Source organism: Brachyistius frenatus, unplaced genomic scaffold (genome assembly GCF_029030835.1).
Source record: "Brachyistius frenatus isolate BFR_SWC_R1_liver_20210118 unplaced genomic scaffold, ASM2903083v1 Contig_9, whole genome shotgun sequence".
Lineage (NCBI taxonomy): Eukaryota > Metazoa > Chordata > Actinopteri > Embiotocidae > Brachyistius > Brachyistius frenatus.
The window spans coordinates 5,631,329-5,917,249 of NW_027210608.1; the positions used below are offsets into that span (position 1 = coordinate 5,631,329).

General features: G+C 42.0%; 3 protein-coding genes and 1 long non-coding RNA gene across 8 annotated transcripts; 2 read left to right on the forward strand and 2 right to left on the reverse strand.

The window, feature by feature from the left end:
* The first annotated feature begins 10,258 nt into the window (after positions 1-10,258).
* LOC138616273 (SH2 domain-containing adapter protein F-like) lies at positions 10,259-137,529 on the forward strand. 3 transcript variants are annotated; one of them, XM_069690471.1, is made up of 8 exons: positions 10,259-10,273; positions 32,666-33,397; positions 50,676-50,808; positions 105,756-105,974; positions 116,706-116,852; positions 123,307-123,481; positions 123,653-123,772; positions 133,485-137,529. In XM_069690471.1, the coding sequence occupies exons 2-8, from the start codon at positions 32,966-32,968 to the stop codon at positions 133,669-133,671; spliced, it is 1,413 nt and encodes a 470-aa protein (XP_069546572.1). In that variant the 5' UTR covers positions 10,259-10,273; positions 32,666-32,965; the 3' UTR covers positions 133,672-137,529. The 3 variants fall into 3 exon arrangements, with proteins under 3 accessions (XP_069546572.1, XP_069546573.1, XP_069546574.1); XM_069690472.1 differs by lacking the exon at positions 10,259-10,273 and having other exon boundaries at positions 32,638-33,397; positions 116,709-116,852; XM_069690473.1 differs by lacking the exons at positions 10,259-10,273; positions 116,706-116,852 and having other exon boundaries at positions 32,638-33,397.
* Positions 137,530-142,626: 5,097 nt separating this feature from the next.
* Positions 142,627-147,735, reverse strand: LOC138616279 (ubiquitin-like protein 7). 3 transcript variants are annotated; one of them, XM_069690480.1, is made up of 10 exons: positions 147,390-147,735; positions 147,120-147,275; positions 146,937-147,022; positions 144,453-144,537; positions 144,316-144,373; positions 144,055-144,188; positions 143,811-143,860; positions 143,534-143,710; positions 143,183-143,296; positions 142,627-143,031 (listed from the first exon to the last, which is right to left on the reverse strand). In XM_069690480.1, exons 1-10 carry the CDS (start codon positions 147,568-147,570, stop codon positions 142,891-142,893), a joined length of 1,182 nt encoding a protein of 393 aa, XP_069546581.1. In that variant the 5' UTR covers positions 147,571-147,735; the 3' UTR covers positions 142,627-142,890. The 3 variants fall into 3 exon arrangements, with proteins under 3 accessions (XP_069546581.1, XP_069546582.1, XP_069546583.1); XM_069690481.1 differs by having other exon boundaries at positions 147,120-147,239; positions 147,390-147,733; XM_069690482.1 differs by lacking the exon at positions 147,120-147,275 and having other exon boundaries at positions 147,390-147,734.
* A 1,237-nt stretch (positions 147,736-148,972) lies between these two features.
* Positions 148,973-217,694, forward strand: cd276 (CD276 molecule). Its single transcript, XM_069690485.1, has 8 exons — positions 148,973-149,229; positions 153,832-153,927; positions 165,581-165,931; positions 168,631-168,927; positions 193,176-193,313; positions 197,937-197,978; positions 204,192-204,230; positions 216,788-217,694. The coding sequence occupies exons 2-7, from the start codon at positions 153,882-153,884 to the stop codon at positions 204,212-204,214; spliced, it is 897 nt and encodes a 298-aa protein (XP_069546586.1). The 5' UTR covers positions 148,973-149,229; positions 153,832-153,881; the 3' UTR covers positions 204,215-204,230; positions 216,788-217,694.
* Positions 217,695-277,762: 60,068 nt separating this feature from the next.
* On the reverse strand, positions 277,763-279,731 carry LOC138616155 (uncharacterized). Its single transcript, XR_011310583.1, has 2 exons — positions 279,569-279,731; positions 277,763-278,243 (listed from the first exon to the last, which is right to left on the reverse strand). It is a non-coding gene; the product is annotated as an uncharacterized lncRNA (long non-coding RNA).
* Positions 279,732-285,921: the final 6,190 nt, after the last annotated feature.

A 285,921-nucleotide genomic window follows, 5' to 3' on the forward strand; every position in this document is an offset into this window, starting at 1 on the left:
ATTTGCAATATCATCCAAATCAATGCGGCACTGAGCTGTTCGTAATTTCTTTTTCTTTTTTTTTAGTATTATGAGAAAGAAAATGTTTGCAGGAGTAAATGTTAAAACACCTGGTTTTGGTGCATTATACTTAAGCCAGAGTTTCTATAACAACTGAGATCGCTAAAGCCAGTAACGCTATGGACAGCAGGAAACAGCAGATTGGAAAGATAACGAAGAAAACAGTTGGATGCATATTTATTTAAAAATGTATATAATTCTGCCAACATTTAATATTCAGTGTTTTCAGTCAACTTTGGAAATTATTCCAGCTCACGAACATAATCCTCCCACCACCACTACTACCTGCTATACATGAATAGTGTAGCCTGGGTTTGATGAATGCACATGATATCCATCCTGATGAAGAGAGTCAAGACTGTTTGATGGATGGGGTCTAACTCCTGATGATATTTAATATATCCTGTATTTAATGACCTGCTCCCAGAGATTTATATAATTAGGTGAGTGTCAGAAAGGATCTAGAAGGGACTCCGCAAGGACAAGTACTTCATCTGTCAGGTGAAGATTTGTTGGTTTACAGGTATCCCAAATCCAAGGGCCCATAAGTAACATAAAACACATAATATTTTTACATGCAGGTATTAGGGTAGATGTGCCACTTAAATGTCCCTCGAGATATGGTGACTTGATTGCAAAGCAGAGCCCTGTTTTGATATAGACTTATTCTGGTTAAATAAAGGGAAATAAAATGTGCACTTTGGCACTGACAGCAAAACTTTTTGGTGTGTCAGCAAATCTAACCCAACAAATGCTGCTGCTCTGCTATTGAGCAAGCAGTTGTGTCTCCTACAAATTGAATGTATATATAACTCACAAACATATTTGTCTAATAGCCACTGAGAAGCTCTGCAGTTTTTCAGGGACCTTTCCACTTTGTTGAGAGTTTGGCGACTTGTTAGATGAACCACAGTCTTGTGAGAATTGTATCCTCCTTCTGTCTCTCTATTAGTCACAGAGGAAGGCAAAGAAGGAGAGCCAGTCTAATTATCCTCCAGTCCCTGCAAGTTATGTTAATAGTCGCTTCCAGCTTAAGTAGGCTATCTATATGCAAAGTCTCTTCTGATGAATTTCTTCATTATTTATTGTTAATGTATCACTGTATTGCCATGATGAGGAGAGAAGGCTGTTGGTCCGACACTATATTGCAATGTTGGAGCATGAGACATAGAGGTGGCAGTTTGAACAGAGGAGTGAACTGCAAGGCACAGCTTTGGACTTTGATACTTCTGCAGATCAAGTTTCAGTTCAAATATTTTAGCATTTATTTGTGAAGGAAATGAGCTCAGGAATACACACTTACAGTTTTGTGCTTGGCATTTTTCTTTAAAACAGGTCATACTTTTATGTAGATTGAGCAGTTCTGATACCCAAATTCGTAAAGTTATTACAAGGTATACTGAATTTAACACTCAGTGTAAGCAGCTAAACAAAAATAGGCTGTTTACTGTAACAGTTTTTAGATAACAAAACTGTAAAATAGACAGATTAACACATTCTAATTACAAGTTTGTTATTTCAGTGGAAATGTAATTGAACTTGTAGTTCTAAGTAACTGATTGGTAACTACTGTCTACTATTAGGTCAATAATTACTACTAAAGCTATGTATATTTTTCAAAACATAATACATTATAAATATGAACATTTGTATAAATAAATACAGGAAATGGTATTGTTAACAGTTAATTTTTGCTGTAATGCAAAGTGTCGGTAATTCTGTATAAGATAAAGATTTACACAAGTTATTATTGTATCACAGATATGGGCATGAAATGTATGTTGCCATACATCTTATAAAGACAAAGGACTAAATTCACAATCATTATTTTAGAGTAAAATGTATCATTATGTTCTGCAGATCAATTCCGACTCATTTGCAAGTTATCTGACCAAGACTCTTGACGACACAAAACAGAAGGGAGTTCCCAAGAAATAATACAACTTTGGGGGTATTTCTACTGTATTCAGTTTTTAGAACATATTTTAGAGCAATTTCCATTAGTTGAGGAACAACTGCTAGCAAAAAAATGATGACATTCGTCCCGAAAACCTCTATTATTCGAGTTTTTGATTGTTGCATGTAATAACCACAATGAAAAAGCAACAATTTGCTTGTTATTCAGTCTCTCTTGAACCCAGAAGCTCTTCTCAGTTGGAAAACAGCTCTAAGACACAAACACTTCAATACAAAACTCTTAGTAAACTTTGTATTCAGTGTCCGTCAGCATCTCTCAGAAACCTCAGTGCTCTGACTCAACAGAAAAAAATCCACATCTTTAATGTGGACACAGCAGCAGGCTCTGACTACTCCCCAACACTTACCATGTCTCTCACCTTGAGGTTGCCCTCTGAGGTCTGCCCATTTCCACTGAAACAGGAGCTGGATTGTGGTGAGCCGAGCACCACTAAGCCTCTGCTCTCAGGAATACTGACCTCAATCAAAGGGAGAACTTGATCCACTGGACGTGCACTCTGTAGCCCACCAGGAGCTGTTTAGACCATCAGTGGATGGACGTGTTGGTTCGACGAGTGTGTGTGTGTGTGTGTGTGTGTGTGTGTGTGTGTGTGTGTGTGTGTGTGTGTGTGTGTGTGTGTGCGTGTGTGTGTGTGTGTGTGTGTGTGTGTGTGTGTGTGTGTGCGTGTGTGTGTGTGAATCTCTTGAGTGTGTGATCATCGAGAAGTGGCAGCAATATAAACACAGGAAGACAAAACCTGTCAGGCATGGACATTTGTTTTCCATTTTTCTTTTTCCATTTTGTTGTTTTGGTGCATTAGAGTTCTGTATTTTCAACAATAAAAAAAAAAATGTAATTTAGAATTTCCTGCTCTGCTAAAGTAAAGTACTATTCCAGTTTCTGAATATTTTCATGCGCCTCAAGGTCGTTGAATACACTGAGAGCATGAAGCACTGTGTCATCCCACCATTCAAGTTGAAATCACAAAGACCGCTGACACTGGAGTTACCGTAAAAGGTTTTTCCACCACAGCGACGATATGCAGGAAGGTGGTGATTGGTGACACACTTATCTCGTTCCAGGTTCGATTACAGTCGTAATGTTTCCTCTCTCCATTAAGTATATTTGATTTCCCGCTGTGGGGGTAGCTGCCAGGGCAGAGATATGACAGCAGCATCAGGGCCAAGAGGGCAGCTCTTGCAAGCATCACTTCCACTGATGTGCCTGGAAGCGGACGAAAAGTGGCAATGCTTATACAATTAGAGTGGAGACTTTGTCAGACCTCATTTTTGAAAGAGGTTTGAGCCGCAGCCCTCAGAGAGTATTATTAATTCACTGCCCTGGCCCGCACTGTGGAGATAGAAGGATTATACATCGGTGGATGAAAAAATGACATGCGAAGAAGGGCCTTGGAAGTGCCTTCACCCTGATTACAAGAATGAATTTTCCCATCAGTCACAAGGGAATTATCCTGAAAGTTGAGGTCATGGGGGTAAACATTTATGTGGTAAAGTGATAGTTGGGATTATTTTGACAGAGAGTGATGAGAAATACATAGATGTTAGCTCACATGTTGCTAGAGATGGAGATACAGCACCAGTGATGGAAACACATTTTACATACAATACATCAGTCAAAAACTGTTTAAACCCGCCATAGAAAAGAGCAACATCTGACTCATTCATATCATGGAGCACTTATTTGATGTATTAGCCAAAAAGCTGACAGTTTGTTATATGTATTTTGTGTCGGAATTAGTTGACGTTCTTGAAAATAAAATCTAATTTCAACCCATTTTAAATTGGGTTTCCCAATGATTCGTTTTGTTGTTGATAATCTCGGTCACTGCTGTGGTGGAAACAGGGCAATCAGAGCAATCACTTCAGTCGGCTGCTCTCACGTTGAGGAGCAGGTTCGCTGATCACCCTGATCGTTGTGCTCCTGTGTCTGCTGCAGAGAGTGAGGCCAGCCATTTTACTGAGATTTGTCTTTCTGGATACGTCTTCCCTCTCTAAAGCTCATGATGACATAAATATTGGGACACTGGCTGACACTCGGTAATAAACTTTGGCATGGTGCCTTTTTTGGCAGTAATACGATAGAGTGTATTACTCTGATAACTGCTGCCCCAAGAGAAACAACAGCATCCGTCATTTTGGCAAATGGCTAAAAATGATTTGTGTAACTAAATCAGTCGCAGTAATTACAAGTCTCTTCTGTTAGAAGCAAAGAAGGAAGGTGACAGTCTTATTGAAGGATGATGGGCGGGCCAAGAAAATGTCAGACTTTATCATGGAAAACACCTTTTTGTTAACATTGATTGCTTTTGTAAAGATCGTCTTTGTTCCATAACCTTAATCAAGTGGTTATTATTGTAACCAAGACGACGAGGGTCCTCTAACCCCCAAAAGGGTCATCATATCCAAAACCACAATACTCTTGTAATCTTCACTAACCTTTGCAAAGATCTTTCTCTAATTTTATCAAGATTTACAATTAAACCTAATCAAAGATGAACTATAGTTTTGTACGATCACAAAACTGATAGATTATTTCCACGTGATCTGTAGCTGCTTTGGAACACACAAACAAATAACATTATCTAGCCGATAAGGGAGTCTGTCTTTTATGGGTCTTTCCTTTTGTCACAGTTGTTACAAAAAGTGTATTTTTTTTGTGTTTTATGTACTACCTTGAAACCTTCAAATTTAGTGCAAATGTTCACTTAGATTCAATAATTAACTGATTCGATTTTGGTGGTCAAAAGATGGAGGTCACTGTTACCTCACGTCCATATTACTCTTGTAAATGCTATAACTCAGGAGCAGAAGGAGAGATTGTGACCATATTTCACATTTGAACAGATACTAAATTGGTGACACTATTCTTAGGTGTCCACCTTGAAACTATACTGATTGTATAGCTCTTCTGTGCTGCCATGTTGATGTGTGTGTGAAGCATCCATGTTTTAGAATCTGTAGCTTCTTTGTGACATCCATACTTGGCGCTTTGTCTACTGTCATGGCTCTAGCAGAACTTTATTGGTCAAACATGGGAGCATTTAAGGATTCCTTTCACGTCTTCACTACATATATCATATGAGTCTTGACAAACATGGATGTAAACTGCAACTTGACTGGTTAGAGGAGGCAAGCAAGCATTAGGCTGTAATTCTAGTCTGCTCATGCATGACTGGGTCTTTGATAGTTTGTGATACGGTCTGCATCTACTTCAACAAGTCATGATGTCATTAATGGTATTGCATCAGTATGATTTATTCTCATGCATATACAATCACTTCTGCACATTTTCACTTAAAGGTACTGCACTGTAACTTTGATCCTATATTGAGTTTGCTTAATGTCTTAATCAGTTTTGAAGGTATTTGTCTTTTGCCTGATGTTTTGATGCTTTAAATGGTTTTATGTGAAGCACTTTGAATTGCCTTGTTGAAATGTGCTATACAAATAAACTTGCTTTGCCTTTCCTTACCGGAAGTGACGGTAGATCTGGCTGGATATTGACAGGCCAATGATCAACCAGTAGTTCAAACTGAAGTCGTTGATCAGCTGGAAAACGTCGGGCACAGACAGGTGAAACAGACATGGCACTGCCTTTCCTTGCATATCCAAAAGTAAACAGAAATCACAATGCACTTTTGTGGTTTCTCACAAGTCTACTGACGATGATGCAAAATACCAATAAATTCAGTAATGAGCCAGCCAATGTAACAAAAAAATAGTTTTTGGCAGAAAGTAAAAATGGATGTCAATAATACAGGTTTCAAGGAGAATTGACCATCTTTTTCTGGAAGGTTTTCTCAGATTTTAAGAATCCATTGAGTTTGAAACACAACAAAATGTGGCAGAAGTATAGGCCGTCAATATTTTATGTACTGTATATCTGCTAATGAAATAATTTACTATTTTTACGCCACATCAATAAAATCATACACCTGGCCATCAATCCCACATGTCAAGATCAATGTGGCCTGGGTCTAAGAAATGTTGTAGGAAATTCACTGTTAACTCCTCTTTTGAAACAGTAAGCTCATGGCTCATTTACGATTGATCCTTGATCCAAAGTCGAGCAACAGGTTTGTTTCTGATTTGATGAATGTTGCATAGAAAGAGAGGGATGGGGTAAATGGATTTTTCTGTCAGATGACGATTAAAGCACCAGACCCTCCGATTAGCTATATTTCACATGTCAGTTTACGTCAGCGAGGCTGTAGCACTGCCTGATAACACCCGTAGAGGAACAAAAAAAGCAGAGAAAGAGGAGGTGGGTGGAGAGACAGAGGATTGAGCTGAAAGAGACATGAGATAAATATAGGGAGGGAAAGGCAGGAAGAGAAATGTCAATTGATAGATGGGGACATAAAAATAGTAGCAGAGATTAAGAGAGGGGAGCGGTTGACGGGAGAAATTGATAAGAAGAGGTATAAATGAAGAATCGATTGATCTCTATCTTTTTCAGGTGTTACTGTCTCTAGTTTGTCATTAAAGAAACAACTGTAGATTCCCAGTAAAAACTCAGTAGCTGCTTGCGAGCTTGCTATGATGGATGACGTCGTAAGAAGAGGTAATATAATCGTGCACCAAAGAGAAGCGTTACATAGTCGGAGCTACTTTATTTGATTGTGCACCAATGTAAAAACCAGCTTGTTGATAATGTTCTTAGGAGTTTTAATTTTATGTCACACAGAGTTGATCAGGTAGTCAGTCGTCTCTATAGACTGTGTGTTAAAATGGACATGGTCTCCAGGTCTGAAAAGTGAACCCAATGCTGAAGTGTTGCAAGTGGTTGTTGACAGCTCTCTGTGCCAGTGTTTTTCCTCCCCCGTGTTTCCTATCTGTGTTTAGCTGGCGTGAACGAGGTTTCCTTCCCTCCTGGCTCCTGACTTTAAAAACTGCTGTCTGATTATCTCTCCTGATTCCCTGGTGACACATCTGCAGGAGATCATTTAATCAACCTCTCTGCATAAATACCCCGGTCATTCATCCAGTCTTAACTAGATTGACCAGTCTACCTCAGTGGAAAACCTGTTCAATGCCGCTTTGATGGCGCCTCTAAGTTGATCCTTGTACTCTGCTGTATCGTGTTGTTTCTTTGCGCTAAGGATAACTGTCTGCTCTGCTGTCACCTTCACCTGCTTCACCTGATCAGTCGACTTCACTCAGTTTGCATCCTCACTGCTCATGCCAGCCACCAGCCTTGCCTTCCCTTCCACTTACTCCACCAACCCTGCCTGCCAAACCATCATAGCTTTTTCAAAGCAAAAACTACCTTTCCTTCCTTTACTTGATCTGGTCTAGTCAGTGCACCCTGGCTTAATCTGTTGCCAAACCTGGCTGAGCAGGTGTGGTTATGTCAAACCAGATGTATTTAATCTGGATAAATGCACATTCACAGCTGCCTTCAAAGGGCCGCAAGGTTGATCATAGATTCACTGATGGTGAAATATAGAAGAGGCCTGACCATGGACTGTATATAGGCCTGAAATTGGAAATATGCTTCCAGGTCTGAAAAGTGACGCCAATGCTGAAGTGCCTTAAAGTGCAATACCACTGAGGGTTACTGAGGGCTGGCACCAAAAAACCTCTGGCTCCTATTGACTCCCCTTTGAATTCTCTTAGGAAATACATTGTCACTTCTGGCTCCAAAATACCAAGGTGGCGACAGCCTGAATGCCGAACTCGAGGCTTCAGAACGGCAGTTCACAAACCAATGAGTGATGTCATAGTGGTTTGCCACTTGGCAGTCTAATTGTTCAGAATAACCTAATTAAAATCCTTAATTCCAAATTTTTCACGAAATGGAGCACAGCGTTAGTTCAGGCAGGCCATGAGGTGAAGCTCAAATCTCAAACAGGGCGCCTTATTTAAGCTGCTCAGCCTGCCTACTCTTCCTGCTTCCTCTGCCAGCCGCTTGCCAGCCACCGCAACCCCAGCTCCTCCTTAAATGCTGTGTCTGATTTAATCAAGGTCATTTCTGTTTTCATTGATGCCCGCTCTGTTCTGTTGGGTTCTTGCTGCTGCTCTCCTTGCCTTAATCTTCCATGTAGACACATGGAGGGGCAGGGAGCTCCCAGAACAGAGCCATACCGCCAAATGTAAATTACTGCTTATGCAGGAAAAGCCTTCTTTGACAAAAGTGGTCCTGACTGAACTATTATAAGTGATTCATTTAATGATGGGTTTGGATTCTGTCAGCTTTGTGTGAGTACAACTTTAGTTTGCCACATATGAGTAGAAGTTAGTCACTGAAGTCATTCCTCTTAATACTGTTAATTTTTAATTTTGTCTGACTTAGAATGCATTTTTAAAAGTCAGTGAAATATCAAAGTCAATAACTGTACTGCCTCATTATAACTGTGCACAGAGCACAGGGAACAGTCTCTCAGTGCATTTCACATACACACACACATAGAAGGACAGTTGTCATTATATTCAGGTTGTGGAACAAATCCCCAAAATATCCTGATTCAAACAGCAAGCCAACAGTTTGTACATTAGCCATGCATCCATTTGATATGAATCGTAAATTAGATGACAGGAAGAGGAGAGCGGCACTTTGAACAGGTGTGCGTGGGCTTGAGTGCTGCACCGAGCGCGGAAGCTGCTGAATGAAAGGAGCGTCCGTCTTTTTCTCTGGTTGCTTTGAAGAGGCGGATTTTGGCCAAACAGGTGGATTTCTGCAGGTGCGCTCTGGCTTACTGGCATGGATTTACATGTTTTACAACAGCTCTGAAAAGGTTGACTAGCAGTGGTCTAAAATGGAGAGACAGGCTTCTGCTTTGAAGTACATAAATATTTCAATGCTTTCAATAAACAAGCTAATTACATTTGGACAAAGGCTATGAATCCTAATTATTTACTCTGATTCAAGTGCTCTAATTGTAAACAGCAGAAGTCAGAAGGGAGAAGATGGCAAGGAAAAGCAGTAATTTCCAACATTTACACTGATTTAAAAGTGTTGTTGTTTGTGTTCCCCTTTTTGTTTGTGTCATGGATGTGCATAAGGACACCCAACACAGGCTATGGTGGTCTTTTTTGAGACCATATGAGCAGACTGAAGTGGAGCCATCAGATCACAGGACTGAAGGAATTTTTTTTTTTTTTTCTGCAAATCTGATTTTGCAGAGGGGACTCAGTTTAGTGATATTTGTCCTCATCTCTATATATGGATGAGATGCAGCGCACCAGAGATTCCCAGAAAATTGTGTTCTCATTAATCTATATGAAATGTATGAGAAGCAATTACAAAGTTCTTAAACGGGGAAAGGCGACAATGTCCTCCACAGTTCCTTATCGTGCCAGCTGATTCATGGCTTTTAATGGGCTTTTAAGCCAGATTAAAAACCTGATGCCCTCACTTTTAGAGCAGCCTACAGTTTCGGAGAATCCCATTTATGAGATTGCCAATAAAACCAGAGTCCTCAAAGGAATACAAATGACTTTGATGAATCTACATCAAATTGGCAAATCCTGTTAAAGTACATAGCTTTGTTGCAAAGGATGGATATTGCTCTGACATTCAACATTTCATATAAAATCATGTTTCTTTCATCTGGTACTGTTCTTTGATGGATGTATTTGCAATCTGACATTGTCTTAATGCATTTTTTTCCCGAATGAACCCGGATGATCATTTATTCATTCATTTTCTAAACTCACAACTGTTCAATGTGATACAATTTTAATCTCTAAAAGCAGCTGATAAGCAAAAATAACACTTTTTATTTATTCTACTTTCAAATTCAACACATTATGAGACCATTTTAGAAATTGGTGTTCAGGAACTGCAATTCATATTTCACATCCCAATGAACATTTTTTTTTTTTTAACAGGAGAACATTATCTTGGAATGAATCATGAACAATAACATGATTTCATCTCAGCAATGTGATCTCTCTGAAGCAAAAAAATGGTGTGAAGTCAAAGGGAAGATTTGCACGGGGACATGCAGTACTGTAAGTAGGAGCGGGACGAAACTGTCGCTCTCTGCCTGAACTCTAGCTCAGCTCATATCTCTCACAGCACCCAGCTCTCCAGTGGTCAGACGGGGGAAATTGATTGCCCTGCTTGCACTATATGAGCAACAGTCACTTTGGGATTTACTTTGCTTTAAGGAACATCAACCCACTCCACCCTCGAGTCCAAATTGATTATAAAACTACATTCTGCTGACACTGACACATCTGTGAGTTTGAATGTGTGTGTGTGTGTGTGTGTGTGTGTGTGTGTGTGTGTGTGTGTGCGTGCGTGCGTGCGTGCGTGTGTGTGTGTGAGAGAGAGAGAGCTATAGAAAGGGTGCATGACATTAAAACGCTTTGGAGAACGATGGAAGCTATATTTGAGATTGCATTAAGAGTAGCATCACGCCTGTCTTTACTCAGCTGTGTTTTCCTTGATGTTAATGGTTTTAGGTGTTACGCTCTGTAGTGGGGAAATACGGTTTAATAATATACATCATGCATTGTGGTTACATTATAAACACTTTTACCTACTAATTTTCTATTTCCACAAATACTGTAATGTTCGAGTGCTGGTTGATTGTTTCTTGCTTCCTCTTTTACCAACAAAGGAACAACAGACAAACTTTCATTGTTTTAATGAAAAATTCAACGTAATTTCAGTTGCAGTCCTATTCATTATGGGAATGGTGGACTGCTAACGAAGAAACCTACTGTGTAGAGACATAATTAAAAACTGTAAATATATTTGGCTGCTGATGGAAAAATGTACACTACAAATCAAAAATTACGTATTAATATTTCATGAAAAAGCAGGGTTTGGTTTTTTTAATAGTTATGTTTATAATATATTTCCTGCATTGCCAGAATCAATTTTTATGCTGAATAAAGCAATGTGAAGGATTTGTTCATCTCAGCTAAAAACACAGAATTATTAATTAAGTAGCTGATACTCTAAAAAGTGGATAGATAGAAATGTTAAATAGAAATCATATGATGATATAAATAATTATTGAACAACTCCAGAAGATTTATTTTGACTTCAAAATCATAATTATGTTTCATGTGGAGATTTGTTTCTAAATGTGTAAATCAGACTTTGCAGTGAGTGAAACAGATGCTTTCTGAAGATTATCTATTTTCTTAAAATTATTATTTACATTAGATTCTTTAAAATCATCCAGAGATATATTCTATATCTACTGTGTAGCTTTGTCTAATATTGAGACAAGCCACTAACTGTATAATGCACATACATTATTGTGTGAATGGCAATTTCTTTTCTGGCAACCTAAACAATTCAATAACTTCAAATATGGATATTGCTGGTTGGTTGGCAGGCAAGTGTTCAGCATCTAGCTTTAGCTGAGCCACTATACTGTGGTTAAAAAAAAAACAAGCCCAAGCCTGCCAATAATTAGCTGGTAAATGGGCATTATAACTAACAGAATGACATGACAAGTGTATTTAACATCACAGAGGAGAAACAGGGAAACAGGGAGGGCTAAGAGAGGCTCATGTGATGGCCACAGACGTTTGGTTAAACCAAGTGACAGCAGTGCTATCAAATGTTTTATTCAAGAATATGTACTGGTATATGAGTGTTCCTCAAGATAATATGAAATTAATGAAAATAAGAGAGGCACAGAACCTAAAGGTACGATATTGGTCTGATCTTTGCAAAACATTAAATCAGCTTAAAGCCTGGGAGAATCTCCTTGTTAACATGCGTCAGTAACAACATTGATGCTTTCCTCACTTACTGCTTGATGGAAGTATGCTTCACATTCAATGTTTAGGCTTTTCCAGCCATCCAGTCTGTAAATTTACTTCACCAGAAATGGAAAGCATGGATTTAGATTGTGTTTATTGATGTTTAAGAGCGCAAGTTTGTATTGGGTGTGATGTGTATTCAGCTCACGGAACAAGTCTTACAGCAGGAACCAATGGTCTCTCTACCATACCATCAAATGATCATATGAAACTGTAACTGAACATTTGTACTCATTAATAACTAAAAACCTGAATTGGTAGTTTTGGTTGTGCACACTGCGTCGTCTCTAGTCTTTGGACTACACTACAGAAAGGGCAGGGACTGGAGTCTTGTGGAGCTGCTTTAATGTGTGGGTGTTGTGCAACCAGCGTCAGTAGGTCTGACTACAGTCTACACACTGTTTTCAGACAAGAGGCTCTGTGAGGAGCTTATGTGATGAAAAGGCTTTATTGCAACTTCAATATGTCGGGCTTCCTGCTTGCGGTTATCAAATACGGGAAAACATTGCAAGTGAAAACAAGGCGAGAACATATCCTTCTCGTTTTGGACCACAATTCATGTCTGTTCTGAGTCTGTGCTGTGTCTGTCTAAATAATGTATCTGCATCTGATTATATCCCCCAGGTTTGAATGTTAGGATAAAAAGAAACAGAAAAATGGAGTGTGAAATATGTTGCAGGTTTGCAGACATACAAACCTACTATACAATCTACAGGAATTGTCTATTGGCCAGAATTACACAGACATAAAGATCCATCTGGCTTTTATGACAGACATGCACGCACAACAGATGAGCACAGTGGATATTAAGCTGGATACCTTCTGTGAACTGTGTGTATTGTCCCTCTGAAGCACAACAGTATTTTTTTTTTCCCTGTACACGTTTCAGAGTAAATTATTCTGTTTCCCTGTTTTACCAGCCTTCCCTACATCCACCACCTGCCAGTTCCATCACCTTGCCCAAGGGTGAATCTTAGTCTGTGACCCTCCTGATAATGATTTAGTTGGACTATATTCTGGCGCTATTGTTCCAAATTTCCATTTTCAAATGACAAGAAGGAAAGAAAATTACATTCACAAATTGTATCTTGTGGTTAATCTTGACAACAAAAAAACAGAATATGATGAAGATATAAAACAATGAACATTTGTCATTTTCTTTATCCAGGCTTAAAAAAATTAAAAAAAAAAAAATCTGAAAGAATTCTTCTCATAAATAAGGTCCATTATTTATTTGTCCTGTCTGGTGTTTGTTTTTGTGTAACTCTGTGTTTCCTTCTTGGTGAAAGCAGGGGGTGCTCAAATACACAAAACCACCCATAGAGTCGGGTGGATAGATGTTCCAAACAAGGGCAGAGTGGGAATGAGGAGGGAGGGAGAGAACGACAGGAGGAAGAGAGAGGAGAGTTGTCTGTGTAGAAGGTCACGCCATAAAAGATGTCTCCTTGTATTTAGGCCTCGTTCTGGCAATCTGCGCACAAATGCCACAGACCTGAATATTATAGGCTCCACAATTTGAAAATTTGACAGGGAGCCATCCATCCACACAAGCTTGACTGAGCAGTGCAAAGAAACAGAGCTGCTCTTCACCTCCCTGTATTGATGTATCAACTAAATTGGCCTAAAACCTGACAACAATTTCACTGACAAGTGCCTTAAATGATTGCTACATGTTTGAAGAGTTCAATTAACACATGCAGAAACAAAGACAAAGGAAAACACATTTTCTGGATGTCATTCAGGACAATTGAAGAAATACAAGAGTTCAATATGTATTCTTCTGGAGGGGAACATCCTTCTAAATCCATCATATTGATGCTCATCATTTTTGTGGTTGATTTTCCAATGGTATGTAATGGTCGAGGCAAGGGGGCTAAGTTATGCAAGTTATTAGGTTGAGACACTACACTCAGCAAATATGGACGTTAAAGCAGTAGCAAATGTTATATGGAAATTTAAACTTTCAGTACTTCATTAATTGCATGATTTAACACGAGATACTGTGGAAGATGATAGTGCAGTTGATATACTGACTTAGACTGTACAAATTTGTCCAGAGTGTATTGCGCTGTTAACAGATCACCCAGCAGAGCAGTCAGTTTGGCCCCTGGCCAGACACACAGAGCATGTGTTCTATATCCTGTAACAATTTGTGCAATACATGGGCAAACATTTTTTTGAAGGAGTTGAGGCTTTTGAAAGAGATGTCTCTCTCTGTCTTTCCTTTCAGACTGCTGCCTGGTAGTCCACTTGATAAAATTGTGTACCAAGGAAGTTGCCTTGATGCCACAGGTATCACAGGTGATGCTAGTGAAATGAAAGAATGCCAGAGGTGCTTTTTTTTTGTCCAGGACAAGGGATGTTTGTACTCTTGATCCTATACCTTTTGAGGTTTGATGCAGGGAAGACTATTTCACTGAAGCTACAAAAACACATGGTTTGTCAAGAAAGTCATGAACAAGAGATCGGCCAAAGATGAAGTTGGCTAGTTTCCTACTATCACTGTACTTCCCATTGCAATGATATTCAGTACTCTATAAAGAGTGTGAAGGGTACATGTTGTGGATCCAGGGTTGAGGTTCTTGGATCATGCGCTACCTTAACTTGGAAATGCTTCAATGACAGAATAAACAGCCAAAATGTGGAAGAGAGTTGGGCAGCTTCCAGTTGCCACACTTTCTTGGCAACACAAAGACAATATTTGAAACACTGCTTCACAGATGTAGTGCCCAAAAACAGGCTCAAGAGGCAGAGTCTTTACTAGTTCAGACACCAGGCTGACAGAATACAAAGCAGACACACAAGCAAGTGAAAAAGGAAGATGATATGCAGAATTACAGGCAGAACAGAATAAAGGCTGGAGCATAATGAATCACTTAAAATAAAGAAGAAAGAAGGACATCGTCTTGATTGGACATATCCCTTGCAGTTGTATGCCTCCACCAACCACTCAAGTTGTAAAGTTTACATCCATCTTTGTCCAGATTCAAAAGTGAGGTAACACTGACATTAACCTTTGACCACCAAAATCTTATCAGTTCATCCTTGCAACCAAGTAAACATTTGTGCCTAATTTATAGAAATTCTCTTCAGGTGTTCTTGAGATATTGCGTTCACAAGGATGGGACTCACAGATGGGACAAATGTGAGTTCACTGTGACTTTAACCTTTGAGCCCCAAATTTGAATAATTTCCTCCTTGAGTCCAAGTAAACCTTTGTGCCCAATTTGAAGAAATTCTCCTAAGATGTTCTGAGATATTGAGAGATATTACGTTCACAAGCTTGGGACAGATGTACGGCAAAAACGTAATGCCTCCTGCTGGAGCTGTCAACAGCACTGAGACATAAACTCTCCTGATATGAAACCTTGGTGTGTAATCAGTGTAGTTGGCTGCATTGTCCCGATGTGTGTGACATGGTGGGAGTGTCAGTTACAAGCTGCACAGATGGATAACAGCCAAAAGATCACAAACGTTCTCTCTAACTCCCATTCTCCCTGCATGTCATTTAACAGATATTCTGCCTCTGATTCTACGGTACCCACAAAGAAGTTTTGGATTACAACATTTCAGTCTTTACAAGTTGACAGGTGTTGGCGTGAACTTAACTTTATCCTGCAGGCCAAGGTAGCATACACTGCACCTTTTCTAGTCGTAAATCCTGTCTTCCTGGTAATGTATAGAGGAGGAAGAAGGAGGCTGGATCTAAGAAAAGGAAACTCCTGGGGGATCTGTCAAGTCCACTTAACTCCCATTTTCTATCTGGGTAATTACACCTGAAATTGGGGGAGCCAAGAACACCTACAGTCACACGCTCTCCAATTTCTCTACAGGCCCTTCATGTGGACACACACACAGGAAACACGTGCACGCGCATTGATATGCTCTGTCAGACACATGTCCACACACAAACACACAACCCATAAACTTAAGACCTTTTTTCTTTGCATTTGGTGTCCTCTCCCCTTTGCTGTCCGTTCCCCCTCTGGCTCTTCTTTCCTATTTCCTCTGCCCAGCTCTGTATCTATTAGGTGTGACACTCCATTCGGCTTTTTAATCACCTCTTTCGGCTTTGTCCTTCTGGAGCCAAATAACTTCATAGATGATGGTCATAAAACCCATTCATTCCCTGTCAAGAACTGCACGCCAGCACAAATACAAATTCATGATGGTGGAGTTCGCATGTCACCTGCTGCCTTTTTAATCATGTTTCTCCTTCTCACTTCCATACATTTTAAACATGTCCTTCTTCATCACGCAAAATCCTGATTAATTGATCAAAGTCAAGAGACGATTGAGTGCTTTAGAGAGTCGAATAGTGAGAAAGGGATTTCTACAGTTGAATCCTTCATTTGTATTGGCAAGCAAGCAGGAACAATGTATTTTTGAGTATTTATGCATTCAGCATCATGTGCATCTCAAACAGAAACTGACATGTTACAGGGTATAAAGCAAAAAAAGAGAAAAGGTCCCATTCATTCATCATTCATGCTGCAGACCTTGGTTTCCTAACCTGGGTCACATGTAGTATATCTGTAACATGACAAGCGCCTCGTGCCACAAAACTCTGCCTTCTTCACATGTTGCTGCCTTCGCCCCTGTCACTGATGTAGAAAGACAAATATTGATGGTTCTCCAACGCGACACATCACCAGTGGTGCGACTCCAAGTCAAACATATGCATTCAAAGTCTCAATCTCTGTGGCTCCACCAGTAACATCCGCAGGCGGTGGCGCAAGCACTGCCATGTTGTGTCGGCTGAAATCACTCTTATCTCACACCGGAGAATGTCTTTGGCTGTCCTTGGAGGGGACCAGTCAGGGATGAAGGGAGGCAGTCAGAGGGTGGTGGAAATGTGGGAGGGGGGATACAGCGGTGGGAGGAGGAGGGGGGGGGGGAGGGCCGGGCTTCGGGGACCGCACACATTTGTATTCCTCTCTCATCTGTGACGGGCCTGAAAAGGTAGGGAGGCACACGAGCAAAACGCTGCGGGGACTTTGGCAGGACTGTGGCAGAGGTTCAGGAATCAAAGATGCAATGTAACAAGATCTCAGCAGCGCTTGTCGTTGTTTGGCCCCCGTGGGCTGGAACAGAGATACTGAAATAAAGAATGGGATGTCAGATGCAACCAGAAGGACAACTGAAAAGAAAGGAGCCGTAAACACACACTGGAGAGCTTGATCCTTCTTAGATTGCTTTGCAAAGCAGATATTTTTAGATTGCCGGTGAAGCAAACATCTACCAAACATTGGATTTTTATTTGTGTGTCAGATTGCCAAATAGTTAATCACATCCTTCTGCTGTCTTATTTGTGACCCTGCCTGTTGAATCTTTGAAACTATGAGGAATCAATAAGACAAACCAAAATAGCACATTAGTTGACCATCATGCCCTCACATGACCGGTGTATATTTATATTGGATAACTCACTGCCAAGATTTCTCTGCATCCAACCAAATTCTGATGTCTATTTTTGTTGTTTCCTCTGAATTCTTTTGAAGAAATGTGATCAGTGTAAATAATCTTGCTATCTATCTAAAACTATGAGCTTCTTGTTCTCTCCCTTGGTCAATAAATTACCTGCAGATCCAGGTCTATGTTCAGTTCTATGTGTCGCCCTACTTAGCTGATGAGCTCAAACAGAAGGACTCCAAAATCAATACCCCAATAGACACCCACTATACCTAATCAGGTTCATCAAAATGCTCGTTTGACCCAAAACAACTCCGTTCGGCTGCCTGCTACAGAAACAAACATTTATCAGTGAGTGATGAACAAGACGTGACCCCAAAAATGAGATGTGGAGGGTGTAAATAATCCCAGAGCAACGCTATTGATCTGCTTGCAGAGCTAAGTGGCTCAAAAAGCCTCTCTGACATCATTTTACCATTAGTAAACATAATGGCTTTTTCCTGAGTGTACACTTTTCATCATACAAACAGGCGTGTTCACACGCAGACACACACTCATACTGATAAGCACACAATGACTCATCTGATCATGTGTCACTGCAGTTATTAGCTGAACTGGTAACATGATGTGGTGGGATCATGTGTGTAATTTTAAAGGACTTAAGGAAGCATCGATTAAGAAATCAATTGAATTTTTTTTTATGGTTGATTAATAATTTACTTCATATAACGTGCAGTTATTCTAAATAATTGCTGCTTACAACATCTCAAATGCGTGGAGTTCCTGGTTTGTCCTTGTTTTAGACGTCACCTTAGGCTCTTGTGGTTGTTAATTGGCTTAATTGATGAAATAATAAACGACAGTTCACAGCCATGGTACAGAACACCTTCTCCTTTTTAATTGTGATCTTCAGGTGTCCATTTAACTGAAAAGGTCAAACCATCCTCCTGAACCAGTCTACATAAGACTTTAGGAAAGACGCTGTCCTAGACTAACTCCTATATCTTTTTAAGCCTGCATGATGAAGACATTTGTATGTAAAATGTAATCCAACTGCCCTAATGTTTCTGTGTATCACTTCATATGAAAAACTGTTATTTTTTTTCAAGTTGTGTTCTCCTCTTGTGTAACTGATCTTAAACAGGCTGTATTGACAAGCTGAAACATGCTATGTAACAAAAGCAAACAGTCACAGGTGAGCTAAAGCCAAGACAAACACTTGGAGCATATGTGTTCCCACACTGCTTTATTTTGCTGATTGCTGAAAAAACATCTGTTTACCTGGAATTAAAATGCCATCTGTGTCAGGATACCTTAACTGGGAAAAAAGGAAAATAAAATGTTCTTTCTTGGATCTTTTTGGTTTAAACAGGTTTTGAAGAAGCACTCCAGACATAAAAAGGGTCTGAGTGCAGGGGTGCGTGCATGCATCCATTTGTTTGGTGAATGAAGGTTTGTATACGTCAATCAACTTCTCTTATGTGTGGCTCTGCATCTGTGTCTGAGTCGATGCCGAGTGAAAATCGTCCATTTGAATTTGCATGCAGGGGCTGCATATGTGCATACCAATGAAGTGAGTGGATCAGAGAGCCAGCAGCCTGTCTGCAGATGCCCTGACCTCTGTGATACTTTGTCAGAGGTCTGATCAGACCAAGACAGAAAGGTGAGCAGAGACATTAAATGTGGCCTATTAGCATGAATAGATGCAGGCACACATCAGCCCGTGGAAAGCTACTGTACACCGACACACACACAGAAACACACACTCAGACATATGCATATCCACACACATTGTCTTTAGGGAAGGGGGAGGAGGACGGAGTGACTGAACACTACTGTCCGAGTCCCCGCCTGTAGTCTTTATTGCCTGGAACCTTTTTATTTAATGAATGCTTCACAGACAATGACTGTGCCTGTATAATAGTTTATGGTTGAACCCTTTGGTCAAGGCCCCATGATATAACTCACTTTTTATCCTTTGATATCATTTACTTCAATTAAATATATTGTGAGCGGACAGCTCCCCCGGGGCTCTGTTTTATCACAGGGTGTTAATTATGCTCACTCAGTTGGGACATGGCTTCTGTCCTTGTGAGGGAATGATAAAAAGAAGAATTGTATGCATTGGTCATTGGATCGCTCCTGCCCTGCACTTTTTTTCTGGCCATGTGTCTGTCTGCAGCTGTAATTGCAGCGCTTCATCTCTTCTGAGAATATGTGCTATTGACACACATCTCTTGTATGAAAGAACAAAAGAAGCAATGTGTAAGCTCCCATGAAATGAGAACATCTCCCCTGCAATACATACTGTAGAATAGGTCCATCCTCAAGAGCTATTATATGCTGTACAGTCAGTTTTTTTTCTAAACACATGAAAGCCATAAAAGACAAAACATAGGTCATGACCTCGCAGCGGTGCATTACCGCGGTGTACATGGATATTTTTACAACAGTGAATGCAGTTTTCTCTCTGTCTCTCTCCCAGTCTGTCTGTCTGTTGTTCCCTTTCTTACCATGAGGATACAGACTGTTCCCTCAGGGGAGGAGCTGTCACAGGCGAAAGGTGCACTGCTCCATTTAGAACTTAATTTCTGTCATGCTGAAAGTAGTCAAGCCCCCTGAAAAATAACCAAGACGTTTTTTTGGGCACTTCGTACTAATAAGTTAAGTGAGGGTTCAGTGTTGGTGTGATGCAGTCTCGTACATATCATTGCATGTTGTATAATTGCAACGGTTAAAGGATAGAAGTGTCAAGGACACCTTTTATTTTCATCCAAAAGCAGTCACAAACTCAATTGTCCACCTATCAAGGTATTAGCACCTGAATCTGATTAAAGTCCCAGTCTGACACTGATGTATAACTCCCCACATGCTGAATGTGAACAGTTGTGCAGTCTGGATTTAACACCATCCATTTACCTCGTAAAGTTAGAGCTGAGAGTTACGTCACATGCAAGTTGACTTACCAGCAGGTAAGAAAAGCAAAGTTGGCCAATTTATGCCATACGAATTGACAACGCACTGCGCGGTAGTTTGTGCATCCAAACACAGTGGCAACATGCCCACAGATAGAAGTTGAATAGTGAGTATGACTAATTTAATGAGAGGCAAATAACACAGAAGTGCTTGTGAACAGTATTGCCACAACTTTCACTACTGTTGATGCAGCCACTTTGAATTTTGAGGTCTGGGTTGTTGAGGTTCTTCCAATTTTGCAAGTCAGAAATCCGACTGCAGAGAGCCTTCCTGTTGAAATTTCCAACTGGGATCTCGGAAATTCTGGCTTCCTCGTTCAAATGGTACGCAGTGTAAAATATTCCTGCTCCTAAATACCTTTTTAAGTATTATCTGGAGGGACTCTATCCTTCATTCAAAATTTAATTTAATTTTAACATAATTTTAGGTCAACATGAGATAGATATTTTGACTGTAAAGTTAATGAATTAACGCAATTTAACTAGACTCTTGGTTGGATGTATCAATGTCATGATGACCATTTGAACTGTGTAGTGCTTCATCTTTCCAGTCTATCACTCAAAGCCTTATTACATGGCCACTATTGGTTCAAATTCACAAAAACAAATTTAAAATTCTAGTCAAGGTTCAGAGGTTTACAAAGAGGCATATGTCATGCTGATCATCCACAGAAAACTAATCTTTGGTTTCCATACAATATGTACTGTATCTTCAATGAGGCACTGAAGCAAAGTCAATATGCATATGATAGTGTTGTACATGGTTAACAGATATCTAATGTGGGAAATTAATGAGCAGTGTCTGACTTTTAAGTGGTTAAAAGAGCATGACAATTTACTGTACACATGATGTACAGAGCATCATCAGAGGTCATATCCTGTTAATGATCACCGCACATGTCAGAGATACAATGGGAAAATTGCTCAGATTTATGTGTGGAATGTGAGGATTTTAGATGGCTGTTATCAGCCTAACAGGCTGAGAATTACAGCTACTCCAAGACAATAGTCAGAGGGGAAAGAAAGGGTAAGACAACCGCCTGGAGCTCTCCCAGCTTTCACAGCACATAAAGACACATCTAATAAACTACTGCTAGTTATTGCCAAGGTGGCTCTTTTCGAGAGAAAAACAAGTCTGGGTCTCTCAGTGGGAAATATATGTTTGTCTAGTGTGTGCTGCACCATTGGGCTAACAGACACACTGATTAAATCAGTGGAGCAGTACTCACTGGAGAGGTGTGTAAGTGTTCACACTGGTTGTCATACATATACATTTTTCAAGAGATAACATTATCCGAAAGTGTCCATATAAGAATAAAAAACCCCAAGAGAGAAATAAACCCAGAGTTAGTTTCAATTCTACTCATTGACCAAAACAAATGACTGTGTTAAATAAGGCTGAATTTAACTTTACAGGTACACTGAAGGTCCGGATGCCCTGTATAGCCTCACAAAGGTGCTAGCTGTAGGCCATTATACAGTTGATTACTTTTTGTTTGGTCTATAAAATGTCAAAATATACTAAGACATACCATTACAGTTTCCAAAACCAAATGCAATTTCACTAAATTATTTATTTTGTCCACAGCCCAAAGAGATGCAATTACTTGTCGGTGTCACATTTTTCCTCACCCAAACTTGAACAAGTAAGGTGACTCAGGTTTTAGCTACCAAAAACCATGTGGTCAGGTTTAGGAAAAAACTACTTGGTTATAACTACTTGGAAAATATCATGGTTTTGGTTAAAATAAGTAATTTTTCATAAGTAACGTTATGTACGTCCCCGAGGATACTAAAGGTACATCATGTAGGATAAATACATGTCGTAATGTACGGTAAGTTACTTTAAAAAAAATCTGTGTCACCTTTTAGTGGACTCTAACCATGGTCATCTGGGTGAAAGCCAACCTCTGTCTTTCTTACACAGTTGTCATACAAGCATGGACTTTTCTCTCCTTTACTGCCATTGTGATGCATCAAGTTCGGACGCTACGCCCCGCCCACCTACAGCAGAAACCTGACTGCACCACAGGCCCGTTTAAAATGATTATTTTCAGATGGACTGCCAGAAAACTAACTAGAAGAAGTGTTTTTTAGCGAATGACATCATTATGACTCCTGGAAAAATGTATTTACTTTCTATATCATGAGAGAGGTTGAATAGGACTATGGAGCCAGAGCCTTTTTGGAGCCAACCCCTAGCGGCCCTCTGTGGTATTGCCGTTTAAGGTACTTCCACATTGGCATCATTTTCAGACCTGGAAGCTACATCCACTTATATACACAGTCTATGGGCAAAATGTGACACTAACACGGTATCTTGCAGTGGACTGATGGGTGTATTATATGCTTTTGCGTGACACAAAATTTTGTGAAAATGTATTGTTGCTGTTAATTGGAAACACATCACTATATTGGCAATCCTTTCTTCTTTGTTCACCAGAAACATTTTACATACTTGGGCATTTTTATTTTTCACAGACTCAAACTGTCTTTTTCATGCCATCACTGAACCGTAGCATCAGAGGAAATGTGCGTCGGGTTGTTTGGGTAAACAGCTTGAAACGGGTCAGTGCATTTGGATAACAGGGCTTGATGCCGCCTGCCTGCTCTGTTCCAAAAATCATATGCTAATAAGACCTTTGTGAGCTCACCATGGGGATGAGCTGCAGTAAGAGATCCTCCGAAGTGAGATGAATCTCACTTTTGGATGTGTTGAATATCATTACATCATTTTGACAACTCCCAAGTGGGAAAGAGTGTGGGGTCACAGGCGATTCTAGGCACTGCTTTTTTTTTTATGTCCTCATTTATAGCTTGAATGTCTTTAACAGACACCCACCTAACAGATAGGGATGTGAGTACTCCTGTTTAATTGAGCAAGACTCTTGAGATCACCTGTCTTCTGCTCATGCCACAGGATAAAGAATTTAGCTCGTGCTATGTGCGTAATGAGGCTGTGGTTATGGCTGCCAGTGGCAAGACATCAGCCGCTGAGCAGCATGGACATCCTCCTGTCTCCCACATTACCCCGCACACATCCATCATCTTCAGGATGTAATCATCCCTCTGATAACACCACGACTATGGAGTCTCAAGGATGCGCTCCTGTGCATTGACAAGCCCATGAGAAAATTACTTATCATTCACAGCTCTGTGATTGTCGAAAACAGCCAGTCCCTCGTCTGCGTTTTCAAAGGGAAGGTCTCAAAACTCTTTTTCCTCGCCTCATGCATTCTATCCATTTTTCCCCTCACAACATAAAACGAAGATGAGAAGCCCATTGTCTTGTGATAATTTCCCGTGGGTGAAGCCCATTGAGTGCTACTGAGCTGTGTCTAATTTGTCCACAAAGGTGTTAGGGAGCTGCTGAAGAATGCTGGATGTTCATGTTTAGTGGCATGTGAAATCTCACAGCAGATACCCTCAGCAGCTGCAGTTCACCACAACTCAGCCATTGTTTTTGCGTGTAAACAGTAAACTGTTTGTGTCTCCCAGCGCTCGACAAACTCCAAAGGTATGCTAATGGTGGCTATTTTGCACCTGGACGAAGTATAAATGTTTTTGTACACCTCTAAAAAACAATGAAGACTCCATCGAGCTGCAGGGATTTGGTGTCTTTTAAAGGGAACTCACCCAAAAAAGTTACATTAAGGGCTATATTGAGTTTGCTGAATCAATATGCAATTACAGGACAAACAAGTTATTGATATACTAAAGATTCAGAGCAGCAAGTGAACCACAACATTAAAACACCAGCCAGTGATCAATATACAATGAACACAATCATAGTTTTATATGTATTCTTTAACTTTATATCCCATATGAAGTTAACCTATATCAAAGCAGCAAAGTAATATGCATCATGATCATCACATCAGTATTATCCTAATTCTTTCAACTTTAACGTGTGTGCCTGCTGAAATCGTTTCCACACTGTTGAAACATAGTGGAATAATATATAATGGTGGACATTGTTTTAAAATTATATTTGTACATGACCATACAAAATGCGACGGGGGACGATAGTTTATTTATTTGTCACACATCCTAAAACACAGCACAGCAATCAGAGCATCACTTTAGCAATTAATTATCAGGCAGGCCCATCAATGATTCCTGGCACCCTTGAGTGCAAGGCAGGGGTACATGCTGCCTTCTTTGCTGAATGCTCTATTTAGAGCCAAGCTCTTTACCACATAGGGGGTCAAATTAAACAGACCGGCATTAGGGTGAAAATATGCCAGTCAGGACAGAAGTTAGGTCACAACTATTTTTAGTTTAGACTCTAACATGGCATGTAGTCCTCAGTGAGCTGGTTATTAGTTTTGATACATGTACAGCAATTCAACGCTGAGACATTAGCATGACAATAGCAGTAATGTAAGAAACCCCTGGGTACCATTTCACATCTTTTACAACCCCCCAACAATTGTAGCACAGAGTATTTCAGTGAGAAACACCCCTGACACTTCTTTGCAGCTCTCTGCAGCTCCGCTATTAAGCAAAATTCCTCTTCGATATTTGCCCAAAGCCTGGGAGTCTGTTTCACCGTCTACCACCAGACGGGCGCTAATAGGGTTGCTATGAGACCGGCTTTTAAGATTGCCAAATTCACCTTATCGCTCACCAGCCACAGTTTACCTGCTCAGCTGGAGACTTTCTTAGTTGGAGAGAGACATTCAAAATTAAAATTAAAATGAAAAAGAAAATGAGGGTGGTTGCAGTGGGAGGGTATCCAATCACTGCAACCTCCAGCAAGGCAATCAATATGAGTTTAACTGTCGACAATTCTCACTTTGGTAATTGTGCTTTAGAATAATGAAATCGCATTCAAGGTGAGGCATGACCGACATAATAATCATTTTATTGAGGCTAGAAAACCGGAGGGAGAAAGAGTGAAGATATGGAGATGATCATTCTTATTGAGGGAAAATCTTGTAATTTTGAAAAATCACAAAACTAAAAACAACAACAACAAAAAATAACCTTGTTGTAAAGATTACAACTATGAAGTTTTTTCAATGATATGATGAATTTTGACTTAGTGACAATACTGACAATTTACACCAAAATCATTAACATAACACCTTAATCAACTCAGAAATGGCATTATCTGAATCCATTGCCTCTGCTCTGTCAGCAGACTTCTGGGGAGTTTTCAAGTCCCCCTATGTGGTGTCCAAATATGGCACAGCAGATTGGCAGTGCATAGGAAAGGGACAGTGAGGAGAGAAGGGCAGTACATTTTCATTTGTCAGAGGCCATTGACTGTGTCAGACTGACTGAAGAGGCAGATTTGTGAACCATGGGGCTCTGCTTCATCACAGTCACAGACAATACACTCACATGCCTAACCATGATACTAAACTACTGTCATTGCTGCACCCACAAAAGTAAGAGTTGTCTGCAAGAGTGCAACTTCAATTAACATGGATGTCACGAGTTGAAGAAAAGTTTTTGTTCTCTACTTCAATTGCACGGCTTGTTATACCTTCACGTCAGCAACAGCCGTAGCTGGAGGCACTGTGTTTTAGGATTTTCTGTCCATCCCTCACATTCTCATGAATACAATATCTCAAGAGCGCCTGCAGAGAATTTCTTTAAATTTGGCACAAACATTAACTTGGTCCCAAAGATGAACTTATTAGATGTTGGGAGTCAAAGGTCAAAGGTTGAGGTCACCTCACATCCTTCCCATTCTTGTATAAGATATCTCAGGAATGTCTTAAAAGAATTTCTTCAAATTTAACACAAACATTCAATTGGAATAAAAAATTAACTAATTTGTGGTCATAACTCATGACAACATTTTACACAAATCTCTAATAGAATAAAATTATCATGGTGATCAAAATGTTCTGTCCATTATTAAATGCCATATCTTTGGGAAAGAAGGGGAGTTTGTGACCAAATTCCATATTTGATTGGATAGTAAATATGTGACACTAATCTTGGGTGATCACCTTGAAACTGTGCTGATTGTATAGATGTTCTGTGCTGTCAGATGAGTGTGAAGCGTCAGCAATTTGTAGTTTCTTTGCAGCAAGGTGAAGCATTGTCTGCGGTCAGTCAGCTTTATTGGATAAACATGTGAACACTTCAAAAGCTTCACTGCATGAGTGTGGACAGACATGGATGTAAATTTGACTGGGTGGCGGAAGCATAAACCCATGGGTTGGTAGTTCTAGTTTTTTTAGGTTGTGCATTTATTAAGAGAAAATGCCACTTAAATATTTCAGAAATTACACTTCATCCATGCCCTGTCATTTCATGTTCTTTGTTAATGCCATAAATCACTCGGGATGTATGCCAGATATTCTGCTTTATTTTCAGAAAAGGTTTGCAGCATCTTACGCAATCCAAATACACACTTGGAGCCAAGTTAATATGCAGTAAATCCTTATTTTGCATGGTTTGACAGAGCGGATTCTATCAAACTGGGTGACATACTTAGCCGGGTTCAAAAGGTAACATGCCGACTGGAGTGCTTCTCTCGCCAACAAATGTAGGGCTTCTGTGAGAAAGTGACAGAAGAATCATTAAACTAGGACCAGCATAACATTTTTAGAATGTTTTAGAGATGCGTCTCTTAAATAATTGACAAGGCTTCAAGTTTCACTGTTATATGCCGTTAGATCTGCAAAGAGGCTACAAGAAGGAGAGTCCAGTGAGACATGATTGGATCAGAAGACCACCCGAAGCTGGCACTGCCAAAGGGAAGGGTCACCCTCGACTAACATCAAACACCTGAGATTAAATCTATTCTCTTACTGAGCCAGTCCGCAGATACTCTGTTTACCCTGTAATAACAGCATTTCATTATTTGTGCTAGAGCGCGAAGAAGGATCTTTTAGGAGTACCACAGAAATGCTTTGAATAATTCCATAAAAAAGTAGGCCATCTCAGCCTGGATCTATGCTATAGGTCTGACATATACTTCAAAAAGCAAATATCCCAGTGATTTCAGTTTGCAGTGGGTTTAGTCAGACTGAATATGAAAACCAGCCTCTGAGAAATCTCATGCATTTGTTGATATTATATATAGAGCACATTAGCAGGCTCTAAATGCAAAAGGTAAAACTAGAATTGGTTGTTGATTAATCACCACAACCACAGCACACTTTCACTATAAACTTTCTCAGCTAAATTAGACACAATATTGCTTTCTAGGAAAAGAAAGGCAGTGTAAAGTCTGGAAAGAGTAAACAAGAAAGGTTTGATCTTGAAATACTAACAAAATTGCTGTCTTAATATGCAAATCAGTGTGAAAGAGGTTCTCCTTAGTGTAGAGGTGGGAGGATCAATGCTACCAATGCCAAGATTCATTCTGAGTATTGATAGTATTTACTGATGAATGCACCGACCTGTGGCGTCCATGCAGCTTCAGTGCTGCTGTCATTAAAGCAAAAGGGGGGGCGACCAAAATCAAAAATATTCTGAAATTCATCTACATTCTTCAGAGATTTGACTTCTCCCTCAAATTAACTGATATTATCATTTTGTATTGAACATTTGTATTGAATTCGAAAGAATGAAAAATAGATGCATTGTTAGATGCTCTCAGACTCTTGAACCCCACCTTCCCAACGTTATATAATGTAATTCAAATGAGCTCCACCGTTAATCAGCTAAACATACAAATATTGCCAATACAACTTTATACGGTGGAAACCCACACATAAATCAGATGATTAAAAATGTTCATCTTTCACAGCAGCACAATTTACTTTAGTTAATCTTTTCAGTGACCAGCCTTTCTTCAGCAACCAAAGGAGACATCCCCACTCTTGCTGGATCATTTTTCATCCAGTAAGAGCAGAGGTAGCTTTAAAGCTGCCAGCCTGCACTTTGATTGACAGGCATGGGAAAGCAAACAAAGCAGCGCAGTCAGACTGAAGACATGGGGAGGATTGACACACACACACACACACACACACACACACACACACACACACACACACACACACACACACACACACACACACACACACACACACACACACACACACACACACAGACTCACACAGAATAGTGCTCCTTTGGTCGGGACCAGCCAAACATTACATTGTGCTCTAACCTTTTATCAATTATATATCTACTTCCTCAGTTTGCGTTGGGTGAAGCACTATGTGTCTTCTTTGTCTCACACACACACACACACACACACACACACACACACACACACACACACACACACACACACACACACACACACACACACACACACACACACACACACACGAGTGACAGGCTGATCAAAGTAAATACTCTGAAATCCATTAATTGTTTAACTACCGATTTAAATAAAGAGTTGGAGGTGCTGTTGTATATATGCTGGATGATAAAAGTAATATTTGATTGGCGATCCTGATGTTTTTTGTTTTTTTTTACTTGACAGATATCTTTGTAATGATGTGCCAATAGATATGTTCCTTTTTGTCTCTGATCCCAATAATTGTGCACTGAATTTATAGGGGAGAGATTATATTGTTTACCTGGTTCTCAATAATGGAGGAAGTTTTGTTTAGTGCACTTCAACAAAACCTCACATCATTTTCAAACTGTTTTCTGCTGGAAGCTTCCAGTCTTCTGCTGTCTACTTGAGTAATTAGATATTAATTTCCTCACTTGAGGACCTTGGTGAAACAGTTGTTGACAAACAAGAGAAGGTTACACAAAAGACATGTTCCAACCTCCCTTAGTCTGGAGGACCAGCCTGCCTGAAGGACAAGACGGGGGAAGCATCAGACTCAAAGCACACTTCATTTGTAGCTCTGACTTTGAATGCCCAGCAACTACTTAAATCACTTAAGGATGTTTCCACGGAGACGTGGACTGAACTGGAGTGAGTATTTACAAAAGCTGAATCAAAATCACATGAAAGATAGGCTACATTATAGTAACCAATGATAGTGAGAATAAATGTGCAGAAAGAAAAGAAAAAGAAAAGAAAAGAGAAAAACTTTGAAGAAAATAGAAGAAAATAGAGAGAATGATTCAGAAAAAGTAAAGCAGTGAGAGATCACTTGGTGCTACTAATAACTGTTGTGATGGGCATTTGACAAGTTTATTCATTAGTCTTTTTGCAAATCTATTTTTAGGTGACATCCAATCAACGACAGCCTCATGCCACAGCAAAATGTAGCCAAGCAGTGTGCTTGCATAAAATGCCTGTTTTTCTTTGGACACTTTGCTACCAAATTTAATCATAATTCTTGTTTTAAACTGTTTTTTAATCATCTTGGATTTGGCTTGGTACCTCTGAGAAATGTATTAGACAAACTGATCACAATCATAAGTATTTGTACAAAATGCATTTGTTTTGCTCGGTGTTTTTTCACATATAGTAATTCCTTTTCAGCTGCTTCATTTGACACAGTTACAGCCTAACTATTCCAAAATGACAGGGCCTGTTGGTTAGTTTAAAAACGCAGGAGGAGAAACTTTAATCTGTTAAGTGTCCAGTTGGCACTTTTACTCCAGCCTGGCAAAATATTAAGGTTTAATATGGCACATGATGACTGTGCTGGCGAATTGCTGAGGCAAAGAAAACATGGTATTACAATAATGAAGCCAGAGAGCTTAGAGCGTGCAATAATTAATGTAGCCGTAATGACTTAACATCTAATACAAAATAGAACATGAAAAATAAAAGATTGCTGAATATACAGTATATTCCAAATAGGACATATTTATATAACTATGATGCCCTAAAATATAAGGCTGATATAGCTGGATAAAAATTGCTCTTATTCTTTTTAACACTCACCCTGGCACTATCCTCATCCTGCTGTGGAATCATTTCTAGAGCTAGATGACTTAAAGGGGAAAATAAACTCGTAATAATATGTCTTGCACTGCATGTGAAACGTTTGAGCTGTCAGCAGTAGCCGGTGAAGGCATTAGCGTTCACCTATAGAAAACCTAAGACAGCGTCTTGTCTGAGCTCTGTAAATTACATGCCCTTTCAAGTGAAATTCCTGCTGTATACAAAACAACTTACCAATCACTGAAAGACTTATGGGAAGAAAGTTTGCTCAGAACCTGCAATCTACTTGGTAATTAGCAGTGGATGTCAGTGTCAAAGGATTACACCAATAACTGATAGCTCTCTACATCAAGTACCGGAGTCCAAATGGAGCTTCTGCGATTGCACTATATCAATGCAAATTGTACACGTCCACACAAAAGTGTTTACTTTTCACTACACTGCCAGATAGAAGCCATCAGTATTTGTGTGCGTGAAACAGGGGGCACAGAGTCACGCTCATTCCTAGGTAAAATAACGAAATAAAGTCGGCAGATATGTTGATGGATGATGCTTTCAAATGAACAATTTGAGACAACAGTATCCTGTCCAAATTCATGTAAGTGCACTAAATGTAAGCGTCAAGCACAATAAAAAAAAAAGACATGATTTAAAACAAAGCCCACATATGGATAAACAAGGGAGGATTGAGCAGTGGCTTAGAACCAGAAGACACTACATCCTCTCAGCTATACAGGAGACTTGACTGCACCCCAGGCATGTCACAGGAAGTGGATGTCAGGTCAAAGGTTCAGTGTGTGCTGTGTCCATCGGCCAAATAGGGTCATCTGTGTTGGCTTTATATTTTTTAGTCTAAAATATTATCGTTTCATTTTTACAAATGTATAATCATGAATAAACTGAGGAAATTTCTTTGTGGTTCTATGGCTATCCTGGGGTTAGCTACAGCACCCCCCTCTTTGGCATCTCCTATGATACCAGCCACTTTCTGGGAGACAAACTTGTCACTCGCTGCCCCTGCTTAATGTTTTCTGTGTCTTCCAACTAGCTGAAAGTATTGACAGTTAGTTCTAATAAAACACCAGCACCTCTGGTATCATTTCAAGTATGAAAGCTCTAGCAGACTCCTATACATTTCTACATAAATTCCTCCTGGCAAGCGCTGCCTGCGTACGCTTCTTAAGAGACTATTTGTATCCTATGAGGTACTGGATTACAGGATTTGCATTTTAAAGGGTGCCTGCGATGGCAGCTGGAGGAAATTAGTGAATGCAATTGTAACAGAGCAAAAAAAGATTTGTAATGTGAGTCAAGTTAGGTAACCAAAATGACACACCTGCTCCTTCCCACCACAAATCCTTAAATATCTCTAGAAATGCAGCAACGAGGTTACACATACTGTATAGATATGCATCCCTGATACAAATCTACTGTGTATTGTGTGAGCCGGAACAGCCTTAAGCCTTTGCATTTACACAGAAATTGTTTAACTGGCAACAAAAAGACCGGTTCAGCAATAAACCATGGCACATCTGAACCCATTCCCTCGTCTTTTAAAGCTTTTATGTACAATACACTGGTTAATCTGATTAATGTCCTTGGGTGAAATTATTCCTATAAAGTGCAGGGAAATTACCCGGTCAAATTTCTCTGCATGCCCAAAGTGCAACAATGGCAGGATTTCAGGACAGAAATAATAGATTCTGTTTTGATTCATAGAGCATGGAGTTGTCTCTCCCAAGGGCCTGCCAGGGTTAAACTCTGATCTGTACACTGTGACTTGCTCAAGGCTGCGTGTGTTGTGTTATTAAAAAGAAATATTGCTTCATAAAAAGCATCTGCACTGCAGCCATGACTCCTGTTAATGCAGACTGTCGCTGGAGTACGTCTCTGGGAGGGGAAATGGGATCTTTTTCTTTAATCTATCCTCCGATTGCAAAGGCAATTAGTGTTTAGCATGTGATCCCACGACCCTATCCGTCAAAGAGATTGAAAGACACTTTGGAGAGAAATGTTTTCTTGTATTGTTGCTTTGGGCTGTTCACCTGCTCTTTTCCTGGAGTTGCATAATGGACTTAGCAGGACAGCCCAGTGTTAATATAGACTCCGGCATCCTCTCCACTGGTCATTTGCAATGCAATTTGCAATTAAAACACTCTGCAGCGGCCATCTGGACATGGGAGCACTGAGAATGAGAAAAGGACACATTACCCTTGAGTCCTACTCGTGGGGAAAATGTGTACCTAAAGGGCATGTAAAACCTTTTAAAATTCAATGTCTGGACATATAATGTCGTTTACTCTGCAGAAGAATGGGGCATGCATTTACTCTATTCTTGAAAATGAATGACTTTAAAATGCAGCATAAACCATACCAACTAAATGGTACTGGTCCACAAAGTGGAGTCAGGGACTATGGGTCTGAGAAACTTCCACTGCTGGCATCATCTCACCTGTAGCCCAGATATGTTTCATAATTCTGCATACAACACGCAAAGACCTTATCAGATTGTGCGTCCGTACAACCTGGCAACACTTCCATGCAGCTGCGACAGTGTTCACCACGGTAGTCAGTAGTGAGCTTGAGAAGTTTGAGAAGTCCGGTAGGTGGCAGTGAATGTTCTCAGGTAGGGAGGGCAGGTTGTGAGGGGGCGTGTGTTCCTCTTGCACAAGCGCTCCCCGTGTTGCGTAGTCTGGAAACCTGACGTCGATTGCAGCCGAGGCAGTCAGAGCGGCAGCAGCGTGTGTGTGTGTGTGTGTGTGCGCGCGCGCGCGCGTGTGTGAGTGTGTTTGTGTGTGTGTGTGTGACAGTGACAGGAGTCGCGGCAGGGCAGAGCAGAAAGTGCCTGTGGCTGCTCTCCACCGGCTTTGCGCACTCCTCCTCGGACCGCCAGAGTCGCACGAGACCGGCGACACGCTCCGAACCTGGCCGCGTGTGACCCGAGGATCCCACCGCGCGACGACCAGACTCGGGCTGCGCTGGCAAGAAAGCTGGAACTAAACTACATTCATTGACTTGTGAGCGATGCACTGGCAGCATGGCCAAGTGGTTCAAGGAGCACCTAGGATTCAAAACTACCAAAGCACCCCCTCCGGCGCCTCCAAAACCGGACTACAGACACTGTCACACCGGTGCGCCCGGTGCGCCTGGCTACCAACAAACAAGCTCCGGGGCCACCTTTCCGAGTCCCGCTCAGCCGGACATCCTCGCTGCTTACAAACTACAAAAGGAACTGGACTTCGAGGACCCGTACACTCCGGGTGGAAATATTTCATTCGGCTCGAGCTTGAACACTGTGGGGTCGCCGGATATCAAGTATGTGTCACCAAAGCACCGACTTATCAAGGTGGAAACAATCGAAAAGAGCAGCCCGGCTCCGGGTGGGGGTGTCACAGTCACCCAGGCTGTAGCTGTAGGGAGTGTTAAATCTCCCACTTCACCTCCGTCGGACCACGACAACAAGGAGAAGGTGGGTGAAGTTTAGTCCAAGTGTTAGCCTGTGGCTAAGTAGCCTGTAGGGCAACAACTTTTCTTCTTCTTTGTCCTCTCCTTTCTTCTCATTAATATCCCCAGTAAACATTTCCACTTGAGCCTTATTTAAAAACATTTTTTTCCCCTTAACAGTAGTTCACACAATTACAATTTTAAAAAAAATAATCATAAAACAGATGTCTGTCTCTTTCCTTAAAGTGGTTTGTTCACGAAGCACTTGACCTCCTCCTGGAAGGAGTGAATCGTTACAACCGGCTGAACTTGTTATCACAACGGCTGTCCGCACAAGTTGCGACATCCGCCTCTGTCTAATATCTAACCTGCAATTCAGGGAGTGCTGAGGAGGGAACCGTCTCTGTCCTGTACAACACACAACTCTACGCGCGAGCTGAACATCTCTTTAACACCGAGAAACGGTCTCTTCTGCTCACTTTTTGAGTGTTTAAAATGCAGACAAACTCTGCAACTGCTGGGCGAAATGTGAGTGTATCTGCATCTTATTCCCAAGCAACACTGTGATCCAGATTTATCCACGGTGCCTCTACATTGACTTTAATCTAATCGTATCTAACTAGACAGATCAATTTAGTGAATGTTCTTTGCAGTGATGCCTGCAGCCTTTTTTTTTTTTTTTTTTTTTTTGGAGGGGGGGGATTACTTGTGATCAGTTTATGGATATATGGCTTTAATTTGAGCCTCTGTTGGCACCATGTTCTCTGAGCCACCACAAGCCTGGCACCTTTGCTTTTTAATTTTTTTTTTTTTTAACGTGCCTAAAGTGAATGTGAAAACAGACAGACAAGACAGAAGGCATTCACGGTCTGTCTTGCTGTCATGTCAGGCTTCTCAGGAATTCATACAGAGGGTTCATTTGGAGAGAGCTGAGCTGTTCGGTGTCAGTGACCTTAAGGACATGCTGCGAGATGAGCGTGATCTTGCTGAGGAATGTTTTCAGTGTCTACATAGCTCATTAACAGAGGAAAAAGCGCAGCCCTGTGAAAATACACACCGAGCACTGTTTCCTCCTCAGGTTGTGCCCCGATCACGACTGCGCTCCGAAATGTTTGCGGTCCTCTTGACTTCACCTTCTTGTTACTTCCTCCTCCGCTCGTGTTTGCTTTCGCACCTGTCTTGGGACATGTGGCGAGTTCACAGTTGGTTTTGATTCAACACTTTTATTTATATTCCACTATGTCTGCAGCCTGTCACAGGAGTGTTACATTTAAGGCAGACTGTGCTTCTTTTTTCTTTTTTTGTTTGTTTGTTCCCATCACAGTTTTTATGACACAGACAGTCATCTGTGTTTCCCATATACCCTAAACGCAGAAATCGGGAACCAAGTGAAGCTCGTATAATGGTATTCCACCGTGATGTTCGTTTTCCGACACCGTCAACCACTGTTTTCAGCGGCCCTCGTGAACTTCAGTATGCAGGTTTAAGAATCACACAGCAATGTGTTATCAGCAAAATTAGCCGGAAACCCAAATTTTCACCCAGCCTCTGCAGCTGTTCATGCTGATTAAACAGATTATAGTTGTCTTAATTGAGGCTTATTCAGATCTCCCTACGTGAGGAATACAGTTGCCTCTCTCTGTCTCGGTGCACATGTGGCTTTTAAAGACAGGCAGTTGATTGCATAGTATGGACTAAATACCTCACACGCAGCAGTATGAACGATGTTATGGACAAGCTAAATCAGTACTGACAGCTGGTGGGCTTAAGCAATATGTCGAGAGAAGGGTTTAAGTGTGTATTGTCAGGTGATGAGGTTTAAATACAAAATGGTGCCATAGTGCAGAGGGAAGTGAGACGAAGCAGCCGGAATACCTCCCGAACGCGTCGCCTCGGAGTCTCTTTTTGGTCCCATTTGGTTTGTTTCAGGGTTAACTGTTTCTCAAAAGGAGCAGTATGCCACATCGGATCGACGACAATTAATATTGGTATCATTATTATTATTTTTTTTTTAAATCATTACAAAAAATTATAATTGTGAAAATGGAAATATTCAGACTTATTGCCGTGATTACATTACACTGATATAATGTACGCTAAGGGCGTAACTTATGCACAGAAACAAGACTCATGGCTGAAAGCGACTTCGAGGTGGTGGAGGATTTAGTTCCACAACGGAGAGCGACTTCAGTAGTACCATTGTTTTGCTAAATGTTTGAAGGCAGACTGTTATGTTTATACTAACTTTTAAAACTATCACACTTATTTTATTGCAATGCTTTGTTCTTTAAATTAATGAACAAATATTTGTCATATCGGGCAACATCATGGTGCAGTGGTGTGTGATGGGTGGGTTGGAGCCGGCTTCCCCTGCATGTTCTCCCTGTGCCTCCGTGGGGTGTCTCCAGGTGTTCCGGCTTCCTCCCGCGGTCCAAAGAAAAGCGTGCTCGGTCAAGTTGATGTGAGCGTCCGTCTTTCGGTGTTGGCCTTGTGATGAAGTGGCAACATGTCCAGGATGTACCCGGTCTTCCCCTACAGTCAGCTGAGCCTCATGACCCTGTATAGGATAAAGCGGGCATAATAGATAATGGATAGATGGATTTATGTATTTGTTATCTGTCAAATATATCATTATCCTGAAATATTTGGGGTGGGGGGGAATTCGGGTCATATCACCCACCTTTAGTCTCAATATGTATTTCTCTTTTTAACCAGCAGATGAGAAATTTAAAGAAAAAACCCCTCACAAATATGTCATTGTACTATTTAGTAAGTACTCCACAGACTGTTGTGAGGCTTTGAGTTCAACCTTGAGGATTACAGTTTATCTGGAAGCTGAGGATTTTCTCTCTGGCTGTTTCTGGTCTTGATAATTGTTTGTAAATCCTTGTTCGAGCAACTCTCCAGGTGAGGATTTTAAAAATGCTGTTAATGAAGGATTGTCCCCATTTTATACAGACACTCAACAGTCTCAGTGGGAGGATGCACTCTGCAGTTTGTTGCATCCTTGCCGACCGGTGTTAAAAGGTTGAAAGTGGGTGGTGGACTCGTTTGGGGATGCTTCATATTGAAACGGCTTTATAGCCGCCTCTCCCAGGTACTCTGTTCCTACAAACTAAGAGCTATATCTGGACAATGATTGCATGTATCTCTAGCCTGAAACACACACACACACACACACACGCACACACGCACGCACATCAGTGTTTAAGTAATAATTCTTCTTGCACAGACTAAATGCTGACTGCTGAGAGAGTAAAGAGCACACACAAGTGTCTTAACTGCACTGCTTGGTTACATTGATGTTTTAATTACTTGACTCATGAATGGTAATTATATCACTGCTTACCTAATGCCTGAAATGCCAATAGCAGAGTGAAGGGATTTTTCCTCAGTCCATTTCTATTCACTACCCTCCATTGGCAGAAAAGAAGTTTCATGCAGTTATATACTACATATATTTTCTTTTACATTTTCCTTGGTCTTCTGTTTCCTCTCACATCGTTTTAAGTCTGTGTATTTTTTGATCTTTTTTTTTTTTGTCCTCATTTAGAGTTGCACTCTTCATATGGCATAACGGAGCTTAATTTTGACGCAGATTAATGAGCATTACTCAGTTTTCAAGGTATTGTGATGTGTTTTGTTTTTAATGATGCCAAGCCCTTCACGGCACAGTGCGTTGAGAGAGATGATCAATTATCATCCTGCCTTGGAACTAATTAAAGGCCTCATCTCCCAGCTCATCGCTCTACTCAGCACTAACACAACTTCTCTCAAGGACACCCGAAGGTGATGTGGGAGTTCCAACTCCAAAAATGTGTAAACAAAAGCAGTGGCGCGGAGCTGATGACGGGCTGCGGCATCCTTGTGAAATGCCGCCCGCCTTCATCAGTATCTGCCAGTGCACCTTGGAAACTGCTGTTTCAGTCTAACTTCATCTCCCTGCAGGGCCTGGGGTCTTTCTGACTTTGCGATCCCGCAAGCCAACTCGCATATCTATCTATAGAAGCATACAGTTGGATCAGACTCCCAGAAAGTTGTTGTGCAGCCAACAGAGGCATCTGGATCGACAGATTTCCTCTGTGCTTGCTTTCCCTCTGTGCACACTTTTTTTTAAATTTTTTTTTTTTTTTGCAAGACCTCCCTCAGCATTTCAATTGATTATGCCGGAGGTGGAAAACCATTGTTTTCTCCTCTTGCTGTGTTTTTGATCCTGCATGGATGTGTGTTTTTGAGATTGCAGTATATCTCAAAAAGTAGTCTACTGATTTTAGTGAAATTTGAGGACACCACTTTCCTCAGTAGCAGAGAATGGAGAACCCTTCAGTGACAGTCGATGGGCCGTTTTGACTGTTTATGCAGGTTCAAATTGTGATTATATGTCAGTCATGTGCAGCTGCCTGTTTTGGGTTGGAACATGGGTTATTTTAGTTCAAAATAAAAGAATGTTAAATTCCTTGAATACCAGTCCAAACTGTAATATCCGACGGAAGAGTTCCTCGACTTCCTTCCTTCCTTGTCTTTTGCATATTTTGAATTTATGTGGCTGAGTAATTGATCAGCTTGAAACTTGAGATGGTGCCCTGCAGTCTGAAAAAGTTCTTAACTACGCCCTCACCAGGTGCACCACCTGCCATGCTACATTCTTCCCGCGTGGGTAGATGCATCTTGTTCGACTGCGGCGTCTGTTGGTGCATGGCTAAACTCTGCTCGGCGTCATTTCCCCACACCCTGAATATCTTCACTTGGCCTCTCACCCTGGCACTCCAGACATCACTGGAGTTTTCTGAATGCATCCCACCGGCCTCTCCCGCTCTCATCTCTGCCAGTGATAGCAGAAATGTCAAGCACAAACGTCAATATCACCTGGGTCTGTGAGAGTGCTTTTCTTCAGGGAGCTGGAAAATGGATGAAAACATCAGAGCCCATCAATGTTTTGTTATAGCTCCCCTTTTACTTGCAGCTCTCTACCTCTTCGTATCAGACGGAGGCTGGGGAGCTTGATAGCAGGCCTGACTGGATGTCGTAGCTGTGCGGATTGGCCTCTTTCAAAAGACTGTTTATTTGTTCTCTTGAAACAAATAATTGAAAAAAAAAAACAAACAAACATTTTTTTTAAGTTACGCCTGCTGAATAAATACATCATATTTTTAAGTAATGTTCCAGTGCTGTGACAGTTGTATGCCCAGGTTGAAATAATCAGCAGACTGGTGTGAAAGCTGTGTTGTGCATGTCTTGCCTCTTGCAGCTGTTGTTTTTCATAATCATGCTCAGTGGCAGTGGGCACATTGTGAGTCACATCTTCAAGTAAGTGGATAATGATTTTGCTAATTATGATAAACTGTGTAAAATAACTTGGTTGGTGTGTTGCTATGGCTACTCTGACTCATAGCAGTCTACACTGTGATACTGTAGGCATGATATTCTTGGCATGATTGTGAGATTTCCAGTTTGACCCAGTGTCCACTGAGGTGTCAAAGAATGCCGTGTATTTCCTGAACTATTCTAATCATCGGAAGCATTTTCTCAAACTCATCCTGGCCACTTAAAGACGATAAAATACTTGGGTTTATTTACCTGCTGCCCAGAACTGTTCTTTTTATTCCAAGCGCGTTTCATATTCCCAGTTTTTAATATGTTTCACCGTCCAGTGACAAAAAGAGCATTACAAAGCATTCCTGACCTCAACAAGAATCCTGGAAGGCCACTTTGAAAGGAAGGAAGGAGCACAGAGCTGAACAGCATTCCGCTTCAAGCCCCGCCTCCCCTGAAGCAGTATGAAGTCATGTTGTAGTGGAAGATGCGCTGGAAGCCATAATGTAATGGTTGAGCACAGAAAGGTTCGGCTTTTCATCAAGATATCATTTTGGCAAATCCGTAAATCCTATTACATTTACATCATGACACTGTAATCCAGCATCACTGAGTGTAATAACCAGTCATGGTTAAGTTTTATATACAACCATCCCACCGCATGTGCATGGAAGTTATAGGCCTTGGAAAAGATGGCCTTTTGCCATTGTTTGCTTATTTTCTTTCCTCCCTCCATCTGGGAGCCTTCTTTCCAGTTTAAATAGTCTCGCTGGAGTCTGCTGGGTTTGTTGCTCGATTTGCTCTTTTCTAGCTCTGTGCCGGAACATCAGTCGTACGATTCCACCAGGTCACAATTAGCCTGCAGACCGGAGCGCTGCAGCTCGGGCCGCTGGGGAGTTGTAGACACATGGCTCTATTTTGTTTAATGACAGTGTGTGTAGCTGAATGGAGAAGGAGGGAGCCCTGGTCTGCAGGCAGATCGTCACACACAGATTAAAAGGAAATAAACGAGTTTGCATGCCATCTGAGACACAAAGGGACGATCTGCATGAGGCAGTGGCTGCTTTTTCATTATTTTTGCTCTCCGTTACCTCAGTAAAAACGATGTAAATTTCTGCAGTTAGCAAGTAGTTATTTTTGCATCAAAATACAGTATGACGTAGAGGTCATAGAGATAGAGACTGATTTGCCTTTTTATATCCTGGCTGTAAGTGCAGGCTTTTGCTTTTGTGTCACACTGCAGGAGGCAGCCAGACTTCCGTCTTACAAACAGAGCTGCCCTGTGATCTTCGTGCCCACCAGGAAGCTAAACACTTCCATTTCTTCTGAGTCGGACTCCAGAGTCTTATTTCATGCTTTCTGTGAATACGAAATGAGTCCAGTAAAAGATCTGAAGCCTGTTGTAATGCTGCTCAGACCTGTTATTTACTCGCACACGGTAACCTTTCGCTCTTTTTGTTTCTTAAAGTTAAACTTTTCCATTGTTTGTAGTTGTTGTGCTGATAGGAATATGTGGAGAGAAAGCAAACCATTATCTGCAGTTGTTTGGTGGAAAATAAGGAATGGCTTGGTTGCTCCAGGATTAAGGAAGTGCTCCCTTCCTGACAGGAAGTGTTTACAACTTGGTGACATTCCCTTTTTAACTTGACAAGTCTGCACTCGCCCCTCTGCGCAAACTGTGGCTGCTGCAAGCTTTCTAAAATATAACCAGGGTTAATGAGCTCGGCTGTTTCGACTTGAGCAATCTGGATGTCGGAAATAGTGACAAATGGTGATGGCACATAGCTGTTTGCGTGCACCACTGAGGGCTCTTTGTGGAAACAGACCTGTGATTGTCCCTCACTCAGACCCAACATAGCCCTTCTCGCCATTTGCTGTCCTGCTCGGAGAGGTGGGAAGCCACGTAGCAACGGCAGCGGTGTGGGACTCCACCCTGCGCTCGCTCTATTGTCAGTGTAGGCGACGTGTTGGGACCTCAGTGCATCCTCACCACACAGAGGCTATACGAGGCCACAGAGCTTCCAGCCTCAATCATGACGTCCAGCTCGCATAACATCACAAAATCTCCAGCGCTCGTTTACGGCCAGACTGTGGCTTGCGTTTCCTCCCCGCTCGATGAATCACTCTTTCAAAAATCAAAGCTTCTGTCCCAGTGGACCTCATCGTGTTTTTAATTAAGCCCTACTTTCCTAATTGTGTCAGTTTGAACTTATAGAAGCCGTGGTAAACAATAGTGTTGTTGTGGGATCAGTGCGAAAGGAAGCAACTTGTCCACCACCGTATATGTCGGCATACTAGTGTGTGTGTGTGTAGTGGGCAGACAACTTTATTATTGCTCTTTGCAGCCCACGACCACATTCTCAAACAGTATTTCCATAAGAATTCAGACCGTAGTGAAGTGGGAAATTGGTGTTGTCATGTTGAGGACGAATTGCTCGTTCTCACAGGATTATCATATTTTATAAAACTCCAACATTCCGTCGTGGCACCTGAATTATTCTCGACTCTTGTGCCGCACCGCTTACTGTATGTAGCAGAAACACTGCCAATAAATCTATCACACAGGGATGGGGGACAGAGAAAGGAAATTGGATTTTGTCAAGCGTGTCGTCAAGCACTTAATCTTGAATATCTGTCGCATATTAAGAGCACCTTCATAGGGTGCAACCCGCGGCCTCCTCTTAGTTCTCCACTGGAGGTCTTAAGTGGCTGCGTGGCGTGTGTTTCAAAGAAGGAGGTCCTTCGGGACAAGCTGAGGTGCTTTTGTGCTTCGCCGCCTCGGGTGATGACAAAAGACGCATTAATTCATCAGGCGACGAGAGCAGCCGTTGTAGGAATTTATTGAAAAGTAAGGGGGCGCATTTAGCCGTTTAAAAGTGTGAAAGCCAGAGTATTACACCTTTTGTAAGGAGTGGATGAGGGGGAACAACAGTTTCCCTCAGCGCAGTTTAGTCGGTTTGTTTGAGGAGTCCCAGTGACACACAAAATACATCTTGTGTGGTTAATTGATCCAATTCGTAATTGCGACCTTTTGACCTTTTTTAAATGACACAAAATGTTTGTTCCCTCGGGGCTTTTAGGGTCAAATTTGACCCAAAAACGTAATTGTTTTTTTTCAGGAGAAAAATTAGCTTTTTGTCGCTATAATTGAAAACAAGCTATTGTTTAATGTGTTCATTTTGTGGACACTGTACGTATAAAGAAATACAGACATCCTCCCTCAGGAAGACACAAGACAGCTTAATATAATTAGAGTAATTGTTTTAGCCGTATTGTTGTTGAGGTGATGTCTGGGTTGCGATGTTGTGTGTTAAGTCTCACCAAAAGTAAGTCTGAGGGCTGACATTGCAGACGGGGGCATTCTGGGATGCTGCAGTTTTCTCTTCATGGCTTTTAAAGATGCTTTTGGGGGCAAATAATAAGATATGAACAAGGCAAAGGCAATAGTCCAGAATTTATACAATAAGATTCTGTTAAACTGTACATTGGAATTTCTCAAAAGAAACCGAGAGGCAAAATATTTAACGTTGCGGAGTGGCAGCTGTCTGCACAGTATTTACATAGTGGAGGATGCAGTGGCAGATTCATGCTTTCCTGGGGGGGAAAAAAAGTGTTGTACAGCTTCAGTAGATAATGAGAAAGTTAGAGAAAATAACATGTAAATTACATCTGCTTGTGGTATCTTGTATTAACAGAATTCTGTCATAAATATATGACAAATGACTCCATCAAATGCGTCACCAGCAGTAGTTTCATTTTGTTGTGTTTTTTTGCACTGATATAAAGGCAGAAGAAGAAAGACAGCTATCATGACGACAAAGGGAAATGACAGATGATGATCCTATTTTTAACTTCCTATTTTATTTTACTCCAAGTAGAGTTTCTGGAGGTTCTCTGTGATTGCCCAAGAACTCACGAGTATCAATTTGGGCAGACTGGATGACTTTTGAAACTGATTTGAATGATTTGAACGAACATGAGACATCCTAATTGAGGGCAAGGACGAATCGTTTCCCATGTTTGTACTTTGTATGTATATATGTGTATAAGTGTGCGAAGGGTTCTGACAAATGACCTTAACCAGCTGTATACTGGATGTAAGGTGCCATGAAAGCTTGAAAATGCCCAGTATCCCAGCGCAGTGGTGATGTGGGGGACTAGATGATATTTTACGCTTTCTTTTCTTTCTGGCTCAACTATTTCTCGCATTGCGGATTTTTGTCCCCACTGAAGTGTGGTGCACGGTATCAGCATCGCTGTTTGCTGCATCTGGAAGCATTCTCAGGCAAACTGGGAGCAGCAGCAGCCTAAATAACTTGTGCCAATAGAAGCAGCTTCACCCTGGTGGCGTGCGAACGCCGCTCCACATGGGCAAGAGTGCAGAGATCAGAGGAACCAGCATTTAATGTGGTCTAAATCTTAAAGGGGCGGGTATATGCGAGTGTGTCTGGGGGGTGGGTAATAAATAAGTCGACACCCACTGCACAGATGTCTCTGAGGAAGACATGTGCAAAACTGATGGTTGAGCGAGGGGAAGGCTCGTGGTAGATGTTGCGACACTAGATGGTTGTATGAAAAGAAAGTAGAAGTGCTTTCTTTATAAGCCGAAGCCTGTTTTTCTACCGTATCCGGTTGTACATGTCCCCAAGAGGTGTATGAGGTTTTTAACTTGTTTCCCTGAAGTCACAATTTCTTTTCCCCCTTGTCGTCGTTGTTGATTTACAAGGATGAGTAGCGTGCTTACTGACATCGAATTGCTGCTCTTGAATGATTCTCCAATTAGATCAAAAGCAAAGCAAATCAATATACCTGAAAATAAGCAGATTTTTTTTTTTTTTTTTTAATCTCGAATGAAGTGGCTCTTCATTGCTGCATGGACCGCAGTAGCTTGTGACTGATTGCGAAACAGCGCTTTTATAGCAAATATATTAATTTGATTAGCTCCGTCTGCAGACTCCCTAAGTAGGCCTTTAAAGGAGGGGCATCACTCTTCAAAGTGCCCGCAGAGGCAAAATGCTGGAGCTGCAACCGTGTTTCTTAGGAAATATTTCAATAAAGTTTCATTAATGTCAGGTCTGCATGGTGGGAAATGCACTCCTTTTTGAGGCGAAGCCAGTTTTCCGTCTGCCTAATCTGCTCGGGAGATACAAGACCCAGCAGGATTCTGTCTTCACAAGGGGCCTTCAATGAATTCTAAACAGATTTGTGCTCGCTTCTTAGAAACATGAAAGTATCTTATTGGTAGTAATTGTATTATGTCAACAAAAGTGGCGACCATTTTTGTTTAAATAAATTGCCTTTAGGGAAATTGCCTCTACTCCTGAACGTTCTTTCTAGAAAAAAAGGTAGCAGAGGTACTTCGAGTCCTGAGTTTGGCTCTACATGAGCATTTGAACATTTTCTTTTTCACCCAACAGGAGTAAACAGATGTCAGTCGGTTCATCTGTGCCTCCTCATCTCCCCTCCCTTCTTTAACATGACTGTCTGTCCTCACAATGGCGGCATGTTTTCTTTTTTGTTACACCGAACAACAAAAGAGCAAGAGCGACACATTTAAAACATTTTTTTTTAAATGCTTTAATGCAATTGAGCTGCTGAGTACTGAGTTGCATTAGGTTATCAGTGGCTGAGATCCCTTGTGGCATGAGACATAAATCACACACGTCAGTCCTCTTTCTTTTTTTCTTTTTTTTCCTTCCTTTTCCTCCTCCTCCCTCTCCGGCATGCTGACTTTTCCGTCCGTCTCAGAGGGGCTTCAACCTTGACTGGCGCTTGACGCATTCAATCCTTCCAGGCATTAATATCATAGTCCCGTGTGCATGTTTTCAGCAGGAGTGATGCTAGTCTTCATTTTCATCTTTTTTTTTTTAATGTAATTGAAGATGTCACATCTGGTTGTCGCCCGGGTAAAACATCTGCCGTTTTATTGCCATCGTTCCGACTGATGATTGTTCTAAAATGCCAACACTGGACATGCAGCCTGCTCTAAAATGCAGCAGCCTATTTTCTAAACCAAAAATCCATCCATGTGCTCAAATTTCAACTAATGCAGTTTCTGAAATTTTTCTTCTTTTGCTCTTGATTGTCTGATGAACCGGCTGACCACATTACGCATTAAGGGTGCAGGAGGAGAATCGCAGCCCCGTATTTTCTCACTTCTAATGGAAGTCCGGGGCCCAATCGAATTGTAATCCTAGAAGCTCTAGCTTGGTCGAGCGCTGAGCCAAAGTGGCAGGTGCCTGTTATAGTCTCCCTCCGTTGCTAATGTTCTCCCCGTGTTCCCACTGATTTGAAGTCGGTGTGATCGCCTGACAGCAGGCGGTGCATTTCAAGAAGTCTGCTCCTATCTCCTTTGCGAGCTGCCAAAACTCTGGCAGGTGTAAGACATGGCCAACCAGGATCTGAGTCGTGGAATGAAAGTAATTGAGCTCTCTCTCTCTCTCTCTCTCTCTCTCTCTCTCTCTCTCTCTCTCTCTCTCTCTCTCTCTCTCTCTCTCTCTCTCTCTCTCTCTATGCTGCAGACCAGTGAAAGACCCGGCTACCACAGGGACTTGGCCTAAACCCGTCAGGTGGCTTTGTAGGATTCATATAGACTTGCACCACAGCAAAGACCAGATATATGGAGGTGCTGCAGTCCTGTGCTGAGGAGGAGGGGGAATTTTACTTTCATGACATTCGTGACTTGGCTGCAGTCCTGACACACCCTTGGCATGCCACAAGGCAGATGGTGTGTTCCCAGGCGCCGCCGCCGCCGCCGCCGCCGCTCTCTAGGGCCCCTCTCCTCACTGCTGTTGAGGAGTCATTACTGCAGTGGGACAGGAAGGACACATTGGAACAATTTGGAAATAATAACCACCTCCTCCACCCTAACATGATGTAGGCTGCAGGGGCAGGGTGATGATCAAAACTCTTGGTGGTTCAAATCCCCAGATGCCCAAGATGAGTCTGTGTAGGCTAAACTGAATAATGCTCTCTCCTGCTTGTGGGCGACAATAAAAGACTGTAGACGTCACCGGTTTGTAAAGGTATGAATGTCACACTGGGTGGAAGTGATAATGACCGTATACTGGAGCTCAGACAACCCTCCTTGATGATAAGATACTTCTCAAACAAACAACTTACATGAGTCACGCTTATATTGAGATATTTTGTAAGACATTTGCTTTGTAATTCAAAATGAAACTGAAATGGAAAGAGACGGCTTCATCCGGCCATGACTGATTTCTTCTTGTTTCATTTTTAGTCAACAGTAGGAAGACGGGGAAACAGGTTTGTCATCAACTTAAATTAGCTTTTGATGGGAAAAGAAAAGTTAGGTTGTGTTGCTGACCAAAATAAAAACATGAGCCCGGTGCTGAAAAAGAGTTAAATATACACGTGCCTGTAAAATGCCTTTTTTATGACGGGTCTTTGCAACCGTTTTTTAAGCATGGACGAAGGGGCCTTAATGAGCATGATTGTTGTGGATGTATTCCTTAAATCAGACCAACAGAGATCTTGATTGTAGCTTCCAAACAGAATATTTGTATGTTTGAATAATTTAAAGGGTCGTCCAAATACAGAACGGAGCAGAACAAACAAGAGCCACCTGTCGCTGATTGCAGAAGTATGTTTCATTTTTGGAGAACGAGCAGCATTATAATTTGGTTGAGCCCGATGTTGACCTTTTGACCTTTTCGGCCCTCGTGTACCTAACACTTTTCTTTAGACATTACCCAACTAAAATCCCCAAGCCACGTATTTATATCTTATCTTATACATATTGTCCTTTTTATAGAGCACTTCTCTCTCGGAGTGCAGGTTTCCTTGTGGTTTTCCAAAAGCAGAATGTGAGGCAGGACCTTTGGTCTTTCAGGCCCCTCTGCTGTGAAACCAACTTCCAGTTTGGGTTCAGGAGGCAGACACCCTCTCTACCTTTTAAGATGAGGCTTCAAATGTTCCTGTTTGATAAAGCTTACAGTAGTTCAGGATGGCCCTCTATCTCTTCGTTATGCTGCTATAGGCCTAGGCTGCTGGGGACCTCCCATGATGCACTGAGCACCTCTACTCTGGTCTCTCTTTTCCTTTACCCTTTACATGCCACCATTGCATCCCATTAACTTTGTCTTCTCTCTCCCATACTCGGTGCTTTTTCCTCCCCGTCCTCTCTCTCCCTGTACCTTTCCTCAGGTTTCTCTGGCTTCAGAGCTGTATGCCTCCAAACTGTGATGCTTTTCCCCACCGCTCCGCCCACTGTTTATTGGTTATTGTCTCTCCCTCCGCTCTTCTCTCACCCCAACCGGTGAAGGCAGATGGTCGCCTTCCTTGAGTCTGGTTCTGTCGGGGGCTTCCTCCTGTTACAAGGGAGTTTTTCCTCCCTTCTGTCGCTCATGTGGGAATCGTTGGGTTCCTCTCTATAATACTTTAAGGCCTTGACCTTGCTAACCGCCAACCTTATGATTAGTGGGCAACCCACTCTACTATCAGAGTCACAGCCGCCCTACTGTATAAATCAAGTTTAATTCAGTTGAAAAATTGAATAAATATCAACCACTTGAGGACTGAAAGATGGCTGCATATCAGTCCCCAGCTACTGGTAAAAATGTAGTGTTTGAATGTCAAATGAAAGCTTTGGTTTTTATCCATGGTTGCATTTAATCTCTCTGTCCAATCCAGTGAGAAGTTTTCGTCACACACCCGGCCTATATTTGTCCCACATTATGTCAACAGGAAAGGCAAAAGGATGATGTCATGCATTTGGAGTGGCTCCACACATAACTCAATAAGTAATTGCCATTATTTCCTGAAACATGCCCAAACATCCTTTGGCCCTTGATGAAGGTGCATGAAGGACTAAGGTGGTTCAGTTCAGGGAGAGAGCTATGTTAAAACATTACTGTGTGCAAATACAGTACTCTGTATAATCTATGTTTGTGATCTAAAGGGGGGGGGGGATCTACCAAAGTACCCTTGAGCCCAAACAATTAAACCCAGTACCTTCACATAATTGCTCAGTGACTGGAAACTGTGGATTGCGTTCATCTGTATCTACATATCAATGTCGGGTCACTGTTGGGGCCATGTCGGTTTTGTTCGGGTCATTGGAAGCAGTCTATGAGGCATGTGCGGAAGAAAAAATTGAATCGCTATGATAGGAAAGAAATGCCTCGCACCGATTAACCAGTGAAACATCCGCCATCGTCGTTTCAATCCAGTATTACGGGGTCAGAGTTACCTATGATGATGATGATGGAAGAAAAAAAGTGATTGATAAAACGCTGACTGTGTGCAAGCAACTGTGCGACACGTGTTGCTTATGCTAGCAGCAACTCTTCCAATGTGATGAACCGTTTAAGCAGACATCACCGCGGTGTGTCTCTGGACAGCGCTGGGAGGGGAGAGGCTGGTAGGAAATAGCAACTCCTTTTTCCAGCAGCGTTTAAAAAGCCTCTCCATGTAGATTCAGATGGGGCAAAACCCAGAACTAAAGCGCTGGGGGTGTTTATAGCTAAAGGTATGTAGCCCTATGCAGTCGTGGAGGATGTGGGATTTCAGGATATAATAAAATACTTAAACTGAGCTATAACATCCCATCCTGCCGACACTTCAGCAGCACCGTAATTCCCAAACTGGAGCAGCATACACGACAGGGAATTGTCAAAGAATTGTCCAGCACAGCCTTCACAGCTCTCGCTACAGACATGCATCCCTTTAGAGTGGGAGATTAAAAGGTCCGTTTTACTGACACGGCCCTCTTTTTGGAGAGTGTGAGCATCTTTCTGACCTCTCACTTAATGTTGATGTTCTTTACATCTGTCCTTTTAATTCAGATTTGACAATCAGGGATGTTTCATGTTCCTTATGTTCTTATAGCCAGAATTTTGCAAAGGCAGACAGTTGTTCACTTTTTTTTGCCGAGTACATGGAAAGCACTAATGTGCTGAACTGAACCGAAAACCGGGACCACAAAACCATGGTATGAACCGAGCGGTAACTCCGTTCCACCCCTAATCTGAGGCAAGATAATGTGCAGAAAGTGTAAGATCTAGCATTTAAAGTGTTTTATGCCATTTGTGGATTTTGGTTTCAAACCTCGAGCCACTCTGCTACAGTATGTGGACCACAGTGAGATGGGCACGAGCATATATCGCTCTCATTTAGATGAGTCATTGTTTTTTGGACGTGAGGGTGACTTATTGCTAGGTTTGCGCTGTGCTCACTGTATCTGAGCTGGGTTTGGCACACTATGTAATAACTGATGGCTGAGTTTCAGTGCAACAAGGTGTGAGATGGTAATGACGCTGCGGTTGGAATGCATAATTTTTTTGGGGGGCTGCAAAGCTTATCGGAATAACTGAATTTTTTTTATCAAATTTGCGAGTGAAAAATGTATAATTTTTGTGGCACAAAAACAAACCAGGACAATGTTTGTTTTGGATCCCCCCCCCCCCGCGCGCTTGAATTCACAGAAGCAAAACATATGAGGAACCCATAATAATAGTTATTTTCCCCAAAACAGATGGAAAGGGAAGACTGAGGAAAGCCAGTTTAACACACGGTAGCTGCAATGAACCCATCCGTGGTACTTAACTTCCTTTGCTATTATTGCCTAATCCATGTATAGAGGGGATGATCTGTGCGGGGATATATGTGCCAGCATTTCTCTGTCTAGTAAACAGCTTATAAATGATCCTTAGTGAACTTTGTAGCATTTAAGACTTTAAAACTTTTCAAGATATCTTTTTTTTTTGTTGCAAATGTGTGTGTGTGTGTGTGTGTGTGTGTGTGTGTGTGTGTGTGTGTGTGTGTGTGTGTGTGTGTGTGTGTGTGTGTGTGTGTGTGTGTGTGGGGCACTCTCATGGGTGGCCTGCATATGGAGTTTGCTTTGAGGGGAGTGTGCTCTCTCTGTGGCAAAGACGGACAGCGGTTGTTCTCGGGAAAGCTGGCTTTGGTGGAGGCGCAGCACGGCGGGCAGGAGGCTCAGTCCACCTCCAGTCTGCCCCGCCCGGCCCCATCCATCAGATGAGTGATGAGCTTGTTTATAATGAGACCAAATCCCTTCCTGTTACACATGAGTCATCGGGTGTAGTGCCAGTCATGTACACATTCACATGCTCGCTGAGGTGTTTTCATGTTTGTGCCCTGGTTTTAACCTTAGGAAAAAAACCTTTAAAAAAACAACAACAACAAAAAAAGCTATGTTTCCAAATTACAGAACATGCAGTGGCCTTCTCATCTGCCCACTGATTGGCAGGACTAGACTGTCAGGAGCCTCAACAGAGGAAAAAGTGCACTCTCTTAACAGCTGGTCTGAACTCCAGCAGTCACACACCCTCATTCGATCCAATGTCCAAGAGGACAGATGGCTCAGATAGGCTTTAGTTTCTTTCCTTTTTAGATGGAAGAACTTTACTTTTGAAGCGGCAGATGACACAAACATTTCAAGGAAACAAATATACCTCCAAGGCACCGTAGACGCCGGCTTGCTCTGCTCCCTAAAGGTTTGAGCTATATTTCTGGGTCTCGGGACGTCCACCTAATTGCCATCTACTGCACAAAATGCTCAGCAAAAAAGCAAGACTGCAATTAGCTGTGGCTCACTGCCAGCGCAGCATAAATCTGCCAAATTGTTTCTCTTAAGAAAGCTGAGCAGTTTTGGTCTTCTTTCCTCTACTTTTGAAATGTAGGCCTGTCACTATGGCTATCATATAATTAGGGAGACCAGCAGTAGCGGAGAGCGTGCTGTAAGGCTAAAAGCTGAGGCATTGTGGTGGTGTGCTGAGGCATACAGAGGTGGGGTGTTATTTATGTGTTTCTCCCTTCATCCTCTGGCTCGCCTCGGTGGATATCGCTCCGTCCTGTCCTGGGCAACAGCAGTATCTGTCATTGCATCTCTCCTGACACCATACCCATGTTATAGTGTTCAGCAGAGCGGCGAAATGAATCCCTCTCATCCCTTTTGTCCTTCATTCTCACAATTTCTTGTTTTTTGTTGTTTTTATATCTTGCAGCTCATTATCCTTGAAGACTATGCAGACCCTTTCGACGCCGAGCAAGCTGGCGGCGCTCCGACCACCACGGAAAAAGTGACAACTGAGAATGACGGCTACATGGAGCCATATGAGGCCCAGAAGATGATGGCAGGTAGATGAACACTTTAAACCATCACTTTTTTTTTTCGTGACACCTTACCACCTCTGCCTACCTTCTACTGGGGGTGCCCCAGTAATTGCAAGTCATGTGACACGTCATCAATTAGTGTCCTTAGCATGGCTCTCATGTTGTATGTCTTAGTAGAGTGTCAATTAATATGCGGTACGATTTTAGTTGTATGAATTAATGAAGAGGCTCAGATGGCCCCATGACATTTTACATGACAGGTGCAGCAGAGCAAAAATGACTCGTGTGTCCCAAAAAATGTCAAAACATTTTTAAAAGCAGCGACTTTGCCCCTGAAAATCAGACAATCACCTAAATGATGCAGTGTATGTACAGGGAGTGATGCTCTTTGGATGTTTGTTTTTCCGCTCAACTGTGTGTGCACGTGGAGACAGCCACTTGCTGGGATTTCCAGGAAGGCTTTTTAGTTTGAGTTTTTTGAGACAAATAAGAATTTAGCCGAACCACATTCCCCACACAGCTTTGTCACCGTGCATTCATTCGGTGGCTGAGCACGGCAGTGACTAAGAACAAGGAGAAAAAGAGACGAGAAATGATGAAAAATATGGAGCAAACAAAACATGAGGCAGACCTTAGTACCTACGATGGGAATGTGACAAAACATGTTTTGTATGAATGTCAGACTTTAAATGGATGTTTGTGGAACTGGGGATTGACTACCAGATAGATATTTAAAGCCTTGATTTACCGACATAGTCATATCAACATCTCCCGTATACCAGTATGTCTCACCATCCCGCCTATTGCTCCCATTGCTCCCACTAAGGCAGGACATGAGTGTTTCTGTCCCTCCTTGGCAATTTTCATTTAATGGGCCTCCGGACAATCTCTTGTTTTCATCTGTCTTACTGGTTTGACCTCTGGCCCTCAGCAGCTGAGTACAAAAACTCAAAGATTTATCACCTCTCTCAAAATGAGGAAGCAGTAAAAAAAAAAAAAATCTCAACGAGGCTTTTTTGGTATCACTTGAATCTTGAACACATTCCAAGCTTTTTGTTGCTTTTGAAATTAAACTGGACAGAGTTCTGCATTTGTCCATATTGGCATATTATACTTTTCTGGCAGCAGAGCTCTGTTTGATCTGATGATGTCTTCTGTTTATTTCTCCGGTTGTTTTTGTGTTTGAAACCTGAGGTGGTATTGTTTTCAGGATCCCATCGATTGGTGTTTTGTTTTTTTTGGAAGGGTGTTGTTTTGAATAGATGGATCTCTGTAGCTCTACTGTCAGCACTTTATTATTCATAAAGATCCGTGCATATCTATTCCCTGACGATGGACAGATAGTTTCACATTAAATACGACATTTAATCTGAAAATGCTGTTTGGATCTTTAAAATTTGATGAGGGGTGAATAAAGACTTAAAAAGAAACAAAAAATGAACAGGAAACTAGAGAATAGTGTGAAGAATAATTCCAGTAAATGTCAGACAGAAGTGACTTAGGCCATTTTTATGACTATGGAGTGGATTTGTAATCTTAATTCATGATTATAGCCTTCATAATATCCAAGTCAAATACATTTGTGTGACAGTATAATGTATTATAATGGGTGACTGAACCACCTCAATGAATTTTCTTCAAACATAAATGTCTCTGGGGCAGAAACACTGAGCACAAATGCTCATTTTCGTTCCTTTTTTTTTTTTTTTGTTAAAAAAAAGAACTACTCTCCTCCAAATTGACCCGGTTACACATTCACAGTTGAATGGTGCCCAGTTTAGCCGCATTTGCGCAGTGAGGGGGTTAAATGCCTTGCCCAAGGGTATCGCAGCGACTTAATGAGGGTCAGGCACTTTCACTTTCTCCCACTGTGCAAGGCCTGACGCCTTCACCAGTACATCAGCATACTGGCTATGGCTGTAGAGTAATTGCTGCATCTCTCATTCTGACAGCAGATTGATCAGGCAGAACTGCACACTCAGAATTTAGTCACCTAAAAAGTTGAAAGAGGAGATGTTGCATGCACTGCTGCGCTGCAGCAAAGAAAGGACCTCACGCCTCTTATTCTGGCAATTTCTGTCACTATTGCTCTCTTTCATATTCTCTTTCTGTCACTCTTCAGGCTAGACTGTCTTTTTTTAATTTTTTTTAATTTTTTTTTAACTCGGTGACAACCTGCGCTGCGAATAATAACCGAGTTTTCTTTAGCTCTCAGACTGTTCGAGCTGCAGCTCGAACAGCCTTCCTCTCTCCTCAGCTCCTGCTTTCACAGATGGGTGCAGATGGACACCCAAACATGCCAACGCAACACAAACTTTTTCTATTTATGGCTGTCAGAGCAAGTTTTTAATTATTTAATTACTGTCAACCAAATTAATACCATTCATAAAATGGTCAGTCTGCTTCCTCATAAAATGGACTTTTAACTGTCTCTACTTGTAAAACTCAAAGGTGTGTAAAGGGCAGTTTCTTATAAAAACATGTTCCCAATTAATTCCAAGAAATGGGCAGAAATAAATCACATGCTCTGAAGTTTATCTTCACAAACAGCCAGTAGGTTTCAAGTTTCTGCATACGATTTATTTGAGAGCTGCTGTCAAGTTGAATTAAAAAAAAAAAAAAGCCAATTCAGTACTTTTGATTTCCTGATCAATCACATTATTCATATAGATTTTTATAACTTTTTACCTCGATATAAATCTTTGGATATCCTTATTTGGAGCTCATTTTTTTTTTTTTTTTTTTTGACACGTTGGAACTGGGCACCTCAGACTGGTGTTTGTAGTGTTGAGTCACTACTTGTGGTTTAGCACTGCTCTTAGCAGAGATTTGGTGATGATCAAGTAGTAGGCTGCTCTGTAAAGCAATAATGTGACTCACCTGTTCCATTACTAATTACCCACATTGAGAAGTCTCCATAATTACATTTAGGTACATGTGACAAGCAACTATCCAGAGAAAATATTGGGAATACAATTTGCAAAATAATAGTGTCATCATAGGAGGTTGAAGTGAAGAAGATTGAAAATCTGCAGCTTTTAGTGATTTTCAGCAGACTTTTTATTGATGACATCTTCAGACGAATCACTTCCTGTGTGCCAGGATATTATTTCGAATAAAAACCCGCCAGCCAGTTCATGTTCAGTATAGCAAATGACCTGAAGGTAATTACTGGTGTTAGGAGATTAGATAAACGTGTTGTTTACATTGTAATACTGCTGCAGGTCATTAAAATCTTGTGCACAATTTTCTTTCCTAACTTAAAGTTCAGGCACCTCAGATTGAACAATGATGTCGCAGTTGACGTAAGTGCTCTCCGACTCTGACATCCTCGTGAGCCGCAAGTATGAGGTCAGCGCGTGTGCTCCGATGCTGATTTGAAACTCCTGCCCTCTCCTTTGCATTTTCCATTTCATGAGCCGTTGCAACCTCATGATGTCATTGATATTGATTATAATGCATTACCATGTATTTACTGCAAGCGATACAAGAACAAGAGGACCATTCATTATAGACAGGAGTCACCTTAAAGCTTGTTTCAGTCTTCCTACACTGACGTGACTCTCTTCATTGGACGCCATTTGGCTTTGGAAATATGCAAAAATATTGCAGAGTCTTCTTCCAGTCTTTCAGGGAAACTAATCCTCCGCAGCTTAATTGTCCACAAGAGAGGAAATTAACTTCAAGGCACACCGTTCTGCTGAAGTGCACCTGTTCTTTCTTCCAAGTCGTGCTTCCTTCATTGTTTTTCATTCGTCCAAAATTACATTTGAAAGCCCGCAGACCTCAACGAGATTACTGTGTCGATGCAGTCACACAAGAGGACGTGTTTTTATTTGAAAAGTTTCAAGTAGAGTTCTGTACAAAACCGGAGGTGTCATTTTGAAGATACAATTATAATTCCTTGATTACACAACATTCACACCTTAAGCACACAAAGGCGAACACATAGTAGGAGGTGTGGCATGTAAGGCCTGAGGCGCAGAGTGCCACAGCCGTTTACATAACAGAAGGTGTGTGTGTGTGTGTGTGGTGTGCGTGTGTGTGTGCGCGAGCTCAACTGGCCTCTGCTCATGCCTCGTGTGCATGTGCTGTACGCTCCATGTGTCTTTTTCCCCCAAGAGCCGTCCTTAGTGAGGTTGAGCTGTCTGATTTATCAGCCTGCTAGACGGGCATGTCACAACTTCCTTAACCTGAAAAGCCAGCCCCCCCCCCCCCCACACACACACACACACCACCCCACCCCGTCCTCCGCACTGGCTGCCGGCCGCTGCGCAGCTCACTGCACCACCTGCACTTCTGTGTAGACGTGTGCACGTGTGCACTCTGGAAACGCGCAGACGTGTTCACAGCGTTCCGTACGTCTGCGCGTTTCCAGAGTGCCTCGGATGTTTGTCGTGTCTGCACGCGTCGGCCGTTGCGTGTGCTACCTTTGTGTCCGTGCGAGTCCGACGAACGTGCGTGCTGCTCTTTCCCCTCATTGTGCTGTGGCGTGAGGACATAACTGTGTTTACAGTTTGTGTCTTTTATGAGAGTGTATGTGCAACAGCTTTCACACTTGCTCAGAAACTTCTTTCTGTGTTTTGGTGTCATTTTCACGCACAAATAGACACAGATGTGTTCACAGTAACTCATGCGCACGCACACACACACACACACACACACACACACACACACACACACACACACACACACACACACACACACACACACACACACACACACACACGCGTACGTCTCCTCAGCTCTCAGCATGGCCGTACCCAGTTTTCCTTTAACATGAGCAGCAGCGTCTAATCATTGCGGGAAGAATAGTTTGAATCAACTCCTGTGATGTTTCTTCATCCGCTCCACTTGACTTCATTCCGTCGTACATCGTTGGAGCTGTTGGGACTTGTTACACTGACAAGTACAAGGGGGCTGGACTAGTAGTAGGGCAGGACGAGCCCTGCAGTACTAGTTTCTCAATGAACACTCATTCGTCTTCACACTTCCCGGTGAGCCAGGCAGGCAGACGACCATGTGAGAGTTTTCCCACAGTACAGAGGAGGCCTGTTGTGCAAACAGCTTGCATGATCGATCTCTCCTGAACAAACTCCTGTCCAGCCCACTCGCCAGTCCTCCAGCCAGAGCTACGCCACTGCACCAAACGTGTGTGTGGAGGTGTGTATGTGGGGACAAATATAACCCCTCTGGTCTGAAGTCATTTACGACAGCGGTGAATTTATTACACACCGTGTCAAAGTTGTAACCTCGATTTGTCCTCATCCCATCTCTCAGGTCACGCGCCGTCATTTAGCAGAAGAGAGTTGTGCAACGGGGCCGGAATGCCCAGAGAGAAAAACCTTGATGTTTTCCATAATGGTTGACTCATGGTAGATGACTGTTCCTTATTTCTTCTTTCCCTGTGTTTGAGAAATATGCTGGGAAATGTCTCCCGGCACAGGCACCTCCTGCGCCGCACTCCCAATGATGTGAACACTCGAGTCCAGTGCCAAGGAGATGAGTCATTAGCAGTGGAGTTGATTATTTCAATTACTCATGATAGTGTGGTGCCTATGCCTATGTTGGCTCTACAGTATAAATGCCAGGAACATTACCAGTTTTGGCACAGGCCTGAGTAGGTGAGGGAACATGTTGAGAGGTGTCGACATCAAGAGCGGAACGAATATGGAGGGATGAAGACGGAGAAAGTGAAAGGAAATAAGAAGCATGAGACCCAAAGTAAGCGGAAACTAAATCTAAAAACAGGAGAGACACTGGCTAAGAGCGAAACAAAAAAGTAAAGAGAGTGACAAGAGAGACACCCCAGAGGCAGAGACAGGGAGGACAAATTCATATTACAGCACCTGTGGGTTAGTTTATGGGGAGAAAAGAATGGAGGCACGGTGTGCCGAATGGTTTCCATCTCCTCCTCACTCACTCACACGAGTGAAAACTCCCCCCAGGCGATGGCAGGTACATGTGGCGGCACATTTCTTGGTCTGTAACCCTGCTTTTATTGCCTGGAGCTGTAACTTGAGGAATATCCGGAGTATGTACCAACAGTGGCACTTTTCAAAGGTGATATGTTTTTTAGTTTTTCTGGAAATCTGCGCTATTACCACAGGAATTTAGTGTTTTGTTAGTGTTGCATATAATATTTTGGCATTTATCCTCTCATCTCTGGTTGTGTTTTCTGTTACTTTACTTCTGTCTCGGGGCATTTGAAGGATTGCTTAAGAATTACCTCAGCAACACATTTATGCATTACCCCAGCTGATTATAGGCAGCTATAAATAAGCACGGACTGCAAGGCCAGTAGCTGAGAACTGGACGGGGAAGTGAATAATTAACACCCTCCTCACGCCTCACACCTACTGTTTAAGGGTATTTGGGCCATGCAATCAACGCGCAGCTGCTATTTTTGCCAGCTCGAATAATTCAAAACTGTAATTTTTTTTTACCAAGAACTGCGCCACCTTTTAAAGTCTTGTTTTTGTCATTGTCACTCGCTGTCTGTGGACAAAACAGGGACTTCCTGACATGCTGATAATTCAGGGAAGAAAAGTTGTTATGAAAACATGTTGATTTCCCTCAGGACATAATTCATGTCACAGAATAATGATGAGCAACAAAATCAATAATGAAAACAAACAGTGAAAATGTGGCGAAGCTAATAAACACAAAGTATTTATCATGTTCGCGAAAGAAGCTAGGAGGTTTCATAATCACGCCGTGGAGCCAACCGGTTGTGACAGACATGAGACGAGCACAATATGTGGGAGCAGTTTCCGTGCGAGAGCCTTGAGGAAATGCTATTTAAGGTCACCAAGGGCACTCTGGCACACAGAGCAGACAGCATCCACTAAACTCAAACTGGACCAAGCGCCTAAAAAAACCCTAAAATAATACAACTAAAAATAGCATTTATTAAGTTAAAGACGAATAGTGGACAGGCTCAGCTGCTTAGACAGCTTGGTACATGCCTCGTGAGTGATGATGACTTTAGTTTCCTCAGTTGAGTGATGACTTAGCTCGAGTGTAGTGTAAGCACATTTGGGTTCTACTGCGGGATTCGTGAGTTATGGCCACAAAGGTACAGCAGTACCAGTCCTCAGCGGCACAGCAGTTTGTTAATGATCCTGCTGCTTTAAAAAGTCTGATATGTACAGTGCCAAAGCCCCTGTTTTAGTACAGAAACATGGCCTCAGGTTTCCAACTAAGTTACATACAGTAACTGCAGTAATCTTTGCTTATCTAACAGGAAACGGTCTTCCCTTCCACCCTGCTCCCTGACTCGCCATTATGTGTGCGCAGTGCTTGCCGCATTTAGTCAGAAGTGAGCTACCCGTTTATGTCACGTCTACATGATCCCATGAGAAATGACTGACAGTTATTACACGCTGATCTGACAGTGTGGTACCAAGTGACGCAAAACCAGTGCTCCACAATCCCAGAGCTGGTGTCTGGTGATCTTTTTAAAAAAAAAAAAAAAAAAAAAATGTTGGGCTTGGTGCTATTGTTGGGCCCATATTATTTCAGGTTTTAAAAAAAATGCTCTTGTCAACAAAATGCCCCGTGTAATGAAAGCAGAGAAGGGTTTTATTTCTAGAACAAAACAGGAGTGTAACAAGATCCCACTGGACTGAAGAGAGTAAAACTGCACTTCTATTAAAAAAAAAAACTCTGCAACGTCAGTGTTAGACAATAATAATTAATATCTAGATTTTAGCCATGATAATAGTTTGGTGTAATCAATGGTGTAATTTTACTCTTAGTCCTGTTCAAAGTACGGGACAGATATAGTCATTTCATAAAGCAAAAATACTCGGTTTCATGATTCACTGAAAATCCTCTTAAAAATTACATTTACAGACTTCCAGCTAGTTCCTGAGGTTAGTCAAACTTTCAATCTGTGTGCTCTCTCTACCAATTATGCATCAGGAAACAAAAATGTAATGATTAACAACAAAGACACCTATTTGTCTGTTTTCCTTATTTATTTTTTTTACCAGTGACTTTAACCAGTGAAACTATTTGAAAGCTTTGTGTGATTGTTGTACTTTCTGGCACCGGGACTCACTTCAAATGACAGGGAAGTCATTTTGATGTGATGCTCAGTGGCCGGTACCATCGGAGACGAGCTTGTACTGAACTGTGTAACGTTATGTGGCTGGAAAACAGAACCTCCGTACGACAAAACATTTCCTCTCCAAACTGATGTTTTAAAAGTCGTTTTGTGTGATTCCTTGACTTTGACTGGGACATGCAGTCCAGCAGGTTGTGTGTGTGTGTGTGTGTGTGTGTGTGTGTGTGTGTGTGTGTGTGTGCGCAGCTGGTCTGCTGGATAATGGTCAGCCAGCTTCTGTGATGCGGAGGGTCATTTGGCAAAGGTGAAGCGTGGAAGGTGTGGGAGGGGGGAGGAGAGGGGAAGAGCAGGAAGATTGAGGACTTATGAGACGAAATGAGAAATCTCGAGCTCAGCCTGATGACCTCCGTCCCCCTCGCTTAGTGATGAATGCCGTCCGGCTCCGTGCGCTGCTGAACAGTTGTTGATATATTTGAAATTTCCACCAGATATTGACACGTTTGCTGGTGAGATCCCAGCATGTGTGCTGCAACAACTGTCATTCTTATTAGCTGGTTTTTTATTTTATTTTATTTTTTTACAATTTTATGCATCTTAACGAAGACGTTTCAAAGGAGTCGTCTGTTTGACAAGTCCCTGGTTTATGTTTAAAAACTCAGCAACATCACAACAGTAAATAATATCCAACTCCACTGAGCTACCATCGTGGGTTCATTAAAGATAGTTAATAGCATTGCAACAGCCTGCACACAGTAGTGGGGAAACAATCACTTGCTTTATCAGTTAATCAACAGAATGTTATTTGACAGCTAAATTTAACAATCAATTATTTTTTCCCCATAATTTTATCAATCAAAATTACAGAGTATTCTTTGTTCCCAGCTTGTCTATTGTGCGAATTTATGGGTTTCTGCTGTTTTGTATATTTGGAAATTTAATGTCTTTGTTTTGGATTTTTGTTTTGGCAACAAATATATTTGAAGACATCTGCTTGGATTGAATGCTTAATTGATTAATTGAGAAAATAATCAGCAGGTTATCAATAATGAAAAGAAATGTGAGTTGCCCTAATGGTACTCAAACACATTAAATCACATGGTGCAGGGCAGTTTTTTTTTTTTTTTTTAACCTTTGATTAAAACATGATGAAGCAGCTCTTCTTCACCAACCAGCCAACAGTCCAAAGCTTGTAGCAGCTGGTTTCTGGAGCCGAGCAGGTTGATGTAATGGAAATGATTAGGCAACGTGATTTCCACACTGCAGTTCTGGTGTTGAGAAACACTCTCTAGACCAGGGATGTCAAACATACGGCCCGCGGGCAGGATCCGGCCCGCCAGGGGGTCCAGCTCGGCCCGCCGGATGATTTTGCTATGTGTGAAAATTACAGAAAGACATAAATTGCATTTCTATGAGAATATGGAGGTTTACGAGTACAAACGTTTTGTAATTTTATTTTAATCGATCCAGTAATTGTTTCAAAAACAGCGTAAATGCGACGTCTGCTCCGGAGGGAGAAGCGCTCGCTGCTCGCTTTGTGACGCGTTTGACGTCAAACAGACAGGCAGATAAACAATGGGCTGATGTCTGAGTTTTTGGTCTTTATGTTTCTAGTTTATTGTAGAAAGACCTTAAAATAGGGTTTATCATCCAAAAACCTTCACCAATGATTTAAACAGAGAAATATTGTCGTTATGTATGCATTATTATGCTATGATTTTACTGGTCTGGCCAGTATGTGGCCCCTTAACTAAAATGAGTTTGACACCCCTGCTATAAACCCTCTTATCAGAACTAGTACATAAGCTTTCTCGAAGGCTGGCAGTGCACCCAACTGTGGGGGTTCCACAAACACAATGTTTGATAACCGAAGTCGAGCTCTGCGTTTGGCTTGTACAGGTTACAACTCGAAGAAAGCTTTCATACATATTGTTTGATCTGCAAAGAGTAGCTTTGAACAAACTATTCGAGCGCACATTAATAGTCACACATATTGACACAAAGACACAAAAAGCAGCCAGTCTGAGAGGACGCAGTGTGTGTGCTGGCAAGAGAGTTCCTGCTGGCCTCTGATGTCCCGCTGTGCCAGGCAGTGCCAAGCCGAGGATGGATAGGATGGCAGACCCACTCTCCATCCGTTACAGCTGAGTGGGTAGGGAGGGGGCGGAGCGCAGCGATGAGGGACTGGGCAGCCACTTTGGCGCAGCTTGGAGGTGCTGAAGTCATTCATTTTAAAGGTAAGATTAATGACACCATTAATCCATGTCTGCAGAGGAGGACAGAGCAGAATTCATGCCCGCTGCTGGCTACCTGAGGCCTGCAGCAAACATGCATGAGCTCTGTTAACACACGCGCATACACAGACAGCAGCTGTGCACACATGCACACTTTGCTCCGAGTCATTTGATATGTCAAGTATGCATTTGCTCTAAAGGGGTGAAGGAACTTGAGGTTGTAGCTTGTGCCTTTGTTACTTGATTGGGGTTATTAGTCAGATTTTACTTGCTGGTGAGAGAACGAGACAGACAGACTTAGTGAAATGGGAAGGGACACGGAGACGGCTCCAATCCGATGGCAGATCTGTGTGTGTGTTTTTTTTTTGCGGTGGTTACAGTGAAATCGGGCCGGCTGACAGAGAGCTTTTAGGTGCGAGTGTGTGTGCGAGTGGGCGGCTCGCACTCTGCAGCTGTTGAAGGACACGGCGGCAACAGATGGGCACCCGGAAGAAAAAAAAAGACAGGAACACCAGATAAACACTCAGAGGGACACAAATGCACAATATAATGAAACCACAGTATATCGGAGTGTACTGGGCAGCGCTCCTGTGTGAGAAAAAGACACAAGCATGCTCCATTAAACCTGTAGTGCGGGACTTTTATACATAAATGAACATCCATTGCATTTGAGCCGGTGCCAAATGAGTTCACACTATGCTGATTAAACCACGGCCAAATATATCTCTCTGTATTTCACACCAAACAGGGTTTTTACATCTGTTGTCTGGGGTGACATTCTCACACTGGCTGGATGAACGCATACATGGCAGTATGTGCACCAAAGACTTCTAATTTCCAGTTTAGCCATATGCTAACTTGAATTTAGATAAAACATTTCAATCATGCAGCACTTCTGGACTTTCTAAACGTTGTCCGACTGAATGGATCAAATTCGGATCATGAAATGAATAATTTTGTGAGGTTATGTGATGTTATTTGGATAATTTATTGACTGTTTATCTGCAATCCCTCCACCGTTTTACAGCTGCAACCGTAGCAACATGGTATTCTCCAGTGTGCTTTTGACACAAGACCGTGTCGACAGGGTTTTTGTAATTGCACTCACTGGCTGAAAGGGGAGACAAAAGTTCCACACTGTGGGCTGAGAATTATTTAAAGACCCCTTCCAGTGAAAATCGAGTTTTTAATTAAGTTCACATGTCCATGTGGTGTTTTTTTTAAATATGCAACTGGATATATGATGAGCAAAATAACCAGTCAGTGACATGACGAAGCATTTCTACTTGCAGTGACAGTCTGACCAGAGTTTCAGACACCCAGAGTTTCATGTGTCACACACTTCAGGAACCAATGCTGTCAACTTTTGAAGTGGGGCTTTCCATATTTTTGAGCTGCAAGTGGGTGGGGTTAGAGGCGGGGACTATTTATATATTTGCAGATCAGTTCGTACTGAACGAAGGCAAAGGTGCAGTCACGATAAAGAAAGAGTGGCATTTTTTCTTGTATCTTGATAAACAAAACTTCATTTTTAGCGGTTTATTCAGTATCAGGAGAGGGACTTCAGGTTGTCTTGTCAGTGTTATGCAGAGCCAGTATTGGAATTTTTAGGGCCGCATTGAGTAACTGCTGTACAAACTACGCAATAAAGTAGTAGGCCAAGCTCAGAGCCAGTGAAAGAGTAGAGTAGACCTCTGTAACCTTACATTTTGGGCCGTGCTCGTCTAGAGTCTAAGCTCACTCGGATCAATACCTCCAGATTCAGCTTGTCCTTGTGTTGTTTGACATCTTTGGTTGATATACTCTCTCGCATGGAGAAGACTTCGAGACTCTCTGTGTGATTGAAAGAGAGATTAGAGGAAGATGGAGAGAAGAGGTGATTCAAGCTTTTTATTCATTTAATATCTCACTTTAGAAATTTCAGCACATTTTCCTGTTTCAGACTCCTTTTAACAAAAAACATGTTGGCCAAAATAAAAGATACTAAGTTTTTGTTCAGGCAAATGATATGTCCTTGATGTCGATCATAATTCCCTATTGAAATGTTTATGGGTGAAACGGGTCATTTTGAAGTCTATGAATGTTTGCACTCGTCTGTGTGAACAGAGCGGTTTGAGTGGACGGGCCCTTAACTGTAGCTGTGGCGGCCCGTTGACAAAAGGGTTGAATTCGGAGCCTTTGAAGAGAGTGATGAAGATGTCATCTTAAAGCAGCGCCGCATCTCTCCTCAGAGCTCGTCTTTATCTTTCTCTGCTTTCTTTGCTCGTCTTTATCTTTCTCTCTCCATCGTGTTTGTAGCCGCTTAACAGTTTCTCTTGTTCCTTGCTGTCTGATATTCTGTCTATTCTTTGTTGTTATCATATCATCATTCACCATGTTTTTTCTCTCTCTATCTGTCCACTTCCTTCAGTCTCCATCCGTCCTCTATAAATGAAATCCTTTTGTCATTCTGCCTTCTGTGTCACGTTTTTCTCTTCCCCTCGCGGCATTTCCGCTCCTCTCCATCATCCAGCCAGGAGGCAGTTGTGTGGGACATTCCTGTTTTCACTATGATAGACTATGGACTAAGCTCTTTTATAGAAGCCTTGTTGTCTTGTAAAATAATACAAGGGTCTTTTTTTTTTTTTCTCCCTGGAAGCCAATTTACAGGTGACATTTATTCAGGAATGACCTTCTCTGGGTTTGTCTTCCAGAGACATGCGCCGCTATCTCTCCTCGCAGAGTAATCCAGCCATTATTGTAGTCTGATTTTTAACATTTACCCTTCACTTCTTTTTTTATGTGTGCTTACATCTCTGTGCTGAACAGATGTGTACTATATCAATGAACGCTTGCATTTCCGACTCAATGCATCTGCTCACGAGCGCACACGCCTTCCCTCTTCTTTCACAGTTTTAAAGGAATGCCATGCTTAAACTTGAGGCGACTAATTAATTAAAATGGTGAAGTAGCACTATAAAGGCACAAGGGAGATTATAACCTTATCAGAGCACGTCAAGTGTATGAGTTCCAAGATTCGAGATCCAATTAGCCACATGGATGGTTGCAGCATAACACACTCTACTGTGCATGCATTCCCGTCCAAGTAGCGTATTTAAAGCTTGATCGTGAAACAATTCAAAATCATCAAAGTTCCTTATTTTGCAGCAAACGTTTAAGGAGAAAAAACAGATGACTTGTGTCCTACTGTGTGCTTTAGTAATTCATAGAGGCCTCTTAGACAATTGTTGCTGTTGCTTCGACTGATATGACATTTTTCACACGGGTGATCTGTGACCTTTTCCCCTCATTACTTATTCCATTAAGAGGATACTTACTCATTGAGAAGGCTGATATTCTACCTCACAGGAAAAATACAGATGTGTATATCTTTACTTTGGTTGTTTCTCTCTATCTCGCCCTCTGTTTCCCACCCTACTGTCTTTGTTTGCATCACATCTTATCGATCACGGAGGGCGACCGTCGGTGCGGTGAGGTGAGGCGCTGGGTCTGCTTGGGGCCCGGCCGGCAGGTTTGGGTTGTAATAGTTTGGTGCAGCCTGTTAATTTGATACGGTGTGTGGGCTGGGGAGCCTCATTAGGGACAGCAGCTCCCAGAGGGAGACTCGGCCCTCCATCACCAGCAGGATACCACCGGCAAGAGCAAAATGGGACGCTGGCAAAGAGAGAGGAAGGAGATGGATGAAGGGAGGAGAAGGAGATAATGTGAAGAGAGGACCACGGTGAAGGAGAAATGACTGCGGGTCTGTCAGCATCAGAGCAGCATGGGTCAGTGAAGAAGAGAATGAGGACAGAACAGGGGAGAGCACCAGCTCACTATCAACAGTAGACCAGGAATTGGACCATGACTGTTTTAGAGTAAACTTCAAGCACTTTGTTTTTTTATCAGAATAATTTACCTGTCTTTTTTATATTGGAATACATCTTTGAGATTAAAGTCAGAAAGTCCACTCAAGGCTTTCATTTATCTGCTGTTTTTTTATTTTTTTATTTCCAACTGCATTGTTGGTTCAGAGAGCGAGCGTGGGAGATGGAGAGTTTGTGACGGTGAAAGAGAAAAAGAAACGGCGCAGGATTGCTATCAGCAGTCGACCAGAATGGGTGAGAAGACGGAGGCGGAGTGGAAAAAAAGAAATAATGCAGAAACAAATAAGGGGACAGAGGAGGCATAGATGCAGAGAAATGAGGTTGTTCGGCAAGAGAGGTTCATTTCCATTCCAGCATTGCATTTTCTCCCGTGCTGTTTGCATCAGTGTGGTCTCACTCTTTGTTGCATGGAGGGAGATGAGATGCAGCCACGGACAGAGTGAATTATTAATGAAAATATCTCCTTCTCCACCGAATCCAATAAGTTGCCTATGATTTGGCTGTCAGAAGGATTGGTGGTGTGGATAAGGGAAACTCCTGGATCACATGGTGCCTTGAGTTCTCCTCCCCAGGTAATTGACTCGTGCACAGTATCGACTTTCTGGTCATGGTGATTAAGGGAGCCAGGGGCTGGACTGGAGCTCCGACTCTCGAGGCCGAGACCTCACAGCAAGCCTATCCTGTGTGACCTTTGTCCAGAGCACAGTGCCACGGTTAACCCCCAGCTCACTGATCTGGAAACGCTGATCGCTGTATTGATGTGGAAGAGTAGATGCTGAGAGCCAGAGTTGTGTTTCTGTTTCTTTTGCTGCCTCGCTCCGCACTTCTCGCACACATCCTGCCTGCATCTGGCTTTTATAGGTTTTTCCAGGCTTAAGAAATAATTAGCCGATTTGAACAAACGATACGTCTCTTAAGTTTGAGTAGCTTGACATGTTGCTGCTCTCAAACTTTTTTGCAGCTTTATTGATCCCTCTGTGGCAAAGCCCTCTGGGCCAATTCAGTTGTATTCCCATTTATTGTATTGATGCAGCTGTGGAGGGATTTCTTTATTAATGCACAGAAATTAACTTCCCTTTCCTGCCTGCGTTCATGTTCTCCTTCATGTTTGGTGCACAGTGAGGATGTTGAACCATAAATGCTGGCTTAAGTGTAAATCAGCAATGAAATACTGTGATGTACCACAGTTACAAAGGAGTTCCTATACACCTGTTTGAATGATGTCATCTTGTCCCACCCTCTTTATATTATTCACAGCATTTTCTCATAGAAATGCTCCCAATCATGTTTTGCTTTATCTTATAGAGTTTTCATTGTGTAACATTTGGATTGGAGTCTGCAATGATTGGTCGATTAATCGAATGGTTGATCGATAAAAATTAATCGCCAACTATTTTGATAATCGTATTGGGTCTTTTTTTAAAAAAAAATTATTATTCTCTGACTCCAGCTTTATAAATCAAAATACTTTTTGTGTCCCTGAGACCTCCGTAATGAGAAACAAAATATCCTTTGATTCTGAACTGTTGGTTGGGACAAAACAAGATATTTTAGGCTGCGCCTGAGGGCTTCGGAAACAATGGCCGACATATTTTTACCCAAACAGTTGATTCTCTAACTGAGGAAATAATTGACAGAGTAGTAAATAATGAAAATAATCATTACTTGCAACTCTATTGGGGACATATCCTATCTCTTTCCACCTACATCTGTCTGTCCGCCTTTGTCCTTCTCTTACTCCTGTCGGCCCAAGTGTATTAGAAATGATTCATGCCTGGAATGAAAAGCTGGGTGTCTGAACTTAAAGCACTGAGGGAGAGGGTGGGAAACAGAAAATCGGATAAACAAAATACAGGGATTTAAATCAGAAAAAAGAACGTGAGTCAGTGAGTGATAGAGAGAGAGAGACATGTGGTTTCCAGTGAAGTGTGAAGTTACCTGAAGAGATCCAGCGGGAAGGTGACCTCTGTTCGTTTGAGACTTCAGGGGATCATCACAGGGGATGAAGCCCAGGCTGGCTGACCTGGACTCAGAGCCTCTGTGGTGGACAGTAAGTCTCTTTGATTGCACTGGTTCATGCCTTCAGAATACATAACCACTATTGATTTTTTTTTTTTACAGGCGATAGACAAACAAGAAGGATGGTCTGTCGGCCTTGTTTAACTCAACAGATGTTTATTTAAATACAAATCTTTGAGTAAGTCATCTGCATGTAATGGTTAACTCTGACATGAATTGCATATTTTTTCAAATTCATATTATTTCTGATTTAATATAGCAGCACTACAAAGTTTAAGAAAGACGAACAGCATGAAGCATTGTCATGAATGAACTTAAAGTGGTAGCTGAAGCAACACATGGTCAGTTTTGTGGCTCCAATTGGCAGAGAAACGTTTTCTGCACTTGTACAGAAAGCCAATGTTTTTTCAGAGTTGCTGATATCTATGACACTTGATACCAGAAGGATACACAAAAACCTCAGAATACATTTATAGACTTATTCGAGTCCACATCTTGGAGCCCAGTACAATCATACAATCTTCAACGGCGAGCTGCCCGGGGCTGTTAAGATTTAGAGACACCGAGCACTTTAGCTTTTAATAAGGGTCATTTAATTTTGTTCACCCTTATTAATAATGCCAGTTCAGATGTCTGAATTAGTGCTCTGCTGATTACAAGCTTGTGTCTCACCCACATGCAGGATTCAGCACACTAATAGACCAAACCGCCTTCCTCTGTAAAGTTGTGCAAGGTTGTATAATGAGTGGTTTGGACTTAAATGACATCAGTCCCACTTTCAACAGGAATGTGTCCTTGTTTAACCAGTCAGACGTGTCATCTGTGGTCTGACTCATCCTCTGAAGAAACATGGCACCCTGTCGCTTTACTGTTGACCAGCCACTGAGCAAGCAAGGCTGAACACACACAAACTCCCAACATTTCTTTTAACCTTCGTGGCATGACTGGCTGGGAGTTACTCCCACTTGCTGTGGAGTAATCACACACACACACATGCACATATTTCAAAAAAACATCTGAGTCACCTAAATAATTGCATTTGTTTACTTTCTAAGAATCACTAATACCTGCTATAATCTGTCACGTTCAGCTGCTCTACTGGGAGATGTGTTACATTGACCTGATTGGCTGTGAGTTGAGAGTTGAAACCTTATCTGACCCTGTACCATTGTCCATTGTATTGTATGCAGATCGCTTTTGGAGATGTACATGATGAAGACAGCCCTTTGGGCGTCAAATTACTTTTCACCTCTGCGTATATTATCATTGGCTGCTTGGTTCGAACCTCACACTAGATAGATTGGACAATCACTGGAAATATTTTTTATTAAACGTAAAATGTGAATAACCCCCAATCTGATGACACCAAATATGGACATATATGGAAACAAATGCAGCATTAGCAGCAACATTAGACATAGTACAGTGTTTCCCACAGGTTGTGGCGTGGCATGTGACCGATGTGAATGCATTTTAGAGGGGGAGAGTGTAACTGAAGTCATTTTCTTTAGCTCCAAGTTACAGATGTCCTGTAAGTAGCTCACATGCAAGCTATTGGGATACTCGACACTTTACAGTTGCCCCCAAAGCACCTACCATCCAGGCTATTGGTAAATGCTACAATTTACTGATGTCCCTCAACGCCTCACATGTAGGCTACCAGTAGCGGTTGCAGTTACTGCAGTGCTTACAACTCAGAGAGGTGTGTAGCTAGAAATTTGTTTAAAAAAAGTGAAATTAGGTGTGTTAATGTCAGATTTATTGAGGTTAAAACTAATTCTATTTAATGGGTGAGCTGCCCAAGTAGAGCCTATGTTTGGGAATCATTGGAGCACCTGTAGCAAACCTCTAAATTCTATACGTAGAAAATGTTAGACATAAAACAGAGAGACAGTGAACAGCTTGTGCAGCACACCCACTGAAACACACAAAATATAATACATGCAATACTACATCATGTCCTGAATTTATGTCAAAGCATATTTGTATTGAGCGCTGTCAGCCCGCATTATCTTTGGACTTGGCTCAGAGACCGGCCTCCCTGACAAGCACATCAAGCATTCGGCTTGAAGGAGTGCAAAGCCAAGGGACTGGCAATAAATATCATTAAAAATCACAACTGGTGACGTTTCCGCTTTCAAGGCCTCACTGACAGCAGGAAATCCTCCATCCTGTTAAGAGCGGCTTCACAGTGCACTGGTCACTGTTAGAGCCCTCACCAGTCAGCTACACGTCAAGTGCAGCAAGATGTGGGGTAAAAAAGTCCTCCAGTGCACCAGCATCAATTTGCATGGTACACACATCAGTGTATTTTGGGTAACGACTGCAGACAAGATGTCTACATGTCCACATACATTTTTTTTTTTTTTTTTCACATATGCGGGGCACATCAGCATTGCACTCTCAGTAATGAGTACTGACGGCATATGAACGTCTGTTTTTGCTTGGTCTTCCATCCACGGAGAGGAAGGAAACCTCTTCGCAGAGCTGTTCTCTGCAGGCAGTAATTTCATTATCAGGCCTCGGAGCTCATTAAGGCCAAGCAGATGTGGCAGACAGAGAGACGAGTTGCTTACACAAGGCAGCAGGTGAATTACAGAGGCGCGTCTGTATGTAGCATGAACGTGTGTACATGACTGTGGGTGAGGTAGTCCATGTCTTGTGTATGAAGTCTTCTGCCAAAGGTGTTGCAGATGATTCTGTTGGTGGTGCTCTGAATCTATGTCCTCTGTTTTTTTTTGTGTGTTTGTTTATGTGTGCAACAGAGCGAATCTACACACAATCCGACAAACATAGGAGATTGCCTAATATGTCAAATATGATATGATAAATAATAATTGTGCCAGAATGATTCTGGTGTCAGTGATGCCCCAGATGTTTGTCACAGTTCATACTATTTTAAAGCCTAATAAGTCAAATCTACGGTAATAGAAATAAAAAAAAAAATGGGGTTTGAAATCTAAAGCTTGAATGTCCATTTTCTCTACTTTGTTTAATACTTGCAACGTCTATATCTTTTTTTTGAACACGCTTTGTTGAAATTCGGCACACATTGTTCAGAGATTCAGCACACATTTAAACCTCGTCTTTTTTCATGCCGAGATTTCTGGCACTGATTCAAACAGGGAAGCTGTGTCTGAGCGGGAGGACGCCAATGAACAGTCAGCTGGTTGTGTGCGACTTAAAACTAAATATTTTTGTGCAGACGCACCTTGTGCAGGACAAAAATGGCAAAAACTATACATATACACATGTTCAGTAATACATGTTATAAAATGGCAGAAGGAGCATGTAATTTTTCTCTGATGAAAAATGGATTCTGCCATGGAGTCCATTTGGAAGTGAGATTAAAGAGTAATTACATCTTGACATCCAGTAATTATTGCCTTGTGAATATAATCAATTGTTTGGTTTACTCAGGACAATTCCAATGCGATTTTTGTACGTGCTCTGATTTTGCGGGGTGATTGAGACCGTGTTATTATTCCTGATGATACCAGAATATCTCAGTAATCGAAGCATACGCTTTTTATCACGCTATCTTTCTAGTGAGATAAGCAGCCAAGGTTAATTTGAAAACCATTAAGGTTTTCTTCAGAGCCTCTAAAGGTGATGCTGCAGTTTGAACTCTGACTTTTTTACTATTCTACCAAAACAGATCCATTCCCAGCAGAGTGCAAACATTCAAGGTCTGCCACTCAGAAATGTGAGAGTCTGTTGCAGAAGTAAATGATTAACTGACTGCACTCGATTGGTCCATTATGTCCTTATGCTCTGTCCGTATGCCTGTTTTTCCTCAGGCTGACAAACAAATTAGAGGCATCCATTCCTCTCCATCCGTCCACCTAGGGGTTGACCCTCTGCTGCCCCGCACAAGTCCACAGATGTCTGGCTACGTTGCTTCGCCATGCTCCTCGCAGCTCCCCCTCAGTGCTCCGTCAGCACGCCCACATGTCACTGTCAGCAGGCCGCTAGCAGGGCATCCAGGCTCGGACTCCGAGCCCATCAACACCTCCCTGGGGTCCCCGAGGCCACCCGCAGACTAGCCGTGCCAGGTCAGGCCGGGCCAGCCGTGGGGTTGAGCGGAGGTGGACTACGTCCTGAGGAGAAAGCCAAAGAAGGAGCAGAAGCTCTGCCCTGCTTAGAGCATATGGTCTCCCCAGATATCCTGGAGCCTGTTGGTCACCACTGAATGGAACCCCTCGTCAAAGCAGGCTTTGTCACTGCGTGCTGTTGTGAGGCTGCGTCTGTCCTTCTTTTTGGCAGAGCCCGGCTGCTCCGTGGGCTCTGGGACACCAGAATGAGCAGAGAACAGCTGGCCCATTCAGAGCAGACTGCTGCCCTGCAGGAAACCCTCTCCATATCCTCTCGGCCTCGCTCATCAGCACCCACCAACACACAGAGGAGACTTGGCTCGATGTCTTTACCTTCTCTCTCCCCTCTTTTTTTGCTGCCTTTGTGTCCCCTGGCTGCCTTCTCGGTTTTGATTTAGTAAACAGAACAAATGAGACAAATATAGCAGACTGAAGTGAATAACTTTTGTCAACATGATTCTCCACAGTTTCCAACACCAAAAACTGGTGGTGCATGGTCATTTTTATTCAAGCGCAAGGACCAACTAACCTCTATGTGTGGGTGATTTCTGTCTATATACTGGGTCTTGGCACTAATCAGAGAGCTTCTGGGAATCACTGAATGAAGGGGTGAAGTTGTGGACAATGCTCTTTTATTTTGACGTTGTTAATTAGACAGTGTGTTAGCGCCGGTTCTTTTGTCCGAGTGTGAAGGAATGAAGCGGCCTAATGTGATTAGACTTATCAAACTAGAAAAGAGACTGACAGTGAGCTCTCTCTCATGTGAATCTTGGAAACACAATTAGAGCATTTAGCCAATACTGCTTTCCCTCAGGTTGTGCTTGCATACGTGCTCAAGGAAATGTTCAGGATAAACATACGTATAATGCATGTGGTGTATTCACTACTGTTTGCGTCTTTTGTTTTCTTTGATAAGCTTTCCACCCTTATATGCTCTCACAGCCCCGTTGATATATAATACTGATGAGTTTCCTGGAGAGGAAACATACCAAGACTCTGCAGGGGTTATCTGGAGAGACCCTCACCCTCTCCAGTCTCTGCTCGGTAGCCAATACACCCTCTGTGTTAAGAAGTAGTGTTCAGCACAACAAAACACTTGAGCAGTAAAGCCGCCATACTTGGATTGCACCAGGTGGGTCATTTCCTGACCATACAGAGGCAAAGTGTGGAGATGACAGGGCCATCAGAATAACAATGGGCTCTTCTCATCCTGTATGGGGCTTTTACCTTGAGCAGGCTGCACATTATTATAATACCAAAGCCATCTCAAAGGGCATCAAATGAACATGATATTGGTGGGCAGCAATGTTAAGGGGCGTAAACACCAGGCGGGATTTCATTTAGATGATTCCTTCTGCTTTTGAAACGGAGCAAATTTGAAATGGACTAGCAGTGTAGAACTCAAACGACTGAGGTGTTTAATAAATTATTTTTTTGGAATTAGAATTTTGGTATTCTTAAATTGGTCTCATCAACCTGTGGCTTTCAGCGTGCCCGGGGGCAAGTTAAGTTGCAGCCAAATGTGAAGCGGTCAGGAAGGATATCAGAGGCCTCAAAGACTTAGGTCGTAGTATGCTGCCAGAAAATGAAAGACGTTTTGGGAATAGGAACAAATTCCTACTCCAGAGAAGAGATTGACTTTTGATCATGCGTTAAGGTCATTTGCTACGCAAGACTGATGAGCTCAATGGTGCAGCATCAGTCGGCATACCTGCCAGTTTGAGCAAAAAGTTCAATTTCTTTAACTACCGGGGGTCCGGCTGTCACCCTATTGTCATGAATTTTACATAGTGACAAAAAGGACAAGATAGCACCAACTAAGTGTCATTATTCTCACTGTTTATGGGCTCATCCTCAGAAATGTAGGGTAAGGAACTCAAGCATCTGGAAGGATTCTGCTGAGGTGGTTTGGACATCTGATTATGGTGCCCTCTTTATATCAGGATATTCCAGGCACCTGCAACTGGGAGGTGACCTCAGGGCAAATCCAGAATACCAGAAAACACTGGAAAGACTACACGTACCTTTTACTCATCAAACAAATAGGATACACTGAAGAAAATAGCTAGAAAGAGTGCAGTTAGTGGTTCCTTTACTTGGCCTGCTACCCTGCTAAGCCCGGACCTGGATGAGCAGCAGCAAATGGGATGATTAATGCATTAATGGATGTATACATTTTCAATTTAGGGTCTTTTTTTTGTGTTTTAAATTCCAGTATTCCAAGATTTTCATACAACAGCTGTGTTTGTCGAAAAGTGCAAAGCATGTGTTATGTGTTTGGTTTCTCATTTCCTTGCTCCGCCCCATATGCATACATCCCAAGGCAAACTGTAGCAGGCTTTATCCCCATTGCTTGAAAGATGAATTGCATTTTCAGAGGCCTCTTCTCCTTGGAGCCTCTCCTCATCTTTAACTAGAGGTTCGGTGGGATTGTTTGTGGTGAATATTACATTTATGCTTGCAGGTAATGATTATTCAGACTACTTACTGCAGGCAAACAGGAAAGTGAGTCTGTGCACTTCTGACCAGACTGCCTTCTGAAGAGTGACATGTTTGTGTGTTTAAAAGAGTGACTGAGTCATGTCTCCTTATAAAAGTTGGGTGATCATAGATAAGCTGTCACACAACTTTTTCTGTATTTTGTACTGTATTTTGTATGTATAAATCTTAATCTGTTTGGTCACTTCTTTCCCGTAACACCGGTCAGTGTGCTGCCATGCAATTTCAGTTTCATCTTGTGTAATTGGACTCTATGGGCTTTCTTGGAGCAGTGAAGTGCCATGCAGAAAATCCCAGCATGAACAACCCACAGCCTTTCTTGGATGAGTCTGACCTAGTATTTCCAGCAGCACTCTGACAATGCAGACAGGGGCTGGAAGGAGGGGAGGGGGGGTTTGGGAGGAGGGGAGGGGGTTTATGCACAGCCACAGCACTTTTACAAACCTTGTGGCTTGCCTTTGTTCTCCATTTCTCATTCGGGCTTCTCTCCTGCTCCCTGGGGTTTTTCATCACCCCCTATATTTATCCAAGTTTCTCCACCATTCTAGCCCCCTTTTCTTTACATCTGCGCAGCCCCCTCAGTAGAAACTGTAACTTCTGTGACAGAACAGTCGGGGATCTGGTGACAGGGAGGGGTTCGTGACATCAGGTGGGCCGACTTTAGTGCTTACCTGCTGCCTGGTGTGATTAAGAGGGCTGTCCAGGCGTGTGGCGACAGAGTGGCCATGTCTGTGAAGTAAGGGTGTGAATGAAGACGGAAGCCCCCCCCCTGCTTCCCTCCCACCCACACTCTCCATATCCTGACAAAGGAAAGCCACTCAGCGGGTCAGACGGTGCCAGACACTTGTGAGGATAGGCCCTCCTGCTCTCCTTTCATTCCTCTCTGATTCTCTTCCCTCTTTTCACTCCGGTCTTGTCGTCCCTCTGCCACTTAGCCTCAGTGTTTCAGAGGAAGGTTGCATAAGAGCTGGACCGCTTTTCCTCCTGGCAAAGCCAGGGAGTTTAATTGAAAAGGAGATCCGGAATGAAAACTCCCATTCCTTTTCAGGCCTCTGTTCTGTGAAAGCACGGAAATGCACCAGGGAAAGAAGACGAAATGTACAGGGGAGTCAGTGAAAGAAATAGGTCATGTTCTTAAAACAAAATGAAAGCGAGGGAGTCTGACATCCCGCCTGTCTCTGTACTACCTATAATGATCATCCATTCTTTTCTTTTTTTTCTCTGAGTTACAAACTGATCATGTACAACTTACTTTCTGTCTTGAGAAAAGGTAGGCGGTTTCTGCAACAAAAACAACAAAACATTTGGCCTCCAGTGTACAGGATAATATAAAAGAAGTACTCAAGCATTATTTTTTTTTCCCTAATAAAATAATATTGCAGGAAACCTTCTGGGATGTAGGCATAGAATTATGTGTTTGTGTATCACATTTATGTACAAGTCTTCCAGTGATAGATGGTGGTGGTGGTGGTGGATGTGAGTTTTATGTGTTGCTGTTTGTCCTTGCACAAGATGGAACTGGAGATGGCAGGTATTGCTGTTGTTTAATGGTTTAAACTGCTCTAAAAACACTCCGGATTTTATTTCAAAGTACGCACATGACCCGCTGGCTAGGTAGACACATTTTTACGACATTTTTATTTTCTTTATCCAGAACTCAATGCCATTATGATTTAGCCATGTAGCTTCCCGTTTCCCAAGCGTAAGCTCATTGACGCTTAGGTATGTGCAGGTAATGACCCCAGGTTTATATTCTAACCCCCAGCGCCACGGTCGCTTCTACTATTTTATATTGTCACCTTAAAAAGTGGGACAGATATATTTCACCTTCCCACCTTGAACAGTTCTAATTTTGATTCACAGCCTCTTATATTTAGGCTATCTGCATAAGTCTTTATTGAATTGTTCCATAATTGCATGTTTAATGAAAATAAGAATAATTTCTACCAATCACCAACACCGAAGGATAGAGGGCATGCTGGGAAATGGGAGGGGAGAAGCCTGAGAAAAATATGCCCCAGTGCCAATCAGTTACTCCGCAGTAGATAGTCTTCTATGCGAATAAGACAGCAAGAGGGACTAATTTATGTTCTTTTACACCCTTAAAACTCTGATTAGCATAGAAATAGACAAAATATGAGACGGGATCAGCTATTGTTACAATTTGATTTTCAAGAATGAATAAAAACAAAACAAAAAAAGAACTTATAAAAATGTATGCACAGTGCATACAAGATTAAGGCTGCTGGCGCCAATGCCTTTATAAACTGTAAACAATCCTGTTCTCTCTCTCTCTCTCTCTCTCTCTCTCTCTCTCTCTCTCTCTCTCTCTCTCTCTCTCTCTCTCTCTCTCTCTCTTCTCTCTCTCTCTCTCTCTCTCTCTCTCTCTCTCTCTCTCTCTCTCTCTCTCTCTCTCTCTCTCTCTCTCTCTCTCTCTCTCTCTCTCTCTCTCTCTCTCTCTCTCTCTCTCTCTCTCTCTCTCTCTCTCTCTCTCTCTCTCTCTCTCTCTCTCTCTCTCTCTCTCTCTCTCTCTCTCTCTCTCTCTCTCTCTCTCTCTCTCTCTCTCTCTCTCTCTCTCTCTCTCTCTCTCTCTCTCTCTCTCTCTCTCTCTCTCTCTCTCTCTCTCTCTCTCTCTCTCTCTCTCTCTCTCTCTCTCTCTCTCTCTCTCATCCTTGTTTGATCGTTTCTTTTGAATTTAATCCCTGAACAAGACTGCAACATCTGTTAAGTGACTCCTGTTTATCCAGCATTTAAATACTGACTGTACCAAGCCGGTCAGATATGTATTTGAATGTGAAACAAGGTCATGCTGACAAAGGGCATGTGTGCTCTCTTGCACAAACACACAAAGCATCTGTTTCTCCAGCTGTCTCTCCTCTGAGAGTACCAACCTGTTTGTCTGAGGCTTCTTGTGCCTAAATTCACGCTCCCTATTGTTGAGCCCTGATACCTGCATCAGAATACTGATGATGTTTACCAGTGGGACTGGTTGTCCATTGACAGAGGTGGGACTGGATCAGCTGATGGCTATCAGCGTTTTCTACAAAGCGAGGTGTTGCTAAGGCTGCAGCTGTACTAAATCTTGCAGATTTACCCCAGAGCCCTGAGTAAGTCTAAAACGATAAGTGTGCACGGCTACCCACACAGCAGACCTTTCAATCCACAAACGACACTATGCAAAGACAAGGTCCCTTTGGCTGATAATTTATCCAACAGAACTGACGGCCTTGCAAGGTTAGGAGCCACAGAGTCAAAAAGGCTGCTCTGCCTATTAATTGGCTTTGATCAGGAGCTGATGCATTATTGAAATAGCCTAAACGAGCTAAGGCGGGCCGTGGGAAGTGTCAAATCAGAGAGATGAGGTAGCAAAGAGCAGGATCTGACTGCTTGCCTTGCTGTAATGTTGGGCACTGGGATAGTTGGAGAGTGTTAGGAGGTGAAACCGTCAGGTACCTGGGGGCTTTTATTCCTTATTTCTAAAATGATCCTTATCTTTACTGAAGAGTAGGGCTCAGTTAATGCAAAACTGATGCCTTGCTGTCAAAAAGCCACAATGTAAAAGATAAGATAAGTCTGACCCCAGTGCTGCTGGTAATATATTTTCACTTCACTAGATAAAGGGGCCTTAAGACTGACTTATCTTTGCCTGGAGCATGTTCTGAAGTTCAGACTGGCCCTTCGGATGTGGGGCAGAGAGTTGGTATGACAATGTCACTCTTCGAACAAGAGCTCTGCAAATGTGCCAGATTAGACGTGTTATTATGGAAATTGAACAGTTCCTTAAATTGTTTCCCTGAAGTTTTTGTCGACGAGGTGGTGACGTGAAAATAGCTCAAATTATATCTTATTTCATTCTCTAGTTAGGACTCGGACAAGGATCGTACTACTTGAAATGGATGAATGCTTTTCCCCCTGACATTTGCAGAGTATGCGATGACCTTTTGATACAGTAGGTGTTTATTTTCTTGAAGACACATATGAGTACCGTTACATGCAGGGATGTTTGGCTTTAAGAACAGAAAACAGAAATGTTTTGTCATCTTGCTGATGAGATGAGATGTATCACTCTTACTGTTTATTCCTTGAAGCTTCTTACAACCGTGAAGCAACAGTGAAGAGCTATTGTTCCTGTTCTTATTGTATTCGGTGTTCTGCCCACGTTTGTGGAAGACTCAAGCGCAAGTATTCCCCAAAGCAAATTTAAATTCTTTTATTTAAAGATATTCAATTTCATATATATATATATATTTACATGATTATTACAATATCTGTATAGACATTTGTAAAAAAAAAAAAAAAAAAATAGAGCACATAATATAAAAACAACACCTTAAAAGCCTAGAGCTGAAATTTGTTATAGAAATCCACTGAGATACAAATTCAACCACTAAATCTGGGAAAGGTTACTTCATTTTCATCCTCTCTGCATTGATTCAGCTGTAGTGGTTCCCAAAAGAGCAAACCGTGGCATTGCATTATCTTATTGTAGGTCTATGGCAATTAAAAATCTAATATTGTCCTGAAAAACACATCAATTTTGACATGAAAACAGCGATTTTATTTTCTCGAAATAAAGCCTATTTGCTTTGTGATGCAGAAAGACACGCTACATATTGTAATACTGTAAATAGTCAACAGAAAGATGTTTGTCCTCAGGACCAGCCACAGTAATGTGGTTGCAGAAGCAGTGCAGCTATCTTTGGACCGCTCACACCACATTTAGGCATTCCTTCTATAAAACGAGTGACACGCAGCAACAAATCCACTCAGCAAGTTTAAGTACTTCTGACATCGATTGTCTCTCCGTGTGTATTCTTAGATTCAGGCCTCTTAACATATTGTAATTCACTAAAATGAAATGAAAGTGAAGTGAAGACGTGTTTAGGCTACTTAGTTTTCTTACTACTTACTGTTCCTTTATTACGTACTCTGCAAAGCTACACCGACTTATGCATCCCGCAGCAGGTTTACCTGCTCCCATATTAGTGAGCTGACTAAACATTGTATTGTCCTGCAAATCAGAGTCTAATATCCATCACTGCCCTTTCTCACAAAACAAACTCTGAAGGATAAACCTCCATCTTTTCCATGAAGATCCATTCATCCATTCACAGATTATTTTCTGTCAATGTTAGGAAATTGGCAGAAAAACATCAGTCACAAAGAAATGTTCATTTTTCATTACATTTAAAAACCAAGTCTGCCAAAGGCCAGTAAGATATGCATCATTAGGAGTTAGTTAACCCGCAGATATCCATGTTTTAATATGGAAAATGGCTTATTAACATTCCCTTTGTTTAAACCAGGATGCCTTCAAGCTCTCTGAAGCACGTTCATGTCGCGTCATGGCAAACGCCACAAACATGCCGATTTTTATGTGCAGACTTAGAACAAAGTTGAGGTTTAATTTGTTGTAAATAACACAAGGACACAAGCACAGCTGAGGCAATGCAGCTCTCAACTATTACCGGAAAAAAAAGAAAAATAACAGAATAATGTACTGCCCTGTTAAAACACACTTGTGGTATTGCCACCCTGTTTTGTTCTTGTTATCCTGTTTGGTAAATGAAACTCCAACGCGTGACTGCAGCAATTTTAATTAGCAATATTGTCAGCGACAGGAGCATGGCCAGGTGAATGGAAAAACATATTGCTGATAAAACTGGCCAAAATACAATATGCTGTCGAAGATCCAGTTCCACATGAGTTATGTTCTAGTCAAATACGATCACATTTTATTTAGAAAATGGGGAAAAGTGTGAATTATTATGTAAATGGTGCATTTGCATTTATATCTGTTCTCATTGGATGACCTTAAAGCAGGGGTCAGTGGCAGTGCAGCAGAAGTTCTGTTGCGCTGTTATCAGCCTCTTCTGGCACATGGAGTTGGTCAATCCTGCTCCCATCTGGCTGAGTGCGGCGCAGCCAAATCTCTGCTTCTGGATTGGCAGCTTTCCTTCCCGGCTGATTTATATTCATGGAGTTGTCCTGCGTGGCCCTGACCTGACCTTACATTTTCATATTTGAAAGATCTGATTGTCAATGTTGTAGGGAAGCAGCCTGCTGATCCCTGTGCTTGATAAGCGCAGTTAGGATGATGCTCCCACATGGATATCAGTGTAACAATCATATTAATAAAAAATAAGCACTGCAGATGTTCTAAATAAAGCACAGCAGTGGTGTGTGTTTTTGCATGGTAATTATTCCCCCAGCTCTGCACTGCATTATGTTTATATGCATCTTAACAATGACAGAACTGATTTATTCATATTAGTCAAGGAAAAGACAGCAACCAGTAAACAACAGGACCCGGCTGCATCGAAACGTCTACCAATTTAAAAGAAAACTTATTAGAATAAAATATTCGGCCTAACTTCAACAAAACAGTGTAATGCAAACATCCCAGTACGAGTGGATCGATGTTGCCACACCTGAATTGGAAGGAGGAAGTCTGTGACCTCACAGGTCAGGGCAAACCGCCAGATGATCCTGCTGCTGCACAGCCACTTTCATACCACTAACGATGAAGTGAAACCTGTCATTTTATCAGAAAAACATCTTTGTATGCCACAAATCAGACGTCACAGAAAGGAGCCCTGTGGTAGCGTTTTGAATTTGACGTCTGGCTGCACTCCGTCGGAGGTTCTGGATTTAAAAAAAACCTGCGAGAGGCTGTTCTACTGTCTCACTACAAGAGACATCTTTATCAGTCGTCTGTGGAAACGCAGGAACAAAAAGTCATCCCTTCCTAATATGGAATTTCATTTTCAGGGAAACTGAGAATGGAGCAGTGCCTCCCTATCTCGCAAAGTTTGTCTCCACCGGTTCTACATTGCTCAAATGCTTGTAAAGTAAACAGACGGGACACTTTCAGTTCCGCCTGGCTGGTTAATATGATGAGAATGAAGTTCTGAAATCAAATGATGTGAAGATAAGCCAACAGACCTGCAATGACTTGTTTACCCCAATTTAAACATAAATGAGAGAGACCAGAGTTGATGTATTTAAATCCGGAGGGATAACTAATTTGTATACATGTGGACAACTTTTAATCTGCGACAAGGAATTTCACTCGCTTGTTTGTTCCATTATTCTCACTTAGTTTCTCTGCGCCCGTCAGGCTTTGCGTTCTTTCTTAGACAGCACGTAATATGTTTGTACTGATTTACCATTTCAAATTCATTGAGTTCTTTATGTCATAGAGAGGTTGTCAAAAACAGGCTGCCATTATCCAACCAATTAAGATCCTTGTGCCCTTAATGACAAATGCAACCAGCAGACAAAATCAGTTCAAACCAGCTATCTCGCTAACAGCAACCCTCTAAGTTTGTTAAAACTGGTGTCATCCATCTATTTTTAAAAGGAAAACTATGTAAAAGGATCTAGAAATGTAACTATTGAAATGATATCAAGTTAAAACACAAGGCTGCCGCTATATATCTGAATACAACAGTCAGCATCCCAAATTTGAACAACTGAAGTTAGATTTAGGCTTTGAAAAGGATTTTAGACGAAGGAACTAAGCAATGAGTTTGGTAAATGCAACACTGTCATGGGTAACACGTTTGGTTAGACTTGGCTTTAGTATCCTGTATCCAATGAATAGTAGTACAGAGGAGCTGATATTATTATAAGCTCTGACATAGTTGCTCCAGTGACATTTTGTAGCAGACAGGGCAAGTTGGCCGCACCTGGCCACGGTTGCTAAGATGTGACTGGACGATTTGTGCTCAGGGTTAAGTGAAAGGTCAGTGGTCCTCTCATGCACAGTATCTCTCTTATTTGCGGTCATTACGTTTCCTTCATGCATTTATTCAGACCCACCTGCAGCGCAGCGTCTTCTAATGTGGGAAGAAGGAACAAATCCTCCCGCTGTTGCTAAGAATCTGACCAGAAACCTTTCTATCGCCCCCCCGGTGCTCTCCTCCTCCTCCTCCTCTGTCCACCTTGCTTGCCAGCTGACAGACCCTGAAGTCCGACTGCCCCTCTAGATTCCAACAGCGCACACCTGTTTAGTCAAGACACATTTAATTAAAATGTACTCGGAGTGTGCAAAGATATTTTAATCTGCTCATACTACGGACGACAGAACGCCAAACAAATGGAAGAAGCTGAAACGAGATTGTTCTGCTCGCTTGAACTTTGATGCGTGCCTGATGGGATGATTTGGCCGGGACATCTAATGGCATTACAAAGAATTAAAGGCATTAACATCATGTGGGTGAGTGCAGGTGTAATAGAGACATGGCTCACGGTCAGCAAACTGACAGAAAGCCGTGTTTAAATGGCAGGAACATGAGAAATGGAGCAGGCTCAGTTACTGCTGATTGTGTTAATCTGATAACTGTTCAGACCCGAGAGATTGATGCGTTGTAGATTAAACCCATCTGGTTTCATCCATTAAGAAGACAACTAAGTGGAATATTTAGTGGTGTTTAATTTTGCTCGACACGGCATGAGAAACAGCTGCAAGCGACCTACGTCGCAGGTGCAAAGTAAACGAACAAACTCTCGTAGAAGCAGCAAACACTGCAGCTGTTCTGCTCTGCTCTGAACCCGATCACATTTCAGACCAATAGGTCAGATGAATTTTGGACATATTTTAGAAAAACGTAAAGCAAATGTATGTCATTTGTCATTCTCAAAGTTAAATTACAGTAGCTCAACCTGATAACTGGTGATATGGTGGCACTTCGCATACGACAGAGACAGTAAGCCTGCTCATTTTCCTTTTAAAGAATCTATGGTCGATTTTTTTGTGTTTTTTTTTTTGCACCGGTATAGCTTACAATGTCTTCCGATTTGTTTTTATTTGCACTTTAGTTTCACATTATTCTTTGTTCATATTTGTTTAAGCAACTGGAAAGGCTGTACTTTGTGACTTGGAGAGGTTACAGATAGCAACAAACTGAACAGCCCTTCTCAACCAAAGTAAAGGAATCTACAGTGGCCGTGAAACTCGCAAAACACCTTGTTTTCTGAGATGTATGAAAATTATACATAACATATGTTACCAAATATACTTGAGTAACCGTTAATATATGTCTGCGGCCCGACCAACCAAAGTCTATTTGTTAAAGTGATTGAAATATGTATTCTAATTTGCCTTCACTGTATCCTCCACGGTCTTTAATGTGCAAGTTTAACATCCTTGAAACATCACAGTTTATAGACTACACATTTTCAATTAAAGAAAATATGTTACCTTGATATCTTAAGCAATGAGCTGTAAAGACAGGCTGAACTTTAAGTCCAGCAGTCACAGATGAAGGACGCCTCCTCTTACAGACTTTAAATGAACAAACAGGTGGAGATAACATAATGTGGATGTAATGAAACAACCTGCACTTTATCGTTAAATTGTTTATGCAGTCAAATTCTTGGTGAGGCAGACTAGTTAATTAGCAAAATGATATGGCACAAAATCTCCTTTTTAAAAAAAACAGCTAATGGACTCAGCCAATAGACATATTCAGCCCATCACCCAACCTTAATAAGTAATTGATGGATATTTGTGTGCCACTTCATCGAAGGCTTTTTTTTTTTCCCCCAGCGATTCCCGAGTCATTTAGGAATGCCCGTTTGCCCCCATGACATGGAGCTCATTTAGCAATGCTGTTCATTAGCAACACAACACCGGAATAAGAAACAGAGCCGAGTGTGGAGCAGCACACTGCTGTTTGGCCGGCTATCAAGCCTCCATCATTGTCACGAGAATGACAGCAAAACTGATCCCAGCTGCCCCAGCCCATTACTGCTCTCAACAGTGCTGGGAATGTGCGCACACACAGACACACTTTTCCTCTTCTGACACATTTAGCTGTCTGGCTTTTGTTCTAATGGAGGAACTGGCTTGGCTTTTAAAAGTGGTCAATTAAACCCAATTGAGGGAAGGAGGGAAATCAGCATGTTACCTAATGAATGTCAGGAGACAAGTAATTATGACATGTCTGGAGACTGTGTCTCTGGCATGATAATGAGCTGATCTGGACGGACACATTAGTCAGGATAGCAATTTATGGGTATGGAGATGTATTAATATTTAACATGTACCAATCTGTGGAGCATGACATGAATGAAAAGGAACTCATTCCTACAGTCTTTGTTACAGCAGAGTCAGATGGCCACATTTTAAACAGAAGGTCACAGGTTTGACCGCCGCAAACATAAACTCTTCTTGTTTTTTTATTGGACTTGGCATTGTACTGTTTCTATATGCATGAACATGTCAAACTCTGGTAAAATGTTGCATGATGAATGCAGTGAACTCACAGCATGAAGTGGAACCTTGCTGAATCTTTTTCTCTTCAAACACCCGTATTAGCTGTGCCATGAACTTTTTATCCTTCTCCTAGCTCACTGTCAATATTGTGAATTTCTGCTCTAAAATTGCACTTAAACATGGGAAAGAACTGACCTGCACTACATGTTTTTGTATTTGACCACAGTTTCTAAGCGCTAACTTTGACTCGCCACGCAGTTTTTCTTCAGATGTCAAAGAGCATGTTAAGTCTCGTTAATAAAAAAAAAAAAAAAAAAAAAAAGCTTTTCACCATGCTGCGGTAGTAAATTAAAAGAAACGCACACTTGTGACACTAGTCATAATGTACCAATTGCATTCACAGCCAATTTACTAAACATGCTCCAATACCTTTTTCTTCTTTACCTTCCTATCCCTCCATTTTTTGTTATTCTTTTATTCACTCCAGTTCTCCTGGCTGTCTGTAAAACATGTTTCTGCCTTCTGTACGCTCCCTAAAGTCATCAAAAGTGGACTTTTTCACTGTGTTCTTTCACCTTATCTTGTAGCTTGTAATTCAAAACACCTCAGCATGAGGGAAGTGAAGAAATGCTCTATTAACCAAGTACATCCAAGTGTTTTTTAGTCTTTCATTTTGTAAGTGTACTGTGTACCTTGATTGCCGTACTATATCTCTCTGCGTTAGTGGGTTTGATAAGTCAAATAAGTCCTCACAAGGTCCGTTATTGGAGTTGATTAAAGTTTTATTTAACTCTATTTAAAATTTTACTCAGTACATACATACAGTACATTCCCTAATTAAGGGGGATTATGGTTTTTTTCAACATAATTTAGATTTGGTGGATAAGATTATGGTGAGAGGCAAAGTTGTGAATTCGTAAGATCATTTATTGACGCTATTAATGCTCCCTTAAACTTAGAGTACCGATTACACCAACAAGGCTTTGGCTGATCTTAACGGCCTGTGTTACAGAGTCCTTCTTTCCAGCGCTCATCTGACTCTCCTGCTGTGCATTCGTTGCATTTGTAGACCAGTGGAAGTCGTAGTTGTACCACTCAGCTAGAAGTCGTGTCTGTCCTCCTGCCAGCCAGCAGTGTTGTAAACACAGAGCTACTCTTTTCCAGAGTACCTCAACAGATGGCTCAATGAAGCACTCTGCCTTGTTGTTCCTGTTTATTCAGCACTGCTCAGCCGCATAATGAAATAGCTTCATTACAGCAATTTGCACTCGTTCAGCATTCTCGGAGAGCATGCAGATGCTCAACTTGCACCGGTAAGCATTGACAAAATGAACTCGTCCCACTCTTCAAAAAGCTACTATCATTCAGATGACACTGCGAACTTTGTGTAATGCATTTGGCAAATGACACATTTAGGCAGCTGATGTGGATCATTGACACACATCTTTTTAAAGGTATAATTAAGGCCCCACTGAGACAAAAGCACTGAAACAAGCAGTTGAAGATGCAAAGTTTGGCACAAAAAAGATTATTTGTACACGACTGCAGATGTAAAAGACCTTTGGCAGATGTTTCTGTGCTTTGTCAGACCCCATCTCAAACAGACCTGTGAGAAACTTGTTTTTATTTTTTTTTTTTTAAGTATGGACAGACATGATCTGAGCAGACACGTAGACTGCTATACCCTGCGCAAGATTAAGTCGACTCGTATAGACTCTTAACAGAGAGAAAACACAAATACAAGCATCAGCACGATGCGCTATCAATTCACGAGAGATTTTACAAGCAGATGCCGGGAGAAATGACAACAATATGATAATAATAACAATGCTTTGAGAGCAAATGTAAATTCCTAGAAACTAAAATAATTTGCTTATGTGTTTTAAAGACTTTACATAAACATTTATAGTCCAATAATCACCTGCGGCGACAATGAAGGCAGTTATATATAAAAGAAGATGATACCGAACACGCTTGAGTCCATTTGGCTCATATGTACATATTGGCACACAGACCCAGTCTAGCAGCAGAAAGCTGGGCCTTTGTGACCCAATTAGGCTGAGTGGGATTTGGACCCAGTCCATCTCGGGTACCAGGTCGGCTCTTGTTCCCTGAGACATGACTGGACCTGTGAAGACCGAATGTTTAACTGTTTCCAGTATTTTTAATCTCATATTGTCATAATGTTCCTTATGAGCAATACATCTCTGTATGAGTCATTGTTAGACTGATGTGCATTAAGAGACGTATGCAGTTAGAGGGGGAGAGTGTAACCCAGGTAATGGTCAGTTGCTACAATGCACAGATGTCCCCTGGACACCCGACGTGCAGGCTACTTGTAGATGCTACATTTGATCAATCCTTCCCAAATTTCTCTTATGCAGACTATTGGTTCACACTGGCCGGGCAGATGTACACGTAGAAACCTCTACCCACTCTGCAGCGCAAGAAACGGTGTGGCCAAAAATGAATGTCGAGTGTTGAAACTGATTTAATCTACCTCGGTAGGTTTTAAATCTACCTGGGCAAGCCGTCCATGTACAACCTAAGTATGGGAAACGAGGAACTATTTAACATCATACAAGACCAGACATTACACTTGCACTTAACCTGTACTCACTGAAATGATAAGTCTCTTAACTGGTAGCAATTTCTGAGGAAGGGGGATCACTTATAACAACAGAAAAAAATAAATATCAAAAATGTATGTGGGAAGTGAATCAGAGGCCAATTCTGAGACGCTGTAGGTAACAGTGTTGTATAACTGCAGTGTATACGGCTTTTGGCCCAGCAGATCTCCACAGCGCACAACACACCAAAGTTTACTCCCTTGAGAAAGATATTCTGCTCTATAGACATTTTCTGACAGCATTATTTATTTCACTGTCTGAGAACTTACCAGTCATTAATCAGCTACACAGTCATTTGCCCTCCAGGGAGTAAAGTTTGTGAAAGACCAGCAGGTGTTGATGACTCAAGGGAAAAGCCCGTCTTCGATTACCTTGATAATCATTTGTTTCAAGTCACCATAAATCAGTCGGTTTATTAGTGGTGCACCTTTTCGGTATGTAGCCGAGCAGTCAAGGACCAAAAAGCAGAAGCAGCATCACCTCACAGGTTCCACCTACAAATCTGTTCAGGGACTCACGACATCCTCTTACAAAACTACTCTTTGTGTCATTTCACGGCAGTTCAAAGCACCGTGTGCCGGTGCCGCAATTCTCTGATGTCAGAAGGGATACAAAAGAGGAATAGTGTGAAGCGCAATCTTAGGCGTATAACAATGTGAGTCGTTCTCTGGATTACTCTGCCAAGTCTCTCTCTTACTGATTCACTCCTCTCCTGCCATCTCACTTGCTTGTTTTCTTGAGATACAATAACTGTGCTGTGTTGTGGATGAAGATAGTTAATGTAGTTCATTTCCAAAAGAAGATATGTACCACTTTTGTAGTATTTGCTTGTGATATCACAATTGTTATCATCCACTCCTGATCCTGCTCTCCCCTCAGAATCTTTCCTGTTTCTTTAAGGTCATTTGAGAACCCAGTCATGAATCAGATGAAGCTTTATGTGTTTCTCTATTTCCTGTCTTTATAAACAACCAGGAAATTGAAAGCCATAATTCCTGATTGGATGGCAAACCTTTCTAAAATGGGTTTTGCTTGACATTTCAGGATCCCTTTGCTATACCTGGACGCTTCTTTTTCTTTCTGCAAATATATCTTCTCTTATGCTCATGTGGGTGGTGCGGACTTGTTTTACAATGTGTATTTGAATATGATTCATTCATTCTCGAGTGCGCTCCGTTTCTCATCAGAGAAAGCAAAGCACTGAACTGTTTTACAACATCAGAGGATCAGGATGGTCTTTGAACCAGGAGAGTGCAGTTAAGAGGCAGCCTGTCTGTTAATTGTTCACGACTGGAGAAGCTGCTGGGCAGAGGGATAGAATCTACGGCACTAATGGAAAAGATCTGACTCAAAAGACAGTCGCAGCACATCGCTTAGCCGATCGCTATTTTTGCCACATGAGTATGACATTTTGGAGTTCCCACCTACTGCAATTTGCTTGCGCATGCACAAGGATGTTTTTTTTTTTTAACGTGGCTTTCAGTGTTTCAGCTTGTGCTTTTCTGACTCGTTCAATCAATCTCTATCATGCGTGCTAGAAAGGGTCAGTTGGAGGAAGATAGGAGACTGATGGTGAAAACGATATTGACGACAAATTCTAGAAAACCAAACCTAACGCTGATAATGCCGGTAGATGAAGTTGACTTATGTGACAGTAAATACAGAATTGTAATTGTTGAGATGGCTTCTGAGCATCTGCTAAGAATTTCTCATATCCAAACATTTAATCAGTACCTCGGCAGACTGTGAAATTAATGGCGCGTGAATGAGTGACTGCATGTAGGGGAGATAAACCTTTAAAGAAAGTAATCTTCATTCTGAGTTCCCGGAACTTCTCTTCATGCGTTACTCGCAAACAAGACACCTGATGTACAGTGATATTTGAATATCAGAATATAAACAAATGCAATCCAGGTTAAAGTCGTGCATAAGCCAACACCAGTGGTTTATTTTTGTGTTCCTTATACAACGCACAGTGTTGATATTTTTGAAAACAATGGATTTTTCAAAGTTGTGAGTCTGTGTTTTGCCTCTGTAGACGGTCCTTGACACTGTATCTGTAATATTTGGTGCAGATGAAGAAAACAAATATGCACTTGGATTATGGCACTTTACTAAACCACTTGATTGTTACACAAAGCCGTAACATTTGTTTCGGCATAATATTTCTAAACAGCACATTTCTGTAGCAGGTGGATGCTCTTGAAAGCTTTGACGCTTTATTCACTCAGCATGTGAAAATAGGAGCAGATTGTCCCGTTTTAATATTACAAAAACCTATCGGTGATCACAAATGAGATGTTTCACTGCTTAAGACACCGTCGATTTGTTCAGGAAGAATATTTCCAGAGATTCCCATTTCTTCTCACCATAGTTTCCTGATTGAGTTTTGTTTTGCAGTGTTTTCCCTCAGAGGAAACAGGACTTCATCTTTTTGCTTGTCCCCGTATGCTTAGCATTTGGGTCCAACACAAAGGCTTGTGGATGGGCCTGGGGCCTTTCGCAGTGTGGCAGATGGTGGATTATCCAAACAAGTACACAAATTACCTTGGATTCCCCCCTGTGCCTGGGTGCTGTTGAGAGTAGCAGAGAGCCCAGCAGCCAGACCTGCCAACAATGGGTCAGCTGGCAGCGAGCGGCGCTCACACACTGCCCTGTCTCACTCCCTGGCATCTTCATCTTCCATCCATTTTTGTTCGTTTCCCATTTTTCACTGTCAGCTCTTACTCATTCTTCTTCCACTTGGCAAGGTGTCCGTCAGCACAAACAGATCTTGGAGTGCTTTTTTGTTTCAACACAATTGTCCTCTTTGGTTTTAGGTGGAAATTGTTCATGGCTTGGATTTCTGGGGGATTTAAAGTGAACTCTGCAGATGAGCTCATTTTGATTGGTTTCATCTCCCTCCGCTGGTTCCTCCAGGAAGCGGTGTAATTAGGACGTGGAGGCCAACAAATGGCTCATGTTCACCCAGAAGCCATTGTAGGTAAAACAATAAAAAACAAAAAACAAGCGAGGCTGTGTCATTAATTCTGCTGGCCTCCATTTTTAGAAGAGACTCATACGAGGCTAATCTCATTTGCCGCTAGCAGCTCTAAGAAGCCATGTGTCACCTTCCAGAAAATGTTCAGGACACCTAATCTACCATTATCATACAGTAGAGCTTGATGGTGATAAATTATGCTTTTAGGACGTGAGTCTTAAGTCTTAATGGTGATCAAATGCCTCTTTCCTAATTGAATTGTCCTGCAGGCATTACACGGTCCGTCTAAGTGTATCAGGACTGCAGCCAGGGGAGGCTGAAGATTCTCCGTGCTGTGTTCAAATAGACCCTGAATGGCTAATGAATGTTATTAATGAGGCCTGCTAATGCAAGCAGACAGCCATTCAAATTTAAGCATTTCAAGGGAACAAAACCGTTGCGATGGAGTAATCCTCCTCATCCGCAACAACCGCATCATCTATTTCATCCATTCATGTTTTTATTCATGAGTTCTCGGCGTCGTCGATATTTTTCAGCCTCATCTGCCACTCCGCTCCTCGCGTCCTATCAGGACTCACTCGTGAGCCGGGACCCCCCCCTTCTTCCCCACCCTACCCCCCGCCCTCTTTCACAGGCTGCCAGTGAAAAGGTCAGCCATCATTTAGCCAGCGGAGAATGTGTTTGCTGGTGCCACATCCTCCACAACGTGTCCACAAGAATTTACACAACAGCAGTGGAAAATGTCAGTGCACGTAGCATGGCGATAAGACACTTCCCGCGTTACTCTCGTCTGCCTCGCTGCTGTTTAGACGAAGCAGAGAACAACCTCTCGGAAAACCAGCAAGCTCGTGATGTTTTTTTTTCTTCTGGGTTGACCACACACTGTTGAAACAGGTGAGATTGTCACTCCGCAAACATTTTGTTTGAAATGAAAGACTGACAAGTTGTGGAGAATCCGAGCCAGAAGAAATTGGGCCCTCCTCTTCCTGACAGGATTCCTGTAGCTTCCTATGTCTCAGCAGGAAGTGCAAGAAGTCAGACTTCTCAGCCTTTCATCTCCACGCCCACAGGACTGGAGCCTCTGTCTCCTCCATATGTTTAGTAGGCCGTCTGGTACACTGCTGGAACTTTTCTGCCTTCATGTTTGTTCCCCCCGCCGGAGAGTCTATCTCACACATGCAAACACACAGTGACACATATAGCTGAGCAGAGGCACAATAAAGACTCCAAACTCGGCATAAATCAAAAGTCTCTTACTCTCTATTGAAGTTGGCAGAGATTGCTTTCCTCCCGCCTCCCCTGTTAACATTTCTTCATCTGCCTAATTTCATGTCAGTCCCTGAGAGACTTCTTCTCAGCAAAGCAATGTTTTATTCATTGGAGAAAACAGAGAAGCCGAGTTAGAATTACACTTGTCAGAGGTTAACGGCACAACTGTGCATAGCCGAAAGATTATGGCTGTTCGACATTCAGCCACCTCACAAGTGGTGTGTGTGTGTGTGTGTGTGTGTGTGTGTGTGTGTGTGTGTGTGTGTGTGTGTGTGTGTGTGTGCGTGTGCGTGTGCGCGCGTGCGTGCGTGGATGAGCAGCAGTTGGGAGAGAGGCAGCAGGTGCAAGAACGTGTTAGCAGCTCTGAGTGGGATGGGTCTTGTCAGCCCACCCTCAGCTCACTGTGGTGGTGGTGGTGTGTGGGGGGGTGGGGGTGGGTGCGTTATCGCGGCGGGGCGCACACGTGATTGTCAGCCACCTTGTCTAAGAGTACGTGTGTTTGTGCCAGCCGCCTCTGCCCTCCAATGTCAACAAGTAACTAAAGGTCTCGTGTTTGTGCGCGAGCCAGCTGACCTTTCTTCAACATGAACTCGTCTGAGTGTAGCCGCCCACACAGCTGGAGGAGGAGGAGAGGAATCCAGAGGCTTCCCGTTCGCTTGTTCTCCAAACCGTCTGAATACCGGGCTCGCGGCAGATATGCAGCCTCGTGAGGCCCTGCCGTGGTATTTTAGGCCTCGGTAATGGATGGTTTTACCCTCCGAGGGGGCGTTTTTAGCATTTGCGTGCCTCTCTGCGTGCGCACGTGTGTTTGAGTGTGTGAATAATTATTGTAGAAAAATGGGCGATGTGGTATTCCTTCCGAAGGGCATGACGTGTGGAGGGAGACGGCTTAAATCAACATTGGCATTCCTTTACGAAACTCACTCGGCAGCTGCTCGTAACCCTGTGATAACACGCTCCCTGCCCTCGCGACAGAATGAGCTTCATCCTGCTCAACGGTCAGCCTCTCTCTGTTTTGCTTGCATCCACATTTTGTGAAAGGGATTTTGGCAATGCAGTCGACATTCCTGCTGGGGCTGAAGGAGGCGGCCAAACCGCACTGAGGATGATTACACTCCTGAGGGAAACAGAGGATGCAAGTGGGAGAATGAAGCCTCGTTGGGAACATCTTTACTGCATGTTCACCGCCTGCATTTGCTTCCTTACCTCCTTTACAACCTGGTAAAAGGTTCATTTTGTGTCTGTTACAATTGCCTGTATTTACCCACCTTTACTAGCAAGTTTTTCTTTTTAGTTTGTTTCTAAAGTCATCAAAAGGGATTTTCTTTTTTTTCCATCTTGAAACCGCATTGCCATGAATCAACGACACGGTTAAACAAGCAGTTCTCATGAATGGTATTGTCACATCAACCTCCACTTCTTCGTCAGTGAGCCACAGCTTGGCAGTCTTATCTACCTTCCGCTGTAATTTTTCCACTATGACAGGAGAAAGTTATTGGATGCGGGAAGGGGATGAGGCAAAACTTACTCACTCAGCAGCATCCATTTTTATTGGCGTGAGTGTTTTTACGGGATTGCCGTTGACTGTATAACTGCAGGGTACTGAGATACTCTGTGGGACACAGCTGTGCAACTCCCAAGCCCGATTCCAGTCAGATGTTAATAACTGTTCTGCAGTAGTGACACTGCCGTTCCCAAAACACAGTTCTGGCAGAGTTCAGCCCCAAAGCTGTAGTTTCATTAGTGGTGGGGTTTTTTTTTTCTGGGACTTGGGCTATAAAAATCAGTGCTGTGCTGACGGATGTTTGGCAGAGGTTCCCTGGGGACTGCTGCTGCTGGTGCTGCTGGTGCTGCTGCTGGTGGTGGTGCTGCTGGTGCTGCTGCTGCTGCTGGTGGTGCTGCTGCTGCTGCTGGTGGTGGTGGTGCTGCGGGCGAAGTCAGTGAAGAAGCCCACGTGGCGTGCTGCAGCCACATGTCTGGGGTCCTGCCAGCAGAGAGGCGTCATAAAACTCAGGCGTGGGGCCTGGCACAGCAGGCACACTGACACAGTATTATCCTAGTGTAAGCCTTGTTTAGCTTTGAGCGCTAATGAAGGCAGCTGTGTTTGTCTGTCCTTAATCTTATCTGGTGGTATCCTTTTTCATTTTTATGACTGCTTTACAGCTGTGTTCTTTTTGTACCTTTATTACGATCATGACTTTTTGCTTGTATAATAATATGATGAGTTTGAGATATGATTATCGGTGCCGCAGCCTGTCATTAGAGCAAGACCACTTTGCCTAACACATTCATATTAATAGTTTTGGTAACATTAGTGTCAGACACGTATGAGTAGGGCTGATTTGAATATTTGCACATATGTGCTGATAAAAACTAAGACGGAAGCAGCTTAAATGAACCGTAAACCACAAGAGTAGCAAGTATGTTATCCAAAACAGCTAGTAGACATGTCTCAGCACAAAGTAGCTGTACTGAGGGAAATAGGACGAGACTAAAATTAGACTCGTATTTCCAGAAGCAATCACAGAGATCCAGCCTTCAAAATTAGATATGCTAATACCAGTGACTGTTTCATTACAAGCCTCTATTAACACAGCAGTACTTTAACCCAAGGTCATCGAGGAATAAGTCAAAAATCTTTAACACTAATTCCCACACACCATCAACCAGCATCCCATAAAGCAGTCCAAGTCACACAGTTTATGAACGCGCATATGTAATATCCCATGTTAAGAATGGCTGCCATAGGAGATGTTAAAGGATTTGCTCATTATCCAGTAATAGAACTAGCTTAGTCAAGGTTTACTTTGCAGCCTCTTTCTTTCTTTTTTTTTGTTTTGTTTCCGTGGATAATCAGTTTTGTTTACAAGAGCTCATTTTCTACAGTGCACCCTCGGGGTCGATCTGCATTCATTCTTCAGTCTGCTGGAGTTTTTGTTGCGTGTTTGACTTATTAAGGAAAATGATCTTGCTTTTATGGGACAGCTCCTCGCAGAGTGTGAATAAAGCACATTTGAAGACGATTTGAATTAGGAAGTTCATTTGGACAGATGTGCGAGTTCAGTTACATGCTGTCACGATACACACGCATTGTTGCCTGGAATTGTGTTTTGTTTTTTTATTGTCTTTGTTTTCTTCCACTATGACTACACATCACTGGTGAGTAGATTACTCGTAGAATCAGCCTCAGTTGGCCAAACAACATGACTTGACAACAGCGCTAAAATGTATTCTTGTCTTCTCAATCGAAATGACATCTTCTGGGTTTTTTTTTTTTTTCTTTTTGCTCATTATTGTATCATCTTGTTTACTCCTCAGGGGCAGGTGCTCAGCAGTATTGATGTGTAAGCTCTCCATGAATTTTAAAGCCCTTTGATTAACAGTGAGCCATGTGAAAGCTAATGAAATTTTAAAAAATCGTACCCTTTGCAAAAAATTATGCACCATCCCATGCAGCGTTGTCAAATATTGACTTGAAATACCAACCAGGGATCTTGAATTTTGATTTTGATGCAGTCTGATGTATCAGTCAAATAGCTCATGAGAGCCATGAAATGTCATGGCCAAGTCGATGCAGTACAATAATATAACTGACAAAAGAGGTTTAATAAACACATAATTCGAGCCTATCACGTGGCTGCTCCAATGTTTATGACAGTTTTATAGATGATGAACAAATAAGCAAAACAATCACAGAAAACGGTAAAAAGAAATTGAACAAATCCATATCTGCAACTCTTTTAGTATAAAGAGCAACTATATAATGACACCCAGGCATTTGGGCTTGTGGCTTTCACCACAGTCATCCCATTCAGACGCCCCCTCCCCCCCTCCCTCTCCTCCCCACGCATGCATCTCGGAAGCAGGCGAAGCATTGCCAGAAACCTCTACGCCCACACTGCATATCTGCCATGTCCTCAGAGCCACAGCGCTGCGAAGGAAAAATAATGCAAATGACCATCTGCTACTACTGTGTTTGTTCTTACAGGCTGTACTGTGCTGTTTGGACAGGCCCGTGCTCAGCCGCACCTGCGTGGAGGAGCTCGGTTAGCATATTTGTGCCAACCGGTTGGCATGTGGGTGAAACATAAATGAAAATGAAGAGAGGTTGTATGTGAACATATGAGGGCTTGGCAGCGCATGCCTGTCTGACACCGTATTTTATTAGATTCATGTGGTCAGGTTGCGTGGAGAAAAGGAAAGAGTGTGCAGTGTACTTTACGTCGTGTCTTTTTAACCTTAGTTTTGCTGGTAACGTTGTAGCGTTACAGCTCGGTCGTATTTCATGCGCCTCCCCTGCACCGGTCCATCTGCTCTGTCAGGGTGAATCAGGTTGGACAGAGCTGAAAGGTCTGACTGGACTTTATCAGAAGTTTCTCTCCGGGCTGTCTGATGTCTGATCTAATGGAAGCTGAAGAGGGCAGACAACGACACACACACACACACACACACACACACACACACACACACACACACACACACACACACACACACACACACACACACACACACACACACACACACTTTAGACTTTTGGTCTGGTGCAGCTCATTGGGTACAGTACAGAGACAGGAATCACAATGGGCAGACGTAGGCAGAGCAGCAGACTGGTGAAGTGTATCGTATTCATCTTTCTGCATAAGTAAGGCTTCCATGCTGTGTTTTGTTGCACGTGTGTGAACTAAAGCTAAACTGGAGTAAATAACAACGCAGCCTCGGGCTGTAGCCAGACACTTGTACAGTAGGTTTTAATTAGACTGTGGCTAATTGCAGTGTCTCATGTCTGATGGTTGGACTGGATGCATTAGCCATTTAGTATCGTACTTGTATACAGTGAGGAGCAAAAAAATAAACAAACACTTATAAACCACAATATGGAGTCGGAGCCACGTTCCCAGCTTTGCTTTCTCTTCTTTTTTAAGCTGAATCAAATTCTACATTAAGCATTTGGCTGTTATAGCAAAAACCAAGTCAGCACAAAAGAAATGCATCTTTCATCAAGTTGTAAATCGATGCTGACCTCAAACGATGAGTTCACTTTCTGCCCGCTTTAAACTCATTTTGGCAAAATACACTTCAATCATTGGATTTTTATTTCCATTAAGAGGGTGCAGTCTGTAGGAATTCAAGGGCACATGATGCACAGTGATATTTTAATAGCACGGTTCTCAAACGTTTCTCAAATAACTGCCGGCTGATTTTTGCATTTGAACTCAGAAGTGAAGCAGCTGCTCACAGAAGTCCGTTCACGGGTGAACTCAACAACAACATACAGGAGCTCCCTTCCTCTGTGACAGACTGCTAGTGTTTCCCATTGTTTAATCTGTCGGCGGTCGCGGTGTGTCTCATTTGCTCAGAAGCAGGGTGACGGGGATCAGATCGCACACAGTCATGTAAACACCGTTAGCCGCTTACGGCGGTAATCCAGCCGTACTGCATTTGCTCTCTGGGTGTATATTCGCGCGGGAAGCGCCGACCAAGAGGCAGCACTCATCCGAAGGTCAAAACAGAACACACGTTGGAGAGAGACAGCGGTCACTGCTGTGTAACTATTTACTTTGCCGGAGCCTTTCTAATGCACGCCCCCCCCCCCCTCTCCCCCGAGGACGCTCACACGTCCTCTGGACTGGAGGGATTGGTAAACAGGTCGCAGTGCAGCTCCCGGCAGAAGTAGCCGTCTCGGATAAAGGGAACAAATCAATACCGAGCATTCTGGCGTCTCCCTATCTTCCTCCCTTTAAGTCCCAAGATGCAACTGTTTTTTAAAAAAAAAAAAATTATTGACATAATGAATATTTATGCTTCTCTCTTGAACTAATTACTGTTTTGTTTTTTTGCTGCAGTTTCATCCTCATTTTTGTTTTTGCTTGATTTGCCTCATAATCAGCCTCGACTTTGAAGCTAAGGAATGGTATGATTATATTTTTTAAGTGCTCACGGGGTATATTTGTAATTTCGTCTCGCCGTTAGAAAAAAACCGGGGTCATACAGAGTTCAGTTTGTGTAATGTTACCACAAAAAACGATTTGCTGCCGCCCGTGTTTGCAACCCAGTTTGTAAGTAAAATATGTCGGCGTTTCAGCATGCATCCATCTCCACTAATGAGAGACAGCCCAGGGAGAGCGCAGTGACTGTCAGCTCTGCTCTGCACGAGAACTTAATTTCCCCCAGATTTTTCACAGCTGTGGCTCCTGTCTACATTGATGTGCTGCGGGGAGAGATTATCGGATTATCACACAATGACGAAAAACCAAAAAAAAAAAAGGGAACGATTTAAGAATATGACAATCTTCTTCCTCCTTTACTCTCTCTAATTCCTGCAGGAGTTAAGAGTACAGGTGTGTGTTGGCTTCGCTGCTGGGGGGAAAAAAATGGTTGGAGATCCAAGCGCTCGTATTGAAAGATCACAAGAACTCCTGACAATATTCAGTCACGTAACGAGGCATCATTAACCGAGAAGTCTGCTCCACATCTTTCTTGCCCGGCAACATCAAGCATAGCAAAACATGTAAAGGATTGCAGTGAGTTCATATATATATATGTGACCCCTGTATGAACCATGTCTGTATTATGACACAGATTTTGGTGCAGGGCTCCCCTTGTGTAGAAAATAGGATTTTTCTTCCCCATGTCATCTCTTCTCTATTTTATTCTTTCCAACAGAGAAGAGTAGAATGAGCTGTCTCCACATCCCCTGCGGGAATGTGAGCTGGTTGAAGGTTGAGGAGCAAGGTGGTGGGGAGGGGTACGAGCGGGTCTTTGCTGACTGTTGCTGGAGGCCTATCTCCATTAATGGGCTATTGACCCCCAATGGGGTGGAGGCATGAAGTGGCTATTCATCATAGCCACATCCACGTGTCATCACGCTCCCCCCTGTTCCCTTCCTCTGCGACCACCCAAGCAGGTCGGGCGTCATGACAAAAGGTGCTCACGGACCCGACTGTCCTTTCCTCTCCTTTCCTCCTCTGTTTATCCCCTCTCTCCTCTTACCATTTCTCTTCCCAGAACCAATCCCATTCCCGTGCCGTCTTCTCCTTTCTCCAGCCACACAACCTGAACTCTGGGTGCACTCTCCTCTAATCCACCGCCAGCCTTATCTTCGCTCGGGAACAATAGCGACAGAGCGAGCACAGCTCAGACCTGCAGCCTGCGGGAAAAATCTCTCTGCTCCCTCAAGGCAGCGGGATTCTGCAGCCAGACGCATCAGCCAAGCAGCCTGTCACTGCTTTACATTAAGTCCCCCTCACTGTGTGTCGAGAAAACGATTCCTGCTTCTGTGTGTTTGACAGTCGTCCAAATGGAATTTCTATTACTGCAGCGCAACTGACGGCAACAGCGAATGACTAATCGTATCTGTGCTCGCTGCCACCGTGTCAGTGTACGCTGATCTACCGCTCGTCTTTTGTTTGTTCACCGCGGATCTGCGAGGGCTATTCTGTGATTCATGCAGGCAAACGGGCACCTTTCCAAGCCACTGTCCCCATTCATCTTCTAGTAATGAGCTTTCACCTCAGTCCTAACGAGCTGTAATTGCAGTTGCGCCGCGCAAAGGATCCACGGCGTCGTCGACGCGGTGGCCCTGCAGCGAACGGGCGTTTACTTTACGTAGGTGAGGCCTTTGAACAGAGACGCAGGATCGAGCCACAAGGAGTCCCTTTACGGTGTTACATCGTGGTAAACAGACAATCTAGTTCAATACTCATTACTGATCCTTTTTAATGACAACAGGAAACTCACTTCAGTCTTTGTGTGTGTTTAGTTTTTGATTTCATTCTGTTTCTGAAAAGTTGTGCCTTTTTGTAACTTCAGAGATAACTCTACTTGTCAGTCAGAAACTGTCCAACACTTCAGACTGAAATATCTTGACCACTATGGATGGGTTGCAGGTAAGACGAGTCCTACTGACTTTGGTCATCACCCGACTCTTCCTCAACGCCACCATGAGGTTGAAATCTCTGAAATATCTCGATGACTACGAGATGGAGTTCCATGAAATTTGTTTCAGACACATTAAACCCCCCAGAGCATGAATTCTGATGTCTTCGTTGATCCCATGGCTTCTTCTTCTAGTGCCACAGCAGGTCAAAGTTTTCACTTCATCTGTGAACTATCGCAGCATCGACTTGATGCATTTCCCAGATGTTATGAAGATATTCATGGTCAGCAGAAGTTTGGCTTTCTTTTCTTCAACTGAAGTACATCAGCAACTGTGACATGGATTTCTGTCACATTCCGTACAGGTTGATGTGAGTATAGGTGTTGTCTGACTTCCTACTGTGAGGACAGCAGGCCAGATATGTGAAACAGTGATAAGGGAACCAACGAGGCTCTGCTGACGTGCTACCAAAAGCTCCTTCTGATTCAATACAAGTCTACTTGACTTGGAACCAGTGGTCTGTTAATACTAAATGTCACAAGTTCCTGAACAGTTACATCCATCCCTACTGAGCATTCAAGGGATGTGTGTTCAATAGCTGCTGGATATGGAGAGGCCTCCATATTTATTATTCCTGCCGCTGTCTCCCTCCATCTGTGCTTCCCACTTTCTTTTTCCATCACTCTCCTGGACTTCCTGTCTCAGTCTCTTTGTTTGTTTCTCCCTCTGTGACAAACTTGCATCACCTGCCTGTCTCTAATTTTCCATTTTTCCCCTCCCTCTCTCTATTCACTCTGTCGCTCTTTGTCTTTTTTTTTGTATGTACATCCCCACTGCCTCCCTCAGACACTCCCCTCTCTTCCTCTCTCTCTCTCTCTCTCTCTCTCTCTCTCACTTTGTCTGGCTTACTTCTGTCAGTCATCACCCGCCTCTTGTTTTCTGCTTTGTCTCTTCAGTCTTGCTCTCTGCTCCAGTAAGGGAATGAATCCATATACATGTGAGTGTGTTGTGGAAGGCACTCTGCAGCTTCTATTCCCTCACGCCATCCGTGGAAACGACCAATTTTGACACACACAAGTGCACACACAAACATAGACATGTCTTCACTGGGATATTATTAAATGTGATGTGATGTTGGATATAATGTTGTGGTTTGTTTTGAACAATCACCACCTCCTGAGTTCACAATGGTGACCCTGCTCTATGGGTCTGCCCACAAGTGCCTCTCACCATGTGACATTTGTCTGTCAGGGAGCACAGCTTCCCAGCAGAGACAGAAGGGCATGTTCAAGAAAGTACAAACCAAAGATAGTGCAGCAAGAACCAAAATACTCTCGTCTCCGGGCCAAGCATGGACAGTCTGGGTCTGAGACTTGGCTTCCAGGATTCCCAGAAATATATATAGTGTATATTTGTGACAGGCAGAGGCCTCAGTGTGTACCCACCACAAGCTAGCTTGGCACAGTGTGAGCCAGGAGGAAGGAGGAGACGGACAACAAACGGACGGCATGGCTGTTTTTGTTCTGTCTGCAGGAGGCTGATGGAGACTCACACACACACACACACACACACACACACACACACACACACACACACACACACACACACACACACACACACACACACACACACACACACACACACACACACACACACACACACACACACACACACACACACACACACACACACACACACACACACACAAGTCCTCCTTGCAAATGGACAAACCCTTCATGGTCACAGACAAGCAGAAGCACGACTGGAACAATTCAAAGCTGAGTGATTGCAGACACTGTACAAATGGTCTCTAAATATCAAATCAAGTCAGAAAAAATGGCATTGTGAAGGCTCTAACAAGGCACACAGAGGACATGCTAATTTATTCCTTTTGTCTTTGCTGCTTTTGTTCCTTCAAAAACACTATGAGACATAAAAGTGAAATCAAAATTGGGGCAAGATGGTGCACAAAGCTGACAGGGTTCTTTTGTCTTTGGTTATGGTAGCTATACTCAGAGGTCTGTGGGCAGCAGTCAGCAGGGAGAGACTCCTTTAAGCTCCCCCCACTAAGCAGAATGACACTCAACAACAGGCCGCCATGGGTCAAGGAGCAAACACCTTCACTTGTCAGCCAGCTCTCTGACTGACACACAATACCTGTGGGTGGCCCCCCAATCAAATCCCTGGCTGCCACCACTAGATCAACCCGGCTCACTCCTTACCGACCAGGGCAATCAGACCCAATGAAATCAAGGCTGCAGACAAGTCTCACTGCTACACAGCTTCACTGTTTTGTTAACTCCTTCTTAAACGTGTCTTTGTCGTGGAACAAACTTGGCTACATTTGCTCCTATACATTCTGGGATTAGCAGATATTTTGGGAATTAATCTGCAATGTCGTTTATCTTTTTTAATACATCAAAGAGTGTTTGGTTGCCATACTATATTCCTCCTTTTGGTATTCTTTAGATGGATGCCGTCAGCAGGATTCACCTCGTTAATAAGCGAGCCAAGTGACATGATGATAATTAATTTCTTAAGGAGTGATTTATCCGGTGGAGCAGGCGGAGCAAATCCTCAAGCTAGGGTATTTTTCTGCCCATTGTTTTCCAGGGGTGTAAAGTCAATCGCATTTAATCCTTCACAAGAGATGCCCTCAATCGGATCCAGATATTCCCTGCGCCCATGCAAGCACTTGGCAGCAGCAAATTATCTGTGGCGCAGTAGGAGTGGGTGGCAGGCAGTAAACCACAGAGACGGCTAAATGCGTTTTCCCTTTACATATGAGATGCCTTAGCCTTGCAATAAAAGCACATTCATGCAGTTGTTTGCTACTTCCTTGTAAATGCAATCAATTGACTGGTTGGCAATAATGGAAATAGAGAACGGGTAAGACGAAGGAGTGGTCTGGATGATGAGGCTTGGTCAGTCCTTTATGTGCAGCAGGATGCGGCTACCAGATTGGTTGCAGTTAATGTTTTTTGATTTAATCCAGAGCCCTCTGCCTGCCCATGCACGGCCATGATAATATGCCCAGGGGGCTCCTGCTGGAGTAAGTGGAACAGGACCCTCCCTGGATTTATTGCAAGGAATATGTTCATCTCTTCTGCTTTAGCATTAATCTCTGTACTTCAGGACCCACAAAAGAAAAATGATAACAAAGACCTGATCTGTCACTTGTTTTTTGCTTTTTCTTGCCTTTTCTGATTTTAGCTCACTTGTGGAAGCCTATATTATGTCACAGTGTTCATGTTTCTTCTCTTTAGAAAAAAGCTCCAATGCTGATGTTTGGTTCTCGGCCATATGCTCTGCCACCTCCCCAAACATCTTTTTTAGTGGCACTAAACAGATGGTTGTGGTCAGTGAGGCTGCTGTCACTACATGGCTGTCGAAACCCTGCAGAGGACAGCACTTTATAGTCATATTAACTTGAACTGTTCCTTAAAATACTTGCAGCGCTCAGAACTTTGGAGGAGCGACATATTCTTCGTAGCTGCACAGATGATCTTAAAAGTTCCTCTTTCTTCTTACTGACCTTATGAAACACATTAATGAAAATGGGGACATGAATCAGATTATGTATGCTTTTTGGTCAGCATGAATGTTGGGGTTTTAAAATGGAAAAAAAAAAAAAGAGGAAGTGCAGCATCTGGACAGGAACCCTGACATCCGAGGAGGGGAAGGTACGAGGTTCATCAAGGGAGGGTGTGGTGCTCGACCTCTGACCTTCAGTGGAGGGTAGAAATCAAAGACAGATGATAGACTGCAGCTGTGTTGCAACATGCAGCCCCACTGTCATGTCAACCACTGTAATTTGCTTAGACAGATGTGTCCCCACCCATTTTACTAAGCATGCCACAACAGGAGCTGACAGAAAGGACGAGTAGAGGGAAGGAGGAAAGGAAACAAGGAAGGAAGGGAGGTTTCTAGGGAAACATGTTGTAAAAAGAAATACAGTGGGAGGAAGTCAAGGAGGGCAACAAAGCTCCTATCTCCACACACAAAACCTCCCCGGCAGGGAGTCTCAATCCACCGCAGCAGTTTGTCGAAGGCAACGTGCCTCCAATTAAAAGGGTTCTTCCCACAAGATTTACTCATCGCCCCACCCAAAAGACCCTCCTCATCTCTCCCTTTCATTTTGGCCCCCTTTGGCAGCCTCCGTGTGCTTCTTTTACCCTCTTTCAGAGCTATTTGTTTTTCTGCTGGGGAGGTATGACCTAATCATGCCAGCATCTCTTAATACCAAGTCTTTTAACTGCTAAGATCAAAGAGTGCAAGTTTGCCTAATGCGGGATTACGTGGAGATACGGGACCTGGCAGCCTCACCTCACCCCCTCTCCCATCCCTCCCCCACCACCACCAGCAGCGGGTAGCTCCATTAGGCTCAACGCATTGCTCATTTTTCCGCAAGAGCTCCCCTGGGCTAAGAGGCAATTATGCAGTAGTGTGGCATAATATTTCATTCTCTTCACATTGTATCGCTCTATGGTGGCGCTAACAGCTTCATGCAGCCCAGGAGGAAGGGTGCAGGCTGCTAACAACTTCATGTGAGTTGAGGAAGGTGGAGGAGGAGGAGGAGGAGGAGAAGGAGGAACAATAAGAAGAAGGGGAGGAGGAGGAGGAGAGTTCTCAAGGGCACGATGCTTCATTAGCAGTCAGGTCTTTTTCACCCTCTTGCACGGGGACTGAAAGGGTGTGCATGCTTCTTAGTTATGGTCAGGTGATGTTAAGTAGATTTACAACATGAATTGTGAACGAAAAAAATGAATATAGACACTGGGGTCATGATTCTGCTCCTCACATGCAACATTTACATGGAGAAAGTCATATTCAGGCAACATTTGCACGTGTTAAAATGTTTTTTTTTTGTTTTGTTTTTTTTACTTCTCAGGAATGTGCCTTTTTAAACCATCTTTGAAGTGTTTGAGATAAGCCCAGTGGCTGCATGAGTGTAAATATCTCACACAGCAGCCAGGCAACCTTCAAGGCAGTGTCTATCTTATTGATGATTTTATATCTGTTCCATAGAAAGTATGGACACTTCAAAACTCCCGACTGCAGATAAGTCAGAGATTTGGGATACTGGTGCACAGACTTAAAAGCTACACCAAAGTTTTCTGCAATGTGAAGATTGCACAAGGTAAATTACCATCATGCCCACATTTGTTTTTGGTCCAACTGCTGTAGTAAACAAAATCCCCTCCGCGTTGAGAGACCAGTTGCTTTTCCATCCAAAGACTCCTTTTCTGGCTCTGTAAGTCCTCTCTTACTCTCCAACTTTGGATGAGTGGCACATGCTGCAAAGTAGCTGCTTCTGAGAGGTTGCACTTCAAGCCGTGAGTAGAATACATAAATATATATATATATTTTTTTTTCTGCTGGTAGAAGTTTTCTCCATCTGAAGTTGTAAAGTTATTCTCAAAGAATGTTGAGATTGTTTTGAAAAATATTGGGTCTTTCAGAAAATCTGATTGTGTGTGCCCCTTTTTCAAAGGTATTAAATTTGCAATGATGGTTGGAGGTCAGTTGTATCCGTCCATCTAGCCAACATTTGGAAGGGCTGTTCAGTGTGGTGTAGTGATGTCACTAGAAACGATGCTCTGCCACTTTCTTTCACCAAGTGAGGTAAACAAAAATTGTTTACAGTCCTCTTAATCCTCTCCCAATTATCCTATTAAAGTTCCTACATCACACTGTTAATATAACCCTGTTGCAATTTAAAAGCCCTTTAGCATTTCATCAGAAAGACTCCTTTCATTTGCAGATACGTGTTACAACTTAATTTAGACAATAACACTTTAGATGAATAATCCAAGACAAGTTAAAAAATAGCAAGATAAAAAAAAAAGTAATTTGATACATAATTGGATAGCATGTGTTACCTTATCACTGTAGGACCAGCGCTTACACAACCTTAGTAAAGAAGCCACAACATAACGGTGCATTTTGATGCTTAAGCAAATCCAAAATCTAAAATATTCCTGCTCCAAATGGGATAAATCCAATTGTTTGTTGTAAAATGAGAGTACATTTGAGGATTTAGGGCTTCATTTGGTCCTTTTAAATAACATTTACTTTCACAACATTATCCTAATACTCATGCAACAAGTGGCTACGTGCTGTTGGTTTCAAAGAGACGATAATGTTGAAGAGAGAAAGGAAATTCTTCACCTGTGCTCTGACAGTGCAGGCATGTGCTGCCCGGGGCATAGCTGCTCTCATCTGCTGTGTGACTTTACCATGTTTCGGGGAGGCTACACTGAGCTGCTGCAGGTGCTCAGTGCCTTCTCCTCTTATTTCAACTCTCCCATACTTCCCCCTCTGCCATCACAGCAACTGTCGCCATCACTCACTACATAATAGTTGTGAGAGATGCCTACTTTTCGACTCATTCATCACTATGCATATGTTTTGCTTCCTGACTGTTGCTGGTGGGGGGGGGGGTTCACACGTAAACGAGTGTAAGTGAGAGCGCCCAGCATACGCTGCTGCAGTCGACAGTCCTCTGTACTTGATATCACAGCAGCTGTACCAACTGCAGCCATCTTATGTCATCATTAAGTCTTGAAATGCCGGGCTTGCAGCTGGTATTTTGCATTTAAGCTGCAGTTTGACTGAGATGCAGGTAGTTACAAGATAACGAACACATCGGACGCGCCAGATCAAGTTCATTCTTTTGTTAAGATCGTAGAACAGTGAGCAACTGTTGGACAACTTCCTTCAGCACGAGATATTATCAACATCATTTCACATCACTTTAATAGTTTGTTTGTTTTTTATTACTTCTCACCTTTGCATATTGCCTATTTACGCTCGGAAATTGTTCATTATCAACCATAAAAACTGAAAGATGTGCTTTGCTTGCACAGAAAAAACTCAATTCAACTCCTCAGCCTGATAGGTGATGTTATTTATTTCCCCTTTAGTCTGAAAACAGATGTCATTGCCTGCAATTTTAGGTGTATAATAACAAAGATGAATGCTGCTGAAACTCTAAAAATGAAGCAATTTTTCTTGTTTTCCAGTCAAGTGAGTTCAAATATCTTCTCACATCTATTCTACCGTGTGCTATATAAGAAATGAGGAAGTCAGGCCTGATCAAATTTGTTGCCTTTTGTGTTTTGCAGTGCACCCAAAGTCATAACTTTATACTTTTCATCTATGAAGTTATATTTCAGAAACCCAGCATTAACCATCAGTCTTCTCATTTTTAGAGATCAGGTCTGGCAGTCGAGGCCCAAAGGATGGACCTGTGAGGCAGCTGCCCCTGTACGACACACCTTATGAGCCAGCCGAGAACGGTGGAGACTCGGATCCCGAGCGACTGCGCTGCCCCAGAGAGAGCCGACTGCCCCAGGATGATGAGCGACCCCCCGAGGAGTACGACCAGCCCTGGGAGTGGAAGAAGGAGAGGATTTCCAAAGCCTTTGCAGGTATGACCGCAAAGGGCAGAACATCAACACAATATATTACACGAGGAGAAAGTAACACACTGCAGAGAATACAATCAATTTTGAAGAAGAAATACACATGCACCTTTGCACTTGAACCAATCTTCCATCCTTTTAATTCAAATTTATAGATGTTTTAACTGCAAAAAACTACTAAGTCTTTCATTTCTGCCTGTTAGTTATCATGTCAAATGCTCAGACAGTGAATCTGACATTGAATGTTTAAATTCAGTTCAGCACAGCTGTACTTAAATGAGGGTTGCCTTATATACATGTCAAGCTTTTAATATAATTAAATCTGAATCTCTTTTGCTTTACTAACTCAGGTGACTGTTTTTTTCCAGCTCTAACAAATTTGATTATGGCTTCTGTCAAGGTTATGAGGGTTCTGCTGCTGTTGCTTTAAACTCCTTTTTTGGGGTTTTTCTTCCTCTGTTAATGCACCCGCTACATTCATTTCGCAGGTGTCCAGGCTACTGTTTGCTGTTTTGATTCAACTCCTGCCTGTTTAAACTAAGTTGATACCTAAGCTGCTCAGGGGGGGCTCAGCGGGGGTCATGGGGCATGATTGGTGCATGTTAGGCGCAGGTAGTCACTGTGGTTTGAGAGCTTCAGCATGGCTAACACAGCCATAACATCAAACAGGGCTGTTCCTGGAGAGACTATGGCTTTGGAATAGAAATATGCACCCCGATTTATAAAGAGGAAAAAAAAAAAAATGCCAAGTCTTTTAACTGATCTAAGAAAAGAAAATCAGCAACCCTTGACTCTATTTTTCCTCGCCCTTTTTCTCTTTATATATTTTTTCTTTTTTTTTTTTTTATCCTTGAACAGCTCTGCTTTGTTATGACTGCATTAGCTACGGGGGCTCTGTAAGTGGCACTGGATCAGGCCCCGACAGAAGAAAGGACTCCACTTCTAAATCCGTCACAGGTACCATTGGAGACGGGGCTGGGGAGTGTCTCTTTCTTTCACTGTATATATTCTTGTTTGATACATTTCACTCCTAAATATAATTACCTCAAAACCAAACCACCCTCTCAAAATGCTTTATAAATGTTCCTTATTCCAATGACATTATCAAGATGCTACTTGCATCATTGGCCAGTGCTTGAAGTGGATGAAAAAAAAAAAAAAAAAGGCAAAAGCATAGCAGAAATCCTTCAAATCCACCTTTCAGCAGACACAAGTGCAGCAAGTGCAATTAGTTCAATAACACTTGATGGTGCTCAGACGAAGGGGTGATGGGTATACGGGTCAATCTATGTTTACTTAGAGAATAAGTTAGAACAACATTGACATGCTGTATGGTCTTCTATTGGGATGTTTAAAACATCCCAGCAGAACACATCACATGAAAGTATGTTGATACAAAATAATGATCACAAATTGCTGCTTCAATGTCACAAAATATTTGAAAGTCACCTATGTTTAAAAGTATGTACTTGTATGTATTTTTTTTTTAAAGTTGTTTTGATATTTCAATGACAAAACTGTCTATAAATCCAGAAATTAAGAAACTAATTGACAGATTGATAATAAAGATAATCATAAAAGGGAGCCTCGCACTTGAATACAGGAAACAAACAAAAAAGTGCTTGAGCAAAGGTGATGTAAATTAAAAGTCCTCTTCAGCATCTGGGCTGTAAATAGTTTTGCAGCTCTTTATTTGGTCGCACATTCAGAAAGCCTTGAGTGTGTCTGCCTCTTGATAACACCAGAATGACAAAATCACCAACAAATGAGCCATTCTCCTTTTTAATTACAGCTAAAAGGAAGAAAAATCACATTAAGAATATGCATGGCCTCAAGGCTCATTGCAAAGCTTGTAGTTGCAAAGTATGTAATTTGGCTTTTAGACTTGGAGGAGTAATTGGGCTTCATCGGATTGTAAATCAAACCGCCAAGTGAGCGTGAGGCAGAATACAAAGATAATGCTCAAGTAACTTACTGTTTTATACTTTTATTATTCCAATATTTTATTTATCTCTTAGTTTCCATTCTATGTTCTTTGAAACGAAAGATACGTTCCATTTCAATAAAGCAAAATGATTACAACGCAGAGGGTGAGAGATGCTGTTGTGCCGTTAATGGGCATTAAGATGGACACATCGGGGGACTGGCTGAGAGATGTGGAGGTGCATAACAACTAATACACTCTAAAACACAAGTTAAAGCTGCATTTTAATTTCAACATTCAAACATACATTATTATTATTGCCAAATCCTCAAGCCAATTCCATCTGTCTCAGCTATTGAATCAAATTTTGATGTAATACTTTGAACATCCTACAGGTAGCCCACATATTCCGTCAGTATTTCCCCTAATGATGTTATCAAATCCATTTCCAGCTGGAAAGATGTCAACATGACTGTCTAAAATCACTGGGAGGGCACGATGACAGTTTTGTTTTTGTGTGTTTGCAACTCCGCTGTAATATGTAACATGTTTAAGTCACTTGTGTGGCATAACATTGGTAGCAAGCTCATGAATCTCATTTGTGGATTCAGTGCATACCTGCCGGTAATGAGAGGGCCACTCTGTACCAGCAGTCAGCACTATCACTTCTAAAAAAAAAAAAAACAGACGAGAACACAGGAAGTCACCTCGGTCCACTGAATAGATTTTGGCTAGTTATGATGATTTTTAACACCCTACACAACATGACATGTTCAGCTGGATTTATTACAATGGGGCAGCAGTTTCTGATTTGACAGGAGCTTATTGGGGTTTTCTCAGGCCCAAGTTAATCTCTGTATGTAAATTTATAATGTGTCATGTCTGTCTGTTCATTCATCCTCCTTCTGTGTATTCTTAAATGTTTGTCACCTAAATCCTGTTTCCTGTTTACTTCTGTGTACTGAGGCACTGAGGTCTTCATAGGAGTCACGCTGTTCTGCCTCTGCCAGTGATTAGTTAAATAAGGGATGCTGCATTCTTAATCACTTTCTTTCGCTCCCTCATTATTTTTCTGTCAAGCAGCACTCAGCGGAGTTTGTTTAGGGCGCTATTTACTAACACATTCTTCTTTCAACTCCCCCTTTACAGACACTGTCCCTCCTTTGATGATGATTAATTTAATTTCCATTGGATGTCAAAGTGTTGCCTGGGAATTGAAGAGATAAGTCTTCAAGTTGTGTTTCAAAGAAGAAAGCTGCGGTCTAAAAAGTACTTTGATTTACTGCACGTCTTCATTCTGTCTTATGTTTAATTCAAGCAGAAATAATTCCCCACTATTTGAAAGACAGAAATAAATAAAAAAGAAAGATGAGAAAGACGTCTCTGGGACAAGCCTTGTCAACGCCGGCTTGTTGCAGGTGTCAGTGTAGAGCAGCCGTGGATCCAGACATCAAGGGGCTTAGAGAAAGTTTCCCACCTTTTAAAGGTTTGTGCTCTTGCGCTTGCACCCATGTCTCTGGTCTTTGCGACCCTCTTACCTCCACCGTCAAGAAATTATGCACTGCTTGAGTGTTTAAGTCCACTTGGGAGCCAATTCCTTTCCCAGTCATCCCCGTCTCATCCCTCCCGGCACTGTTTGAGAGTCAATTCAGAGCCTGGGTTACATTGGACTTGTCCCAGAGTTCCCCATCAGCTGTTTTACCCCACCACTGTGGATTAATTTTGATCCATTCATTTTCTGATGCCACAAAATCTTTGGTATCATTCTGTCTCATAGAGGCAGTATTGAATTACCGTGCATTCTTACTCAAGGCAGGGCTACTTGGGGTTTATGAAATTTTAGACTGCAGTTATAAGATCATGGGCTTACTGTAAGTTCGAGCTTGATACGTCTAGACGCCTTGTTTGCTCAAATAGTTGTCAGATCCAGGTTGAGCTTGTATTTCCTTATCCTATATTTAACTTTTTTTTTTTTTTTTTTTTTTTTAGTTAAGACTCTAATTGATTTTTTTTTTTTTCCTGGGTTTGGTGGTAGAACTTTATTTTTAGAACTTCTTTTGAAGTCTTTTGTAGTGAAAGTAACATTTAGACAATAGATGTTCCCAAACTTTTCACACCACATACAGTACCACTGTGTAGCAAACTCAATTTCCCAACAACCACTTCCCACTGCAAATGGCAGCAACTGTTTTCCCTTCAAATCAAATGGGCTTGACAGGCTGCTGTTTTAAGATCAAATAATACATTTGCTTACTCCTGTTGAAATGGCAGAGGCTCAACTGCAGAGTCCAACTCCTGACCTGCATTGAAAGGCTTGTCTGACCCGTCCGCTCCAGCATTATCAATTGTCTCTCGGCTGTTTTTTGGACGCTGTAGCCATTTCAAAAAAATGTCACTCATTCTGTGCACTAACGTCAACGATTCTGAATGCGACTGTGTCAAGCTAAAGTTCTCTTTATGTCGGACGTGACGTCACCCTACACAGCCAAAAACAGGCAACTTGTATTTCTGAAATATTTGGACAAATTTTTACATCATTGTAATGTGAAATTAAATTAAATTACTGTTTTGGAGTTGAAACAGTTGGAGTACAATTGTTAGGGCTTTTAGTCTGTTTCATACCACCATGTGGAACCTCGCATACCACCAGTGGTACACATACCACAGTTTGGGAATCACTGCTATAGACAGTGTGAAGAAACCTTAATGTTCACATAAATTGGTGTAAAAGTATAGTTTTGACACCACAAATCAAGGCTGCAAATTGAAAAACTAATCAAAACAATGTATGTATTGAAAAGAAAAAAAAATGTTGTTTTTACTTGGGTCTCATTTTACCTTTCCTTAATATTACCTAAACCGACTGTATAAAAGAGAAACTCAATGTTATTTATCCCCACCTGTCCACTGTTGATACCCATTGGATTTGTCAAAGCTACTTTCTGATTTAACACGTCTTATGCAGTTGTTGTGCTGTATGCAGCAGGTGATGATCATATTGTTTAAATTGTTGAGGATAACATGTTTAATATGGAGATTTGTTTACAACCAGCGTGGTTGTCTGACTGCTTGTGTTCTTCTCCCTACTGAGCTCCATAGTGGTGACGCTGTCGAGTCTCCACGTCAGCAATTAAGTAAAAACATTATCAGGTTGCTACTTCAGGCCTGAGCCAAGCATTTCTGTGGGCAGATGGCTTGTTTTAGAGTCAAACTAAGAATAGCTCTATGTACTTTTATGCGTTTTTAGAGGGTAATTTTCCTCGGTTATGTTTCTATACTTGCCGTAGCACTTTACGGCGGTGTAATATCCATGATTAATGACACTGTTCCACCATTTGGATTTCAGAAGCAGTTTCCTGCACACATCAAAACCTTTGCAGTTTATATACCAACAATTATGTGGGAAATGAAAGTGTGTCCAAACAAAGTATTAGCAGATAATAAAAAAAAAGATGCAGAATCTTATTAAACTGCTGAGTGGCTTTCAAAAAAAAAAAAGGGGGAAAAAAAAACACGATTAAATATGTACCAAGTGCTGCCTACACCCTCCCACTATGGTATAAGGCGATAATACAATCTGTATAAAAGACTATTTGTCTTCATTAATGATAGGGGAAGGAGAGCAGACTAGAGCTGCCTGCTGCAGCCCTTTTTCCTCAGATGTCCCTATCACTGTCTGCATGCTCTCCTCTTCACACTTGGTCTGCTGTTATTATTCACTGTTGGACTATCTCCTGACAGGTATGCAATGGAATGTAAATTCCCTGCCTTGTTAGGGTGTTGGGAGACTGTGTACTTGCGGTTTGGTTAATCACTCATCACCCACCCCCCTATAGACCAAGCACGTGCACCCACCGCAACCTCTTTTCCTGCCTCCTTCCCGGCCGCTGAGGAGGTGATGGATGAGTCTGGAGGTGAAGCGTGAGGGAGACGCATTAGAATTTGAGCATATACTGTATGGAGGGCCTGCATGTGAAGGCCAGAGAAGGTGTGCTCCCGTGTCCAGCAGCCTCTGTATTTTGGCTTCGCATGCGATACACTCACTCACACACCCAGACGTGGACACGCCGCCATCGGAAATCTGAGCCTCGTCACGGCAGGAATGGTATCGAGAGTCATTGTTACCTAATCTCCTTGCCCTCTGTTACCTGCTAGTAACTCCTTTCATTTGGCCCCTGGCCAGCGGGGTACCGTGCGTTTAACACGGAGATCAGAGACAGCGCTGTCGCCCGCTACCTCAGGTCTTGGGGAGCTTTATGGTTTTTTAATGAATCTTCATGGGCTTAACGACCCAGAAATCTGAGACCCAAGTCTAAAGTCCTAAAATAAATAATTGATTCAGTTACAGACCCGCACTGATGACTTGCAGCAGGGTGCAAGCCAGCTGTTTTGTGGGTGCTTCGGTTCTCCTTCTCTCTGCTCGGCTGATCCGATTTCCCCCAGCGCTGTCTGTCAATCTACAACCCCGTCTTGTCCTCCTGGCCTCTGCTGCAACACCCTGCTGATAACCTTTCTGGCAGCCCTCTTTCATGAGGCTCAAATATGTCCTGCCGTCTTCCACAGAGCGCTGCCACGGGTCTTATCTTCACTCGCACACATTGGCGCCACACAACAGCGCGGTAAACCGTCCTCCCAAAGTATAGAAGAAGAGCTCCGCCAGCAAGCCCCCATGGAAGCACCTTCGGGCCGGCCGTCAGTAACCCATCCCTCCCTTCTCTCTGTATGGAAGAGCAGGGGAAAAGGCCTTGTCTCATCTCCATCACCCAGATTCTGTGCCACTTTCTCTTTTACCACAAACACATGGTCTTTCAAAACAGATCGGTGCTTTGAAAGAGAGCTGGACCGTATAATTTGACGGATTCAGTATGCGGAGAATTATGAGGTGGCATTTCAGTTCCCCTGGAGCATTACACAGTTGTTATCTGTAATGATTTGAGTGCCGATGGAACAAACGCGTCCTCAGAAGAGGCTGGTTTTGTGTTCTGAGCACCTCTGCTCATAATGTGCAGTATAAACATCACAATCTTCCAGCTTGTTTTGAATATGCATGCAATTAGCCAACCAAATTAAGCAGAACTAAATTAAATGGTGTTGGTGGAAACGAGCATAGCTGGTGATTTATGGTGCTGCACTGTTTACAGTGATGAAATGCTACGGGCTAATGAAAAGCCAGGGTAAACAAATACCTGGCTTTAAAAATAGATCTGCTCCTGGAAGAACAAAGGGAGGGAAAACACAGATAAAGAAGAGACTCTTGTCCGTTGTTCAAGTATTCTGCTTTTTTTTGTATTATTATTATTAACTGCAACATCAATATAGATGTGAAACAAATAATAAACCACAAAGCATGTAGGACATGGGCATGGACCCATGAGGCTGTTTTCAGATTTTCCTATTCAAATTGCTAACATGGCCACTATTGTGCATGAGCGACAGGTGCTTTGTCGATTGAGAATCGTTAATAGCCTCCTTTCCTCTATCAACAGGAGGTGTTGTCTACTAATGGGAGTTGAGGATTATGCAGATTAGAAATGGCATATTGATCCAAATACAATCAGATTAGATGACAAAGAAGATTGGACATGTTTACGTCCTTCAGAAATAGTCATTTGGCTCTGCATTCTTTTCGTTTTATTCAAGGAAGAAAAATACAATCACACTGTTGCCTCTAAAAAGGTTAATGATGCTTCAAATTTTTTGATTGTATATTTTGACAGCAACTATCTCAATTGCACAAGCATGGAAATACATGCAATATACCTGACATAAACAAACACAAATTATTTAAACACTATGGGGAGTGTGATTAACATAAAGCACTTAACCTGTAATTCACACGGACGACAACAAACCACCCACAGAGCTGATATACCTGCATCAGCCAGCAGACCTGTAAACAGGTTTATTTAGCCCTGTTTTTCACAGAGGATTGAGTGGGATTGAGGCAGATGTGTGAAAAAGTCTATTGCAGTGTGATAAGCCTTCACGTGTAAATCAACTGTTGTGTGTCTGTATGAGCGCTGTTGTCGCTTTCATCCTGAATTTTATTTTGTCAATGAATTTGAATGAAAGCTCCAAGGTGTAAAGATGCACTCATCTATGCAGCAACATGGCATCCAGAAGTGCCGGCGACCTCGGGACTTGGCAACACTTTTGCATTTTTTTTGAAGATGAGGCCCCCAGAGTTTTAATTAAAAAAAATAAAATAAAATACAACCACACCTGGCTATTAAATCAATTTTTCTTAATTTTCACAGTGCTAAATTCTATTATTCAACGGTGCAACCGAGTGAGTCTGAGCCACGCTCGCCCAAATCATTTCCTTGTCCCCACAGTGAGGCTGCAGAGAGCAGGCAGCCTTCTGCGCCCCAAACAATTACACGCTAATCTGCAATGTGAAATGAGCATTAGGCTTTTAATCTCATAGGAAGAGAGTCCCCTACTTCACCCCAAAGTAGAGGAAGTTATATTATCTCGCCAAGTTTTTGACCTTCTGTCTCTATTCCACCGCCACACTATACCTCACTCATCAGGAGAGACGGTGAGCAGCTCCACCTTCCAGCCACCTTTCTCTAGATTAGCCCCCTGACACTGCAGGCCCAGCTATTTAATTGCTTGAATATTCTCCAGTTTCCCCCCTTCATCTAGCTTGCAGATATTGCCTCTCATTAGCATGTCCTCTACCACCACCGGGCCTCAATTCCTTGCAGGGTGGAAGATAGACAAGTCCATAACATCATGCGCATCCTCCATCAGAGGATGCGCATGATGTATGTGATGAAAAGATATACAATGACCTATGTCTTTTCATGTATTGCCTGTATACCAGCCTATAAAAGACAGTGACACACTAATGGTTCAGCTGCATCCTCTTTATCTTGGGCAGCTTCTTTTTTCTTTTTCTTTTTTAGATGAATGGTGTCAAATTATTACTCTACTGTAACAAAATAATTGCTTTCCTTCAAGAAATACTTGCTGGCAAAACTGGCCTTATTAACAATCTTAACATACAGTACAGTCGAGTCACAATAAATGTTACTTTAACCAACGCAACAGTGGCCAAAACTACAAAGCCTAAACCCCCCCTGCCACACTCTTTTTGACATGTCACATAGAAGGCCTGTATAATGCAGTCTATATCTGATTTACATCAATCAATCCATCCTCCTCCTATTGGCCCATGTCCTCCTGAGTCACAAAAGGCTGTCATCGCCCTTACATGACTGATGTGACGGATGATGTGCCGTATAACTGTCACATTGATGATTTCAGGGCACTTTGATGGATAGAAGTGAACGCTACCACTGAGGGCGTTTCCCGCCAATGTTACACCAGACTTTCACCTCAACTTCATTCACTGAATGCGTTTGAATTTGATAAAGGAGATGGAATTTTGGGGATTATTTAATCCCCATAAACCCATAAATTACTTGAATGGTTTTTTTTTCTGCTTCCTCTTGTAGGAGCATAAAAGAATCATTGCTGATTTTGATGCCTCAGGATTTGCGTTGAAAGACACAGACTGCTAAAAGTAGCAGTTAGGCAGATGAAAGCACAATAACTTTCTCTTCTTTTATACTACTTTCCCTAACCCTAACCCTCCAACACCACGACCATTGACATTAGATTGTTTCCTTGTCGTACGTAAAATGTTATTGCTGGAAGATCTGTCTGAAAATTTACGTAAGAGTCAGCCACAGAATCATATATGATTACACATATATATATGATTATATAGATATTATATAGATACATAAAGAGGAATATATATTAGCTTTCAAAAGCTATTACAGGTGGACTACATTTATCTTTTAGCCTCGGCTTCTAATGTTGTTTTTGTTCTCTGATGAAGAAAAAGCATCCCCCTCTCCTCATTTATTAATTATCCTCAGCTATTTAACATGTCGCCCCATGTAGAAGCAGATGTGCTGCTGTTGGAGCGTTCGATTAAGCCTGCTAATATCCCGGCCGGACACAGGGCATACATTATTTAAAGGGTTAGTGTCCACCGCCGAGATAGATTACTCTGAGGTACGTTTCAGCGACAAATGTTCTCCAAATTGTTGTTCATCGTTTCATAGAGGCCTGAGGTCTTTTTTTTTCTTCTTCAAATTCATCATTAGAAATAACAGCAAAGTGTATTCTGAAGTACCGTATCAGTGAGCGTCTGGATCTTAAGGCAGGTTTTTATATTATAGTTTACATTTTTAGAACACAGCATTGTGTTAATTTGGCCTGCCACTTTATTCTAGTATGTCATAAAACACATCATGTATTTAAATCTTGTGAATATAAATCTCAGAACTTTGTTTTGCGTGTTTCGAGTGCATCTCTGTCAAGGTGTGACTAAAGTTATTCAGGCGTGAGCTTGGATTCGTTAAGTTAGGGCCAGTGGGGCTGGAGTGGCTGAATTTGAGTCCATTATTAAATGGACTTATCGAGAAATCTTGTAGATCTCTTTTTTTCACCTTAATGTCCTCTCGGCAATCTGTGTATTCAAGTTGAACTGAAGTGGCTTTAAAATTCAGCCCGACTTTTAGAACTAACTTGGCTTTCTTTTCAGTCCTGTTGTATTCCTTCCTTTTCAAGTCCACAGCTGCTGCTGATTCTGGGATCACAGTGTAAACCAGCTCTCTACATCAAGGCTGTGATCTTTTGCTCTTATCAACAGCATTTCTCACTTACGCCTTCTACCTTTTCTCTTTTTCCTCTGTCATGACTTCCCTTTCCTCCACTCCCTGTCGTTGTCCATTTCTGCCTCTCGTTGCTGTCCTTCTCTTTCCCTCTATCTCTCCTCTGGTGGACACTTGCAGTAGAGATTAAAGTGATCAAGGACCTACCATGGCCCCCTCCTGTCGGCCAACTCAACACCAGCCCTCCCCTGGTGGAGGAGATAGAGTCTCCTTCCCAGACAGCTCAGCCCTCGCCAGGACAGACGAGCTGTGACCAGCACCACCATGGTGGGTGTTGGTGTTCACATTGTCCAGCGTCTTTCCCATCGATTAACCCTCCATCCACCCATCTCCCTGTCCACCAGTCTGTCCATCCATCTGTCTGTCCATCGATCCAATCTAGTTTCATTAAGGAACAGTTAAAACATAAGAGTGTGTGTGTCGTATTTAAGTGGGACATATTTAATATTTGTATTTTTACGTTTCCATTTCTGTGGCTGTCCTGAACTTTTAGGAGGGAATTATATAACAACTAGAAAAACATAGCATCTATCCAGTAGGACAGGGTAGGATAATGTTAGTCTTAAATTTTCCAGTCAGCGATGACTTACTTAAAGAGTTCACATCTTTGAGAGGCACTGAATAATATGACTTTAGGTATTAGCTCAGTAATGACTGCACTTTTCCATCTGGATTACATGTGGCAGAAAATCACTAACTCTTGTGCAGGTTTTAGGCTGAAGGCTCATTAGTTTTAATTGTGCAGAACTGCCTTCTGCATGCGTAATTGCCATTTGCTGTGACCCCCATTTCCTCTTGTCAACATACTCATAACCATCCCAGATGTCCCTACGGCCTGGTGTTCTCTGCAAGTGGCTTACATTAATTAAAAAAAACTCAAACTCATTTTAGCCGATTCTAGTTCTTGACTTACTGCCATATTTAGTGTCATGCCGGACGAGTAATTCACCTATTTTTAACCAAGAGGGCCATTAGTTGATTCTGAAGCCTGCGCGCACTCACACTCTTGACTGCTGTAATTATCCAGGGAAAAGACAGACATGTAGCAGAACTAATGCCAGGAATGGGATTTCCCCTGGCAGAGTGGGAAGACTTAGAGTGAGGCCATGTAAGAGGACACCACTGTGTGTTGCAGGCGAGGACAGGGCAAGGAGTTGATTTATGTCCATAAATCCATGGGAAAGGTTCTGGTTCCCTCTGTGATGTGAGCGGGTTTAAGATTGGCGTCCAGCTGTAAAGTGATCCCCCCTCTGTCTCAGCCAGTATGGCCCCACTCTACATCTTTGGGGTCAAAGGTCCCTGTGGCAGACACAAGGGGGGGTGATGGCCTCCACAACCCCTGTGAATACAGTTACAATGCACTCTCTTGACCTCGGCATACAGGCAGACCCTCAGTCACACACCACGACATTAGTCATCCGTTACACACTCGGTTACGAACACACTCTGGACCGGCTCAGCCCGAGTAAAGAGCTCAGGGTCTGTATGTGTGTTTAAAAGGCTGTTATGGTTTGTTCTAAGACAGTTCAGGTAAATGTGCCTTATCAATTCAACCTCATTATCAAATCTGAAATGCAGATTGGCAAAGCAGATATTACATCTGCATATTAATGGCTGGCACTTTTGTCGGAGTACAATAAAGAGCTCTCTGCCTTTGTTTTTTGGCAGGAATTAATTATCCACACTTTGAAGCATTTCTCACACCTTCCTCTAATCTAAGAAGACAAAAGGAAATAAACTAAGTTAAATTAAAAGATTTAATTGGACATAGATTCACTCGCTGACACTTTGGGAGAGGGGGGGGGGTCATTCCTTTGTCTTGGAAAACCTAATTCGAGGTTTATTTCAACATTTATATAAAAGAAGAGCGTGAATTCCTCAATGGAAAATCATCAGAGATTAAATTTACAGATTCAGCAGCAGCAGTGGGGCTCTAAAAATATATTATTAAAAGCCATCCAACAAATCATTTTTTGAGTTCCCAGTGCATATAATTAATAGCAACATAAAAGTAAAGCTACCAGTTCCCAGATTATCAGACTACACCGGGCAGTGTGCAGTGCATCCTAATGAGATGCAGACCTGTTAATTGTTTCACACGTCAAAGCTGGGAAACTTAATTTTCACCGCACAATACAGCAGTCGATGACACACTTCGCCCCTCAGACTAGTCATCTTTTTGGATAGGAGTATCATTAGTAAATGAGAACTAATTAGCTAGCTTAATGAGAGGACTGTACGCAGGAGTGTGTGCAGAGGGGGAAGAGTAGTCAGGTTTCACAGAGTCCTCAGTGATGAATGTTACTGCACTTTTGGTGCTCGTCGAACTTTTCGCTTTGGATAGTGCAGCTCTTGACACGGTTATTGTTCCATTTAATGGCTTTTTTTTTATTTAAGATTCTTGTTTGTGGTGTTGTTTTCTGTCATGCTGAGCTTTGCGTTGCTCTGCTGTGATACAACGCAGAGACCTTTCCTGTGGGTTGGTTGCAGGGCAATCATGGAAATGTCCTTTTGACATTTCTGTTTATTTGTGTCCTAGCCAATCAGGTCACATTCTCACACTCTCACCCTCCTCGTCACCCTCTGTTTTTTTTTTACAGCGCTCTCTAAAGGAAACTATGTGTCGGAAGGAGACAGGTCTTTCAGCCATCCATCACCATCTGACTGACAGTTCAATCTGATACACAGATTCCATTTGCTGTGCTTTACAAGCAACAATACTGATAACGCACACAGATGCCCCTGCACATTTTCGTACTCGTCTTTGTGTGTTTATGAGAAGACGCGTGTGTGCGTGTGTGCGTGCGTGTGTATGTGTGTGCGCGCGTGCGCCCTCTCGTCCCTCTTAAGCTGCCTCTCAGGGCTTTTGTTTCCCTGTGAGCCAATCCTCTCGTCAATCTCCTGTCGGCCATGTCTTGGACTGTGCGCTCCTGAGAATGAAAGGGGAATTGGTTTGCCTCACTCCCGCTGATATTCAGCCTTAAAACATAATTCTACAACACTTTGAAGCTGGTGTTGGAGAGACGGCTGGCAAACAAAGCAGACACAAGTCCGTTCACACTCGAGCAAATAAAAATGATAGCTTTTTGTTTAGTTTGGAGGCTCTTTCTTCAGGGTAATTCGCTACTCTTGTAGAACTATGCACCCTGCCTGCGGAGAAGTCTCAAGGTCTGACGGGAAAGGTTGACGGGGTGAGCTCCACTGAGAATAGCTATTCAACCCTTTTCTTGGCAGTTAGGAGGAAAAAAAAAACAGTTTAATCAAGGTCAAATAAAGCACTGATTGTTGGATCTGGGCTAGAGGAGGAATTAGTGTGGGCACCGGGAGAATGGAGGAAATGTAAAGAGCTGAGGTCAGGCGGATGGCTGAGTGGGCTGTAGACACAATACAGAGATGGACTGAGTGCGGAAAGCCAAGATGGCAGCATTCATTATTTTGCCACAATAGCAGATACCATTATTTTTAGATCACAGGCAAATGTAAAAATACATTCTACCATTTTCAAAGTCTAATCTGCTGGACTCAAAATATAAGTAGATAGAGTTTAACGATTTAGTTGTAGGAACAGACATAATCAGTGAATTCCAGCCCTCCATTAGGGCCATCAGAGATAACAGATCAAAGCTGTTATTGGTCTGTCTGTCCTTTTCTTTTTTTTTTTTTTTTTTTTTTTGAGACATTCCTCCGCAATCTTGTTTTTATCCCCGACAAGCAAGAGAGCACAGAGAAAAAGGCAGCGAGAGTCGGAGAGATGGGGCCAGAGTCTGTGAGAAGCAAAGATCAAAAGAGAGGGGAAGAGGAAGGGCCGGACATATGCAAACAGGAAGAGAGAAATTGAAAGCAAAGGAGAGAGAGCAATTGGCTGCGTCTTCATGTTGTGATCTGTCAGCGTTGACAGCGGCTGAGTGGAGCAAACATGCATCTCCTGTGTCCCCTTGGTCAGTTCCCATGGAAACGCTATTTCTCACCCATACACATATACTGTATGTTCATCTGGCTCGCATTGGATTCCCAGCAGTAAGTATGTGGTTCAAATGGAGTCTATGAAAGATTGGATAACTAGTAATATCTTTCATTGGACTTGGATGCAACACAGGAGCATCATGCCCGTAGTCCGGACATCAGACCAGAGGAAGTGGAGCTGCAGCTCCTACTCCTCCACGGGTCTGAGGTTAGACCCACAATTTACCCAGCTGTCATGCAGCAGTGCAATTTGGCTGTCATTTTAAGACCGGGCTGCAGCCCTATAACGAACAGAAGTGCAGAGGCCAAGATAACAATCGGAGTCATTTGGAATAATCATTTCCATGAGTTCATGTTTAGGGAAACGCATCAGTGAGCTCAAGGCCATTGAGTTCAACCTGGAGGCGAGTGTGGAGGTGAAGAGGAGCCCCTGGTGGTCAGAGCTGAAACAACAGCAATCTGTCTCGACAGCCTGACTTGCTGTTGGATCATTTTCCTCTACAGGCAGTGGTAGAAGAAGTACTCAGATCCTTTATTTTAAGAAACAAGTACTAATACAGTGTAAAAATACTCCATTACAAGAATCAATAAATACTAATTGATCTGCCCTGTGACTGATATATTATTATATAGGTTATTAGATTGGTAATACTGATGCAACAATATTTAAATAGTATTTTACTGTTTACTGAGCTGGCACTATAGTTTTAATTAATTTACATACATTTAGGCTGTTTTATCATGTGGTTCCAAAACTGGGGCCGGGGGTCCCTTTAAAGGGTTGCAAAATTAATCCGTAAGGTTGTCAGACGAATAATGGGGTAGTAAATATGAAAAATACAATTATTGCCTTTCACCAATCTTTGAAAGATTGCAGCATTTTACGTGTGACAATCGCCCCTAAGTAGATAGTGTTTTTGTCTCAGGAGTTACAATATAACTATAAATTGGGTACCAGTAGTTTAATCTGTAACACTTTTATTGCATTTTATGACCTCATCCCATTTCTGTATGCCATTCTGAAAAGTAAACATATCTTATTTATGTCTGAAATGTAGTAGGGGTGAGATATAAAGTAGCACAAGATTCAAATCTTCAGACTATTACGTACTTTAAAACTTGAATACAGTACCTGAGTAAATGTACCATAACGCAATATCATCTCAATGCTGTTGGCACTATTACTGACTGTTACCATTTGTATTTAGTGTTTTATTTCCAGTTGCAGAGGGTCATATGTTTGTTTCCACCAGCTTACTAAAATGTGTTGACCTGGTATTGTCTCCTGTAGCCTAAACTGATTCATTTAAACTGTCAGGCCTTCACCTCAATGTGATACAGGAGCACTTGGCGATCTCACAGACTGTAAAGTGTAATGCAATCCTCTGATGGAATGCAGAGTCTAGACAGATGTGAGGTTGGCCTCCATCGACATGTTGTTAAGATCACAGTGCCTTTCTGTCTGTACACTGCCTGCCATGTTCAGCCTGGGTAATTAAACACTAAATGCAAGACTGGTCATTGCTGACAGAGAGCAGAAAAGACGGACACCGTCTCGTGGTTGTGAGTTTCATACTTCATTAACCCCTTCCATCAGAGGCTCGGCTTTGATGTGTTGATCAAGCGGCCAACAATCTCCAGCTAAAGCTTGTCATACGGTTGACGGAGGAAGCTACTTCTCTGTTATTGCTTGAGAAGCGTGTCAGTGGCTCTAAATAGTTTTTTTTCCCAAAGCTAGAGGGGTTTCGACATCAATTACAGTGATGGATGACTGAGGAAAAACAGCTAAAACACACACACATACACAGATGACCACTACTCCAACCTCCAGTGTCCAGCGTCTGTAACCTTTGCCAGAAGTGCAAATTCCCTTTCGTACAAATGAAAGGGAATTGAATATTATCTTCCCCTTTGTTCTCATGTTAACTTTTTAAAATAAATCTTTAAGTGCCTTTTCTTGGTGCTGATTGGCTGTGAAGACGCTCAGTGACCTCCTCACCTCAAGCAACCCCCCCCACACACACACACACACACACACACACTCACTCACACACCATCAAACACTTCCCTGTAAGGTAGCCAAGAGAGCTCGTCATGTCCACAGTCAACCGTGAGAGTTTGAAATGCCGGTTTAATGTTTAACTTGCACAACTTGTGTGTGTGTGTGTGTGTGTGTGTGTGTTTGTGCGTGTACGTGTGCGTGCGCGTGCGTCATTTTCCAGGAGTGCTTGTTTGCACATTTGTGTGTACTTGAAATAGTGTACATGCTTTCTCACACTGTTTGATATATGGTTGTATTTACAGACACAAGTGGTTGTTTGAACCTTTTGGAGGAAGTTTGTCTTTGTGTGTATTTTCCCTCGCTAGAATGTGTACACGTTGGGGATGGATTGATTTATGCCTCTTCCACTGTGTACACGTCCTTCAGTTGGATGAGTTACACAAAGTGACCCTGTGTGTGTGTGTGTGTGTGTGTGTGTGTGTGTGTGTGTGTGTGTGTGTGTGTGTGTGTGTGTGTGTGTGTGTGTGTGAGGATTTCTGTTCTCGCACATCGCACGATCTTATCGAGCAGACCAATCTATGTCATAACCTTTACAAATATCTACCTCCTTCTAAGCACACTAGCTATTTTAAGTTGTCCTAATCTGACGTCTAGTGGAAGTGTATATACAGTAATATAGAGCTGTAAATGGTTTTATAATATCAAATATGTCCTTTCAGAATAAAATCTTTTCAGCTGTACTTTTCTCTATTACAGTCCAGTTTGATGGTGTGGAGAAGTCTCGAATGTCGCCCACCAAAGAGGGCAAAACTCGGCCGCTGCAGCGACACTCCAGCGGCTGTCTGGTCAACACCAAAATGTCTTCGCTGGAGCACTGCAGCTCCTCTCTCGGGGAACGGATTGACCCCTCCATGCCCCTGGAAAGCCAGTTGTGAGTCGGTTCTTGGTGTCGCTGTGTTATGACTACATTTTATTTCAAATACTCCAGTTTTGTTTGTTTTATATTCATAATCAGGTTTGACCCCTTGCTTTCATGTCTGTGTACTTACCATTCCTCTGTTCCTCCGTCCTTCTCACTCCTATTTCCTGTTGTTCACTGTAGTTGGTACCATGGAGCCATCAGCCGAACAGACGCAGAGTCCCTGCTCAGGCTGTGTAAGGAGGCCAGCTACCTTGTGAGAAACAGCGAGACCAGCAAGAACGACTACTCCCTCTCTCTCAAGTAAGGACAGCGTTCTCTTCTCTTTAGGGCGGGGTAACGAACTTCAATACTTTATGGCACCAACTGAATTGATTCGTTTCTATCTATTATCAGAAAATGCCTCGTCGTTCAATTGCAAATTTTAATCCCTTTTAAAAGCCATAACTTTTGTGACGTTTAGTTGTAAATTTCAGCAATATCAGTGAGCTACTGCATTTACTATATATAGTCTTTACTTAGGCGGCCCACTTATGTCGATACAATGACAGTTTGAACTTAGTCTTACATTAGAACACCTTAATTTACTCTTTTCAAGCTAAGTTTTGGTCACACACCTGTGTCACTTTTGTATACTGCAGTAACTGTACATTTTTCTGAGTGCGGTTAGCTAGCTGGCATCTACTGATACCACGTGAGACTTTTATGGAAGATCAGTAAATTATAATGTCTGACGATGACCTGTATTTAATGAAAGCTACGGAAAACAAACTTGGGTTACACTCTCCCCCTCTAAACTGCATGCAAATTAACAATTTGTACCATAATGTATAATTTTCTTTTTATTAAACTGGGTTTTATAAAATTGGTACAAAAAAAAGTACCATTCAGTAAGTGATTTCGAAGTCAAGGTATCAGTTCGGGAACATTTATTGGAAATGTTTGAATGATACCCAGCTTTACATCTCTAAAATAATAATCCACAAGCTGTATTATCAGATGCACAGTTGCACATGACAGCTGGGGGGGAAATATAGTTCCAAATGCTCAGTCTATGCTGCTGGGGCAACAGTGTCAGAGAATTAAAGGTCTCTCCGAGTCAGACAGGTTTATTTTCTAGGATTTGTACACAGAATAAATAACAACAAGCGCCACAGCAGCGACACATGCTTACTGGTGGAGAACACGTGCTGGACAAGTGTAACATGTGAAGGTCCATGTGTACCTGTGCCCCGTTCGTCTTCTGGCTCTGCCTTTACTCTATGGTAATAACTTTCACCCTTCAGACCTCTATCTCCCACCTGCTGTACGTCCTGCCCGTGGCTCGTCCTCCACCTCCCCCTGGTAAACCCTCCGATAGCCTCGACTCCTTGATTTGCTGATGCGACCACAACTCAGTTAATGGTGCCCTTTGATCGTCGACCCCCTGACCCTTGCCGCTTCCAGCGGAGAGCTCAAAGGAGCCCCTCTGATTGGTTTAGTCTAGTCTGACATTTGGAAGAGGTTAGTTTAGCGTCAAGGCCTGCAGTGCAGTCACATCCCATTCCTCTGACAGGAATGTGCTGCTTTACTGGGTTTGTTTTCATGATTTTCACCACCAGGTGCCATGGCAACGGTGTCAGAAACATAAGCAGCAATTTGCAACCGTCTAAGAACCAGCTTCAGTTATCACCTGTGATATCCTAGTCTCTATGTTGACAGATCACATTACTCTATATAGGTCCATTTTACATCACAAGAAAGGCTCGATGACATGACATTTAGAAAAATGTCCGCAACTCTGTGACGACCTTCAGATGAGATGAAACTCATATGGAGAGACATTGATTAGCCATTGTTATTACAGTGGCGCTCATCTTGCTGGAGGCTTATATGTCTTGGAAGTGAAATATAATTCTGTCCTCTGGTCCTCCAATTCTCTTCATGCTGCTGTAGCTGACTGTCTATCTAACTGTGTCCCACTGACTGATCATCTGCTTATGCTTGTGTGACTGCTTCTTTATCTGCCTTACTGACTGACGAAAAGACTTGCAGACTCCTCGGATGCTGATCTGCTTCACTGCCGCTCTGACTGACTGCAAACCAGAGAGACTAAATGTGTCTCTCACTTGTTGAGTACTAAACATCCACATTTTATAACACATATGCTGTGTTGGACTGTCCACATGTCCATGACGGACTCAGCAATATAACTTGTCACGCGCAAGCATGACTATGATATTCAAACAGGGAAAATAAATTACACTAGATCCCCATAATAGTGGTAATAACTTATTTAATAACTGGAAACAAAAGATAAAATGCCATGTTGTCAGATGCATTTTGTTGTCGGGTTGTCAATCTTCCATCCATCCCATCCTCATGAATGCAATATCTCAGGAAGGCCTTGAGGAATTTTTTTTGTTTTGTTTTTGTTTTTGTTTTTGTTTATAAAGGTGCCACTTCACTCAAGAATGAACTGATTTGATTTTGGTGGTCAAAGGTCACTGTGACCTCACCAAACACTTTTGTGGCCATAACTGAAGAATTCATGGTCTAATTATGACAAGATTTCACTCAAATGTCTAACAGGATCAAATGATGAAGCGATGGCATTTTATTACCGAAAGGTCAAAAATAAATTTTACTTTTACATACTGATGTTCTTCAAAAACACTTTTCTGACCATTATTCTACACCATAACTTAGAAACAGAGATTGTGAGCATATTTTGCATTTGGTCAGATACTGAATTGGTGACACTAATCTCGGGTGTCCACCTTTAAACTTTGCTGATTGTATAGATCTTCTGTGCTGCTGTGTTAAAGATGTGTGGGAAGCATCCATGTTTTAGAATGTGTAGCTTCTTTGGCGCAACATCCATATTTGAAGGATTGTCTACATCTTTGAACTGTGGTTCATGATGCCCTCGTCTGATACCCTTCCACAGCTCCTTGTTATAGTATTGTCTTATTTAGAGATGCTCTTTTTCTTATACATCGAGGGGTCGCTGATTTATAAGGGCTTAAGCTTGATCCCTCATTTATATGCTAAAAACATATACATTTATTACTCTAAGATGGTTCCTGATTGTATATTTTGTTATGTGTTTTTTTTAGTATTCACTTTCTTCCACCTCCCTTTTTTTTTTTCTATACCCACTATGGCTTCCAGTTGTAGGCCAATACATGGAACCTTCAAAGACATCACCATACATATTATTTAACCTGGACATATATGGATGTAAACTGCAACTTGACTGGTTGGCTGAGGCAAACAACCGTGATGCAATAATTTGAATTGTTGCATAGTAATTAAAGTCCTAAAGGCAATATAGAAAAGGTGAAAAAAGTTGCCACAAAAAAATAATTGAATATGAAGATGCTAAGAAAGATTTGAAGGCCAGTTGTGTTTTCCTTGGAAATACAAGGGATATAAATATTTGTAAAATAATATAAGCACAGATAGAAATGCATCATTTAGTACTCAAAATACTCATAGGGTACTCGAAGAGAATACATACATGTAGCTGGTAAGTACAAATACCAGAATATATGATGTACTATTAAATGATGAACTTTAAAATTAGGTAATTATGAAATTAATATCAACTCAAGTGGACTAGACTCATCACCAGAACAACAAGTTTTTGCTGTAGGATGATGTTGACATAGACAGCAATAATGACGGGAGATAATCTGATGAATGCACCTCTAATAAGCACCAACCCAATTTTGGAACATGAACCTGTGGTAATATTTTCAGGAGAATGAATCCATCCATCTCTCTATTATGGTGAAAAAGAGATTACCTAATGCTCGGGGTTTTTCTATCCACAAATTAAATAGCTGATTGCTAGATTGTGTGAATGTAAAAAAGTTTTGGGGAAAGTGGACCTGGAGGCACTAGAAAAGTACAGAAACAGACAGACAGGGAGAAGAGCAATTATAAGAAAAGTTAAATTGTGATTTAGTGTGACGTTAAAATATGTTTTTAACCTTTGAGTTCAGAAATGGTCTCATTACACAAATTCACACTCAAAAGATGACCAGGTGATGCTCAATAATGGGCTGCACGATGGCAGCAGATGATAGCGGAGTACGGTGTGTAAAGTGTTTTACTAATGGGCAACAGTGGGCCTTCCTCTGATCTCCTGACCCTGTGCTTCTCTGAAGGCTCCTGTTTTTACCAAAAAGCAAGCTGTTGGATGACTTCTGTGACACTCATAATGGCTGTTTGTCACACTCAGAGGAGGAAGAGGAGAAGGGTCACGCTGAGGAGGGTGTTACTGTCTGTGCAAAGAAGTTAAACTGTAACATACGGTGGCCTGGACATTTAGCCAGCAGAAATACCCTTTGCCTCTTCTGTCCCCTGAGACAGTCCTAAAGCTTTTTGAGACCGTAAGCACAACTGGATGTAAGGGAGCCCTGAGCCAAATTGGCACTTGATCTGCTTATACGTTGGGCAGAATATGGTTCCCCCCATTATTCCACTCCCTTACAATTGATGGATTGGCTTTAATGATGCTTTTCACTTATTATTTTTGAAATAGAAATAACAGCACATTTTTGACAATTTACTGTGTTTACAAGCTGAATTGCTGGCAGGAAAAGCACCTGCAGGAGAAGAAACAAAAACTGTCAAAGCATTTGCTAGAAAATGTGTATGTGTGTGTGTGTGTGTGTGTGTGTGTGTGTGTGTGTGTGTGTGTGTGGGTGTGTGTGTGCGTGCGTGCGTGCGTGCGTCACACGAGTCAGCTGCCGGGTTTCACAGAACATCATCTTGTGCCTTTGGTGTCTGTCACATCAAGCCTAGAAAACGATCAGCGTGCTGATTCGTGAGAATGACAGGTGCCACCACTCGGCAGGCGGATGTGACTCTCTGAGTACAGCCTCCTCTCACACACCAGCCTCCCCTGCTGCCACAGAAAATGAGTGGAAACACAAGGGTAAGATCCTCCATGTTTGAGGTTGCTGAAAGATGTATGAAGCCATGAGGTGTCACGCATGTCTATTGCATTATTGATAAAGACGGGCGTAGCCGAGACCTCCCGCCTCAAGAGTCCTCTGGCCTGACAGAAATCATTTTCTGTCCGTTTTGCCCTCCTAACCCCTTTTTTCTGTTCACCTGCCACCCAACCACTTCTTTTCTCCCTTCTTCATGTTTTGCCAAGGTGGAAGAGAAACACTTTTAGATGTTTGACACATATTAAACCCTTCAGAAGTCTCTCAGAGCACAGTGTCATCCTGCTTCTCACCTCATGAGAGCTCTGCACAGCATGTTTCCACTGGCTGAGCAGAGAAATAGTTAGTAAAAGAAGAAAATCCATCCAGCAGAATCTGTTTGGTGCCAGAGTGTGGACGTGGGGGGGGAACTAAATAGCCAAGAAAACCCCAAAGAGTCTTTACATCTGCAATTTAACGCCTTTTCCAAAGACACTTTGTAGTTTTGATCGTGTTTACACACAATAGATAAGCTTTCCTTTATGTGGCACAGATGAGACATAAAACCAATACAGACCTGAGGCAAATATATATGCTTTTGTTGGTCCATCAGCCTTATTGGATTATAAATGTAATAGTCTGCTTTACACCACTAACTATATGGTTTTAAAGGGCCCATATTTTACTCTTTTTCCATGTTTTATTTGCAGTCTTTATAGTCATGAGAAGATATTTTTTGTGGTTTTATGTACCAAAAACCCATCTCTGTTTAAAGCTCTACTAAGAACGGGCGTGTGTTTTTGTATCCTGAAGTAACACCAATATCAGTGATCCTCTCTACTGGTTGGTTGACTCTTTTTTGAGTGACACACAGCCAGGCCAACCACAGTTCTTCTTGTAGCTCCCGAGATCTGCAACGAAGTGACCGCTTCAGCATAAAAGGTTGGACAGTGGGCTCTTCTGAGGGCAGACATATGACATGAATGTGAGTTTGTGACATCACAAACTTAGAAATGTCCAAACGGCACAATTTTTTTATTCAAAATATGTGCATTTTCTCCAGTGTTTTGATACTTTCCAAGTGTTTGTAAAGCACCTAAAGCTGCTATATAATCAAAAAAGAAATGAAAATCGGAATCTATTCAGTATGGGACCTTTAAACAGTTTTGACTCGGATTGGCAGGGATTATCCCACATAGGCTCATTTAGTTTGTACTCATATGACAGAATGAGCACACGGGATATCTGATGCCCAGCTATGCTTAAAAAGGTCATCGCTTCTGCCAAGGATCATTATCTTTTTGGCAGATGATTTTTTTTCCTTTTTTGGTGCCATGGATTCATAACCCTGAGAGCATCATTCATGAAGCAATCCAATATACTGAAGGTGGAGATAAGCCGTGATTGCTGTCAAGCAGGTTCCTGCTCTGGGTGCTACTCGGTTCAAATCAAAGTCATAGACCTCAATAAAGAAGACAGCAGACCTCCCCAGCGAGATTAATCCCGATTAGACAAAAAGAAGTCCACAAACACAGGGGTATGATAACGCCACAAAAAAAAAAAGTATTCGTTTTATCAATAACCCAGCTGTGTTGCTCCGTTGTCCTGGTTTCTGCCTCTGCAGGACTGTAACATGATAAGCCGCTCTGAACGCCGACGGGAAAATCAGCTGGGAATCTAAAAATAATGATATTGATGTGTTTGCCTTTTTAAGTGTGGCTGTGTGTAACCTAATGCCTTTCACCCAGCGCTCCATGTGAAGATTCATCAAATGCACTTTGCACAGAAGATTTTTTTTTATTATTTTTTTTTTTTTAAATGAGCTCACCTGGCACCCATTTCAGAAGCACAGAATTGTAGAAACCTGTGGCAAGGGAAATGTGTCCTGCTCTCCTCAAATCATGATGAACTCGTTAATGACATGCTCAAACATTGAGGTCAGAGGCGCAGCCGTGAAGTAGTCTGATAGTTGTTTACTTCGGTTTTATAACTAAAAAAAAAAATCTGCAGTGTTCTACCTCAGCTCATCCATACAAATATGCCTGTTTTCATTGAATTATTTCAAAAATTCTGCATCACATGCCAACTAAAGTGCGTAGGATTCCACAACTTTCTTTCTTTTTCTCTCTTATCTTTAATAATGCCACTCATGCAAATCCTAAAAGCAGCGCTTGGTCTCATCTGTTGAAATGAAGAATAATCTCTCCCTTTAAATGTATTCGTACCCTTGATGGGTGTCCCTAAATTGAACCCTGTGCATTCTCTGCTTCTTTTATTTTTTTCATCTGTGTTATCTTTGTTCTGGTTTCTCGCTGTGCTTCGGGGAGAGAACACATCCGCTGGCTTTACACATGCAATTACGAGATAAGTGAAGAATGGACTTGCGTTACCTTACGTTTAAGGCGCCTAAAGCGAAGTTCTTGCTCCTGTTCAGCTCAGATAATGGACCTCAGTGCTAATATGTGCTTATATTTACAGTGGGGATACATTCACCTGCCTTAAAAACGTAGATTTTGTTCATGGCTTCGTATGTCTGCCCGTCTATTTATGAAACCTTGTAATAGTCAGTAATAGAAACAAATACACTTGACAGAGGTTGTAAACCTCATTAACAGCCGTGGCCGCTGTTATCTTATCAAAACAGAAATGCTGCTTATGCCTGTCGCTGTCAGAATAACATCCCAGTTTTGTTGATAGAATAAATAATATCTCATAGACTTACCCTGCAGTCCTCACGAGAGTCACGCACAGAATGCAAAGTGCAAATAACACTGACTGCCTCCATAAATACACACATACACCGCTCTCATACTTACTAAATGAGTTCATGAAAAATAGTAATCCTGATTTGAATCATGACAATATCATCAGCCATGTCAGCTCAACCTGTTCCATTTCCACTTCAGTTCCTTTTAGAAATCCCAACTCGTGTTTTTGTTTCACCTTTGTTGTTGGCAAGTTGTGTCTTCACTGCTTGCAGTTCACTGAGAGCTGCACGGAGTTTTGTCTTATGTCTGCCACGTCTTTTACGGAAGTGGGCGAGGAGCTTGATTTTCAGGGCCGAGGGGGTCCACGGGTGTTTGAGCTGGGACCGTTCAGAGTGGGACAGGAGAATCAGGGGATGTGGTCTGAGGGCAGGTCTGATGTTGAGATCATAGACTGTATGTAAGAGTATAGACGTAGCTATTGGATCTGAAAAATGGGACCAAAGCTGAAGTGCCTTAAACTGCAATACCATCAAGGGCCACTTCATACATTCCCATTCAACTTCTGTCATGAAATACCAAGTCAATACATTTTTTTTTTTTTCTGCAGGTCATTATAAGGTTATTCATGAAAGTCTTATTATTTATTTATTTTTGGTGGTCCTCCTGAAAATAATTACATCATTAATTAGATATTAGGCGTAGAAAAAGTACGATGCTTGAGAGGTGTGTCTGTTTGACTGACTGGCCTGTGGTGGTGTCAGGTTTCTGCTGTAGGAGGGCGGATGTAGTGTCTTCGAGTTCCCATTCAGATTGGGTCAGATTCACCACTTGCTGGTCCCCAGCTCGTCCAAATATGGTCACCTATGGGCTCCAAGGTAAGCCAGATGGCTGGAATGCCGAACTTGAGGTTTCAGAATGGCGGTTCACAAGCAAATGGGTGACGTCTCTATTGGTTACTGCTTTGTTTTAGATTGATTAGCATGTTGTCCGTTTGTGCTTTTATTTGACATGTTAGGCTCTTTCCGAGAGAGAAAATCCAGTTTCCCCTGTTAAGGGCAAAATCTACGGGAACTTCCCCATAGCAAGCTCAACTGGAAGTACAAAAAAAAAAAAAAAATAGTAATCCTTAGGGGTATTTTTCGCTTTGTTTTCCTTCCTCCACTGCAACATTGTTTTCATTCCAGCAACCAGGATTTACATTTCAGATAAGGGAAAAACAAACTAATATGATACAATGTAGAATAGGGGGGAGTTTAGTGAACTGGAAACAACCAGTGCACATTAAGTTGAGGACAGGCCATAATGTCTGTGCATAGTCTTCGAGCCTACAGCCATCATAACTTGCAAGAAGCATTAGCTGCTGATTGAAAAAGCTATTATACTAATGCTTTTTGTAAAGATAAAATTATCAAAAGATTATATTTAACAGCATGCTGTAGAGAACATTAGTTTTGTATCAGTTCCTCGCTAAAGCTTACTGTTGCATCACTTAACAACTCCAAACAAAGCAAAACAAATCTATTTCAAAGCAGAAGATTACTGGCAAGCGGTAAATTGTATTGATCGAAGGGCTCCTTGAAACACGGGGAGCTTTTAATTTGCTGTGCATTTATTGCTATAGCTTAAGTGAATTATCCTGAGGGTTCATTAGCCTCGTCCTTATGCGCCGCATGCGAAGCCCAGCACCTTAAGCAACCTGCCTTTTAGTCTCCTCTCCAGACGGCTCCAAAGTTACCAGAGGTAATCCAGCTTTCAGAACATTGTCACGTACTGTAGGGAGCTCCTCCTGCGGGAGGAGATTTAGAAAAGGGGCCGTCAAGGAGTGGCGACCTGCTGAGGCTTTTTGCATACTTTTTGGATTAAAGTCGGGTTTTTTTGTGTTGTTTTTTTTTTTTTTTTGCCGTGCTGGCGGTGTGGCTCTAGGGACGGCAGTGTCGGTCTGTCTTCCAGTCAGTCAATCCACCACTTTGGTCCGCACTCAAGTATCTTTAAAACTGTTTGATAGATTGCCACAAACTTTGGTACAAATGTCAGTGTTGCCAAGGAGATGATTCCTTGTGACTTTGGTGATTCCATCTCGTCAGATTTTTTTTCACTTAGCTCGTAAAATACCTCCACGTTGACTTGGTCAATTAGAGCTACCATAAAGCTACCACTTGTGGTTTTGAGTGAAATGTCTCGGTCGTGTCATGATATACATTTTATGATGACCTGCAAAGACTTCGGTGACCCCCTGCCGTTCCAAAGGAACACGTTTGCATGCTAACATCCTGATTTAAGGCAGTTACGACGGTAAGCATTCTGCCTGCGAAACGTCCGCGTGTCATTGTTATTCCCATTTTGATTGGGCTAAACCTTTCCTCTGTCCGTCCCCTCTGTCTCCAGGAGCAGCCAGGGCTTCATGCACATGAAGCTGTCGCGGACGAAGGAGAGCAAGTACATCCTGGGCCAGAACGGCTGCCCTTTCGACAGCGTGTCCGAGATAATCCACTTCTACTCCAGCCGCAAGCTGCCCATCAAAGGTGCCGAACACATGTCCCTGCTCTACCCTGTAGCCATCAGGACACTATAGTGCTCCGGCTCACCCCGCGAGGCGCCCTGCAGCGCCCACTAGGCCACCTTGAGGCTTCCCGCTGCCCGTCCCTGTGGACGCGACCCGCCAGGCTCACGGGAAGATGAATGGCGGCGTTCCCAAACTGCTGATCCGGACTCACCTCACTGGCCGACAGATCCCAGACCTGTTTTGAAGGCCTATTGCATTCTATCTCATACATACAGACTCAATGTTGCAGAAGTTTTTTTTTTTTAAATTTTTTATTATTATTTTATTGTATTTTATTTGTATTTATAACAGATATCCACTTCTTACGTGAGAAACTGACTATCTGATAACATCATTTAATTGATTGTTGAGCTGATTACCAATAGCAGTTAACACTCAAAGCAAAAGAAAGGTACAACATAACATTTGCCACTGGGATTCACATTTTTATCATTGTACCTTTGTCCTGTGAGTGCTCATCATGACAATGATGTATGAAATGTTTGTTTGACTTTCTCTTTTGGTTCGGCTCTGTTGAAACTGCAGTCGTATTTCAACGGGGACTTGAAGATTGTAAGCACTGTGTAAGGGAAGCAACATTAATGACGCATGTGGAGCGATATTGTCCACGCGGGCCTCATAGTGCGGCCAGGATATTGAATAAACTGGCCGTGTATGAATGGTGCGTCCCCAGCTGCGCGGAAACAACGGGCCTGTGATCTGCGTAGACTGATCTCTCTATCTTGTCATAACGCATGTTGTCTGCTATCCATCACTGAGTGGGTGTATAACAGCAGTGACAGTGTAAGTACTGTAGTGTTGAGACAGGCAGGAGAGCGTGATGGATGGGTCGACCCGTCCGACGCAGTCCAATTGGCTGAGGCTAGAGACCCGAGCCTGTCCGAGTGGACCAAATTAACCCCCCCCCCCCCCCCCCGCCACCCCTGCTTAGAATGGCTTTGCATTGGGAGAATGAAATATGCCTGCATTGTCTACCTCAGAAAATCAATTTCATTCGCCCATCTGCAGATCAATAGGTACAATGGGAGTGCAGACATCGATCTGCTCTCCCTTCGACATTCCCAATTCCCTTAAAATTGCATCAATGGTTTTAGGAATATGTTTTTTTGAATACGGTTAATCTAAGATTTTTTTTTTTTTTTTTTTTTTTTTTTTTAAATGAAAACACTTTCTTCAGATCAGCAACTGTATGTATAGTCACTATTATAATACTGTGTAATGTCAGTAACAAATGTTTGGTTAATGCCTTATAATGCATGGGTCAAATCAGTCCACCAGATCAGCTGATTTCCAGTTCTGCTTTTGACGATTGTTCTGTGACTGTAATTTATTCCGGGCTGATTATTACTGATGTGTTGCTCCTCTGTGATTGCCCCCCCCCACCCCCCGCCCTCATCGTTATGTGCCGATGTGATCGTGTCTTTTTGCGGACTACTCTGGCCTCTTTTTGCTGTGGTGCTTTGCCTTTTTTTTTTTTTTTTTCTCGTTTCCAGTTCTGCTTAATGCACGTTTGCCTCGGCAGCCTGACTCCGAGACACGAGTCGCTGCATCTCCGGGGTTGTCAAATCGGGCCATCGTGTGAGAGAGACGATGGCGCACACGTACACCCCTCCCCCCCCCCACCCACCCTCCAACATCGATCACAGTGAAGCCTATCCAGACCAGATAAACACCTACCTTCAACCTGTCACGCTTCTACTTCACATTCAAATCTCCAGACATCCATACATGTGTGAACGAGAGCGAGTATGCATGTGTGCAACATGTTCCTGTGTACGGTAATTGTATGAGAATGTGTGCAGACCTTCAGAGTTGGTGTGTGTGTGTGTGTGTGTGTGTTTTTTTAACCCTGATGGTTCCTGCTCGCAGCTACAGATCGAACCTTTTTTTTTGGCTGCCGGCTTTTCTTTTTTTTTTCTTTTTTATCCTCCCCTGAACTTTAAAAAGTAGAATTCGTTTTGTGACTTTTTTCTTAATGTATTCCCTAATGAACCAGATGTGATTTTATCAACTCATAGGAATGACGCTGCAGTTTATTCTAACGGAGCCGATGATACTTCAGCCTGCAGCATGTAATATTACCTACCGACCTATTACAGCCAGAGGAAGCCGCACCGTGAAGTTAGTCGAATAAGACTTGGTATCGCATGCATGATCAAACTACATTCTTCAGAGGAAACCTTTATCAATCCTATGAGTTGTAGAGTTCAGTGGTTTGATGAGTACAAAGTAAAAGAAAATGAACATTTTGTGGGGAAGCCTTTGGTCCAAGCTGAAAATGACTGACACTAGGAATTAGAAACTGACTTTATCGAGCGTGACCACTGTACATATAAAGTCCAGCCCTGTGTCGCAGCAAAGTGTGTAATACACACGCCCGTCCACTAAAGGGAAGCGTGTTGTTGACACGCCTGGTGTTGTTTAGACGTGAGAAGCAGGTCATGTGACAAAGGTCATGTGAGAAAACATCACTCGATGGAGGTATTGAGACGAAGTACGAAGGCAGTAAGAAGGCAGGAGAGGAGGTTAGGTGTCGAAAGTCACGAACGTTGAAGCCCAGGGGCGTTTTTTTTTATTGAAATGTTGGTTTGAAACCGTAACCACGTGTTTTTTTTTTCTGTCAGCCGAACCAAGGTTTGTTTTTCCGGACCTTAATGGTGGTTTTGTTTTCCTAAAGTACGTGACGCTGACACGCTTCCCTCTGGTGGACCGGTGTGTACATGACATGCTTTGCCGTGATACCGGCTTTCAAAGTCGGATAACATGTTGGCTTTGACTATATATCCGCTGTGTGCTATGCAACTCTTAAACTGCAGTTAATGAAGGGAAAACGACAGGAGTGCGTGCCTCCAACTAACATTTGTGACAAATGTGATGGTACAAAATGTCCGCCGGGAGGAGACGTAATCAACAGTGACATTTTTAGTTTAAAAAAAAAAAACTTTTAAGTGGGATGTATTGAGAAGTTTATTTTGCTGGTGCAGTAAGTGAGCAGACAGACGTCGCTGTCGTGAGGTCAGTATGTCACGTGAGGGTTGTCTCCTCGTGGCATCCGCAGCTTTACTGAGGAATCGGATGTTGTCGACGTGGACCTATGTGTTTTCTTGAGAGCAGTTATCCTAAGAAGAAATGCAAATTTAAAAAAAAAAAATAAACTATATGTGTGATGTATCCTTTATGTTCTGAATGTTCACTGTTGGGTAGATGAAAAGTTGCCAGTAGAGGCTCTTTATTTAGTTGCTGCTGCTGATGAGTGCTACTCTACTACGAGAGAGAGAGAGAGAGAGAGAGCCTGTGTATGATGGGCACACTGCCAGAGAGAGAGAGAGAGAGAGAGAGGCCTTAGCTCTGGAGGAAATAAGGGGGAAACGGGAGACATGTAGGGGAAGAAGGGAGAGACTGGAAGGGTTTGGAGGGGGGGAGGAGGGGGAGGGGGTTCTGCAGTCAGCGGACACACTCTTCCCATTCAAATATTTCTATTACGAGAACCTGAAAGAACCCTTCTCCTCCCTCAGAAGTGTCTTAAAGCTTGTGTGTGTGTGTGTGTGTGTGTGTGTGTGTGTGTGTGTGTGTGTGTGTGTGTGTGTGTGTGTGTGTGTGTGTGTGTGTGTGTGTGTGTGTGTGTACTGGTGTAAGCAGCCATCAGCCATTGACTTGCCCCGCGCGTATCTTGTGTATCACTTTACTGTGGTAAAGTGGCATGTATGAGTCTCCTCTGTGTACATTTTCGTGGCACGTATGTATGCACTACTACGACATATCTGTACAGTCCCTCATGGCCAAATGTATATACTGAATGTATTGTATGGGGACATAGAGGCATCGAGGTTCAAAATAAATAAAGTTGGGTTTATGAGTTTAACGTGGGATTGGATATTTTGATGACCCTTTTTTTTTCCCCCCCTCTCGTTTTACACAATAAAGCAAACGCGTAATTATTTAGCAGGCGGAAAGCCCCTTCCACTACATCCACCATCAGTGTGTTACCATGGTGAAGCCCTTCAATAAGACGTGAAGAGCAACCATTGTTTGAGTCAAGGACAGAATGCTGAAGCTATTATCCAGCCAGTACTCCAGCACTTATTCTCCATTGATCCACTTTATAGCCCAGTCCTGTAATTATTTTTTTTATTTTTTTCATCCCAGTAGAATTTGCTTGATCTGTCAGTGTGTGAACCTCACCCTCCCAATATTTCCTACAATTAGGTTTCTTGTTTCCTGTAATTACACCTCACGCCTTTGTTTCCCTGCTTTAAAGTCGTTGATAGCAGTTGTATATGCATGCGAGCTTTTTTTTTTTTTTTGATCTGCGCAGTAGATTTTATGAAGCGTAAATCATATATGATTCTTGGCATTTGAAGAGAGCCTTTGCCTCGAGTAACAGATTGAGAGGACATTTCTGGGCCAGACAAGAGGAGACGGAGAAGCCAACAGACGGTGTTGATTTTCGTAGTGGCAGTTTATTTTATTGCTGTCAAATAGTTTGCTGCTAATTTTCACTTCTGTGGTACTAATTATAGGGGGAATAATACATATCTTAGAATAATATATATTTATATTCATATTTATCACTGAAAACGGTGTGCTTTTGTATAGACAGATTTTGCATTCTTTCATGTACTGGGTCTGGTTTGGTAAACAAAATATTTAATTGATAATTGTTTTTGCTTTTTTTTTATGCTTTTCTTAAATTCTACAGAATTACAGGTAATGTGGATCAGGTAACGAGCTGTGATATTTCCACTGCATTATTCACTTCACTACAGACATATAATGCTTTCACTTGAGAAAAAAAAAAAACGAGTTATCAAAATTCTTATCAGAACTTTCTGAATTTGTGAAAATCCTGCGATATGCTTTAACCCGCATGGACTGTGTAATACACCCATCAGTCCACCAGAGGATCCCAATGCTGCGTTCAAATGGAACTCATGGAGCTCCTGGTTACGACGTGGGAAGTCCTCTGCACCGTTGCCGGGCGGCAGCAACATGGAGGGCGTCTCGAAGCCGAAGAGGCAAACGGAGGTAACGTAAAGCACTGAGGGAAAAGATGGCCGTTGGGAAGCTCCACATTTTCCTCGGACATGGCATCATCTACGTTGTGAAACTTAACAACACCAAACTCATGACTAAAATGATGGACTTTACAGATTTCACTCGGACAACTTCTGTTCAAGCCGGTGAAAAAGCAAAAGTCCAACATGGATTTATTTTACGTAATGTTAGTACCTTACTTATATAACGGTGCTTATTTAGCATACATAATATATGTTAAGTAACTTTTGTCATGTACATAACATTACTTCTGTAAACGTACTTATTTCACCCAAATTGTGATCTTTTCTTAACTCTATTCGAGTAGTTTTTGTGCCTGAACCACTTGCGTTTACTTTTCACGCCAGGCAAAACGTGGCACCGACGCGCTGCGCTCTAGTGGACTGACGGGTGTACTACACCCTGCGCCGTGACATTAGGTTGGATTTCCAGTTATGGGGGTCGATATGAAGGCGCTTGTTTGGTTCAACTGATAACATTACTGTCTGTATTACTTAAAAGACTCGAGTAGCATCTAACGTTTCCTTCAAAACCGAAATAAACTGGATTACCCTGAACAGGTGGGACACGTTGGCTTCCATGAAATCAAACTCTCAAGCAGGAGCGAGAGCTTTTCTTGGGATTTTGAGGTAGCTCCTTTTTTCCCCCCCCCCTCAAGTGAACGCGTTACACTTTCCTACCTTTGAGCCAGACACTTCACTACAATACCGCTATATGCAAACCCTCAGTGCTGTTGCAGGCAATTTGATCAGTGAAATCCCTAATCCCTCACCCTAAAATCGCTTTCAGGACTGTTGCATTGTGACGGCAAAAAAAACAAAACAAAAAAACCCTGTTTTTAACGGAGCCCATTTCGGCCACAAAACAACTGGCAGGCATTCAGGAAGAGCCCGGGGCAGGAGGGTTGATGAAAGGAAACATTGAATATTCACAGCCTCTCCACTTGTCTGATAGCGGGCTGAATCTGTAATGCGTCCACCTCGAGCTCGGCTTTTTCCAGTAACTGAAACAAACACGGTTCATCTGACTGCATGCACAAGTGAATAGTAAAAGCAAACGTGTTTCTGAAGCATTTTATGGCAAAAGTCTGTGTTGCAAACTTCACTCCACAAAGATTTATTTATTTATTTTTTTAAGTAGAAGCTACACACACACACACACACACACACACACACACACACACACACACACACACACGTCAATTTAGATTTAGTAGTTGATTTCCTTCTTTCATACGTCTCAATCGAATCCAACCCCCCCCCCCCCCCATCAAAACAACAAAAAAGTGCGAGTTGTATTTCAGGCTTCCTGTTCTAACTCCCTCAGAGGTTTGTGAATGATCTCTGGCTCTCCCTCTGCCGCAGCTCTGTTCTCCTCCAGAGGAGCGCCATCAAGGGTTAAAGCACCTGGGATGAAATGCATCAAAGACGCTTTTGTGGAGGAAAAGAGTGCTGGAAAAAAGAAGGAGGGGGGGGGGGGGGAGGGGGGGGGGGGGAGAGAGAGAAAAAAAAGAATAAAAGCATGGCTTGAAAGCAATGAATAGGCCACAAGGGGATAAAATGGCCTCGTGTCCATCAGAAGCTCATTTCATATTCCGCTCAGTCACGGCGGGCAGAAAGCAATCTCAGGTAACAGACCTTATGTTAATAACACGTGAGTTGCCTCCTTTCAGGAAGACAAAGGCGGATGGAGGCTATTATACCGACTCCATCCTTCCCTCCTGCTCCGCCGCGTCGTGCGGAGACGGAAGTGTTGGTATTGTTCCGCTGCTCTGTGAAGCCTTGATTAGACCTGCTTCCACACCTTTTTCCACGAGCCCCTGGCTCTGATTGGTTTCTTTTGGCTTAATGTATTGGCCGTAATGGCGTGGTGCAGAACCTTCCTCATTACCTGAATCCCGGGTCACCGGGGAGGGGGAGTAATTGGGCAGATCGGTGCCAGCTTCAAAGCTCCCAGGCTTGGTTCGTTAGAAAGGCCTCGTCCCAGTTGAGCCTCTATGACTGATGGACGGAGCGCAGCTGAAGGCGGCCTGTGAATAGAGACCATATTGATCTGACAAAATATGATATTATTTGATATATATATATATATATATATAATATATCATATATAATATTATATATTAAGATGGAGAGGTGAGGAGAGAGTCGACAGGTGAAGAACAGTCCACGTGGTGTTTTGCAATTCCAGTTATCGTGCTAGATTTACTTCCAGTCGATAGTGATCCCACAGCTGACAACAAAAAGGGACCTAAATATAGGATGTAATAACATATTTACTTGTGCCGTGTGTGTGTGTGTGTGTGTGTGTGGGGGGGGGGCTGCGTGGAGCGCACTGTGCAGCGTCTCCATGACAACTTCACATGGTGATTTGCCACAGTAAATTGTTTTGAATATTATGAAAGCCAGGCTTTACAGCAGCAATACGAGCAGTCGAAAACAGCACATGTATGTCATACTGAGTGTATGCTGCAAGAAACACAATGTCTGATTGACACCTAAAAACAAGTCTTCATTGTTCCTGCTTGGTTTTTTTTTTCTTTTTCTTCTTCTAACCAGCCACAACTCTTGCTTTTTTTAATTTGACAGACAAGACAATGACACTTTTCTTCACTATTGTCCCGTCGGAGTCGTTTCCTTTCAGCACGATGGAAAATGCTTTATTTTGAAAATACCCTTGGGAGGCAGTTGGAGGTGGAAATTGCCCGCAGGTGTGCATGCATATGAAACGGGGACGGGGACAGACGGGACACAAAGCGCCGTGCGGCTGCTGTGCTAATGAAAGGCCAATTGGCTGATTGAGCTGTCACATTCACAGATGCAGTAATAAAACTAAGCAGGACAATTACTGTAGATGGAGGACGGCGGGTGGTGGAAGAGGAGGGGACATGCAATATGTCCCCGTCCCCCCACACCTCTCCCCCATCCCTTCCTTTAAAATAGCCTGACTGGAGACAATGAGACAAAGCAAATGTATCTGTCTGTAAAACGGCTGGGGCTGGGAGAAAGGGGGGTGGGGGGGGGGGGGGCTCAGCTTGTGGTAATGATGCTCTGACAAGCACGGCAACACATCAGTGGACGTTTCATGAAGCTCTCACCTTCGTCTGTAAAACTTCCCGTTTCATGTTACTGGCTGTCTGAGCGTGTTGCCCTCTTCGAAAAATGAAAGCGCACCACTACAAATAAAAACCATTCATCAAGAGGTGCTCCACAGAGGGCAGATGAAGAACATGATTTCAAATTTGGGAAAAGAAGAAGAAAAATAAAATAAACAAGCTATGTGTGTGTGTGTGTGTGTGTGTGTGTGTGTGAGAGAGAGAGAGAGAGTCAGGTCTGCATAGAAACTACTGCATTGCCATCTAGTGTCCATGTCGGAGAATTACACTCTGTTAAATTCAATTTGAAGACCTTTTAACAGCACCTATAAAAACATTTCACACCAACAACCAGAAAAAAACAAAAAAAAAATCCATTCCGACTGAAAATAACTTTTTAGTCTTGGCGTCCTGTATAGGTGTGGAGGGGGGTTTGTTTGTGTATGCCCGGGGGCCCTTTGTCTCATAATTGGTCCATGTCTGGCTAAAGGGAAGAAAAATGGATAGATCAACCAATTAAAAAAAAAAAATTTAAAAAAAATTTGATAATTCAAATAAATACTCAAACTTCCTAGTATCTCTCTCCTAATGTTACTATCAATGGTAGGAATACAAAGAAAATTCAAGGCCAATTTCAATTTAAATTGAAGACTTTCTGATACCATCTAATGTCTTTTTTGTTGTTGTGCTTTTTAAGACTTTTAAAAACCTGCAGAAATCCTGATCATACATTTAATTTACATTTTGTTATACCGTATATTCTTGCACAATAAAGAAGGAAACAAACAAGTGAAATGAAATCCGCGCAGATGATGTTGAGGATGTAAATATGTTCATATTTATTCCAAGCTTTGTCACATTAATAAGAAAATGCGGTAAGTTGGTGTTATGTCAAGTTGTCATGACCTGTGGAGCTCTGCTGAAATGGTTCTGTTGGTACGTTTTGAAGGTAAATGTGGTAACAATAAGAACTCTGTACGTCTGAGGTCATAGTTTGCTTATCGTCTCTGGGCAGCAGGGTGACCGGCTGCTTCCCGCTCCCTCCTCTGCGGAAGGCTTTTGTCCTTCGGGTTTCGGGCTCAGAGTCCCGGGCCTCCAGCAAAAATGAGCTCGAGGGCAGCCTGGATGTCACCATCTGTGGCCTGCAGCGCCCTCAGCATCAGCTCCTCATCCTGGATCCCCATGTCCCTGAGCTGCTGCATCTGGGACTGCCAGCGACCCTGGCGGAACAAAAAAACACCTTGAACCAAACACTCGAAACAGTCCAAGCAGCTGCAGCGTACACCAGACGGCGATACCCACTCATTATAAAAAGGCCAGTTACAATTTGCAATATTATCCCCCCCCCCAGGATGTAGTCGGTTAGTTCACCTGGAGAGCGGACATGTTGGTAGCTTGCAGAGCTTGCTGCAGTGCCTGGCTGAAGAGATCGTTACTGACCGGGGTCCCTGCTGGCATCGGGGCTACGCCGCTGGAGGGGTCCGCCTTAACCAAAGGTAGAACGGAAAAGGAAAAAAAGATGTGGCCGGTTTCGCAGCACGGATCAAACGGTTGCCGTGGACGACTTCCCGGATGACGCCGAGTGACAGACCGTCTGCTGCGTCAGGTCGGCGTGTTTTTAAAACATCTTTAATGTGCGATATTTTATTCTCAATTCAATTCTAAGTCGCTTCAGTGGTTTAAAATCATCTTTCATGTCTTAAAAATGTAAATCCAGCTCACCTGGCTCGCCGTCGTTGGCGTGACGGCGCTGCTGTCGGGAGTGCTGGCGAGGGCCAGAGCCGTCGCCAGCTCGCTCTGCGTTATCGGTCGAGGGCCCGTCGCTCCGCTGTGGCTCAGAGACACCGGCCGTATTCCCGCCGAGATGCCGCCTCTGCTGGAGGGCCCCGCCGGGCTCCCCTGTCACACACATGCAGAAAAACGCCCGTGTGATGTTAAAGCCATCGGTAACGTTGCCATTTCCCCAACGCGTTGTGTTTGGTTTCGATGATTGACTTACAGACTGGAAGTCTTCCTCATCGTCGGACATGCCCTCAAACATGAAGCCTCCTGGCGGCAAACAGAGCAAAGAAGTCTCATAAACAAGCCGGACGTTCGTGAAGTAACACGGTAAATAAAGGGGGAAAACGGGAGCGGGTTTTAGACGCCGACGTCGGTGAAACGCTTCGTGCATCGATTGCTGATCCTCCTTTGGCTTCCACGAATCGGGCCTGCTTTCTCCTGAACCGCACTTACTCACTTACCCGGCATGTCGCTGTAAGAGCTGGCTGAGACGTTGCGTGAGGAGCCGGCGCTGGACTGAGCGGGCATGCTGCCTGCCACCGAGTGCAGGACCAGGATGATGGCATTGACGAGGGCTGGGTGCGAGCTGATTAACCTACCAGACAGACAGACAGACAGACAGACAGACGGGGGGGGGGGGGAGAGATAGAGTGGGGGGGATTGAAACAGCCATCGTGCAACAAATATGAGGTGCCATAACAAAAGGAAACAGCCGCACTCACACGTCCAGCATGTTGGGGTCTGTGAACTGCACAAAGAGATCTTTATCTTGGAGCACACCTGTACGTTTTAAAGGGAGATGTTACCGTTTGTTTGGTGCAGCGATATGGCATTGAGCTGTTCGTGCCACCGGTCTTACCTAAGGCGACTGGGTCTGACCTGAGCCCCGGTGTGGCTACGATGATCTGATCCAGGGACTCTTTGTTTGTCAGCATTTTATACACCTAAACGAGTCGGGGAAAAGAGAGTAAAGGTAGCAGAAGAAGAAGAAGAAGCAGCAGTAACGGCGCTTGTATGCGGTAGAGCGTCTGCAGGAGTAGCTGTGGCAGTCGCCCGTATTAGCGTCGGTCTATTCCTCTTAATCCCTCAAGTCGACATGCTCGTTGGTCTCTGACATGGAAAGCTGCCAAGCTCTAATAGCGAACCGTGTTCCTGCCGAGGATCCTGCTCCCGGCCGTCCGGGGTTTCTGTTCACTCGCTCGCTGCCCCGAAATGCATCCGGAGTGTTCCCGACTGAAGCAAACAGCTGCGAACGCAGGCGTGACGGCACCCAAAGAGCTGCGGAGAGGAGTCCGGTCGCTCCGGCCAAACATTCTCCCGGTCGAGGACGCGTGTCCGAATATTAGAAAATGTGAGCGTCCCATCGCTTTTCCTGGTGGTGGACGGGTCTGATTAGCATTTTACTGTGAGGAAGGCACGGCACGTTAAAAAAAGAAAAGAAGCTGTAGACCCGTTTAGGATTGAGGAGGAGATGGACTCCACATCCTCTCCTCTGCAGAGCTGTGGCCACACGCAAAACAGCAAAGAATGTATTAAGCAGTAAAGTCCGTTTTCAGTTCAGGTGAAGTCAGAAAAGAGGTGAAACACACTGACAAGGATTCAATCAATGCATTTGCTATACTGTCAGGGCTGAGCGTTAACTTGATAGTTGATCATATCCTGATATGAGAGTAGATATCGGTCTAGATTTTGGATATCTTGATGTAAATGGTAAATGGTCTGTACTTGTATAGCGCTTTATCACCTTTCGGTCTCAAAGCGCTTTAACATGGTTTTCCCATTCACCCACTAACGAGACAGATCACCGTGCAGAGTGCTGCCATCAGGAGCACATTCGCACACCGATGGTACACCATCGGGAGCAACTTGGGGTTCGGTGTCTTGCTCGGGGACGCTTGGGCGTGTGGACGGGAGGAGCTGGGGATCGAACCACCGACCTTCTGATGAGTGTGCGACCCACTCTACCGTCTGAGCCACAGCCTCCCATATGATGTGGCATAAGTGTTGTCTTTTCCTGGTCTGAAAGGCTTCATTACAGTAAAGAGGTGTCATTTTCTGAACTTATCAGACTGTTCTGGCTGATCTATTGTTTGCTTTTACCCACCGAGTCATGATGTCTACATTACTGATGAATATGTATCAAACATTTATCATGTAAATATTTTGTGAAAGCACCAAACGGTCATTCGTACAACACCGTACGAGTATTTGGTCATCCGTATTTTGAAATTCGAGGTGATATTTTGTCTATGCCGCGAAGCCGTGCACTGTCTTGTGCTACCAAACAATTCAGAACTAGAGGAGAGAGATCTGGCCAATAAATCAAATGTGAGTTTTTGGCCGATTTGTGATTTCAGTTTCCGTTTGGGTTTTCTTCATTTAAACCACGTGCCTACGGGGCCGTGTGTGCAAGACCAACGAAAGAAAACAGCCCCGCACGCATTTTCCAAATGTAAAAACAGGAGAGAAAAGCCTGAGGAGCAGCTGGGCAACGCAACAAAGGGCTTAAACACTGTACGACGCTTCCTCCGCACATCGGTTTCAGCCGAGCGCTTCGCATTTGACACCGACTGTCTTCAGCGAGCGAGTAAAACCAGGCTTTTTGACTGCCCAAACGATGACTTGCGTTAATTTCTCTCCATCAGTGCCCCGTCTTGTCATAGAGAGTGACCCCAGAAAGTTGTTTCATCTTTGTCAGAAGCTGCTGCTGCCATTATGTAAAGTGTTTGACTGGCAAAAAGGTCTCTAAGCCTACATCGCTGTTGTCACTCCGACTGTTTCTCTCTGCTTGTGCAGGTGGGCCAGAAGGTGAAAGGGACTATCAGCCAATCAGACCCTGTTCTGTCACTACTCTCAGTCCTTCATTCTTTCTGCTATCAGGTTACTAAACGCCGAGTGGTCCTTTTAAAAGACTGACCCATTTTTTTTTTTTAAACTTATTTATATTTTCTGCTTCTTGTTTCCATGCATCAAGCCACGCGTGTTGTTAAATTGACCCGTTGCCTCCGAAATATGGCCGAAGCCACTTTGTTTGAGTTTCTAAAGCCGTGTGTACGGACTGCCCTTTTTCGGTACCAATAAAGTTGTCTTGACTCTTATTCTAATGGTGGGGGGGTTATGGATCCAGCGCTCAGCCTCAGCCTAGACCTCTGCCCTGCGGGTTTTACCAAAAGGCTCAGATATTCCCCAATGACAATAATCAGAGAGAGAAGGTGTCCCACACGCGGTGGATGAAAGACCACCGGGCTTCTTAACGTGGACTCAAAAATGAATTAAAACGGGCTCAAACTAAATACCCGAGCAGCTCGGTGAAGTTCATTGTCTGCGTGCGTCCTCTGCTCACCGAGTCTCTGTAGGCAGAGTTGAGAGAATGAAGAGCGGCGTGAAACACCCTGAACTCCCTGGCTGCAGTCGCTCTGTTTACAGGCTCTGGGGAAACACAACAAAAACACACGTTCACGTTGAGACTTTCGGTGTCACTGACACGATCAACAGCTTCAAAACAAGTGTCATACCTTACACTGACCTGAATTGCTCTCTGGCTCTGGCCACGTCTTTTTCAGGATGTGTAAGGTGGACCCGGGCTGAATCCCGCAGGCGTCCAGAGTCAGGTCGTCCTTGAGTTTCCGCCCGCAGTGCAGCAGCTCTGGTAACCACGTGGACAGAGACGTTTGACGGACAGCTTAACACACACACACACACACACACACACACAGCCTTTTTTTTTTTTGTAACCTCACGGAACAACGAGGTGCGCACAAACACACAACCACGTCCCTCCGGCTCCTGTACAGACCTATCAGCTCGGGGTCTGGGATGGAGTCCGGGAGCTGAGCCGCGACGAGCTGCTTTAAAGTCGCGACTCGGTACCCTCCGGGCGGGACGTCCCCCGGCATCATCTCCGGGAAGTGGAAGGTGGACTTGGGCTGATCCGCCAGCTTCAGGGAAAGGTGCCACTCTGAAGAGCTCATCTTCATCCTGGTGACGCGACACACAACAGCCTCAACGTGGTGGCACGGGCAAAAGTCATTTATGTCGTTGGGTTTGTTTTTTTTGGGGGGGGAGGAATCAATTGCGGCGTTAGCAATGGTGCTAATTGGTTAGCTGCTCTGCGTTTACTAAAAAAACATAAAAGCACAACGACATGCTACATTAAACGAGTGCGTCTGTTGTAATACGGCAGGTTTTGAACATACTCCTCCTCATAAAACATACGTATTAAAAGATAAGGCTACGACCACGGAGGTGTCTCTAAAATAACTGCACACTCACCTTTTTTTTTTTTTTTTTTTTTTTATTGTTGACATTCGCTCCACTTCCTGGTTTATGTCACGTGGTGTGCGTAACGTTTACGGACGCTGACCGAACAAAGGAGCGTTTTTACTGCTCGAAGTTCTTCGCTGTGATCTTGTCTTGATGAACTATATTAATATTATGTAGGCTATATTTTATATTCTGTTACAATTTACCCGAATATAAATATATTCTATCTTTTAATGGCTTGATTGCAACTACGTCTCTTTCATTATATTAGTTACAGTTTTTGTTTTGTTTTTTTTGTTCACTTTTTAGTCGTGAACTCTTAAGGTGTGCAGGTGTCTTTGATTAATTTACTGTGTCCCTGTTTTTTTTTGTTTGTTTTTTGCAGAAAACTTGTATTAAACACGTAATATGGAAAATATCTTCCTCTTCTTTATATCCAGAAACATTGGATAAAAAAAAAACACGTTATTGTATACAGTGCCATAACTTAAGGTCACCTGTCACATTTTATTCAAAGGACATAAATACAGATAATGAACGTATTAACCAACGCACATAGCTTATTATCTTACACATGTACGATAATGCTTTATCAAAAACAACATTAAAAAAAAAAAAAAAAAAAATGTTTTCAGAGTGTTTGACAAGCCATGTTGGTTATTTGACAACGGGCTGGGTTACATATGTTTGAACACATATTAGATAATAATAATAATTAGATAATAATAGAGGACAGATACAGGAGATCATTCCTGCCTACCGCAATAAGACTGTACAATAACTCACCTCTGGCAAAATCCATCACACAACAATAACACTGTTGTCTGTGTTTCTTGGTTGTTTGGTTGTTTGTATATAATATATATAGATATATACTGTGCATTTTATATTTAACATTTTTTACTGCTAGTTTATTGCTTTCTATTATTATCTTATTGCTTCCTGTATGCTGCTGTAGCGAAAAAAATGTCCCCTTGGGGATGAATAAAGTAACTACCTAACCTAACCTAACCTAACCTAACCCTAACACAAAACTGTGTTCACTAAACGGTTAATAGCGGCGGAGGAGGGCAGGAGGAGGAGGAGGAGGAAGGGGGCGGGGGGATCACCGGTGACATCACCGCTGGACAAAGCAGCAAGGAGTGGTTTTTGTGGAGACGTCCCAAATCAATGGAGCGAGCCCAGACACTCAGAAAAGCCCCCCGGTAGTTTTATTCTCCGTGAAAACCGAGTGTCCCGGTCGCAGTTCTCGTAGTGCTTTTGCTGTGAGAGGAATGAACTGCTGCGGAAAATAACCTCGCCTGCACTGGACAGAGAAAAGAGTCACCGCCGCTGGACGGTCGGTGGGTTTTAAGTTTCGCCCACCTAACATGGTAAGCATTAAGCAGCGGCGATTGGAAAAAAAAAAAAAAAAAAAAACCCAGCGCGAGCTAACGGACAAGGTTGCCACGCGCAAGCTAATGAAAAAAAAAAAAAGATAACGGTGAACTTTCAGTGGTTTCCAAAAGACGATCAACAGCTGCGGAGCAGAGGAACCCCGTGAAGAAGCGGCAGGCGACCTGCTTCACACAACGAGCTCCGTTAGCTCTTGTATCGGTCTCTCTGGTCACGTCTGCGTGTTTGTTTGTACTTCTGAAAGCAGCCTGATCAAACATCACAGATATAACATGTATCTCATAACGGATATGAATTAAACGGAATACGCCCCCATTTGACAAAAAGGTAACACTGCATTCAATGGCAACTTCCATTATTCAATATGGACACATAAAAGTAAGTTATACATATATATATGTGTGTGTGTATACACAGAGCTAATTCTTCTTCTATTTCTTCTCGTCTCTTTTTCTCTTTCTGGATGAAATTAACTGTAAATTCCTGCTGCACAGAACTACACTTATTCCATCTCTCGTTTCCTCCATTATTTAGTTCCTTCTGTCAAAGTACTGGATAATTTAATCTCCGGCAACCATTTAGATCAAGCAAAAGCGGTACACAAAAAAAAAAAAAAAAAAAAGAAGTTTGCAGGTTGGGAACCACTGGAACAGGAGCTGCTGTCGTCATAGTGCCCTTATCACATGATCATGCAGCTGTGCTTTGCTGGCAGCCTGTGTTCCTGTGGGATGTAGGAGCATGTCGTATTTATTACCATTATGACAACTGTTATAGGAAGTGATCACTGGTAGAGCAGAGATAATGATCTTAGATAGATAGATAGATAGATAGACTTTATTGATCTCACAAGGGACTTTTCTTTTTTAATTTCACAGTGTACAAGGTGGTCTACCCCCTTTTTGTTTAGCCAGGGATGTGATGGCGACAGTAGGCAGTTCTTAGTTATTTCATCCTCGTATTCAATATATATCATGCTGCCATAACATAATGCTGACACAAAATTTGCTCCTAAAGTGATCATATACACCTCTAACTTACAGCTGTTGCTGCCTTGCCTGCTAATTATCTGAGAGATAAAGATATACAATCTAGTACTGCAGTCTCTGGATTATTATTGGATTGCTATACGAGACAAATGCAACGGCCTGGAGTGAAAACTGCAAATTGGACTTTCAGCAGTTTTATTAAAAGTACAACTTTTATGCAGCTTCTTCGTCGTCAACCTTTTTTGACATTTATGAAGTTCTCCTTCTCAGTTTGGTGAACTGATGTATAATTTGATTACGCAATGTATTAAATGACTTGACTAAAGTGAGTGCAGTCATCCCAGCGATCCCCGCTGCTATATGGGTTTGAAGGGCTCACTTTCAGTTCTTCCTCAGTGGAGGCGGTGTCGATCAAGTCCCTAACATCAAGGCGTGAATGGCTCCAAATGGTTTGAGGAGCTCGGCAATGATGCCGGCCATATGCCAGTGAGATATCTGAGCCCACAGGATCATTCAGACTCATTACGCAAAAAGTAAAGTAGAAGAGTGGCATCAAGAGTGGTAGTGTGGGGTAAAAAAAAAAAAAAAAAAAAGGCAAACTGTTACTGGCACAGAGATTTATCAAAAGAGTAGAGCGATGGTACAAGGAACCGTGCAATTTACCGTTGTAAATCTCAATGTTCTGCGAGACATCAGGAATCGGTTCTCTTTTTTTGTCACCTCAGTATGAAGTTTAATAGTCCAGAACAAAGTGTCAAAATGAAATACACCGGTGATAATGATTCAGAAGCTGACGACCAATCACTGAAAGAAATTCAAGACATTCAACCTGTCAAGCAGTCTGTCAGAGATCATTTCTTTTCCATGATAACTGTCTTAGAATTACACCGTTATTAAATAGGCCTATGAACAGCAATACAATCTTACATTCTGAGCAGTAGTTTTGATCCAGTGGTGTAATATCAAGATAGATAACAACAACAACAAAAAATACAAACTCCTCCAGTTAAAGTTTATTGTGTTGTTTGATTGTTCAGATTGTGACTTGCATGTTTGGTCAGCTTGTTTTGATCACTGACGTTTAAGTAAATAGTCAAATAAGGGGAAGCAAAGAGAATACATGCTGGGAAGGTGTCAGGAATGTACTTCCTGGTGCCTGGACAGGCTGAGACAGACTCTGTGTTGGCAGACTTCACTTCATTACCCTTAGGAATAGATTGAGGGATGTTTCTAGTCCTTTTGGAGAGCGTGGCTGTCCGGTCTTTTGTTAAAGGAATATTTTAGTGTTTTTGAATATACTCGGTGAGTAACACAGTCCGTCTCTTGGGATAAACATCGAGGGAGAGTCGTACAGTGCTAGGCGCCTTGAGCTGTTCTCCTTCTGTAAGTCGGGAGAGCGAGTGGTGAGCAGGGCTTCTCTGGAAACTGTGATGAAGCTGCACTGCTGCCCACATCCTCTCTGCTGAAGCCATAATTAGAGCCTCATGGAAAAAACGTTTGGTTAAGCCATGAGGTGGAGCTACAATACTGAAATGATTCATAGCACCAAAACAAAACAACTGATCTTTCAGCTGCTCTTCATACTTTATGTATGTTTAAATATCCAGAACATACAAAAACAAAGTTAGCTGAACTTATACTTTTAGATATTTCTGGTATACCTTTAGTCACTCAACCATGAAGTGTCATTGCTTTTGTTAAGCTTCAGGGTGTTGCCAAGCAGCCGGCCGCACATTGGTATTTGGGTGTTGTTCATCAAGGTTGTGAGCTCACAGTGTCAAGAAAAGTAGAAAGCATGGAAACAAAGAAATGGCGGTCGAAAAAACAGAAAAGAAACCAATCTCTGTGTGCAGAAAAATTTCATGCAGGTAACTCAGTTATTGTTGTGAATCAAGATAAATGACTTGTGTTAAGGTGTTGCTCACTCTAATAGAAAACTTTTCTCCCTCTCTTCTTTTCTTTGCTTTTGTCTTCCTGTTCTTCTGCTGTTTATCCACCTCAGTACAGAATATCTCTTTACCGTTGAGACTTTCCCATTTGTCAAAGTATTATATATGATATTATTAAATTACACAGGGTTTTCCCTACCATTACAACATTTAGGTGCTGCACCTGAGTGTTATTTCACAGCGCCTGAACCAAATGAACACAGGAAAAAAAAACGTTTTTTTTTAGTGCTGATTATGTCAGGATGAGAAAATTGCAGTTCAAATCTATTCGCTATAAAACTTGTTTTACCAATATTTTGTTGTTATTATTTTTTCTAATGGCAGACTGTGGTTGTTTTTTTTTCAAATAAAAATCTTGTAACGATAATAGTACAAAATTATGTGAAGATGCATAGTTATTAATAAAAAAACAAAACAAAGAACTTCCAGACACGCAAGGAAAACCTTGTGTGACATGGATCTTGCCGTCACCGGGCTTCTGTCAGCACCAGCGAACAACACTCAGCCAAAGTACCGTTCAACGCGTTTATTCCAACGCAAATACTCCACATCAACATCCGTCTGCCCCTCCTGCTCTGTGTTCCCAGAAGTCCCCCCCCCCACACCTCCCTCCGGTGACCTGCTAGGTGCTTTTATGTGGGGAGACAGACAAAACGTGATTCACACCCTGTTATGTTTGTTGTTTTTTGTTTGTTTTTGAGTTTATTCAGTATTATTTTTGTTGGGAAACACATGAGGGAAACTTAACCCGCACTGTAGTTCACAAAATATATGTATATATATATATATATATATATTTTTTTTTTTTGTCTTAAAAAAACAAATTATTTCTGTCTGAGTTTAACCTTTCAAAACGTTACCCAGAGATTGTGTTTAAGATTCCAGGTATTTTGTTGTTGTTTTACATTCACTTCAGATAAACACACAACTCGGACGGTTTTTAAACTTGCTTGATTTATAGTGAAATAGTATAGATATTATGTATTCACCAGTACCCTTGTGTTTTTCTTAACACAGTGTGGTAATGCAGTCGAAAATACAGACTTATTAGAGCGTTTATTGTAGGAAATGTGCAACTATTGAACATGAAGCTGGGACACCGATGTAGATAAAGATGTAGTTCAAAGCACCTTGCATGCAAAGTGATGTTTTTTTTGTGTTTTTTTTTTTAGCTGTAAACGGTTGTAATACTGTTGCTTTCCCCAATTATTCATATTCGGTGGTTGTACAACAGCAACTTTATATCAGTGAATATAAACAAGCCCATCTCCACTATTAATCAAAACACAAATTCAAGTTTTTGTCTCGGCAAATCCAGATACAAATAGCGACCTCTACCAAATCTAGGCGAGATAAGCATCTCATAAATGTTTCATGCGTTGGAGAGTGGAGGTAGACGGGGAGGGGATAGTTTTGGCTGTCCGCTCCCTCCTGAAGTGGTGTTTTCCCACCGGATAGCACTTCATGAAATATTGGCTTGTCTCGTCAAACGGCACCCGCATGGGAGAACAAGCAACTTCAAAGACATGGAAGACGCGGCTCCCTGTTTTAATCGCCCTTCTACCCTCACATCTTCTTATGTTGCTGTGTCCTTGTTATCATAAATGTTCGTCCCCCTCACTTCTTTTTTTCCCCCCACCCGCAGCGCTGTGTCTGAAGAAGTTAACCTGCGGTTCGAATCGACGCCGGAAGACGATGCTCTCCCTCCTGCTGCCCGCGGTGCTGGCCGTCCAAGCGATGGGTGGGTGTCGCCCCTGCCCGTGCCCTGCCATTAGATCCGAGTCACCGCGGTGGGAAATGCCACTGCCTGTTAAACAGTACACCCTGCAGGGCCTATTAGTCTTCTGCCTTCAAAGGCTTCACTGGGCAAAACAACAGTTCAAATGAGGCTACTCCCAAAAGTAATGTGCAGATAGTTGGGGATGTTATAAACCCTCCCTCTTTAAACTCTCATTTATCGAGACGAGTTGACAGAGAGCATATTCTTGTTTATACAGACGCCCTGCCTGAGGGAGTAAAGGGACATTTTGAGTTTAGTTGTTACAGGGTTACGGCTGTGGTATGGGAGTGTTTTTTTTCCCCCGTCTATTTTCTTTACATTTCAGCTTGTAAAACAGAAGCGCTTTGACCTTTTTCCAGACAGGTGAGGAGCAGCGAGCGCTCGGGGTGAGGGTGAGGCTCCTCGGTGAAAAATGCTAGAAGTGCAGTTTTTCTGCTGTGACTCAGGGAGTGTGGTGAGGAAGTCATCCTCTTTATATTTATAATGCTGGGAAGTAGCGTGGCTGCGGCGGTGCTGGTGGTTGATGTTGCAACTGAGAATTCATAACTCGCACACTCAAAAGTTTTACTTCAGTAGAAATGGTGCTCAAAGGAAAACTTGTGTCATCATAAAAAAAATGAAACAAATAGCCTGGGTGGGCTTGATAGCATTTCATGACACAGTGAATAAAAGAAGGGAGTGGAGCATGTCAGTAGAGGGAGCAACAGTGCGCATATTTTAATGACAGTCTTTTCCCAATAGGTGTGCGGCTGACACATTGTGTAAATTAAAATCTCATAGTGGGCGATATTCCTTTTGTACGAACGTATAGCCTGAAGATGAAGAAGGAAGTCAGATTTCCACTTTGTGCCGAAAGCATGATGTTAAGACATGGCCTCGTCATACTTTTCCAAACCCACAAAGTTCAGAAAGACCTTTTATCGTGCAAAACGCCACCATTTAAAAAGCGCTACCCCTCCCCCCCCACCCCACCCCATCTCCTTTGCTCCCTGGTTGAGCTGACACAACCTCCTATTGGCCATCAGTGGCACATTTCAGTCTTGACTCAGTGGACCTAAGTGTCTTCAGTGGTTCATTAGGGACCTATTCTCTCCCAGCACAAATGGGCCGGCGGCCTGCTCATTACCGGCTGTGTGGCATCCTCTGCCTAACTCGCTCCCCCTCACCGGGGCGGGAAAGGAGGGGGGAGGAGGAGGTGTCGGGGACTGATGGAGCTCTTTAACTCACGGGTAATGGGCTATTGTAGCTCACACAATGATTCACTTTCTCTCTGCTAACTGGAGCAATAAGTGAATTAGTTGAAGTCTAGTTTGATACTATAGTCTGTGCATGTAACCTTGTATGATGATACGGAAACGACATGCTTATTTAATTAAGTGTTATATTAGAAATATAGGTGGCTTCAAAAAGAGTCCCAGGTGCATTTCAAAATAGCACAGACAAAATCTATCTTTTATTTGTGCTAATGAATATATAGAGTGTACTTGATAGTATAGTGAATGCACAGCCTTGTTCTTGTTTTTTTTTGTTTTTTGGACCAGTATAGGGCAACAATAATTATCATGTTAACTAATTAAAGGTCAACTTGATCGCCTTTGATTCATAAGCAGCCATGTTTTGCTTCTGCTGGCCACACAAACATAAAAGCTACACTCTTGTGTAATTAAAACAAGCAGCAGCGGACATCTGGGCTAAGGTGATCCAGGTCCCTCCGTGGGATCACTGTGTGTAATTCCATCAAGTGCTCATATCGGTAGAGATGATGTCACTCGGTGGCCTGAGCCAAACACGCATCCTATCGTGAGAACAGCGTTCGTGGCAGGGGAAAAAAAATTAATAAAATAAGACACGCGAGGACGGCACATGACAACACTGTCATCCCAGCGCAAGTAACATTGTGTCTGTAGCTCGCAGCTGCATCCTGAGTCAGGAGTCAGATGATGGATCATCCTCGGTGAAACCTCTCCACGATGTTAGTCACCCAGCGCTGCACAGCTGTTGTCACTTGCAGCCTAGGAGAGGCTTGTCTGTGAGCGGATGTTGTTTCTGTGATCGAAAACGCTCCTGAGGAAGCAGCAGCGACCCGCTGTGACCCCTGACCCCGCTGGTTACTCACAATATCTTATTTTTTGTTCGCACTCTTTGTGGCTAGGAGAGACAGGGAAATGCAGCCAACATCAATGCATGTACAGTAATGACTGCGCCACAGCAGTTAGCCGAGTACAGTACCATCCTTGGCTCACTCCAGCACAGCACACAGCAGCGGCAGCCAGTGGCAGAGCTAACAGGAGGCTGTCGAGCTAATTGCTTGTTGTTGTCATACTCTGTGTTCAGTTAGCACAGCCACTGGGCTGCCAGAGCTCAGCACCCAAACAATGAAAGAGAATCGTATTCATGCAAATGCAGAAATGGAAACCTGACCCGATTACACTCCCAGTGATGGGAGCTGTAAGGTAATTCAAATTAACTAGCATAATTGGATAGATTGCATCTAGCGTAGTCGTCGGCAGGCGCACATTATGGCAGGGCCCCCGAGCGTGAAAATAGCCCGCTCATGCCTGCATCTCTGGTGTACTTTTTAAAGGTCTGCTAACTATGAATGCCCTCTTCCTGTCCTCCTTTTCTCTTCACAGCAATTGATTCTGCAGAGAGGGGACACTTTAGCCTGTGCAGAAATTCAATTTAGGGTTATTACCCCGTATCAGTGATGTTCTTGTTAATTTGATTGTGTCCACTAAAGTATCCTTTTAAAAACAATCGAGGACAGGCTCAACAAAGATTGGTTTCGCCGCAGTGCATACATAATGACCGGCCTCTTTTGGCTTGCCTCCGTCTCGCCGCTTCCCCGGCTCTTCTTTTTTCTCACGGCGCACTCATTGAAACAGAGTGCATTACCCAACAAGCACCTCATGATTATTTCAACAAGTCCTAAAAACGCCACCTTGCGGGATCGTTAAAAAATTGATGCGGGTAATATGCCGAGATCACAGTTCTGGAGGGGAAGAGGGGCCTGCAGCCATATGTGGGTCTGCTGTGTGTCTAGTGGGCTGTGATGAATGGGCTGAACGGATGCTGATCTGTGCTTGGAAAGCGTTGCTGCGGAAGCATCCCAGCAGCTGACACAGGGAAGACCCCCCTCACCTGCCGGGTGTTGCCTGACAACGGCGGCGGTGACGTCGGGCGCGCCGGCTCTGCGAGGGAGACGACACGCAGCTGTCAGAAACGTGAGCCTTCCTCACCATTCGCCGCTCCTGCTGCAATAAACCGCGAATCAGAAATCACGTCACAAAACCCGTGAAAGAGCTTACAATTTGATAAGGCAGAAGCTGTTAAAACACATTGCTCGTCAGTCGGGGGAAAATATTTGCCACTCGGTCTGTTTTCGCGTACAGCTGCGTGCGAAGGTTTGGGCTCCCCTTTCAATTTAAAAGAAATAAACCACGACCTGCACAAGTCACTTCTTATTTCATGAACTTCAAATAAGTGACGTGCAAAAGTTCTGGCGACCAACTCTATCACTACAAATACCACAGTCCGCTAAGAGTCGTTCTGTTTTTGATTTAGGAATATTCACCCACTCATCTGCAGATTGCATCTTGTTCTGAGATATTTTTGGCCGCCTTGCGCACACACACCATGTTTAAGAATCACCCGCGGACTTTCAGTGTTCGGTCAGCTGACTGCGAGAGCCACCGTAACAGCTACAGTTTGCTTTTCTTGAAGTTAGTTCATGGTAGACCTTGAGTTCTGATGCTTTTGTCCTGTTCATTGAAGCCTGCCTTTTTTTTTTAGGTTCAGGAATCCAGACTTTGTTGATATTTAGTGGACACCATTCTTCCCTCTCTCCATGCAGTGTTTCCTGTGTCACCAGTTGCCTCACAACGCCAAAGCAGAGATATTTCCACCCGGTTGGCAAGATGTTCCGCGGTTCCCCTTAACCGCCATTTCTTCATGACATTTCAGACAGTGGAAACTGCAAGCTGGAAGCTTTGATATCGTTTTATAGCCTTTCCCTGCTTTGTAGGCATCGCTCAGCTTCACTCTCAGATCCTCAGCGGGCTGCGTAGAGGAGCACATTGTTGTTGAGCGTCTCAACAAGAGTTTTAAGATAATTTATTAGCTCTGGAATCGTCATCAGCTGACAATAAATGTGTGACCTTTGTTAGTAGATTTAACGAGTAAATTTGTTTCTCATATTCTACAAGTAAAACTTTTGCACATGCCAAATTTGTATATATACTTCTGGGTGCTTCGTTGTACACACTCCTTCCCTTCCCTTTTCCATCCCTAGCCTCCTTCTTATGAAAAAGCTCCTTGTCCCTTAGGGTTAAAAGCCAGAGGCTTGCCTTTATCTGTCCACTGTTCTTTAGCCGGCACCACTATCTGCCTGCCAGAGCCCATTAACAGGTTTATTGACAGGATATTAGATGGCATACATCTATGAAGGAAGCAAGACAGAGGAAGCAGAGACAGGGAGCAAGAAAGAGAGGAGGTAAAAAAAAAAAAAATAAGGACAATGAAGGGACACTGAGTGCCATTGTGATTTACGAGATTGCTGAGAATAAGAAAGTCAGAGTTCCCCCCTATCTGCCTTCACCTGTATCTGTTCCTGAGGGAGGGAAGTCACTCTCCATCATGGGTTCCTGGAGAAAAACTGGAAGAGATTATGTTCAGAGCTTAATGTTGAAAGTGACCCCTTTACACTGCAGAAAGTTCACTTAATCCCATCCATACTGTGCCTCTTTCACCGAGGGGCCGTTCGAGAAGTGTCGTTCAAGACACAGAAACCCTTTTAGATTCCGAATTTCAATCCAAATCGTGCTCACCGTGCACACAGTGCCATCGCGCCCTTAATGTTTTCCAGATGAAATCTTTTTTTTTTTTAAACTGAGTATTATGGACATCTACATCTGCTCCTGACAGCATGAAATCAAAAACTAGCTTTCCCTTCAGACTTAAACAGGGATTGGTTATATCATAAGAATAATCGGTATGAAAGGGCTCGCAGATCCTTTGAGCAAAATCCTTTGATGTTCAGGTGGTGTGAAAATGTCCAGAATGAGAATTTGTGTTGAGCTGCAGCTCCGTGCATCAGCAGGGGGGCAGTGTTGTAAAAGCATATTTCTCCTGCTTTCCTTCTTGCTGGACTAAAACCTACTGGCATTGCACTCTGTTAGTACTGCACCTGTTTACTTTGCTGTGTCAATATTGCCCCGATAATTTGCCCTCCAGTGCTGCTGCTTGATTTTCTTTATTTATGAAATCATATTATTCCTCCCCATGTCGAATGTTGCAGCAGGGCTTTGCCTTTTTACACGTGAAAACTTTGTTAAACAAATGGCTTCAGTGATTAAATAGCTGCACTCACTGTGTGCTATTAAACTAGCGCCATTATTGCAGTTTATGAACAGAGACTGCAAAGTGCTCTCTGTGTGGTTCAATGGTATTGAACTGAGTCCAGCTGGAGTGAACTTATTGCTGCTTATTCAGCTGGCACAACTTCAATTGCAAGTTAAAATATGCGTGTGTACTTGTGGACATGTGAAAATCATGTTCGCAAATAGCTGCCGAAACTTGAACAATGAAGTGCGCTTGCCTGCGACGTGTGTTTGTATTTGTGTGAGTCAAGGGCAGCGCAAGGGCCCGGGCACCTGTGTAGCGCCGTGTATACACGTGTGTGTTTGTGTACGTGGCTGTCGCCGCTCATGATGATGGCAACCTCTCCGCTCCGGAGCAGCTTTGTAACAGCGTCTCCATTGTAGTGTCAGGGTACCTCGTGTCCAATTCCTCAGACAGTGTGATGCTGTGGAGCTGTCAGCAGTCACACAGGTGTGGAATATCAATGTGTTCCCTGGCCTTTGGGAATCTGTTTCCCCATGAAATTGTGTGTCTGTGTGTGTCAGGCAGGGTGTGTGTGTGTGTGTGTGTGTGTGTGTGTGTGTGTGTGTGTGTGTGTGTGTGTGTGTGTGTGTGTGTGTGTGTGTGTGTGTGTGTGTGTGTGTATAGAGCTGGATTTTGTTTGGATTCCATTGATGTCATTGACACTGCTTATCAGTCCTAACTCATACTTTTACCTTTTCCTATTCCCCTTTCCCAAGTGTGACACTAAGGTAGTGATCCATTGTAATAGACATATCTACTCCTCACTTGTTACTGCGTCTGCACAGCAGCGTTTGTGCGAAATCATTCCTCTCGTTGTTGAGTCACTAACTGACAGCAGGAATGAAATAACCATCATTTGGAAATCTTGTAGTATCACTCATTCAGAGCTGATCATTTTTGGCAACGGCACAGCTTGTTTTTTTCCCCCCGAAAAAGATTAGCTGACTCGAGTCAGTATCACTGCAGCATGATGTGACTAGCTATGGATAGAAATTAAGGCTGATCAAAAGAGTGATTTCAGCCTGTGAGACGGAGTGTGCCGCCACTATCTCCAACTTTTCTCAAGTTCTCGCTATTAAATTAGTTTGATCTGGGTGTCAGACCCTCGCCCCTTTAGTAGACTTGAATTACAGTTGGTGGAAGTTAGATTTCATATGACTTAATGAATTCCAATTGTGACCAGTTTTCACAGTAGGGAAGGAAAAGCAACAAATGATCATACAAACTCCAACTTTCCACTTCTCCATCATTCATCTGCAACCCTCAGTGGGTTCCGAACAGGTGTGTTTTGGCAGAAACCTAATTTCCCTCAACATGTTCTCACGACAGCAGTTGACTAATAGCTGCTCCTTTGCCAAGCACTGTTTTTTCTTGCTTGAATTGTTGTTGATTTCTGTGTTTGTTGGGATTAACTTGTTTTTGGGATGATTCTGAAGTATAAGGACATGGCAGGAAAACAAATGATAGATGCTTCACTTCAATCCAACAACCAGTAACTAACTTAGCTTTACTTCCTGGTAATCCTCCCTCTCTGTACTCTGTGTACATGTGTGTGTTTGTCTGCAGCAGTGTGTGCGTGCACATGTCTGTGATCCATTTGCTCACTTTCGGAGCTGCAGAATAAGAAGTTCATGTAAAATGAGTGAATAGGATCAAACCTGTGAAGTTTGAGCTAATGACAGGAACAAAGAGATAAAAAGACAACTTTCGAGATAACATTTCACTCTTGTCTTTTATTTTGAAAGTGTTATTGAGAGTTTTGCACAGTTTTGGTACCTCAGCACTCTTTGGGTCGTTACTTTTGTAATTCTGATTTTGGCTGGTTGGCTGCTTCTATGTTGCATTTCATGGCAGATATGTAGGTTAAATTTAGCAAACTTTTGATGCGTACATCTTTTTTTTTTTTTTGTAGTGCACCTTTTAAATTGTCCAAATCCCACATGCATGGTATCCTTTAAAAAAAACATAATTAAAAAAAAAGGTTTTCAAAGAATAAAGCTGCCAGAAACCTGAATTAGAAGCCAACTGACACAGCCATCTTATAAAATTGACAAATATTTTTAGTGAAATATTGCTATAGTTTTAAAAAATATACTGTTTTACTATTTATACAATAGAAAAGTAAAAGGTTTAACTAGTATAGTGTATTTACATGTGAAGTTATTTCACTACCAAGCTTGTTTTGTGCCATATTTATTGAAAGTCTCTGTTTGCCTTTTTAAACCAATGACAGTAATGTTATGGCCTGCAGACATTCACTAAAGCCCCACATCAGCACTTCTCTCTACATGACATATAAATACTGTCATGTTACTGTAAATAAATCATACCCAGCCTATTATTCAACATATACATTAATGAATATTATCTGGTTTATTAAAGCAATGAGCAATGTCACTATAGCAGTGCCCAGGAATTAGCAAGGAATTATACTTTGCTCGCTATGAAATGTTAAAATATCTGCCTTGAGAAAGGATTGTACACTGTTGAAGTGTGCTAAAGTGCACCTGAAGAAGCACTAACTTCTCCTGTATTTGAAATGTACTTCATGTAGCAACTACAGCTATGCAGTTAGTGCCAACATCATATTCCTGCAGAGTGCATATTGTTCGTATGGTAATGGAGAGAAACTCTGGAGAGCCCTTTTTGCTTCTCAAGCCATTTGTTTGAAAAAGATTGCACGAAATCAGCGATAGTTTAATTGTAAAATGAATACAGGTGTAATTGAGTTTATTGAAGGTGTACATATCAAAATCAGTCAAATGAAAGCTTACCTAGACGGAGTGGTGAAGACTAATACACCCTGTCCAGTTATTTGACATGCACACATATTGCATTTGTCAACGCATGTGGATGCACACATTCACACTCACCGGTCTGTATCTGCCAAGTTGTCTGTGGATTTAATTTACCAACAGCCGTGTGCTGTGTAACCCTGCTAGCACCCCCTCCGTCACAGCTCGGATCCACATATTTACCGTCTCCTCGCATCCCACACTCGCGCTCCCAGTCAGCCTTCACGCTCACCTCATGTGCCTAGCAAGCATGCAGTTCACTAAATGACACACACTTGGGTAGAAGCAAATCCAGCAGCACCCATGCCTTGCGTATCTGAGGCAAGCAGAATGGAAGGAGGTGTCGATGGTGACGGGGTGGCGGGTTAGTCTTGAAAGTAGAGTGGAGACCAGTGTGAAGATCACTTGCAGCCTTTTCTAGCCGGCCCTGTGCCTCGCTGTCTAGCGGGGCCCGTTGCCAGCGCTCGCAAAGGCTGTAATGAGTTTATTTCATGTCGGCTGTGAAAGTGCCCGTCTCTGTCTCGCAGGCACTCAAACAGAGCTGAGACCCATAAACACAAAGTGCACTGTGTAAATCCCCGCAGCCTGACGTCTCCCAGCCTGCCCTCTATGGCTCCTGAGCATCTCTTTATCGAGAGGGAAAATGGATAGGTGAGATCCTCACTTGCCCTCTGAGAAGACACGATGCCCCCCCCCCCCTCTCTGTATCACCAAAGACCACTCATGTTACAATCTTTAACCTCTCCTACTTGCACTTGTCTCTTTGGTGAAAGACATTTTTTTCTTCATGTCGAGAGACGATCAAACGGGCAACTACTGTGCAGAACACGCTGTCTGTTGTAAACAGCAGCAGATAAAAAAAAATACAAAAAAAACAGCCAAGTGCACAGTGATTTGCTTTGGCTCATGGTGTTTTACCTCTGACGAATAGGGCATCAGATGTGCGTTTTCCATGACGTCATTCGGCCTGGCATGCCTCCCTCCTGTCCAATCCCCTCCCCTCGATGTCATGCAAAATGTTCCCCTTCTGTTCTCTTTCCAAGTGCAGGTCAGCGTCTCTACACAAGGTCCCTGTGCAGAGCTGCGTCCTCTCAGGGCCTTGGAGTGAATGGAGGGTCACTGGTTAAAGAAACAGTGAGTGGAAGAGGAGGGGTGAGGCGGAGGTGTAGGATGTGAAAAAGGAGTTTCTATCTCTCTCTCCTCTCTGACATGGCTTTGGTCCGGGTTGGGGGATTAGTGTGTGAGGCTCCACCGCAGCCTCTTCCTTGGCTTGTTTCCAGATATTATCTTTAAGTGTGAGCTCAACGCAAGCCTCTCTTTCTGTCTTTCCCTTTTCCCTTCCCCCTACGCGTATGAACTCAGTGGTGTGAGTCATCCCAGGCTGCTCGGGGAGTGATTTAATTGCTCTCTCTCCTCCTCCTTCAACGCGTGCGTCTCCGAGAGAGGGCTGTCACTGACCCGCCGCCCCTAAAAAATAAACCAAAAACAACAGCGACCTATTCATTGCCGCAAAGGTTGGGCCACCTCCAACCACAGTCAAAATACACACTTTACAAAATTTGGCCAGTTGTCCCCATTTATGGCGACACAATGCTGCCTGCTTCTGCCATGCTTTGCTGTGATAACTCTTCTGTATTGTGCAGCCCTGCTGGGGGAATGTGGGCACGATATGGGGACAGAGAAACACCCCCACCACCGCAGCAGAAGAGCTTTTGTAATCACAGTTCAGGAAAAAAAAAAAAAAAAAACTCTGCCGTTTTCACCGTGGAGGTCAGATAAAGGTTTTGTGACTGGTACTTGGGTTGGCGTGGGCACTTTTGATTTGTTGCAGGTCAAAATTGTGGAGCAACATTTTCTGCCAAAATGAAGTAATGCCAACCGACTGACCTGTGACACAGAGACTGAGCGGAAACCGTTTGTTTTTCCTGTTTTCATGCTTTCTGTTTATATTTTGAATTGACTATTTAAAAGGAAAAACAGTTTAATTCATAAAAAGTTGTCTATTACACCCAGGCATACAGTTCATCTCAGTGGCATTAAATCCGTGCATTTCCCTGTCCCTCTCCTCTGCACTGGTGAGCTTGGACAGTAGGTGGCACTGTTCCTGCAGACGAGCAGGTCGGTAGGGGGTGTGATGTGGAGAAGGCCACCTGGCTGGGATTGGCTGCTTGTGATTGAAAATAGGTCCGCCTTGACTTAGCAGTAGTCGTCCATACATGAAGCCGCACAGATGAAAGACTTGTTTGTTGTTAATAGGGTGAGTAATTATTGCACCTCGCTGCGGTCAAATCTCCTTCACAGCAAAATGATTCAACACTGGCGTTGGCTGTGTGATAGACAGAGCTCAGGAAGGGGGTGAGGAGGCTAAAATGCCACTGTGATTATAACAATTAGAGAGGCTGAGCATAAGGTAGAGGGTATTGCTCCTGGGGCCGACTGGCTTTTTTTCTCCCCTGTGATGCCGATGAGTCTCTCAGAGTTGTATAACAGCAGACAGGGATCAATGGAGAATGCTGACTCTTGTGAATACTATGGATGTACTCTAGACTGCCTGAGATGGCTACTAATCCAGAATGATTATGCAGTGTACTCTTTGCTCTCTGTCTACACACACACACACACACACACACACACACACACACACACACACACACACACACACACACACACACACACACAGGTGCGTACACACAGACAAATCAGCAGCCTTTTTTGAGTAACAATCACTTTTCACCCATCACCACCACCAGCAGAAGATTATTCTCTTTTTTTTGTTTTTTTTAATTTAACCACCGATTAAGCTAAAGCTGTACAGGTGTTGTTGCTTCCATCGCTCACTTTCAGCGCACTGAGCCATCGCCAGGAGGCAAAGCCTATAGGAACACAAACAAAGTCCTAACGCTTACCTCCAGATCCACCCCACCTCCTCTTCCTCTTCTTCTGCACTCTCGCCTTCATCCCGTCTCACCCGTTTCACGCTACCAGGCTGCACAAACAAAGTGGATGTTTCCGAAGCAGTCACAGCATATATTTCAAAATGCTGCATTGATTTTATTTTCAAAGACATTCAAATATGAGTAGGTGTCAGTCTGTCACATTTGAACACAGCACACTGAATTAATGCTGTGATTCAGTGAGTACTGTATGTTTATACTAGACCTGGGCCAAATACCATTTACTAATACTGTTTATTGTCTATTTTAGACTACCTGGGTGACAAAAGTATGATGTGTGCCATAGTAGAGGCTGCCGAGTTCAGATGTTTGCCGAAAAGAATGTATAAAAGTGTATTTAATCAACATTTCTGTGATTGACAGCTTACTTAACGTTCTCTAGCATGCAGCAAAAACATATTCTCCAAAAATATAAAAGCACAATTACATGTTTTTTTTTTCTATCTTTGTTGACAGTTGTATTTCCCTCGTCTTCTTTTATAGCCGTGATTGAAGTGCACGTCCCGGATCAGCCAGTGGTGGCGCTGCACGGCAGGGACGTCACACTCAACTGCTCCTTCAGCCACGCCAACCCCTTCAACCTGTCTGATCTGAGTGTCTTCTGGCAGCTGACAGACACAAAACGCAGTGTGCATGGGTACTGGGAGGGACGAGACCAGCTGGCGGACCAGGCAGAGAGCTTCGCCAACCGTACGAGCCTGTTCCCCACCCAGCTGGGCCTGGGCAACGCTTCGCTCCTGCTAAGCAGGGTGGTGGTGGCTGATGAAGGCAGCTATACCTGCTTCGTCAGGGTGCAGGACTACGGCAGCGCTGCTTTGCTGCTGCAGGTGGCCGGTGAGTCAAGCTGTGAAGGTCCATGACACATGTGAGAACAAACAGGTGACTGTGCACACGGGAGTGTTAAAAATACACAGCCCTAACCAGTGACTGGGCTGCTAGGTAGCTTCAGCCACACAATGTCTTACTTTATCGATGTTGCATTGCTTCTTCCCATGTAACAATGTGCAGTGCTGTGTAAAAGTTGGCACTAAATGTAAAGTGAGAATGCTTTCAAAAGTAATGTTGAGTAGTTTTTATTTATCCCTTCAAACAAATGAAAGCAGTATTTGGTGTGGACACCCGTTGCCTTTAAAACAGAACCTTGCAAGAAGGTTGTTCCGAGCGTCTCGGAGACCCCCCCCCCCCCCCCCCCCCCCCCCCCCCCCCCCCCCCCCCCCCCCCCCCCCCGGGGGGGGGGGGGGGGGGGGGGGGGGGGGGGGGGGGGGGGGGGGGGGGGGGGGGGGGGGGGGGGGGGGCCCCCCCCCCCCCCCCCCCCCCCCCCCCCCCCCCCCCCCCCCCCCCCCCCCCCCCCCCCCCCCCCCCCCCCCCCCCCCCCCCCCCCCCCCCCCCCCCCCCCCCCCCCCCCCCCCCCCTCTTGCCACAGTTTTACTTTTAAGATGTCTGTGTTCTATCTCTTCATGTGGTCCCAGACTGATTTTACGATGTTGAGGTCAGGGCTCGGTGGGGGTCACACCATCTGATGCAGGACTCCTTTTTCTTCTTCTTAATGAATTGGAGACTGATCAGACGCCTTCCTGAGCGAGAAGTCCCTCAAACCTTTGCACAGCATTGTAAATCTACAGTTTCCAGTTAAACTAAAAGGCTGTATTTACACGACTTCTCATTAGCTTCATCAGTCTCATTAGCAATGTAACTCTAGCCTTATAATGCCGCACAACGGAGGATGACATTTTTTAAATGATAAAAGATATTAAAATAAATAATCAGTTACAACTCCAGATGTGTATATATATTTCTTCAGAATAATTAATTCCCTTTTGTATTCTGATTTACAGTGTATGGTGTTGGTCGAGCTCAAAAAATGTCCGTTAATTCAACCCAATTGCATCTTTTATTAGGTTTTTCTGGCTTGGCAAACTTCATGCCTTTAATTTGTGATGCAGGCTTTCAGTAAGTTGTCTTCAAGCTTAGGTAAATCCAATGACATCATCAGGTTGAATTTGCTCAAAGCTTTTCTCAAGCTCATCCAGAGCCACAGAAGATGTAATACAAGTGTTTGCTCTGCCTGAGTACTAATGACGAGTAAACCAGTCCTCCAATGTAAAGTTGATGGGAGTGTCCCTTTAAGCTCCCCCTCCCCCCAGCGCCCCTTTCCACCTCCCTCCCCTTTCCATTACTAAACAAATATAATAACACATTTTGTTTGAAGGGATTATTCTATACAGTACCATCATTACAGCAACACAAATGCACTAATAGTATGCAATAAAAAGTATTGAACACGTAACTCTGTTGGAGGTGATTTAGGATCATTTGTTGTCACCAGATGTAAATAGGTGATAAACAGCCTCCTCAGGGCTGCTGAGAAGCGTTTTTGGTCAATAAGTGCTGATTGCGGTCTCTGTCATGGTCAATATCTGCTGACTTTGATTATTAGCTGTTGTTACGGTCAATCAGCCTTCACTAACATCTTCTCTGCTGTGCGACTCCCATCGCCTACCTTCACAGCTGAGAGCCTTTTATTTATTTATAATGATACTGTGTGCTTTTCCCTCCTGCTCACATTTCTATATCTGTTGTGAGATTGTGCCTGTATTCTCCCAGGATGGATGTGCATTACGCGGTGTTAATGAATAACATTTTTTCTCTCAGCTGGGGAAAGGGAAAACAATGTCTCCAACAGTGACAAATTGGTTCCATTTTTATGCATTAGATTTATAGATATTCTATTTTTAGCCAGCATTTAAAGTTAATGTCGAAGACTTCCCTCATGCTGAGCTGGAAGAAAATGAAAGGAGCCCGCGATGGAAATCTGGCCGTCAAATGGAGAGCTGGAGAAGTTAGTGTGTGCCACGTTAAATCTGTCTTTGTGTTGAGGGTCCACATTTCAAAAAGCAGCTCAGACGAACTTATTTCATCTCGCCCTCAGCTCCATCCCATTGTTTGCCGTGCGATGATTGGTTCTGGGAATACAGCAGCCTCTTTCTTCGCCACCTCTGTTCTCGTGTTTTAGCTCAAGGGATTGTAGAAGCGTGATTCCAGCCGAGGCTGACGACTCACCCCTCACCTCCACCCCTCCGCACTCTTTTCTGTGCCATAGGCTGAGTCGTCCCAAATCTCTCAGCCTGCCAGTTTACTCCCAGGCCTGCCCACCTCCTCCTCCCTGCTTGCACCGTATTTTCCTTTCTGGGAGTGGCTCAGTGCTTGGGCTCTCTAGAGAGAGCGGCGTTGGAGTGTAGGGATGCAGCATCAGGATGTGCCGCAGATGCTGTCCGTGTCTGTGGGATCTTAAGCACTGTGTTATGCTAAGCTCCCTAAATATAATTAAGAATTTAATGGGACTCATGTCAAACAGTTCCCAGGGTGACACTCACTGCAGAGAATCTAAAACTGGTAAATTCAGTATGTGTCTGCTGCTCTCTTATCAACTCCTTATCCTCTCCCACTCCATTCCTCTTTCTTTCCTTCCTCCCTCTTTAAATCCTCACCCGTCCACTCCCCTTCTCTCCGTGCGCTCCTCGTCTCTTTCTCAGCCCCCTACTCCAAGCCGGCTGTGACTTTGGAGCCTGAATCCAACCTGCGGCCCGGTGACGAGGTGGCCCTGACTTGTGTGGCCTACGGAGGATATCCCGAGGGTGGCGTCATATGGCAGGACGGGGGCGGGCGCAACCTGACGGAGAACATCACCACATCAGTGGTGGCCAACGAAGAAGGACTCTTCACTATGACCAGCGTGCTGACAGCCGTGCTGGAGCCCAATAGCACCTACAGCTGCCAACTGATCAACCCACTGCTGGGGGAGGAGGGCTACGCCTCCGTCACAATCACAGGTGGGCGTCTTTATGTCTCTTTCATTATGAAAGACTTCTAGGTCTTTCAGTCGATATTGCCACCCCTATTCTTGTGCAAAGTAAACTGGCAACGACCATATTAACTGGTTTCCTACAGAGTTTGAATGTTACCAGCTCAGACCAATCTTGTTTTCAGTCATGCATACGCAGTTTCATATTAAAGTATTGTATGCTTTTGTGAGTCAGTCTGTCAGTCGAATTTTCTGCTGCGACGGCTCAACTTTTTTCTTTTATCTTTCTCTAAGTCACATTAAAGCTACGAAGAAATGAATGAAATATAATGAAATGTCCAATTATGGGCCAATAAGCATAACCCATCAGCTCTCGTGCATCGTTAAATTAGATCAGTGGGTGATTATTTCCCTGAGGATAGTCAAATAGCTATTCATCACATATTTCAAAAGACAAAACAGTAATGAAAGGATGGGCAGGAAGGAGTGATTGGTCTCTGAGCATCTGTCTGCAGGAAATGTTTGCTAACCAAGAATTAGATTGCTATGTTTGCCTTTCTCTTTGACGTCATCTTGAGCTCATCTTGTGCAACAGTACCTCTGTTCGGCCTAATGGTCTCCTCAACTGTCCCCCCGCCACCCACCTCCCATGTCCCTCCTCGCCTGGCTGGTGTACTCCATGCGCTGAGTGCAAGGAGAGTGTCGCGTAAGGTGGGCCAAGGCTGGGTCTCTAATGGGAGCAGCACTGTGTGAAATGGCTCATAAATAAGTAGAGGTGGCCCCAGTCCGGTCTCTGGGCCGGGGCTTGGTGCTGGAGCTCGGGCTGTTGAGGCGGAGGTCGAGGCAGAGGTCAGGGAGTGCTGCTCCACTGGGCTGGGAAATGACTGTGCTGTCTGGAAACAGGATGGCCGACTGGCAGGGCTGGACGGCTGAGGGAAGGTGGCCTTTCTAACAGTTTAGTTGGCCTCTTTCAAAACAGCACAGATAACCAGTCAGAAGGACCACTGGGGCAGCGGAGAGGTATTAAACACATGGTGAGGATGAAATACGACGGTGAAGTAACTGCTAGAATAGTCTGTAGCAGCTATTATCCTTCTCCTTTTGCTGGATTGATGCACTTTTTCAGGCTTGCTTGAAATAAATACGATAGTGGCATTACCTTTCATGTCATTTTTTCCGTCTCTTTTGTTTCCTCTCGACAAATGAGACTCTCATTTAAACATTATTTTTACATTCAGTCCTCTGCGTCAACGTGTTTAGATGATCGTACACTCGGCCTTTTTTTCCAGGAGAGTCGATACAAAATCACAACAATTATCTTTGCAGTTATTTTACTTGTCCTTTTTTTCAGCACCATTGAGATTAAAAGTATAAATTTCCAGCCAAACGTTTTGATGTAATTGTTTTAACATTAATGCTAAAGGGTTGACTCACTCAATCTTACCACCTGTTTTCACCTATCGAACACCTCATTAATTCACAGGATGCTATGCAAGCACTATGCGTGCTATGCCCATACACCCAAGAAAGGCGCCGCCTGGTACAAAGCCTTAGCAACAAGGAGGTCGTGCGCAGTATCTCTCTGGGATTATCAAGTGTGCACCTCCCTTCGCCGGTGTTTCGTCAAGTTCAGACCACAACACCTCGGGAAGGCTCAACAGCAGTCCTGGTGTACCAGAACTACTCCCCTCAATACTCCCACCCACCACCCCGCCAGCTTTACATCTAAACTAGTATGAATTGTGCCTGCATACTTTGGCAACATTATCTTTGCTCAAAGCCACTATTTCATAGCTGCTACACACGACCAACAATACCACCAATTGTAGTATAACAAGTACATGGATGGATGCATGGAAGAGGCTAAAAGGTTCTGCTCTAAACTTAAATAATCGGACTATTTAATGACCTTACTGCCAACAGACATACCCGTTGAATGAGAGATGGATACTAGAAGCATCAAGTTCAGTATTAAGGCTGTTATTATTGGCTTTGATTTGTCATTTCCTTTAGCCAGAGTGTAATGGTCCTGTCGTTCTGAAAACTAAAAGAGAAACGAATGAAAAACAATCAATGTGACCAGACGCATTCAAAGAAAACAATCAAGAGCAAAACAGACTGAAAAAAACGAGTTCTGGCCTAAAGAGTATTGGAGTGTTGAAGTGTGATGTTTCAAAGAGGGACAACAAGAGAAGCAAATCCACAAATAAACGGGGGTAAACCGTTAATTAAAGCAGTGGTGATTGTGATTTTCAGCAACTGTGTACACATGAATAAGTGTACATGAATAAGAGTAGTTTCTCAGTAGGAGCGCCAGCACAGCTTGATGATGGCCCAAGTTGTTAGTAAACACACAGAAGATTTATAGTATTTTGTGTGGCACGATACAAGGGGGCTTGTTTGAAATGAAAATGTATTTGCATTTGTTTACAACAGCTGCTGTGTGCTTAACAGTTTCTGTAATTAATTTTGACCCAGCAGAACTCTTCTGCTGGAGTAGCAGAGTGTGCCGAGCTGGAGTTGATATACCGAACACGCTTGCTGTATACACTTCCAAACACAGCACTCTCAGGCAGTGGCGAATCCTATTATAAGAATGGGTGAAATCTGCTTAAAATTCTAAATGGACTATGAAAGTGGGTAAAAAAAAAAAAAAAAAAAAAAAAAAAAACATTAAGAAATGGGGGAGTAAAAAGAGAGAGAGAGAGAGAGAGAGAGAGAGAGAGAGAGATGGTGGGGAGGTATAGAGTGAACAAGCATGTTAAAATTCCACACTCACCCCAGTCTCTGATTGAAAAATTACAATAGTAATACAAACCTCCCCCAGGCAGAACAGGAGTTTGACAAGGTTAATTTTGAGAAAATGAACCCTTTACCCGCACCGAGCGCGGCACTATGTGGTCTGGCATGAGCTACACGTTGAGAGTCTGTGTTGAGTCATCCATGTTAATCTTACCTCTTTTATAGTCACCACCCGTTAAACTAGTCAACCGGAAACTGCCGACGACATATTCACACAGCACATGCACGCTATTATCGGGCATCTCAGAGACGGTTATTTTAGCAAACACGCCCCGCAGAGTACGGGTCAGTTTTATAAGACGAGCTCTGGAATACGGAGTGTTTGTGTGTTGCTGGATTATTGATAGATTTGCAGAGCGATGCAAGAATTGGGTGCAGGGCGACCCACAGGAACAGCTGGTATTAATGAATAGTCGAATGATGGAAAGGAGCAGCTTCAGTCCTCAAATGAACCATGGCCTGTCTACTTGCCTGGAGAGTGTGCTTGTGTACCCCCCCCCCACACACACACCCGCTCCCATCCTACTCCTCCTCCTCCTGTCCTTATGCCTTGCGCTGTTTAACACGACCAGCTTATTGTGACCACTTTTTTTTATTTTTTTTTTTTTTTTCTCCTCAAAAACAATAATGTTTCTGGAGGTTTTGGGATTACGAGTTTGTATCTTCATAATTTTTTTGCCTGATCCTCCTCTGAATGTGGAGCTTTAGCGATGTATCCCATCGACTGGAGCTGTGTGATTGCTGCAGTGTGTTGTCTGATGGCTGGGTTTCAGGGCCTGTCACTGAACACCCCCTCCAGCACCACCCCCACTCCGTCTGCTTGCTCTCTCAATGAGGATGGCGCCATTTCCCCGGCATCACTCTGCTGGCACAGCATTTACAGTGAAAAGTGTGCGGATGGAGATAGAGTGGGGAAAAGAAGGAGATAGAGAGATGAGGCAGGGAGATAGAGAGAGGGAGCTGGGGAGGCAGGCTTAGGAGGGGTGAGAAGTGGATGACAGAAAGTAAGATGGAGACGACAACGTTTGCTGAGCTCAGAGTTGTGGCATTACGGCCTGATGGGCTTGAGATGGACTGTAGCTGGCATTCTCTGGCTTTCACTGGGCAACACTGTGGCTCAGCGGTTAGCACTATTGCAAGAACATCCCAGATTTTATTCCCAGTCTTAAATCCTGTCTGTGTGGCATTGGCACGCTTTCCCCATGTTTGTGTGGGCTTCTGGCGCATGGGCTAATTTTCTCACTCAATCCAAAGACAATGCAACTGGAGAGAGGAGTTAGAAAGTTCAAACACCCTGTAGTTTTTGAAGTCGGACTGTTTTATGAAGAATGGCTGTCTGCATTTGGTAGTTCGAAAGACGGAATGTGTCGCTAGAACTAACATCTATGAATTGGGTTTAACATTAAAGAACGGGTTCACATTTTTTTCACGTCTATCTGAAAACGGTACTCGCATTTAGAAGTGCAAGTAAAAAGGTTCCAAGACTGTTCCTGTTAAGTGCAGCACAGTAATGAGGGCAGATCAGGGGGAAACAATAACGTTTGTGTGGAAGTATTCCAAGTTACGTCACCTGATCAACATCACCTGTGTTACAAGCGTTTTGTATGCGAGTATTTGCAATTTTACCATCAATATGAAACTTGAGCAGAGAGCGCGAATCAAAGTTTGTATCAGACTTTTGGGGAACAGAATGAAGTGGCAAGGAGCCAAATCTGGCGCGTAGGCGGGGAACAACGACTGTGTTGCTGTGGACGAGAAACTTGTGTGTTTTAAGCGCACTGTGAGCAGGCGTGTTTTCAGGTTGGAGAACCCATCTGCCATCGCGCCACAGTTCAGGCCGATTGTGCTGAATGTTTCCCCTGCTGAAACGTCTGGCTCATTACATCATTGCCGACAGCTTTCTGAAAAGCAAATTTGAATTGCGCTCTCTGTTCAAGTCCATGTTGAAATTTCAAATGTTCCCCCATCAGTGGTCACAAAAACTTGTGTAACGCAGGTGCTGATGTTGATTAAGCAATAGCTACTCATTAAAGATATTGCTGCGCTCCATTTGTTCGTGATAGGAATAGTTCAGGAACTTTTGGATTACACCGTGTATATTGACAGTGTTTTACTTTAGGTTTATAATTTTCATTAATTAATTTGCAAATGAAATCAGATTGGGATCTCTCACTGTGAAGGACGAGTAAACTTTCAACAAACACACACACGCACACACACACTCACAAAGTTAGCAACTAAAGAAAAAGAGGCTATTGCTTTCCTTACCCACAGATGACGTGACCACGTCATTCAGTCAAAACATCCATTGGTGTGGATATTGTATATGTGGCAACTGGATTGTACTGCTTTGGCTGGGCCTAGTTTTATTTGCTTTGCATCAACCACACCATGTGTTTTTTAACCAACTGTAATGGACCCTCACCCAGTCTGACCTTGCTGCTAATATTAATCTCCCATGAATCTACTAGAGCCCAAACTCTCTAAAGGATCCCTCAACTCGGTCAGCATCCTGAAAGGCCGGAATAAACATGGCCGCTGAGAATTATGCCGCACCGTGTCTTCTAAACCACATGCTAACATTTCCTCACTTTCTGTGAGATGACTTCAATTTCCTTCAGTCTTTTCTAAACCAGCTTTTTCTTGTCCAGGTATAATGCTATTTTAGTATGCCGTATTTCCCCAAGGAGACTGTTTGTTTCTGTGATTGTGAAGCGCATGCATTCTAAACCAACCTTCACTGGGTAAATCAAGGTTAAAAAACATCTTTAATTGCAGTATAAACATTGACCTTTGTCATGAAGATGGAGGTTCTAATGGTAGGTGGTCTGTGTGAGAACATTCAGCTTTTCAACAGACTTAGCAGTGTTTTTTTTGTTTTGTTTTCCATCGTCAGATGGGTGCCAGCTTGCTGCTTGCCTCTTTTTCCTCACTGTTATTATGTCTTCAGAGCTCAGTCCTGACATGACGTTGCCATCTAAATAGCTACCTGCCGCGCTCACTCGACCCATAAAGCACTCATTCCGTCTGTTGTTTCTAAGAAGTCTTTCAATGGTTGTTTTCTCAGAATTTTGTCATACACATTATATTTTCTCCTCGGATCTCTGCAAATACTGTGTGGCAGTTTGAAACATTTATGTGTATTAAATTGGAGCATTGCTGTGCTCGTATAGCCAAAGGGCCAAACAGAAAGATGCAGTGATCTACTGGTTTCAAAGGTTCTCTCATTAAACTAACTGTTGTGCTGAAATTGCAGTAATCGCAATTATCCATGAAATATATTACAAACATGTTTGTGCCTTTCTCTGGTAGGGTCTCCTATCAAAAGCTCCGTCAGTCAACTTGGGGGTAACATGTCGCCCAGTATAATGTTGTTGCTTCTTTAGCTTCCATAACAACCCATTGTGCTGGTTGTTGTTCTCCACTGAACAAGGACTAATTTAAATGCAATTAGCAGAGCCTTCAAAGAAACAGAAAACAGTCGTATAAATGAATCTGTTGTCAGTAGAGCAGCAAGCAGGCAACTTTCTCCGCCGAGCGCTGTATTAATTAGTGTCCAGCGCACAAACAGGCCCTCTCTCTCTCTTGCTGAATGCATTCTCTGTCTTATCAGGAGCCCAGCGAGGGGAAAACAACCAAATAGACAGATGAAATAATGTAGGCAATCTAAAATAAAGTCAGGTAGGCAGCAGTGGCACCATTGTAAGCACATTAATTCCTATCAGGATTATTAACTGGGGCCACTTGCCTTCGTCATTGCTCTAAGACGTTTGAACGTCCTCTTCTGGGCCTTCAGTATGACAGCAGGACATTTTATCCCTGTATTATGGCCGGCGCAATGTTATTTGTCATGCTCCCAGTCTTACTGTGAGCAGCTCTGAGGAATTGTTGGGTTAGACTCAGTTGTGAGCAGTTGCTGGTCTCTGTGCTGCTCTTTTCCAGCAGTACAATCTCAAAGATAAAATGTGCCTCCTCTCTTTTGTGCTGGGATTTATTCTCCCTTAATTCGCAGCTACTCTTCCATCATGACTTTTTAGCATTAAAGGGCTTTTGGCTCTGCTTGGGTGTCAGTGTTTTTCTTTGCCACAATTAAAAGCTGCATTGGCGTATTATTTCCTCTTGGACGGTGAGTTTTCCTTGTTACTGTACATTTGGTATTTGCTCTGTAAGAAAAGAGTGTGTGTGGGTGCATGAGTGTATGAGTACATGTATACATATGCCTTGTTTTTATGTTTGTCTACACGAGTACACCTTGCAGTGTTGATTCCCGCCTTCCATATGTCAGCATCTGTTTAATCAAAAACAGAGTCCATCGTTTGGCATCATATCACAGCAGTATGATGTTACCCTCTGCCATGTTCCCACAACCAGCAGTGTGACATCTTTATGTCTGTTCCCGGCCGGGTGGAAAAGTCCTCCCTCGCTTTCCTTTTCAGGACACTGTATTTATGATGGCAGTAAACACACAAAAGCCCTCTTTTGTTATTGATCGGGTTCATTTTGATTTGGACTCACAGCGAGGACTATCATTGGGACTGGTGGGGCCCCGCAGTGTACATTTCACACAGCTCCCTCTAAATCCTGTAAGAGGGATTGGCTTCGGGAGGTCTGGCATCAGTCTTGGCTTCACGATATGAAATCATATTAGTTTCAGCTTTTCAGAGTTACTGGGAGAATAGCCACCAACAAACGGCCGGGCACACCTTCAAAGTTCAGTTATTTAATTATTCAGCCCGTTTATTTGATGTTTAAACTGTGCACCTGATAACGCTATGAATTATTGTCCTGCATTGGATGTTTGCAACCTCAGTAAATTGCTTTGTTCTGTGCATGCAAACAGTCTAAATTAGTGGCTGGCAACACACAAGGACCATTGTCTAGCTCTATAATGTGTTTTCAATTAGGAGGCGTTGAGAGATTTAGCTTATTCTCAGGATAGGTGACTCTTTTCTTCGATAGCTCTGGAGACCAGTAATTGATTACCAAGTGTGAAATGGAAGTTAAGAACGGACTGCGTGTGGCTGTGTCCCAGAGGAGAGGAGTTTCGAGCAAGCGTACTGCTCGACTCGCTCACCTCCCTCTGTACTGACAGCTTGACTTGAAACTACGTGAGCACCCGCTGACTCACCACGTGATAAGAAACACACCCATTACGGAGCCCCTTGTTTCAACCCTCGTGTCAAATATCACAATAATGACTGTGATTAAGCCATGCTGCGCCCGTGCTCCTTGTGATACCAGTTTGAATGGACAGCGGCTTGCGATGACTCACGTCCCCTTCAAGTTGCATTAACATCTTCCCGCCGGCTCGGACATTGTAGCCGTGCCCGTGTCCCCAGAGCCTGACAACTTGCGGCTCATTACAGACAAACTGTCCACAAGGAAACAAACTCGCTCCTCTTACCTTATTAATATTGTCAACAGTGCTTAATTTCATCACTTGCCCTCCTCATGTGTGATGCCGCAGTAAGTGCAAATCTCTGTCAATGGCAGAGACAGCTCAGTGACCCACACCACATGAGTCTGTCATATCTATAATGTATCTGTCTCGATGCTTTCAGACACTTACTCTACCAGACGAAGAGTGCTGCCATTTGTAATGTCAGCTTGTTCTCCGCATGTAGTTGTTAGAGGGGTTAAGAAATCCAAACAGGGTTGCTGCTAAGAGTAGATTTTACTATGAGTGTGTTGTGGAACCAAGAAAGTCCCAGCTCTCTCCAAAGGCAGGTTTTCCCTAGGTTTATGGAGGGCTTAGGTGCTGTGGGGGTGGTGGACAGTTGTTTTAATAAATACAATGCATTTTCACATAATGTTTGACTATTATCATACCAGTTTTTTTTTTTTTTTTTAAATGCACTGTCTGACATGAAAACAGCAGCGTACCATAGCATAGAGAAGCTATAGTAGCTTTGGTGCTGTGAAAAAACACTTGGGTGTACACATGGCTGCACCTAAGTAGTACAATGGTAGAGAAGTCCCTCAAACATAACAAAATCCACCTCCCCCTACAAAACAAAATGCGTTTATTAGTAATGTCTGGAATGGATTTTGTTGCCATCGGAGAGAGCCAGGCAAGGGCTTTGTGCCAAGCTAAGCTAACTAACTAAAGTATACAAGCTGTAGCCCCACGTTATTTTTAACTGTTTAGATAGGAGAGTGGTATTAATCTTCTAATCTAACATTTGACAAGCCCTTTTGAACCTGTTCAGAAATTGGGATTGGGATTTGGGCTAACAATTGTGTGTATACACACATATATATATATATATATTTTTTAAACTTTGCTTACACTTCATAAAATAACTAATGCATACATTTTCAGTGATACATCTTTAGCGTGCCATTTAGTTGTGTACACATGTCGCCCCAGGCAGGCTGACTGCCCGCTGATGCCCTTGGATTTCAATATTTCACCGCGTCTCTCCGTAAAGCCACGAGACCTAATGTGATGACATTGCGGGGCTCGATGATGTAACTGGTTCCTCAGTTTGAAATATGTGCAGCCTCAGCAAAGTTACGACTCCCATCCAGAGATGAAAGTAAGTGTGTCCTGTTTTGTATTGTGTACCACGAGAAGAATTAGTGCCGGTACTCCAAAGCGGGAAAAGAAGGTGTCAAGGTTACAGAGTAAAATAGGATCCAAGTTGTAATCCCGCACATTGTAAATCTGCCATTGATTCTGCAAGAATGTTTTTCCTCCAGTATTTTCTTGTTATTTATCACACATTTTAAAGCGAAGGGCGGACAGCTTCAAAGACGACAGCAGTGCTCATCGTATTGGTGTCAAAATATGATAAAAAGGGAAGAAAAGAGGGCAAACTCATTTTACCATTTGCTCTGTCATTAAGGTGCAGTGACAGTGGGGGAATCTAGAGGAGAGTATTGTCAAACTACAAAAAGAACAATACGAAGGATTAATTGCTGGGAGAAGTAATGATCACCTATTCTGTTGTATGCGTGCTATTTAAGCCAGATGCACAGCATGCATTGGACAGTAGTTGTGGGTCACTTCATCAGTGTTACAGAGTAGTTTGTCTACTGGTACACAACTATTAATGTTGGTTTACCTGTAATTATAATCAGCTTCTGGTTATATTGTCCTGTTTTAAAACTGCAGTCTGTTTGAGAAAGTGTGACCATGGTTCTCCAGACCTTCATTGTTCCATAAAAAGAATCTTGTCTCAAAGTCATGGCCCAAGTGAAATAGTCAGTTTTGTTTGTATTTACTCAGGAATTGCTTGCTTAGCACGGAAGCTGTTTATAGCAGTGGCCTAGTTCACATAGTCACACCTGGGAGCAACCGAACTCTCAATCTGCCAGTCACTGTCGGGGTTAATGCCTCAGAGTTTTGGGTTGTGATCTAGCAAAAAAAAAAACTGAAAATCTTCTTATTTTCCTCTTTATTTCACTCTTTCTTGCACCTCTGTCTAAATGTTTCCTTTTTCCTCTTTTCATTTTGTGTTTATCTAGTCAAGGTTTACAGCTAAAAGGACATAAAACATGTTTTTTTGAAAAAAAGTTAACTGACTGTTGACATGATAATTAGCATTAGATACTTAATTTATGATCAATGAATGTCAGAGTTTTGTTTTGTCTCTCCTTTACATTTCTTCAGAGCCTGTTTACATTGCTGTATGCTTTCAGTGTATATATCTTAAGGTAAATGAGAGGTTAAATATCCTTATTTGTCCATTAGCAAGCCTTGTTTTAGTCACAGTGTATTTGTTTTGTGCAAAGGGCCGTCCTTGTGGGACACTGGTTGGAACATATTGTCCCTGACTCCTCTCTGAGCCTGAGGCTGAGCATTTTCTCAGGATAAATAACTTAGCTACACACAAGTTGTAAGACTGTGATTAGCAATATTCCACCGAGAGAGAGATTTAGAAAGCCATTTCTTTTCCGACTCTGTCCAAGATACCATATTTAAAAAAATGCTGCAAGGAGACAAAGTATATTTAAGCAATAAGCCATGAGTAGCTGTACTTGACAGTGATTTTGGAAGAGCTTAGAGGCATTGTTAGGGACTCCTCTAAAAGAAGTGTGGGAACACAGCCTCAAGTAGCTGTTTGCTTTTGTGAAACGACTGCAGTAAAGCAAGAATGTAAATGTGCTGTAAATGTTACATTTTATTGTAATTTCAGTGATAAATAATGATACTCATACCAATGTGAGTGGTGATTTTTGGTTACAAGGTTATTTTATAAGAACTTTAAACACAGTCAATCAAAAGTGAGTTAAGAAAGTTTTATGATTTAGACTCAACAAATGACTTGATTTCCTAAGAAGAGCGAGCTCTATTGATTCCACTGAGCCTTTAATGGACACGGTAAAGCAGTTTCAGTGTTTAACGGCGTAAAATCGGAGAATTGTCGACTTTTAATCATTTCTCGTGACAGTGGGAATCACTGCGAGCTTCCAGACTGCAGTATTTATTTAAGCTAACAGTTAAATTCTTGCAAAACTGTGATTGTGAAACAAAGCTATCCATCTAGCCAAGATGCTGAAAAACATCTCATTAGCTTGTTATAGTTAGAAAAAAAACAGGATTATGTGTTGAGCATTGAAGTATATGAACCTAATTTGTGTTTGGCTTTAGGTTAGGCATTCTTTAAACTGTGTCATGCGTACTTCAAAATGCACTAAAGATGCTTTCAGTGATGAAAGATTTCAGAGTCCTGCCCTGAGATATTGCCTCAAATAAGACAGCATCCCTGCCAGTAAACCTGATGCTGACCTGAACAGCTTTTGCATTGGTATCTCTCTGACCTAAACAAAATATATTGTCTCCAATCTATGTTAGGAGGTTCGGTTGTGTTCATGAGAGGAACGACAAACATGATCGAGCTGACCTGTATCGAAGCCTGAGCTCGAGTGCTTTTAAGAATATTCATCTCTCTCCAGTAACCACCAAAGACTGCAGCAGAGGAAAATGAGAAATGCTGTTTTATAATGAGAGCCCAAGGCAGAGACATGTCTTTTAAAAAAAAATCTGTCATTATATATTCTCCCAGTAATACTGCAGTGGGAGAAGCATACTAAGAACTTGCGCTCTTTGAAGAGGTCCAGGCGCTTCTTTCATGTTTTGGATTGAGCTTACGTTGCTTTGTAATACAGAGTTTTAGCTTACATCCTGTCATTTTGTATTCCAAGATGTTATCATGTAAGCAGCAAGTGTTCCTGTGGATTTGAACTACAGCTTTGTTTTGTCATAAACAAACATTGATACTTTAAAAATGATGCATCCCTTTTCTAATTTCTGACCAGAGGATATTAGACAGAATTAACGATGACTGTAAAAAGTTTTGCAAAAGATAAAGGCATTTTGGAACTAGAGCGCACCAGAAACAATACCCAAGTGCTGTTTAGCTTGGTCATTACAGCGTCATGGCTTTCTAAAGAGACAAAAAGTGAACGTGAAAGACTATTACAAAAGCTAAGGCTTCAACTGGGTGTGTTCCTGACTTAAATTAACACTTGAATGGATGGTTCAATAAGTGCCATGTTAAGTTCATATTCTGGATGATATTTCTCACCCACTTTGCACTGTACTGATGCAACACAGGAGTTGTTTCAGCAATAGGTGTGCACTTCACAGAGTCTACAGAGAGTTTCAAACTGCAGTTCGTTCTTGGTGCAATGAGCCATTGGAATAAGCACAATGGCGTTGTGGCTCATCCACCATGTTAGTTCAGCATTACAGTAGTTTGAAATATTACTGTTTGTGTCTCTTATTCCATGTGTAATGAGCCCTTGTTATGGTTGTATCTGTGGACTTTATTGCTTACATAAAGTATTTCTTTCCACCAGCAGCATGTGAACATGCACTGACAAAACAATGCTACAAGGGAGCTCTGGACGACAGTTTAAAGCTGCACTAATATATTGTTTTATATTCACAATAAATTCATTGAATAACTTCAATATAGAAGGAGTTGCTTATGGCAACAAATCTTTAAGAAATTGGAGCACTTTAGCGTCTTTCCACTCATTGTCTTGGTTGTACGGCTGCGACTTTATTGTTGTGGTTCAGTGAAACTTCTCATCAGCATTGTTTCCTGCTACTGCAAAAAAAAGCCGTGATAAATCTGCTGTATGCTACTGGAGTTAGAAACAAATAGTAGCTGGTAAATGTAGTGATGCATTTAGCCACTTACAGAGCTTTAATAATTCATGCAGGGAAAGGAAGGCGCTAAAAGGAGAGAGTACGACTGCAAATTAATCATAACGTTACTCTTTGTGTCTAAAGTATGCAGACTGGGTGTTTGCTAACATGTTCGCCAATCAGTGTTTACAGCTTGTTCTGCTGCCCCCAAGTGGCTAAAACAATAATTAACTGTGCTGTAAGAGAAACCAGATGTAGCTCAGGTGTCCCTTTAATCCCGTCATACCTACTTGTCCTTGTCACTTGAGTTTCGGCTCTTCTACTTGGCAGCCGGATGGTCTGTTTCGGTACTGATAGCTGTCACTAGTGATTCTATCCTACACATCCTCACGGGCAGTTCTTGTTCTTTAAAGCTAATTAAAAATTTAGACAACACAACATTGTAGACTGATTATTGCACCGAAGTTCAGCCTGCATTGCGAAGATGGCCGAGTGAAGAAATGGAGCAACCAAGAAAAGAAAAAAAATAGAAGAAAATCGATAGTCCACTCTGCCTCCAACATCTTAATGCCACTCTCAGTGGAGAGGGATGTGCGGAAGTGATGGACTCTCTGTCAGTTACTAGACATCAGAGGAGTTTTTAATTGAGGCTCCAGTGGGGCAGGGAGGGGACACGGGAGATGCTGAGAGAGAGTTTGCCTGGCCAGTGTAGGATGAGGTGGGCAGGACCTTTGTGAGACAGTGTAGCAGTGTAGCAGTCCACTATCATTTCTCTCCCAAGCTAAGGCTGGCCACAGTACGCCATCAAATTTATTCTACAGTATATTTGGAATATTAATAATAACAACATATATCACAGTATATTTTTTCCTCATATCTTTAGATGATGTTTCAAATGCAGGACAGACTGTGATAGTATCAATTTATTACCATGATCAGTTAACTATTAATATAGTTTACAGCCGTTGTGGAGGAGTTTCATGCTTGGTGTAAATTAAGAGCTTATCACGCTGTACAGGCGACACTCCGTGTGTGTGTGTGTGTGTGTGTGTGTGTGTGTGTGTGTGTGTGTGTGTGTGTGTGTGTGTGTGTGTGTGTGTGTGTGTGTGTGTGTGTGTGTGTGTGTGTGTGTGTGTCGTTTGCTCACAACAGCTGCAGAACAAGTTCAGGATTTAGTTTTGGGGCGAAAGGCTCGCAGTCTTTCTCATGTACCATGAACCATTTTTTTCCCCCACCATGTCCTGCCACGGCTGACTTGTCTTATCATTAGGACAGGGACTCTGCCAGCAGTGTCTGCATCGTGTTTTTTTTACACCAGTGCCAGTGCTGCTTGTGTCAGAGCCGGAGCACATTCTCAAACATTGCTCACACTTGCCGACATGTTTCCTCATGGCTTGCTCCTCTCTATTGAGCTGTCTGACTCCATTTCTTCACCCGCCCTTTTCTTAGCATGCAAATGTGTGTTTGTTTTCGTGTAAAACGGAAGCGTATGCTCACTGGTTAACGTGCAGTAAGCTGACGCTCGCGGTACACTTTTGACGTAACATTTAAAATCCATTCGGTACCAGAACAAATAGTGTAGCCAAATCCACATCAGGGCATGTATCTCCACTAGTTGTTTTTTTTTTCAGGTTATCCCGGCCACCTCTACCTCAGGCCATTGTTTATATATTCCAGCACAGCGCTATTAGATATTCTCACACCCTTCTGCCTGGAACGCACCCTCTGCCTTGCTAACACGACAGCCATGCAATTGGCTCTGAGCTGTATATTCAGTTAATTAGCCAGTCTACTGGGCATGGGATTACCTTCAGCTGTAAAGATGAGAGAATCCACTCTAACCTTGCCCCCGGCATATCTGAGTAAGACTTGAAATCATTCCTTTGAAAGTACCTGTGACTTCGCTTCCCTCTGCCCTCCTCCCAGACAAATCAGGGCCTGCCATTGTAGGTTTCGTTGCACTGTGGTAAAAAGCGAAAAACTCATGAAAGTAGTTCAATAAATTCTGCCTTACACATTCATTTATATGACTATGACACTCTAAAAAAAAATATCTAACTTTCAGCTAATCAGCTCAGCAGCTGGATGTCACATCGCCCTGTAGTTACATGTTGCATGTAACATATATGTTACAACAATTATGTAACATTATTGTAACTATAGATAACAACTTTCTAGCACGTGCAATTATTATAAAATTATGTATTTACTTGTGCGTTTAATGTAAATAGGTCACATGAATAAAGATCAACGTGCATCTTTGGGCCTAAAAACATTCTATCTTTCAGAAATACACTCCTGAAAACGTATTAATCTGATCTAAAATCTATACTTTCCACCTATAGGCTTGAAAGTAGCTCTCAGTGGTTGCAATGTTGCCCAAATCTTATCTCGTTTAAAATGGATGCTAACGCTAACCCAGTTTCCCAGGTCCTAAAACATTCATGCAAACCTTTCAAAACTCTTCTGCAGCATTATCTACCACTCCTCAGTTCATTTGTTTGCTTTTTTTCAATAAGTAACCAGCACTAACAACCCTTTTTGTTGGTAGCTTAATCAAATCTTTGTTTGTGAATTGATCAATAACGGATGTTTTAACCTGATGGTAGTAATATTTAAGAGTTTCAAAACAATGATGCAATGTTTGTATGTGAAAACACAGCATACAACTTTTTGTTAACTAGAAGGGCACCCTGAGAGCACAGACCTCAGCGAAGGCTCATAGTCCACTCCTGCATGATATGCAGATCTGAAGCTGCAATCACTGTATCTGAATATATTTACGATTGTTTCACTTCTCCCCTACGGAACCACTGTCCCTGAGTAGTCCACAATAGTTTGCTAGCCATCTGGATTCTGGGTCAAATTCAAGTGGGCAACTTCATTGATTGGCTGGTGGACCATCCATAACATTACACAAATCCATAACAGGCCAGTAATCTCACCCTTAATCCAGCTGACAAACAAACAAACGGCACCAAAAACACAACGTCCTTGGTAAAGGTAACTATCTCTTCAACTTATCTTTTACGAATTGTATCAAGTGGGATATTTAACATCTGAAAAGTAAATATGCTCCCAGGTGGGCTAACTGTATTGGAGAGACTGATGCTAAATTACTTCAAGCATATCTTTGGCATTTCTGTACTGCCATTTCTTGTCCTGTCTTACATGTATACCAGTAGCAATATATCTGCAACAAACAAACATTAGCCAGTAACATCGGTGATATCCAGCATTTGTGCTGCCATTGTAAGTGTAACATACCTTTTAAATATAATCAGATGTTCCTTATTTACACTAATTCTTTAAGGTTTTGTCTCGGAATTTCAATCAGCTGCATTGTCTTGTTTTGTATGCTCAATCCACAATCATCTAAATCCATATCTGACATTGACCAGCCAGTCGTAACTCAAGTGCACTTAGTGTCCGTGTGTCATTGTAACCTCTGCCAGTGCTGTGTGACCATTGGGCTGCAGGGAATATTCACCTGTGGATCCATTAGATTAAAGTCTGACTCATTTTACCAACTCATCATTCTAAATCCATAGCGCTGCACTATAGGCAGACTACCTCCAGACTGTGAGCCATCCTTCCACTGGAAAAAGGTCAGTAGCAGCCTGACATGTCTGAGAGACAGCTTACGAGTTGAGAGTAGACTAATACCACAGAAGCTCATTGCGATTCAATCCCAGTCCTGCCTTCACGCAGTCACCAGCCCACTGCCTGCTGGCTTGCGAAGCAAAAACTCATTCACCCACCACTCAGGTTTTTTGGTCACTCACCCCTTTACCTAATCCCTTCAACCTTCACTGACCCATTAACTCATCCACCTTACTAGAGCATGCCCCCTCCACTTCTCCCCCTTTTCCCCCTCCCCCACCACCACCACCACCACCACCACCAGATGGCTTTTATAGTTCTCCCGCTGAGAAAAAAAGAGGGCTGTTAGAAAACTTTATTCCTGTAAATGCAGAGCTATTACTCTGCTTTAATGTGCACGTCTGCACATCACACACTCGTGTTTGCCACAAGCCCATGGCGTCAAGGGATGGGCAATAATGTCAGACAAATTGTGTAAGTAAATGGGCGCTAGGTCGTCCTAGAGACGAGGGCATTGCCTCTCTGCATGCCAATAAGACAGTGAGGTAGCATCTCACTGAAAAGCTATTTATTGAAAATGCAAAAAAGAGAGAAGGCTCTGAGCAAAGATGCTGACAGGACAAAAACCTGTCGCCATCCATCTCAGTTTGCCAAGTTTTCCCTCTACAAGTCAGCTCCTTGTCCTCTCCCAGCGAGGAGAGGTTTTCCGAGAAATATTGCAAGAACAGCTGGCGTGCCTGTGTGGTCACAAGCTTTTCATGCTGGGGCTGAGTGGGGAAGGGTTCTCACGGTTTTGATGGACACCTCCGAGGTTGATAATAAAGGCTTGTAATTGAAACTGAAGCTAAAACAAATCCAAAGTCAATGTCATCAATGTAATCCTAATATTCATGCTCATGTTTTGGATGCTGGCTAATCCGTGTCCTCTGACACCGAGGCCATCTTCTTTCCATCAGCCCTGCTGTTATTGTTTCTGCCGATCTCTTTCATGCAAGATGAGGCTTCGTTACGCAGAAAGTGAACGTCGGCGAGTCTGTTTGCACTCGCTGAGGTAGTATGCATCAATCACCTCACCAGTGTCGGGTGAATGTGATTTAAGTGTGAGCTCCTGTTTTGTCTCACTGAGTTTTATATCTGATACATTTTACTGTCTTCCCTGTCTTACTGTATTGTGTGAATGAATGTCTTTATCTAATTGTTAGAGAGATGTATAAGCCCATTTCCAGTCCTGGGTTTGGCTGTGGCTCCACGGTCTCCAGGGCTGTATAGGCCCTCCAGCAGGGCTGGGCCCGGCTGCTGCTCAACCCCTAGGCTAGCCCCTAGTCCAGCTCGCTCCTCTGTGATCAACACTGCTCCACTACAGGTCCCCCCTCTCTCTTCCTCTTATTTCACAACTGTGCAGGATAAGGTCAGCTTGTTCATCCTTACAATGAAAGAAAAACCTAATTGACTCGTCCTCTCCTCTTCCTCATCCCTGCAGCTTGTCTGCAATGAGCCTTGAGGCTCTTTTTAGCCTGAAGCTATCCCTCTGTCAAGGGACATTATTCTCCTTTGGTCACAGCTTAAGAGGCTAGGTTTCTTCTAGGCAGGTAAAACTGGGGTGACAGTTGGAGAGAAAGCAGCTTTGATCTCCACCGTCTTCACGTTGCAGAACCAAGATGACAGGCAAGGGAGTCTTAGGAGCACTTTATTCCACCAAAGGTGCTGGAGAGAAAACACTCAGGCTTGTAAAAATGCCTGCAAATCTTGGCTCTCGCATTCACTGAAGCCCAAACAATACCTAAGCTGGCCCCTTGCGAGTCCCCTATAGTGTCTTCCAGAGACTCAGGGAGACTAATTTCTCACTGGCAATGCACCTTGTGTTGGAGGCTCCATATGGAGGTGGTGTTTTATCATTCTCTTGCCTGGCCCCATTAAATATCTATTTTTACCTGAGCAGTCTTCTGCGGCCTCCTATGGTACACAAAACACCGACAGTGAAGCACCGCCTCGTAAAAGCAGTAACAGTTAAGGATACGCTCCAGGTGTGGTCACTGTGACATACAAAATATGTTGCAAACATTGAAGGAAGTTACATTTATCGCAACCAGTTTTACCTTTTCCATCACGTTATTTTTTAAGAAATTTGATGGCGCTCAACAAAAAAAGCTACAAGGGATGGACACACTAGCACACCACAACTTATATGTAATAGAAAAGAAAACAACAGCAGCACATTTGTATGGCCTCTCAAACGGTCGCAGTGTTAACAAAGTGCCCCGCAGACATTTTCAGGAAATTAGAGCATTATAAAGAAGCTATTGTATGAGATTTGTGTTGTATTCTTGCAGTTATGTCCACAAACTGCATTTAGCAGTAGTTTATGAGGGAGATGTGACCTCGACACATTCAGACATCTGTGGATTGAGGCCCTCCTGGGGCCACAGCACATGACAGCGACATCTTATCAATTAATAACAATAATTCCAGGAGCTGTTGGTTCTTGATCACATCACACTGGAAGTAAATTATTCTGCAAATTTCAAGATTAGAGATTGCAGATCTGCTTTAATTTACTTGCTGTCATTTTTTTTATGTCTGCAGAATAATTACATTGATGTTTTATATGGCCAGAAATGATAGATATAAATGTGAAAGTAATGATTGTAACTGCTGATGTCAAAATACAGCAGCAGGGATGGATTAATGGAACATAATGGTGCTGCTGAACTGTCCAGCTTCACTGACACACATCAAACACAGAATCCAATAAAAACCAAACTCGTATATGCTGCGTGGAGTTTAAATGTGCTGAAATGTGAAGAATTTCATCATAACTCCGGGCTTTCATGTGGTAATATAACAACAAAAGAAAAGATCTAGTATGTGGACAGCTTGATTTTATGGGCACTGACGGGGTACATACTATCCATCTTATGTTTACTGTTAAACTGACATTGTGTGTTGGCATCAGCAAAAGTGGAAAGATATAAATACAGACAAGGAACCCTGATGAGTGTGTGGCATTTAGGTCTGGTAATATGATTGTCTGACTATCATATCACGTAAGCCTAATGCGGGCAAGCTTTATACTTCCAACTGTGTTCACTGCAAAGTTTTTAGATTATATTAATTAAGTTATACAACTTTTAAAAATGTGTATTTTGATGAGTGCTGCACATTTACGGTATTTAGAAAACACTGTGAAGTTTGCCTTGTATGGTGCAGCTCTCAAGTCTGCAGACTCCAGGTAAATGTGACAGTGCAGCCCAAAGCACTCCATCCTTAGCCTTGCACAGAGGGAATAGGGAAAAGGGGAAAGAGAGGATAGGTAAACAGAGCCATTAGAGACAAATCTATTTCTGAAGAAAACAAAATCACATCATCAAACAAGAGAAAAAGAAAAATATGATCCTGCAGCCCTTCGGGCCCCGGCGTTGCAATGATAGCCGACTATGGCATTTGTCTTTATCAGTCTGCCTTGAGGGAGGGAGAGAGTGGTGGGAAGGTGTGAGAATAAAAAGAGAATGAGAAAGACCGTGAAAACAAAGAGCCCTGCACCTTCTTTACTCGTCACAAAAAGCTACACGAATTCGTGACTTTTCTGTTTTCATGAGACGTGAACAGCTCGTGTGTGATTGTTCCTCTTTCATACATGTTTGGGGTTTTTTCGCTGTCGGGACGAAGCTGCTTTCAGATGGTCATTCTTTAAATATAGCAGGGTGAAGGGCTCGGTGGACAGCGAGCCACAGCATCATCAGTCATGACTAGCCTGGGGAGGCCTACGCAGCTTCATCAAAATGACAAGATTGACTTTCCAGATTTTATCCTTTCTGTGTGACATTTGGTTGTTTATCCTGCTTTGCAGTAGCAGCACCAGACTCTTTATAGTGCCCTGTGTATTGAGAGATCCTCTTGAAATATATATGCAGTGGTGTGAAAAAGTGTTTGCCCCCTTCCTGATTTCCAATTTTTTTACATGTCTGTCACACTTAAATGTTTCAGATCATCAAACAAATGTAAATATTAGTCAAAGATAACACAAGTAAACACAAAATGCAGTTTTTAAATGAAGGTTTTTATTATTAAGGGAGAAAAAAAAATCCAAATCCACATGGCCCTGTGTGAAAAAGTGTTTGCCCCCTCCTGTTAAAACATAACTTAACTGTGGTTTATCACACCCGAGTTCAATTTATCTAGCCACACCCAGGCCTGATTACTGACACACCTGCTCTCAATCAAGAAATCACTTAAATAGGACCTGAAGTGAAGTAGACCAAAAGATCCTCAAAAGCTAGACATCATGCCGATATCCAAAGAAATTCAGGAACAAATGAAAAAGAAAGTAATTGAGATCTATCAGTCTGGAAAAGGTTATAAAGCCATTTCTAAAGCTTTGGGACTCCAGCGAACCACAGAGAGAGCCATTATCCACAAATGGAGAAAACATGGAACAGTGGTGAACCTTCCCGGGAGTGGCTGGCCAACCAAAATTACCCCAAGAGCGCAGCGACGACTCATCCGAGAGTTCACAAAAGACCCCACGACAACATCCAGAGAACTGCAGGCCTCACTTGCCTCAGTTGAGGTCAGTGTTCATGACTCCACCATAAGAAAGAGACTGGGCAAAAATGGCTGCATGGCAGAGTTCCAAGACGAAAACCACAGCTGAGCAAAAAGAACATTAAGGCTCGTCTCATTTTTGCCAGAAAACATCTTTATGATCCCCAAGACTTTTGGGAAAATACTCTGTGGACTGACGAGACAAAAGTTGAATTTTTTGGAAGGTGTGTGTCCCATTACATCTGGTGTAAAAGTAACAGAAAAAGAACATCATACCAACAGTAAAATGTGGTGGTGGTAGTGTGATGGTCTGGGGCTGTTTTGCTGCTTCAGGGCCTGGAAGACTTGCTGTGATAAATGGAACCATGAATTCTACCGTGTACCAAAAAAAAAATTCTTTTTCTGAAATGCGGTGTTACATTTACGCCAGATGTAATGGGACACACACCTTCCAAAAAATTCAACTTTTGTCTCGTCAGTCCACAGAGTATTTTCCCAAAAGTCTTGGGGATCATCAAGATGTTTTCTGGCAAAAATGAGACGAGCCTTAATGTTCTTTTTGCTCAGCTGTGGTTTTCGTCTTGGAACTCTGCCATGCAGCCATTTCTGCCCAGTCTCTTTCTTATGGTGGAGTCATGAACACTGACCTCAACTGAGGCAAGTGAGGCCTGCAGTTCTCTGGATGTTGTCGTGGGGTCTTTTGTGAACTCTCGGATGAGTCGTCGCTGCGCTCTTTGGGTAATTTTGGTCGGCCGGCCACTCCCGGGAAGGTTCACCACTGTTCCATGTTTTCTCCATTTGTGGATAATGGCTCTCTCTGTGGTTCGCTGGAGTCCCAAAGCTTTAGAAATGGCTTTATAACCTTTTCCAGACTGATAGATCTCAATTACTTTCTTTTTCATTTGTTCCTGAATTTCTTTGGATATCGGCATGATGTCTAGCTTTTGAGGATCTTTTGGTCTACTCCACTTCAGGTCCTATTTAAGTGATTTCTTGATTGAGAACAGGTGTGTCAGTAATCAGGTCTGGGTGTGGCTGGAGAAATTGAACTCGGGTGTGATAAACCACAGTTAAGTTATGTTTTAACAGGAGGGGGCAAACACTTTTTCACACAGGGCCATGTGGGTTTGGATTTCTTTTCTCCCTTAATAATAAAAACCTTCATTTAAAAACTGCATTTTGTGTTTACTTGTGTTATCTTTGACTAATATTTAAATTTGTTTGATGATCTGAAACATTTAAGTGTGACAGACATGCAAAAAAATTGGAAATCAGAAAGGAACACTTTTTCACACCACTGTATATATATGGAGAGAGAGAGAGAGAGGGGGGGGTAAACTGATAAGGGTGACCTTAAAATTACATTCAGTTACATGAATTAAGTTACATTAGTATCTGTCCTTGCAACAAATGCATCTATTAGTAGTGATTGTTTTTAATCTATTGTTGCCATTTAGCATAATGAAGTAACCAGGGAGCTGTTGAGACAAACATCGGGGAAGCAATAACAAGACTAAGAGGCTACAGCCATGCTAATGTCAGCATGCTAATATGTTCACACTGGAAAGTGCTAATGTTCAGTAAGTGTAATGTACACATTTTATTTGAGCTTGTTAGCATGGTAACCTTTGCCAGTTAGCTCTGTGCGGTTTTGCAGGTATTTTTAATCCCTACGCTAAAAACTTGCTCGGATTGAACATTTTACCTGATGATGGCATTTGAGGAAAACATAAGGGTTGAACATGTGCAAAATGTCATCCCTTTTAATAGTTGTTTTCTGGAGAAAAGTCATGGAGCTATCCACCTGCTCCCCAATGTAATTCGGATTCATTGTTGTGGAATCAGAAATGTCGCGGCAGTCCATCTATTAGTTGTCACCAAATGATATTGTCATCCCTAAAAGTCTTTTTTTGATATCGGGTACATTTGTTTCATAGTATCAGATGGACTGTATTTCCATCTGACAATTGAAGACGCCTCTATTTGTCCTCCGTCTTGGCTGGGTTCTATTATAGCCTGTCTGCCTGTCTTCATAGCTGATGCCAAGTCCTTACAGATGCTTCATCAGTACGTCTTTCCAATGCCAGTCATTTTTCAGCCTTTTTTTTTTTTTTTTTTTTTTTTACAGCCGAGAGCAGGCACTCTCTGAAGGAGGCTTGTTTGTGCTACAGCCAGGCTCACAGATATTTAGTGGCTCTGCTGTTTTCTTTTCTTCTCCCTCTGTTCAGTTGGAATACCCCAGGGAAATTTGGCTGTCTGATATCTTCCTTTTTTTTTTTTTTTTTTTTGTCCTGCTGACCAGTTTTTATTTCTCCCCACCAGTTTGCAGTTTGCCAGGATGCTGTCACTAACTTTAATGGCTAATTGTCTGCAAAGTGATTTGAGTGTCGTGCTGCCTGCTATCTTAATATTTACAGTTAGAAAGGCACATTTTATGTAGATATATAAAGTCAAATTTGAGAAATACATTTACTAGCCTTCTTGCTTCTTGTTTATTTCTAAATGTTGAATTAATCAGACTATGTCAGACTATTAATGATGTTGGGGACATTAAGAAGTTATGGAATATTAAAGCAAAGGCATCAGAGCTTCTCACATCTGAGCAACGTGCAGCAGACGGCAGGGGGAGGGATAGTTGGTGCCAGCATCCTCGGAAAGCTGTGCCAATGCTGTTTGAGTGAAACGACAACACAGTCTTGTGTGACTGCTAAGCTATCTGCCATCTGGACTCAATTGAAGGACTCAAGTGTCTTAATTGGACACGAGTAAAGAAGCCCTGTTCACATCAAGCAAAGGTTCAGGCTCATTTCTATTTCCTCTGACAGTCCCACTGTTTGTGAAAGTCAAATCTCATCCCGTGTGGATGTGACGACGCTGACGATGATGGCAATAATCATCATCAGTGTCATCATGTTGTGCTGTTATAGTTCGGCAATCTAGATAATTCCGAATTTTTACGACAAGGTAGTCGAACAGCGAAATTGTCAAATGGCAGAATAATAGTGATGGATACAGCGGTGACAGTTGCGCTCTTATTTTAGCTGTGCAGGAGTGAATAATGAGGTTCTCCCTCCTCTGCCCCCCCCCCTCTCTCTCTCTCTCTCTCTCTCTCTCTCTCTCTCTCTCTCTCTCTCTCTCTCTCTCTCTCTCTCTCTCTCTCTCTCTCTCTCTCTCTCTCTCTCTCTCTCTCTCTCTCTCTCTCTCCCCGTGTGCCCTTTCTGCTTCAGGTCAGAACATCGCGTTCCCCCCAGTGGCTCTGTGGGTAACTGTTGGCCTGGCCGTGTGTCTGCTGGTGCTGCTCATTGCCCTGGCTGCTGTCTGCCGCAGGAAGATCAAGGAGAGCTGCGAGGAGGCCAGGAGAGAAGGTACGGGGAGTGAAAGAGAGAGGCGAGTGGTGGCTCTGCACATTCAACAGCAGTGTGTATTCTTACAATTCATTGGTGATGACTCGCATGGATTTCTGTATTGAAGCCTCAAGGTCAGATAAAAGCATGTTGTGGGGCTTTATTAGGAGCAATATGAAATGTGAGTCTCTGAGCAGTGGCGACTTTGGAGCTATATGCACAAAAAAGTGGAATAAAGTAATGGAATAATTTCCAGTTTTTTTTTTTTTTTCTCGGACCGTGTTGCCCTGCTGCGTACACAGTTCAAGGGCCTGCTGAATAATGGATGTTAACCTATGATGCGCTCAGGCTCTTTCAACCCTTCTTGGGGCCTTCATTAGAATGCAGGACGATTCCTTAAACCCCTTCACATAGTGGGCCAGTAGATGATATGCATAACTGCTACGTGTTGCCTGGATCATGTGGGAGGCACAATGAGAGAGAGAGAGAGAGCAGTGATGAGATGTTAACTGCTCAAGGAACTTTGAGAATCCAGAGGGAGTTCTGCTTAATGTGTATAGGCAGGATCTCGGATGGTGGGACACATATCTGCGGCAGGGAGGAACATCATTACTCGGGTCCAATAATTAGAGTTGCGGAATAGCTGAGGATCGCCGCAAGTGCAAAGAGAAAAAGTTTTGAAATGAGATAGATAGTGCAAAGCCACCAGCTCGGCTGTAATGAGATCCGCTCAGAGTGGAGGAGACATTTAAATAAAGGTCAGCCAGTGTCTGCACCAGGGCCCAGAGGTTTAAAAATAAATATGGAAGTGACACAGACTCAGAGGAAAGAGTAAATAGCTCCATGAAACATATGAAATCAAATGAAATGGAAAGAGAGAAATATAATGTGGTTCCTCCCACGGGCAAAGGGCTCTGAGGGGTTGTGGGGCCTTTTTGTTCACTGGGCTGGATGAGGAGCTGCTTGTCTCGCCTGCAGCCCCTAACACTGAAGGCGGGATTGATTATGTGGTCATCCACTGTCCGCCTTATTGAAATGTTAGGTCTTATTTTGTCCCCCACCAGCAATGCTTTTGGAGTCTTTGGTGTTTTCCAAGCACGAACCTGAAGAGTGGGAACGCCGACTTATTCACATATCATGCAGACTCTTATACTCCTGATAGGGTGATACTGTATGAATACAGATGTAGGGGGGCTTAAAATAGGATTGCTATGCACATATCCGGAGCTGTGGGGAGGGCAGGAAGCAGGAAAGTGCAACCTAATTGTGGTTGTCTTATCTTTTAATGGTGTTCCCGGGAATGGCCAGATTGAAGTTGACTCTGTCTTCACTGTGTCTGTGTAGCGAGCGTGGCGGGGTCAGTAAAAGTGGAGAAGTGAGTAAGTCATTTTTCTTCCCTGTCATAATGTATGTGGAGCAGCAGAATGTGTATCATAGCCGAGCAGAGCAGCTTGTGGTGCTGCAGTTGGAAGTGAAAGCTCAATTCCACAGGCAGTGTTGTATCTCAACACCAGCACGGCTCTGTTCTCTCCGATATTGTATTTTTACATTCATCCGTCTCCTCCGCCTTCTTTACATAATGACTGCAGCTACGTATCTAATATATGCTTTGAATGACCTATCCAGGGCCACTGATCCAGTTCTCCAAAGCTCATTTTACATTCAGATAACCATGTGATTTAATCAAACCTACTCTTGGGATGGTGTGTTCACGACATGGGACAGATCTCCCCAGCGTGATAGATGAAAGTTGTGAGGGAAGCGGTGTTTTCCCTGTGGAGCACATGTTTGACTGGGGTGAACCCTCAGGAAAAACAGGTTTACCCCGGGCCAAACGCTATCATTGACCGGCTTTGTGTGCACATGACTCACATGAAATAACAGACAAATAGATGTATTTTTATTCCAAGTCTGGCTAGAAAATAATAAAATAAAAACTGGCATTTGTTTAATCTCTGACCCAAATACTGGCCAAAAACAGCTGTTCATCAGACATATATTTTAAATGTCCCAAGTTGTATTCCATTTGTTTTTTGATATTAAAGCAGGTTTTTATGAATACTGTGGAAGTGTCAAAACACAGCTCGTATTCAGCAGCTGGTTTGGATGAGCCTTTTGGAAGTCAGTGAGTTTTTGATGTCACAAACTCATGCTCGTGTCATATGTCTGCCCTCAGGACAGCCCATTGTCCCACCTCTTATGTGAAAGAAAACGTCAAGCAATTCATGGGGGAGAGTAGCAAGCTACAAGCCTAAAGAAAACCTGTGTTTTGCCTGGGCGTGCTATTCCACTATTTTTAGACCCAAATTCACTGGATGGACATAAGGGTTTGGCCATGCACCGTTGGCTATTGTTTAGAGTCGTTGCATCCTAATGGGTGTAGAGTTATTTTTTTAAACTATTGAAATGGTCTTTAACCAATCAGCATTGACCACCATATAACTTACATTGTGCACCAAGACTCTGCCACTGGTAGGACAACTTCGTCATCGCACTGAGCCTTCCCCACATGCCTGTCCTTTAGAAGAGCTGAGTAAACCTTCATGCAAACAGGGTTTCCAGGCTATGAACACAGAGAAAACTGGTGGAGCCGAGCTATGGGCATGCATCCTCGGAAAACAGTCAGCCAATCAGAAGAGAGGGTCATTGATATTAATGGTCTTAAAGAAACAGACACAAAACAGCCTTTTATTCGGAGAACTCCAGAGAGAAGCTTAAGGGCGGAGATGTAAAACTATATTGGGTTGTTCTTTAGTACTTAAACCACAAAAATATCTTCTTATGGATATCAAGACAGTAAATAAAACAAGAATTTGTTTTCATTTGTGTCACCAAGAGATGAAATTCAAACGAAGAGGAAATTAATTCAAACCGACGCAGCACAAAATGCAGCTTTCATTAAGCCTTATGTCCTAATAAGCAAAGAGGTTTTACAAATAAGAAAGCTATGCTGTTTCTAGGTTGCAGGAATGAATGAATTAGGCCACTAATCAGTGTATTTATAGCACTATAGGTTTACTAACTGGGACCATTTGCTTTTGCTTACCTTTGAATCACTGATGACACCACAGCAGTGTTTGAAAAGGTTTAGCAGCATTGCTGCAACGCTTCTGGATCAGAAAACACAGAGACAGAAGGCGGGATGATGAGGAACAGTAACAGTCTCCCGGCTTCAATGAACAGCTGTTTCTGTCCCCCGACTCTCGTCTTTTATGTGTGTTGTCCAGCTTTTGCACTTAAGCCATAACCACCCTCTTTTTTTATCCCCACGCGTTTGGAAAGCAACCAATAGGGGCATAAAATTGTAACAGTCAATGTACAAGGGAGGCAGGTCTCACTCCCTTCTCTGTGGATGCCCTCATCTTCACCCTGACTTTAAGGCACCTTTTAAATGAGTCTCACTCTCCTACGATTGCCCTGTCCCTCAAGGTATTTTCGCTGCTGCCTCAGAGGTAGGATTGTTGGAGGTGTTAAATGAAGCAGTAAATGTAAACGGGCTCACACACACCTGTGTTAATTTAACACTGCAGTTCTGAGGATGGTTCTGAAGTAGTTGTATGTTTGACTTGTTTTTTCCAAGGTGCTTTTGTGGATTTTTCTCTCAAAGATGTACGCATTAACAGGTTAACTGTATTGTTGACATCCAGTTCAAAGTTGGCAACAAAATATGCTCTTGTTTGCAGATGGTCTAAATGCCCCCCCAAAACTGTGAAGCTGACTGGCCAGAGCCATATGTTGGTCTGACTAATGTTTGGTAATAATCTGCAGCCATATACAGAGTATAATACAGTAAAATGTGTTTAAAAATTTAAAATTTCTAATAGACACGGTGAAACCAAAATGAAGGAATGTGGTGTGGGTATATTTTAATGCATATACAGGCTGTTTGAATCTGGAAACTCAATACGTTCTGCTGTTTTTACTTAATTTCCCTCGAGGATTACAGTCTCTGCTGTCAAAGTCGAGGAAAATCAGACAATCGTGAGGGAGTATAAACATGTAAATTGTGTTGCTTTGACATTTAATTTTATTCAATTGTCAGTTTAATCTAATGTATCAGCCTCTAAATGGTGGATCTCGAGCCTGATTGTGATGAGAATGTCGTCACAGAAGAAATATCCACCACTTGGATACTCAGTCCCAGGCTATTTTTAGGTTGTGTGTGTGTGCGCACATGCACATGTATGCCACGTGTGTATGTAAGTGTGACAGCCATCATTGGGTAGCCTTCCTAACTCTGTTGACAGTGGGTTTTCAGAGAGCCCGCAGCTAAAGCCTAATGTGATTACTGTCTTTGTGAAAGGGCTGGATAGGAGGTTAAAGGGTGGATATGGCTCTGTGTGTGTGTGTGTGTGTGTGTGTGTGTGTGTGTGTGTGTGTGTGTGTGTGTGTGTGTGTGTGTGTGTGTGTGTGTGTGTGTGTGTGTGTGTGTGTGTGTGTGTGTGTGTGTGTGTGTGTGTGTGTGTGTGATGTGGTGGGGGTCCCATTGTGTGGAGCTTCATCGTCATATAGCTCTCTCATCACAGCTTGTCCTTTGAGCTGTGAAGGATCAGCTCACCACAGGCTTGTGATGAAGTGACTACATTCTGTGGCTGTCTTTGTGAGGTGGCTCCCACTGATAATGGCTCTTCTGTCTTCCCACAGCTGAAGAGGCCAAGGAGCTGGAGGAAGAGGAGTCAAAGACAGGTCAGTCTGTCCACACCTGGTCAAAGCCTCAGCCTCACGTGTGGTCAGGAAACAGCTGCAGTTACAAAACGTTCACATCTTTTAGCTCAAACTGATGCTCAAATGTTTAAATATGTTTAATCTTTTGCATTCGGCAGTGTTTGGTCTGCCATCTTTAACAAGAAGTGCAGGTGTCAGGATGGTAGGACCCCAACAGAGCAAGCAACTGAATGTTAAGTTTGTTTACTGAAGTGCCCTGATGAAGCATGAGTGCACGAAAAAAATGAGACCAGCTCCAAGCACCGAATCCATTCAACACAGCTACCCAATGGCATAACTCTTCCTCTGTGTGTATAAGTGTTGGAGGCAGAGAGAGAGAGAGAGAGACGGGATGCACTAATTTAGTGATGCCAACACGCTGTTTTACATTAAACGTTTCCCTAAAGCTGCAGCTATAACAGTAAAATATATCTTGTCTGTAAATTGAATGGTAACAAGTTCTACAAGTTTCATAAAAGGCTAACAGTAGTGCTGCTGCAGTGTCCTCAAATGATCGAGTTTATCAGCCGAACCGATGATACAGTCGAGCCCTGGCTCAGATGTGTTTGTTTTCACATGATATTGTTGTTACATAGAATAAATTGCTTTACGTTTTATAATTGCAAGTCCTGCAAAAGAAATAGACTTATGATAGTCCTCGCACCACCTCTGGTATTCTCCCAGCTACTGCTCTTTCAAATCCAACCAGTTCAAATCACCCAGCATAGACAACGACCAAACGAAATTTTACTTTATATTCAAACGGGTCAAAACTGAGCATTTAGTGAACGAACTTAACAAGACCAGGAGTCTGTGGACACACCAGCAGCTCTGCTACCATACTGGCAATGGCACTGTGATGTTAAGCATCACAGGCGTGTATAGGCCCAGATCTCATTGGCTGCGGCTGCGCATTTCGTTGATGTCAATACGTCCGCCATATTGATAGAGGGAAGCCGCTCTACATCATGGACGTATGTCAAAATACCTACATATTATGTAGATAGTAACAGTAATATTTCTGTGACATAATATTTTATATTTACTGACTCAACATAATACATTTTATTGTTTTTTTCTTCACCTGATGGCTAGTTTAACTTTGTGTAACATTGACAGTCCCTTTCATTCCTTCATGTTAGTTTGCAAGAAAAATAATTTACTGCTATATATTGAATTCAACTTGTTTGCAACAGTACGATAAGACAAGATAACTTCTCACCTGTGAAATGTTACTCCCTGTTGCTTGGTTTTGTCATTTCTCATATTAGAATATTCAAAGTCTGTCATTCGAAGTCTGTTATTATCTATTTTCACCGAGCAGGGAGCACATCAATATGGTGGTGGCAGAGATCCACCTCACACAGTATATACCATATGGGTAAATGCTATATCTCTTTTTAATATTTTCACCACCTTAGTTTAGCATATTAGCATGCCATGTTAACATTTACTAATCAGCACTACAGCTGAAGTTGGAGTTTCCACGGGTTACCTCGCAACATAATTGTACCGAGAAGGCTTCAGGAAGTTGCTGGCTTAAGAAAATAGTCTGAAAACTGCAAACGTTTTTACATGTCACTTAATATTGTTAATATTACAGTCACATGCTAATTAGTGAGCTTTAGAGGTGCTGGTAAGCACTTTTTTTTTTTTACTTCGCATACAGGCAAACTTGTTGTTTCCCCCAGTTTCCAGTCTCGGTGATTAGCTAAGGGAACATGCACAAGCATAAATGATGACAATCTGCTGTCTAAGTCTCAGCAAGAAAGGGAATAAGCATATTTCCCTAAACACAACAATTACTTTAATGCCAATGAAGGTATTCAAGATTTTGTTTTTTTCTGTTGCTTTACATTAAAGTTATAGGTTTGTCAGTATTTATATTTTTCTTTGAAATAACACGTGCTTCTTTTACCATAATAGGAGTGATGTGATATTTTGCTTAGCAGGAAATATGACCTTATGAGGCCAGAATTAATTTTGCCATTAGCAAGCAGAGCAAGCTTCTTCTGCCTGCCCAGCCTCAGTGAGTCCCCCTCACAGTCCTGAGCAGTTCTCCCTCAAGCGTTAATGTCATTAAAGTTATTCATTTGACTCCTTTATTCTGATTTAATTATTTAGCCTTTCTGTGAACGCCGAAGTTAATACCATGTGATTTTAATAAGCTGAGAGGTGAAGGACAGTCTCTGAGTGAAGGAGGGACGATGGCTTTTATTCTCTACTGCCTCTCTCATGAATGTTTCAGAGAGATCCGTGCAGCCAGGAGCAGGGTCAGCCATCCCGCAACCAGCGCGACTTAATAGCTCAGCCTCGCTAAAGGTGCTGGGCGAAGGAGAATAGAGCTGGAAGACTGTAGTATGCCCACAGTCCAGTGACAAGACAGCTACTTGCAGCCACCCCCTGCTCTCGCTCCTGAGCTTCATCGTCCATGCACCTGGTTGATCCAGGTGGAGGTTGTGGGCGGTGAGCTGGTGAAGTCAAGCTAATGGCTCTGTCTTCTGAGATCACTCTCTAAGCAATTCAGACAGGCAGCTTTGTTTTGCCATCTGGCTCCAATTGCGCTGACAAAGGCAGAGGTTCCTGCATGAGACAAAGGAGCTGAAATGAGCCCCACTTTAATAAACCCAGGATGATGGGGAGCCACGTTTGTGTGTTATCTTAATGAGCTGTCCAAAGGAGAGTGCGCCTCCCCTTTCAAAGCCAGCCTGATTGGAACAATAACCAGTGATAACGAGGGACCTGGGCTCATTCATTTGCAATGGGGTAGGTTCCCTTTGTTGCCTCTACAGCAGAGGCAAATAATGTTTAACAAACACTGGAGCTCAAATTCTGAATGTGTGTGCTGGTGCTAAAGCCAACAGCAACCCCTTTCACACACAAACACACAGTCTCACGCAGAGGGAAACACCCACGGCACACAGAAAGAAGCTCTGTTATACGCTAATGCCCATCCACATGCAGAGACGTGCCGTGCATACAGCTCTCGCTGCCTTCATCCCTCACCTCCTCTCTGAAATGTGTTCAGTAATCTGAGCATGATGTGCTGTTTAGAGGGGCTGCAGTCATGCAAGTGCAGCTCCTCCTGTCAGAAGCTGGCTTCAGTTTGTGCGCACTAGCCTCTGTCTCCCTAAAGCCTGGACTCTGAGGAGTCAGGCCTTAGCAACAAGGCCCGGGAAGAGAGTGCTACTCAGTGACCCAGTTCTTTCACAGACAAAGAATCGTTGGAAAGGAACAATTTGACACACCCTCCGAAAAGGGAGCAGGATGTGAAAAACGGTTTTATTAACCCTTCTTAACTGAGGCAAAGTACCGTGAAGGTGGAAGGTTAGGGAATATCATGCCCCGGAAAGCTGATAGCAGGACGCTCCACCCTTCACTCTCTCTTCTGACTCCTTCATGCCAAGGCCACCACTGAAAGATGGATGACAGTTGCTAAAATCATATTAAAGCCTCAAGCCGAGGAGCTCATCACCCTAACTGTTGTGCTGTTTTGAAGAAGCTAGCTTGCTAAGGCTGTGAGAAGGTGACTCTCGAGCAGACAGACAGAAACAAGGACAGCTGTACCAGAGTCAAAGTCACCTCTGTGCTTATTATATTCTCTTTCTATCTTGTCTATCGAGTTACACCGCAATGGAAATACAGCAGCTTAATGTGAGGAACATATTACTCACTCTGTTTCACATGGAATTGAAGGGAAGCATATTGAGTAAATTAATTCAATTGTTTGTAGCTTCCTATTCATATGTGTCTGTATGTTCCTTTAAATCACATATGTTTTATTGCCTCTGGGATATAATCCATTACACGTACAAATTGCCATCTTGACTCATGATAGAAAGTTGTTTTTACATTTCCATTTCCAAAACCTGGGTAACTGCAAACAGAAATGATGAAAAAACAATTTAATAAGGTTGTTAATTTGACATATTTGTAAAAATCTCTTTGTCCCCTTATCTTAATTGATTGACCCTTACAATTGCCTGGCATTATCAGAACATATGGGTCCGGCCACGCTAAACTATTGGAGCAAGCTTTAACCAATCAGCATTGACCACCATATAACGTATCTTGTGCACTGAAACTCTCCAACTGGTGACATTGTTGAATAGTTGTTTTTCCCAGCAGACATTTTGATTGTAGGGTAAGGTAAGAGTGTATTAATGATGGCTCAGTTCCATTCAGTAAGTCATGACGGTGAACCAGCATGCACAAAAGCTGGTCCTCCCCCAATTGTTATACAGCCATCATCAAGACACATGAACAGGACAAGTCAAAACATCTGCCATAAAAATGGTCTACATACTACTATTACATACTACTGTATAGTCAGACGGAGCCAGGCTACCTTAGCACATTTTCACAGCTGAAAGTCTGGATCAAGTTCCAATCGTTCTGCTGATCGATTGTTGGTGACAGTAACGCGCCAACAAACTGAGCAAGGCGCCAACAAAGTCAGCGAAAAAGACTGCTAACAAACCAACAGGGATGTAAACAAAATAAAATTTGTACTATTTTCTGAAATTTGCTTTTCTATTTTTTTTTATTTTTTTTATGAAGAAGTACAAGATTTGCCCTCGGAGTACATTGACCTAAATGTAGAAATTCATATTAAATACTACATACTGAAAAATCTCTTGGAATTCTTGGACTGCATGGCATTGTCAGACCACAGCTTATTAAAAAGTTGCATGCAGTATTCTTATAATGTAACCCAGATTGACAGACCTGCAGGTCACTAACATACCATTCCACATTGCTACAGCTGGAATTGAGAGGTCCTTAGAAAACAGCCCCAGGCAACTCAGCTTGACATGCCCTCCCTTTTCACTGGCACCACATACTCAACCAGTGGGCGCTCCCAACGGTCACACATTACTGACTAAAGATATGTAAATAGAACATTCATGTTGCCTTCATTATTAGATGTGGGTCACTGAATAACTTCAAGAGTGCTAATTAAAAGAGCTCCCTGCACACTACTGCTTCGTAGTTGCACACGCATTATTCAGGCAATGCACTCGTGTTCCTTGCTGTTTCAACACCGTACAGTAAACCACATGTTCACTATTGTGTTTTCTCCAAGAGTGAACCCTGGGACTCTTTTTCAGTGTGTTAGGCCGAGTAACACTAGTTGGATAATAATGGGAATATAAAGCTCATATCACATTAATCAGTAGCTCCCCCACTACACCAAATCCTCTAATTATACACAAATAGCAGTTTTCTGCATGCTTTCCCTTGTTATTTTATGTATTACACACGTGCAACATGAGAAGGTGTTATATTATGTTACAAAAGGGAATTGGCAATTGTTGGAGAAACTTTTTCTCTCTCCTTTTGTCCCTTCCTTGCTTTTGAGTTCAGTAGGAAACTCATCAAGAATGTGCTGCACACCGAGCTACTTCTGCAACCGCTCAGGTTATCTGCTGGTCCGGGGAGGAAAAGGCCACCTGATTGTTGTCAGAAGAGATAGAAGAAAAATAGCAGCTCCTAAATCATTTGGAATAATGAGTGTTGTCACAGTTAATAAAAACAGTCAAACCACTCGGCGCTGTACATCACAACAACAACAACAACAACAACAACAACGGTCCAGTCCCACTACCAGCTTGTTTGCATATTAGACAAAAGTAACGGTGTACAGAGTGCTTTCGGGAGAGGACAGGGTTTTTTTTTAGGGGTGAAAGCAATCTTTTTTTTTTTTTTTTTCTGGGAAGAAGCCCCCTTTACAGGCGCCATTTACATCCTCCTGCCATACACAACCCCACATCACCCCTGCACCCCCCCCCCAATCCCCCTTCTGTCATGTAATCTACGCTCCTCTGACAGCACAGCCAAGGCCCGGTGGGAAGAGTGCCTATCCATCTCACTACCCCAATCTGCCTCCCCTGTTTGGTTCCACATGAGCACTCAGCTGCTGTGACTAATTAAATAAAGCACTGTGCCCTCTGCTTCCTGTTAGCCATGGCAAGGTTGGTGCACAGAGATGGAGCGGAGGAGGAGGAGGAGGAGGAAGAGGGGTGCTGAAGGAGGAGGGATAACAACTCCAAAGCCTGTGATAATGCTTTGGTCCATGAGACAATGGTCATGAACGTTACACTGATGCCAGCACTTTACAATAGTTGCCAGATGTTTTATTGATTCCATATTTTCAGCTGAAGTATTCATTCTTGTTTGTTCTCTTTTCTGCAGCCATGACACTACTGAAGAGCTAAGGTCAAGAGAATAAAGGTGAGTAAGATTTGAATATGCATGTGTCTTTGAGTACATCTGCATTTTTGTGTTGCTGCGGTGTCACATGTTTTTTCTCCTTATCACAATTGTCTGTTATACTCAATAGTAATGCTCTGCAGGACACTGTGTCTCTGGAGGCTATGGGTAAGTGCTGCTGGAATGAGGCTGGGCTGCATTAATTCAGCAGACAGTCAGGAATATGAGAAGTCTTGACATTTTGATTTCAGGAATCACCGGGTCACTGGCTGATATGACAAATGTATTTCATTTTATCTGCCAGGCAAACATACATTTCCTGCCCCACTTAAAGCCACAGTCCGAGTCATAGTAATGGTAAACAGTTAAGGTGTGAGTCATGCAGGCTGTCTTTCTTCTTCTTTCTGTCTCAAACTATGCATAGTCATAATCATCCCCATGAAGTTTTCAAACTGCCAACTTCAGCTTGAAAGGAGCTGCCGCAGACCCATTTTTGTGTTTTCAATAAGACCCTTACATAACATAGTTAATCGGATAATTTAGCAACATTAAAGCAGTCTCTCAGTGCTTTTATGTAGATGTTTGGATAATCTTGAACATTAAATGTGCTTAGAATAAAAACTCACTCAAATATCCCCATTATTGCAGGAGAAAGAAAAGCTTCTTACAGGCAGGTTCCCATTAAACACACCTACTAGTATACAGTGCAATTAGAGATGCCACGATCACGGCTCACTACGCAGCCTGGTTACCATTGTAGAGACAAATAAATGAAGTCTACTCCTCTGTTTTTCTTCTGGCATTGGTTGACCCGAACATGTTCATGCTAAAATATCTGTCCCAGGCATAGTTTGACTTTCTTGAAGATGACTTTCTTGACTTTCTTCAAGAAGAACAGCAGCTACGACTACACACACACACACACACACACACACGCACGCACGCACGCACGCACGCACACACACACACACACACACACACACACACACACACACACACACACACACACACACACACACACACACACACACACCTGCATTAGGGCTGTTAATCTGAACAGGTCATTCATCGTGGTTTTTGAGGACTTCAGGAGTACATCACCCTGTGGCATGGAAACATGATTAAAAGTATAAGATGAAGAGTCCCCACAAAGCAAAGCACTTTTCAGTCTTTCATAATGTGCCAAAGTAATTTTACTAATCTTGGCAGAGTGACTTCTTCATCAGACTTGGCAAAAAAAACGAATGATTAGTGTAAACACAGGATTATCAGTGTATTAAGTGCAGCAGAGCTCAGTGCATTGACGTGAAGTTGCATATCACCTCAGGAAATAGATTCCATCCGTAATACATACATTTAAAAGCTATAGAAATATATTAAATTACTGAAAATATTCCATAGTAGCAACAAAAAGCATAGTTTTAATAGCATATGTGTAATGTAATGCATTAAAAATCGATATATCTAACAGTACAATTACCGTATCCTTCTAAAAAATAAGTACATCTTAGATTAGAATGAGAAAGTATCCTATACGTTACATATTGTAGACCCGTATGTATGGAAATAGGTTGCGTTGAACAGGCTTTCAGCACCATGGACAGCGGCACTTCCTGCAACATACAACGACCGGAAAAGATGGCTGCAGAGATATCTCAGTGTTGCTTCCTGGCTTGGATTGATCTGTACACAGTGGTGCAGTGTAGCTGGCCTGCTTCATCTGAACAGTGGTCTGTTCTAAATTAGTGGATGACTCAGACGAATACCCTGATGAAGGGAAGAGTGTTGATAATAACTGAAAACACAGACACAAATATATTAGTGACTGAATTCTTCCCACAGAGCAGGCAGGGAATAGTTACGTAACCATGTTGAGTCGAACCTCATCAGTCCTGGCGTATTACATGGAGCCACCAAAGAAGTGCTGCCACAGTTACAGGGATACAATACAGGGTCCTCTGCCTGTGAGTATGATGGGCACATTGTCTGGAACCTGACCAGAGACTCCTGTTATCGCTGCATCATGCTTACCTTCCATTATGCTGCAGTGTGGACAGACTCCCCCACGAGTCGCCCCTGGCTGGTGTAGACCAGGCAGTCCTCTCCAACCATCCAGATGTTTGACATTTAAACTTTTGGACCTGAATCCATTCATGGTTTCTGTCTGTCTCTGAAGCATCCTTTTGGACCTTGGTGATGTTATGCCATCTGAGTATCATCACGTGGTGCAGGACATTGGTCTTGTCTTTCCTGAGTATGTTTCAGTCTCCAGTTGCTGGAGACACTTCTTGTTGTTTGTGTAGGCATTTCTCAAAGAGTAAAGATGGTGCTTCTTTTCCCTAGCAGCTCACTTATATTGTCAGACTGAGGCTGCTCTGTAAGGCTGTATTAGCTGTTTTTTATGACTTTATCCTAGTGTGACCTGGACCAAGAGCAGCAGCAGTAGCAGGCAGACAGGTATTGCAGATAGTGATTGGAGCCAGGGTGCTGGCAGTGTTGGACCTCGTGGCCCCCGAGGAGAGGAATGGGACACTCCCAGGACGTGCCCCCCCCTGTTCACTCAGCCGTGGTCAGCCTGTGTCATGCTCCATCTCCCTCCCTGAACACAGCACATGGACCTCTACAGGCCAGGAAAGCCCAGGAGTTATTTTGGGAAAGCTGCAGTACTGTAAGCAACAAAGGACAGGAGTTGTTTTGAGGACACGGGATATTTTTGTTTTCAAAGCTTTATTTTCTAAGTGGAAATAAATCTTTTTTTTTTTCTCTTTGTTTTGACATGGCTCTTTTGATATTGGAAGCTGATATTTTGGGAAATATTTTTAGAGGCACTCCATCAATTTTGACTTGACAAGTATTGAAGTTTTTTTTGTCACTGTGGTTCTGGAGAAGTAACAGCACAGCAGAGTCTGGCTTCTGTCAGAATATGAAACACAGTTTAATTAATATAGCTGTTGTGAACCTTTCATTTGTTCACATCAATTCCACATTAATTCTGCTAATAAAGGAAACTGATTTGATGTATTGCATAATATATTTAGAGACTGTGTGTGTGTGTGTGTGTGTGTGTGTGTGTGTGTGTGTGTGTGTGTGTGTACAGTAAGGGTGTGAATTTAATACATAGAATGATTATAGATATAAACTAGGTGATATGATACCAGGTAAGTAAGTAAAGTTTATTTGTATAGTGCTTTACACAGACAAAGTGCTTTACAAAAGTAAAACACAATATATAAAAAAATATATAGAAGGAAGTTTAGAATATTTGGTACACTACATTTCAAAGCAGAAGTACAAAGATGCAGACCTGGTGCATACAGTTTACCCAAACTTCTGTGTAAACAGGAATGTATTATCCATGTGCAATCAAAGAACTGAGCTGTGTTTATATAACCTAGGTATGTGCAATAATTCTGGGCTATGTGCAATATTTACAGAGTATTTTAAACTTTTAATACAATTCACATTTTTATACGCACACTTGTTTTTATAATGATCTGAATGTGCAGACTTTTTGATGGTGTGTGTGTGTGTGTGTGTGTGTTGTCGTCTTTGTTGACGGTGTCTTTTTTTATGTATTATTATTTAGTATATACCACTGTGGGAGAAGCACTTAATTTCTTTGTACAGCCGTGCAATGACAAATACAGGCATTGAAATAGGTCGGACACCTACACTATGTAGGTATCTGACTGTGTAATGCTCTGTAAGTGAGAGTGACAATTCAGTGTTTTACTACCCTGACTACAATCTGTAGTTCATATGACATACTGATCAATCACATCAGGAATTAAATGTTTTCAACTTTTCTTAGCGGCCACATTCAAAGTAAAAAGCCGGTGGCCGTTACGTTTAGATATAGAAATAGATATAGATAAAGATAATGGTGCACATTTTCAGGCCATTACTACAGGAAGACCTTCATCGTGTTACACCCATAAAAAGTCCCACAAATAGTCCCGATGCTTCCTAAGCCATCCGACCATCTGACAAGAAATTCTGATGGAGTTTTCTGGGTCCATTACTTCACTACTATCTCACATTAGCACAGTGTGGACCCACACTGTGTGTGTGTTCTTCACCAGGCCTCTAACTCTTTCTTTAATAACCAGCAGTTTGGTGTCAGTTGTGTGAATACTTTTTATTACAAGGTTGGACAGTTACAGCTTGTTTTTATTACACCCTGATTGGTCATTGCCATAAAGCCGCAGCATGCAGAGTGAGTGCAAGATGATGGAAGGTGCAGAAAGTAATTTCCTGTAACTAGCCAAAATAAAGTCTGGCCAGTAGGAGTCAAAGAGAGGACATTTGTCATTACTGTAGTATCCACTGACCTTCACAGAGACTGTTATTGCGAGGTAATATCCTGCAAGGCCCTACACCTCCCTTTTGCTGAATCATCCTGGATCAATTATTCTAATATTTGTGTGGCAGTTTTGCTATCGATTAATGAATTTATGCAGAGTGCAGCATATCTTATTTAATAAAGCGGGGCTGTGCATTTAATTAAGTTGTTTTCAAGTCAGGGGCCACTTTGTTTTCATAAACCTTTACCTTATCGATACACGTGTTCATTCGTGACTTATGTTTCTCAACTGAAACTTTTATTGTGTCATTACTTGCAGTGAAACAGACAGGCGGCATAGTAAAAGACTATCTGCAGCACACTCAATATTTATTTTAGATCGTGCGCCCTGTTTGTTGCCATCGTTAGTGGCTCATTGATGCTGTGTGTTATCGTAAATACTACGTACTGATCATAATGGTAGTTTGGTGGGTCTGGAAACTCCCAACACCAGAGGTTATGTGTATTTAAGACACATAATTTAGTTAAGGTCAGTCACTGTTGCCTTTGCCCTGTACCAAGAAAGAGGACAGCATATGTTTCTTTAAAGGAAGCGTTAAAGGTTAAGATTCTCAAAGTAAATCTTGGTTTTACACTCAGCACTTTTTATGTATGTAAGAAGAAGGGGGGGGATGCTCTCCTCTTTCCACTGACCCTGCAGAGTTGGCTCCTTAAAGGCCATAAATCTGGGTCAGAACCTCCCATCCCTGTTCTCCATAAAACACAGTCCAGCTACCATTCAGTGCTAATCTGATGCAACAGAGGACCGAGTGAGTCAACTGGTAATTTTACAAAATGATTACCACTTTAGTTTGAAATTCCCTCTTTGTATTTGCTAGTGGACAGATACTCACTGATAGCTGAGTAACCAGAGTGTCTGAATAGTGCTGGTTCAAGAAAAACGAATTACTGAATATCAATGCATTGTTCTTTGAGGATTGCAGTTAATGTATCACATCACACAACTGACTCATCCGACATTAAAACAAAATATTATAAGTGCTATTGTCTGGAGAAACCATGCAGCTTCCCAAGTAAAATTCTGCATTCTGTCCATAATTTACAATGATTTATTTTGTTTGTCTTTTTCTTCCTACATATGTTAAGAGGGGGATAAGGAATGGTTCTGTACAGAACCTCGGACAAGCCAAAGATAACTGCAAATTAGAGGAGATAAATATTCAAAGGTAGACATGAAGGGAATAAAGAAAATTCAGTGAAATGAGGAGCGGCATGGACAATCCTGGTCATCTACCTGAGGACTTTCGATGAATTCCAATGAGAGTGCAGATTACATTTTTTTAAAGATAGGCCCTATAGGTGCAATTAGTGCTACATAATGGCCCTTTTGCAGCTCCTTTGGCATAGTTGTGAAATATTGATTTAATTCAACCCTTTATATTCACTTAAACTCTGGACTGTCATGCAAAGAATAGATCTCATTGTTATAGTCTTTTTTTTGCTGTGGTAGCTCAGGCTGTGCTCTGTCATGGTTTTACACGCACATGCAGTACAGGGAGTCCTTTCTCAGAGGATAGGGAGGAGATAAAAAGGGGTGAAATAGGGTGAAATATGAAAGGAAAAAAACAGCTCAGGTGTATTTTAAAAGCTGGCTGCAGCCAGGTGTGGGGGAATGGATGCGAGTTCTCTGATGTTCGGTTTTCTGCTGGGAAGAGCAATGAAGGGCAAAGAGAGCCAGAGAGGAGCTTCTCCTCTCGGTCTGTGCTGTATGTGGCAGGTAAGGGCCCAGCAGACGCTGATGATGTCAGACAGGACACTTACGTTTGGCTGTCTCTGGGGAGGTGTGGGGTGTCTTGAAGTGGAGTTTGACTCACTATTTCAGTATCTCTGATCTCTGCATTATTTATGCTTTTGTCTCAGCCATTTATCAGCATTTTTATACCTCGCAGCCTCATCCTACTGTACATCTCCCGTGATGGAAGAGGTTGCAGCGATGATAGCCTCTGAGGGAAGCCAATAACCGAATATAGTAGCTCATATTGATATCGGAAAACTGTGGAATGGACAAGTGTGCTGCGTCGCACTCTCTGCATGCTGCCGAAAACCCTGACAAACATCCATCCACATCAAAATAGTGCACTGAAAAATAAAATACAAGGAGGAAAATGCTGCGCTGGCACCACTTCCTTACCTTTATATTAATTTTAAGGAGATGAAACTTGTAATATGTGAGCTGTGGAAGGAGTTGTGCAGCGACTGAATCACTGATCAATGACAGCTAATGAACACGGCAGGAGTTCTGCTCTGTTTGCCTCTCAACTGAGAGCTGCCTTCTCCAGAGAGCTCCTTCTCTCCTGTTTCTTTTGCCAGAAAGGCACGGGAGCTTTCATTGAAACCAACTGCCTCTGGGCTCAATTAACTACTATAGATTGCTCGTAATGCAGATGAGCGACCGCATACAAGTTCAGCGGTGTGTTGATGTCGAAAAACAGACACACACACGAACTGAAGTGCATGCATGGATACAGACAATTGGACACTGTGATTCTGAGATAAAGGATCAATGTATAGATGATACAACAAAAAAAAAAGCTGCACTAAAAAGGGCAGTAACAAGCAACACAAAGTGATTTTCCCAATAATCAAAACGGACACTATCTGCATGCAGAAGCGTAAACTCTCTGAGGCTTTTTTTTTTATTCGGCTCCATGCAAAGTCAGATGGTGTGATAAAACGGAAATATGAAAAGGTTGTATTGTAGCTACAGACTACATGGTAGCCTGTAATACTGGGAAATATAACATATGTGTAGGTGCAACCAAGTCAAAGCAGTACATGGATGGAATGTTTTGTGTTGATGGTGAGAACTGTGTGTGTGTGGGTGGGGGTGGAGGTGGAGGTGGGGTCACCAGGCCGTGGCCTTTGTCACAGCATATTAGCATCACTTAATATTCCCCACTCAAGGTGCTCGCTGTCAATTGCCCCGCCCACCCGACATGGATGAAGAGAACACTTTCTAAACAGTTTTCATCCTTGTTGTTTTTGGCAACATGATACCCGAGTTCCCCTCAAGGATGTCAGAATTTTTCCCGTTTGAAATGTTGCGTTCGCACCAAGCAACAATGACTGACATCCAAATTTGAAACCTAAATTAGACTCGTCACAAGTAGAAGCTGGTGTTTTTCAAACGGATCCCAGCATATTGTTTACAAAGCTACTGGCTATCAAATGGAATATGTTGAGCACCAGAGAATTTACAGATGGCGTAAAATGAAACAGTGAACAGTCTCCTCCCCCACTGCGATGGGAATATGCATAACATATTGCCTGCTGAACGGCGCAATGACTTTCATGTGTAGCTTTCTGAAGTGTGCGCACGTTATCGTGAAACTGCAGGGGGACGTCGCGCATGCTCGGAGAGCAGGTGCTCAAACATGCACGTCTCTGTATGCCAACTGCTTCAGTGCGATTATTATTATTATTATTTTTTTTACTCTGGAAGTAGATAACTAATGAGATAAGGAGGGGCACGATCAAACATGAAGAGCAGAGTCAATTTAACATCGAGTGCGCAGAAGTGATGCTGTTGAAAAACACTGATATTAAAATATTGTGGACATTTTTGTTTTGGTCTTTGCACTGAAACATTGATTGTTTTGATATCACAGGCAGCTTTTAGTGATGCACTGGTAAATATTCAGCCAGTCAGCTAGAAGTGGTCATTTTACTCTAATTGTCTGTCATTTCCATCCTTCCATTATACAGGGTGACACAGTGGGGGTTAAGTGTTGTGCATCAGGCAGCTGTGGCTTATCGCTATAAAATGGGTGGCAATCTATTTTTTACACATAACAAAGCAGTATTATTCCGAATTATTTAAAAAAAAAAAAAAAAAAAAAATCAAATAAAAAAGGAAAACAAACAAAATACCGAACATGGGACTTTTCTGTCTACTCTGGCAAAGTTAGTATTGACCCCCTCGACATAGTCATGGTGGGGTAAAGTGTGCGATGAAATGGGGGAGAATGTAAACTGTGATGTAAAAAACAGAGTCCTCCAGCCATCGCTCAGCTCTGCTAAGTTCTGCTTTTGAAGGTGACAGTCACCTTCATGCTGCATCAGGGAACAAATCAATCACAGCACAGGTGGAAGATGCTTGGCATGTCATCCTGTGCGCCTCTTAAGTGTTCATCCAGATTAACACACAGAGAATATAAGCGGTGCAGGGTACATGACGGACTTGCCTGTCGAGGTGGCCGGTGTGTCCCGGTGTGAGCGCCAAACTGTGACTCTTGCCTTTTCCCTTCCCTTTTTACTCTTTCTCCTGGTACTGAGTCACACCGCCTTTGGGACCTACCACAGGCGTCTCTTCAAACGATCCTTTAGACTGAAGTGAAGAATCAAGATTAATGCACTTCCACGTCCCACCCAGGCTCCTGGGGGAGAAAAACTCTTATAATTAACACCAGGGGGGCTGCCGGTTGCTTTTGGAGAGAGGTTGAAGGTGGGCTACGTCGAGCGTAGGGAAAAGAGCTGATAGAAGTGGTGAGTTTTTTTGGAGGGTGATGTATGCGGCTGCTTTGGAATAACAGTGTGGTAACAGAATGACCTGTCAGACACCTCACTCTGGCTCATTGTTATTGGGATAAAGTGGAAAGGCCTGTAGCAAGAGCTGCTGCATCACTCCATCTTTCACAGTGATCATTGTTATATGTTGTGACCTATGTGAATTATCACTGCACACGGCTGCTTTCTTTTCTTTCTTTCTTTTTTTTTTTTTTTTTTTTTTGCCCGTCCCGCACAGACGAGCTCCTGCAGAGTCTAAACATGTCGACACTCTCTCCTGTTCAGTAGCCGTCTCCTCTGTTCTGCAGAAAACACAAGACACATGTTTGGTTCCTTAATGAGAGCTTGATTCAAAGACTGATACTTCTCTCACGAAGCTACAGCCATCTAGCTTAGCTTCGGACAACGCTCGCAAACGGGAGAGCGGCTAACCTGCTACTGCTTTCTCTCTTCGAGCTCACAGCGGAGCAAAGACTCCCTTTAAAACGTCCCCATTAAACTTTTCGGTTTTTGTACAGGTTAACCAAACATGATAAACGCTGTGTTACGTTCAGACCGACTACCGCCAGCCATTTCGACTTATTTACAGTCTCGAACCACGCAGGCATGGCAGTGCCGTCAACCCTCATCGAATTATTGACACGAAAGCCTTTTTTTTTTGCAAAACTATTCCTAACTAATCCTTTAAAATCCATTTTTATGCCTCTGTGCTGGTGACAGCGTGGCCCGAGGCATTATGTGTTTGGGTTGCCTGTCCGTCCCTCGTGAGCGTGATATCTCAGGAACGCCTTGCTGTACGTTCTTCAAATTTGGCACAAACACTCACTTGGACTCGAGGATGAACTGATCAGCGGGATTTTGGTGGTCAAAGGTCGACGTGACCCTACAAAACACATTTGCGGCCATACCTCAGGAATTAATTTGCGAATTATGACAATGAGACAAAATGGTGAAGTGATGACGTTTCATATCCCAAAGGTCAAGTTTACTTCGACATCATAATGTTCTGCACAAACACCTCGCTGGTCATATTTCACAGTTGTTCAGATTCTGAATTGATGTCACAGATCTTGGGCGTCACCGTGAAACTGTGATAATTGTAGCTTCTTTGCAGCAACATCCATATTTGAGGCATTGTCTACAGTCATGAGTAAAACTTTCAGCTTCAATGGCCAAAATTCCTTCAAAGCCTTCACTACATAAAATAAATGACTGGACAGACATGAATGTCATTTTTAACTTAACCTATTTTGTGAAGGCACACAAGCGTAAGGAGGTTATTCTAATTGGAACAGAGAATAAGATAGAAACCAGGCGGCCTAATGAGAGACTTCAGGACAGCAGTGACGGCCTGTTTATGTATTGTTCAGCTTTATGAAACTGACTTGTTTTAGAAAAGAGGGGGCTGGAAAAAGGGCGAGAAAATGCTACACTTAACTATATTTGGCGCCTTATTTGGAGGCATATACCTTCCAGTTTACTCGTTGGCAGTGCATTTACACGCATGGCTAGGCCTAATAATAATAGGCTCTTATATTTCTTCCCACGCTGATAATACTAACAGCTATTTACATATATTCCACACCCCGCCGTTTGTGTCCCGTCGTACCCCTGGGATCGTATTTCCATTGCAGGCTTGTAAAGTCTCTGCTGAAATGTATCCTTAAAGGTATATCCCGTTTCAGTGCTACACATTATACTTCATAATTATCCATTTCCGTGCAGATAAATTGTCATGATGTGTTTGATCATGTGGTAATGATCTTTAAGTAGCACCAAGGTTTAGCTGCTTCCTCATTATTCTGGATTTCTCTCCCAGTCATTTACTTCCACAGTCTTGTCTGGTGTTTGTGTTTGATAGCTGCTCTGATTGTTGTTGTTGTTGTTGTTTCTGTCAGAGTCAAACAGCTCCTGGTTTATGGCGCATTGTCACACAAATACTTTTTTTTTTTTCATAAAAAGTGAGAAGTTACCAAGGCGGAGAATGAAATATGGCACTTACATTTCAATGTAAATGAGGAAATAAATGGACACGGTGTGGATTTACAACGCTTCATTTGATTGAATCCACTGTGATGCTGTATCTTTTACGTGAACAATCTCCTACAGCCCGAGTAAATTAGTGTGCAATCTCGTGTGCCGGCTGTAAATGAATCTGTCCATCAGCTTGTGTCTCAGGTGTTGGAGTGGAAGAAACGTCTCCACCCCGCCGTGCCTGCTTTGGATTCTCCGGCAGAGAGAGGCTGTTTGTCGAACACTTAAGTTGGATTTTACTTTTTGATTGCCAGTGGCCAGCCCTGTTATTTTCCCAGATTCTAAATTACTCCGCTGTAGATGTTCATCCAGAATCTCGGTGAAAGTAGAGGTCTTTCATTTCACCTCTGACCTCCGGACTCAACAGCGAGCATGAGTCCACTCTGAAATGCACACCCTTTAGAGCTCTCCTGGGGAGGGGGGGGGGGGGGGGGATGGATTTGAATCTGATGAAAAAAAAAATTCATGCGTGAAAATTGCGTCGGGTTCATTTGGGTGATGGATAAGTTGGCAAGTCGGATTACTCTCTGACAGGGAACAAATGGAAGCCCGGCTGCATTTTCAAATGCTCCGTAAAACAGATATTCTTGTGGCGAGGTTTGCAATTTGCAAAGATTCCTATCATTCAGAATGACAGACTCTATAACCATCAGTTTCTGACATTTTGAAGCTGTCAGCAATGCCCTTAGGGTTTTCATTCAGGATTTATCCACGTCACACCAGCTGTCATGTGTAAAATGTAATAAAGGGATGATAATGAGCGTCAATTAGGAGGTAGAAGCGGCTCGCTAACAGAACTATTTTTCTGTTTCCTGTGATGAAATATATAGTGAGTGCTTCAAACACCAGAATACGTCTGCTTACCGAGTGCACAGAGCTGTTCAAGTTACAGTGGGTCGCCAACAAAAGTAGATTCATGACAGGTTTAGACAAGTACAGCTAAAGTCTGAGTGGAACACAGAGCCCAAGCAGAATTTCCATCGCCACGAGTTGGAGATTATTAGCTCCTGCATGTGTTGGGTTTCTCACCAGGAAACATAAATTAAAAGCTGCGTCCTGATGGGGGCAAAGTCCACTGTTCATTTAGAAACCCAGCTGCTTGCAGATACAGCACGCTGTCTTGAATAATGTATGTAAAAACTGAACCTCCGAGCATATAGCCGACTATACTTCTTTTAAGAAAGCTTGCGAGTGGGAGAGCGTCATGTGTGACATAATTAAATTCCACCCGAGCTAATTCCAACTGTTTAATGATGCAGGGAGAACAATTTATTTCGCTGCGCTAGCAGTGGGGTGGTCCACGGGGGCTCCGAGTGAGGGGAAGTTCAGAAAGAAACAGGGAGGAGGATGTCAAGATTGAAAGAGACTTGTAGGTTGTAGCAGTGTTGGGAACACAGATTCTTCTGGTGTAACTGTTCATTAAATGATACAAAATCTGCATGTTTTTTTTCTTCTTTCTCTCTCCACCTTTTTTTTTTTGTCTTTATTTATGAACTTTATTTTCTACTAATGCTACAAATGATCACGATAGAAAGTGATGGCTTGCTTTAGTTGTTGGGCTGTACAGTATTGTTGTGATCAGCCCGGAGTGTTTCATTATTTTTCAAAGCTAATCGTCTCTCCCGCGGTGAACAGCCTGACGTGATATGTATTGTGTTTTTGTGTCTTCTTCCAGGAGTCGGGTCCAGGTGAGGGGAGGGGGGCGGAAGGAGATGAGTCTGGCGGGTAATCCCACTTCACCTATCCATCAACCTGGAGACTATTTCCAGCGTCCCCTACAGAATGTCAAAGCGTCGCTGTGTGGAAGATGAGTCCATCATCCTCTTTCTAAGACTTTCCCTTGAGTTTCCATCAAAACACATAAACACATCATGTGCCATTATTTTCTATTGCCCTCCCCGCCTTTCCGTCAATGGAGGGCTGCGGCAGTGAGTGAATGCGGCCGAGCGGGTTGCGCTCGCTGCGCTATGCAGACGAGAAGCGCCGTTTGAAAACTACAGGATGTGACAGGATCCTTTCTCTGTCGCTGACATCACTCTGTATGGGTTGTGATGGGGCATGTGCCAGAGATCTCCTGTCTAATAGGAAGTGAGACACTTAAAGAGATGACCCTGCCTCAGTTGCCATCACTGTCTCTGCCAGAGAGGGAGAGCTTGGCTCTCCCATTACTCCTGCACTTGCTAATTAGCGTCTGTCGCTGGAGTAACTTGTACCTGTCAGTGTGTGCCGCTCTCCTATATTCAGTAAGTTGAGGGAATTGAAATTGAATGCCAGCTAAGCTCCAACAAACTGCAAATGGTGCATGGGATACACCCTGATTTTCTCACGGACCTGACAGCCTTATATGTAAGAAATTGTTTTTAATGAACATGGACTATCTCAGCTTGTTTCTACGGCTGGTGTGGAATGTTTGATCTCCTCCTGGTTCAGGGTTGTTCGAGTTGTTTTATTGCCTTGTTTTTTCTTCTTTTTTTTTACGTACTTAAACAAGTCTCGGTGCCATATGTCCATGTATGAATGCCAAAGCCATTTGTGTGAGATAACCCAATGCCTATTTACATTAAAGAGACATGGTGAAAGTGCCTGGTCATTGCCTGGTAATTATTGGTCTTGTTCTCAGGGCCACTTTGTGCTCGTCCAGGCAGAACAAGGTCGAGTTTATTACAGACATTTCTTCTCTTCACCCGCAGGATTAGCCGTGCTGTTCAAATTCATCCTTCCACTTTTCCATTAGTTGATTTATCTGCCGACAACGCTATTCTACATAATGAGTAAAACATGAATTATGGTCAAAGTAATACAAATATTTCATTTACATGCAGATCAACACTGACATGTTGAATTGTTCCCAGTTAGACGCGTTCCTATTTTAGGGCTAATCCCTCTCTGTTTGCAGATGCTCAGTCATCCCAAACATTTGACTTGTTTTGAATAATGGATTTTCTCTGTGATTGTTTGTTGCTGTCATGCGAAATAGCTACCTTGCATCAAGCCTGACTTGTATAAGTAGTGCAGAAATACCTCCCCGGCACACCCAACCTCGCTCGCACGAACACGCATGCACAGCAACACGCACACGCACCGTGTCCTCTGCCTAAGCTGGCTGAGGCTGTTGATCAAACCCCAGGTTGTGCCCAAACGCACAGAGCTCTCTGTACAGTAGCCCTTGACCTTGCTGTGTGTCCTCATGGCCCAGACACCCGCCTGAAATTAAATTACAGATTAGTGGCTCCGGGCCCAAGGAGGGGTTTATTTGGTTGGCCCTTCTCTGAGAAGCGCCCATTTTCTCAATCAGGAAGTGGGAAAAAAAATGTTGTGGGATTTGAGGAGGAAAATGCCGGTCTTGAAGATATTTTCTTTCTTCTGGCAGCGAGCGCTGGAGCCAGTGGTCCCCTAAAACCGAAATGTCTGCGAAGACTTCTAAATCTTACATTGGAGGAAGGAGGGACACAGGCCCAACGGAAATTAGTTTGTGAGTTGTGAAAAATGGGAGCCATATATATATATATATATATACATACATATACTGTGTGTGTTTGTGTGTGGGTGTACGTATGTACATCGATACCTCTATGAAAATATCAATGTATATAGGTAGATAGCGAGATAAATATAGATAGATATACATCTATATAGGTGTGTGTATATATATATCTATATGTGTTTAACTACGTAACAATAACTATATCTGAATGTCTATCTGCATGTATCTATGTGTGTCTATATTTTATCTATACGGATGGATAGACAGATATAGAAATGAATATAGTTATAAAGATACACATCTATATATAAATAGCTATATGTCTGTATCGTATTATTAAAAAGGACAGAAAACCGAGTCAGACTGAAGGAACTGTGAAGAAGCAGCTCACTGTTTCTTTCGACCTTCCTGAAAGTACACCCTAGAAATTAAACAAATCATCCTTGTGAGACAAAAAGAGCAAACGCCAAGCCCTCATTAATTTGGAAGTCTGTCAAGCCTTTCACAAACCTTAATTCCAAATTACCTTCACTTCCAACAACAGTCAAATAAAAATAACCATCATTTGGCTGTCACAAATACTTTTTACACGAGCCTTTTGGTCACTGTAGTAAAAGTGAGGTCGAGACAGGCACGCAAACATGTACAAAATAGAAGCAGATTTATATTCAGTAATGAATACAAATAATTAAAAAGACTGCGACACCCTCCTGATTACTGAGGATTCATATTAGCTTCATACTGAATTTTGTCCGCTTCTCACCGTAATAGCACAAATATATATTCCCTTTGTAATAGAACGGACAGGAGGATAGCAAACAAGGTCAATGTACAAACGGGCACGTGATGCCAGAAGATTAAAAAATAATGGCGCATCCTGCAAAAACAACGTTTATTCTCATTCTTTTGTTTACTTGTTTCAACTCATTTTACTACTAAAGCAAAACTGCAAGAGCCAAGTCACTGTCGGTGCCTGGCCTTACTAATGCTATTCACTCCAATAACATGTAATTAGTCACTAATTACAGTCAAATATAACTCGTGACTAATTACAATAAAATGAAACCTTTGACTAATTTACTAAGCCAAATAAGTATTTTGAAACAATAGATCTTCGTTTATAGCATATTGTCGTCGAGCATTCTCTGAAATTTTGAAAGGACTCGCATGTTTGCCAAGTTTTTTTTGTTTTTGTTTTTTGTTTTATCTCAAAACGGGTATCAAAAGATAATTTGGTTGAAACATGCAGCACAGCCTAACGGTGCCGCTACAGCAAATGAGGCGATTGCTTCCTTTCAGTCGTGGTGTTTTCACATAGAGCTTAGTGAAAATAAAACACGGCATGAGTGCGTACAAAGTCGAACAAAAAGCACAAACTGTCCCAAAACAAATACGGATTCACTCTAAGCAGCACAAATTCAGGCCAACATGTGTGAGCTCAAATTGATGGAGAAGATTGCAGTTCTCTCCAGTTTTCACTTCATGAATCTGCAGTAAAATGAGAAAAGAGAAACAACCAGGGTTTCAGGTCAGGTTTGTTAAGTTTCAACTGCCTCACACACACACGCCACCCGTTCTCATTACAGAGTCAAATTAAACGTTTTGTTGAAGCCAGCTGGTGCTCAGAGGTGTGCACAAGATGTTGTAGGTTTAGGCACCAAAACCGACGTCGAGGAAAAAAAACTCATGGTTTAGATCAGGGGTGTCAAACTCATTTTAGTTAAGGGGTCACATACGGCCCACTTTGACCTCAAGTGGGCCAGACCAGTAAAATCGTAGCATAATAACGCATGCATAACGACAATATTTCTCTCTGTTTAAATCATTGGTGAAGGTTTTTGGATGATAAACCCTATTTTAAAGGTCTTTCTACAATAAACTAGAAACATAAAGACCAAAAACTCAGACATCAGCCCACTGTTTATCTGCCTGGGCTCTCCTCTGCAGATTCCCTCGCTTTGTGACGTGTTTGACGTGAAACGCGTCACAAAGCGAGCAGCGAGCACTGCTGCCTCCGGAGCAGACGTCGCATTTACGCTGTTTTTGAAGCAATTACTGGATCGATTTAAAAAAAAAGAAATTACAAAACGTTTGTACTCATAAACCTCCATATTCTCATAGCAATTTATGTCTTTCTGTAATTTTCACACTTAGCAAAGTCATCCGGCGGGTCGAGCTGGACCCCCTGGCGGGCCGTATGTTTGACACCCCTGGTTTAGATTAAAATAAGTATTCGATCTAAGTTACATACGTCACGCAATTTACTTTTCGTACGTTTCGTAAGTTTGGTATGATAAGTAAATATCTTGCTTACATCACTTCAAAGAAATCTTTATTTTTTATTTTTGTGTTCTCAATCTTTAACACCGGGCTTCCAAATTAAAGTCCTCTTAAGTAGCGTTATGCACGTCACGTACTCTACGTGCGTTTAATTTCAACTAAACACGTTACGTTAATGACTTAATTACTTTATTTTGAAGACATCTAAATAGAATTTTGCGTTCTCATGGACATTGAACACTGGTTTCCCCAAAGTGAAGATCCTGTGTTCGTTCCATCCAACCATGCTCAGACTTCCTCCCAACACAGACTTTTGTCGCTCTTTCTGCTTCGTCACATGACCTTCTTCTTTGCCCCGGTTGGTCACGGTGCCAACGGGTGTTTGCAGGATCTGAGTACGGAGCACCTCTTTTTCAGGAAGCTCGCACACTCCTGCTTTTCGGAGCTCGCGCAACCAGCCTCAGACTGTGGTCCCAGTACACAATATATCTATATTAGCTCTTCTGCTACTCTGCATTTAACTTGAATTGAACACGAGGTCCAAGTAAAGTAGTCACTCCAATGGGGACAGCTGTGCTCTTTAAATTTGAAGTGCATGGTAAATGCCCTTTAGGAAATATCCTACTTTTGTTTTGCAGATACGTCAGTGTTAGGATCCTTTCATTACTACATGAATATTAATGTCTATTAAAAGTATTCTAAGTCAAATAAGAGGAGGCAAATGGCAAACTCTCCCTGCCGTACTCCCCAGTTGCCTGTGTTCTGTTTGTGATGGGACACCTGAGATCAACGGCGCTCAGTCCGAGCATGCTGGACCCAGAGCTCTGCTTGTTTCAGTCCGATCAGGGACTGATTCATACCAGGGACAGCAAGTGAATTAAATTAAGGAGATGGTAGTAAAGAAAACCAGCTCCAGGACCACGATTGAAGACCACTGTGTAATTTGTTTATTCACGGTAATGTCGGATACTCCATCACAGGTTATGAAGATGTATGTAAATAGCTCGGGCTATGGCCAGTGGTCAGCTCCTCTCAATGTAAACATAGCATGTAAACACTTCCTAAGAACTCTGCTCACTGCGAGCATCCTTGCATCATTTTTACGATCTGCTGGGTTTGTTCACCGCTTAAGGAGAAAACACTGCAGGCATTTTACACTGTTTTATTTCTCCCGAGGATGTTCAATAGCGTATTTAGTATGCAGAGCTTGGAGCAAAACATAAAACAGCCAAAGAAACTGCGATGGTGTTCAACCAATATGGAGTTTAGTAAGCTGAGACCAGAACTTCGAGACTGAAGCTGCTGATAGACATTATGTTTTTTGGGTGAAAAACATCAGTACAAATGCCGACAAATACGCCTCCATATTTCATTATTTACATCAGCGATAGATGAGATTCACATTTTAAAATGCTGAGCTTTATTTAAACCTTATTATTTGACCAGACCAGAGAATGCTGTGTAAGAAGAGCTTGGTGACTCTGAAAGAACTGTGAATGAAGAAAAGCTTGTTACCTCTTTGTAAAAAAACCTCTTTAGGTTGTCGTTGTGTTGTGTTCCACGTGTTTTTTTTTCAAGGCTGTTTGTCCACGCAAACACTTTCTTCAAGGACAATAGTTGCTTTTGAGGTTAGATCAAAATTCCTCGAATGAGTCATGGTGTGAAAGTGAGAGAAGAAACAAAAACAACAACAACAAAAACCTTGAAAGTACCTGAATTCATAACACGCTCATCCTCTTCCCTGAATGGCAAGCAGCCTCACTGGGCATGAGATGTTGGCGCAAGGATTTAACAGTCAGAAAATGAAGGTTTCTGTTGGGAGGGCAGACATGCCAAGAAAAAAAAAAAGACAATTGAGGTGCAAATAAGTAAAACCTCAATATAAATCTTTCAGGAATGCCAGATGTGAATATACACACTGAATTCCTTGCAGAGAATTTTGGATAGCTTCTCATAGCCGTCACATCGCTACAGTTCAAAAGACGACTAATATTTACAGCCACGAGATAGAGAATAAGATCCCGGATTGATACTGTATTAATAATATGGTGGGCATTGTCCCAGAGGTTTATGGTGAAGAGGGAAATGAGCCGCACGGCAAAGCTCTGGATTTACCCTGGATAAGGGGAGAATAAGATCACAGATTCAAGTGCTTGAAAACATTCCTTCGTCGAGTCTAAGGGACAAGATGAGGATCTCAGAGCTGCACTACTGCCTCCTGGACTCTTCCCTGTGGAGGTGTTCTGGGCCCATCAATCTGGGAGGAGACCCACTTGGAGAGCATGTCACCCCAGGAAGGTTTAACAATCCTGCTCCATATGTAGGAGAACATTATATATATATTTATAAAATCAGTCCCTATGAAAAACAATAATGTGACCCTGTGATGATTTATAAAACAAAAAAACCAGACATTTGTTACATTTATTTTTGCTCTTCTTTTTAACTTGCCTGGATGCTTCTTCTGCAATGAATCCTTGAAACATATCTCTTGTATGTAATGCATACGATGTGACTGACCCACTCCTTCCTTGTGACCTACTGTCATCCCCACATTGAGGTCAAATCTCGCCAGGGTAAGCCGCTGGTCAAGTCAGCGTGAGAACAACTTACACATTTTTTTGGTGAATAGAAATGTTTATTAGATGTGGTCTCTAATTTTGAGCTGCAGTAGAACACATAAACTTACTAGCAGCATGCATGAATTCCCAAATTTGCACATTTCACACACATTTCACACACATTTAACAGATGCAAACTGCACCTTCATGTATGCTACTTACTCTGTTGAAACATTGGCCACTGAAACTGGCGCTGATCCAACTTATGGCTCCTGCAGAATGAAATAAAACAGCTAAATTCCCCCCTGCTGACTGAACTTGGCAAAGCGGTTCATCAAAATACCACGATTTGCCAAATGAATGAGTCACAGCAACACGCCCTCGAACATGTATCTTAGTACACTGCAATTTCAACTTGCTGTTATGGCCGCTGATCAGTGAAATTGTGCCATGGTTGCAGCAGTGCAACTGGGTTTCTAAAGAAGCCAGGAAGAAAAGGTCAGCTGGTTGTGGTTTATTTTTGAGAGTCAACATCAAAGACATGTAGGTGTAGCTTGTGCAACAGGTAGTGGAGCTGCACCCGGCGAGCACAGAGGGGTGGGCCCTTGTAGTTGTACATAGGCAGCTCTTAGACATGCGATCCCTTGATAATACAATACACAAAGAAAATACTCTAATCAATGTTCATAAAGTCACAGGGCCAAGCAAAGAGGGAGAAACCATGTGATGCCAAAAACATCACACACAAACAGTAGCACACAGTCAAACACATAAATAAAAGAAGTAGGAGTATGTTTGGTGGCTCATATAGCAGTAAGGCTACTGATAGTGACGCTACCTATCACACACACACACACACTAAACATATAGTTTTAACAAGTCACCTTAAACAACAGATGGCATATCACCCTAACATGTCACAATACTAAATGCATTAACAAGAAAAAGTAAGACTGAGTCCGATTAAAACAGACCCAACATGTCTCCATGTTTTCTGTCACCTCACAAGCCTCATGTATATTTAAAATGGACACAACCGTCTCGGCTCATTTTACACCCTTTATCCATTTCTGCTTGTTTGGGTCCCAGTGAAATAAAAGCGTTTTCTTGTAACGTCATTAAAGTTTAATCACCACTTATTTCACATCACACAAGAATACAAGATAACATTGATTTGGGTTGATACCTTCTGTCTTCGGATCATTTCTGACTTTGTTGATACATACAGTGTACTAGGGACTAAATATGAGGAGGGTATACAGAGCCAGAGAGAAGGACACATACTGTTCTGCATCGGGATCCAAAGGAAAGAGATTCTTCAGCAGCCGGGAATTCAAAGGAGTTATTTTACTTCAGGATGTCCCGAGTCTACTGTAAGAAGCTGTTCAAAATTTGGATCACTTCTCTATCACAGTATAGCTAAATGAGTTGTTGATGCAAATAATGACTGATCTCGACATCATCCTACCACCACAAAAGATTTTGAGGGTTGGAAGGTTGACAGAGTCTGTGGTTTGGGCTTCATCCCGTGTGACTAAATATTGAGTTATTTTAACCATGAAGGCAATCTCTCCATTACTTAAGCTGTAGTTGCCTAGACTTTACCAGACCTTAAACAAAGAGGTCACAGATCAGAAAGTACACATACAGGAGTCTCTTTTGGAACAGGTCATTATTGAGGTGCTTTTTGCTGGCATTCGAGTTTGTCTCACTCATTTCCTCAGCAAAGCAGCCCATTTGTCTCACGAGGATCCACAAAAAGTTCAGAGACTACTCCTGTTGTGCACGAACGAAGCGCTGAACAGTCATGACCATTAGACAGGGGAGGCAATAACATCAAGGAGTATGTATTCCAAGTTACAGTGATGGATCAACATCGTCATTCAAGTTGGAAGCATCTTTGTGACCACTCGTACGTGCCCATTTGCCATTGTACATCACATTTTGTGTCACATTTTTTGAGAACAGAAAGAAGTCGTAGGAGTTAAATCCAGTGAGTGGGGAGCAATTAATGTGTTTGTGAAATGATGGTGAAACTCGTGTTTTCAACAAGCTGTCAACGGGCAGATTGTGAAGTTGGAAAACCGAAGTGTCGTCACGCTACAGTTCTGGTCTTTTGTGCTGAGCGTTTTCTGTCACAGTAGAACTCTGTGTTGACAGTCTGGCCCTGGGGAACAATTCATGGTGCACAACCCCTTCAATGTCAAAGAAAACCCTCCCGTTTGCTCCTGACCTGACGCGCTTTCTTCGGTCTCGGACGTTCTGCCTCACTTGAAACACAAAGGCCACTTTCTGAGGCATTTCAAGGGACTCTGTTGCCAATTTCAAATTGAGTTTGACTCAATATTGGATGTGTGCTCTCTATTAAAGTCAATGGTTGTGTACCATATGCACTCAATAAATTCATCCTTTACCCACTGGTGTTTCCATTTACAAACTGTTGAATAAACACAGAACCTGAATTGTTTTTGTTCCACTCTACTGAATCTCAGTCACTTCTAAATATTTTATAAATAATGATCAATCACCAAGCGCACTGAAGAGCAAATAAGTAATGACACACTGCTGTTTGGCCAATGAAAACTGCAGCTTTGATTTGACTCTGGTTACATATTTGATTTTGCTCCTTCATTCTGTTTACAGTCTCATTACCTTTAATAAGGATGAAGTGATATCATGTGAGACTCCATTCCCTTTCCCAAAACAGCTTCCTCAGAGGTGCTGAAGTAAATCACAGGGCCAAACTTGAGAAGACAAAAGACACTGCATAGGCAGAGGCTTATTTTAGCAACTGGAACGTGTGCTTTGTCAGACTCATTCACTTGTGCTGGGCTAGGCTGTCCCTAATTAAAGTGTTCTGCTCTGTAGAGTCCCACACTGGTCCTGAGCATGCAGAAGCTGTCTTATTCTTTCCATCCATCACATCTACTGTAATTACTTTTGTTTACAGTGGAGGAAACGGCAGCTGTCTGATTAGAAGTTATTGAGGAGATAACTCATAGGTAATTTGGAAATGGCGTTCAGCTTCTCTCATGGATGCAGATGAATTATTTCCTGTATGAAGTGAGGGGATGATGTCGAGACGCTCATGGAGAATGACCCTGACAGATTACCACAGGGCTGTCAAATCTCCAGACCATTTTCCTCTGGAGTTGTACCATGTTGTTTTCTTTCAGTGGTGATGATGGCTCCTTTTTTCCTGAGGCGGAAATAAAAAGTTTGCAAAACAGTGCAATTAGTTGCGCTCATTCCATTCTTTTTTTCCTCAGACAGCAAAGGAATATTTGTATTATATGATTTTGAAGGGCAATTTTAGCTCTCCATATTTCATGATTTTACTGAGATAGATATGGTGATAGAGGATAATAATAATCTGTTTAAACTGTGGATTTAATGCATATTAACAAACTGAGAACCAACCAGCGCAATAACTGGTTCTCAGTGTGCTGACGCATGATGTTTTACAATATGCACCATATGACCAGGTGTCATGAGAGAAATGTCGGAAAAAAAACATACCTTAGTGTGAAATAGATACTGAGATGTCCATTACTGATACAGAAAATGGTTGTGCGGTATCAAAATGGGAAATCGATACTGCAATATACACTTCCGCTATGGGAAATGGTTACTGCAACAGCAATATGGAATTGGATTTTTTTTTTTTTTTTTTTTAGATCTGCTTCAGATTTACTAAATCCAGACATTTATTTTGCATATTTTATTTTTTGAAGATCATTTTTATATGTTCAATTAAATACATCAAGTGCTATCCCACAACAACTCATTGATTTTAAATAATCTATCAGTCAGTTCATATTTTCAACAGAGAGAGATTGATTGAGCCTGAGTCAGTCATGATATAGCACATACCTTATTTCCACCGCCCTAAAATTCTTATTTCTATTCAGATTTCTATCGTTTGGACCCTAACTCACCACAATGCCTAATAAATGGGCTTGGTACAACCACAGAAATATTTCTCATCAGTGTCAAACATTTTCAGTGTCATTTTCAGCAATGGTTTCTTGGTCTCCAAAAATTCCTGAAGAAAAAACATAGGTCTTTAACATATTATAGTGTGTGTTTGACTTGCCTGTGTGTGTGTTCTTGTTGTTGGGATGTAGCTAGCTGAGGGTTTATCAGTGCCTTTTGCTAAAAGTGATTTGGAAAGAATGGAGTTCTCCGGTCTTATGACCAGAACAAGCTAAAAGACTGCAACGTTGGGTCAATTATCTGTGGAAAAATGATTTTTGACCTAACTGTTGTTGTCTAAATGACACTACAAAATGGCAGGGATTACCAAGAGTGAAATCAGATCTTAGTGGTCCTCCAGAGTCTCCTGTTGTCCTTGAGAACTGAGTGAGTTCACCCAATTAATGGCTGTAATTGGACTGTTTGGAATATCAGCACAGCCAGCGTTAATTTGACAGTGATTTAATTTGACATGTTAATCAATCATCAACATAGCCAGAGCACACACTAATATGTTAACAAGGGATATAAATAGCACTCATATTGTATGCAGACAAAGGTGTAGTACACAAGGCATTATGTGTGATCATAATATATTTGCGCTTTGTTTATTGATTTATTTTTGCTCTTTCTTCTTTAGCCATTGCAGCAGGGGTCTTTTGCTCAGCTGTGGAGCCACAAAATAAAAGAAAATGGTCCAAAAAAAGGTATCTGATAAACTATTGTGTGCTATACATGACATGAGTACTTTCAGTTCTTTGTGCTGCCTCACTTTAGTCCTTGCTTGCACCATTAATTTATTTTTCGGTGCCTCTTCATGTGTAAATATTACAGCTCAAAGCCAGTTTCAATGAACTTGCTGTTTGTACAGCGGATCCCCTCCCTTGCCGAAGTGTTAGATTAATTACTTTGCTTTAATGGGCCCCACTACTGGGTACTAGTAATTAAAAGATAATGATTGGTCCCTTTGAATGTTACAAATAAAGATGCACGGACTCATTTGTGTTATTCAGGTTGTTCAATAAAAGATTAAGCTTCTCTGGGTGGGGGTGGGGTGGAGGTGAGAGGGGGTGTGGGGTGCTGGACCGAGCTACTCACTATTTCTGCCAAATTATCCGCACCGTCCTACGGTGTGTCTCTGCTCCCAGGAATCCATATCAGATAAACCGGATAAGAATAATGAATAAACACAGCTGTTCATTGGCATTCATCTTCATGCCCACCCCCCTCCCACACCACCCCACCTCTTCCTCCCTCTCCTCCATGGATAGCAGGAGAAAAAGAAAAGTGAGATCACTGAAGTTTTATGATTTATATTCCTGTATCTCTTTTTCCTCAGTTTTTGTTGGATGTTTACAGCTGTGTTTGGTGTCCCTGGGGGAGAGAGAGGGGGGATTGTGGAACCTCGTGACCCTGCTTTACATGCCTTTAAATACTGAACGACGACATGTTACCGTGAAGGTTCTTTCAGCGTGTTTGATTTATCTTCGATTCACTGATAAATGAGTGTTGATGGGTTGAGCCACACGAGCCACAGCGATACCAAATACAAGGAGAAAGGTTTTCTTTATTCACAAGACGAGTGAAATATTTCTTTAGCTATAATGGCGAAAAACTAACTGAAGTGTGAAGAAAAAAATTATACTGAGACATTTTTAGGGAGGAAGATAGAAAGAGATGAAACATTAACTCAACCTACAAAGTCAAAAAAATTTAACCCTCCATTATAGGCAGATATTACTGCTTGAAAAAGCTTTGCGTGAGTGTTTTTATTATTCATTTAAAGATTTCCTCCCATTCCTGTTGTGGATTGACTGAATGCATGACCTTTGAATCCAGAATTTGTTGATCTTTAGTGGTATTCATTCTTCCTTCTGTTCATGCAATTTGTCATCAACCTCAAAGCAGAATATTTCACTCCCATACTGAGCAGTTGGGAAGGTGTTTTTTTTTCCCCTCCAAACTTGGTAATTTTGGCCAAATAGCTCAGTTTTATCTTCACCTGCCCACGGCTCTTGTTTCCAAAACTACTCTGGTTAATGTTGCTTTGCATGACGTCAGACTTTGACTTTTGTAATAAGGTCACAGGTAAGGTTTCCTTCTGGTGACTCCGTGTAGAAGCTGTTTGTCCATCAGGGCTGCACAGCAGAATAAAGCCCCCACCCCTCCTGTGTCAGCTAACCCTTCACGAGCTGCTTTGCAGCCATACGGGTGTTGTGCTTTGCCTTTTCTGCCAGTGTTGTTTTATCTGAAAGTTTTCTTGGTTGTACAGATATTGTCTTGCCTTCTACAGTTCCACTTAACTGCCATCTCTGAAGCATTTTGCTATCTTTTTATAGCCTTTACCCTGCTTTGAAGGCATCAATTAGCTCCGTTTTCATATCTCACTCAGTTCCTCAGAGGTTGTTGAGCGTTACCATGAAATTTTAAGAGATTTATCAGCTCTGGAATCGTCAACAAACCCTAACATTTCTTGACCTGCCTTAGAAATCCTAATGATTTCATTAAGTGCTACGATTTACGTAAAATAACTTTTGTACATAGAATTACTTTTTTTTTCAACTGAGTGAAATAGTACCTCAACCCTTTAAGAGATCCTTATAGTTCAAACGTCAATAAAATACATAATTTGCCAGCTGGTGCTGAAACTTAATCAAGCCAGACCCTTGTTAACAGTTATAAAACATCCAAAGACAATGTCTTACAATAAGTCTTTAGTAAGAAGTCTTTAATAGTGTGTGATCAGTCAACATAGCTGCATTTCTCAGATGATCCTTTTATTTTGAAAGATGCACCCCTGTGATTTCCTTGATGAACTTGCACCACTGGAGGAGAAACACCACAGTCGGCTTTAGAATCAGACGTGCGTTTTTGCCTTATTCCTACAGCATGGCAGTTGTTCCTTTTTGTAAACCAGCTCGTAGCTTGAACTCAATTTTGGATGACACAATATTTTTTTCTCCTGCAGTCAATTGTCCAGCTTCCTGGCTCTTATGCAAATGACAGAGGGTAAATGTAGAGCACAGACCTATTTGTTTTTCCATGTAGAGGAAAACATGCAATCAGAAAACTAATATTTTGTTTGTATTGTGCTGTGGAGATCCAGTACATCACTGTGGTGTCAGGAATGCTTCACCATGTTTGCAGTCTTCCTGCTAAGCAGCTGCTGATTGTACCTTCATATTTATCAATAGACAGGAGAGTGGTATCGATCTTCTTTTGTTTTAACTCTTACAAAGAAAGCTAATTATTCATTCTCTTTTCAATCACATGTCAACATTATACGACGGTGCTGTTTTATAGTGGACAATGAGGAGAAACAACAACAAAAAATAAAGAGGTAGGAGAACGATCAAGGTTGCTATGTCACATTCGAGACCATAGATGCATCATTTTCACAGCCCAGAATACACCCATCAGTCCACCAGGGGATACTGTGTCAGTGTTGCACTTTACTTGACCTCGTATTGAAAAGTATACATACCGGGGTTGAAGAAGGAGGTCAAGTGACGGAGGTCATTTGACTGAGTACAACAGTGCTGAGGTTCAAGAAGGGAGGTAGGACGAATGAACAACGCCTAGAATTTTTACCCAAGAGACCACGGTTTCAGTCCGTGAGAAAGCAATCAGGATTGCTTGAAAGAGATCTTTTCCCAACACTACACTACTTTCTTTTTGTGCCTAAACACGTGTTCCCCCCCCCCTTTAGGTGAGGCAAAGCACGATACTGACACTATCCTGGACTGACAAGTGTATTGCACACGTTGGCGTGATACCGGGCTGCAATTTCTACTGAGCCACTGTAGCACATTAAAAGACTCCACACTTTTCCTTTAATTATGCCCCCCATTAAGCCTGAATAAACCCTCCAAACTATTTTGAAGATTTTATGCCACAAGTCTTCTCTTGTCAACCGCAATTATCACGATGAAGTTATAGATCATGCAGTCAGCAGGACTGTGGTGATGCAGTGTATGGTTTGTCCTCCAGTCATAAAAGGCAACCTATTTTCTTCCAATTGACATGCAAGTTGACTGCATTAGATTTGACGTGTCAGGGAGTGCATACACTAAAGGAAATCACATTTCATTTTTGTCATTTTTAATACGAAACGTGATGCTCAGTACTTTAAGCAGAAAATGTGATTCCTTGCCCACAGAGTTTACACATTACTCCCTCTGGCCGACTGCCTCAAACCACTGACAGATTGCCAAATGTGCCATTTGTGATTAGGATGGGGTACATGACCTGCAGCTTCCTGGTAATTGAGCAGGGCATTCTGAAAAGACGAGGAAAGATTGCTCACATCTGATTCGGTCTGATCCACTGTCAGGTGTCACAGAAAGTGAGAAGCTATGCAGGGACTAGCAAACAAACAAGTAATTAATGCCTGGCAATCAATGCACATGAAAGGCAACATGGAACGTGTAAACTCAGCACTCACGCACTTGCAGTTGCATCTCAGCGGGAGAGGAGGCACGAGGCAAAGGAAAGCACTGCTGCGTTCAGTGCTGCTTCCAACTGTTTGTCATCACTGGACACACTAGGGGCTTGAAAGAAGTGTTTCTCAGCCATATGACAGGCTGTAGCTCTGTGATGTAGAAATATGTTCAGGAATCTTTTCCCACTGACAGATCTGGCCCACTCATTTTATTTTTTATTTAAACTTTCACAGAAATTTTGTGTTTACAGACAAATTCAAGGGTGATGTTAAAGATGATTTCTTAATGAGTCTTCTGACATTAAAGAAAACTTCCTTGGATATGTTTTAATATTATCACTTTGTGATGCTCCATGTGTTCCACTTGCTTTTGATGAGTCAGTGACTTTAGTGGGTTTCACAAGTGAGTACCACTGAAAGTTGACAATACACTAAGTTTGGTTTTCAACTGTATCGAGTGTTCCTTGCCGTCTTTAAATAATAATGAATGATTTGATTTTTAATTATCATGATGAAGACCAGGGAAAAGAGCAGCCAAAGCCCACAAGCAACTTTTACAGGTCAGGGGATATTTAAACACAGAAGTATACAATTGCAAATGGTGAAGTTAGAGTGGTGAGAAAACACATCTTCTGCTTTTATTTGATCAAACCCCACAAGCACAACATACTATGTTGTGTTTTACCACGCTGAGCAGTGTGCCCCTGAACATGCCAGGCAATTATTTTCTGTAATTCAAGACCTAGGTAGGGAATTCTCATGTGGCCCAATTTAACTATAAATGTGAGTCTTTATTATGTGAATTCTATAATTTACGATTTGCAAAATACATAAATACATTAATGACTCAAATGATTGTTTTTCGACTAAAAATCATAAAACAAACACAGGTGACCTGATGGCTCATACAGGTGATGTTAATAGGTCTCTTGAAGGTGTAGACAAAACCCGAGTAGTCACTGACCAGGACCAAGAAACTCTGGAGCTGAGGAAGACCAGCTGCCCGCGGGGGTCTGCTGCTGTGTCGTTGATGAGCAGGAGGGCCCAGGACGGCCAGCTCTTCAGAAATACACGGTCATTTGGGAGTGGGCAGAGGACTTTTAACCAAAGCTGGATGAATCAATATGCATGACGAGAACACAGCGTGACCAGAGAAGTTTTGAAAAAACTACCCGAGGAGGAGTTTGGACTCAGGAACTAAGAAACCTGCTGCCACAGACCAGGGGCCGGACACCAACAACAGCCGGATTGTTTTAGTATGAAGATGTCCAATGGTGAATGCGTGTTTTTTTTGCTCTCTGCTGCCTGTTATACATTGGTTGAGTGGTTGAGGCACAAATTACGACTTTACGATGCTCACTCATGTAACATTAGGTCTGTAGTACGGAGTACTGTTGTGTCAGGTTTTTGGTAAATGTACAGACACACCTGTGTCTGTTGTTTGCTGCTTTGTGTGCAGCTACTGTTTGTGGCATAACCATGAAATGTTATATTGAGAAGTGTGTTTATGTCGGCAGGCCTGTGAACCCTCCATGTACACCCCTCAAGCTGAATAACTCACTTTGTGTCTAACACAGAAAGATACTGCAGCTGTTATCAAGCGGATACTGCAACGTAGCTATCGCAAGTCAGCTGGTTACCAAGCACAACGCTTGCAAGTTAGCAAAAATTAGTGAATGATTGACGACTGAATTTAAATATCACCGGTCTGCCGGTATTATCCTTCCCTCACGTTTTCTGCAGCGGTTTGGGAAAAGTAACTGAAGCTTTTTATCTGTAGAGGGACGCGGTTCCTAATTTTCTGTAAAAATCCTCTGGACCCTGGTGAGCGTGATTGCGTCTGACAGTTACTGTACCATCGGATGATAAGCATTGCCTCTCGCTGTTGGTGCCCTGCTATGAATGCGACGCCAACTAATGAATAAAGTCAATATTCTTCACAGGGACTTTCCATTATATTCTGCACTCAGGAAATGACTGTGTTGGAAGTGGGATTATTTTCTACAGGACCTGTCCAAAGTTTGCTCCGGTGTTGTTCCGTCGGCTGTTTTTCTTGAATCTTTCTGTGGATATTGTGTGTAACAGTGATTGATTTTCTGACACTATTTTGTGTATTTTAAATTCATGCTACATACTTGTTGAACTGTATGAATCGTGTGGAATTATGATGGATGGCAGAAAAACACATTTTTGAAAGATACTGTTTTCACTGTGACAGATAGAAGATTGTCAGTCATTACAGCGAGATGGGACTTTGGCATCAGACTTTTAATTTAGGAGCCTGTGTGCAGAGAAATATGAGAGGAAAGCGGTTTTGAAAACACTGTGAACAGGTATTTGCAGATAGCACTCCCAAGTGCCTCCATAAACGCCTTTTGATTTCAACCCGAGGCAAACAAACAGGAGCTTTCCATTAACAGCATTTGGCAAATCAACATCTTGAGGTAATTATAAACATGTTTCCAAGAGAAAATGCTGTGATGGTGGCTAGACAGCATGTGTTGATAATTACATAGTGGATAATGGACAGAGGGTAGCAGCACATTGCAGGAGGTGCTGGACCCAATGGGCCATGATAATTAACCAAAATCTTAATGACACTGGGCAAAATGATTCCCCCCCTGGCTCGTATATGATAAATATTTAATGTTTCATTACAATAATGACGGGAATACGAAATGCCAAACTACTGACTGTCAAACTTTTGCCGCTGTTGTCTTGTAATTAGAGAGAGTTCTAACTGTCTTAATTTCCCAGAGCAGCCTCTGCCAGCATTTAGCACTCGTATGAAGGAGTGGTGACAGGGAAGGGAATTGTGTGTAGAGCAGAGTTGGACTGCACATAGAAGAGTCGACCAGTAATTCAGAGGTTAGCGTCCACTGAGTGTGAATTTTAATCCTTTTGACAATTAAAGAGTTACAAATTATAGACCTACTTACAAAGAACTCTCTCCTTTGTGTACACATGTTTCCGGGACAGTTGTCATGTGCGAGTGAGCCAAAGTTAGTGTTTTTCCCCTGGAAAGAAAACGCTTTTATGTAACAGGAACAATTACCAAAAGCCCCACAGAGTTGCCTTTTTTTTTTTTTGCTGCAGTTGCGTGCAGATGGACAAATGACTAAGCATCTTGTAGCAATGACAAAGTGAACCAGACTGTTCTTACACAAACACATTAGTCAACTTATTTTGACCACCTCGTCTCTGTGTGAGCTCGCCGTACACAGACGAGAAATCCCAGTTCAATTTCCGTCCTGGCTGCTTTAACCCACATAGACACCAGAGGGAGCGGTGATCAATACACTGTACTTGACTATCATTATCAAGACTTATATCCCCTTCAGTTCAAGGCCCATTAAATCAGAGGACCACATTTTTCCCGCCCAGTGTCTCACCAAGACTCTCGTGTCACATTAAGGTCTGATATATGTGTCTTTAATGACGGACCACCCTTAATTAGCTGATGGCACAAAAACGGCACCACTCCAGAAAAGGATGACCGTCCAACGGCTCAGGAAGATGTTTGCTTCAGGCCCTTCTCAATCTGTCATCCCTATCAAGTCGCGCTCACATAGCAAAAAACAGCTTCCTCCGGTGGCTGGGGCCATACCTCATATGTTGAGAGATGCCAGAGGCAATAATGAATTCTTGCTGAGATGCCTGCTTCCCTTGCATCCATTCAGGGAACCAGTTACGGGAGGCTTTTCATCTGCGGAAAGGTCTGTAACTTCTCTTTCTTGAAGTATCTGCTATCAAACAGAGGACTCTGATGAGTTCCTTGCCTCCTGTTTTGGTCACAATCCATTTGGTCCAGCCTGAGAGGCTCTCTATATCATTAGCAAAAAATAATAATAATTCAGTTAGTTTAATGGAGTGACTTAGACTAACAAGTTGTTGCAACAAGAGTACCCTGAAGTGACTTGAGATGTATTACCACAGTAGTAGCGGTCGCTCATTAGCTCCTTGCAGCGTTATTGCACTTAGGCTCATAAGAAACCTGCATAATATCCATGCATGGCTGTAAAAGAGAGACGACTGATAAATTGCACAATACCCAGATTAGCAATATGTCACACTAAGCCGCTGGCAAACGGCAAGAGAATTGAGAAGATTCTACCCTCCCTGTGAGATGAGAAAGATATAAATAGAAACCTTGAAGCACAATTTGTCAAGTTACATGAGCAGAAATGCATCCCCCCCCCCTTTCCACCCCACCCAAAATATGTACGGGTGCTTTGAAGCAGATTTCATCAAGTCGTTATGAAAATGGTGATGCGTCTGTGACAGCGTTGACGAATATCTAGTTTAAAGGTCACATTCATTTGTAGAGGTTTAGTTTGTGATCTTTTTGTCATCTTGGGCAGACTTGCAGCGGGACATTGCAACCTTTTATTAGATTAAAAACAAACTGGTCAATGTAATGTGATGATATGCTCTATGAGGCCAAATTTAGCATGGCTGTTGAAAATGTGGCTGCTGAGAAGCTTAGAGGTGGACTTTTGTCAAATGTTGATGTCCAGGCGGAACACTGTCAAAATAGATTCTTTTTCATGACAGTGAGACATTTCTGGTTTATTTCTATAAAAACGGCACATAAACAAATAAAGGCACTTAATTGGCTCTTCATTCTCATAAATACAATAGAAGTGGTGAGGCAGTGACTTCAAGAAGAACAAGATATTTTCGAGGTTTTAGTCAGCCTTAGTCAGATTGCTAAATTAAAATTGTATCAAAGTCATTTTTCACATGACTGTGCCGACAGGTGACCATGTATTTAGTAGTTATCTCTCCTTCCAGAGCACCATTGGGATGAAACATTATTTAGAGTTCTTTTGAAGCCTCTTTGAGCTTATTTTACTCAGCATTTTGAACCCCATATTCTCCTCCTGGAGATGAGTGTTATTTATCAAACTGGCACACTGACCGTGGAGTGCAGCATACTTGTCCCCAATTTTCCGCCTCTCGGGTATATTAAAAGTAAGGGTGGTTTGTTGTGGTGGCAAAGAGAAAATTTAATGAACCTGTATTCTATAGAAATATCAGTGACAGTGAACAAAATATTTGCACTCCATGAAAAGTGTCCAGAAAAGCTTTCTTACTGACAAGCCATGCCGCTCCATTCTGTCTTTCTTTAAGGTTGTAAAGTAATGAAGCATTGTAGTGCTGTCTTTTTCTTTTTAAGAAGCTCATACTTGTGCCAGCTGCTTTAGAGTGTGTGCTTAGATCGTTAAAAAAGAACCGTTCATCGTGTCATTCAGTCTCTAAAATTCACCATTTCAACATATGTGGCTTATTGAACATTATACATTTTGATGTATTTTCTAATTGAACTAAAGATGTTGACCAAACTTTTTGCTGTACATGTATATTTTAATTGTACCCCCCCCCCCAGCTGCGGGCTTAACAAATTATGACCAGATTTAAGTTGTACAGTATTTGTACTCCGTGTCTGTAAAACATATGACTTAAAAATAAGTTCACATTTTTTAAAAAGGGACTCCAGTTATCCTTCAGCACTGTCTGGAGAAAGAGAAGTTGATGGCAGACTATAGGTATTTGTATTCTTGAAATAAAACTCACTGCATGTTTGGTTGGTCTGCTCTCACTTCTCAGAGGGGCTACCTCCTTCACACTGCTTCCTCACTAAGTTTAAAGCTTGGCCTGAACAAAAAATGTTTTCTACTGCTGTTTTTCTGGTGCACCCTCAGAACTCTGACCTTCTCCTGTTTACTCTCTGTCATGCCGTGGTATTGAGTATAGCTGGTTCCTCTCCCTGGTGTCAGTGCGACTGCAGCGTCTTTGTTCTCCACAGGGCAGCAAATGAAAAACGCGTGTGTGTGTTCCAGTGACGTTGCAAACAAGCCAAGCCATGAATTTAGAACAGGATATTGGCTGGAGGGGAGCTGTTTGGAAAGTAATTACATCAAAGGCTGTTGTGGGAATATTTGCGACACAAAAATTGCCACTGATGATAAGTAAGGCCCCACAAGGCTGTAGTTAGGGACTTGTGCCTTATGGCCAGTGCGTTGTGGCTATTTCTCATGCAAAATAATTCCTCTTACGTTTATGAACCTACCAGTCTGTAAGAGCCAGATTCACTACACCTCAATTTATCTTACTGCAGTCAAGTGAAATGAAATGAGCAGTGTGATCTCGCTGCATCCTCCTCTTCTATGATGCTGTATCAGTATTGTAGTTCTTAGAAGCTCATGACCTCTTTCTGTACCTTTAATGGTTAAGAGGTGTGTGTGTGTGTGTGTGTGTGTGTGTGTGTGTGTGTGTGTGTGTGTGTGTGTGTGTGTGTGTGTGTGTGTGTGTGTGTGTGTGTGTGTGTGTGTGTATATGTGTATGTGTGTATCAGTCTCTGTGCTTGAGCTGCCTCGACAATATGCAGCTACACCCTCCAAGCATATAGAGCCTGTCAGAGGGTGCTGACCTACATAGTCACTGTTGAGTCATGGATGCAGAGGTGGGTTTTGACAGCCTTACATAGTTTTGGTTGGCAAGAAATGGTCGCTCATTGTGGATGGCCATCAGTGTGCTACTGTGCAGGGGAGCAGTGAAGTCCGTTTCACAAAAATTGGGTTACGATGACTAAGTTTTGTCAGAGAAGCAGGCTGAAATTCCATCATCTCCATTTCCATCATCCTCTGTTTGCACACACCCATCACGCATGCCATGATGAGATTAGATGCACACAGCAGGCAGTGAATGATGACAAGTACAATATTTAGCTAAGTAACTATTCATTTAGTAACAAGTATGCAAGTTATATTTTATTCAACTACAGAAAAAATATGTCTGTGGTCAAATTTTCATGAATATTGCAATGGTTTGCAATCCTACTGCACCACTGTGGGCTTCAGCAATGACCAATATAATGTTCGCCAAAGAGATGACTGTTGCTCTGTGGGTTTGTACAAGGTCCCACATTACACAACACCCATAATAACAATGAGCAGCACCCCAAATATGTTACACAGGAGAAGGTTATGTGTCTTTTTATGTTGGTTGATGTAAAATTCAAATTTCTGTCACCATGTTTTTATCAGTTTTGATGCACACAACACAACACTATATGCATGGTTTGGCTAAAGCTACAACAAATTGTAATTAAACATAGTTTTGTTACAATGCATGGGACAATTCCTTTGGTCATGTTTGGGTACATTTACATGTTCACAGTAATACCACTGTTCCAAATGCTTTAAAAAAAAAAAGAAGAAATCCATTAATTTCATAAACTGGAAGGCCTCCATAACAATTGAATTTGTACAATGTAAACTATGATCTTGATTATCCAGAAACAATGTGTCTGGAGTCTTGCTCCAGGAAAGAAATGTGCTGTGAGATATTTCAGGGCGCTCAGTGTGCATTGATCCTTATATAATCTGAGTGAGAGTGATTTCAGAGAATAAAAGGAATAGAAGAGCCCAACAGTTTGATGTGCAGAAAACCACAGATTGTGTTTTTATTCAACCAGAACTTGTTGCAGAGTTGGAAGTTTTCTTTGAGGCTCCTATCTTCAAGCTTGGATTTGGAAAGTCAAATTAGAGAGTGCAGATGAAGTGTACATATTATTCCTGCTTTAACCAGCTGAAACAGACAAACTCTTAATACATGTTCCAGGCAGTTGTAAAGGACACATTATCAGTATCCTTGCTGGAACACCTGAGGGTCTTTGTGAAACTACGACTAAACGCTACACCGGTTTGAATTCCCTCCTGGTATGAAGTTTTCATATACCACCATACTGGTGCAGTGTTGAACAAGTACCATAACTTTACATTAAGGAGAGACCTTTATGTTACATCCAGGTAACATCTGAGCTTTGTCAGTTGCCAAAAACAGCACTTTTAGAGCATGTATATTGGCAGGGTGCAAAGGCCCCAAAGTATGACAACACGGCTTGTTTCATGGTTCCTTGCTAAATCACTCTCGCTCAATACTGGACTGATTTAAAACATTGTTGACCCCATTAGTCACTTAGATCCAAAATGATGGAAAAATATGGTCCAAGTTGAAAAATACCGAACTTTCCCTTTGAGTTCTAGTCAGGTAATTCTATTATTACTAACTTGTATCTTGATCAATTGATCCTGAAGATAAAGGATAAATGATGAATCCTTAAAAAAAAAAAAGGTGTATATTCAGGACGAGGCTGTAATGTTAGCCTCGAGCATGTAATGGCTAAGCAATGTAAAGGGAAAACGACAATAAAAAAAAGGTGTTTGTGTAACCAAATCTAACTGCAGAAAATGAAAATATGTCTTTTTTTTTTTATGGGTGGCATCACCAACAAAAGATGAGGCAATTTGAATATGCTATGTAAGTGGCAATGCAAGGCATGTGATTCTAAAATATTTGATGATCAAATAAATAAAACTCTTTCTGCATATATTACTGATTGTAATGATTAAAAGTCAGCCTTTAATTCAATCTTGTATTGTATTGTATTGTATTGTATTGTATTGTATTGTATTGTATTGTATTGTATTGTATTGTATTGTATTGTATTGTATTGTATTGTATTGTATTGTATTGTATCTCCTACAGTGGAGCTGTACCGCTGTACCTCCAATAGCATGTGCACAAAATTGGAGCCTACTATGCCTGCCTATGGTGATTCGTTGATTCACCAGCTTTTTGATTTTCTTTCATTAATAATTTCTTGTTGAGAATCTGAATATTGCATATTCTTGTATATATTAAGATATAAACTTTCAGTAAACCATTATGATTACAGCACTCCTGTGTATCATGTTATCCTCAGTATATTAGAGTGTCAGCATTGTTTATTATTAATAAATGTAATAACGGTTTGTTGAGTGGGCATGTAATATTAAAAGAAGGCTGAGTATCTAATGATAGGATATTGTGATTACATAAAGGTAGGTGATGTATTTTAACCAGCTTTGACTTAAACCTCTTTTGCAAGAATGGTTGACAGTTCTTCATTTTTTGGCTTTGATTTTGTAAAATATCTTGTTCATTTGTATGAAAATACAAATAATGAAAGATAAAATAATTCTTGGTTTGGTACTTTTGGAAGGCATTTTTAATTTCACAGTCAGTGAACATTAGGATAATGGCAAAAATAAATATGTATTACAATTCTATTTGGATGTGAAAGAAGGAAATTAATATGTGCTTTCTTATTTAGCAAATTTTTGTATTTAATTTGTAGTGTGTGTGTGTGTGTGTGTGTGTGTGTGTGTGTGTGTGTGTGTGTGTGTGTGTGTGTGTGTGTGTGTGTGTGTGTGTGTGTGTGTGTGTGTGTGTACACCAGAATAATGCGCCTGTAAATGTGGGAGCAGAATTGGTATCTGTGTACGGAGGCAGATGTTTTCTCAGGGGGTGTGTGGTGCGCTCAGCAGTGTTTGGAAAAGGATGCATGCTGTGCTCACTGTAATTGGTGCATGTGTTAAAGCCAATCCTTACTGAGGTCCCTCGTGCAGTTTGTTATCCAGCATCCTTACCTTCTTCCCGGTAGATTGGAGTCCAGGTCTTTGCTCTGCAGACACTGAAACTTAACCTATAGTGGCTGAAGGGAAAAGAGGAGGACAGATTACACTCAAAGACACGGATATTCCCAAAGCAGTTGTTTTCTCTCAATTCAACATGCATATGTGCACGTTGATCACATCGGTGTTTGATTCTTGGTCGCATGACTTAAATGATCCATTGAGGGTTTTATGAACACTTTTTGACCTAAACAGAGTGCACATTTATCTCACGACCTGACGGCAGCGTATGAGTTGGAGTGAATCAAAGCAAATGCAGCCCTGCCAACGAGACCTCCTGCCCCCCAGAACCAAACAGGGTATTATGGTATTTACCGAGTCCCTGTGCTCCTGCTTCATTTCAGCGCCGTCTGAGTTGCTCATGCATTTTTCTGTCACTGAAAGTCACAGTAATTTCTGAGCTGCTGCTCTTCTGTTCGCTCTGTGTATCATGAAGGGCGGTGTGCCTCTCGCAGAACAGAGAGGGGACGTAGGTGAACGTTATTCCAGTTTATAACGACTGCATTCGTTACATGACTGTAAAAAAAAGCACGATAAAATCCTAAATTTAAGCTATCAATGAACAAACCCCAAACACATGTTAAAATCAACAAACATTCTGCTGGTGCTTCAATAAAGGATTTCTTTGTGTTTACAATAAATAACCCACATTGCAAAATACCTTCATAATAAGATTACATAACGGTGGCATTTGTTTATTCAAAGTCATTTTAATTAAGTTTTGCATTAGAATTTATTATTAAAAATTTTGACACATTTTTTATTTTTACTGCAACTGTATATATGACTGTACATAGCTGTGGTAGACTTACGACATGCTATCTTTACCTGGCAGAATTTGATTCATACTTTTTTTTTTTAAGGTGTTCCGCACAGAACGTTTTGACAGCTATAGAAATCTTTGCATGTTTCTGCTGTTTGTAGTGTCGCATCTAATCACAAAAAAACACCCATTTTAACATCCTCCTACCTTTGTTGTTTAATGCCAGTTGGCAAACAGCTTTAGGGTACATTACTACCACCCTCTGGCGGTACCAGCACATTACTACCAGGTGCTGATAAGAACAAGAGAATATATATATATTTTTAAAACAAGATGGCAGTTTTATAAAGCATTCAATTGTCCATATTTTTACTTTTTTTTTTTTTTTCAATGATTTGATTGCTATTTGTAAAGGATGGCCCATCCCTACTTGGCAGTCAACAGTTTTGCTTTCAGAATGTTGCCGCTGTTGATAATACATGTGAGCTGCTAATCTTAACACAAACCGTGAAGATCCATCTTGTTAGAACCTCGCAGTAATGAGAATGTGCACTTTTACAGTAGATAATGGCTTGTGTTACGCAGGGTATTAATGAATATGGATATGGACACTGCAATGACAAAGAAATAGAGATTTGGAAAAAGAGTGGGGCCATATATATAAATATAAATAAATATAAATTAACTGAGCACAAAAACATTATTAACAGTAAAGCCATATTTGTCACCCAAGTGTAAATTCACAGCAGCGGGAACTCGTATAATTCTAACTGAATGTACCACACGAAATAGGAATGGGAATTATTATCTTGATAAAAGCAGATGAAACGATCACCATCAGTTCTATATACTGTACGACTATATACTGTGGACATAAGATAAGACTCCTCGTATTGATTTTCCAGTGCTAATGGTCAGCAAGAAATCTTTCATAACAACTACTGATATTCCACAGGAGAGTTATAATGCCCATATACCTTATGTTTTTCATTGAGGCTCTGGCAGCTGGCTGGTCATGATGCTCCCTCTGCGCTTGTCAGATTACAGGCAGCCTAGACCCTGAAACCAGGAGACTATTTTTAGATGGCTAATAAGAATTCATTTCAGGCAGCGCCTTCAGTTGAAACAATATGTTCAGTGAACAACACTGTCAAGCCAGAAAAATAGAGAGAAAAGTGAGCAAAATGATTAATTACCTGCAAGTTGTTGTTGACTATATAAATAATAGGATAATAATAAAAAATTGGGTTCGGTTCATCTTTTACTCATAACCACATGTGAAACATTAATAGCTTGCTGCGGTTTTCAATCATGTCACACTTGAGCTACAGCAACTGTAAGTGTCCATTGTATCAAATAAATATTTCAAGCTTCAACATGATAAGGCCCTCTTCCTCTGTGTCGCCTCTCCAAGGCAACTCTTTGATACCAGATTCCTCTTTGCTCAGAGACATCATGATCTGTCTCTGACCTAAAAGCACCATCCAGATGCACTGCAGTTTCACACACTGCGGCCAGCTGTCATATGTAGTTCAATAAAACACATCTGAAGCATGCAATATTCATCGCGATATCCATAGGGGCTTCCAAAGACACAACTGTTGTAAACTGCTCTCATCCTTTCACAGGGAACCTAAGCCATTTCTAACAGACCTTATTACACACAAGGGGCAGCGCTGCATTTAGTAAAAAGGTGTCACTACTTCCATGTGCCAATCAGGATTTAGCAATGTGTAAATCAGAATTTTATGATGTTTGGTTGTTTGCTTATATTCCTATGTCGCTTAAAATACACTAAAGCAGTCCAGATGAAACACATCAATAGTTTTTTTTGTATATTAAACTCTTGATAAATAATCCTTTTTCTTTCCAAACTTAAACTTTGCTCATTGCCTAACAATAACCATGGGTTATTAATGACATGGGTGACTGAGCAGAGTGGAATCATGTGAGTAGAGAGGCAGGCAAGATCAAGTCATGCAACAGCCAAGTTAGTTCACACAAAGCTGATTAAGCCTAACACTGCCAGATAAATCTCTGTGTTTCACAGTATACAGAGTTTTTACATCTGGTGCCCGGTGAGACATTCCCACGCTGCCTAGATGAATCCGAACTGGGCATCTGTATAGGCAGAGCATGCTCTACACTGTCTTACTCTTTCGGCCAACTTCCAGTTTAGCCCTATGCTAACTTGAATGGGGATCAAATAATTCAATATTATTTCTAGACTTTCCAAATGTTATCAGACCACATTGATCAAATTCTGATTTTGAAAGGAGCCATTTCACTGGGGCTGATATGCTCAAAGAGTAGGTGACGGCAGAGCCTTTGATGGAAGCATGGGTCAACAGTATTTTAATGACCCTCCCTGGCAGAAGGGGGAGACAAAGATTCTGCAATGCAGGTTTACGTTAAGAGAGTTGTCATTATAAGTTACCTAAATATTGAAGGTGACATGGGCTGAGTGTCAGCAGCTGTTAAATTGGAAATACAGTGCTTGTTATCATGTCAGTCTAATTGTCATTTGCAACAGTGAATGGCAGACACAGCAATGGCACACTGAGACGATGGAAATGAGAACATTAGTTAATTGAGTGAGGGAGTTACAGTGGATGAGCAGAAGATGATCTGAATGTGGTACAGTATTCCTTTTTTTGTGTTTTAAATAACTCATCATGACATACACAGCGATAAATCTCACCAAATTAAAAAAAAACACTTTAGTTATTAGTCGGGAAACTGTTGGTACATTATTTTAGTTACCATGGCTGAAGAGGACATCTGAGTTGCTAAGTGCTGACCAATTATGCTTCAGTATAACAGCTCAACTTGTATAATTGTGTGTTTACATCTAAATGAGCATATTGCTCTTAGTCATAGCCTGTTTGTGATCATATTTGGGATATGCTGTTTACATGGAACACTATTATAGAATAAGCCTAAACTGCATAATAATACACATAAGATTTAGGAAGAAGAAGAGTCATTATTGGCTGTGGTATTTTGCTTTGCAACTAAATCCATAATGTCTTTGTCAAAAGATGCTCATCGAAATGTCATCTGTTGAATATTAGAAGTGAATCTGTGCCATTAAACCGTAGCACAAGAAAGGGGCGAGATTAGATGACATCATTAAAAGTGCGCCACTTTAAAGGATGGGAAATTATATCACAATATTGATGGAAATATGACATTCCTGTGTCATCCAGCTGTTTTTGTAGACATGAATGGAAACGAATAATTACAATTAGGTGATTCATAATTGTGACAGACCTAATCAGCACAGAGTTATCTGTAAATCCCAGGTTAGTCTGCTTATCATCTGACACAGATAATCTTAACTGTGTTTTTAACAGAGTTGTCTGTTTTTATGCAGCATGTAGTTGTCAGATAAAAATGGTATTTTACAAAAGCAAACACTTACTATCACTGTTAGCACGTCAAAGATCCGTTTATTGGTATGAAGATGGAGGTGGAATAATAAACCGTGCAAATTTAATTCACTATAATATATTCAGGATTTTAAAAACAACAGTATAATCTGATTAGTTTCACTCAGAGCCTTTGTTGTCATTGTAATGATAATCTGGGATGCTGAGGTTGAGGGCTAAGGTTGTCGTCATATCTCATAAATAAGCAGAAGATACAGAAGGACCTGGCACTGCCACAACTTTACCTTGAAGTGCTTTAACATCACTTGGATGGTTAGCTGTCATGCTTAAAACCAGCCTTCAGGAAATTTAGCTTTGGAGGAAAAAAAAAATATCTATGAGGGTTTGTGAGCAAAAGAGCGGTTGCCATGGTGATGCAGTGGCAGACAGGCCAGGAGAGCTGGATGTTGGTTTCTATGGGCCACAGGATGTCAGACAGGGTGTGAGTAGCCAGGGCTGTAATGAGCGTTGTGAGGTATGTACGAACCTGCTGATGGGCCTCGGTGCGACAAGCGGGCTCGGGAATTTACCGTACAGCTCCCTGGGTCCCTTAAATCCCTTCATAAAGGACAGTTCAGAATGTGGGCCACGACTGCACCGACTGAGCGCTGATTTCACAGGCTTCTCTTCATATGCAGATGAGTGTCTTTAATTGTTGCAGTGCCTAATTCCTAATGTACGAGAGGAAAGAGGAAATGCGTCCAAAGATGTGCATTCAAATGAAATATTCAAGACTTCTAATGAAATATTCTTTCCGTTTTGAGTTTCTATGGGCAACTCTGCCAGCGGAGCTGCTTTAATTAGCCTATGGGCAGCCTCAGCCAACCCTTTTAAACTCTGCCTGTTTGTTTAGTGGCCTTTATTCTTTGTCTGCTGTGGACTTTCATAGCAGGATGATGGACCAGACGTTGCATTAATAGGTTGTTGAAATTCTGTGCGCCCCATTTCTGTCCTGACGGTACGCAGGATGATCATCTTTTTTTGGAAGTCATCTTCCCCGTCTTGATCTGTACTTCTGATATGCTCAATCATGAGGATAATCATGTCTTGAAGGCATATAATGTATTGCACTTTATCTCTGAAAAATATTTTCAATTAAGCGGAAGATGGGAAATTGTTACCCCATCAAATTCGGTAAAAATGGGCTATGATATTCTTCCAGTGTTTATTTCCTTTTACATGTTACTAATGGACATTTCCAGATTGCTTAATTAGAGGAACACTGGATATGCTAATTATGCCAAGAGGAAAGGAGCATGGGTGTTAAATTAATTCACAATGCAGTAGCTCAACCACTAAAAACAAAAGGCATTTTAAAGGTTTGAAATGTAATCAGAAAAGTACAAAGATAATTTAAATAACTGTGGCCTTGATTCGACCCTGAGGTGAAGCTACAGAGAGGAATAGTGATTTTATACTCTGGGGAGGTGCATATCAATGTTGGCTACAAAACATTTCCTGCTAAGAAACTATTTAAGAACACCTGCTAAAGAAGCACACCCAGTAAATAATTTCTAGTGCGCGTACGAACGAAACAACCGAACTTGTCATTAGGCAATGCAATCAAAACTCTACTGATACTATGTTCCCCTCTCGACAATTACACAAAGTAAATCAGCTCACAATTGTCAATTTACTTGCTTTCGGTCTGAGGAAAGTTTTATTTTGTTACTGTTACTGTTGAATTATAAAGACCTTTTTTCTGCCAGGTTGTAAATGCCTCTAGTCTATCAGTCACTCAATGAATAAATAATAAAATCTTGCATCTTACATTCATAAGACCCACTACCTAATCTAAGTTTTTAAATTATTAGTGCAGATTGGGCATTGGTGCTGAGAATGATGTGCAGTTTTGACATTGTTTCACCATCAAACATCCTGTGACATTTGTATGTATGATTCACTACGCAGCTTTTTAAAATTTCAAGTTTAAAATAAAGTCTCTTAGATTTCATTCCCTACACAACCTTCAGTTACTAGTGACAGGAATTACACAACAGACAAATAAACAGTCACGTATGAAACGTGCTGGTTTGTGGTTGTAGAAAGAGCAAATGACAGGTGGGATGACAACTTCCACAGCTCTGCGTGTTTGTTTCTGTCTGGAGCTCAGCGCCATGGCGACTGACAGTCTGTATTGAAGATTTGTGTTGCTGTGTCACAATCCGGTTCAAGGCTGGACAACAGATGGGAAACTCCACACACAAATCCAAAGACAAAAGAATGTTTATCAAAATAAACTCAGCAACTCAGAACAAAATGTGGGAATGTACGGTATCAGTAATGTAAGCATGTGTGGATGGGTGACGAGTGAATGTAAGTGTAAATTTAAATGACAAAAGCAAATGAATCTAAATGTAAGTCACGTGGTCTGCATCCGTGCTTCTCAGCAGAGAGCAATCGCGGCAAGGCAGCCCTTTTATACTCTTAGGCCACTCCCTCCTCCGGTGCAAGCAACCAACTGGATGGACCTCATACAACTGGCACTCCTACAAAACACACGGGGAGAGTTGAAGTGACGAGGAGAGATGGAGAGGCCGAGCGAGAGAGACACACCCACAGGGAGAGGCAGAGAGATGGAGGGCCGTCACATGTTGCATCATATCATGGTGAGCCACAGGAGTTTATTCAGACAGATTCAAGTCTTACAATTTAAAACACTTGGGAAACTGTTGTTGGTGACCTTGCGTGTTACTGACAGTGAAAAGGATAATTGCATAAATAACAGTTCAAAAAAGATTCCATTATATTTTGCACTATCTGAGGTGTTCGCTGGCAAATTATTCACAATGTAAAGTAAGTGTTATTGAATGGGTGTAAAATGTACAAACAGTTGTTCTAATTGATTTGGCATATTGTTAATATCAGAAATGATTGGTTTCATTGACAAGAGCACTCCACTGATGCAGCATTTTTTTTATGACTTTGGCCTTTTATGATTTGACTATTTGAAAAAATAGTATTAAAATCAATGTGGCAGAATGAAAGATATCATTCTTTTAATTCTATGCATGCGTCTTTCTTGTCTAAACCTTGCACCTACATTACCCACAATGCATCTCCGTAGCTGACAGTTATTTTCACATGTATGATAGTATTCCCCCACACATACAAAATCCCTGGAACTACCTTTTGGGGCTAAGGTTATTGGACACCCAGTGCTTTTATCATGAAGTTAAACGTAAAATGGCACTTTATTTTTAATACATGAGTATTAGCTAAGAAATCAAGTTAACGTGAGCCCGTATTCATTATATAAAAGGACTGTCATTCTGTTTGTATAGGCTGTTACTACCATAAATACTTGTTTATTGCGATAGTTAATTAGTGTCACTGTCCGCCAACCATCCTCAGTCACATACTGTAGTTAAGAAACAAAGCTGCCTCCATCAGTTAGATCTCCAGTTACACTAGGACAGTCATCTATGACACTTCCTTTCATTATAATTATGTTTCGATAGTGACAGCATCAGAGATGTTCTCATTTAGAAAATATATTTTGTTTTCCACCTTTTAATAGCAGCCATTCAACCAGACCAGAGTTTATCACATCCACTAAACATCTTGCCATCCAACCACTAAATCCCAAGTTGTGAATTAAGATAATATTTTTGTTCCCCAGCAAAAATGTTGAATCCTTGTCTGGGTAAAAAAAATAATTAAATGATTCTTTGCATTTTTGGAGGGGAAGGGTAGTAAAGTTTGTTTTCACCTTTGAAAATTTATGAAACAATGGGAAATGTTTCAGACTGTTTTGCTCAAACTTCTCTGGCCTAATTTTCCACTCAAAGCACAAAGAAGCAAACACACAACGAGACTATATAATTCATCAGTTATCTCATATGTGGTTTCTTTCAAGTTCATTTTGGAGTCTAAGCATGTTTGAATCTTTAATACAAGATTGTTTCTCGGAGCAACATAGAAACTAATTAATCACTGCAGAAAAGAACCAAATTCTATTTTTAATGCAATGTAATTAGCCTATCTGCATATATAGAATGAAATTAGGGATACTTGCATTGGCTGTATAGTAATTACAGATGATTTATTGGGACTATTTAGAGAGTAAAAATTAAAACAATAACTAATGCAGTGGACTCTCTGCCTTATTTATTCTAAGAATATTGAAAGTTATCCCAAAGACAGCTGCATTTCTAAAAGGACAATAAAAAAAAACTTTAACTTTGACTTTCCGTCCCACTTCCTTGACAGTTAAATAACACTGGCAGTTTAATTAGAAGTTTATTGGAATCGTCATTATTTTGTCCACAAGAATATGGTATGACCAGCGCTACCAGCTAAAAGTCACTTATCAAAGTCAGGATGCTTCGTGTCTTGTTTTGAAGTACTTCTGTGTGCTTCTTGTCAACCTACAACATCACTGGGAATTCAGATGTTGCAATAGCTGTTTGACAGTGATGGCATGTTGCCTTATTTATTTGTAGATATATAGTCTCTCCCTTGTGTTCGCCTTCGTCTTTGAGGTTTAACTGTTCCTCTCCAATATTCGAGCCCTTCCTCTTTGCCTTAATAGGACCAGTGCTGTAGCAGATGTAGCTTTACTATGAAGTGTGTGTGGAAAATTGTTAGTCCTGAGGTGCAGAGTGTTGCATGATGCTTTTACAAGTTAACAAATATTTAATGTGTCCTTCTGAGGAGAGAAAACACATGAATAATGCATGTATCCAAACCAGTGTGTTCTGCTAGCTGGATAGTTAAAGTGCTACTACAGGCAGTGGTTAAATTATCAAACCTTTCCCCCTCTGACTTCCGATGAATCTTTTTGGATTGTGTGAAAATAGCTGTGTTCTGTAATCAAGTTATCAGTGAAGCAAATACAAATGTATATGTGTGTGTGCATGCGCATTTGCATGTGTGTGTGCATTATAAATCCTCTGTGAGGACAAAATCTCTCAAAATGACCAAGAGTTCAGGGTTTTCTCTATTACTATTATCAGTGGTATTCCTGTAATTGCTGCATTGCACACAGTCAAATTTGAGCAGCATTATAAAACTGCTGTTTTCTTTTCAGTTCAACAACCGTAGTGACATATGCAAGCAAAATAAATGCTTTAAATTGTCTCAGATGGCATGCTGTTTTTTTTCTTTGACGAACTTTAGTAGAGGGAGGTTTTGTATTGTGCCATGTTTACTTATAAGTTACTTTAGTTGTGTCAGTCCAAATTTGCTTTTCCATGACATTTTTACACAGAGCAATAGCAGCTGATCCCAGTCCTTGCCATCCTCCATTTCAGATGACTGTACTGACAACAAAATTGGGAGGCAAACTTATTATATAAAGCAACACTTAAGCTTGATTGGCAAAAAACTGTATGTTTTACTATGTACTCAGTATTTCCCATGGGTTGAGTATTTACTTGTGGTGGTGGGTGTGACCAATGTTTATGCAGATACTCATGCATTTTAGGGGAGAGTGTGACCCAGGTTAATTTATGTAGCCACAATTTACAAATGTTCACCGAACGTCTCGCATGCAGACCATGGGTAGACGCTATAGATCGACGGCTGCACATACAGAAGCCTCTTTCAGTAATTGCAGTGGGTGCAATGCTTTTGTGACCAAAATAGTGAATAGTGAAATGAGCCATTCTAATATAAGATTTACCTAAATTAAACTCAGTGGTTCCCCTACCATAGGAACCCCCTACCCCCTTTGAAAGAAATCAAAGACTGAGTCAAAACCGTGTATATGCCTGGACAGTGTGTGAATTGCTGGAGGACCTTTTTGAAATGAGGGTTTTGAACTTGAAATGGAAGAAGCAGCATTCAGCTGACCAGTGATGTAACTTTAATCCCTCACTCACAGATGGACGCTTTACGGGGCTGGCTCAACTGTTGTGCTCCAGTCAAAAGTACAATCCAAAAAACAGTTGGGATGTTGTATAAAATGTAAATAAAAACAGAATTCAATGATTTACACAGAAACCCATATTTAATTAAAAATAGAGTTTTAACCAGCATTTGCAGAGGCAGCGATGAACTGTGTTCACAGACAATAGTTTTCAGAAGTGTCCCTGAGCCCATGCAATAATTTTAATGATAGGATTGTGTCTGTTTCTAATGCAGTGCAACCTGAGGGCCTGAACATCACAGCCATCAAATATAGATCTTTCTGCATTGTCCCATGCAGATTTCTCCAGATTCTCTCAATCTTTTAATGATATTATGTACCGTAGATGATGAAATCACCAAATTCTTTGCCATTTTACATTGAAGAACATTATTCTTCGATTGTTGCACTATTTGCCCACGCAGTCTTTCACTAAGCGGAGAGCCTCTCCCCATTTTCAGTGCCGAGACTCTCTGGGATGCTCTTTTTATGTTACTGACCTGTTGCCAGTTAACCTAATAAGTTGTGAGATGTTCAACCAGGTGTTTCTTTTAGGTTTAGACAACTTTTCCAGTCTTTACTTGTCCCTGTCCCAACTTTTTGAAACGTGTTGCTGCCATCAAATTCAAAATCAGGATACGCTTTTCATAAAACAATAACATTTCTCAGTTTCAGAATTTGATGTGCTGCCTTTGCTCCATTTTCAATTAAATATGGGTTTACATGCTTTGCAAATCATTGGATTCTGTTGTTATTTACATGTTTATTATTTATTTCTATGTTACTGTCATTGCAATAAAACTTTTATAAAAGCCAACAATTTAATTAAATAGTTGACCATTTTTTTGCAATAGCCGAATGAACAGGTATTGTAGAGGTATAGGGAGGGAGAGTTATCTACAAGTCAATTGATCCCTGATGGTGTTCTCAGACAAAAAAATAATGTTCAAATGATTTGCCAAACATACCTCGGCAGCAGTTATTATACCTGGGCGGCCCGCCGGGGTAAAGTATATTTGTGAGAGACATTAGTACTAAATACATTATCTTTGTTTTGTTTTGAGACAGTTATTTCAGTTGGTTCTTGCCAACCTGCCCCACCTCCTTGTTCTTCAGTTCTGGTGGACATCAATTTCAACTGGATTTTGGCTAAGTCCTGCCAAAGCAATCTTCATCTCTAAGATAATATGCTATGCCTATTTTATCACTCACCACAACACATCACCCTGTATGACTTCAATATATGTTTTGCTGCTTACCTGCCCCATATTACTCGTTTCTTTGTGTATCTCAGTTGCACCTACCTCAGCATCCCAGCAAAGGAGACATAGATGCTGCATTGGAATCAAGACTTGTATTTGACATTGATGCACCTTTGTGGTATTATATGCAAATTGACCAGGATGAAGGAGGAGGCTGTTTGATGTGCAAATGATGATTTTGGGGCACTGCAGATGTGTGCACCACTGCTTTTCTGTTAATTGGCTTCCCTGTGGAGTCACAAACCTTTTATAAGAGTCGGAATGATTTTCAGCATATAGAAAATGGGTTTCGGCTTTCATGGTTTGAACAAGTGGAGGATGTAGTGTATTCATATCATATGCAATGATTTTTTTTAGAGTGCTCTACATTTTTGTGCCAAGCTGAGCCTAAGTCTTGCCGTCACAGAAGGATTGGCTTTCAAATACAAACAGATGTACAAATTGCACTCGACTTCAGTCCTTTTTGGAAGAAGTAAACAGCCACAGTAAATATAGGTAGGGTTAAAAGAAATGCCACATGTCTGTGCATCGCACTGCTTCAAGTTGCACTCTGTGTGTCAGGATCAGACACACTCTACCTCTTCTTTATTGATTCTCAGTACTTGCACTCAAATTGTAATAACTGGATGTTATTATCACCATGGCCTGGTGTCTTAGGCGACAGCAAGATAAAATCAGCACAGAAAAACAGGCCGACCTAGCATTTATCATTGACCAGGTGAGTTACACCCAACTTGGCTTTGATCAACTATAGCTTTTGTGGGATCAAACACAAGTTTGTTGCTCACATAACATATTTACAGATCTACTATCAAACATGCAAAAAGGTCGGCATGGGTAACAATAGGGTTGTAACAGTGCACACAATTCATGGTTTGGTATTGACCTTGGTTTTGGAGTTATGGTTGGGTATGTTTTTGGTACCATAGAAAAAGAATAACATGACCATCACAATTTAATAGCATTTTTAGGGGGTAGAGATGGCCTAGAAACAGCCAAAGAGCATATGGTCAAAAGAATAAAAAACGAAAAAGAAGTGATACGATCAGGCAAAGGCGAATCGCCGCGTTAACAACGGTAAGGCTCTAGAATGGTGGAGAGACCTCAGAGAGTTGACAGGTATGATCACGGATGCAGAGGTTGCTGTGTTTCTGCTTGATGGTAACATTAGATCATGCTCTTTCTATGTGAATGCACACACTGCATGTCCCCGTAAACGCGGCAGTGAGACATGCAAATGACAGCAAGACCTCCTCGGATCAAGGTGATATCTGATTTCTTTTAGCGTGTGCATCTATAAAAGTGTGGGTCGAACATTCTTCCTGTTTATGTCACACTGTTAGAGTTTATTTAGTCTGATTGTATTTTCAGAGTCAGAGTTTCTGTCTGTTTACATAATGTGAGGCAGAGTCAGCCACCATCTTGTAATTGCCTGTGAGAGTTGTTGCATTCTGCTAGCTGCTGTGTTTCTGCATTTCTGTCCCGATTTTCTGTTGTTTGACACTGAATGCTTGTTGATTAGTGAATGTTAGAGGGACTGTCAGTCATTTGTTGTGTATTTTTTTTTTTTTTATCTCTCACACACAATAGGTCCCCTTTAACCCAAAAAAAGCAATTTTAGCTTTAAAAATTGCACAGCATTTCTTTATTTGTATCAACACTGAGGACACAACCAACTTGTTTGAAAAAACTTTATTGGACATGTCACTGAACGAAAGCAACCAAGGCTCTGGTCTCAAGCTCAGTGTGAGCTCCCGATGGTGGCCGGTTGATTTGCCTGAAGTTAGCAGAGAAATTGCAGCCTGGCAATGCAGGAAGGTTGGTTAAAATTCAAACTCGGTGTGTAGTGTGAGGCAACACACCTTACAGGTTTAATAAAACTGCCACATTGTTTGCTTACCTTTTAAGCATTAACTGTATATAAAAGTGGATGTCGCTTTTGGGTCTAAAAAGTGAGAACTGCCTTAAACTGGAATAGCACTTGGGGCCTAGATGCTGGCTCCAAAAAGTCTGTGGCCATTCAACCTCTCTCATGAAATAATAAAAGTAGACATTTTTTCCACAAGTCATTATTGTGTCATTAGCGATATTCACACCTCCTGACCAGTGCTCCCTGGTGGTCCATTTGAAAATAATTCCATAATCAATTAAAGATCTGGCTTCAAAGAGAGGTACGTTTCGGGGCGTGTGTGGTTTGATTGACAGCCCCCAGGTTTCTGCTATAGTCGGGCTGGCATCGGAGGGTTCTTAGTCAGAAGGAGGGAGTTAAATCCATTCCGTACTCCTCAACCCCAAATATGGCCACGTGTGGCTCCAAAAAAACCAAGATGGCAACTGCCAAAATGCCAAACTGTAGGCTTCAACATTGCAGGTTACAAACAAATGGGTGATGTCATCGATGGTTGCCGGTTGCTTTCAAAACTAGCTGTGCTAGTTTGCCATAGCTGATGGACAACAACTCTCTAGACTTTTTGTAAGCGTATCGACATAAAGAGACTTCTGGCAGTAATGGTTTGGCTCACAGGGCGTACTGAACTGATGAAATTTCAGAACGTTTGTGACAAATACTCATACTGTTAAACCCCTAGCTTACAGTATTCATACAGTCCACTGCCTTTCAGGTGTTGCTTTAGAGGCAAGAGAGAATATCAGTGCATAAACATTAGAAACATGTTTTAAAGCATATTGGCAAGTGGGTAAGCAGAAAGTGATGAGAAGTGATTTTATTGAAAATAGACCTCTTTTAGGGTAGTGTCTTTCCTTGTGATACCTAAAAAAAAATAAAAAATAACGTCAGGCTTAATGATGTTGGAGCACTGTGGATAGGCATAACTATAGTTTCTTGACATTATGCCTTGTTTTTAGTCATATATGACCTGTATGGTGAACCAAGACTTTATATAGACCAGTGTGCCCTTTCTAAGTCACGCTTAATTAAAAGACCTTTCACAACAGACATCTTTACTGCTCAAACACAAGTGTAGCTAATAACATTATTAATAGCTGTATTCCATTTTGGTGTTCCAGTGCCAGTGCTGTCCTTGCTGTCTCACTGGCTTACTGGCACACCTGCATGGAGGCGAGCCATCATTAATGTCGTTAGTTACACTTTCCTTTTCCTGCTATAACATGTCACAGTGCCAGCAGTGAAAAATGTTTATTGAATTTTCCACAGGTGGATTTTCATCAAGTTTTAGAGGCATGGCCAATCAAGGAAGGTAATCTTAATACAGTGTGCCTATATGATATTGAATTTGCCAGCACAAAGCATGGCTGAATATGGACAGATTAATATTATTCTTCAAATTCAGCATACAAGACATTAAATACTGTTTAAACAATGGAATTGTGCTTAATATTTGGTATTGGAAACCATTGTGACCAAAACCAACGTAGGTGTTCAGTCCATCACTCATTATATTACTCTTTGTGGCACTCAGCCCAATGCCCATTCATTCTTACTGGAGTAAAAAGCTCCTACACATCCTATTTGCTACTACAGATTTTATCACTAGAGCCCAACCAATATATCAGATGGCTGATTTTATCAGCCAATTTTGGCCTATCACAAATACTTTTTAAATAGTTATTTATGATTATCAAATTCCCACTGGAGTTAACAGTTTCAGTGTGCTAATATGTCACACGTGTCAAATATTTTTGATAAACACATTTGAGGGATCATTGTAAAAAAAAATGGTTTCCAATGGTTTCCAATCCCCCCCCCCCAAAAAAAAAATCTATCTATCTATCTATCTATCTATCTATCTATCTATCTATCTATCTATCTATCTATATATGCAACATAATTGTTAAAACTCAAGTAATAAGCAATTTATGTTCTTGCATGAATTTATATTACTTTTACTTGTTGTAAAAGGTCCTTGTACATTGTTGATAGATATGACTGAACACAAATATTCTAATCAAAGCTTCAAACATGCAACAAATTAAGTTTAGTTTTAGGCAGGCAAAATACCATAAAGGAGGACTCTGATCTGTCCCAAACTCATTCTGCTACATGACAACGACCCCAAACATACAGCCAGAGTTTTAAGCAGCTATCTTTAGCGACAGGAAGACTAAAGAATCCTTCCACAGATGGTGTGACCCCCACAGAGCTCTGATCTCAACATCATGGAGTCAGTCTGGGATTACATGAAGAGAAAGAAGAGACTCAGGCAGCCTAAATCTACAAAACAACTGTGGCAAGTCTCCAAGATGTGTGGAAAAACCCACCTTCAAATACCTTGAAAAACTATGGGGAAGTGTACCAGAGAGAACTGGTGCTGTTTTAAAAGCAAAAGGTGGCCACACTAAATATTGGTTCGATTTAGATTTTTTTTTTTTTTTAAGTGTGCTTTGTATGCAGTTAATTGATAAATAGAAAAATATGGAATTCTTTTTCAAAGGATTCTCACTAAAGTACTGCAAATAAACACAGACCCAATCTCTTATCATAGAGCACCAGTGTCATATTGTGCCAGTTGTTCAGGATAGACGCCTGGAAGGGCCATGATTTGTTTAGACTGAGACTGCACCAGCAGCAGATTGTCTGATAGGAAAACAGCCAACTTGTGAATTCTCAGCGGCTTGTGATGTTCTTGCCTTGTGCTGTTGGTCCAGCGCTCCTGCACCGCTGCTTTCTGCTTTTCTTGCCGCAGTGAGATTGTTGTTTGCTTGCAATATTTTTCAAGACAACAACTCTGTTCTTGTGATATTGCTGCTTGGTTGTGAGATTTAGTGGGAGATTCTGGTGTTGTCTCATAGCCTGACAAGAAAAACAATCGTATTGATCTCCATCAGTTTGGTTAATTGGAACATCAGTGAGTGTTCAAGAAGTAAGTTAAATACATCCATTCACAACATGAGAGTGTACTGTCTCCTTAAAGCTGAGAGATTCAATGCATCACAGGCCAAGTAGTGCCGTACTGAGGAACTGAATCATTTGCTCTCTTAACACGCTCACAGCTGCCTGTAGATAAGGCTTTGTCTTGTGTTTTAAGCAGATATTTGACGCAAAGATGGGTGTTTTCTGTGCCTCGGAGGAGCTAGCAGTAAAAGGAGTGCAATAAAATTGCCAAGGTTGACTAAGGACAGATAAGAGCCACAAATTTATTATAATTAATCAGACTGCCCCTGCTTCTCAAGCTGTTGTACTATCTACTTCCATTAACAAAAATTAGACCTGAAGAACTAAGGAACGCAGTGGTCAGTTTTTCATGAACCCAAGCAACTAATATCACATTATTGTCTTCAGAAGTTACTTTGAAAAATTATGCAAACTTACAAGGACACTTCTATGATAGGTGTATAATAAAGTATCATGCCTTGGTGGAAAGTAAGTTGTAAATTTAAATGGTCTTTTACAAGACATATTCTGTATTATTCAAGCCTAATTTCCTTTTTTCAATAGTTTTAATAGTATAGTTTTAATATAGCTGTATTTATGCAAACAAGCAATAGAGCTCATGCGAACTTCTTTTGTATATTATCTAAAATCAATTGAAAGCATTTCAACCAACTTTTATTATAAGAATACACGCAAAGTGCTAACACACAGATAATGCTATATTTTGACACAATAATATTTAACTTTATGAGGAGCACCCAGTTCAAAGTCCCAGAAACCTGCAGGTCTGCTGCAACCCTCAGCTCCTTTAAATCAAGATTGAAGACAGATTCTGCTGCTGCCTTTCCCCGAACCAGATTTGAGGATGTCTTAAACTGCACTGTAACATTTATTCCATTTATAGCTTGCTTAATGTTTTAATCACTGTTCTTAATCATTTTTAAATATCCTTTTCTTTTGCCTGATGTTTTGATGCTTTTAATGGTTTTATGTGAAACACTTGAAATTGCCTTGTTGTTGAAATGTGCTATACAAATAAACATGCCTTGCCTTATCTCTATGTTAGCCTACACAAGATAATGTTCGCCTTTGTGACTGTTGTGTGATGAGCTTTGCTACATCAGACTGCAGCCCTCCTGATTTGCAGAAGGTAACATTTCAGGTAACATTCACTCACCTTGAGTTATGTCTCTTTGAAGTGGTTAGATCAGTTGGAGGTGTTTCCTTCTTTTGTTCAAAATTTTCCAAAAATGCTCTGTCTTTTGGTCGCGTATAACTTGTCCCTGATCTTCTGACTCTTGGTATTTTTTTCCCCAGAAGTCTGAGCAGACCTGGTAATGTACCAGCACTAGCTTCCACTGAAGGTGCCAGAGGTACGGGAATCCTGTGAAATCTCCAGTTTGTGTGCTAAAACTGTTTAGCATCACTTAATTTTGAACAGGGTATCTACAGGAGCTTGGCTTATTCCAGGTTTAATTTAACTGCAATAAGCCAAGCCCACTTTTCCTGAATGGAATAAAACAACAAGGGCAACAATGGCAATCCTTAATGTGGTGTGTGTGGTGTGTGTGTGTGTGTGTGTGTGTGTGTGTGTGTGTGTGTGTGTGTGTGGTGTGTGTGCCTGCAAGTGTATTCAGGCGAGTGCGTTTAGGTGTAGGTATGTATACTCATCAAGTGACAACACAACCACTCCCAGAAAGAAAGGTTTGTGAAACCTGACCCTGCAGTATGCTGGGCTTGGTGATTAATGGGGAGGGGGGGCAGTGCGGAAGGGCTGTAGAATGATTAATTGAGCTCAGGACCTCATCTGCAATGTTTTGATGAAAATGAAGAGAGGTAGAAACATTGTGGTGTGATGGTTTGTGTGTATGTGCTGTGGGGGGAGGAAAGGCAGCAAGGTACTTAAACAAAGTGAGGGGCCAAACAACTGTGCCGGGTTGATTGTATGCATTCATATACACTAGCAATGGCTGTGTGGATTATGTATAACAACTCTTTGTCTTTCTCTCCCTCCCTTTTTGTTGTATTAACACTCAACACTGACAGCAATCTAGACATGTTGTCCTCACCAAATCATTTAACCTTGCCAAGCACAAAACTACAGTTTACAGTTGGGCTTTTGATAAAGTTGAATTTACCCTTGCCTGAGGGGAGTGACATTGTGCTCCAGTAACTTTTATCTTATTCTGTTCTGCTGCTTCCTCAAGTCATGCAGAGTAAAAAAAAAAAAAAAAAAAAAAAAAAAAAAAAGCATCCAAAAGGCAAGGATACACCTTGAGAGGGAGCATGAAAACAGCCTTTTCAGATGAGCTGCAATTATCACTCAGCATGTGAGGGGCTGAATTGTACTCAAGAGGAAAGTCACTCTCCTGCATTTGCCTGATTGAAAATCAGTTCTCATAAACACCGCAATCACCTTTATAGTCTGCCCCATACAGTTTGATCCTCGGGGGCTGTAATAAACACCCGGGGGGATACGAGGTGACACACATTGGCGTTGATAGTGATAGCCTACTTTGTCATGAATGTATTTCCTTCAATTGACATTAAAGATTGAAGGATCTAATTAGTATGTAAGCTGCAGTGTGTAGGTTGGTCTGCAGTATATGTAAACAGATTTTTCAAACAGGAAGAATTTTCTGCTCCTTCAACCACTAAATCGCTCTTTTTAACACTGATGAGTGTATGTTACGTACTTTTATGCAGATAGACTGTAGCAAAATAAAATTTACTGTACACATACTTCCTCCAACCTTTTCATTAATTAGTGACGGTTTCTGACTCATCAAAATATTTTTTTCCACCCATGTTTTGAGCTAAAACTCAAGAAATCGCTCTGCAGTGCTCAGTTGGGCTCTGAACTATCAGCCCCTACAGGCACTGGAAGATAATTTATCATAAATTCAGCCGGCCACTTTCATAGTCTTTCAGCAATTACTGACTTTTTATTCTGCTTTAAAAAGCCCATGATATACAGTGGGTACGGAAAGTATTCAGACCCCTTTAAATTTTTCACTCTTTGTTTCATTGCAGCCATTTGCTAAAATCAAAAAAGTTCATTTTATTTCTCATTAATGTACTCAGCACCCCATCTTGACAGAAAAAAACAAATGTAGAAATTTGTGCAAATTTATTAAAAAAGAAAAACTGAAATATCACATGGTCATAAGTATTCAGACCCTTTGCTCAGTATTGAGTAGAAGCACCCTTTTGAGCTAGTACAGCCATGAGTCTTCTTGGGAATGATGCAACAAGCTTTTCACACCTGGATTTGGGGATCCTCTGCCATTCTTCCTTGCAGATCCTCTCCAGTTCCATCAGGTTGGATGGTGAACAGCCATTTTCAGGTCTCTCCAGAGATGCTCAATTGGGTTTAGGTCAGGGCTCTGGCTGGGCCAGTCAAGAATGGTCACAGAGTTGTTCCAAAGCCACTCCTTTGTTATTTTAGCTGTGTGCTCAGGGTCATTGTCTTGTTGGAAGGTGAACCTTCGGCCCAGTCTGAGGTCCAGAGCACTCTGGAAGAGGTTTTCTTCCAGGATATCTCTGTACTTGGCCGCATTCATCTTTCCTTCAATTGCAACCAGTCGTCCTGTCCCTGCAGCTGAAAAACACCCCAATAGCATGATGCTGCCACCACCATGTTTCACTGTTGGGATTGTATTGGGCAGGTGATGAGCAGTGCCTGGTTTTCTCCACACATACCGCTTAGAATTAATGCCAAAAAGTTCAATCTTGGTCTCATCAGACCAGAGAATCTTATTTCTCATAGTCTGGGAGTCTTTCATGTGTTTTTTGGCAAACTCTATGCAGGTTTTCATATGTCTTGCACTGAGGAGAGGCTTCCATCGGGCCACTCTGCCATAAAGCCCCGACTGGTGGAGGGCTGCAGTGATAGTTGACTTTGTGGAACTTTCTCCCATCTCCCTACTGCATCTCTGGAGCTCAGCCACAGTGATCTTTGGGTTCTTCTTTATCTCTCTCACCAAGGCTCTTCTTCCACGATTGCTCAGTTTGGCTGGACGGCCAGGTCTAGGAAGAGTTCTGGTCGTCCCAAACTTCTTCCATTTAAGGATTATGGAGGCCACTGTGCTCTTAGGAACCTTGAGTGCTGCAGAAATTATTTTGTAACCTTGGTCAGATCTGTGCCTTGCCACAATTTTGTCTCTGAGCTCCTTGGACAGTTTCTTCGACCTCATGATTCTCATTTGCTCTGACATGCACTGTGAGCTGTAAGGTCTTATATAGACAGGTGTGTGCCTTTCCTAATCAAGTCCAATCAGTTTAATTAAATACAGCTGGACTCCAATGAAGGAGTAGAACCATCTTAAGGAGGATCAGAAGAAATGGACAGCATGTGAGTTAAATATGAGTGTCACAGCAAAGGGTCTGAATACTTATGACCATGTGATATTTCAGTTTTTCTTTTTTAATAAATTTGCACAAATTTCTACATTTCTGTTTTTTTCTGTCAAGATGGGGTGCTGAGTGTACATTAATGAGAAATAAAATGAACTTTTTTGATTTTAGCAAATGGCTGCAATGAAACAAAGAGTGAAAAATTTAAAGGGGTCTGAATACTTTCCGTACCCACTGTATGTGCACCCCTACAGTTAAAGATGCAATCTGTGACTCTGCATTTGTACAGCAACACATATTCAATGAGTATTGTTGCTGCACATCAGAGTACACACATGTGCAGCAGCAAATATTGTAACCATATAAGCATAAAAAAAATTACAAGATGTAGAATGAAGTTTTTCAGTTAACTGAAACTTGGAGGGAGATAATTGAGTTAAAGATTTAAAATGACATTTTTGTTGTTGAATATTTAAACCTGCAAGGACCTGTTAATGTACTGCAGGAGAAAACAAGATCAGGAGCTCTATAGCTTCCCATACTGTCACATAATGTGCATATACCGTAAAAGTTGCATGAACATTGAGGCTTCTATTTAAGATGATACAACTATGGACACTAATTTGGGAATACTGTATGTGAATATATCCTTTCCTACTATTTTCAGTAAAAATATTATACAGAGTTAATCACAAGAGTGTAAATACATTGAGTTGCTGTGACTGAAACAAGTCTATAAGGCCCTAGCCGCACCGCTTACCTCACCAGTGCATGAAGGTCGTGAAACCTCTTACTTTTCATTTTGGCATCCATGTTAAAAGGTTGGAGTAGCCACACAGCCTGCATGACACACGTGTCTCATTTTTCTAGAGAAAAATAGAGCCTATTTTTCAAGCTTGAGGCGGGCCGTTCTCCGCAAATGTAAACCGTGGAAAGATCTGTTCATCCTCATATCGACATCATTCCAGCAACATCACACAAATGACACATTTCTCTATAGTTTTAATTTCTACGCTATTTCTGAATATGTCAGACATGAAAAACATATTTTTTTCCCTATAATTGAGCCCTTTCATCTGTTTGAACTAAATATAGATTCAGTTTACAATGAAATTAAATCAAACATTCTTTTATTGATGGCATTTATCAAAGCCAAACTGAATGGCAGCAGCACAATAGCAGCAACGTGAGTGGTGTGCATACACGTGTGTGTGAGCCGCAGCCGTTCAGCATGGTAGCGCACAGGTGAGGTAAGTGATGTGGGCCAGTTGTAAATGTTATCAAAAGTAGAAGCTGATAAATTAAAAGCCTTGACAATTATGATATTAAGGCGCTTGAGTATTATGCTTCATTAATTGACAACTTTCTGAATTCAAAAGCAGTAGAATATGCTTCATTTATGTACATGCGATGAGTTTTAGGCTTGATATAAACTTGCCACTGATCAGGCTTGGCACAAGCACGGGTTATGATACCCATTCAACGCCCATCTCTCCAGGCTCTGTGAAACACTTGAAATATCATTGGAGAAGCAATCACTGAACAAAATAAACTGTAACACAATATACACAGTTCTTTCTACTATATTGTCAGAGTGGTCAAAATTCTGCAGATCTGCTCGTGACACAGGTTTCTTTTCTTTTTGGTAATAAATAAACAAAACCAGAAATAGAAGCTGATGTAATTATTCCGATTCAGAGTGGCATGTTGCATCTGCTCAGTACAACTGAATGTGACAGGACTAACTTGAACGCTGTTTTGTTTTTCCTCAGGCCAGTCTAAATGCAAAAGAGATGCAGTCTGAAAGAGGAGCGGATGAATTCTGTTCTTAGGGTTGCTCTGACTTTATATCTCAAAGAAGCGGGCTTTAACCCCCCTAAAATGGATCCAATTAAGAAGAGGGCTTTTTGGTGACGCTTGTGGAACTGTGTGTAATTGTGTAACCCTAATTTTCCTGGCACGGTAGCTCTGACAGAGGCCTGTCATCTCCCCTAAGCCTCTTCTTTTCAGGCACGATGCTGAAATGAGATCTCGTCTTAGCTGCAGAAATGCTGAAAGTAATATAACGGACACCATGGAACAAAATCACCTTCTTACAGAGAAATCCCTTAGAAAAAGGGCTTTAGCTTCCATATCTTCGCTGGTCTCTCAGCTGACATGATGCAGTGAAGAGGGCTATGTGATATCCACTCACAGGACAGGCTTGCAGATGAGAGGAAATTTTACATTTTCTTACAGCATTGGAAAATTGTATGTCGGCATATGATTTAAAAAAAATTAAAATAGATTCAGTGGGTAAATGACATGTAGGCTTACATCTGCTTATATCCCCAGTGGAAAAAAAGATGAACACTTTTGATGAAGAAAACAAGCAGGCTTGCTAGAACGAATGTTTAAAATCACCTGCTGTGCGCCCTTCCCCCCTCCCTGTGCCTCCCTGTGACCTCATAAGCAGCAGCAGCATCCTCTGGCATGGCAGTCAATAGCTCATAAATGTTTTATCGCAGTGCATGATAGTGCAATGACATCTAGCTATTCTCTGTCTACCTCGACTATTTTCACTTCTTTCAGAGGAAGAGATGAAAAAAGACTGTCTGGTGTTCCTTAATTCTGTTCCTTCTCTGAGAACAAATACAATTAATATGAATACTGTTTTGCTGCAGTGTCAAATATAATGTAAAACTGTTGATTTAGTGTTTTCTTTATCAACAACAGAAACCAGCAATGTTTACTGATGTGTTTTTTTTCTCATGAACATGAATTGTTTTGAATGTTTGGTTTAAGAAAAATAGATTAAGGGAGGGTGAGTGTAAAAGGACTGTGTACGTATGTGTGTGTGTGTGTGTGTGTGTGTGTGTGTGTGTGTGTGTGTGTGTGTGTGTGTGTGTGTGTGTGTGTGTGTGTGTGTGTGTGTGTGTGTGTGTGTGTGTGTGTGTGTGTGTGGCTCAGAAATTACTGCAGATAGTAGCAAATCTCCTGCCTTTGATCTTTGCAACCATCAAAGAGATCCGTCCTCCCAAAGTCAGACACCCAGCTACACGCGGCGCTGCATTTCATATGCTTTGAGAGAACAGCATCTCTTCATTTCTCCCTCGCTGGTCAGTAATCTCTGCATCGAAATACAGGGAGACTTGCTAGACACTCGCACATAGTTAGCACAATAACAAATGTAAAAGCAAAGCACGACAACAGCAGTGTGTGAATAACATAACAGGAGCGTTGTTTTGCTTTTTCATATACTTCTGACGATAACGTTGTCTGCTGTTGTGGCTACAACTTTGTCTACACAAACTAATAGTTTACACACTTACACAGTAGACATAAAGCAGAACAAGAAGCTTAACACATCAATTTTGTTAATACACTTAATGCCTTTTTTTTTTTTTTAAATTACATTTCTTCAAAGTCTTCAGTACATATATTATTTGAATCTGGACCATAGACTGTATATAAAAGTGAACGTAGCTTCCGGGTCTGAAAAGGTGGTAAGTGCCTTAAACTACAATATCACTGATGTTCTGCTCGAGGTTGGCTCCACAAAGGCTCTGGATCCATAGACTCCTATTCAACTTTTCTCATGAAATACTCATGGAGTACTTTTTTTTTTCCACGTCCCATTATGTTGTCATTTGCTTAAGTCACTTCTTCTCATTGTGGTCCATCTGAAAATAATAATATAATAATAATAATGTTTTTGGGATCATGTCTCTTTGATTGACAGGATGTGATGCAGACAAGTTTTCACTACAGTTTGGCAGCCTTTATCTTCTAAGGTCTACAATCAGATTGAGTCAAATCCACAACTCGTTCCGCCCATAGACTGTATATAAAAGTGGACATCGTTTCCAGGTCGGACAAATGAGGCCAATGTGGAAGTGCCTTAAGCTGCAATACCACCAAGTGTTGCTAGAGGTCGACTCCAAAACGCCTCTGGCTCGATAGACTCCCAATCAACTAATCTCGAATATAAAGTCAATGAATTTTTTCCCAAAAGTTATTTCAGTGTTGTTAGCCAAGATCACTCCTTCCTATTAGTTTTCTGGCAGTCCATCTGAAAATTGTCCCATTATTAATTAGAAAATATAGCCTCAAAAAGCTGTGTTTTTTGGGGGAGTGTCTGTTTCCTGTGTGGCCTGTGGGGTAGTCAGGTTATGGGTTTTGGTGGGCGGGACGTAGTATCATCGTGTTTCGAGTCAGATCCACCGCTCGTCCAAATATGGTCACTTGTGGCTTCAAACAGCTCTGAACTAGCAAGATGGCGACGGCCCAAATCCAAACTTGAGGCTTCACAACCGGTGGGTGATGTCACTGTTGGTTGTCGCTTGGTCTGGACAGACATGAATGTAATGTGACAGCGTGATGAAGGCACTCAACCACGAGAAGCCACTTCTTTTTCATTATGTTCTAGTAATAATGTCTTTTAATGAATGAATGTACACTAAACACACACACACACACACACACACACACACACACACACACACACACACACACACACACACACACACACACACACACACACACACACACACACACACATACACACAGCAGTAAATAGTGGTTTACTCCCCTGCAACTAAACTGCTGGACTGCAACCAAATGTGACCTGCACTAATACATTATTTGTGTCATGTCAAAGTAACAAAATCAATCAAACCTCTCTCTGTACCTGTGTTGTTGCAGATTTTTTTCCTCACACAACCATTTTAGGGTCAGAACAATATTAACAGTTGTGCCATGAGGGTGCTGTTAATCTGTAGTTTGCACTCCCCGCTGCTGAAATCACTCCTTCTTTGCTGCGATTGCTCCAGGAAATTAAGCTTATTCAACGGTTTTCCACACAGTGATTCACTCAGGGGAACGGTATCTGTAAACGTAAATAACATTATGCCTTTAGAGACTCTGGGTGGGATTTATGCGACTTCCTCTTAATTTGTCTCTATGCAGCATGTTTCTAAAACGTGACTTTGAAGAGGTGGTATGGCATTCATATTATTTTGCCACGTTCCATCCCCTGTCACTCTTCATTTAGGAGAGTTTCAGCCATTTCTGTCAATCAATGAAATTTTGATGACACAAACTGCAGTTCTCCAATCCCAACCCGTACGCCGTAATTTGTCACCTTCCACCGTAAAATTCAACTTCAACAATACAGTCTCTGTTCTCCCACGACAACCAGCTTTCTCAAGATATTGGCTTCAGCCTGCTGGTAATGGTACTCAGTATGAACTCTAGACAGTGATTGCTTGTTTTTTCCATAATGGAGGAGACGACTAAGTGAAGAGACATTTAGAATTGATCTGTATGCTGAGCAATGGAAATTCAATCCACTGCAAGGTTCAATTGGTGGACTTTGTTAATGGGATGATAGCTGAACCTCAACGCTTACCACTGGCCTATATGTCATTTTTATCTGATGCGCACTAGAAATACAAATTAATTTGATTAGATAGACTTTATCCATCATCATGTTTATATTCCACACTCATAACTCTATTTATAGGTCATTATTGTTTTGATTGATCAAAATTCCTTAAAGTACAGGTAAGGCCGGACGATTTAACAGCAGAGTGGCTCTCATTCTTCCAAAGAGTTTGAACGATCTATTTCAATGGGCATGTTTTGACAGTTTAACTATTCATGGGTTCTTTTTATGCATTAATATTTAACAATGTATGATTTCTCAAGACCTGCCCAAGATCACAGTGGTATCACAACATTATTTATCTCGACATTTAAAGGTGCCCTATAGAGTGTCATTTGTAAACAAACAAAAGCTATCTTTGCATTTGACGATTCTGTATGTTTGAGGTTAACAAATGTACTGAATGCATTTCCTTCTACTTAAAATGTAAATTTTTTTTAATAAATTGTGCAATGCAGGCTTCTTTTTCTTGTCTTTGTGGTGCATTGCTGCATTTCTTTGCAAGTTGCTGCCAACAATTATCAATCAGGGAAAAGCGTGGCAAACGGCGGCATTTTATTTTAGCATGTGTGAAATATAAAGAGCAAAAATGTCCCCTCAGTTTTGCGGTTAACAGCTTCTTTCCTTGTGACTGTGAAATGACCAGGCTCTAATGATGTCAAAGGCTGTCTCCGCAGTCAAGTCTGTTGAGGGTAAACTTAATCCATCTTGTGCAGTTGTCATGACGTCCATCTACCTGTGAGGAGTCGTGACAAATATCTGCCAGTAACTACTAAATCACTTGATAAAGGAGAATAAATAAATGTAAATGTAATTACCCCCTATGCTTTTGCCACCATTCATGCGACATCGGGAGTGTACGTGAGGGAATTTGGCGTTCAGGAGACATTGATTAATTATGCCACACACAATTAGCCCATCAAATCGAGTGTGTCCTCCTCTCCTGTGGAAAGGTGATGTCAGAATTTTATGGGGCATTAGGCAGTAGTGCTCCTTGTATTTTCTCATAGAGCACCAGAGAGTAAGAGCACTGGGAGAGAAGCGCGTTTGCAGGCTGTTTATGCATGAAAAGGGAATGGTGAGGCCTGCAGGGTAAAGAGAAGGCTAACTGATCCTTTTAGACCAATGTCAATACTGATACCCATCACTGTTTGCACTCCCAGCAGGGTCCATGGCCTCCCTGTAATGTCTGTGACATCTCAGTGATTGAGAGAAGAAATGACAGTGAGACAAATTAAGAGAGCAGGCAGAGATGGCTGCCCTTCTAGCTCCTCATTCCCGAATGCAAATTGTCTCCTAATACTCCACTTGGAGGTTTTTCACAGACATTGAAAAGAGGGAATTGCCCTGAAAAAGCTAAATTATTATTGCTCTTAATATGAAGGCTTTGTCGTGGATATCAAGACTTGGTTGTATACTCTCAATGTTTGATTTAGCTCTCTGTGTACCCTAGATGTGAATTTCTAGCTAACCTACTATTTGATTTTTGCTGTTTGACGATTATTCAAAGACCGCCTCACACCCACCACCGCTGCTGCACACACACAGAAGCAGAAATAAATAGAGGCTTATGCTGTAAACTCAAACACCATCCCTTTCAAAAAAAAATCTTCACCTCTGACAAAGCTGATGAGCTTGATGTCCTTAGCTATCATCTTAGAGATAAAGGTCATTATTTGCTCTGCCCGCCAGATATCCACTTTACTTCATCTGGTGACAAAACTGGTCGTTGATTGTTGATCTGTGGATGGACCGACTCCTCGGTGCTTCGCTCTCACATGACTATATTTGCGTAGCTGTGTTAGACTTATGATGTGCTAGCTGAACCTGGAAGAGTTTCCATTGCACCTTTTTATTTAAAAAAAAAATTAATTTAATTTTAGTTCCGTACATAACTTTTTGACGTGGCAGTCATCTTTGCATGTTTTTGTTGTTTTTAGCATCAAATGTCACAGCACCACACATGTTTTACCAGAGCTTGAAAGTAACGTGTTCTTCTTGTCCTCTTTTGTTGTCCAATGCTAACTGGCAAACCGCTTTTAGGTGCATTACCGCCATCTTCTGGTGGTAGTTATACATTACTACCAGGCACTGGTAAAAACAAGTGAAAATATGGTTTCTAAGATGATAGTTGCATAAACTATTCACTTAAAAAAAAAAAAATGTAATAACTATTCAAAAATCATAACCTTTCTCTACTATGTGCAGTACTATCTACCATTATTATGTCACACATTTCCTCACAATTAGCCATCTTTCACAAAATGTGAGATTAATTTACCAACTCTCTGCTCTTACCAGGTCTTCTGGTATGGATTGCCAAATGTTAAGTTGCCAAAATTGCCAACATATTGCCTCATCAGGTTAAAAAAATTAAATAAATAGTTTTGTGGAAGTTATAATCTGCAATACTTTTCAAATTGTCTTTCTTGGTGATAAGCAGCGATTGCAGCACTCTGCGGAGAGCAGTTGTCAGTCAAACAATGGAGTGAGGATATCTGTATTCCTGGATTTTCTGTTTGCTCCCCTTTGGTGATTTTCTGCAATGGCCACTGCCTCTTGCTAAATTCCCAATTCTTTTATTTATTCAAAAAGTCATTGTTTCCTCTTCATGAAATGCAAAACTCATTATTTCTGGCGCACAAGGGGATGTCTTCCCAGTTCCCACTCAAGATGTGAAGAATAGTGTAGTAAATGTAAAATGTACTTGGTAGAGATACAGTCCTACTTGTACAATACAGTGAGTTGGATTATTGCACATTTATGTTATAGCATTAAAGTAATTCTGATTCTGAAGTCACTGTGCCTATTCACTAGTAAGATTTAATGAGTACTGTCATGAATCACTTGTGGGATTCATTTATATTTTTTTATTTATGTATTTTACATCAGATGACCACTGCAAACACGTGTACCATATTCACCAATGAGGATGCCGTAAAAGAGTATCATAAACTATGAAATACATTTCTCAGGGAGCTCATAACAAAACTCCCTCAGGCAGTTTTTGTGCTTTTGTCTTTGATTGTGCAACGCCAGACATTATGGTTCTCTGTCCAAAAACAAAAAAGTGCTACAACTTCACAGTGGTGTGAAACAGCATCAGTTAACCTTGTCATTCTTTATTTCTTTCATATTTCACAGTCATTTTCAACATGACGATGCTGAATGTGGGGTCTTATCAGTTTGTGTGGCTTTTTTTTTTTTTTAAGGAATTTCTAAAAATGACTACACATCTGTGTGTTGGACTGCTGCTGCTGTTATTCATTCACCAGTTCCCCCTTTCATTTTCAATTTTAAAGGTCAATGTACAGTTAATCGGAACAGGTCGCATTGTGGAAAATCATTTCCATGACAACCATTTGCTAAGTGACCGACTATGAATACACAAGATAACTCAGCAATCTGCACATATCGTTTCTGCACGAAAGAGAATTGCTGGTGGAGGTAAAATAAATTGTGGCACTTTTCAGTGAGTTAAAAAAAACAAAAAACATTTCCAGGAACATCCAGGATGATCAGCCAAGCAGTTAAGCTGTTTCTGAATGAGCTTTAGCTTTTCAACCCAGGATCAGTTTGAAATAAAAAATACAGAGTGTATAGTATCAGTCTGATGGTGTGCAATGAAAGGAAGCCTGCTTTTAAAGTGGGCAGATGGTGTGCTCCATATAAACACTTGCTGTTCAGTATCAAATTCCAAATTGGTCCTGTATATATAGATATAAATTTCCACAGGCCACACCATGCAGGCTTTTTAATACCGTAATGCAATAAGTTAGATGCTGATGTAAGAAAGCGGAGATGTAAAATGGACCTACAGCACCATTACTGGCTGTAGTGTTCTTGCGGGAAACTATTGATTTCCCCTTTAATATGAAACATGGCTCTACACCTTTCTGTGTGGTCAAGGATAATGGCCTGATGAAGTGTATATAATATTTGGCGAGCTTCTTTTTGGAAAGCTGTGGTAAAATAGCCCGTGTGCCGGTGCAGTATATCGGCTTCTGCGTGAGCTGGCCAACACGGGTAATTTTTACAATGGTATTATATTACATGCTCAGATGAATGTTGGAATTTTATGGTCACTCTGTGCTCCCTCTTGTGCAGATGGCTTGGAGGGATAAGGTCTGCTCTGGTGTCAGGGTGGAGGGGGGAGGGTAGTTATTTCATGTGATGAATACTACTCTCATGCCATTATTATGCTGCCTCTTTTCAGGATAGAACCATAACTCCCTAAAGCTAATGTGTCCACGCAAGCCTGTTCGTATTCACTTCCACACACCCTTTTTTTTCATTGAACGTATAGGACACCAGACCTGAATCCTGAAGAGACTAAAGCAGTCGAGTCTCATCATAATTTCAACTTAAGTAGGTATTTCTTGAGGTACCGCTTTATGTTTTTACCTCAGAGTGAATCCTATTCCTCCAGGGAGAACTATTGATTATATTTAGAATATAGCGACTCCAGGGAATTGTCTTAATGCACACTTTGTGTTGAGAGCGGGAGACATATGATCATATTTAATGAAATTTTGAAACAAAAGAGACACCCTTTCTTTTATTTATGAGATGCTGCATTTACCTAGGCTTTGCTGTGGGAGTCCGGTGATAATTGATGAAGGTCTAATGTGCTTATTTATTTGTCCAGTCCCCAAGGAGGAGGGTAAAAGCTGTGCCTAAAGATACAAGTGTATAGTCTAGAGAAGCAAAGCCCCGACTAATCCTCAGCCTGCAGTCAGGCTCTTCTTCTCCAATCACACACAACTCCCAGCTCTCCACTATTAATTCCTGCACCCAGAACACATCATTATTTAATACTAGCTGCATTGCACTTTGAGCTCAACCTGAACTGTGGCGATTCCTCTCTTATTACCTTTAACCATTCATAAACACGATTAAATATGAAATGCTATCATCATATCTGTCATTAGTTTTTGGCAATTAGATTGAGCTTTTGTTTGGATGCAAAATGTATATGTTGTGAGATTTTCTGCATCCTGCCTTAAATCAGTGTTTGCACAATTGTGTATGTGTGTCCACACTCCCAGTCTTGCCTCCTCTGGCCTCCTTTCTGAAATAGCAGGCAATAAATGTGTCACTCTGAGACCAAGGCATGGATCTCAGGGAAAACTCAGATCTCTCTCAAATCATCCGTTAGAGGGAGAGAGAGACACAGAGGTCAGTGAATTGACAGTTGTTTTTTGTCTGTCCCCCACTTACCTACAACCACCTGCCCCACGGCCCAGCCCACTTAGCCAAACTAAAAGCCTTTCGTAAGGAGGAGTGGGCCTGCAGTTGTAAGGGTCAAGCTGAGGCCTCCAGTCCAGTATTGTCAAGAGTCCTTTAGTTTCAATCCAAACTGAGGCACCCACCTGAAGGATGTCCTGAGATTCTCATCTGACATTATCTTCATACAAAAATGGGCAGCGTGAGATCGACTCGTTGACACTAACAAAGGCAAAATGGCTGTGATGTAATTATGATAAGCACAAATTCCATAAAAGAAACACCTAATAACAGAATGTTTACCTTCCGTCGAGCGGGGAACCTGACTCAATCTGATTGGAAACCCAGTAATACTACGTCCCGCCCAACAATAGCCATAACCTGACTGCACCACAGGCCTGTCAATCAAACAGACATGCCCCCAAAAACACAGCTTTTTGAAGCTTATTTTATTATTATTTTCAGATGGACGGCCAGAAAACGAATAAGAAGAAGCGACTTTCGACTGCCCTGCAAATAGTCACCCTGACACCAGGTTTAACATAAAACAAACCACTTTCATTGGTCCATGACTGACTGTAACCTTAAACAATCTGCAAATGAAATTTGTCTTTTTACAAACTAAGTTTTTAAATATCGTCTTTGGCGGCTTGGCATGATTAAATCTTCCATAAACACATAACTCGTGGCATTCACCTGACATTTCACGCATTTCCAATAAATTTGAGGCAGGTCTGTAAACACCAATTATTATCTTCAGCTTTTCTTTGATTACAATCAACTACCGTTTGATTACAGACACACATTTTGTTTGCTGCCTAACATTTGCATGGTGAAGTAATCAAATTCAATAAGAGAGAAGTATTGAAAAGTCGCAGATAGGTCTTTTGGTTCCATGTGATTTTTAAAAGGAATTCAAGGAATAAGTGGCATGTCAGTCGCTCTCAGGTCTCCCGTCAGGTCTGTAAAATTCCAGTGTGCTCACAGGATATTGGGTCATGTGGGTCATGACAGATGCACCCTTGTGGAACACACTGAAATAGAAGCACATATGTCGAACACGGCTCCCGCTACATCGTAACCTGCGTGGCTCGGGCCCAGTCCTGTCTGCCCAATACGACTCAAATGTATTTTCTTCATTTCCCACCGCTTTGATTTGGTTCCATCTGTTCCCACTCAGCGAGGCGCTTGAGAGATCATTGGACACCCAAGGTTGAAGAAACACGCCGGCTGCTGACCTTTGTGAAATGCTGGATGTGTGCCTTCCAAATATGAATAGCTAAAATGCAGGAAATCCAACAATAAAGCAGCAAATTAGAGACTGAGCTTTTTTTTTTTTTTTTTATAGAAACAGGAAGCTTAAATATCCTACAGGCTCCTTAAAACAAGAGTTAGAAGAAAGCTTAAGACTTTAAATATTAATCTAACGATATACATTTCCAAAGGCAATGAACCAGATAATGCTGCATTCACTACAGTGGAAATTTCTTCTGTGTCATTGTTACATGTTATTACTGGTATGCGCTGTATCAAAGATTTAGGATGATCAAATAGCTCTTTCAAGATAACAACCTGTTATACTTCACAAACAAGATAATTACAAGTGTTTCACTGAAAACACATCAAAGTGAGCGGCAATCCCTTGATGAGTTGTAGTTGAGAGTTCAGAATGCCAAGAGAGGACAGAGGTTCACTCTGTAAACTTCTGACTGAGTGGGTGTGGGCACAATACCGGCAATCTGTTCGTCTCCTCTCATCAGGTTGCTGGGAAGGTAATTACCGTTGGTGATGCAAGTAAAACGTGCCACTTATTGGACTTGTGTGTCAGAATAGTATCCAATCAGAGAGGATAATGAGCAGCACGGTTCCAGAGGGATCCTCACCCCGCTGTGCCGACGTTTGTTTGAAGGAAACATCTGGCCTTTATCAACAATCTGGCCCCTGCGAGACTGTCACTGTGCAAACTCGTCTCCCACTAAGCACAAGGAGTACTGCAGGAGGTCCTCTCCAAATCCTTTTCATAGTTGTAAACATGTATCACGAAAACCTTGGAGAGCAATGTTTTGACTTTGTTTACAAAAGTGAGTAGGTGGATGATTCTCTAATATCAAAAGCTCAGTACAAAAAGTGAGAGCTGTTGTAAAAGCGTTGAACTGAGGAGACATAAAGTAAACTAAGCTGGGAGCGGGATGACTGTTACTACTGCGTTTAGAGTCTAAGGGTTTAAGTCCTCGAAGAATTAGGAGATAAAAGTTTTCATTTGACGGCAGAAGAATGCTCTCGGCTCCTCGTGCCGTTCTGCGCATTAGCTCTGCTGTGAAAATGATACAGCACAATCGAAAGTGTGTCTTTACCGTGAAAGCACGACTTGGGGAATCAGGTTTTTCCTCTGTGCAGCCACTACAAAAATATGTGCTGACAAACAGGAGTGGGGCCACTACATAGGGACACTGGAAGGAAGTATGATGAAGAGGAGTAAATATCGACTTAATTTCTTGCTCCTTAGGTGCCGTACTCTCGGTGGTGGTGTGGCTCAGGTGATGTGAGCAGTTAGTGATGCGCTGAACAAAAGGTGAAGAGGGTTGGAGAGCCTACGTGAAAGGCTGATGGATTTTTTGTTTTTTTGTCCGTTTACCCTGGATCTCTGCCAGATCTAGTCCTGTCTGTAATTTCATTACCAGTCTTTAGTACATCTATTTATTTAGTGACATCAGCGCTGGAGTTTACTCGCTGTGCAAGCTCGAGACATCGGCTCTAACTGTGATTTTTAATAAGATGTGTACTTAGTTCCTGTTCTAATTAGCATCACGCAGAAGCCGACTAATGCACATTTGAGTTGACATTGCTTATATAATTTAAGATTACGGGTTTTTAATAAAACACCCTCTTCATGCCTCATTTCCACTGATCACCAGCTGCTGGGTCAATTGAATAATTAAGAATTTAATTAAGCTTCAGTTTGGATCACAATCTTCTAACACAGTCAAGCCTTGTAGTCTTAAGCATCAGTTACAGAGATCAAATAGGGAAGGGATGATGTGCCAAGCAAGAATTTAGAGATGTGAGCTCCATCATGCGCTGAAATGGAAAGGTCTAAAGTGGCTTATCTATTTGATCTCTGAATCCTCCGGTTCCACTTCACAGAGTGGGGCTGTTATTTTTCTGCTTGCCCGTATTATGCTGCAGATTCCTGGTGCAACCCTCTAAGGTATGCAGCATTTCAGTCTGTATTATCCCTCTGGACTGCTCCCCTCATCATTGCCAGCATGTAATACAATACTTTCTATTGACTTTTTGGGAAGCAGCGCTCACTGTGAATTGACTGTGTTGCCATGGCGTAAAGTAGGCTAATTTCACTCAATGGTGCATGAGTAAATGTTAAATGAAGCAACTGAACCCTGCAATATGAGAATATTGCTGCCCTCCATATGTTGGCACGCGTGTTTTAATGTTTGTTGTGTGTGCAGAACCTCCTGTCTTTTGGGATGCTGGGTCTTGGAATTGGCTGTACAGTAAAACTGAGAGTCTCAGCGCAGATCTGCCGTTTGTTCAACTCCAAAAAGGTGAGCCATACATCATCCTATGTTACCAAAATCAATGCATTTTGCAGCTCCGTAGCATATGAATGTTTTAACATCAAACAGCCAGGGACACAGAGATGTTAGGGAACATGTCATTTCACAAACTACTGCTTTTTATTTTTTACATCACTGTGTTACTGTAACTTGGACTGATATTTGAGACAGTCATAAACTCAGTGGACTGACAGATCAGCATCTGAGCATCCATACTGCTGAAGCCTGCACTGGAATAAATCCCTATTTCCCATCAGCACAGGGCTGCTGTGATGCCCAGAAACACCATTAAGGCTGTGTGCTTCAAAGCTCTTCATCATCACTATTATAAAGCCTTTTTAATTAAGTAAAAAGCCATAATGAAGTTACTTAAAACAAACATACATTATAGATCCAAGCCAAATGGCAACAATGTAAGAAATGTGGTATCAAAAGTAAATGTGTTGATAAGATGCTGTGCTTTTGATGATGATGATAATAATGACTCATTTTCTGTAATAAGGCATTTGACAATCTCTGTTTGGTACCCAACTATTTACAAGTCAATCCAAAGCTTCTTGCAAATGTTTAATTGTCAGAAGAGCTGTGTGCACATTCAAGTGTTACTGATATTAACATGAAGTAAGAAATTACTACATATTCCTTTCAGACAAGCTCATCACAATACAGTGTATTTAATAGTGTGTTATCATAATGGACACAAAGCATCTAATTCTTGTGGGTCTTACCAGCTGATATGTTATCTTAGGTATGCTTTTCGAAGTGCACCTTATTTCTAACCAAACACAATTAACATGCACTGGAGAAAGAAACAAGGCAGCGTTTAATCAATTGTAATCACATTGTCTCTTTTAACTTAATGTCAGAAGTGGCTCCTCTCGGTGCAAAGTACAAACATACTCCTCATATGCACACACACACACACACACACACACACACACACACACACACACACACACACACACACACACACACACACACACACACACACACACACACACACACACACACACACACACACACACACACACACACACACACACACACTTGCGCTTGCGTACATAAAGCCTATCTGATTTACTGCTTTGTACACATTGTGCTGACACTGAAAATCACACTATGCATCACAGCACCTGATGAATAGACCCAGTGTGAAGTTATAGTTGGGTTGTAACCCTCTGATATATGCAGGTTACAAAGCTGCATGAAGACTGCTTATGCATAAAGTAGTATTTCTGGAGCAGAGGGGGAAACTTGACTTTCCAGAGGGCTTATAACCAACACACAGCCGACAACTCCAGGGGCTAGATGTCAGGAAAGGTGACTGTGAGCTGTGCAAATAATATAACATCCTTCTTATTCAAAATACCATAACTTTTTAAAAAGACTGGAATGTGACTGAGACTACTGCAAAACCTGTTCTTAAATTTTGTATGTATTTTATACTACCCCTAAACAAGGATATATATATATATATATATTTTAATGTATAACTACAAATTGTACATTTATTTAGCACAGTTAGGGCAACCCAAGTGGCCTCAGGTATGTTAGAGTTAACCTGGTAACTACGCTGTTTAACTGTATGCCGGGTTTGTTTCAAGCACTCACATTTTCACCAACATAAATTGAATAAAGAGAGGATCATTGAGAGGGGAAAATAATTTATTGAATTAATAACAGTTTGAATTATACATTTTGGTGGTTAGAATCAGACCATGAGAGGGCGCTTCATCGAGTGATGTCCCAAATGGATGTAGGAGAAAGGACAGGACCCCTGGAGCCTAGACAATGGAGGTGGTGGAGTGAGTGGAGTATATGGATTTAAAAACTGTTTTTATTTATGTGGTGCCAAATCCAAACATAAGACATCTCAGGGCACCGAAGACAAGAACCAAACAATTTAACATTTCCCACATAAGCAACAGCTGGAAGGAAAAACGACCTTTTAACAGAAAAGCTGGTTCTGTCAAAGGTTTTTTGTGCAAAGAGATGGGCGGTTGTCTGCCTAGACCGGTTGGGGAGAGCGGAGATCAGAGATGACTCATGGAAACTTCAGTTGGAGATCCCAGGAAACCCAGACAGATCAGGGGGTGATGGGGAGGAGGAGGGCTGCACACCAGGAGGTCTGAATGACAGAATTATGATGATATTTAAAGAACAGGTACGAGACACTGATTGGCTCAAAAGTGAGAGCAGGAAGATTATTGGGCAAGTATGGTGACAACAAGATTATGAATGAGTGATTTGACGGCGTGGGAAATGTAAGTGACAAAGGAAATAGAGCAGCAGGAAAGTCACACAGAAAATGAAACAAAAGGGAACAGATCTTCCTTATTGAACCAATGTATAAGCTTAATCTATATTACACATGGCTGCATTTCTGTCGTTGAGTGCAAATCCTTAAACTTTGCTCAATATACACTATTTTAGTATCATACGCTACAAAAGACCTAAATTAACTATAGCAATGATTGTGCTAAATTATGCTATATCTGAATGAAAATAAAATAAAAAGCACATCCGCCAATGTACTGCAACATTAAAAAAGAGGCCATAATAATAAAACCAGGGACTGCACTGCATGTCTTAATTATTCATCCATACCAATGTGTGTTCCCTAAATGATACAAAAAATTGCTAAGAGTTTCCTCCAAAGACGGACCTGTTCTGAGCAACTTTTACAGCTTTGCTCAGATTATAGGAGGCTTTAGAAATCTTGTCTGATTTTGGGTTTTGTCATCCATAAAACAAGAAATTTCACTGATTATCTATTCTCCAATCGTGCACACACTTAAACTACAAGATTGGAAAATAGCAGTGCATCGCAGGCAACAGGATATTATAAAGATTATCTTACAGCGGGGGGCACGCACCACCTAACTTTCTCTCACAAACAGGCTCATGTCTCGCTCTCTTTCTTTTATACCTCTGTCGCGCACACGCACACGCACACGCACACGCACACACACACACACACACACACACACACACACACACACACACACACACACACACACACACACACACACACACACACACACACACACACACACACACACACACACACACACACACACACACACACACACACACACACACACACACACACACACACACACACACACACACACACACACACACTAGCTTTCCCTATCTCATTTCCTCTCTTTATCTGTACACTGAAGTCATACTGACACCACTACAACTTCGGCTACATTTCCTGCAGCCTCTCCTCTACTGTACAGGTGTCCTTCAAATCCACAGATGACACCAATGTTGTTTCCATTTCTAACGTCCTTTTCTTGCCCTCCTTATATCTTATATCTTCATTGCTGGTCCACTTGAATCCACTGAGAGACGTAGAGCTTAGATTTATGTAGTTATGACACAGATATGGATGCACTTGGACACAGGAGCTGGTCAGGAAGTGAAAATTTGTAAACTATTTACTTTGCTTTATATTTTGTCCACGGGCATGGGCATCAATCCAAGACGGCAACTGTGCCCTGATTCTGGAGGAAAATGTGTCTTTAATCTGAGTCCATCTGAAGAAATAAGAATAGGTCTTTACAAATGGAAAAACACAGGATCGATATTGATGATGATATTTTTCAGAAATACACTTCCTTAGGATGCCCCCCCCCCCCACCACCACCACCACCACAATGATTGTTTGATAGAGGACCATCTATGATGCATATAAATGCTGTTGTGCACAATAACAAACTGAACCTTTTTCTGTGTATGTACAAACAAATAGGAGAGGACACACCCATTTAGCTCCAAGATGTTGATTTTAGTGTCATAAATTATGTATCACAGTTTGCAATAGTGCGCGGCTTAACTTCTTATTTGGTTCCTCAGATTTTCTTGCAAGCCAGCACCTCACTAACATGGAGTCCAAACTAGAACTCTGTACTTCATTTATAAAAGAAACGTAAAAAAGAAAACATGTCCGTGGAACAAATTTAAATAGTATGACTGGATGCACAAAAACAGGAGTGATCATGCAGAGGAGGAGCGAACCAGGGTGCCTGTTACAGTTCTTATTGATGAGACTGACTGACATCATAATACAATGCAGTTAATGTTTTGTTTCTTAGTGTTTCCAGTGTGCAGCCAACACACTGCAGGCTGATATTGTATTCATATAGATAGAGCACAACACTTGGAAGCACAAAATTTGTGACCACAAGTCTTTAAAGAAGCTTGTTCTCATAGCAACCAAATGTTAATATTTCTAAACCATCCAGAATGTGCAGTATTTTTCTGATTATTGTTACAGGCTCCTGAAAAAAATCCTGAAAATAATTGGGGTCATAAAAAATTAAAAAAAAGTTTAAGAAATTCTTTTGTTTACATGTCTCAAAGTAAGACCATGCGTCACAGAGCATTTTGGGCCAGTGAGGAATAATACCCCACTCTGATAAATATGAGCCAGGGTTTAGTTTATTCAACTGCAGCTGTAAGTCGGAAAACAAGCTGAAATAACACATATCACAACCCATTTCCTCGCGATTAGGCATGCTTCTCAGCCGCTAAAGGGATTTAAGACACGATAATAAAGATAAAAAGGAGACATTAATGATTTTGTTCTGTTAATTAAAGGCAAGAGGATTAACAACAACACAGGAGCCTTGTAAAGCAATAAACAGACAGGGGCTCTGACATTTTTCCAAAACCATTAATGATAAATGAATTTAGTCCCTGCTGCGATCAAACAAATTGTATGGTATGAGAAAAAAAAAAAAAAAAAAAAACATTTTACATTTTCACTTCAGTTGAGGGACACTTTGAATTTCAGGGTATACAAAGTTGTAGGAGATTATACACTAAGTCAGGGGTAAAATGTAACTAAAGGAAACAATGAATATATTCTACAAAGAACTATTGTCAGTGAAAACCTTGTGTGGAACCTTTGGACAAGTGGACATTAAATCGTTTTCAATACAATTATTTATTCAACAAAAATATCAATAGATATAATGTTTTCTTCTGTGGAAAAAGTAAGTACACTCTCGGCCTCAGGAGCTCGTATTGCCCTCTTTAGTAGAAATAACTTCTTTTAAGCGTGTTTCAATGTTTGTCCATCAGTCTGAAATTGGCCAGCTAAAATCTTTGATCACTCTTACAAACAAAATTCCTTCTGTGGAAAGATGATTGAGGGTTTTCTTGCATGATTCTCGATGAGGCTGTTCGATAACGCTCCATTTCTTAATGTTGAGCCGTTTCCTGGTGGTTTTCATTGTGTGTTTTGGATCATTATCCTATTGAAAGGTCCACTTCTGGTTCATCTTTAACTATCAGACTGCTAGCTTCACATAATCTTCAAGCACTCTTTCATATGATGCAGAATTCATAGTTGAATCAATGACTGCAAGCTACTCAGACCCTGAGGCAGCAAAGCAACATCAATCCATAACATTTCCATCAACATGCTTCATAGTTGGTGTGAGGTTCTTCTGCTGAAAAATTATTGGTCTTCGCCAAACATGTTTACACTCTGCTCATTTGCTGATGTGCTCTTGGGCTAAATTTGCTTTTTCTGAAGGCCTTTGAGAGATCTTTAGGTCTTGGCCTGATGATGCCACACACTTCATTAACAAAGAGAACCCCAGACCCTATAGGTGTCAGAGGTTTGAATAAGACAAGTTTCACCTGTCACTGCCTGTAAAGGTTAATATTGTTACCACCTCATCTGTATCCCCTGTATCTAATTTTATGGATGTGAAGGTGTAATAAATGTAGGGGTGAACTTACTTTTTCTCCGTGACTAATCTGTTCAAATTCATTTAAATTATTCTAAATGTTAGTTTTATGTCACTTGCTAGTTCAAATACTTTGAAAAAACTATTTCCTTGGGCCGTACTTTTTTTTTTCACATGACTGTCAGCATCTGTGCCGTTGTGTTGCATATCATGAACACAAAACGGACGCCTTGCTTCATTTCAATCAACACGACTTGTGTAATTTATGTCTGCTCAGCAATGAAAGATGGAACTGCAGCCCTGTTCATGTACAGTTGTGGACATGTTTCAAAATACACTATGTTCATTAAGTAAGAAATAATTACAGCCTATTAGTGAGGCTGCTAATCAGCCCTCTCTTGTAACCTGCGGCTGTGCCGGCCTGCTGGCCTGTCAGAGCTGTTAATGCTGTGTTCCAGTTCAGATTTACACATACACCATTTCTAAATGTCATACTGTATAATGTTCAACATTTGAGTTTGTAACTTGGACTTCTTGGGAGGTATATGAATTTTGTTGATATATGTAACCCATTATGCTGTTTTGTTAAGGTGAAGTGCTATGCCTTTGAACTCCTGTAAACTGTAAATAAGAATAATAATATTAGTATGCAGGATTTTGTGGAGTATTCTTGTGTATGCTGTGATCTAAATGCTTGATTATGCGACAGATTTTCTCCAAACTTGCGATGTAATTTGCGAAGTTTTAAGTACGTCTTTTGTTTTTGTGATACAATTTTGAGAATTAGCAAAATTGCACAACTACCTAAAAACAGAGTAATATCCCTTCCTATGATAATAAGCATGCTGCACATCTCAAAAATATTCTCCATTACTTCTTGTTTTTTCCGGCTTCTGCAGTTTGTTTTGATGGCGAGAGGGAGCAGAGCCTATCTGACTGTAAATGAAGAGTTATTTTAATTGATGAAGCAAATTTGTTTGGAAAGCCTACTTTATGCCATAATACTTTCAGCCGAGCTTTTGTCGAGTACCTTCTTTGTTGAAAAATTACGGGAATTTTGCAAAATTGCAAGCTCCCACAAATATTGTGGCGATTGCTTGAATTTGCGTTAATTATTGTGATCACGATTTCCCGGAGAGACTGTGGTATTTACAATTTATAAAACAAGGAAACTTCTGCCTTGATGTCACATCACTATGATTCTGTGTTAAGAAAACTGTCCAACTGAAGTGTCTTCTTCTTCTTACCTCTTCCTGTGAAAATGAGCATCTTTTGCACCTACAATATACAAACTATACATAATTACCATAAATTATCACCAGGCTCTCCTATGTAACATTCATATTTGCAGCTGTTGCAATTGTCCTGGGCTCTTCTTCCCACTTGTTTGTATCATGTATACATTCATTGTCTATTTATGTAATCATATAGAATAGAAACAGGGCTGTGCTTGGATCTTGTCTTGTTGGATACAGTCTTCTTGGTAATTCTGACACTTGTGTTGGAAATAAACTTGTCAAACATGGCCACATGATGAAATCGAGATGAGCCAGTGACAGCGGCTGAGTGTTGTGAATATTGGCTCCCTGGCATGTCTCGGTCTCATATCTTAATGTAATAGAGCCATCATTAATGTTATTAGTTACACGTGTGCTTTTCCTGCAGGTCAAAATGTCTGCCATGAGAAAAGGTCTATTGGGTGTTTAAAGGTTAATGATGAGTGTGGAGCCAGAGATGCTTCTGCGGACACACCACCTGTGGCTGTCACCGCTGCACGCTGCTCGTCATGGTCACTGATTTGTAGACAAATGTCATGGAGAGCTGCGGACAAATTGAAATGCTAGCTGCTGGAAAATTACAGATAGTGTGAAAGAGACAGGGGTGTGAGGAATGAACAACATTAGTGTAACTGCCGCAGTCACTCCATATGGCACATGGTGGCATGACATTAGCACCGTGATGTGTGCTTGATGGGCTTAGCCTGCTTGATGCTTGAGACCTCGTCGTACGATCGGCTCACAGATCACCTCAGCATTTGAGCTGTTTATAGCTCACGCTCAAGGTAAAAATTGTGCCTTGTTTAGAGCTGATTGATATGGCAAGATTTATTTTTGCATTTGTTTGCATAATGAAATGGCCTGGTTGAAATGATCTTACATGATCTGACAGGAAAAGGCTAATAAAAATGTAACAAAGTTTGCAATATTTGCTGACACCTAAAGTGAACACTAGAGCTCTGTCCTGTGGACGGTTTCATAACCTGTAGCTGTACTCCAGATGTGTGTTAACGATGTTTTGCATGAATAAAGTTGTACTTGGCTTACTTTCATTCTCAAATAGATGTTGGAGTTGGCTGTGAAGATGTGCGCTTTGGTTTAATTGATTTTATCTTTAGCCTCTGCTTGTGTGGGGGGTTAAAGCTTATTAGCAGGGCAAGATAAAGGCTATCGCTAGAGTGCTCCGCTATTTTAATCTATATTCTCTCAGAAAAAGAATGACACGTCCTACACCGCGTCTTGAATGCAGAATCACGTCTGTGTTGTGGAGCAGCTGGGCTTATTTGGAGAACAGAGAGCGTTATTGAAGTCATATCTACACCTGGGCAGTGGGCGGCTCTCACCATTTAAATGATTCTAATTTCCCAACCATTTGAAGAAATGTCACAAATGTTGCATTTGGGTTTAAAATTGGCTGCCTGCAACAGCTGGCACATGCTGCTAGTCAGTGTGCCACAGTTGATTGTGCCTGGGCTCCCACTCTCATTGTTTTTTTTGTTTTTTTTTTCCTTTGGTTTCTCCAGCTGTACCTGCCCCACTCTAAGAAAAGGCAAGTTTGTCTCCAGTGCTAGCAGAGGCAGGTGGTTCAACCTGCAGGAAAGGTCTACTGAGGTGTGGGTATCTGATCACGAGAGCATGACCTGTTTAATGACAAACTGGCTGAGAAGAAAAAGGAAACGACTTAATCCTGTGTGGAGGTACGGAACCGTGAAAAGGGCGTGGAATAAGTGAGGTGGTGAGTGGGACGACCCTCCGGGGAACACACCCCATCCTGGACATACCCATAAAATGTATGAAAAATGATTAGGCTGTGACTAATTACCCGTTTAGTGTCGCCGAAAGTTGTTAAACAGACCATTGCCTTTTAATACCTAAAGTAAGGAATGGGATTAATTAAGCATAAATGTATTCTTCTACTCGGCCAAGTCTCTTTCTTATAGTCTCTAAAAACACTGTGTGATGGGGTTTGCACCTCAGGGAAATAGTTGGTAATGGCCTGAGAAAGGGATCTCCTTTTCTCAACTCAGTACTTCTTTTTGGGTGACTGAATGAATGAATAAGTACATGAGCGGCTGCCTCTATAAAATCGGAGGCAGGGGGGAAATTGGAGTTGAGAAGACGAAGGATTTATGAATACACAACTGTTCCTTCCAAAAGCATGACAATTAAATGTGAAATCCACAGGCGTTTTAAATGAATATATCATTATATACAGTATACACAGAATATACAGGATATATAACACTGAAAATGCTGTGGTTCCAATCTATTCTGCATTCTTCTGCTGATCAAGGTTGACTTTGTTTGTCGGGTGACACTGCTGTCTGACTTCACTCTAGTGAACACTTCCATCAGTCAATGAAATTTACTCTGCATGGCAACAGAAAAACAAAAAAAAGGTAAAACAAATTCACAAACACAACACTTGATGCTCCATCATCCTTGTTGTTGTGTGAATTATGAAAACCTGCGAACTGTAGCTTTAATCAACACTTTCAGCTGGAGCCGCTGCTTCTTTGACAACCCAAACTTTCATTGTTTAAAGATGGAAATTCATTTGAGATTTCAGATTTCATTAGTGTTCCAAATTGAGCCTGTCGGAGGCTTATAGGTATAGATTATACTTATATTGTCGGTTGTTTACAATTGCTCAAAGTGGTACTGTAATAGCCGGACTTACTGTTATGTGTGCCAAAGTGCAGCTATTCAAACCATTTTTGTCAGAGTGCCATGCATCTGTGGAATTCTGTACAAGTATGTAAATTGTCACAGTTAATAAAGCTGTAATAATACTGAATGAATTAATCATTTCAAATGA

What these genes read in the sequence shown, in the direction of transcription:
- LOC138616273 (XM_069690471.1), top strand. Translation starts at nt 32,966, where the DNA reads ATGGCCAAGTGGTTCAAGGAGCACCTAGGATTCAAAACTACCAAAGCA. An exon ending in CTGTGACCAGCACCACCATG is followed by an intron (nt 116,853 to 123,306) that starts GTGGGTGTTGGT and finishes TCTCTATTACAG; the next exon opens with TCCAGTTTGATGGTGTGGAG. An exon ending in GACTACTCCCTCTCTCTCAA is followed by an intron (nt 123,773 to 133,484) that starts GTAAGGACAGCG and finishes CTCTGTCTCCAG; the next exon opens with GAGCAGCCAGGGCTTCATGC.
- LOC138616279 (XM_069690480.1), bottom strand. Translation starts at nt 147,570, where the DNA reads ATGAAGATGAGCTCTTCAGAGTGGCACCTTTCCCTGAAGCTGGCGGAT. An exon ending in CTCTTACAGCGACATGCCGG is followed by an intron (nt 143,861 to 144,054) that starts GTAAGTGAGTAA and finishes GTTTGCCGCCAG; the next exon opens with GAGGCTTCATGTTTGAGGGC. An exon ending in CCAACATGTCCGCTCTCCAG is followed by an intron (nt 143,032 to 143,182) that starts GTGAACTAACCG and finishes TTGTTCCGCCAG; the next exon opens with GGTCGCTGGCAGTCCCAGAT.
- cd276 (XM_069690485.1), top strand. Translation starts at nt 153,882, where the DNA reads ATGCTCTCCCTCCTGCTGCCCGCGGTGCTGGCCGTCCAAGCGATGG. An exon ending in TTTGCTGCTGCAGGTGGCCG is followed by an intron (nt 165,932 to 168,630) that starts GTGAGTCAAGCT and finishes TCTCTTTCTCAG; the next exon opens with CCCCCTACTCCAAGCCGGCT. An exon ending in CGCCTCCGTCACAATCACAG is followed by an intron (nt 168,928 to 193,175) that starts GTGGGCGTCTTT and finishes TTTCTGCTTCAG; the next exon opens with GTCAGAACATCGCGTTCCCC.